The sequence below is a fragment of the Homo sapiens genome, chromosome 9 (genome assembly GCF_000001405.40).
Source record: "Homo sapiens chromosome 9, GRCh38.p14 Primary Assembly".
In the NCBI taxonomy this organism is placed as follows: Eukaryota; Metazoa; Chordata; class Mammalia; order Primates; family Hominidae; genus Homo; species Homo sapiens.
In genome coordinates, this window is record NC_000009.12 from 109,129,880 (window position 1) to 109,373,829 (window position 243,950).

Below are 243,950 nucleotides of genomic sequence, written 5' to 3' on the forward strand. Positions count from 1 at the left end.
CCCTGTAGTACTGGCAGCTCAACGACCTCCCTGGTGATTCATTATGCTCTACAACTAAACTCTAATTATTCTCAAAATATTATATGGTTTAGTTGCCAATAATGCTGATTATTGAAATTCTTAGAGCTAGCCATGTGCAATTAACCAACTGATACACTTGAAATGGGATTATAGGCCTCCATTCACTACCTAATAAAGTATTAAACCAAAGCTATAAATGTAAGATTATTTTACAGATTGTTTCTCTACGGGAATTTTTACCTGATGACAGCAAAATGATTTTCCTCTTTGTCAGACAAGACAGGCTATCGTCTTCTCCAAGGTCTATAGATTCAGGGAGAAATGAGAGTGACTTTACTGATGAAAGATTTAAAACCAGAAACAGAAAAGAAAAATGCACCAGAGCAAAGCAATAAGGAATTATAAACTAACTTTAATTACATCAACAGGAAGAATTTCAAACTATGTTGTAATTCTTATTTTAAAGTTTAAATCTAATTAATATATTCTGACTAACATAATCATCCAAAGATAAAAGTATTTGTGATGGCAAATGGACAGAACAATCATTTAGGTAGCATCTAGGAATATTGCTACAATTACTTTACATAAATAGAAATCCACGTCTTTATTAGTAATGTGCCACACATCTTAGAGTAAAAATTTACATAAGATAGGCTTATAAATATACATAAATCTCAAAATTAATCACAAACATTAGGTACACAATTGTTATAAAACAAATATAACCTATCAATGTCTATGTAAAGGCATAGTTTTTACAAAATAGTATTTTGTAGACAGTCTCAAAAAAGTATATTAATACTCCTGGAGCCAGATTGTTCCAGCATATCAGCATGTCTGTGGAAATAAGGCATCCGGAGAAGCTGCATTCACTCTTCCCCATGGCCAGGGCCTTCTATGTGATGAAACAGGTAGGATTCTAGTGACCTGGGTGAATGCTACACCCACTGCAGCACCCCATTACCTTAGAGAATCAATTACTCTCCAGAAGAATCCAACCAAATGGCTATCAGCCTAATAGCAAATATCCAGGGGAAAACTGAACACATTAATCAAGCAGCAGTGTGTTTTATGTTAAAAATCCCAAATAGCTTGATGAATCCATTACATTTTGAGTTGCCAGACATACTTAAAATCACACTAGCCTAGCCACTATTTTCATGAAGAGGAACTTATATGCAAGTCTTTTATTAAATATAAAAACAAAGAAATCTACCTTGAAACTAAATAACTGGATACTTGAATAACTGAATAAGGAACCTAATTAAATACAAAACCTGTATAGGTTGCATCAACATGCCAGTTACTCAGCTAACACTAGTCTTGGTTTCTTAACTAACAGTATAGAAAAGTCACATTCAACAGTGGTACTTTATATGTTCTTAACAATTCATATAATGTTGAATGGAGGAGGAAAGGCTTAGTAAAACATCCAGGAATCCTTTCTACAAACTACATTGCTATAAACTCAAGCATAGTTTTGCCTGTAATATGCATAATGTTCTACCTCTTGGGTTTTAAAGTAGGCAAGAGATCAGAAACAGAAACAACCTTGACAAAGACCTTCAAATGCTCATGGTGTGTATATTCAGGCCTTTGTGTATAAACACACACCATCATGTATGTACAAATATACACATGCTCCTCAAGTTACAAGAGGGTTATGTCTCAGTAAACCCATCAATTGTAAGTTGAAAATATCATAAGTCAAAACAATTATGGGACATAACCCCATTGTAAGTTGTAGGAATGTATCAAATGTATATCACTTTCATATCATCGTAAGTTTGAAAACTCTTAAGTTGAACCATCCAAATTCGGGGATCGTCTGTGTATATAAACACATGGAGAACCACCTAACTGTTCACTAAACATAACCAATTCCGTTTAGAGAACAAGGACATACAATTATACACGGCAGCAAAGTATACACATCCCAGCCTTTGGCCTAGTGCAGTGGTTCTCAAACATTTTTCCATTATGGTACATAAGGTAGATGCCACATCACATGTGTAAAACACTCCCATGGTGCAGCAGATTTTGATACAACTTTTATTTTATTTTATTTTATTTTATTTATTTATTTTTTAGACGGAGTCTTGCTCTGTTACCCAGGCTGGAGTGCAGAGGGGCAATCTCGGCTCATTGAAAGCTCCACCTCCCGGGTTCACGCCATTCTCTTGCCTCAGCCTCCTGAGTAGCTGGGACTACAGGCTCCCGCCACCACGCCCAGCTAATTTTTTTTGTATTTTTAGTAGAGATGGGGTTTCACCGTGTCAGCCAGGATGGTCTCGATCTCCTGATCTCGTGATCCGCCCACCTCGGCCTCCCGAAGTGCTGGGATTACAGGCTTGAGCCACCGCGCCCGGCCGATACAACTTTTTAAAACATCTCTAGGTTAATGAATTACTCTGAAACACTGAAATCCTTACCATGAAGAGCAGTTCAGCGCAATGGTTGTCCATGATCACCACAGTTACTTAAGACAAAACTGCTGCTTAGCCGGCTCTGTACTTTACTGCCACCACTTTTGCATCAATTCCAGAAAATATATTAGAATGCAAGAGCATGAGATGCCCTGTGCCATTTATTTATAAAAATAAATCAACAATAATTTATTTTAAAAGCAAATTATTCACTAACTTTGATATTCTTACAACTAACCAGTAATAATATGTTACTGGCAGTATCCTTTACAACTAATCATGATATATTGGTGTGTCCCTATCTAAGAACAAGGGTGGGAAAGCCACAGTCCATAAGCAAACCCCGCCTGCTTCCTGTTTTTGTGCAGCCTGCAAGCTAAGAATGGTCTTTGGATTTTTTTAATGGCTTTCTGAAAAAAATCAAAAGGAAAACATTTGTGACATTTGAAAAGTACATGAAATTCAAAGTTCAGTGTCAATTAAGTTTTATTGGAACATAGCCATGCTCATTCATTTATGTATTGTTTATAGCAGAGCCAAACAGAGACTGAAAAGCCAAAAAACTACTATCTGACCCTTAACAGAGAAAGTTTGCTGACCCCTGGAGTAGAGATAAGAATGACACACAACCTCAGTGGTCACGTCTCTTATGCACAAAATCCTGAATATAGACAGTAAACTTAATTCCAGAAATAGTAGTAAATACCATCTAGGATGGAAATCCATTCCTGAGTTGTCCAAACTTTCTGATTTCTTTAATGACAAAAGCCAACTTAATTAAATACAGCTTCTGCATTCTATCTGAAATCATGTTTATATATTCACCTTTTGACTCAGCGGAGCAATAAAAAAAGCACTGGGCTCCAAGTTAGAAGACCTAGGTTTTAGGCAATTTCTTTTAAATTGTTACATTGTTAAAAATGTATTTAAGTCTTGTTTGATCTGTGTATTAAACCTATTAAAAGAACTAAAATGACTGGTAAAATAAAGAATCAAAATGCTTTTAAGCAGAAAAGAAAGTTGATATAGAGTAAAACATGCTCCTTTCCTCTAAATATAACTATAAAAAGTCCTCCAATTAATTGTAAATTACTAAATGGGGGAAAAAAGGCACCTAGCTAATTGGAGTATGGATAGTGGGTTCCATTTAATAAAAGTTTTAATGGATGTGCACGAAGGTGCATGAATGTGTAGGAAATCATATCACCTCCTTAGGCTTCAGCTGCACCTCTGTAAAATAAGAGCATTGGATTAAATGGTCTCTAAAGTCCTGGCCAGCACTGGTAATTTATGTCAAGTGACCAGCCTCAGTTTTTTCATCTGTAAAATTGGATAAATAATAGAATCTACTTCCTATGGTTGCGGTGAGGATTAAATGAGTTAATTCATGTAAAGTGCTTAGAACAGCACTAAATATATTTCACTAGCATTATTATTAATCTATTCAGGTACTTTACGAAAAACACTGGTTGGGCATCTCCTCTGTGACAAGTAGTATATTAGAAAATGGGAATACAGACATAAAATAGAAGTTGATTCTCTTATATTTAAGTAGGGATGAATGAAACTGAAGTTTTTGGAATTATCACTTCAGCATGTCTATCGACTGCTAGTTCTCTGAGATAATGGTCAAAGGCCATTCTGTATCACTGGTGTGAATTCTTATTTCTGAAAAATGATTACTGTTAGTACTGTTACTAAGGATGTTTCTATTTATGTTTCAAAAGACAAAGTTCAGTGTTTGCTAACATAATTATTTATGGTTTGAGCATAGGAGGAAGAATATAAAAATGTTGGCCAGTCTCCCAATATACATGAAATGCAAGCCTTCTGAACCAAACAAACTTGCCATAGAAGTATAGTTTCACATATAGATTCATTCCACAAATGTTTGCTGAGTACCTGATATGGATAAATATCTGCTACAATGATGAGTAATGGTCTCTGCATTAGGGAGATAACAAGGAGGACAAGCCAGCAATTCTAGAAAAGTATAACGAGCATGTTGATGAGGAAGCCCAATGTGCTATGGGAGCATTTGATGGGGGCCTGGACCTATGTAGTCCAGAGATTTGGAGGAAAAAATATTTAAGTTGTGACCTGATAGGTGAATAGGAGTTCATCAAGCACAAGAGGTGGAGAATATGAACAAAATGAGAGGTGAGATAGAGCAGGTCTGAAGAACTGAGAGCCTCTCAGTCTTGCTAAGACATAGCAAGTGAGGAGGAGTGGCAAAAGATGATATTGCAGGTCACAGAAATGGCTTGCATTTTACCTTAATGGCACTGAGAAGTCATTGAAAGTTCTAAGCATAAATAAGCAAAATCGGTAATCAAATGAGAAATCACTAGTGAAATAATTAGCTTGATTAGAAATGTAAGCGGAAGGAAGCTGCATTCACTTCTTCCTTCCCTGCCTGCTACTAAGCTGAAGTCTCTCTTTTGTTTTAACCTGTTTGTAGCTCAAATATTATACACATAAGAGAGAGAAATATAAAAATATTTGCTTCTTATTTACAACATGGCTGCCTGCATATCAGTATCTTCACTACTAAACAGCCACTAGAGCTGAGAAGATGAGACACAGGCCAGACTTAGCCATGCCCAGAGTGGAGTCAAGGACTTGAACCAGGGGACTTGAGTTTGAATCCTACCCAGTTCCATTATGCACTTGATGTCATTTAATTTCTCCCCATCTGCAATGAACAGAATTTCTCCTCCATCCCTCCTTGGAAGCTTTTGGTAACTGTGTTTGTTGATGTTTTCCTTATTTTGGTTCAACTCCAGGAGAATGTGAAAGCTCTCCCCACAGGCAGACTTTCACCTGTGACATGAATCTGGAGGGTGGTATTAGAAATCACAATCACCAGTGTTGCTCAATCATAAAGCCCACGAAGTTGGAACCAGCTTTAAAGCAACAAGGGCAAGCCAGAGAACTCTAGAATGCCAGAGTGGAAATGTCTCAGCAGCACTAACTATACCTGCAGACTTCTCTCCTCAAAATGGGCAGTTAGCACAGACATTTGGAACAAAGAACAAAGGAGTCCTTTGGGGCGCCTAATGTCAAGGCATTACTATGAATTATGCTGACTACCTGTCTAGTTTATAAGTCTGAACATTTTATTTTACTTATTTTTTTGAGACAGGGTCTCCCTCTGTCACCCAGGCTGGAGTGCAAGTGGCACAATTTTGGCTCACTGCAAGCTCTGCCTCCAAGGTTCAAGTGATTCTCGTGCCTCAGCCTCCCAAGTGGCTGGGATTACAGGCATGTGCCACCACACCCGGCTAATTTTTGTATTTTTAGTGGAGACAAGGTTTTGCCATGTTGGCCAGACTGGTCTCGAACTCCTGACCTCAGGTGATCCGCCTGCCTTGGCCTCCCAAAGTGCTGGGATTACAGGTGTGAGCCACCGCGCTCAGCCACAAGTCTGAACATTTAAATGGATATTCTAGGTGAATTCACTTTATGGGTCATTTTCCCATTTTCAATTATTTTTTAAAAAGCCACCTCATAAAAAAAATTCTACTCAAAATCTCTACAGTCTCAAAAACTGTTGGCTTATTATTAAAATGCCCTAAATTTTTACTAAGATGTTTTGTCTGATATAACACATTTTTAGGCCAGGCACGGTGGCTCACACCTGTAATCCTAGCACTCTGGGAGGCCAAAGCAGGTGGATCACCTGAGGTCAGGAGTTCGAGACCAGCCTGACTAAAATGGTGAAACTCCATCTCTACTAAAAATACAAAAAAATTAGCCAGGCATAGTGGCACATGCCTGTAATCCCATCTACTCAGGAGGCTGAGGCAGGAGAATCACTTGAACCTGGGAGGCGGAGGTTGCAGTGAAGCTGAGATCACACCATTGTACTCCAGCCTGGGCGACAAGAGGGAAAATTCATCGCAAAAAAAAAAAAAAATACATTTTTAATCACACTTAAGGTATGCTGGCTCTGACAAGAGAATTCACTGTAACCACAGATGAATACCTTAGTTTTATAAAATTCAGTGGTAGAAAAGTTCAAATTCTAACTGCTAAGAATTCCCTTTTTTTTTTTTTTTAATATCATTAACACAACTTTACATCTTCAGGAATGCTCACAGTTTGGTCTCCAACCTTTGCAAATAGCAGTAAAAATGTTTTCCCATAGCTGCTCTCTAACTGAGAAGAAATTTCAAATAAATATTATTTATTTAGTTAGTTATTTTTGAGACAGAGTCTGGCTCTGTCACCTAGGCTGGAGTGCACTGGCACAATCTCGGCTCACTGCAACCTCCGCCTCCTGGGTTCCAGCAATTCTCCTGCCTCAGCCTCCCGAATAGCTGGGATTATAGGTGTGCACCACCACGCCTGGCTCATTTTTGTACTTTTTAATAGAGACGGGGGTTTCACCACATTGGCCAGGCTGGTCTCGAACTCCTGACCTCAGGTGACCTGCCCGTCTTGGCCTCCTAAAGTGCTGGGATCACAGGCGTGAGCCACCATGCTCGGCCAAAATTTCAAATAAATATGAACTATTTTCATATCATTGTATTTTCCTCCAATCTCCCCATTGGCTGTGTAAATATCCAAAAGCACTTCTGCTTTACGGAAATTTGAAATTTCTTCTGCCCAAAAGGCTGACTGTGAACTTATGACATTCAGTAAAGTTCTCCCTAGTAATATTCAAAATAACTCTCTGTGCTATAGCACTCATAGTAAAGACTGTTTTGAGACATGATTTCTATACTTAGTTCCTTCTCTGCCTTTCTATTTGTCATTTCTAGCCAAAGTTATATGGTATGTGGATCATAAAAAGGCAGTCTTTTTGGGTCTCAAATCCCATTCAGGAAGATGGCAATCACAATTTTCATCAATCCAACTCAGAGATGTTGTGAAGTTAAATAAGAAAACATATGTGAAAGTGCTTAGAAAAGGTGTAAGTATGTTCCAAAAGTATAGGGTCATTATTAAACAATCTTCTTTGACTACAAAAGAAGCTTGTTCTTTCTTCCAAAAAGCTGAAATTATATGAGGTTTTTTTTCTTAAATAATTGAAGCTAAAATTATACTGGATATTCTTTAAAAAATATATTTATACTAAAGACTTCCCAATCCATGTAATCTGTTGGCCCTGCAGCTGTGGTTAGGGGGTTCCCATCAATAGGTAGAAGGTCAGAGCAACAATCAGAAGCAAACAAAATGGAGATGAGAAGGTTTGATAGGCAGCTGATGGCATAAAAATGTCTTCATACTTGTAAATACTGACAACACGCTCTGAAGCCGGCGGTGAGTCTATATCATGTCGAGTGATAGAGCCTTTAAGAAAAAAAGAGAAGAGCAGGGGCAATTGAAAAAAGAACAGATTTATAATGGTATAGGCAAACAATGGAAAAATCAAAAGTCTATTTAGTGTTGAATACGTAAGCAGTGGTTACAAAGATCTGGATTCAGGTATTTGAGTTATCAGAATTCTCTATCATTGTACATATAATAAAGAACATAGAAATTAGTTAAATTTATCCAAAAAGACTAGTTCTTATTAATCTGCACTCCCCCATCAGAACAATGCTGTTGATCTGTTTCCTGCCATCTCAATTTTAAAACTACTAGTTACATAATTTTGTGTGATTATTGTATGATTGCCTCCTAAAACGGCTCTATGAGTTTTGTCTTATTAATACCCAAATGGGCAAACTATATTTTTATTTCAAACAGCAGAGACTACTAACTTTTTCCCTCAAATCTATCTTGTATATATATGGATCATCAACAACTCCTGACAACACTACTAACGTCTCCCTTACAGATGGAAGCCCTCCTCTACTGTCTGTGGGACACTTAGTAGCCTGCCCAGGCCATGCCAGAGGGAGTGTGGTATACTGGATGTGTGTCTGTGTGTGTCTGTGTGTCTGGCAGATTAGGGTAGAATGGTATAGAAAGTGGGATGATTAAAGTACCAAACTAGTCTTTGGATGGGAAACTTTCTTTTAATTTTGTTACAAGTGGAAAGAAGTACAGACTGTGTGTAAAATATATTTAATAATCTTCAGTTGATTAAAAGTGTCTGACCTCCTGAATAATCCATTTGAAACTTGGGTTAGGGAGACTAAGGCATATACATTCAGTGCAAAGGTCTCCTTAGGAATAGGGCTCAGAGTGAGGGTTTTTAAGGTCCTATCTGCTAGGGAAGCCCTGCCAAACTTGACATGTCAGGTCCCTGCTTAGTGTCCGTGCTGGCCCCAGTTAGCAAAAATCAAACTTCTCAGGTTTGTATGCCTGTAGTTTCAGACACTTGGGAGGCTGAGGTGGGAGGATCACTTAAACCTGGGAGGTGGAGGCTGCAGTGAGCTGTGATTGTTTCACTGCACTCCAGACTGGGTAACAGAGCAGACTTTTCTCTCAATAGATCCCAGTCACCTCTCCTACCTAACCTCAGCTCACTGGTCACCTGCAAGGGCTGCTCAACTTAACTATGCGCCTACAGTTCATGCCTTCTTTGAGTGAAATCCAACCTCATACCCCTTTCAAGCCTTAGTTCAAAGTTTTCCCCCTTACAGGGACCTTAGGAGAATAGGTAGGATATAATCAATTAAAAGGGCATTCAGGAGGCCGGGTGTGGTGGCTCATGCCTGTAATCCCAGCACTTTGGGAGGCTGAGGTGGGCGGATCACAAGATCAGGAGTTTGAGACCAGCCTGGCAAACATGGTGACACAGCGTCTCTACTAAAAATACAAAAGTTATCTGGGTGTGGTGGTGGGCATCTGTAATCCCAGCTACTCGGGAGGCTGAGGCAGGAGAACTGCTTGAACCTGGGAGGCTGAGGTTGCAGTGAGCCAAGATCGCGCCATTGCACTCCAGCCTGGGCGACAGAGTGAGACTCCGTTTAAAAAAAAATAAAAATAAAAACATAAAAAAAATAGAAGGGCATTCAGGAAACAAGAAAAGCAGAAGCCAGTATATGGGGTAGGAATGTGCCTGTTTTGCTTAGAGTTAGTGAGAAGAACAGAAGTTTTGAGAGAGCTTATCAGGTAAAGCAGGACCAGATTTGGAGAAGGCTTTGAACTTTAGGCTAGTCTGCCATATATGTAAAAAGATGACCTTCTGAAAATACAGCTTTTTCCAATTGGTAAAGCAATTTCAAATACTTGTTTTCACTTAATCCTTACAATATTTCCATGGAATAGGAAGTATTATTATCCCCACTTTAGATATAAGGAAATGAAATTCAGAAATTAAATAATAGGCTAAATATTATACAGCTACCAAGGGGCAGAACCAATACTCAAACTCAAATTTTTAGACTTCAAATCCCACTATTTTAGATTACTCCATTTCTCCAGGCTGAGATATAATTTATTTCCCAGGGTACCGAAAGTAATTGAAGTTATAACTGCAGAGCCACTGTTGGTAATCTGGGAAATTAGCAAATGGAAAAGGTGTCACCAATCTGGAGACAGTCAAGTGTCTTCCCAATTGGCAACAGGCAAAATAAAAGGTAGATTATGTCATCTCTGGGCTGATTGGTGGAAACGAATTGAAGGAAAAAAACAACCAGATCAGATTAGGCAGCAAATAGTTGATGAGCACACAGTAAAGAAAGATGCAATTACCAGGAGCCAGAATGAATTCTCAGTGCAAGGACTGCAAACCACACTCACTTCCATTCTTGAGCAGGCCCTTAGGCTAATCAACCAGAAGGAATGCTCAAGACTCAGTGTAACTTGATTTTAGCAGTCTCTAAAAGGTCTCATGATATCCTTGGGTCTTTGCTGGGCAAATGCTGCAGAGACTTGCCACCCAAAATGAGGTCATCAATGAACCAGCATGACCAGGGAGCTTATTAGAAATGCAGAATCTTGCCAGGCATGGTAGCTCACACCTGTAATCCCAGCACTTAGGGAGGCCAAAGCTGGTGGATCGGTTGAGCCCAGGAGTTCAAGACCAGCCTGGGCAATATGGTGAAACCCTGTCTCTACTAAAAATACAAAAAAGTTAGCCAGGCATAGTGGCGCATGACTGTAGTCCCAGCTACTTGGGAGCCTGAGGTGGGAGGGTCACTTAAACCTGGGAGGTGGAGGCTGCAGTGAGCTCTGATTGTTTCATTGCACTCCAGCCTGGGTGACAGAGCAAGACCCTGGGAGAGGAGGGAAGGGGAGGGGAGACCAGTAGAGGGGAGGAGAGAGGGGAAGACCTACAGAAAACTGCACTTTAACAATATAGCCAGGTAATTCCTATACACATAAATATTTAAGGAGTAATGGGTTAAACTATGGGATAATTTGGTAGATTTGTGACTAACAGAATAGTCACAAAGTGGGCCCTAATGAAATGCTTGGTGTCAATCTCTGGAGAAGTCTCCAGAAGCCCTTCCTGTTCAGTACTTTTTATTATTTCTTTCTTCTTCTTTTTTTTTTTTGAATGGAGACAGGGTCTCACTATAGTGCCCAGGCTGGTCTTGAACTCCTGGGCTCAAACCATCCTCCCAAAGTGCTGGGATTACAGGCATGAGCCACCACGTCTGGCCCCCGTTCAGTCTTTTTATATTTACAGCATAGGAGTTAAGAGTATTCATGGGCTTTGGGGTCAGACAGACTTAGGATTGAATTTTAATTCTTCTACTAATTAGTTGTATAGCCTTGACCAAGTTTCTTAATCTCTCTAAAATCAGGACAATAATACCTATACCTCTCAAGGACATGGTGAGGAGTAAATAAGAATGCTGTGAGAATTGAACAGAGCCCTACATACAGCAGATACATGATCTGTTTCATTAAGCACATCACTCATGACATACTATCTTGTACTGCTGTAGCTTTGCATGTGTGTAACTGTTCATTTGTTTGTCCGTATAATAAGTCCATTATAATAAGTCCATTATAACCTTCTGAAGGTAGGAGTCGCATCTCCTTTTCCTTTAAATGATCCAGAGTGCTTATCGCTCTCTTGTGCACACAGTGTGACTTCAATTAACAATGAACACAAGCACAGTGGTGTCTGGCGTTTAATCCAGATGCTGAAATGTAAGCTTACCCTGAATGGCTGGACCCCAAGCAAACAGATAATACCAACTCAAATGCAGATCAACAATTGTTTCATCTCTGGGAACATTCACAGGGCGTTTAAATCTGCAGGTGACGCGATTGTTCTCAAAAACTCCTTCTTCATCTCTGGCAGGGTTTCTCTGAATCTCCTTTGCCCACTGGCCTACATTATAGAAGTGCTGTATGCGGACCCTGCCATTGTCATCATGGACGCAGGCCATGACATCATCACCACCCTAACATGAGAAATGATTGAGAAAAAAAAAAGTCAAAGGTTCATCTTTTGCACACTGGTCACTAGAAATATACATTCCATCATCTCTGCAATTTGAAATCCCACCAAAAAAATTCTTTTAAGTGCCATTAAAAAGTCTCAACCAGGAGACCAAAGTTACCATCACAATAAGTGACATTCAGTGCCTCCTGACTGATGTTTGGAGAAGACATTACCACCTATGTGGTAATCCTGCCCAAAACACAAACCAACCTAATCAAGAAAAAACAATCAGACAAACTCAAACTGAAGGTCATTCTACAAAAAAAATTAAAAAAATACCTAGCCTATAATCTTCAAGGAGTCAGTGTCATAAAAGACCAAAAAAAGAAAAAAAAAAAAAAGGCTAAGAAACTATTTCAAAATATACATGACAACAAAATGCAGTTCTAGGTGTTCCTACATAGAAATTTGGGCTATAAACCCAAAATTTCCCTAAGGACAGTATTGGGACAAGTAGCAACATATGAAAACAAACAATATATTTAATAATACCATCATATCAATGTTAAACTTCCTGAATTTAATAAACTATATAATAAAAGAGAACATTCTTGATTTTAGGAGATAACCTACTTAAGTATTTAGGGTTAAAGGATTATGATATTTGCTATTTAAATGCCAAAATTCCAGAAAATAACAATCAAAAAAATAATAATCAGTAGTAGTAGCAGTAGCAGTAGCAGTAGCAGCAAGCAGTACAGAGAATAAAGCATGTGTGGCTAATGTCATTATTTATGAAAAAGTTCTGGAACTAGGGAGTAGTGATGGTTGCAGAACACTGAATGTGGTTGATACCACTGCATTGACACTTTAAAATCATAAATTTTGGTGCTACTGCACTCCAGCCCGGATGACAGAGTGAGACCCTTTCTCAAAAAAATAAAATAAAATGGTCAATTCTGGCCAGGTGTGGTGACTAGTGCCTGTCATCCCAACAATGTGGGAAGTCAAGACAGGAGGATCATTTGAGCCCAGAAGTTCAAGACCAGTCTAGGCAATACAGTGAGACACTATCTCTACAAAAAATTAAAAAATTAGCTGGGCATGGGGCTCATGCCTGTAGTCCTAGCTACTCAGGAGGCTGAGGTAGGAGGATCGCTGGGGAGGTTGAGGCTGCAGTGAGTCTTGTTTGTGCCACTGCACTGCAGCTTGGGCAATAGGGTGAGACCCTGTCTCAAAAAATAAAAATAAAAAAAAAAATACACAACAACAAAAAATAAAATGGTTAATTTTGTTATGTGCGTTTTACCACAATAAAAAAGTTATTATTTTGTTAATCTAAGTAGCTGTAGTCCCAGCTACTTGGGAGCCTGAGGTGGGAGGGTCACTTAAACCTTTACTATCCTTCCTGCTTGCCTACAGTTTACATTTTTTTCAAAACAAGTTTAAAAAAGTTAAAAGAGTTTGGTCGGGTGTGATGGCTCACGCCTATAATCCCAGCACTGTGGAAAGCTGAGGCAGACCACTTGAGGTCAGGAGTTCAAGACCAGCCTGGCCAACATGGTGAAACCTCGTCTCTACTTAAAATACAAAAATTAGCTAGGTGTGGTGGCAGGTGCCTGTAATCCCAGCTACTTGGGAGGCTGAGGCAGGAGAGTCGCTTGAACCTGAGAGGTGGAGGCTGCAGTGAGCCGAAATAGTGCCACTGAACTCCAAGCCTGGGCAATACAGTAAGACTCCATCACAAAAAAATAAAAAGTTACAAAAAAAAGTGTTAATCAGTTGTAATGCATGTACCATCCTGTGCAGGATGTTGATAATGGGGGAGGCTCCCCAGGGGGTATATGGGAAATCTGTACCTTCGGCTCCATTTCACTGTGAACCTAAAACTGCTGTAAAACGTAAAGTCTAATTAAAACACACACACACGCACACAATAATGCACCTTTTTTTTTTTTTTTTCCCCGACAGAGTCTCACTGTTGCTCAGGCTGGAGTGCAGTGGCGCGATCTCGGCTCACTGCAACCTCCGCCTCTCGGGTTCAAGCAATTCTCCTGCCTCAGCCTCCCGAGTGGCTGGGACTACAGGCACCCGCCACCATGCCCAGCTAATTTTTGTATTTTTAGTAGAGACAGGGCTTCACTATGTTGGCCAGGCTGGTCTCAAACTCCTGACCTCAGGGGATCCGCCTGCCTCGGCCTCCCAAAGTTCTGGGATTGTGAGCCACTGCGCCCGGCTAATAATGTACCATTTTTAAAAAGTTAAACGCTTTTAAAAAGGGGTTCCATTTTGTTTTTCCTATACATTAGGTTCTCAAAAAAAATTAATCTGTGCTTTTTCTTGGAATAATACAAGAAAAAAAGAGACCTCTACTTTCACAGATAATATGACAGTAGATACTTTATAGGCCTTTAGATACCAAAATATCAAACAAAATTTGAATGCTCCTCACTCTGCCTCACTCCCCTAATCTTAACAGCCCTACCACGAGTGCAAATGCATTTAGGACAGGAAGTGGTCACTTTCAATGCAAGCCAGCTTCTGGGTGTGGCATGCCCTGCTGTTTCTCCTGCTGCCTCTAGGGCAGGAGATAAGTAGACTAATATCTATCCATGCAGTCTTACCAGTGGTACCCATTGTCTTACTACTTGGACTGGAACTCATTGAAGGCTATTCTCCTGGTGACCTCTCCAAGAATAAAGCCACCAGACCAGCCACTGCTTAGACTGCTTATCAGTCTTTTCCTACGACACACCTACAACCCATATATCCAATCCACTTGCAAATCCTGTCAGTCAGTGCTACTTTTTTTCTTTTTTTGAGACAGTCTCGCTCTGTTGCTCAGGGTGGAGTGCAATGGCGCCATCTCAGCTCACTGCAACCTCTGCCTCCTAAGCAATTCTCATGCCTCTGCCTTCTGAGTAGCTGGGATTACAGGCACCTGCCACCATACCCGGCTAAGTTTTGTGTTTTTAGTAGAGACAGGGTTTCACCATGTTGGCCAGGCTGGTCTCGAACTCCCGACCTCAAGCAATCCACCTGCTTCAGCCTCCCAAAGTGCTGGGATTATAGGTGTGAGCCACCATGCCCAGCCAGTTAGTGCTATTTTCTTTTTCTTTTTCTTTTTTTTGAGACGGAGTTTCATTCTCGTTGCCCAGGCTGGAGTACAATGGCACGATCTCAGCTCGCTGCAACCTCCGCCTCCTGGGTTCAAGCGATTCTCCCGCCTCAGCCTCTCGAGTAGCTGGGATTACAGGCGCCCGCCACCACACCCAGCTAATTTTTTGTATTTTTAGTAGAGACGGGGTTTCACTATGTTGGCCAGGCTGTTCTCGAACTCCTGACCTCAGGCGATCCACCTGCCTTGGCCTCAGTTAGTGCTACTTTCAAAACATTCAAAATCTGAGCCCTCAGCACTGTCACTGCTGGAACTTTGGTCTGAGCCGCCCTCCTCTCTCCCCTGTAGCCCCACACAAGCCTCAGAATAGGCCAGGTGAAGAGAAGGGCGGGGTGCTCTAGGCAGAAACAGCCACAAGGGCAAAAGCACAGAGGACTGAGAAAGTCTCATAGTTTGGGAACAAGCCTGGCCCAGTGAAGTGGCAAAAGAATGGGGCTCCAGAGGAAAGAGAGAAAAACGCAGCAAGGCACAGGGAAGAGCAGGGGCCAGTGATGACAGCTGCCTGTGCACCTGAGGCCCCGCCTGTGCCTGGCCACAGTCCTGTCTGAGGTCCAGAGGTTTTCTTGCCCCTGGGTACAGAGGAAGATAAAACTGTTGAAACAAATTCGTAACTTCCCTGATGTAATCCAACATGCCTTTTATAATGAAGCCTCCACAAATATTCAAAAAGAGGCCAGGCACGGAAGTGCCTGTAATCCCGGCAATTTGGGAGGCTGGGGTGGGCAGATTGCTTGAGGCCAGGAGTTCGAGACCAGCCTGGCCAACGTGTGAAACCCCATCTCTACTAAAATTACAAAAATTAGCTGGGTGTTTTTTGTATTACAGGTGGGATTACACCTGTAATCTCAGCTATGTTGGGAGCCCGAGGCAGAAAAATCAAACTTGAACCCAGGAGGCAAAGGTTGCAGTGAGCCGACATCATGCCATTGCACTCCAGCCTGGGCAACAGAGCGAGACTCTGTCTAAAAAATAAAAAAAACCCAAAAGGACAGGGTTCGGATGAGCTTCTGGATTGCTGAACAGATGGAGGTGCCTGAAGGGTAGCACACCCAACAGGGTGTTGAAGCTCCTCACTCCCTTCCCCATGCCTTCCCCTAAGTGTCTCTTCCATCTAACTGTTCATCTGTATCCTTCAAAATAGCCTTCATAATAAATGAGTAAAGTAGGTGGGATACGGTGGCTCATGCCTGTAATCCCAGGACTCTGAGAGGTCGAGGTGGGTGGATCATCTGAGGTCAGGAGTTTGAGAACAGCCTGGCCAACACGGTGAAACCTCGTCTCTACTAAAAATACAAAAAATTAGCAGGGCGTGGTGGCAGGTGCCCGTAATCCCAGCTACTTGGGATGCTGAGGCAGGAGAATCGCTTGAACCTGGGAGGTGCAGGCTGCAATGAGCCAAGGTCACACCATTGCACTCCAGCCTGGGCAACAAGAGCGAAACTCTATCTCAACAAACAAACAAACAAACAAATAAATTAAATAAATAAATAAATAAATGAGTAAAGTGTTTCTCTGAGTTCTGTGAGCCACTCCAGGAGATTAACTGAACAGAAGAGGGTGGTGGCACCCCAGATTTATAGCTGGCTGGTCAGAAATACAGGTCACAACCTGGGGCTTGTGACGGGTGTCTGAAATGGGGGCAGTCTTGTGGTTTTGAACCCTTAACCTGTGGGATCTAATGCTATCTCCAGGTAGGTAGTGTCAGAAACAAAGTGAATTAGAGGACACCTAGCTGTCCACTGGAGAAATGCTTGGGGTGTGGGGGAACACCCCCACACATCTGGTCACAGAAGTATTCTTTCTGTAGTGAGAATATGAGTAGAGACGGAAAAAAGTTGTTTTTCCCTCTTATAAGTGGTTCTTTCACTTCTGCCTCTGCCATGAAAAAAATATGCCTTGGATGACTAGTGAAAACACAGAGAAAACCTGAATCCAACTCATGGACAGGCGTCAAGTCCAGATGAACCCCACCTAAAATGAGCTGCACCCCAGTCAATCCATGAACATGTGAGCAAGCAATAAATGCTCATTGTTATAAGCCATATAAGGCTTATAACATGGGGGCCTCTTCTTGCAGCCTTACTGTGGAAACAGCTGATGAAAAGAGGTGCCACAAGACAGCTTGGATTCTGATAGCCAACCCTTTCATTTAAGCTAGCCTGAATTTTTTTTAACTTGCAATCAGAGAGCCATAACTAATTTGATCATTATACTGCTTTGATCAATTAACTTGCTTCTAAAATCAAAATAGCACAGCCAACTAAAGAGAAAAAATCAGCTTCTATCATGTTTTGCATCTTACCATTTTCTTGTCTGAAGAGAATCCAACTGCTACCCAACCATCTGTGTCTGCACTCAGCTCAAATTCTACATCAGCCCCTATCATCCGGTAGCTGAGGAAATAGTCACAGGTCTCTGCATTACAGCCTGGTTTGCCATATCTAGAAGAGATATCGAAAGAGACTTTACTGCTTCTACTTACACAAAAGACATTAAGAGAGCATCTACCATGTATCATGTGGGATGCTAAGCAATATTATTAAACACATTGGATTTTTGCTACCTGGAATCTTAAAAACACAGTTTCACTCTCTTAGGAGGAACCTTAGAGATGATCTGCCCCACTTTGTACACAAGAACTGCAGTCCTGAGATGGGAAGGGGCTTGCCCGAGGTTGTATAGTGAAGTCAGCGGTTGCAACAGGACTTGAATCTGGGTATCTAAACTCCCAGCCAGTGTTCTCTACATTATATTAGTATTAGAGTCTTTTACATGTTAGTTACTACTGAATTATTTCTGAATCCCTTTTAATGGAAAAAGATTCTCCAAGTTAACCATTTAAATTGTTTCTGTTAATTAAATGTATACCAACTCTTTTTAACTTACAAATTTTCATATAATCAAACTAACACAAATTTACAAATTCAATATAAATTAAACTAATAAACCAGGAACATTGAAATTCACAGCACTCATGCAACAGATAATGGGGCTTTACTGAAAGTAAATTTCTGCTTATGTGCATGTGGTATCCGATTAGATCGTGCAGGGTCTTTGGAGTTGAGAGCATGTTCTTACTACTCTCTATAGCATGATGGCTCAACTCTTCACTTTTATCTGTTTGAACTGCTGCAAAATCCTTATTTATGCGATACACCAAATGAATACCCCCATCTGGTACTCATGAACCATGAATGAATGCAATATTTATTTACAATTTTTTTTTCTTTTTTTTTTTTTGAGACAGTCTCACTCTGTTGCCCAGGCTGGAGTGCAATGGCGGGATCTTGGCTCACTGCAACCTCCACCTCTTGGGTTCAAGCAGTTCTCCTGCCTCAGCCTCCCAAGTAGTTGGGACTACAGGCATGGGTCACCACACCTGGCTAATTTTTGTATTTTTAGTAGAGACGGGATTTCACCTTGTTGGCCAGGCTGATCTTGAACTCCTGACCTCAGGTGATCCACCCACCTCAGCCTCCCAAAGTGCTGGGATTACAGTCAAGCCACTGTGCTTGGCCTTATTTATAAAATTTGCCTTTGTTCTGTTGGGCTACTTGCTGCTAATATAATTACAAATTCAGACACTAAAACATACAACAATATAAGGTGATTATCCAGATAGTGAGATTATGCAGACATTCATGTTTTTTTGAGAGCACCACTGAAATGAAAACACAAATTTAAATTTTCTTACAGAGCACTTGTGGATCCTTTCAGAACTGGCAAGCCCTGGTTTGAGGAACACTGTATTACACCATTTGCAGAATGGTAGAAAGTTGAAGCAATGGGTGGGACAATATACGCGCAGATGGAAGGTATCTAAAGGAACAGGGCACAGGGGTGCTAAGTGTTGAGGAGGGGACAGAAATGTACTACTATGCTGGCAGAAATACCCGAGCAGTCAGGAAGAGATATAATAGGATCAAGGCAACAGGGCACTGGGGTGAAAAAGATGAAAAGGAGCAAGGGAAGTTAAAAAAAGGAGTAAATGGACAAGAAAACAAGTCACTTTGAAGCCAGTAGAGTACTAAAATTCCCTCCCTTCTCAAAATATCCCCCAATCACCAGGTTTATACATTGCTGACCATCTTCCTCAATAAGAACATTTTTGGCTATTTTTATTCATTCCTTAGAAGTGGCCTTGTAATCCAAAGAAAGCTCAAAGCCCCTGTATTCAATTTTTCCTTCTTAGACCTTAAGTACTGAACAACAGCAAAATCAGAACCTTCAGTACAGTGACCATCAAAACTTTGCCCCTGACCATCAAATTATTCAGGGGCAATTTGTTTTAGGAAGTAAAGGGTTCAAAGGAGGAGGCTTTCCCAAAGAAGCTGAGCTGTCTAGATGGGAGGCCCATTGTCCACATGACTGTTTTCTAGCCCAGCCCGTCATGTCGTGATACTACTAATAATCATGTAGAGACTCACCATGCCTGAGATAACAAGCTAGCAACAATGAATGCTTAATGACTAGTTAGAATCATACAGATATCCATAGGTCAGGACTATTTACTAAAAAAGGAATTGGGTACTAAACATGTCTATCATTGCCTGTCCTGCCCACAGCCCCTGCTGAATAAGCACAGACACGTTCTGTGTCACATGAGTCTTCTGCATATCAGCAATTGGTGAGTAGGAGACACCTGGAGCAATGGTGGTACAGCTAGAAAAGAACCATGGAAGAATGGTCCCGGGCCCAGGACATACTAAAGTTAAAAGGCCTTTAAGACTGAAAAGCGGGATGGCCGTTACGAAACTTCATAACCCTGCTGAGGTGATCAAGGAGCTCAGGCCCCCTGATTAGAAGGAACTGCATGCAATTTAAATACTACCCTGAGAAGTAAATCAGTCTTAGCCTTAAAGTTATCCAACCTGCAGTTCCACCAACCTAAAGCATCCCTTAGTTTTTCCACAGTCGTCCACTTTGATTTTGGCAAATGGATCCACAGGAGGAGCAGTAGGGAAGGGGTAACCTGGGCAGTGAGAATAAAGAAGGGTTAGAAAATCCAGTAACAACTGTTCCAATGAGAATTTTTAAAAATGTGTTGACTGTTTTTTCTCACACATATCGAGAAATGTTTGGGGACTCAGAAAATGGCTTTGATGAAGGCTAATCATCCCCTTCATGGGGGAGGGTGTAGGACACACACCTTTGGACCTAATCTTGCATGTGAACTGAGAGTAGGTGTGTCCTTTTCTCACTTTACAGGAGAGGAACCTGGGGCACTGAGAGAGGCACAATTTCATATAACCACGGGCTTACCGCTGTCCCCTGGGAGTTTGAGAATCACACGTTTAATACAATATACATGTTCTAAGAGAAAAAAGTTAACAGTGATACATTTATATACTTGATAGTGGGATTTTTCCATTTATATACTTGATAACAGGATTTTTCCATTCCATTTTCAACTTCCATTTTGCGTTAACCTGTAGGTAACATTTTCTTAGGTCACTAAATTCTTTGTTTTTGTTTTTTGTTGTTTTTGAGACAGAGTCTCCCTCTGTTGCCCAGGTTGGAGTGCAGTGGTGCCATCCTGGCTCACTGCAACCTGTCTCCTAGGTTCAAGGGATTCTCTTGTCTCAGCCTCCCGAGTAGCTGGGATTACAGGCGCCGGCCATCAAACCCGGCTAATTTTTGTATTTTTAGTAGAGACAGGGTTTCACCATATTGCCTAGGCTGGTCTCGAATTCCTGACCTCAAGTGATCCACAGTCCTCAGCCTCCCAAAGTGCTAGGGTTACAGGTATAAGCCACCGCACCCAACTTGTCGCTAAATTCTTTAAACACATAATTTCTAACAGTTGTCTATCTTTCTTATAAGATTACTTACCACCATAATGCATCAAACCATACACCATAATGCATCAAACCATACCATACCCAACTTGTCGCTAAATTCTTTAAACACATAATTTCTAACAGTTGTCTATCTTTCTTATAAGATTACTTACCACCATAATGCATCAAACCATACATTGAAGGGTAAGGCTGCATTATGCCTCCACTTTGTGAGAGAAATCTTTTCTCCTAGGCTGTTTACTCCACGTACACAGGAATCATGTGAGACTTATCTTGTATTCTCTGCCCAGCATAGTGCTTGGCACTGGACACTGAATAAATGATTGTCAAAGGAATAAATAAAATCACCCACAGACATTAGGAAATGTAAATCAGTACAAACTTTTAAAAATCATTCTATTTTATGAGTTTTTTTCTTGTTATTTTTAAGTTTTTTCTTTGGGATTTGTAATGCTACTTTTTTTAAAGTGAGGCTTTGCTAATTTTGTCCATTAGATTTATTATACTTTAAAAAAGCCACCAGGTCACACTTTTCTGGCACACTTCTGTGCACTCTGAATAGTCCATTTTTACTATCCTGGACCTTGATCACATCATAAAGTACAATCCTAACTTTTTACCACCAAAGTAGTTGGATCAAATGCATTACTTTTTCTAGTTTTATGCTTATTTTATGCTAAGTCCTATATCTGCTTCAGTACTAGAGACCAGGGATCCCCAATCCCTGGGCCACTAACCAGTACCAGTCCATGGCCTGTTAGGAACTAAGCCGCACAGCAGGAGGTGAGTGGCAGGCAAGCAAGCGAAGCTTCACCTGTATTTATAGCCACTCCCCATGGCTTGCATAACTGCCTGAGCTCCACCTCCTCTTAGATCAGCAGTGGCATTAGATTCTCATAGGAGTGCAGTCCCTATTGTGAACTGCATATGTGAAGGATGTAGGTTGTACGCTCCTTATGAGAATCTAATGCCTGATGATCTGCCACTGTCTCCCATCACCCCCAAATGAGACCTTCTAGTTGCAGGAAAACAAGCTCAGGGCTCCCACTGATTCTACATTATGGTGAGTTGTATAATTATTTCATTATATATTACAATGTCATAATAATAGAAATAAAGTGCACAATAAATGTAATGTACTTGAATCACCCAAAAACCTTCCCCTTGACCCAGTCCATGGAAAAATCGTCTTCCACTAAACCAGTCCTTGGTATCAAAAAGGCTGGGGTTCACTGCTATAGACTGAGTCCTGACTTGAACGAGTTTTGTTTTTTTCTGAATAGTTATTGAGCCACTACAAACTACTGTATGTTAAGCAGCTTCATATATCTTCTTCCTGTTACTTCTCACTACAGTCCTGAGGCCATTTGTCTCAGAATATTTATCCAGGAATTCAATGATTGTTCACTTACATGTTTTTGAAATTCTAGAGTTCACTGACAAAGACAATCTCTTTTAATGTTGCATCTGACTCAGGTTCCCCATCTTCTTCCATTTTCAAACATATCATCCTCACTACTTCCTGGCATCTAGAATAATACGTTAGCATACAGCAGATTTCCAGCTCAATAAATACCAGTTACTATTACTACTGGATTATTATCACTATTTTTTTTTTGAGACAGAGCCTTGCTCTGTTGCCCAGGCTGGAGTGAAGTGGCATAATCTCAGCTCACTGTAACCTCTGCCTCTTGGGTTCAAGCAATTCTCCTGCCTCAGCCTCCTGAGTAGCTGGGATTACAGGCACCCACGACCACGCCCGGCTAATTTTTGTATTTTTTGTAGAGACGGGGTTTCACCATGTTGGTCAGGCTGGTCTCGAACTGCTGACCTCGTGATCCGCCTGCCTCAGCCTCCCAAAGTGCTGGGATTACAGGCATGAGCCACTGCGCCTGGCCCTATTAAATTTTGTAAACTGGCCTGAGAAGTAATAACCATTGGGTACGATTGTCTCTTTAAGAACAACAAGTTTCAGCTGGGCATGGTGGCTCACACCTGTAATCCCAGCACTTTGGGAGGCCAAGGTGGGCAGATCATGAGGTCAGGAGATCGAGACCATCCTGGCTAACACAGTGAAACCCGTCTCTACTAAAAAATACAAAAAATTAGCTGGGCGTGGTGGTGGGCACCTGTAGTCCCAGCTACTCAGGAGGCTGAGGCAGGAGAATGGCATGAACCCGGGAGGTGGAGCGTGCAGTGAGCCAAGATCGCACCACTGCACTCCAGCCTGGGTGACAGAGAGAGACTCCATCTCAAAAAAAAAAAAAAAAAAAAAAAAAAAAAAAAAAAAAGAACAACAGGTTTCTAAACTCCAAATGAAAGCAAATTTTGGAACAAAGCTAGCTCATAAATGTTCTGAACTAGTTTATTCATGTTGGCAAATGGCTTCTCAGGACTTTTCTAGCACTAATTTTCTATTATCATATATGCTTCTAAAACTTGTAATAGGAACTTGTGTTCTGTCAAATGCACTTGGACATGCCTTTAATAACATTTTCCTCTTATATTGCAAACTGTTGAAAAATAAAGAATTTGGCCTTTGTCCCTGGTTTCTGGGAGACAAACTCTAAAACCTTGGAATTTCCCAAGTAATGGGAGTGTTTTTGTTCTTCATGAGCCCCTTGGATTACACCTGAGTTTATGCTGAGCAACGGGATGACTAAGAATAGAGGCTGGTCACTGGAAAAACCATGTAATTAGAAGGTTGGGGCTTTGTGCTAGACCTACCTATAGGGAGGGTTGTGGGGCTGGAGATTGAGTTTAACCATGTGGCCAAATGATTAAATCAATCATTCCAACATAGTGAGACCCCAATAAAAACTCTGGACACTGCGGCCCAGTGCAGCTTCCTGGTTGAACACATCGATGTGCTGGGAGGGCAATGTGATAATCCCACGAGGAGAAGGCATGGAAACTCTGCCTTTGGGAGCCTCTCAGACCTCACCCTATGTGTCTTTTCATTGACTGTTCCTGAGTTGTATCCTTTATAATAAAACTGTCATAGTAAAAATAGCACTTTTTTTTCCCTGAGTTCTGTGAAACATTCTAGCAAATAATAGAAGCTGAAGTGGGAAGCTTCTTCTATCTTGTGGGAAGACCCCACATTTATAGCCAGTTGGTCTGAGGTGTGGACAATCTTATTGTGAACTGTGCCCTTTCACTTGTGGGATCTGCACTAACTCTGGGTCATTAGTGTAGGAACTGAATTGCAGTACACCAGTCGGGAGTTGATACTGGAATATAAGCAGAGCAGAATTAGATTTTTTTCCTGAAATTAAATGATCTCTATTTGATATAAAATAAGTTTGGACCATGTGCCAATATTTAAGCTCTTGTCTCTCAGCTACAACCCAGCCTTCTATAGGCTGAGTACTCTGCAAACCATTTCTCCTTTGCCAGGTGCTTAGACTCTGCCAATAGCAAGCATTAGAGGAAGGCAGGAGGAGGGAAAGAGGACTGTTCCTTCCTGTGTGATTGCTGTTCCAATAAGCAAGTTCTCAGCAACTCTACTTCATCCTGGCAGTTGGCCTGAGTTCCCAGTTCGGTGCTAGGCTCCCAGAACCAACCTCATCCCATGCTGCTCTGAGGCATCAGCAGCAGCTGAGCACAGCCTCATTCTCAAAGGATGGGTCACAGCTCTGCGAGGTCCTGGTCTGGGACCTTTTTATAATCTCAAGCCCTTCTCTTTGCAACTCCAGCCCCAAGGATGGTAACTTTCCTGAAGTTATTTTCTGCATGCTATCTTGGTACTCCCTTTTTGCTTCTCCAGTCCCGCAACTTCTTGCTTAGACAATTCCCTGGGCTGGTCTTTTGTTTAAACAGCTAGTATGATTTCCATCTTTCTTACTGGAACTTGATTGATGCAGACTAAATGGATTAACCTTTCAATACTGATACAATGTGTTTGCCAAAACTGTAGCTTATTAGTACTTATCCGAAGGCTAGAAAATAAAGACATTCAATAGGATCTATGTTTTACATGCATTAGACAATTCTAATGGGAAATTATTTTAATTGTACAATTCTAAGTACCCTAGGTACACAGAATTAAATTGGTATTTCTTGATTTATGGAACACTCATTATCAGTCTATACAAAGCCAATCTTATATTTTTCCACCAATCCATCACTAACTCCATTTTCTTCCCCACCTTAGACACGAGGTCCAGCATATTTCATGCATAACCTTCTCCCAAGGATGGAAGTTTTAACAAAAAATGAACACTCTGACACATACGTCTTAGAAAAGCAATATTTTACTATGATAAACTGAAAGGACACATTAGCGATAATGGATAACAGACAATTTGGTGGTGGGGTAAGGTTCTCATCTCAGTCCATTCTATGTAGCATGGAATTCTGCCTGTCCAGGGTAAAGTCCTGCCAGGTTGCAAAAAGTTTTTCATATTCCCAAGATTATCATCCTGAAACTCTTGCATGATTACCTTACACGATAATTACCAAACTGCCTTCAGCAGATCCTGGATCTAAGGTTCAGGTTCCAGGCACAATTTCTCACTCTGCCAACAGCACCCCTTGCCATGCTGCCCACAGCTCCACTGCATTAGCCTGTTCATGGCCAGGCACAAAGCCTGGAAATGCCCAAACAGAGCTGACCAGTGAGGGCCCACTGAAACTTACCATTCACCTCTATGTTTATTTTTACATAGGTGTGCTCTTAATATATCACTTGTGTATGTTTTAATTTGCATAAATGACACTGTGCAGTACATCTCATTCTGTTTATTATTTCCCTTTGGAAATCTATCCACATATGTAAGACTGAATATTATTCAGTCATAAAAAATGAAGTACTGATACATGTTACAACATGGACGTACCTTGATTATATAATCTCATTTACATGAAATGTCTAGGATAAGGCTGGGCACAGTGGCTCATGCCTGTAATCCCAGCACTTTAGGAGGCTGAGGCAGGCAGATCACTTGAGGTCAGGAGTTCGAGACCAGCCTGGCCAACATGGTGAAACCCTGTTTCTACTAAAAATACAAAAATAAAAAAAGCACACCTGTAGTCCTAACTACTCAAGAGGCTGAGACAGGAGAATTGCTTGAACCTGGGAGGTGGAGGTTGCAGTGAGCTAAAATTGCACCACTGCACTCCAGCCTGGGCGACAGAGCAAGACTCCATCTCAAAAAAAAAAAAAAAAAGTCCAGGATACACAAATATTGAATCAGAAAGATTCGTGGTTGTCTCGAGCTGGGGTGGGGAGGAGGGAGATGAGGGACTGCAGAGTAGTAGCTAAAGGTATAGGATTTCTTTGGGGGATGATGCAAATGTTCTAAAATTGATTGTGGTGACAGATGCACAACCCTGTGAATATACTAAAACCCACTGCATTGCACATTTTAATTGGGTGAATTGCATGGTATGTGAATTACATCTCAATAAAACTGTTGCAGAAAAAAAATGGATGCTTGCATCCCATTCCCTCCCTTCACATAACCCAGTTCTGACTCCAGTGTCATGTACATGATTCACAGAATCAAAATTGTATCCAGAACTCAGGATTCCCGGTAATAATCTAGCCTCCGGATCAGGGGCCGGCACACTAGAGAGTCTGGGATAGATGCAGAGGGAGTTCATTCACCGTATTTGTCAAATTTCTCCTTTTTAATTTCATACACAGTTTATCTGTATTTTCACTCTTTCCCTTGATTGGTCATGCCAGAAATTTGTGTATCTTATGAGAGTTTTCAAAACAATCCACATTCAGTTTGGGTCATCACTCATTTTCACATGTGTTTTCCATTTCATTTATTTCCACCCAGATCTGTTATTTCCTTCCTTTTTGTTTCCATTTTTAATTGAATGCTTAGCTTACTTTCTTTTTTTTGAGATGGAGTCTCACTCTGTTGCCCAGGCTGGAGTGCAGTGGCACGATCTCGCCTCACTGCAACCTCCACCTCCCGGGTTCAAGCGATTCTCCTGCCTCAGCCTCCCGAGTAGCTGGAACTACAGGGGTGGACCACCACGCCCGGCTAATTTTTTTGTACTTTTAGTAGAGACGGGGTTTCACCATGTTAGCCAGGATGGTCTCAATCCCCTGACCTCGTGATCCGCCCGCCTCGGCCTCCCAAAGTGCTGGGATTACAGGCATGAGCCACTGCACCTGGATGTTTTTTTTTTTTTTTTTGAGACGGGGTCTTGCTGTCTCACCCAGGCTGGAGTGCACTGGCACGATGACTGTAACCTCCACCTCCCCGGCTCAGGTGATCCTCCTACCTCACCCCGGGACTACAGGCATGAGCCACCACACCCAGCAACTTTTTTTAAATTTTTTGTAGAGACAGGGTTTTGCCACGTTGACCAGGCTGCTCTCCAACTCCCAGGCTCAAGCTATCTGCCCCTCTCAGCCTTCCAAAGTGCTTAAATTACAGTTGTAAGCCACCACGCCCAGCGTCTAATCTTTCTTATTTTCTGATAAATGTATTCAAAACTGTAAATTTCCCTCTAAGCTCTCTTTTAGATTCACGCCAGATATTTTGACATGCAGTGCTTTGATGGTCATTATATGCATATCTTAATTTTCTTTATGATTTTTCTCCTTAACATATAGGTTAATATTGTTTTTATTTACAGACATAGGTGATTTTTTCCCCTAAACTTTTGTTAATTTCAAATCTTACAGCATTGTAATCAGAAGACATCTGTATGAGGTAGACTGTTTTGTAATTTGTTGACTTTCTTATATTCTGGTATATGGCTGATTTTAGTGGATCTTATGTGCTCAAAAAGAGTATGATTCTGTATTTGTGGGTTTTACATATCTATTTAATTGAACTTATCATTCATATAATTGAAACTATCTATATATTTTATTTTTATTTTTTGGAGACAGGGCCTCACTGTGTCACCCAGGCTAGAGTGCAGTGGCACAATCATGGCTCATTGCAGCCTCAAATTCCTGGACTCAAGCCATCCTCCTGCCTCAGCACCCTGAGCAGCTGGGACCACAGGCAGGTGCCACCATGCCTGGCTAATTTTTAAATTTTTTTGTAGGGAATATGTTGCCCAGGCTGGTCTCAAACTCCTGGTCTCAAAGCTATCCTCCTGCCTTGGTCTCCCTATATCTTTTATTTTAAAAATGTGTTTGATTTTTCAATACCAAGGGTGGTATGTCCAATTACAAATGTTGGTTTATATTTTGCTGTACACCATTTCCATCAGTTACTGCTTTTATTTGGATACTATACTGTTACAGGTAAACATTCCTGATTAGTTTCTTCTATCGATATACGACATAATTTGCTCCTTATGTTTTATCTTCTATATTTTGTCCGATGTTACTGTCATCTTGGTTTTCTTATGGTTCATCTTTGCCTAAAATATCATTTTCCATTCCTTCAGAAATATTTTGTATAGTACTTATGCATATGTACGTGATCAAAACTCTTCTGTAATGTTCCTTTCTCATTGTGTCCTTGTCTGGTTTTGCTAATAAGGTTATGTTATCCTCATAAACAAGCTGGAAACTATTCCTTCTTTGAGGGTCCTTTGAAATAATGTGTTTAAGGTTAGCATCAGCTGTCACTTGAGTGTCTGGTAGAACTGAGCCTGGAGCTTTCTTGGTTGGAAGATTTTTTTAACTGATTCAATTTCTTTGATGGGTAAAAAATTTTTCAGTTTTTCTAATTTTTCTTGAGTCAGTTTTTGGTAAGTTGCATTTTTTTTCTAGGAATTTGTCCATTTAAATTTTCGAGTGTATTGGCATAAAACTGTTCCTTGTATTTCTTATTAGCTTATCTGCTTTCATTTTTAGTAAGCTCTAATTCACATACCGTAAAATTCACCTTTTTCAAGTATACAGATCAGTGTTTTTTAATATATTCATAAGGTTATGCAACCATCACCACTATCTAATTCACAAACACTTCCATGATTCCAAGAAGAACCCCTGTACCTGTTAGCAGTCACTCCCAATTCCCCCTCCTCTCAGCCCCTGGCAACCATGAATCCACTTTCTACCTCTATGGATTTGCTTATTCTGGACATTTTATATCAATGGAATCATACAACATGTGGTCTTTTGTGTCTGACCTCCTTCACTTAGCATAATATTTTCAAGGTTCATTACATGGTAGCATGTATTGGAACTTCACTCCTTTTTCTGGCTAAATAATATTCCATTGTATGGATCAACCACATGTGTATATCCATTCATCAGTTTGATAGACATTTGGGTTGTTTCCACTTTTTGGCTATTACAAATGCTGCTGCTATGGACAAGTTTTTGTGTGAACATATGTTTCCAATTCCCTTGGAGTAGAAATGCTGCATCATATGGTAATTCTGTGTTTAACTTTTTGAGAAACTGCCAAACTATTTTCCAAAGTAGCTGCACCATTTCACATCCTTACCAACAATGTATGAGAGGTCCAATTTCTTCACCTCCTTGCCAGGACTTGTTATTTTCCTTTTAAAAAAATCAACCATCCTAGTGGGTGTGAAATGGTATCTCTTTATGATTTGGATTTGCATTTCCTTAACAGCCCATGATGTTGGGCATCTTTTCATGAGCTTGTTGGCAATTTGTATGTCTTCTTTGGAAAAATGTCTTTTTAAAGCTTTTTTCTGTTTTTAAATTGGATTATCTTTTTATTAAGTTGTAATAATTACAATTTAATTAGCTTTTTAATCTCTGCTATGTCTAAGGTTCCCCCTTTGTCATTCTTATTTCTTTTTTTCTTGATTAATTTTGCCAGATGGTTAATTTTATATGTCAATTTGGCTGGCCAAAGTGCCCAGATATGTGGTTTAAAGAACCTGAATGTTTCTTTAAGCGTGTTTTAGGAGTGGATTAACATTTAAGTGGGTGGGCCGGGCGTGGTGGCTCACACCTGTAATCCCAGCACTCTGGCCAAGGTGGGTGGATCACGAGGTCAGGGGTTCGAGACCAGCCTGACCAACATGGTGAAACCCTGTCTTTACTAAAAATACAAAAATTTGCCAGGCATGGTGGGACCCACCTGTAATCCCAGCTACTTGGGAAGCTGAGGCAGGAGAATCGCTTGAACCTGGGAAGTGTAGTGAGCCAAGATCGCGCCATTGCATTCCAGCCTGGGTGACAGAGCGAGACTCTGTCTCAACAACAACAACAACCAAAAAAACATTTAAGCAGGTGGCCTTTGAGCAAAGTAGATTGCCCTCCATAATGCAAGTTGGCCTCATCCAATCAGTCAAAGGCCTGAAGAGAACAAAAAGAGTGACCTCCACCAACCAGTGTAGCAGCAGATGGCCTTTGGACCTGACTTGCAAACATCAGCTCATCTCTGGGTCTCCAGCCTGCCGACCCAACCTGCAGACTGTGGAACCTGCCAGCCTGCATAATCATGTGAACCAGTTCCTTAAAATAAATCTGTCTACATAGATACATATCCTATTGCTTTTGTTTCTCTGGAGAACCCTGACTATACACTTATCTGTCTTATTAATATTTTCAAAGAATCACTTTAGGCTTTGTGGATCCCCTTTACTGAATATTTGGTTTCTATTTCATTAATTCTGCTATATCTTTATTATTTTGTTATTTGTTTCCTTCTACTATCTTTAGATTTATTCCCTTCTTTCTGTCACTTCACAGTTTTCGGCCTTTCTTCTTTTCTTCTATCAGTTTAAACCCAACAGCCAACTGCCTCCAGGGGTTTCTCCCTGGATATTCCACAAGCAAATCAATTCCAGATGAGTTCCTCCGCCTCCCAAAAGCTATCGTCCTATGTTTCTTATCTTAGTGGATAATCCCACTAGCCACCTACAGTCTCACAATCCTGAAACCTCAGTCCTAAGTTTCTCCCTTTCCCCAACCTGGCACATTTACTCAGCCATCACTTCCTGCTATTCCTTTTATTTATTTATTTTGAGACAGGGTCTCACTCTGTCACCCAGACTGGAGCACAGCCTCGACCTCCTAGGCTCAAGTGATCCTCCTGCCTCAGCCTCTCGTGTAGCTGGGACCACAGCTGTGTGCCACCATGACTGGCTAACTTTTTTATCTTTTTGTAGAGATGGGGTATCACTTTCTTGCCCAAGCTGATCTCAAACTCCTGGGCTCCTCTCAAAGTGCTGGGATTACAGGCATGAGCCACTGCACCTGACCACTTCTTGTTATTCCTACCTCAGAAACCAGAGCCTGACTTTTGGCTGTAGTTCTGTCTCTTATCTGGTTCTCTGGCTTCTCTCTCACTCCTTCTGCCCTGCCGCCATCTTTCTGAGAAAGAAATCTTTTTTTTTTTTTTTTTTTTAGACAGAGTCTCGCTCTGTCGCCCAAGCTGGAGTGCAATGGCATGATCTTGGCTCACTGCAAGCTCCGCCTGCCAGGTTCAAGTGGTTCTCCTGCCTCAGCCTCCCGAGTAGCTGGGATTACAGGCACCCGCCATCATGCCCGGCTAATTTTTGTATTTTTGTAGAGACAGGTTTCACCATGTTGGCCAGGTTGGTCTTGAACTCCTGACCTCAGGTGATCTGCCGCCTCGGCTTCCCAACGTGCTGGGATTACAGGCCGCCTCACCCGGCCTGAAGCAGAAATCTAATTCTGTCATCCCACTGCTCCTGACACTACTCCCCAGCATTCCATCTCCCCTACACCTACCTGTCCTCCTTAGTCTTGAGACATATGTGTTGAACCACCCAGACACAACCAGCTTTTCCCTCTTCCCTTCGCTCTGTCCGTTCCCCCATTTTTCATCACTTAAATTGTTTTGGCTTGTTCCTTTCTCTCCATTTTCCATTTTGATGCTATTTTTTTCCCTCTAAAATAAGAACCTGAATGAGACTACATTAATATTGGCTTGGGGGTTTTTTAAAAAAGGGTGTATCAATTCTTCTCCTTCCTTTTCTTTCCTTCTGCTGACATGGACTCTATAAGCTCTTTCAGTAAATTCTGTTTTGGAGAACAATTCGAGCCATTTTTTTCTCTCCCTCCTTTCCTCTCTATTATTTTATAATCCCTTCATTTATTGCTGAACCATGAAAGGTGCTTATTTTCTTGGTTGATTTTTTAGGTTCTCAATTGGGCTTTGTGGTTTCCATTCTTGTCTAATTCAAGAAACTATCTGTTCCTTTTTTGCAATCCCTTTTACCACACTCTACTGGGTGGTTAATGGCTTCTGGTTTGCTATTTATTGCTTCTAATTAATGGCTTGGCTCACAGCCTTTAGCTATTAATTTAGTACTTGATTCCTTGAAGTTTAAGTTTTAATTGTCTGGCCACACCATTCAGTTTCATCTGAGAACTACTGCATCAGTCTCTTTCCCGACGGCCTCAATTTTTGTTCCTTCTCTTTTCAGGGTCGTATTATGAAGTAAAAGTATCGAGGGGTTTTATAAGGTGTAAAGTTCCACACAGAAGCAAACTCAGCCTTCATGGTGGCACTCCACTGCTTAGGAAACTGTAGTCCCTAACTGTCTACCATATCAGTTCCAAACTCTTCCTCTCAAGTTCACTCACAAAAATACCCAACTCTAGGCCAGACATGGTGGCTCACGCATGTAATTCCAGCACTTTGGGGGGCCAAGGCAGGCAGATCTCTTGAGGTCAGGAGTTCAAGATCAGCCCGGTCAACAGGGTGAAACCCTGTCTCTACTAAAAATACAAAAATTAGCCAGGTGTGGTGGCTCATGCCTGTAATCCCAGCTACTTGGGAGGCTGAGGCATGAGCATCATTTGAACCTAGGAGGTGGAGGTTGCAGTGAGCTGAGATCGCACTACTGCACTCCAGCCTGGATGACAGAGCGAGATTCTGTCTCAAAAACAAAAACGAAAAAGCAATTCTACCTGTCCAATCCATTTCCTAGTGCAAGTCAACAGGGACCCTCCATTCCAGATGGGCAGGACACCTTCTACCACTTTATCCATTAAGTCCATCAACAAATCCACACAGTTCTCTGCTACTTTCTAGCTGTGTGACTTTAGCTAAAATAGTCAAACTTTCTGTGGGTCAGTTTCTTTATCTCTACAGTAGCAATAATAGTAGTATTTAACTCACAGTGTTGCTATAAGGATTAACATTCATATGGACAAGGTACCCTAAAGCGGGGCCTGCTGCGTAGTAAGCACATACTAAGAGTTGCTCTAATTGGTATTATGATCAGGCTAGATTCATGAAGGATACAAAGATAAATTAGATGTAAATTGTTACCCTTAAAGGACTTCCAGATTAGTAGAGTGGTAAGTTATATATCCACATACCGTCCAAGGTAGATGGGGGAAGGATATAGGAAGATGACTAAACTTCTGCCCTTTGCCCCATGTTCTGTCCTTCTTTCTACCTCTCTGGCTCTTTCCCAAGAAAAATTGTGATCAGAACTCAATGGTCAGAAAATCCTTGATTGAGCCACATTTTACGAGTAGTCAGATGACTATGCCTTAAAGATAAGTGACCATAAATGATGTTCTGTCTTTTCCTTCTTAGGCAGGGTATGGCTCCAAGGGTCAGGCGGTTAACATCATCCATGTAGCTGGCTGGATTAAGACTGAGGGTCTGCTTCCCAAACCTGGCCATCTTAGCAGCAGGGAGAAGCAAGCTTCATTTGGGACTTAACCCTTAGCCAACATCCAACTCAGTTTTGTTTGTTTTTCCCCAAAGAACCCTCAGAAGTGAGCATTTGCCCATAATCAAATGGTAATCTGTTTCACATTCTATCATTGCTCTGAATATATAGACTCTGGGTTAAGAACCTCAAGGGAAAGAAGTATGAGTGGTAGGATTCAAGCACTAAGATCCTATCTGAACTCCTGACCATAGACAGCAAAGAGGGTCACGGCAGACTGTGTGCTGTGGAAGAATATCTTCTGTGGGAGAAGGAGAAAATCAGGGAAGGCTTCCTGAAAGAGGTGACATTTGAGCTGAGACTGTAAGCATGAGTAGTATAGGCTTAGACAGTGGGACCCTCAAAGAATTCTGAACACTAGCATAACTTAAGTTTTTAAAAATGACCATGTTAGGGGGTGATCATTTTCTTGAGACAGCAAATTAGCCAGCATCCTGCCTCTGGATTTGAGGGTTTTGGGCAATCTGGATACTGGGGAAATAGTCTCTGGGTAGGGTAGGTAATGGTCAGTAGGCTCTCTCTCAGTTTCAGTGGATTTCCATTCCCACCTCCACTATTCAAATTCCTTTTTTTCTGATTTTTGAACTCAGTTTCATGACTATTTGAGACATAAGAAGGGGGTACCCTGCACAGAGGGAACAAGTAGCCTAGTCACTAGAAATGGACAACCTCAAGTGTATTGATAGAATAAGTCAAAGGCATTACCGGCACTTCTTCACTTGCCACGTCCTCCAAGGTCAGTCAGGTTCCCTCCTTCCTTCTCCACTGAATCTGTCCTAGGAGAGTTCCACCCATAACCTCTCATCTCCTGAAACCATCGATAATTTTGAGCCTTCATGCTATCAGGCCACACCTTGGTAGGAAACAGGCTCTTTTCCTTTGCCTTCTGGGACACCCCTCTCTCCTGGTTCTTCTTCCCTCTCTCTGGCAACCCCTCCTCAGCCCCCGCTTTTAAGGCAATGTCACTGTTTATTTCTAAGCGTCTTGGGAAAGTCTCTATTCAGGACCCACAGGGATGAAGCCTAGGCCCAGGGTAATCTAGCAGAGGCACTGCCTCTGATAGCCCCACGCCACTTACATCTCAACTAGCACCCACCGGATGGTGGTAGAATCTGTATGCAAAGAGGAAATGAAACTGTCAGAGAGAAGAGGGTAGGAGAAGAATGGAGAGTAAAAGCTCAGGGTGAGGGAAGGGGAGATATGGTTGTAAAAGGAAGTTGAGCCAGGGAGGACATTTCAGATAAAGCAGTTGAATATTCATTCAGGGAGCAGGTTGATTTTTTTTTTTTTTTTTTGAGACCGAGTCTCACTCTGTTGTCCAGGATGGAGTGCAATGATGCAATCTCAGCTCACTGCAACCTCCCCACCTCCTGGGTTCAAGCAATTCTCCTGCCTCAGCCTCCTGAGTAGCTGGGATTACAGGCGTGCACCACCACGCCCGGCTAATTTTGTATTTTTAGTAGAGACGGGGTTTCACCATGTTGGCCAGGCTAGTCTCGAACTCCTGACCTCCTGATCCACCCACCTCAGCCTCCCAAAGTGCTGGGATTACAGTCGTGAAGCACCACGCCCGGCCCCATCACAGACTTTTGAGTGCAATGCCAACAGGTTAGAGGCAGACTTCAGGAGGGTTAAACCAGTTTTATGTGCAGAATGGTGGGGGCGCGAAGCAGACACACTAGGGATCGGTACAAAGCCCTGCTGCCTGCTATGTGATCACCTCACCTAAATGCCTTCCCTCTTCTGTGTCACTGAAGTCTTTCCTACTTCATGGCTTGACTCTATAAAAGCTGTCCTTGATGGCTGTGGCCCACCTGATGTCCACATTCATAAAACTTTCTGGACTATACAATGAACATATCATTCTCTCTGCAGAGAGACTCAAAGGACGTACAGAATCTGAGCTTATCCTTCATTTGTTAGATGCATGAGCCCAATCAGAATACAAGTTCTCACATACCACATTTAAGTCACCTGGCAGCACTAGGCTGTGTACAGTGTAAAGATACATTAGATGCTTTCAGAAACAGACGGGCTTCGGAATATTTATTCTTTTCCAGAGTGACAGATTCCGCCACATGGCTCTCCAGCTAGAAGACTACATTTCTTAGTCTCCCTTGAAGCTAGGTCATTGTAACTATGTTTTTGCCAAAGGAATGTGAACAGCAGTAATGTGGGCAGCCAGCCTAAAAGGTAACTACTTGCCCTGAACTTCTCTTTTTCTTTCCCTCAATCTTGAACAAGGACATGCAACCTGGCTTCTACTGTACTGATGAGGACAAAGCCTCAGGGGGATGGCAGAGCAACAAGATGGAAAGAACCCGGGTCCCTGAATGACCTTGCGGAACAGAGTCATCCCACCAGCCCCAGACCAACCAGACTCTTATCAGAGAGAAAAATAAACTAGCTTATTTAAACCACTATATGTTAAAATCTCTAATTCAGCAGTTAAGCCTCTACTTAATACATTTCCCCAAATCCATTCTCTCCATCTTCTTTAATACAATAATTCTGATTTTTGAACTGGGCATATTATGTCTCAGCTAATAGGCTCTATTTTACATCCTCCTTTGTACCTATGTGCAACCATATGATTAAGTTGTGGCCAAAGAAGTATAAAAATTGTTATATGAAACTTCCGAGTAATCCCTTTATAAAGTAGTCAGTGACCTTCTTCCTGCTTCATTTTTCCCACTGTCTAGAATGTGAACATAATGGCTGTAGCTCAAGCAGTTATTTTGAACCATGAAGTTACATGCTAAGAATTGTGAAGAAACAGAAGGGCAGGATCCAGAGACACTGGTGACCAAGGAGCCTCCAGACCAGTTCTGGATTACCTATTTCTAGTTTTCTTTCTGTAAGAGAGAAACTTCTATCTTGTTGAAGCTATTAATGTTTGCTTGTTGTATACAGCTGAACTTAATCCTAACAACAGACACATCCACTAACAGATATGAGCTCCTGGGACTCAACACTTCAAACCCCAGCTTGATGGTTGGATATCCCTCTTAGCAGAAGAAAAGGAAAGTCACTACTTCCCAAAGTTGCTTAAAGAGGCCAGTTTCCATTCCTTCTGACCACCATCCGCTTGGCTTTTGTGCTCGTTGAAGCAGCTCTACAGGGAGGCCCTTGGCTGACAAACTCCCAGTCTGCGGGCCCAGCAGGCCACAACAATGGTGGCTCGCACTAGGGGACCATAACATATGTGGCGTCATAAAAGAGGAGGGATGGGAGTGGGGAGGCTGATGTGACCCAGCTCTGACGGGTCAGTGAGCAGGAACAGAATGCTACGAGGTGGGCGCTGGTCACTGCAAATTTAAGTCAATACAGACAGGGAGGAAATAAGGCAACCTCTCTCTTTAGGTTGGGGTTTTTCTGCTTCCCCCTAGCTGCCCTGGCCAGATGGCGGCCTCCTCCCCTATAACCCAACCCCAGGCGGCAAAGGTGGAAGCCAGATCTAAGAACTGGGGGAGCTTAGACTCAGCACCCACCCCTATCCACAGCCTTGCAGAACTTGGATGACCCCTCCCTCTCCCAGCCTCACTCTCCCCATCTGTAAAGCGGGCGGCAGGCATTGACAGCTCTTTGGGCCTTTCCTCCAGGCCGGCGGAGGCCTGGGCACTGCGCTCCCCATCCTGGCCTCGCCTCTGCAAGAGCTGCCTCCACGGACATCTTTTCCGACCCCCTCCCCCTCCCTCGCCCCCTCTCCTCGTTCCCCCGATCCTCGGTCCCCCACCCCCGGTCTCCCCTCCCGCAACCCCTCGCCCTCCCGCAGCCTCACCCTCCTCCGACAGGTAGCGCAGGTCGTAGAACTCCCCCGCGAAGGTGCCGTAGGAGGAGTCGTGGCGCGGCACCGCCTCGTCGGCGCCCGTGTCCCCCCGCGCGCGTCCCCGGGGTCCCCGGCCCCCCGGGCCCGCACCGTCGTCCGCGGGGCTGGCTGCGCAGGCGGCGGGCCCCGTCAGTAGCAGCAGGAGCAGCGACGCCCAGACCCCCGGGTGCTGCCGGGGCGGCCGCGCCATCCGTGCGCACAGATCCCGCAGCCAGGCCGCTCGGGCCGCAGCGGGGGCGCCGCGGGCGCGGGCCGGGACTGAGCCTCCGCCGAGGCCACCAGCACGCGCCCGCGCAGCCGCGGAGCCTCCCGCACCCCCGCCTCCCTGCCTCGGTCTGCGCATCCTCGCTCCAGCACCGCAGCCTCCCCCTTCTTCTTGGAACCCCCCTCCTCCCCGCACCGATCTCTCCTTCCTAGCAGCTTCCCTTCTACCGTCCTTCTTTCCATTCTCCCCATCTCCCCGACTTCCCTCCACGCAGGCAGATTTGGCCCTTCTGGCCCCTTGCTACTCCGGAGTGTGGTCCGCGGACCGGCAGCATCAGCATCACCTGGAAGCTTGTTAGCATCGCTGAGGCCCCACTCCAGACCCATGAAGCGGGATGTTCATTTCATCAAAATTCCCAGGAGATCCCAATGCACGTTCAATTTATGAAACGCTCCTCTAGAGAGTTTACCCTGGACACACCTGGTCAGTGCTGCCTCCTCAACCTTGTGCCGGCACTTTTTGGTTTACATAAAGCACTTGCTAGACCTATTATTTCTTGGATCATCACAGAAGGAACTTGAAATTGCAAGACCCCCACAATAGAGCTAGGTAAACTGAGGTGTTTAGAGACAGAGAAAACTGGATTCACCTGCTTCCTCTCCAGGCTCTTGCGGTGTGTAATCAACAGAGGCTGGTGCCAGTAGGTAACCTGTTCCCCTTCAAAACTAGGCTTCTGGTTTACTCTCTTTCCCTGCAGCAAGCACGCGCAGGCCTTGGAAGGCCCACACCGTATCTGAGGGCCATGCTGAATTGTTGATTTTTCTCAAATCCATTCCTGCTGCTTGCAGTTCACTTTTGGCTATTTACTCAGCCATCCATTGATTCACACCAAGCATTTGCTTTATGGCAGGTCCCAGGGTTCTCTTTTGATGATGGTTGTTGGGGTGATATATTCGAATTGCTAAGCTGTTTTCCATCAGAGAGGCGGACGCAATTCCTTTCAGGCTGGTGTTGCAGAGCCAGCATTTTAACCTGCTTTTCCTATTTTATTATTTTATTTTATTGCATAAACAAAATAATTATGGAGGCAGAAAAGCATAGAGGTCCCAAATGCAGACCTAGAAGTCAGACTGCCTGATCTCTCATGATTAGTCATTGACATGATGCAATGAAGATTAGGGAAGATCATAGAGGTAAGGATCAATAGGGTTCAGTGCTGTAAGTGGCATGCACACATGTACACAATATTGTGAAATGTTAATATTCAAAAGGAAACTAGTGATCTTAACCCTTTATGGCCTGATTGGCTGAGAGATAAGGGTAGTGCTGTTGAAACAGGGGAGACATGATGGGGGACTTAGAAGTCAGGTATTTTCTATTAGGTATCAGCTAACAGTGGGCTGTCCAACTGGAATTTAAACATATTAATCCTGATGGCTGAATTGAGGTGTAATTCATGAAAACCTTGGGCTTCACTAGGTCCCCCAACATAGCAGTTGTCACAAAAAATAGATCAGATTATTTGAAAAAGGTAAGATGAACTATGATTACTTTAAAAACTCAAGAGACTTCTTCCCAAAAAGCATAGCGTGGCAATGCATAACATTCTAAAAAAGCTGATCCAACAGATTGAAAATCTGTTAAAGTGTAGTCCTTCAAAAAAAAAAAAAAAAACAAAAACAAAAACAAAAACCTTAAACCTTTCTTAAAAATTAAAATTTCTTTATTTTCTTTTCTTCTCTTTCTGTTCACCAGGGAAGGTATGGTCAACTTAGAATGGACCAAAGTTTAGCCAAAAAAATAAAGCATTAGACTTTTGATTTCAGTGTAGATTCTCTGGTTTGGGAATACAAGCTTTTACCTCTTACTTTCCTTTTTATTCCCTTCATTTTGGTTACTGAAATTAACAATAACGGTGCCCAAATAGAAGGCAAATGAAAACCAGGCCATTCTTCTCCGAGTAAATTAATCTGATATAAAAACACGTGGGCAGCCGGGCACGGTGGCTCACGCCTGTAACTCCAGCACTTTGGGAGGCCGAGGCGGGCGGATCACAAGGTCAGAAGATCGACACCATCCTGGCCAACACGGTGAAATCCCGTCTCTACTGAAAATACAAAAAATTAGCCGGGCATGGTGTCGGGCGCCTGAAGTCCCAGCTACTCGGGAAGCTAAGGCAGGAGAATGGCGTGAACCTGGGAGGCGGAGCTTGCAGTGAGTCGAGATCAGGCCACTGCACTCTAGCCTGGGCGACAGAGCAAGACTCCATCTCAAAAAACAAACAAAAAACAAACAAAAAAACAAAACAAAACAAAAAAAACCACCACCACGTGGGCTTTCTATATTGTTTTTATGGGGGTATTTGGGTATTTTGGGGACGGTTTACAACTACAGCCTAAAATGAAGTTTGCAGGTAAACTGTGGATTTCAATTCTCTCTCTACTCATGTAGACTCACAGGGGGCCACAGATAGGCTTCAGGGGTGATATGAGGACCTTATGAAAGTGCTGGAATAATGTTGTGATGTATGGGTTTTTCTAGGGAGAAAACCCATAGCTTTTTTTATGAATTATTTTTTCCATGTTCAACTTTTTTTTTAATTTACTTTAAGTTCTGGGATACATGTGCAAAATGTACAGGTTTGTTACATAGGTATACATGTGCCATGGTGGTTTGCTGTACCCATCAACCCGTCATCTAGGTTTTAAGCCTGCATGCGTTAGGTATTTGTCCTAATGCTCTCCCTCCCCTTGCCTCACCCCCCACAACATGCCTCGGTGTGTGATGTTCCCCTCCCTGTGTCCATGTGTTCTCACTGTTCAACTCCCACTTATGAGTGAGAACATGCAGTGTTTGGGAAAACCTATAGCTTTTATGGGTCACTCAAGCCTTATGCCTTTTCAGGGCCCAGCAACCTATTCGGCTCCTTCCATTTCATGAGATTCTCTCCCATCCACTCAAATTGCCTTTGGGGATTTTCTTTCTCTTCATGTTTTCTGACACGATTTAAGTCCTGGAAAGAGTGGAGGCAGACCTATTCCAACCTTAAGCACATGCTCCCCTCTTAGTTACATCCTAGGTTTGCAGAGACCCTCTGTTCCCCACCAATGTGACTCTACAGAACAGCTAAGAAATATTGTAGTTTCCTCTACTGTGCAAATTTTCTGGGGAGGAACTTTGCCTGAACATTCTGAGACCACTGGCTGTACAAGAGCTGGCCACTCAAACAAAAACTTAGAGATGAACCAGATTTAAATTCATTTTCATTTTAAAAAGAAAGACAGTACCTTTATTTTCTCTCCACCTCAAAGCAATTTCTCTGACACAACCTTTTTTGCGATTAAAAACTCCCAAAATCATTGCTGCATCTTGGTATCTGATGAGTAACCGATTTGCCCAGGCTTCTGACTGTCTAGTATATATAATTTTTCACTTTGGATTTTGTAAGAAATAAAAGCTGTGATTGTGGCAGTTCCTTAGAAAGTTAAACATGGAGTTTCCATTTGACCCAGCAATTCCAAGAGAATTTAAAACAGATGTTCACACAAAAACTTGTACACAAATGTTCATAACAATATTATTATTATTATTTTCTAAGACGGAGTTTCACTCTTGTTGCCCAGGCTGGAGTGCAACGGTGTAATCTTGGCTCACCGCAACCTCTGCCTCCCGGGTTCAAGTGATTCTCCTGCCTCAGCCTCCCTAGTAGCTGGGATTACAGGCATGCACCACCATGCCCAGGTAATTTTGTATAGTAGAGATGGGGTTTCTCCATGTTGGTCAGGCTGGCCTCGAACTCCTGACCTCAGGTGATCTGCCCACCTCGACCTCCCAAAGTGCTGGGATTACAGGTGTGAACCACCGCGCCCAGCCTAGCAGTATTATTCATAATAGCCAAAAAGCAGAAGCAACCCAAATATCTATCAACTGACGCAACTGATGACTGGATAAGCCAAATATGGTATATCCATATAATAACACATTATTAAGCCATAAAAAGGAGTGCAGTTCTGATACATGCTACAACATGGATGAACCTTGAAAACACTATGTTAAGTGAAAGAAGCCAGTCACAAAAGACTACATATTGTATGATTTTGTTCATATGAAATTTCCAGAATAAGCAAATCCATAGACGGAAAGTAGATTAGTGGTCGCCAGGTGATGCCAGGGGTCAGAATCAGTAGTGACTGCTAACAGACATGGGGTTTCCTTTTGGCATGATGTAAATGTTCTGGAATTAGATAGTGGTATTGTCTGCACAACATTGTGAATGCATTAGAAACCACTGAATTGTACGCTTTAAAATGGTTATAGTGATGAATTTTATTTGAGTTTTTAAAACTGTAATTTTTGAGATGGTGAAAGATAAATATGATACCAGAATATTCCTCTGCTATATTCCTGGGGAATATAAAATTCTGGGTGCATGCAAGTGGGATCTTCTGAATGCCCTAGGATCTCAAACTCTTCAAACATAGAATTTCCTATGCAGTTTACAATCCATAAAGCTGTGGGTTGCAGGTTTCCCAGACCCCTTGCAATAACCTTCCATGCCTACTGGGAATCTGCATCCTACAGTTTGGAGCCCTAGCTCTGGAATGACTATGTCAGTAAGCTGATTGTTTCCCCCGGACATAAGGTGTGTGTTGTGTGCCCATATAGTGCTGTTGTTTGGGTTTAAAATATATAAAAAATGTGAAACAATTGCGCCAATTCATTTTCATCCCTATGAATCCATCCAGCACAATTTCATCTTCTCAGTCACAATGCCAAGCACCCATCATTCACTTAAATAGGCAAATAACCAGGACAACTGCTGAAACCATGGAATCCTCTTATTTTACTGGTTAGAGGTGAGCTGCCAAAGGTACTGGGTTTCAAATACAGTAACAGCCAACTTGTTTGTGGTCAGACTTCCAGTGACGTCAACCTTCAGAAACTTCAACATCTGTGAACTCTGGGGGAAGCGGGGAAGAAGCAGGAAGCCCAGAGCCTCCTGGAAACACTGGCCAAAAAGCCCATGCATCCCTTCTTGGAAGCCAAGCAGATCTGACACATAGGAAATACTGGCTTTCCTGGCTTCCCCAAGAAACCTTCAGCTTTGCCCTGGAGGTTTCCATCAGCGAGCAGGAGGTGAAGAGCAGAAGCCTCAGAAAGCAGGTTAGAAGAGGAAGAGGGTGCTGGGTTGGCAAGAAGTGACAGCCCCATATTGTACGGGAACATATTTTGTATCATGTGCACAAGATAAAGAACAGCTAAAGCTGTTTTAAAAGTATAGCCGGGGGACATAGGGGTAAAAGGACCCAAACGCTACAATTGCCCCGGATAGCTCCACTGACAGAGCAGAGAGCAGTAAAAAACCATCAGTGAGAACAGCATAATATCCTATAAAAGGCCAAGCCAAGCCCTACACATATTGATAGCTCTTAATGATATCACTGCACCGTACCAAGGTATAAAAGGGGCTGATGTTTATAATCATGACCATGACTCATCAAGAAAAGGTTAAATACTCTCCAGTATACTCTGTTTACTAAGGCAGGGAAGTGCGTAATACATTTTAGAAAGATTTCCCTCAAAAAAAAATATATTAAAATTTTAAAGATTCAGCACTTAAAGGGTTAATCCTCGGTTATCTGAATATTCACATACATTCCTCATTTTACAACAATACTAGTAAATGAGGCATTACCTTTTTTTGTAGTCATTAGTATCAAATTATTGGCACCATTCAGTTTTAAGGAGAGGGGCAGGAGAGCAAACTATACAATATAACATAAAAATACAGTTCTGATACAAATATATGAGATCAGTTCCTCTTAACAAGTGGTCATAAGAAATGAATGAACATTTTACACACAAGGAAATACAACTAGTAAATCATCACATGGAAAAGTGCTCAGCCTTGCTAGCAATTAATGAAATAAAACAACTCTTCAAGAACAACTATACATACCTATTAAACTAGCAAAAATAAATAAAAATGGCAAAACCCAATACTGGCAGAGCTATTGGTAAACAGAAATGCTTATACATTGCTGGTGGCATCATAAATTGTCGAGGGGATTCAAGCATTCAGAGGGGGTGGGGAGGCTAAACTAGATGACCTTTAAGGTCCTTCCAACCCAAAGATTGGATCTTTCTAGAAAGCAATCTGGCAATATAAAACAAGAGCTATAAAATACTTCATGCTCTTTGACCTTGTAATCCCTCTTTGGAGATATTCCTAAGGGAATAATCCAAAAGAAGGAGCAGTTTTTTTTTTTTACAGACATTCATAGCAGCACTATTTATAAGAGTGAAAAATTAGATATAACTCAAATATCTAATAATGGGGTGAAGTGAGGTTACCCATGTTACATGGATATAAAGACATTTAAATTGGTGAGAGTAGAATCTGTGTTGACAAGAGGAGACAAGTGTTAGGCCGAGAAGTAAAACAAAGGAGAATGTACACAACGATCATAGCTATGTAAAAATATGTGTGTATTCATTGAGAAAGCTAGGGAACTAATTTAGAGGGATATTTTGTGGTTAGGGGGTTGCTTTATTCCTGCAAAGTTGTTCAAGTGCATTAATAAAAATTTAAAAACACATTTCTTGAAACTATATAAAAAGAGCAAAATTTCTTCTGGTCAAGATTCTATCAATACGACATGAATCGATCAACTTTAGAAATAATTTTCTGAATCTTCTTGATATTGAATCATCTTAACCTTGTAAGGATTTTTAGACAATGTAAGCTATCATTTCCTACTTTGGGTTCAATGATAAATTCTGTTTATTCCAAATAATATCATATCCAAGGAGTTCACAAGTTAAATTATATTTCAGATTAAGCTGAAGTACCTTCAGTCATAGTGATATGTAACTTTCTTTTTTTAGTTCTTCTACTCACATCTGAATACAAATGAATGTTAAAGACTTTATAAGATCTGTGTATTTATCAGTGTAAATGAAAAACCAGCAATAAAGAATTATTCTTTCATTAAAAATGACTCTTTAACAAACAGTCAAAGCTCGGTGCAAGTTTCAATCATACAAAATCAAATGGTTGAAATTGATAGTAAAAGATCCTACATCATATTAACCCCTGTGGTTATTAACAGATACACACAGGTACTTCTGAAAAGGAATCCCGTTTTCCCATCTTTCTTTTCCTAGACTTATCAAATCCTGTCTCAACTACATAGAGTAATAGAAAAACTCTAATGCTTAGGAGACATAAAATAACTTTTCCCATAAAAGTCAAGCCAGAAATTGGCTTCAACTAACCATGGAGACCTGGGCGAACAGAGCACACACTTGTATGCTGTGCTAGAGTGAGCACACAAAGCCCGAAGAAAGAAGACGGACAGAAGGCACCATGCCATCTTCCAGGTGACAAGGGGAGAATTTCACAGTTCGGTCATCAACAGTCTTTTCATCATCTTCTCTCTCTCCAGTTCCTGCCGGAGTGTCTCTGCACTAAAAAAAAGTATGTGACAAAATAGTGAGACAATCCCTCAAAAATTGCAGAAGCAGACAGCTTAAGTATCATCTCCCAGGTTCTTTCCTGATCTCAGTGTTGGACTTTCTTTTTTAGACTCCTTGAGGACTATCTACATTTGCTAGCATTTCAGTGATCTGAAATTGGCTACTTACTGGTTTCTCAGTCCCACCATGCTGAGAGTTCCTGGCTGACTATATGTCATTCATCTCTAAACCTCCAGAGCCTTGCGCAGTATCTGGTGCATGGCAGCCACTCAGTAAAGTGTTTTTTTTTTTTTTTTTTTTTTGAGATGGAGTCTCACTCTGTCACCCAGGCTGGAGTACAGTGGCGTGATCTTGGCTCACTGCAACCTCCACCTCCCAGGTTCAAGCGATTCTTCTGTCTCAGCCTCCAGCATAGCTGGGATTACAGGCACGTGCCACCATGCCAAGCTAATTTTTTGTATTTTAGTAGAGACGGGGTTTCACCGTGTTGCCCAGGCTGGTCTCGAACTCCTGAGCTCAGGCAATCCACTTGCCTCGACCTCCCAAAGTGCTAGGATTACAGGCATGAGCCACCAAGCCCGGCCCTCAGTAAAGACTTTTGAATGAAGATGTCCAGGGGTTAGATTTATTTAAATCATGCTTTAAATTGGTTTCATGTGCATTTTCTCCCAGGCTTTCATTTGATGAATATCTGAGGGAATGTTGTAACAAATAATTAATTATATTTTAATGAATCAAATTGAATGAAGTAAAATTGGCTGTTTTGAGAAGTTGCCTCTGACTTTTTGGACCTCAGGTCCAGTTGCATATCTATGTAACCTGTCTCCACTGTTTAAACACACACACACACACACACACACACACACACACACACACACACAGAGTAAATACACATCTTTTCATTGTTTTTAGTTAGAGATGGGGCCTTGCTATGTTGCCCAGGCTGGACTTGAACTCCTGAACTCCTGGCCTCAACTGATCCTCCCACCTCTGCCTCCTGAGTAGCTGGGATGACAGGCACGAGCCACCATGCCTGGCAAAATACACATCTTTAAAGGCACTAACCAAGTTTAATAATTTCATTCAGGGTAGAAAACAAAGTTTCTACTGTAGCCAACAAGGCCCTACGCAGTCTGGCCTTAACCCACAACTTCACAGGCCTCCTCTATTGTCATTCACTCTGCTCTGGCCACGCTGGCCCCTTAAACTTCCGTAACCATGTCAGGCACATGCTTCCTCAGGAGCCTTAGCACTGGCTGGTTGCTCTGCGCAGTACTCCTCCCAGGTATCTGCAGCTTTCTCTATAGCCCTTTTCAGGGCTCTGCTTAAATGCCACCTCATTGAGGCCATCCCAGGATACCTTATTGCCATTCACAATTTCATTTTCCTCCCTATCCCTTGTCAATATCACACACACGCACACACACACACACACACACACACACACACACACACACTCATTTGTTGTCTATCTCCTCTAACAGCCTACCCTTGTAAACATTTTTTTTTTTTTGAGGCAAAGTCTCACTCTGTTGCCCAGGCTGGAGTGCAGTGGTGCAATCTCAGCTCACTGAAACCTCCACCTACTGGGTTCAAGTGATTCTCCTGCCTCAGCCTCCCAAGTAGCTGGAATTACAGGTGTGCACCACCACGCCTGGCTAATTTTAGTAGAGATGGGGTTTCACCATGTTAGCCAGGCTGGTCTTGAACTCCTGACTTCAAGGGATCCTCCCTTGTGCTGGGATTACAGATGAGAGCCACCGCACCTGGCCCCTTTATAGACATTTCAATAAATACTTACAGAATAAATGAAAGAATGTAGGAAAGGCCTGTACGTGTCACAAACACAATGAACCTAGAGTCTCCCTGGTTTCCCTGTCACCAGAATTACCTGTCGGAACCTGCTGACCTGACCTACCTGGCTGCCAGAGAAACAGGTTTCCGGGTGGTGTAAATGGTCTGCACTGTGGAGACGGTCTCTGTCAAAGGCCTCAGGGTCGCTGCTGGGATCAGCGGGGAAGTCGGGCCAGGACAGCACTGTAATTTACTGTCTCTGAAGTCTGCCTGGAGAAGAAACAGGAAAGAGGAGATCAATCTCAATTTGGGTTCCATTTTCACACTGTCAGTTGCTCCCTAAGCCTTACTCTACAGTTCCTGTTCCTTTTCACTACCAGCTAAAATCGATTGTCATTTTAAGTGATTTTACTTTGTGCCAGACACCATGCTAAGTACTTGACACATATTAACTCTTGACAACCCTTTAAGGTAGCGATTATATTTCCTCACATCTTAGGCACCATCAGTTGTAAGATGCACCATTTTTGCATTTGCCAATCAGAAAGAAACATGTAGCCATTTAAACTTTGTCATGCCCACTATCAAACTTTGTCATGCCCAGTAGTAAACATTCTGATATCGGGAAATGTTAAAAGGTGAAAACAAATGTATATTTTAAAACTGATTTTATGGGGGAAAGTGAGGCTCAGAGAGGTTAAGTAATCTGCCCAAGGTCACACAGTTAGTAAGTGTTAAGAACAGTACTGAGAACCAGGGCTAGCTGACACCATAACTGGGGTTTTTCATTACTGTAGCAGTGGTTCCCAAAGTATGGGCCCCAGACTAGCAGCATCAGCATTATCTTAAAACTTGGTAAAAATGCAAATTCTCAGGCCTCACCCAAGACCACTGGGACCCAAGAATGCCTGGGGATGAAGTCCAACAATACGTGTTTCAACAAGACCTCCAGGTGATTCTTCTGGAGGAATTACAATAAAGCTTCAGAACTACTGGTCTAGAGTATACTGTCTCATTTGGAGAGGATAATATATTCTTGTCATTTTCATTATATAGCAAACTATTCTGTTTACTTGTATATAGAAAGCTTAGAAGATATATAAAAGTAGATCAGGCCGGGCACGGTGGCTCACACCTGTAATCCCAACACTTTGGGAGGTCGAGGTGGGTGGATCACCTGAGGTCAGGAGCTCAAGACCAGCCTGGCCAACATGGCAAAACCCCATCTCTACTAAAAATACAAAAAATCAGCCGGGCACGCTGGCGCACGCCTGTAATCCCAGCTACTCAGGAGGCTGAGGCAGGAGAATCGCTTGAACCTGGGGGCGGAGTTTGCAATGAGCCGAGGTTGCGCCACTGCACTCCAGCCTGGGCACAGAGCGAGACTCTGTCTCAAAAAAAAAAAAAAGTAGATCAATGAAGAAATTCCATAATTCCTTACTGTTGCCATCAGTATATTTCCTCACAGGTTCTCTCTCTCTTCCTCTCTTTCTCTCTCTCTTTCTTTCTTTCGACAGAGTCTCACTCTGTTGCCCAGGCTGGAGTGCAGTTGGCACAATGAGAGCTCGCTGCAGCCTCAACCTCCTGGGCTCAGGTGATCCTTCTGCCTAAGATTCTCAAGTAGCTGTCACTACAGGTGCGTGCCATGCCTGGATAATTTTTTTAATCTTTCGTGGAAACAGTCTCACTATGTTGCCCAGGCTGGTCTCAAACTCCTGGTTTCAAGTGATCCTCCCACTTTAGCCTCCCAAAGTGCTGGGATTATAGGTGTGAGCCACCATGCTTGGCCATTTAGTATTTTTTCAATGCATAGTTTTTGTTTGTTTTATATTTTTGATAATACCAGCTATATATTTTATAACTAGATTTTTCATGCTAGTTCTTGGCCCTGACCTTGGAGAAACTTATTACATGAGTTTCTAAAGAAGACACTCTGATCATCAAATGAGCAGTATCTTCTTTTTTTTTTTTTTGAGTTGGAGTTTTGCTCTGTTGCCCAGGCTGGAGGCCACAATCTTAGCTCACTGCAACCTCTGCCTCCCAGGTTCAAGTGATTCTCCTGCCTCAGCCTCCTGAGTAGCTGGGGTTACAGGTGCCTGCCACCGCACTCAGCTAATTTTTGTATTAGTAAGTGTAAGTGTTAAGAACAGTATTCAGAACAAGGGCTAGCTGACACCATAACTGGGGTTTTTTTTAGTAGAGATGGGGTTTCACCATGTTGGCCAGGCTGGTCTCGAACTCCTGATCTCAGGTAATCCACCTACCTTGGCTTCCCAAAGTGCTGGGATTACAGGCATGAGCTACTGCACCCAGCCTTTGATGCCATTTTTTATTCTTTCTGAAAAAAGAGGAAAATTTGCACTGATGGTGCAAAGGTGATAGTAAGTAAATGGGGCAGGGCCTTGGCATGAATTGAGGTAGTGGCACCAAACTGTACTAGTAGTCATTGTGTTCTTGATTGCCATATACTTCAAGTAAAAAAAAAAAAAAAAAGCCAGTTTCACTAAAGAATGACCTTGAAGAAGCAGTAAAAATTACATTATTAAATCTCAACCCTAAGTATCTGTTTTTTAATATTTGTTGAATGAGGAAATGAATGAGTGAATGAATGAACAAGCTTCCACTGGAACAAAGCAGGTAACAGAAGGACAGAGCCAGATTAGAAAGAAGCATGTAGAGCAGAAATCTGGCCAGAGCCAGGCAGGGCTCCCCACCCTAGATGGACCAACATACTCGGCTGAGTATGAGCAGAGACCCAGTTAATACACCTGAATACAAAGTAGAAACTGGTTTTGGGATCAAGCAAGAGCCCAGCTGTTGAAACCCAGCTCCATCAATGCTAGATCGACTGCCAGACCAACTTTGTGCAGAGCTTCCCAGCGCTGCTAAACAACCCCTGTCACTGTCGCCAGGATAGGTCTGGAGGCCTGTGGAGAGGCCAAACCTGCAGAAAGTTCAAGTGTCATGATCTTGGCAGGAAGGAGATGAGAACACTACACACAGGGGTGAGAAAATTGAGAAGCTGAAGCCCATGAGCTTGGCTTCTGTTACCATCTACCTGTCACTGCCTCCCTAGTCATTGTTTCCAGTCTAGTCCACTCTCTTGAGTTACAGACTTGGATTTCCAACTGCCCATTCATTGTGTCCACCTGGATGTTTCAAAGGCATTTCTAATCCATCATGGCCAAAGGCAAACTCATCTCTCCCAACCAAGTCTTTTTCCAAGTTTCTTTATCTCAGTGAATGGACCCACTGTCCATCCACATTCTGCAAATCAGAAATATGGGAACCATTTCTGACCCTCTCTCTGCCTCATCTAATCCTGAATCTTACCAGCCTCCTAAATATCTTCCCTATCTGTGCACTTCTGTCCACCTCCACCAGCAAAACCACTGTGGGTCAAGCTTTCTGCTCTCTCTCCCTTAAGCCACTGTCCTGCGTTTCCAGGCTACTGTCCTGAATCCACTCTGCCTGGATGCCACTGTCCTCCCACTGTGATCACAGGGATCCCTTCCAAGTGCATCTGCCCTGTCACTGCCCTGCTCAAAGTCCCTCAAAGATTTCCTGTTGCTCGTAGGATGGAGATCAGAATCCCTACTGTGGCCTACAAGGCCAACATGGTTGTGCCCCTCCAGTTTTATCACCACCTACATCCCCTTCCTCCTCTCTCACCCAGCCCTGCTTGCTTTCCGCATCCCAGTCCCACTGGCCTGTTTTTCAGTCCCTTGAATGTGTGATGACCCCGCCCGCCCTGGGGGTCTGGCTCATGCTGTTCCCTCTGCTGCTCCAGCTGTCTTCGAGCCACTCTTGCTCAGTTCTTAAAAGTCCCAGCATGGTTTCTGCCATTGGCTTCCTGCTCCATCTTGGCCCCCAGCTTTCGGGAAGGGCTTCCCTGAGTGTCTCACAGCACTGCCAAGGCTGGGCAGAAGGCCAGAGTGCCCCACTATGGCCAACCAAGGGAGGTGGAGCCGGAGCTTCCAGCTGGGGAGCTGTGTCCAGCAAGACTGCAGGGAGCCAGGACGAGTGTCAGGGAAAGAGCATCTAACATTCTGGCAGAGCCCCATGTCTCTGCCCTCTCATTCTTAAAAGGCAGATGCTGGAAGCAGCTCATGACCCTAGAAATGGACTGTTCTAGGAACCTGTTTTTCCCTCCGCCTGCCCTGCTGGACACCTTCCCACCTCTGCTCATCCTCTGAAACTTGAATCAGCCACTGCTCTCTCCCTCCCTGTGTGGCTGAAGCCATGTTGGGTAGTGGCCATCATCCATCTCGTAAGACTGCACTTAGAGCTACCTTTAGCCACCCACAGCCCACCTCACAGATCCTCCAGATGGCACAAAAACCCTTCGGAAGGAGCTTCAGGGATCATAGAAATTGCAAGCTCTGGTTCCCGGGAGGAGGACAGAGTGAGAGGAAGGAGGTGTGGACCCCAGATTCCTCACTTCTGCTCCATCTAATTGCTCATTATACAGTGAGCTTCTGCAGAAGCTTTCATTTAAAGAATGAGTTGAGCCCTGAAAAGAAGCATGAACATTATCAAACTCTCTCTTTGTAGATGAGGAAACTACAGGATTTAAACATTTGGCAGAATTTTTTAAAAAATCAAGACAGGGTCTCACTCTGTTGCCCAGGCTGGAATCCAGTGGTGCAGTCATAGATCACTGCAGCGTCAGCCTCCTGGGCTCCAGAGATCCTCCCGCCTCAGCCTCCTGGGTAACTGGGACTACAGGCAGCTAATTTATTATTATTATTATTTTGTAGGGACAGGGTCTCTCTATGTTGCCCAGGTTGATCTCGAACTTCTGGTCTCAAGCGATCCTCCCACCTCAGCCTCCTAAAGTGCTGGGATTACAGGCATGAGCCACTGTGCCTAGCCTTGGCAGAATAAATAAGCTGCCCAGTGACACCCAGAGAGGTGGTGACAAGAAGTCTGTTGTCAGGGTGACTGGTTCTTGTTCATCACAGCACCCTGCCTCTCCAGCCTTGAGAAACAACAATCATAACTGACAGGTGTGGGATGTTTTGTGGTTGGTAAAACACTTTCAAATTCTTGGTCCCTTTTGATCCTTGCCCCAACAGGATATGAGGAGGATATTCTTACTACTACTTTCACCTTAAGTAAGAAGAGGGGGCAGGCATGGTGGCTCATGCCTGTAATCTCAGCACATTGGGAGGCCAAGGTATGAGGATCACTTGAGCCCAGGAGTTCGAGACCAGCCTAGGCAACATAGTGAGACCTCATCTCTAAAAGCAAAAAAGAAAAAGCTGCTGGTGGTCAGGGTAGTAAAGTGACCTACCTAAGACCACACCATTATCAAGATCCAACCCAAAAGAATTGAAAACAGGTGTTCAAACAGATACATGTACACACATATGCATAGCAGCACTATTCACAATAGCCAAAAGGTGAAAACAATCCCAAAACCCCCAATAAATGAGTGGATAAACAAATTGCAGTATATAGATACAATGGAATAATATTCCATCATAAAAAGAAATGAGGCTGGGCATGGTGGCTCACGCCTGTAATCCCAACACTTTGGGAGGCTGAGGCAGGTGGATCACCTGAGGTCAGGAGTTGGAGACCAGCCTGGCGAACGTAATGAAACCCCACCTCTACTAAAAATACAAAAATTAGCCAGGCGTGGTGGCAAGCAGCTGTAATCCTAGCTACTCAGGAGGCCGACGCAGGAGAAACACTTGAACCTGGGAGGTGGAGGTTGAAGTGAGCCGAGATCGTGCCACTGCACTCCAGCCTTGGCAGTAGAACAGATCTCAATCCGTCTCAAAAACAAACAAACAAACAAAAAAAGAAATGAAGTATTGATACATGCGTGGATGAACCTCAAATACATTATGCTAAGTGAAAGAGGCCAGTCACAAAAGGTCACATATGATACAATTGATTTATATGAGATATCCAGACTAGGTAAATCCACAGACACAGAATGCAGACTGGTGGTTGCCAGCAGGTAGGAACAAAGGGAAAATGAGGAGGAACTGCTTAATGGGTGTGAGGTTTTTGGAGGACGCAATAAAAATGTATTGGAACTGATAGAAGTGGTCACTGCACAACACTGTGAATGTACTGTCACTGAATTGTCACTTTAAAATGGTTAATTTTATGTCAATGTCACATCAATAAAATAGAGGCAGACTGCAAATCCAAGTTTCTTCCCAACCTCACAGAGTTCAACGGTGATCAAAAGAAGCGGTTGACCTTGCTGTCTGGCATCCCGCAGAAAAGCACACCGCATGGGAACAAGGGTTTAAAATGCACATCTGTTTTCTGGATCTACTTACAGTAAACTGTGGCCCTGTGGTGAAAGTATCAGGAAACGGGTTCATTGTATCAACCGGGAATGTTTTTATCTTCAAAAGAGAGAAAGACAAGGGGGTTACCTTCAGATTAGAAAACAAAGTTTTGCAATCTTTGGCAGCGCACCTTTAAAATGGAACCAAAGGATTCAGGGGTGCCCCCGCAGAGCCTTCATCACTCGTGTAAGGGCACATACAAAGGGTCCCTCAGGAGTGTGAGCTGGTGGTTGTATCTGTGCCTGGAGTTGGACTGCAGGACGGGCCTCAGCAGGGATGACAGCCTGGAGTCTCGTGTTCCTAGAGCGCCCCCACACTTGCCTCCCCCTGGAGCTGCCTTCAGCGGGATCTGCTTGGCTTTCCAGGCCTGACTCATAAAAAGCCACAATCAAGGTGGATAATGAGGGAGTCAGAGTTGCCTGAGGTGGCTTCTGATGACTTCTCCATAGCTGTGGGAATGGCCTAGAGGCTGCTGAGAGGTCACATCCTGGGACACGGTCTCTTACAGCAGGCAGGGTACAAGGCGGCTGGGCTAATTAAGCTAGAAAGTATTCCCTGTCTAATCACTTCAGTTACTGGACTCCCTGTACGCTTTGGCCAGTAGAGGGAGACCTCAGGGAAACCCGTGGAAGCATGGGAGAATCCTGCCCCCACGGCCTTTGGGAACAGATGGCTTGATGCACAAAGATGCCCAGTGCTGGGAGTACCTGTAGTACTGAGCTAGTCTGAAAAAGGCCAGACGAACAGCTGATCAGGTAGTGGTGGTGAAAAAGACTCTTGACTTCCATGTCTTTCTCTTTGGTCATTTTGTCTTTGGCCTCCTGGAGAACTTGGGAAATGGAAGGGCTTATTTTTTCAAGCTGGCCTAGGGTACGTCATCAGGCCCAGGAACCAGATGACTCTGACACCAGCTTTGTGCACATTCCTGGGGGACAGAAACTGTCTGCACACCTGCTGGTGAATGCATACCATACCACCCGCCAGCAGAGGGCTGCAGGCAAGACACCAAGGCCACCACTGCCCAGGGGCAGCAGGCTTTGTGTGTCTCGAGGTCTTGCCTGTGGACACTGGGATAGCTACTCAATGCTCTTCAGTGGCTCCAATGGGAGGGTGAGGCAGGGATGAGTAAGAACACATTAGCTCAGACCCAAATCAGCCAAGCTTTCCCAAATGGGTAAAGCAAGTCTCCCCCATGTGGGGATGACAATATCCTTGCCACGTGTACTGAGATGTCCAGCCCAAGCCTGCTCCCCTTCCCCCAAATTTCTTTGGTCTCTTTACACATCTCAAAATTGCCAGAATAGGCCTGAAATTGCCTTTTTGACTCAGGTGAGAGAAGGACCCTTGGGGTGAAGTCTTGGGGTACATTCTCCTCTTGTTGCCTATTGAGTCAGCATGGTGCTCTGAGACCAATATCCTAGCAGAAAGTAACAGACAGATAAGACTCTCAGATCATCATGAAGCAGAAAGGGAAAGTGGTTTATTTATTTATTTTTTGAGACGGAGTCTCACTCTGTCACCCAGGCTGGAGTGCAGTGGCGCAATCTCAGCTCACTGCAACCTCCGCCCCCCAGGTTCAAATGATTCTCTTGCCTCAGCCTTCTGAGTAGCTGGGATTACAGGCACGTGCCACGATGCCCAGCTAACTTTTGTATTTTTAATAGAGTTGGGGTTTTACATGTTGGCCAGGCTGGACTCAAACTCCTGACCTCAGGTGATCTGCCTGCCTCAGCCTCCCAAAGTGCTGGGATTACAGGCGTGAGCCACTGTGCCCTGCCAGAAAGTGGTTTATTATTGCTATGAAAGAAAGGTGAAAGTTAGCAATCTCAAAGAATTATTTTATACCTGCTGTAAATTAGAAAAATAGATTTCAACAATTACACTCTGTGTTGCTAAGGCTGTGGAGAAAAGCAAAGTCACTCTCTTCTGATGGCACTATCTGTTAGCACAACCACTTTAGAAAGGGGGCAAAAGCCAAAGTCACCATGTTTAATCCAGCAGGGTATAGCCTAAGAAAATAAAATTCCTGATGCAAAAAGCTATATGTGTTCTCCCAAATAATGACAAACTGCGAACAAAGCGCACATCCTGTAGTAAAGAATGTGTTAGATAAATGGTAGACCATTCACTTGATGAAATACAAATAGTCATATAATGTGGTAACAAGAACAAGCTAGAAACAACATAGCAGCATTAAGTGAAAAGAGGAAAACAGGAGAGAATATGGTTACTATGATTTAACTATGTAAAATTATGAATGATATGAATAAATAGAAGGAAATATGTAAAAATGACAAAAAATCATGCTAAATTGGGATGACAGGTAATTTTGTTCACATTGTCAGGTAGCACTCCTATTACATCATTAGCTTGATAAATAGCAGAAGAAGACAAGTTTAAAGAAGTTTTATTTTCAATAGAAATGCAACATAAGAGTCCGTCTGGTGAGTACCAAAGCATATATTTCTCTCTGGGGAAAGCATCTATGCTCATCAAAATTCTAGGAAAACAAACTCTTCTTGATTCTTGAGACCTAGAGGCGAAGTGGGCTCCATAGCTGCATGTTCCAAACTGACCAGGGCCAGCTGGACTCCAAATCCTCCATCCATCTGGAGTGAGGGCACCTGTCGATGGGCTCTGCCCGAGATCTGGGGCTTCTGCACGCCCACCCAGGCTTCCACCTCGCCTGGTGGCTCCTGCCCACCTCACCTCTCCTGGCCAGGCCCCTCTCCCTGCCAGGGTACCTACCAGCCTCGTTTTGATTGGAGGGTACATGCAAACTCCAGTGGTCTCTTCCTTCATGGGGAGAGAGAGTGGAGGAGAACAGCGAGAGTGGGCACAGTGGGGGTTGCTGGCGGGCTCTGCCTGCTCACGAGGAGAGGAGAGAAGGGGAGGAGGAGGTGGCAAGAGAAGGGGAGGAGGAAGAGGAGGTAGGGGAAGGGAAAGGAGAGAAAGACAGCACAGTGCAAGACAGATCTGGCAACTCCAGACTGTTCTCAAGCCAGCCTCACCCACAGCCTACTTCCAGGCTCTGGCCAACTGGCTTCTGGTCCCACCCCCCACCCTCTCTCTCAGCCTTCTTTTCTCCTTTCTGTCTTTCATCTGTTGTCTCCATCATCTGAGCAGATGACATACCAAGACCCCATTCCCAGGCCTGGTAGGTAGAGGCTATCTCCTGTGCCAACTGCACAGGACAGGTAGTGGCTTCTTGGCACGCGGTTGAGGGTTCTGAAGCATTGCCCAGGCCAAGCCAGAAAGATAGCCAGGATGACTTAGTGATGTGAGCCATGGAGGAAGTGAGGAGTGGCCACACACTTGAAGCATTTGCCTTCCATGCTCAGTGCCCTCCTGCACTCTGCTGAACAAGGGCACACACTGTGGTATGTCAGTGAGTGGATATCAACAGAGGGCACCAGGAAAGAAATATATCATGGGGAGAAACATATCGTTTCATTTCCCTTTTTTTTTTTTGAGACTCGCTCTGTCACCCAGGTTGGAGTGCAGTGTCATGATCTCAGCTCACTGCAACCTTTGCCTCTCAGGTTCAAGTGATTCTCCTGCCTCAGCCCCCAAAGTAGCTGGGACTACAGGTATGCACCACCATGCCCAGCTAATTTTGTAATTTTAATGGAGACAGGGTTTCACCATGTTGGCCAGGCTGGTCTCAAACTCCTGACCTCAAGTGATCCACCCGCCTCGGCCTCCCAAAGTGTTGGGATTACAAGTGTGAGCTACCATGCCATATTTTTTAAGAGACAGGGTCTTGCTCTGTCACCCAGGCTGGAGTGCAGTCGTGTGATCACAGCTCATGGCAGCCTTAAAATCCTGGGCTCAAGCAATCCTCCTGCCTCAGCCTCCTGAGTAGCTGGGACTACAGATATGTGCCACCATGCCTGGCTAATATTTTAATTTTTCTTTTTTATAGAGGCGAGGTCCCACTATGTTGCCCAGGCTGGTCTTGAACTCCCAGCCTCAAGAGATTCCCCACCTCCTCGGCCTCCCAAAGTACTGGGATTACAGGCATGATCCATTGTGCCCAGCTGTAACATATAGTTGAGGATTTCATATGTCTTGGCTCTTTGTTATCTGTGTTCAGAAAACAAACTGACCCTGACCCATGACGAGATGCATGGGCCCAGCCGTGGCATCTCGTTTGACACTGGGACACCCTGCTACTTAGCTGGAAAATACCAAACATTGTGAAAAAAGTGCCACATCCTTTGGGATACGCAGGGTTCTCCACCTTATCCTTGAATAGCACCATGCGCCCAGCAGAGGTCCAACAGCTTGTACTGGTGAGGATGAGGTTGGAGGACAGAGGATGCTTGATGTTAGGAGAGGGAACCACGGACAGGGTTATTTTGGGTTTCAGGGAGGGACCATTTGCTCCAGAGAACAAATATACACGTCTTTTATCTCAAGAGAGTTTCCTTAAATAGTTGATATCATCCTGCTGTGAAGAATAAAACACAGCCCCTGGGTAAGTTTCATAGAAAAATGATCAAGAAAATTGCCAGCCTCTTTTCCGTCTCCAAAGTGATCTATCTCTGTCCTCTTTACAATTGTGCAGTCCTGGACAATTTCCAAAGGGCTTTTTACAACTATTATCTCACAATGGTCTTCACGATGGCCTGTTTTACTATTCAAATTTGGGAGATGTAGAAATTGCATTTGCAAAGTCTTAGTCCATGGTTCATTTTGTTGACTGTTTCTAAATCTAGTTTTTAGTCAAGTGAATCCATCTGAGTCACCTGCAGTTAACTTTTACCAGACTACTTAAAACCCTCCTGCTGCTCTCTATGGACCTCAGGGTATATCCTGCAGAAATATGTCTCCCTGCTACCCTCAGGAACAGTTCCCACTACTGCCCCAGGGCATCCATACTCCAACCAGAAACAACTACAACAGGGGACCCAGGCCACTGGGTCTTTTCTTCTCTGATGATAGCAGGCACGCAATGGGTATTTTTTGAAGAAAATAAAAGCTGGCACAAATGACCAAGAAACATGGCCACACTGCCTAGAAGCCAAAATGTGTCCTGGCCACCAACTGAAGAACATAATGAGCGCCTTAAGGGATGGTCCAGCATTTGACTTTCGTGGTAAAGAAGTGTTGATCCACCGCACAAGCCTTTCTGACCTTTCTCAATATACATCTGATTGGATTGAAACAAAAGAACATCCTGGGGCTCCCACGCTCCAGACTGTTGTTACGTGAGAAGGAAATAAGATAACACATGGAATCAAAGGCTATTTTGGAATACCACTTAATTTTTTTCTCCTAGTATTTCCTTTCTTCCTTGGGTCTTTTCTGCAGGCAAGCAGCTACATTCATCTGTACATGCTTGGCTTTTGAGTTCAAAATCTGACTCTCGGGGAAACAGAAAGATTCTCTGCATAGATACATGATGATGAAAATGTGTAAGGCTTCTTCATCATCCAGATAGGAAAAGAGATGGCTAGTTTGACCATTGGAGAGAAAAGTCAGAGGGAAAGGGAGGAGGAGTAGACTTTAGTGAGTACCGAGCAAAGGGGCCCTGTGCAACTTTCTCCAGACACTGAGGCTGGGAAGCAGGGACTGAAGAGCAGCAAGAACCAGCCCTGCCAACCCCCTCAGGTAGAGCTGAGGAGATGGCAGGCCCCAGGACAGGGTGGCCTCCAAACAGAATGTTGTCCAACAGGTAGAGAGTCACACATCCTGGCAGGAGAGTGATCTCCACCCACCCAAAACAGCCACGAAAGAACCAAAGAGAGGCCTAGATGTATCAGTGAACAGATGACATCATGGACTAAATAGATTTCTCTCCACCTCCCTGTGCCCTAGGGAACACAGCCAAAATCACAGAAGGGGTACCCTAATTTAATTTGAGATTCAGCTTCAGCCCTGCTGGTATAATTAAGTTCAAAATAAAAGTAAGTTATTGCACCAGATGGAAACTCCCTTCTAACACCTAACCCAGGGCCTGTTCCAATGCCCTACACAGCCTTCCTCTGGCCAGGGCCCTGTCCTTCCAGACACATGAACTTTTGACTAACATGTCATGGCCCAGAAGGGATCTGGGTGTTAATTGGCTCTGCTTTGCAGTTGGGTAAGTGGTTCATGAAGCATGGGGATCAGAGAGGGACGAGCCCCAAAGAGAAAGCGTAAAGAACACAGAAAGCACAGGTATTCATGGTCTGTGTTACCTGGGGAGGGAAGCTAGCACGGTAGACTTGGAGTAGCGTGCAGGACTCCGCATTCTAGGGTGAACATCACTAATGCATCAATGTACCCTCCCCCAACTCCCCTCGCTCAGTCAACGCCAATGCCCCCAAGCACCTGCTCACATTCACATCCTAAAGAAAATACCAACTGGAGAGCAGGTGCTGTCTTGACTCACTTGCCTCCTTCCCTTCTCACCCACGTATTCCACCTCTTGCAACCCAGGCAGAAATTCAGATCTGATTACGAACTCTGATACAGAATCGGAAATGGAAAGACGTGAAGCTGCAAAAGTTCTAAAGCTTAAGATTGCTAAATTGAGCTACCTAATAAAAGAGTTGGGGATTAGAGAGGAAAAGGTTTGGGAAAAGGAGGGGGAAGAAACCTACAAAAGCGAAGTTGGAAAGAGTGTTTCTTTGTGGAGAGTTTGGGAATGAAAGTCCCTGGAGTCAAGCAGGAATGTAAGAGAATAAAAGAAAAGGCAAAAAGAGATCAAGATGTGTTACAGGAGGTGTTAATGTAATATTCTTTAATGATTTTTTGAGAGATGCCTGTTCCAGATTGAAACTTTTTATTAATCTGGGCTCTTTGGACTGTGCTTCTTTGAAAACCACTCTACACAGAGACCGGCCACAAGTATCAAGAGTGATAAAAGTGAAAGGCTTATGCTAGTTCTTTTTCTTTTTATTTATTTATTTTTTTTGGAGACGGAGTTTCACTCTTGTTGCCCAGGCTGGAATGCAATGGCGCGATCTCGGCTCACTGCAACCTCTGCCTCTGGGGGTCAAGCGATTCTCCTGCCTCAGCCTCCCAAGTAGCTGGGACTACAGATGTGTGCCACCATGCCCAGCTAATTTTTGTATTATTAGCAGAGATGGGGTTTCACCATGTTGGCCAGGCTGGTCTTGAACTCCTGACCTCAGGTGATCCACCCGCCTTGGCCTTCCAGAGTGCTGGGATTACAGGAATAATACCACCATGCCCAGCTTTTTCTTTTCTTTTCTTTTCTTTTGAGATGGACTCTCGCTTTGTTGCCCAGGCTGGAATGCAGTGGCGTGACCCTGGCTCACTGCAACCTCCGCCTCCTGGGTTCAAATGATTCTCTTGCCTTAGCCTTCTGTGTAGCTGGGATTACAGGCACATACTACCACGCTCGGCTAGGTTACGCTGGTTCTGATAGTGTCTTGGTGGAACGTTGCTGAATGAAGGCAAGATCTCCAGTTCCCTGTTGGTCCAGCACTGGGCCTAGGGACCAGGATAGTGGTGGGGCCTCAGGAGTCTCATCCAGTAGGAGGCAGGGGGCTAGAGATAGGCTGTAAGCTTGGGAAATGACTACATGGAAAAAGTATTCACCAAGGAGGGGTAATTCACTGCCTGTGTGATGAGTAGCACATGGGAAGTTCTGACATTCATGCCCGTAAAGGGCTGCTTCCTCTTCAGCAGGAAATGCTGATGGGAAGGCCCAGAGAGAGCAGCCACAGGCAAAGGGCACAGGGCTGGTGGCAAAATAACCATAGCTCATCCAGGCTGAGTCTCCTAGACCAAGGTACCTGAGCACTTCCCTTCCTCATGCTCCACTCAGCAACTCTGAGGACCAAACCTGGGCTGACAGCTTGGAGATGGTCCCAGGGCTGTCCCACAGCCCAGACTGAGACCAGGGCATCTGACCCGCTTTGAGGGAGGGTACTGGCTAACAGGGAAAGACACAGACACATCCTGGATTGGGCCATCTGCCACTGGAATGGCAGCCCAGAGTCTAGGTTCTAGAACTGGCTTTGATACACACTTGCTATGTGACTTGGGACAAGTGTCTGCCCCTGTCTGGGCCTTGGTTTTCCCATCTATATGTGAAGGACTGGATGAGATGGTCCCAAGGCATTGTTCCACCTGATAGGCTGGGGCCAGTTAGTTGAGGAAGCCCTGGTCACAAGTCAGGCACGGGGGTCACCCTTGCCTCCCTCTACTTCTGGCTCCTTCCTCCCATGGATAAGGAAGCCCCTCTGCAGCCCTCATCAGCAGCATCCAGGACACTGACTTGCGGAGGCAGGCCTGGTCCCCTGAGATAGAGACCTGTCCATCACCCTACCAACAGGTAGGAGGGCTGCTGCTTGCATTTCTGATGCTGGGGGAAGCAGATGGAGGGAGGAGGACCAAAGGGAGAAGCAGATGGCTGGAGTCCCCTCTTCCCTTCTAGGACCCTTTGGCGCTCATGGAAATAGGATTCTGGAACAAAGTGAGGTCAAGGCCCATGGTACCAAGGAAAGCCCAAAATGGAGGAAGCTCTTGCCAAAAAGCTAGATGCCCAGGATACCTTCTCCCTGAGGCCTGCATACATGCACTCATGCCTCAAAGGATGCTTTATCCTGAGGACACACATTCACTGCAAACTTCAGCTGTGAAGTGGTGGCTGTGTCTCAGTGCAGTGCAAGGACCTCAGTTGTCCCATGCCTGAGCAGTGAAACAGGCCCATACCCATTTCATAGCTTAGTTGGAGATACCCTGAGATGTGAGCAGCGTGTCTTGGGGAGAGAGAATGAGCTTCCTATTACTGAAGGGGTGCAAGCAGAGGCTGGACAGTCATTTGGCAGGCATTGCCCCTCAGATCACGGCATCTCCAATTCCCTACCAGATGCTGCTTCCTTTCTCATCTCAGCCTGTTCAGTTCAAACAAAGAAAAGACCATTTAAATCTATAAGTAATTAAATCTACAAGCTGGACCTGCAACACAATGATCTCTAAGGGAATCTCATCACTCTTGTCAAAGCCACCATGTTTTTTTTTTGGAAATTGACCCTAATTCTCAGACCCACCAGGCCCTTTACTTGTTCCCTGAAAAGGGTTTCTCACCTGCAGGAGTCCCACAAGGGCTGCCATCCCTAAGGGGAGACCTGTATGCAGAGGATGGAAGATGGCAGGAGGTGCGAGGGGCCTGGAAAGCTGGGGTGTGGCCTTGAGCCAGTGCTTCAGACCAGATGGATCGTCGGAAGCAACAGCAAGAGATTCCCCACGGGTGGGCATGCAGGGCGCAGTCCAGGAAGCCAAGAAGCCGAGAACAAAACACCGAGGAGCCCTATAACACTCGAAGTGCAGTAGACAGGCATGGGCAGGACCCCCACAACTACCCTCGGAGCAAAGGAGCACCCCTTCCTCCCTCAAGGGCTCTAGAGGTGGAGGGACCCACAGTGCCTGACCCCTGGATGAAAGCTGATCCCTGAGCCTCCAGGACAAGAGGAAGAGGCTCCTCAACAGCAATGCCCACCTCTGTCCATCCGTCCCACTGCCAAGATGTTTCTATGGTCTGTGACTTTTCTGGTTTTAGCAAAATAGGAAGTTTACCAGAGGAGTGGCTTCTGTGAAATCCATCAGAAGATCACCCGGCTCCAGGGTAAAGGCACCTCCTCGGTCAGAGGGGCTCTAGGGAGACAGACAAACACCCCTGGTTAGAGACGGCACTGCATTGATGATAAAGTTCACCAGAAAAGACAGGCAGAGGTTCCCAGCCTCTCCTCTACACTGATCTCATTAGCAATGACAATCCCCTTGTATTTCCCTCACCAAGTAGTGTACAAAATGTTGAGACTTGAACCCCAATTTTTTCATAGGTAGAAGTAGGCATGGTGCAGAGAGCTGTCCCTTTCAGAGCTGCGGGCCGCTTTTCTTAAGTGCTCTTAGTGCTTTTCTACTGGTCTTTTGGGGAAAAAACACTTGAAAGAGTCCTCTGAATGTATAAAGAGAGAGCAAAGACCTTGTCCTAGATTAAGAGGATCAAATCCAGGGTCCTCCAGGAGCTAAACTGATCTGCACACTAAGAGCAATGATCTTCATGGCAGGTGATGGCATGTGGATTATGTTGCTTGCTTTTGGAAAATGTTTTGCCCTCCTGCTCTGGGGTCTTAGCTGCATGGATGGCCTCGAGGTCTTTTAAGGGAGAAAAAAGAAGTCCCATCAACGTGGTTCAAGCAAGGCCCCAAGGAGAGAGATGGCCAGGAGAGGGAGCCCTGTGGCCTTTGGTGGGATGCCACTTGCATCCCCTCCACGCCACCCCAACCCCCTTCTGTTTCGTAAATGTTTCGTTCAGCCTGGTTTTAACCACAGTGTGGGATATGTGATAGGAGCCTGGGTCCACACCTGAGACAAAGTTGTACAGGGGGCTCCACACAGTGGAGGATAATCCAGGCTGAGATGCCAATAGGTGGAGGTGATCTATAGAGAAGCAGAGAACCTCGATCTTGGCCAGTCGCTGGCTGAGCACTCCAGGCAGGTTTCTGTGCAGAACACTAAGCAGAGATATTTCCAGAGACACCCAGGGAAGGCACCAGGTGAAAGACTGGCCTTGGTAATGCAGGAGGTGGCCCTGGACCATTATTCTTCAGCTGTCACCAGGAATTGTGATCCCTGAAGCTGCAAAAGCCTCAGGCATCCAGTTTGCATGAGCACTTTAACCTCCACTGAACCTGACGCCAGCCAGGGCAAGATAGCAGATCTTATTCCCATTTTTAAGAGGAAGAAATTGAGGCTCGAAGAAATAAAGGTTTTGGAAGTGAGTGCTGTGGCTTATGAATGGAAGAGCTGGGAACAGCCTCTGAAGCTCCGGTCTTGCCTTCAGGGCACCTGCCTCCTGCACGCACCTTTTCTCTGTGTAGTCACATGAACCACTGCAACCTCTGACTTGAATCCACTTGGACAGCAATAGGTTCAATTGTATTTGGACCAATTGCCAAAGAGTAATCGTAGCTAGAGGTCTCTCAAAGAAAACCAAGAGAAACATCTTGTGTAAAGCCTTTGTCATAGCCCATTCACATCTCAGGCAATTTCCTGAAATTTCAAACCAGCAAATGGAATAATATTTCCTATTTTCAAACTACTAACACCGGCTATATGACATAAGGGAAGGGATGGGGACACTTCTATGTTTTTGCTCCTCCAAACTGTTCACTATGGTTGGGGGGGAATCATTTCTCTCTTTCTATCTTTACAGTGGACTAATAGCTTATTATAGAGATGAGATTCTAAATGAAAACTGCCCTCAAAAATCTCTTACATTGCAATTAAAGTACAATGAACCTGATTTTATATTTCACTCATTGTCTCACAAATGGTTGGCTTGTATTTTGGGGTCAAGTTATATAAAAACATGTTCTGGTTGTTGCTGTTGTTTTATGAGTATACACAATTGATTATGCAAAATTTAAATACATGCACCAGATGCTACTCAGTAAATTGATACTGAATTCCCAGCAAGTGTGGCTGCTCGCCAGGGCTTTCCACCCCCCAATACCTTGGCCCCAGGGGACAGCAGGCCTTTGCCTTCTGACTTGTGAGGCGAGCTGACATTCTGGACCTTGGGGGACGGCAGCGGCACGGAGACTTGTGTGGCGGCCGTTGTGGTGTTTGTGGTTGTAGATGTGGTCACTCCCACTGCCTCGGCCAGGTCTGGAGGGAGGTCGTCTTCATCACTGCGGTTACTAAAAGCACATGAAGCTCTGCTCATTACAATAATAAACAGGCTGTGAGGAGTGGACGGAGGATGGGCAGGGGTGGGAAGACCAGGGATGGGGATTGGGGGTTCCCAAACAGATGTCCACCAGATGTCCAGCTTGCAGGATCCAATACTCTGACTTTTTTGCCAAAACAAATTGGGGTGAATTTTCTGTCATTTGCCAGGGTGTTGTTTTGTTTTGTTGGTAAAATATATACAATATAATATTTATCATTTTAACTGCTTATAAATATACAATTCAGTGGCATTAAATGCATTCACAATATTGTGCAACCATTGCCACTATCTGTCCCCAAAACTTTTTCATCAGTGACAACAGAAACTCTGTATTGATATTGAACGATAACTCCCCAAGCCCCTCCCTGCAGCCTCTGGTAACATCAATTCCACTTTCTGTCCCAATGAATTTGCCTATTCTAGGAACGTCACATAAGTGGAATCACACACTCTATGTTCCTCTGTGTCTGGCTTATTTTAGTCACCATAATATTTTTAAGGTCCATCCACATTGTAGCATACATCAAAATTTCATTTATTTTTATAATATAAAAATTCCATTATATGGATATACCACATTCTGTTTATCCATTCATCTGTTGATGGACACTTGGCTTGTTCCCACTCTTTTGGCTATTATAAATCATGCTGCCATGAACATGGGTGTACAAACATCTGTCTGACTCTCTGCTTTAAGGGTGGTGCTGGGGACTCCAGGCACATTGTCCCTAAGGATCTGCCATGTAGAGCTTCTGGAGCCACCCTTGCATAGGGGTTGTGATTTAGAATGATGGCTGAGCTCAAGAGTGTAGATACAAGACCCATGACAGGTAGGCACCAGTGCAGCCTGTGCAGATCACTGGTAAGGCCTCAGCCCAGCACGGGGCCACGTGGGAACATGAGGCCGTGAGACAAAGCTGCAGTGCGGATGGGATTGACTGAGGGGTCCCTGAGAGGTTTTAGATTATTCTGTGTATGGAGAAGCCTCAAGGGAAGGACTTAGGGCTCATTACTAAAAAGGGGGAAAGGTGAGAATTGAATAAGTACATGGAAAAATTAATAATACACCAAGTATTTGGATCCACATAGATGACATAGGTCAGATGGGTTACACGTTCATTCACCCACTTAATTTTCACACCGACCCTATTACCATCTCCATTTTTCAGAGAATCAGATGATATTTAGCAGCTGATTGTGAAATTATTTGTTCAAGTTCGCAAAGCTAGTTAAGTGGAGGAGCGGGGTTAAAATTTCTTTTTACCTCATTTAAAAAATTATCACCTCAATAGCATAGTTATTATTATTTAGTTTTATATAAAAGGCCATTTAAAAACCATAGCTCATTTTTCACAGAAGGGAGTCAACTGACACTGCCTAAAATTGAAAAAGACTCCAAATTCATCATGGTTTTTATCTTTTGTCTTAGTTTAGATCTTATGGCCAAGAAGCATATCTAAAATTCAGCAAGTCTTCCAATTTTACCTGTTTCTAAGGTAAATTCATGATAAAGTCATAAAACAACAGTTTCATAAGTAAAATTTTACATACAGAATGATTTTTTGCTTTGAAGTTGTTTCTATTTTAACAATATATAAGCATAGAAACTTGTCTAATGTAACAGTCGTCAACTATGAACCCTGGTTATTTTTGATTCTGGGAAATTGGCTACTTTTCTCTTCTGTCTTGCCTATTTACTTTTTTTTCTTTTCTTTAAATATTTTAATTAACTTATAAATATTTTATTATTTAATTAAAAATTTAAAATATGAAACGCTTCACAAATTTGCATGTCCACCTTGCGCAGGGGGACCATGCTAATCTTCTCTGTATGAGTCCAATTTTAGTATATGTGATGCCAAAGTGAGCACTATTGAATTTTTTTTAGACTTTTACACTATGTTTAAATAAACAGTGAAGTTATATTTCTGGAAAAAAATAAAATAGCTCATGATTTTCTAAACATACTAGCTGGTATCAATAAAAAATGACACTTTTGGCTGGGCACAGAGGCTAATGCCTGTAATCCCGGCACTCTGGGGGGCCAAGGCAGGCGATTGCTTGAGCACAGGAGTCCGAGACCAGCCTGGGCAACATGGTCTGGTCTTGTCTCTACAAAAAATACAAAAATTAGCCAGATGTGGTGGCACACACCTGTAGTCTCAGCTTCTCAGAAGGCTGAGGTGGGAGGATCACCTGAGCTGAATCACCTGAGGCTGCAGTGGGCTGTGATCGACCACTGCACTCCAGCTTGGGCAACAGAGTGAGGCCTTGTCTCCGAAAAAAAAAAAAAAAAAAAAGACCTTTTCGCCTGCCTTAAACTCTCTGTAGAGACCCTCTACTTCTCCATTCTCACTGCATGTAGCAGCCACATTTTCCCTCCTTGTCATATTTCCAGGAAATAATGTGGCTGAGATTTTTGTCTGTATCTTTAAAAGCAGTGGTTTGAAGACTTGTTCACAGCACCTGAATGTTACAATGCTTTTGGTGGAGCAACCTAAAATCTGACTACACCTTATTCCAGCCTAGGAACTAGAAATATTACAACAGCCAAAAGGGCGATGTGTGCACACAAATCTGTATCTCAAAAATGATGATGTAAAAAATATTTTCCAGAAAATCAGAGATCTGAGTTTTCCCATTTATATTCCTTGATCACGTGCCAACTTTATCAATATCAAAGAGTTAAAGAGATGGGCAAAGGCCAGGTGTGGTGGCTCATGCCTGTAATCCCAGCACTTTGGGAGGCTGAAGCGGGCGGATCACCTGAGGTCAGGAGTTCGAGACCAACCTGGCCAACATGGGGAAACCCTGTCTCTACTAAAAACACAAAAATTAGCTGGGCGTGGTGGCACACGCCTGTAATCCCAGCTACTCGGCAGGCTGAGGCAGGAGAATCACTTGAACCTAGGGGGCGGAGGCTGCAGTGAGCTAAGACTGAGCCATTGCACTCCAGCCTGGGTGACAGAGTGAGACTCCACCTCAAAAAAATAAAATAATAATAATAATAAAAAGATGGGCAAATGAGCGGTAGCCAGCGTCAAGGATTCGAGAACTCTTTATGGGACAATAACACTGGGAAAATCTCATCCATGGATGTTGCTATTTTCTACTAATGGGGAAAATGCTGCTATTGTTTGATTTTCAAAGCAGAATACTTTGGGGCAGCTTAAGAAATACACATGTAAAGTTCAAGGTTTGAAAAAGAGTGTCCTTAAAAGAGCCAGTTTGATTAGCCGGGCATGGTGTCATGTGCCTGTAGTCCCAGCTACTTGGGAGGCTGAGGCCGGAGAATCGCTTGAACCCAGGAGGCGAAGGTTGCAGTGAGCCGAGATTGTGCCACTGCACTCCAGCCTGGGCGACAGAGTGAGACTCTGTATCAAAAAAAAAAAAAAACAAAAAAAAGAGTGAGTTTGGTGAGTTAGTGAAATTTCCTTTCCTTCCAGGTTATATATCAGCCAGTCATTGTTTCAAACATGATTACATCTCTCAAATGAGTGATAGTAACATTTTGAGTTTCAAAATGTAAAAGGAATGGCAAGTTCTGCCAGTCTTATCCTCGAGGGAAGCAAACTGTCATGGCTTAATTGTCCCCCAGAGATCATTAGGACTGTTAATTATTTGAACTTTACTCGTTTTGGCTTTCCTAGGAAATGCAGCTGACCAGAAGTTTCTATGAAGGATATGAGGTGGGATATATCTCCCTTAATATCCCCCATACATGCCTCTTTTCCTTTTCACAGGTACAAATGGCAGACCTGAGATGGCTGTTAGAGAATTGCATCCAGAATCCCGTGTCCTGTCCTACATTTTGCACTCTGGGTACCCCCTAAACTCCATCTTTCCTCAGAAGCTTCCAGGTCCTAGAGAAGAAAGAAAGGGGACCTCATCCTATGGCCAGGGTATTGGGGCTTTACCCACATTCTCTCATGTTAAGCCCCACAAAACTCCTCAGAGGCAGGTATTATCTCATCCATTTTACAGAGGAAGGAAGAGAGGATCAAACAGTCACTTTTCCAAGAGCTTACAGCTGTAAACTAGCCAGGGGCCTGACAGAAGCCTTTCCAACTCCAAAGCCCCCATCCTTTTCATTCGTCCAGAGATCCCCCTGCAGTTACTCTCTGACCAATGACACATCTGGGCACAGTACCCATGCCATAGCTAAGGTCAAGAAATGGGAACTACAAGCCGGGCACGGTGGCTCATGCCTGTAATCCTAGCACTTTGGGAGGCCAAGGTGGGGTGGATCACTTGAGGTCAGGAGTTCGAAACCAGCCTGGCCAACATGGTGAAACCCTGTCTCTACTAAAAATACAAAAAAATTAGCTGGGTGTGGTGGCGGGCACCTGTAATCCCAACTACTTGGGAGGCTGAGACAGGAGAATTGCTTGAATCCGGGAGGTGGAGATTGCAGTGAGCTAAGATTGTGCCACTGCACTCCAGCCTGGGTGACAGAGTGACAGAGTGACAGAGCAAGGCTCTGTCTCAAAAAAAAAAAAAAAAAGGGAAATACCATTGTGATCAGTACTACAACTATTACTAGTACTCACCACCCTGATTACAGCAATTATCTTTCTGCTTTGGATTATAATTATTTGTGACTCTTGTCTTTCCCTCCAGTAAAGTGTGAGTCTTTGGATGGGAATTGTCAAAGTCACTTTACTATTCCCTAACGATGCCTAGAACAGTCAGGTGCACATGTGCCCTGGTGATTCTGGGACATTTTGGGAAATGGCTCCTCCTACAGGTGTCAAAGCTCAGTGATTAGCTTTGGTTCTGTTGACAGACGGGGCTGCCTTTTCATGGATATGCCGTGGAAAGCAGCTTCTGATGTGGGTTGCAATGATCCCCGTCCTAGTATTCATGCCCCTGTGTAATCTCTCCCCTTGAGTGTGGGCTGGACATAGGGATTTGCTTCTCATGAACAGAATATGGCAAAAGTGATGGGGGCCAGGTGCGGTGGCTCACACCTGCAGTCCCAGCACTTTGGGAGGTCGAGGCAGGCAGATTACTTGAGGTCAGGAGTTCTAGACCAGCCTGGCCAACATGGTGAAACCCCGTCTCTACCAAAAATACAAAAATCAGCCAGGCTTATTGGCTTATACCTGTAATCCCAACTACTTGGGAGGCTGAGGCAGGGGAATTGCTTGAACCTGGGAGGCGGATTGCAGTGAGCCAAGATCACACCACTGCACTCCAGCCTGAGCGACAGAGCAAGACTTTGTCTCAAAAAGAAAAAAAGTGATGGGATGTCAGTTCTGTGCGTAGGTTACAAAAGACTGTGCCTTTGCCTTGCTGTCACTCTCTCTGGCTCTTCTTATGTGCTTTCTCTGATGGAGAAGGCTGGAGAGACCTATGTGACTACAGGCTGAGGGCATCCTCTGTCCAAGAGTCCTTGAGGACCTGATCCCTGTCAGCAACCGTAAAAACAAGCCTGCAGATGAGACCGCAGCCCTGACACCTTGAATGCAGCCTTGTAAGAGCCCCGGATACAGAAGACCCAGCTAAGCCATGCCCCGACCCCCACTCCACAGGAACTGTGAGGTGATAAAGGTGGATTGTTCTAAGACACTAAGTTTGGGAGTAATTTATTACACAGTAGTCAATAATGAATCCTTATGCTAACTATGTAAGGTTTTCAGGGAGAAAGGGCTAGTCTCATTATTACCTAAATTGGAAATAAATGGAATTTGGGGGCTGCTCCCTGGGACTAGTCAGAAGGGCTAAGAAGCATTTGTATCTAAACAATTAGTCATCATAGTTGTTTTAATTGAAAAAGTTGCAGTACAGAACTCACAAACTATACTGTCTTGTTAACTTCCTCACTCGGGGAGGCTTGATTTCCGGCTTTTCCACAGCTGGCTGGGCAGTTTCCACACGAATAGGAATAGGACTTCTAGAGACACACCGAAAAACAGAACAATACCATCAAAAAAGGTTTATGGTCTCGTTTTAGCCATAGGGACTGCTTTCTCAGTTAATGTACACCTTAATAACATTGATAGTCAAGAAATCCATTTTTTTTGCCTTTCTACCGTACTTAGTTCATAATTATAATTATATTTTAAAACCATAGAAAATCCAAACAGTAAGAAAAAAATCATAGGGAAGAAAATATAGCAAATGGGGCAACTAAACATAATTGAGGTACAAAATAAAATTTCTCTGCTCCGTAACAGCCACCCCTGCCCCCCAATATGAGGGGTGAACCAGAATGAGGGTTTGGCTCATAACCAGGTTTTGCCAGTAAAATGAAGAGAAACCTATGGATAACCTGTTTTTAATTCCAAGTAATCTGGTAGCTATTCTATTTTAAACATAGCACAGACTATATTTTTTTTTTAAAAAAAGATAAGAACCATACTATACTTTGTGTGAAAAATGCATAATCAGAAGACCTTTAGGACTTGCTGTAACACATTTTAATTCCATGTATGTGTGAAAATGCTAAAAATTAAGCGTCACTTTTATCTTTACTCAAGAATTTATTTCAGGTAACCAATGGACCCTACTCAAAATAGTAATTTTAAGGAAAATTTTTAATGCATTTTTGTAGTGGTCATGACTAATTTCATTTTTAAAAAATCAGTTCATTACCTCCTAGGACCAACAAGGCATCAAAACAAGTTGAGGTCCTTGAAAGGGACACCTGGCAAGTCAACTGACACTTTTGGGTCAGTGCTCAATATGGTGATAAGTATGTGGCCGGGGCCTAACAAATGCATGTTGAGGCCGGGTGCAGTGGCTCACGCCTGTAATCCCAGCACTTTAGGAGGCTGAGGTGGGCAGATGACTTGAGGTCAGGAGTTTGAGACCAGCCTGGGCAACATGATAATACCCGTTTCTACAAAAAAATACAAAATTAGCCAGGTATGGTGGCGCATGTTTGTAGTCCCAGCTACTCAAGAGGCTGAGGTGGGAGGATCACCTGAGCCCAGGAGGTCGAGGCTGCAATGAGCAATGATTATGCTACTCCACTGCAGCCTGGGTGCTGGAGTGAGACCCTGTCTCAAAAAAAAAAAAAAAAGAAAAAAAAAGTATGTTGAATAAACACATGAATGAGAAAATAGAGGATTTGAGTCAATGCATTCTATACTCATGGTTTCCTCAAGCTGCGACTCCACAGTAAAGGGAACATGGTCCCTGAAGAACGTATAGTCTATTGAGGGAGCACATGAATTTGCTTGGGTGGAACGGTCAGCATCGGGGAAAGCTACGTGGAGGAGTTTCCTCTTTCCAGATGGAGCGAAGACCACAAAGATGAGAGGCAGAGTGGAGACCTGGCTGAACGCAGGGCACTAGAACTACCATCCGGTGAGGTCTCAGTGGAAGAGCAGAGGGTTTTAACTGGAGGGAAAGTCGAGGCCGGGTCATATGGGGCCTCAGGCTGAGGAGTCTACACTGAAGGCAATGGACCTCAACTCTCTAAAGGTTTTAGGCAAAGGAGTGGCATAGTCAGATTTACATTACAGAAAGGTCCTTAGAACAATGAAGAGGACCAGGTGAAAGGGAGGACAGAAGCATCTTAGAGGACTGTGGGCAGCAGTAGGCCCGGAAGACAATGAGGGCTCAAGGTATAGACAAGAGGAAAAGAGGATGGATGTGGAAGGTAAAATGAAAGTCAAATTGCCAGGACTTGGTGACCAATTAGATGAGGGAATAAGGTAGGAGAAAAGCAAGGACTCCCAGGTTTCAGGCCTGGGTGAGGGGTAGGTAATAATACCATTGACTAAGAATGGAATCCAGGTGAAGGTTAGTGGGGTGGAGTGGGAAGAGATGAATTAAGTTTTTGAAAAGCCCTGGAGGCAGCTGGGTATGTATCTCAGGAGTAAGACAAATTTATACCAAGCACACAGATTGGGAATCATAAGGTGATACAGAGAAATGTTAGCTTTGATTTTTGGCATCGAGTATAATAGTTCCCCAGAGCAGTGGTTCTAGATCACCTAGGTGCCCGCTAACATGATGATTCTTGTCTCTACTGGCACCCACCAAACACCCACCACACACATTCACACAAAGGATCCAAAAGGTCTGGAGTAGGACCCAGGAGTTTGTGTTTTTAAGAAGAGACTCTGATGCAGTGGTCCTTGGACCCATTTTGGGAAACTACCCTAAGGAGACCCTGCTGGTGTTAGTAAACCACCAGGTGGCAATGAGGCCACCACCACCATGCCAAGAAGGAAAGAGTTCCTGTTCTCTGTGAGATCAGGGGAGGAAGGACTTCCTCTGGGTTTGGGGTGGTGGTGGCCTGGAAGCTTTAAAGAACATGTGTAGGGGATGGGAGGAGAGTGGATGATGAGAAATTACTTAATGGGCACAATGTACATTATTTGAGTGATGGATATTCTAAAAGCCCTGACTTCACTACCGTGCAATCTATGCACAGATCCAAGTTACACTTGTACCCCATAAATTTATACAAAGAAAAAGTAGGCTAGGTGTGGTGGCTCACACCTGTAATCTCAGCACTTTGGGAGGCCGGGGTGGGTGGATCACTTAAGTCAGGAGTTCAAGACCAGCCTGGCCAACATAGTGAAGCCCTGTCTCTACTACAATTACAAAAATTAGCTGGCACAGTGGCGTGCACCTGTAATCCCAGTTACTCAGGAGGCTGAGGCACAAGAATTGCTTGAATCTGGGAGGCAGATGTTGCAGTGAGCCGAGATCGCACCACTGCACTCCAGCCTGGGCAACAGAGGAAGACTCTGTCTTAAAAAATAATAATTAAATAAATACATTTTTAAAAGGAACATATGTGGCTCCAGCACTAACAAGAAGCTCAGCAGGCAGGGCACATCAATGGGCCAAGGGAAGCTGGCCCAAGTCCAAGCTGGAGTTGTGAGCAGAGGCCAGGTCTTGAAGGGCCTGGCCTCCTGCACTCTGTTAAGGAGTTGGGATTCCATTCTGAGTGTAAACAGAGCCTTTAAAGGGCTTTAAGCAGGGGGATGGCAATGTGAAGCCCACTTGCTTGAGTGACAACCCCAAGTGATTGATTTCTTTGTTAATGCAGCAGGCAGAGATATTAAAACTGAGAATAAGCAACATTTTTGAGGCTTGCGGAAAGTTAGTTAAGCCAGTCTTTTTCCATCTCTTTGGGCTCCTATTCTCTGTTTTATTTGTCCTCTGATTTTATCAGCTAATGCCCTCGTGAGCAATGTTTCAAGGATAATGTTGATGATACAGAGAATATCATTTCCCCATTCAGACAAGGAGCAACAGACCTTACACTAGCGTCCTGAAGACTGGATTTCTTATTGATATTTACAAACGGTGATTCCTCCTTTCCACCCTGTTAAAGAAAGCATTCAGGTTAGTCAAAACTGAATATGTTGGCATGCAAAAAATGTTTTCAAGTCTCTTACATTCAAAAGATTATAGAAATTGGCAAGTGGACCAAAGAGGTAGTTCACCAAGTACTCAATCAATAGAGAATCTTGCACTGGTGTTTATATATGTTAACAAAAAATGTTTTCTTGAGTAATAGGATTAAGACAATCATTCAGATGCAATCAATTCTTGCATTCATGCTTTTATTGAACACCTGCTACGTGCCAGCTCATGCTTGAATTAGAAAGGGATAGTGTGGGAAAAGCCAAACCCGCAGTTTAATCCTTCACCTCACAGTTTGGGTCAGGAATAATAATCAGCTCTATGTTCACATAGCACTTACAGTTTACAAAGGAATTTGGAATCTGTCCTTTCACATCAGCATAACAACCATAACAGCCTGGCAGGAATCACGTCATATGATTTTGAGAGAAACCTTGTCCTCCTCCCTCTGATGAGTCCCACAAAGAATAGTGGGGGAAGAAGAGACACCCACTCAGCCAGCCAGGCCAGCTGACCACACACTAGTGGTCAATAGAACATGCAGAGGCCTGCAGCCCTCACGACCATCACAACATACAGAGCTTGGCCTCTGTTCTAAATACATATTGAGCAAAGATTTCAAGCCTGCTGGCTTGGAGGACATGGCATTATTAGCCTGTCAAGATTGCCCACATATAGATCCAGTCTTACATCCTAATCAAAGCCTTTTTAATTTTTGTTTTTGATTTCTTTATTTCTTGAGAGAGGGTCTGTTCTGTTGCCCAGGCTGGAGTGCAGCAGCACGATCATGGCTCACTGCGGCCTTGACTTCCTGGGCTCAATCAATCCTCCTGCCTCAACCTCCAGATTAGCTGGGACTACAGGCTCAAACCACAACACGCAGCTAATTTGTTTCATATTTTTTTTGTAGAGACGAGGTTTTGCCATGTTGCCCAGGCTGGTCTTGAACTCCTGGGCTCAAGCGATCTGCCCACCTTGGCCTCCCAAAATTCTGGGATTACAGGCATGAGCCACCACACCCAGCCAAAGCCTTTTTTAGAGTTAGCAACAGATAGTACCATTGGTCTGTTTGACTTCTGCTTCCTTTCCTTATACTCTCACTATGCACTGATGCCAATAGGGGATTAACATTTAAACCCCTAGCAGTATACTTGGCTGTGCATCAACCTCCTCTCCCTCCATCACAACCCCTCAAAACCCTCTAAACCATGGATTCCCAAAGCATGCTTCTGTGTTCCTATGAATTTCAGTTCTACAGATAACAGTAGGAGCTACTTATGGCCAGTTAGGTGTGAAAGAAAGTAAAACAGGCTTCTTTCCTGCAGGACTTTTCAGAGACTATAAGAAGCTGATGTGTACTGGGACTGTCCCATGGGATTTCATGTGCAGCATTTCCAGAATTATCAGGGAGAATCCTGTGGGGCTTGTGTTCCTTATAACATCTTGGGAAACGCTAATGTCAAATTACTGACTTCACACTCCCCTGCTTTTTTCCTGCTTTCATGCCCTTCCACTGTGTCCTTTTGGCTAGGAAATGTGTTCTTACCTATTTGTCATCTCTTCCCTATACTTTACAAAATAGAATATTTTCAAGATACTGCACTTCTCCAATGGAGCAGAAATATGGGTCCTCCACAGATAATACCTGCAGCATGGGGTTATTGGGAACATGTTACAACTTTCTAATGTAGATAATTACAGCTTTGTAAATTGCAAAATATGTGTCAGTTTTGTTTGTTCTGTGATAGTATAAAAATGGCATACCTGAAATCAATGAAGGTAGACTGAAAATAAAGAATTTGTGACTATAACCTTGACATTCCTGAGTTTGTGATGGGAAATAAACCTGACCATCCTCTAAAAAGGGCTACTACTGTTATCTGTAAGCAATCAGTGCCCCCAGCAATTTCATCACGCCACAACTGTGACCACTGTTGTCAATACCTCTGCAGTGGTGGAGCAAGGCATTGCACCAGGTACTCTGCATAGATAATCTCATGTAATCTTCACAATAACCTGACAGATGTTGTTATCTCCATTTTCATAGGAGAGAACTAAGGCTCAGAGAGGTTGACAAACAAGCTTAAGGTGACATTCCTGATCAATCACAGATCAAGGTTCAAAGCCAGACCATCTGACTTTGAAACTTGTGTTCTACATCTTACTGCCTCCTGTTTATATCACAACCCCCAAATAAAAGACATTTTGTAAGCTTTCTCTTGACTTTCATGGTATGTTCTGGAAGGACCTAAATTATTCAGATTGCTACATATATAAATGGAAATAATAATAGAAGAGATTACTGAGTATTTACTTTACCCTTGGCAACATAAGCATATACATTAGGTTTATAAGGAATGAAGGAGATAGTTTTTAAAATTTATTTCTTATTTTTTACTTTATTTAATTATTTATTTGTTTATTTTTTGTGAGACGGAGTCTCGCTGTGTTGCCCAGGCTACAGTGCAGTGGAGCAATCTCTGCTCACTGTAGCCTCTGCCTCCTGGGTTCAAACAATTCTCCTGCCTCAGCCTCCCGAGTAGTAGGATTATAGGCATGCACCACCACACCTGGCTAAGTTTCATATTTTTAGTAGAGACAGGGTTTCGCCATGTTGACCAGGCTACTCTCAAACTCCTGGCCTCAAGTGATCCACCCGCCTTGGCCTTCCAATGTGCTGAGGCTACAGGCATGAGCCACTGTGCCCAGGGTGAAGAAGATAGTTATATATTTTTCTAATGAAATCACGGACTGCAGCTTTTTATAATATTTCCAGGACAAGGATGACAAGTGGGCTTCCACCTGAGTGCCAACTCTGATCAACAGGTGGTACCTCCTTGGAATGCCCACCATGTAGAAAGTGATTCTGAGGCTGCATTTAGGGTCACAGGGAAAGAGTCATGGTCCACCAGGGATACCTGTTATGAGTTCAAGTGGGAGAATTTATGGCAGCTATTAAACTAGCAACTTTTATCTCCAAGTCCACCTTTCAAACATCTATTTTATGGAGCTGGCCCAGGGGCCTGCAAACCTCATGTCTGCTTTGCCAGGTGGCTCCATGATAGGTTCTGTCCACATGGGGCGCTCCTTGTCTGCTTCCTGCTCCTGCGAGTCACCCCAGCCTTGCTGCTTCTTGTGGGCAGCAGCAGGTCCTCCTGCAGTCACAGCTGAATACAATTTGCAGTTTTCCAACACTGGCAGATCCAGCTGCATGGTATCCACCTCAGACATATCAGCACCAGCCAGCTGATGTCCCCTCCTCAGTCTGAGTCCAGGACCCACAGGCATGTCTTAAGAGCTCAGAAATGCCAGCGCCAGGCACAGTGGCCCCTGCTTAGAAGTCTGAGTTTAGTCTCCACAGGGCTTCTCCTCCAAATATCTAAATTTTAATGTTGACAGCATCTCTGTTCCCTCAGCTATAGGGATGGAAAGTGTGGCCTGCAGTTGCTACCTCTGGTACCTTAGAGTTGTGTGGCCCAAAATGTGGTCCTGTGGGCTTGTTAGAAATGCATATTCAGGCTGGCACAATGGCTCATGCCTGTAATCCCAGTACTTTAGGAGGCTGAGGCGCGAGGATTGCTTGAGTCCAGGAGTTCGAGACCAGCCTGGCCAAGATAGGAAAACCCTGTCTCTATAAAAAAAATACAAAAATTAGCCAGGTGTGATGGTGCATGCCTGTAGTCCCAGCTACTCGGGAGGCTGAGGCAGGAGGATTGATTGAGGCTGTGAGGTTGAGGCTGCAGTGAGCCATGATCCCACCACTGCAGCCCAGCCTTTGCAACAGAGTGAGACAAGAAAGAAAGAAAGAAAAAGAAAGAGAGAGAGAAAGGAGAGGAGAGGAGAGGAATATTCATGAGCCCCCACCCCAATTTACCAAATCTCTGGGGACAGGGCCCAGTTTTCCAGGTGACTTATGCACAATAACATTTGAGAACTGCTGCCTTCAAGTTCTCTTTTCACCCTTTCATGTACCTAATCCTTTTAAATTAAAATCATGGTTCACATATCAGGTATGGTTCACATGCCCGGTTCTCATCTCCTGACTGGACCCTGACTGACACAGCATCTCAGTCCTACGGTGCCTCTTTCTTCTCTGTGGCATCGAGGAAATCCTATAACATGAAATCAAAGGAATGTATGCATTCTGCGCACCTGGATGTTCACTCGGGAAGCATTTTCCAACTGGGCTTTCAGAATGTTACACTTCACATGATCCGCAACAGGGGAAGGCAAAAGTGGAGTCTGAAGAGTTTTCTCCGAGACTTTCTTTTCTTCAGCCTGAGACAAACCAAAATACAAACAGCAGATTGTAAACAAAGAGAGAACCATGTGCATTAACTTTTCCCAATAATCATAACTGCATATAACACAGACCTACATACATAGACAGGGGTGTCACCAACTCCTTATATTTTTATCTGTGCTTTACTATTTGCAAAGGGTTCTCAGGCACAGCATGTCATTCCCTCGTGAAATAGGGTGAGGACCTACCAGAAGCCAGGGTAAAGGTTTAAAGAGAAGAAAAGGCTTTTCCAGCATCATGGGGCAAGAGCCAGTGGCAGAAGAGGACATCTCCTGGTTCAAGTCTCCTAACCTCAGTCCAGTGTTATTTTCCCCATAACTGCCATCTCTTACATAGAAAAATTCAATTCTGTGACTTGTTGGGTCCAGGGGAAGGGTACAAAATATTCATTGGTAGTTTGACAACAAATCTTGCAGAAAATTGTGATTTTCAACAAGAAATTTATATTTGTTAGCTTATTGTAGAGTGTCTTGTACTTCAGTAATTTGCATGACCTTTATAATTTTTGCCATATCTCATGTATTCACTGAACATGTATCTATAATTCATGTGATCCAGTTAAGGTGAATTACCCTGGGACCACCTATTTGAACTGTGTCCAAAGCAATAATATCTTTGAAATTATAGGCTTTGTGACTATTATATTTATTATAATAAACATGATGATATTTAAATCACTATTAAAATAAAAAGTACTCATCCATGTGTACAACCTGAAATCACCTTTGATGGTATACACACTACATTTTGGGAAATAATGTCTTATTGTTAACCATGCCTATTGTGGTCATTTCATATCCCAATGCTAATATGGTACCCGGCACATAGTAGATGTCCAATAAATACCTACTAAAGAAGATTATGATAATATACAGTCATTATTAGAAGAGACGTGTTTAATAAGGAAGACAGGACCGTGTGATTGCTAGAGGTCAGTTCAGTAATATTAGGACTAAATGTGACATATCAGCCACCATGCACCAGAGCAAGAATCAAATGTCCCAAAGCTCTCAAGTTCTTCAAGTTCCAACATTAATCTTATTCACTAATTAAGAAGTCCTACTGAGCATGTTGGTACACACTAAGTGCTATGAAAGCTAGAGGAAGTATAGAGCAACTGGCCAGCTAATATCGTTTAATAAAGAAATGAGGTAGAGTTTCCCAGGGGGACCTCCAAACATATGGAGAAGCATTTGGTAGACCAAGCAGAACTTTCCAATTTTATGTAATAGCAAGACGGCAGAGACAGATTTGAATCTCAGCTCTTTCACTTACTTGGACCATTAAAAAAAAAAAGGATCATGGGCTGGGCACGGTGGCTCACACTTGTAATCCCAGCGCTTTGGGAGGCCGGGGCGGGTGGATCACTTGAGCCCAGGAGTTGGAGACCAGCCTGGGAAACACAGCGAAACCCCATCTCTACTAAAAATAGAAAAATTAAGAGGGCGTGGTGGCCCTCACCTATAATTCCAGCTACTCGGGAGAATCACCTGAGCTCAGGGGTGGAGGTTGCAGTGAGCCAAGACTGCACCACTGCACTCCAGCATGGGCAACAGAGCAAAACCCTGTCTCAAAAAAAAAAAAAAGATGCTGTTTATAAAAAGAAAAAGAGTGCCAGTGGCTAACATATACTGAGAGCTTATTATGGGTTAGCCACTGACTATGCATTTCATACGCATGTCTCACCAAGTCCCCTCATGCAACCATCTCATTTCAAGATAACTACTATCATTATCCCCAGTTTATAGATACAAAAAACAAAGCAGATAGATGGTAAGTCACTTGTCCATAGTCACACAGGAAGTAAGCAGAGGAGCCAAGATTGACAGCCAGAAATGGTGATGTTGGTTACTCCAAAGCCAGAGCTCCTGACTAGTCAATCGTACTGCTTCCCCTTCAATTCTCTGAATCTGTTTCTTTCTTCATAGGATTGTTATGGTGCTCAAGTGAGAAAAACAGATATAAATGGCACTTTCAGGTTAGATTCTTTAGTTAGCAAATATATATAACCAAAAAAAAAAGAGCATTGGATGTGAGAACACTAATGATCGATCCTGAGCTATCAATCGTTCCTGAGCCATCAAGCTGAATCTGAAGAAAGCTGGCTCATTTGACTGGATTCATTATCCTGAGGGCCTCCACATTCTCCTTCAGGCAAATAAGTAACATTTATTTTGAAAGGTGAGGTTTACAGTATACCCTTAAGATAATTTATCTTGTGTTTGTAAATCCTGTTACATCAAGATAATTGAATGGATATTTCACTGGTGCATGAAGAGATAGTTTTAAAATTAGATTTAATTTTTCAGAATGGTATACTGGCATACAGGAGTCAAATTGGTTATAAAGCCCATTTGAGGCTTTTGACAATTGCTTAAGGGGAAGTAGTTATACTGGCAGTAATGACCGAAGACCCACTTCAAAAAATAGAATGCTGCTAAAATAAGAACGAAAAGTTAGCACTGATTTTCCCCTTGAATTTACTAATTCTAAACTGCTTTTTTGGACATAAAATTCAAGCTGGCTTGTTCTTGTTCATTCTGGACAATGCAAGACCTGTAATATTCTGCTATATGAACTGACGCAGGTGAAGGCCAATATACATTTTGGGAAATTTGTGCGTCGTCATATGAATTTGTATAAAAGATATCTCTGTGGCAGATAAGCATCTGGGTTCCAAGACCGTATCATTCCTTCCTGGAGGATGGCTTCAAGAATGTTGTGCTTTCTCCTTTCCTGTGACTGTATTTTGTATTTTATGTTCAGTCAATTTGAATTGTGGAAAGATACTTTGTTGTTCAATATGGGATTACAGATTTCAAAACATAGACATGAATGACAATTAGGCTTTGATATTATTATAGTTGGAAATAGTCCGTCTGTTTGGGGATATCATTTGGGGATAAAGAAATGATCAGATGTATATTTGAATTGTTTATACAAATTGTTTACACATCTAAAATCTGATGAGAATTAAATTCTTGTGTTAATTTTGGGCACAAACTTTGGAACTGGACAGTGAAAATGACATCTCACCATTCAATCAAGAAGCGAAAGTTATCCAAACCTTAGAAGAATCAGAGGATTCTTGATCCTTGAGGCTGGAAAAAACCTTAAAAGCCATCCAAGCCAGTGGCTCCCAATTTTGGTGTCATGATCAGAAGTGAGAAGGGAGATCTGTTGCAAGGAATGTTTCATGGATGATAACAACAACAACAACAACAACAAATTAAAGTGTGGCCAGGCATGGTGGCTCATGCCTGTAATCCCAGCCATTTGGGAGGCTGCGGAGTGTGGATCACTTGAGGCCAGGAGTTCAAGACCAGCCTGACCAACATGGTGAAATCCCATGTCTACTAAAAATATAAAAATTAGCCAGGTGTGGTGGTGCGTGCCTGTAATCTCAGCTACTTGGGAGGCTGAGGCAGAGGAATTGCTTGAACCCGGGAGGTGGAGGTTGCAGTGAGCCGAGATCATGCCACTGCACTCCAGCCTGGGAGACAGAGTGAGACGCCATCTCAAAAAAAAAAAAAAATCAAAGTGTGAAGTAATATATTTTGTGTGTGTGTGTGTCGGGACAAAGTCAAAATTATCTGTATAATCACATCACTCTAGCTTACTTGATTACTAATGTATTTCTTTTCTTTTTTTTTTTTTTTGAGAGGGAGTCTCGCTCTGTCACCTAGGCTGCAGTGCAGTGGCAGGATCTCAGCTCACTGCAACCTCTGTCTCGTGGGTTCAAGCGATTCTTCTGCCTCAGCCTCCCTAGTAGCTGGGATTACAGGTGCCCGCCACCACAACTTGCTAATTTTTGTACTTATAGTAGAGATGGGGGGGGTCTCGCCATGTTGCCCAGGCTGGTCTTGAACTCCTGACCTCAAGAGATCCACCCGCCTTAGCCTCCCAAAGTGCTGGGATTACAGGCATGAACCACCATGCCAGGCCAATTTCTTTGAGTGGAGGAGATAGGAAGGGAGTTGTAACTTGACCTCCAGGGAAATGCTCGATAACCCACAGGTGTCTCAGGTAGGCCTTCACCCAGAGCAAACTGCTGTTGTCAACGCTCCACCAATAGTCATGGCAATTGCAAATCACTATAGAGCTTGTGAGTTCTGTGCTACACTATATGCTGTATTTCCTTGCAAAATATTTTTGGATTTTGCCAAAGTCTGGATAAGCCCCCATTAAAACCATTTATTGTGTACACTGCAGAAGAAAAGTTGAAAACCAGGCGACTAAGAAAAAGAAGACCAATCAGGGGGCACACGGTGCATTGGGTTGAATCCCTAGCAGCTAGGGCAAGCCTGCTCAATAAAGATCTGTTGATTGAATGGCTATCAGAGCCATCCTGCAGGAGGAATTCTCTCTAGCTGGCAATCATGGAGGGAGGTATAGAAAAAAAAAGTGAATGAGCAGGGCTTTTTGAAGGTTAAACCTGCAGTTGGGGTCCATTAGTAATCAGAGGAACTTTAGGCCGCCCTGCTGAGGGATTATGGGAAAGGTCAGGGACGGGAAGGGCAGGAGGTGTAACCTTCCCATGCTGCACAGAGCAGTTCTTCCAAATTCTTCCTATTCCCTCTCATAAAGGGACAAAGCTAAGCATTAAAGAGGAAGAAAGGAACCATGAATGAAAAAGATTCTTCCTTAGGGGATTTAAAAAATTAAAATGTATGTACAACAGTGGTTCTCAACTAGGGAGATTTTGCCCTTCTGAGAACATTTGGCAATGTCTGGAGACATTTTTGGTTGTCACAACTGGATGGGGGTCCCTAGTGGCATTTAGTGCATTGTGGCTGCAAAACATTTTACAATGCACAGGACAGCCACTGCAAAAAAGAGTCATCAGGCCAAAATGTTGCTAGTGCCAAAGTTGAGAAACGCTGGCAAAGAAAACGAGGAAGCATGTTGGAGTGCCAAGGACACTGGATCGAGAGTCAAGGGCTTTGCAACCTTGTGAAGGGCCGTGTGACCTTGAGAAAGTCATTTCTCTTCTTCTGGTCTGAGACATTGAGAAGGTTGTCAAGGGCTGTGCAACCTTGAGAAAGTCATTTCCCTTCCTCTGGTCTGAGACATTGAGAAGGTTGAACTAAATGGCAGACTGAATCCAGCAGTGGTATGTATCGTTCTAAGATAAAATTTGACTTTTATAAGGCTGCCTCTTTGGATGTAAGAATAGGTCTAGTCAAAAGGGGGCCTGGCTTCTGCCCTGTCTCCTTCTCCTTCTGTATCTTAATCCCTCCCTTCCTTCCATCTGCAAATGGTTACTGAACATCTACAATGTGCCAGGCATTGTCAGAGGGAGATAGAGGGCTAGAAATGCAAAGCGGTAAATGTGGATGCTCCCTCTGGAGCTTTCGGTCTAGTAGGAGGGAGAGACAACTAACAAACAGATCTAGCCTGTCAGGCAAAACACTGGGAACGACGCCTAATGCTATAATTCACCCAAAAGGAAGGTAAGTAAATATTTGCTCCTAAAAGACAGCCTGAACAGAAATGTCAGGAAAGATGGAATAGAGATCCCTCCAAGGCAAAGGCACTTGGTTTAGCAGGCAGGCTAGGGTAGTAATCAGAGGTTTGATGTCAGCACCAAGTCCATGGTCATGGCAGAGCCCCGGCCCTTGGCACCTTGTTTATGTTGATGTGCAGAGGAGGCCAGGGTCCAGCAGCCTTCACAGTTTCCAGTTCCAGCTTCTTTAGATGGGCAGCGGCTTCACTGAACAAGGCAGGTGTTCCTGGACTCAGTTCTACAAAGCAGCCAGGAGAAATAAATAAGGAAAGGTTGAAAGGACAGATAGATACAGGGGAAAAGGGACACTTGCCAGCGCCCGATTCCCAGCACCCTTTCTGCCGGCCTCCTCCTCCAGCAGCTCTCATGCCTTCAGTATGCATCAGCTGATAGGGTGTGAGAATATCTGAGGTCAAGGTTTCAAGGCTTAACTGTCCCACACATGAGCTGGACGCCCCTGGGTACGTTGTTTTGCCTCTCTGACCCTCTGAGCCATTTAAAAATGAAAATAAAATTACTTACCTTGCAGGGTTGCTGTGAATATCCAATGAAGTCATTTATGTATAAATGCTTTAAAAATGGAAAAGCATTATGCAAATTGGAAAGATTAGTGTTCAGGCAAACAGGCATATAACGTGCCCTTAAAAGCCATGTTATGTTCCTAAAATCAAATCCATTGATTTTTATTTCTGTGCTACTTTGGATTCATTTGCCACTACTTCTCCTTCCAGCTTGAATTTACTCATTAATACATTAAATATTCATTAAATATTAAATATTCATTACATATTAAAACTTGTGCCAAGTATCGTTAGCAACTGGGATCTGGGAGCTGAAAGAAAGAGGTGAATGAGACAAAATTTTAATCTAATGGGGATGACGGACACATGTGGAGATATTCCGAAGAAGACTGAGAAAAGGTTTATTTAATTGCTAAAGGAGCAGGACGGAACTGAGGATGGGTGTTAGAGAACATTTCACTGACAAGCGAACATTTGAATGGGCTGCTAAGGGATGTGTAGGAGTTCAACAAGGTGGGGAAAAGTATTCCAGGCAAAGGGAACAGCAGGTGCAAAGGACAGAGTTGAGACCCAGTAGAGTATTTTGTAAGAAGAGAGTAGTTCTGTGTAGCTAGAGTATGGTGAGGAGTGGAGGGAAGAATGAAGACCTTGGCAGGGGTCAGGATACGCAAGGTCTGTGTATGGCCCTGCTCAGAAGCGAGGACTTTATCCCAGACAGTGAAGAGCTAATGAAAGGTCTTATGGCATGTGGTCAGAGTTATGTGGTGAGAACTATGACTTTGGCAGCTACTATTTGGAGATTGTCCTGGAGCGGGTGCCCCTTAGGAGGCTGTTATGGTTATTTAGATATACAAAGATGAGGCAGGGACTAGGGCATGGGCAGTGTGGATAGTGATGAGGGACAGAGTTCGGATTCTTCAATACCAAGTGGGTGTCGAGTTTCCATTTCCAGCTCAGCTGACACAGAGTTGTTCCCTGTGGCCCCAAGGTGAAGGTTGGATGGCCCATCCTGTCTCAACAGCTCACAGACTCACACAATATCAGAGCTGGAAGATTCCTTGGTCATCATCTCAATACCCTCTACCCTATTTCATGGATGAGAAAATAGAAGATCAAAGAGGGAACTCAGTTCAAGGGTAAGAGCTAGAATCGAAGCCTCCACTTCAGTACTTTTCTTTTCTTTTCTTTTCTTTTTTGAGACAGAGTCTCACTCTGTCGCCCAGGCTGGAGTGCGGTGGCACCATCTCGGCTCACTGCAACCTCCACCTCCCAGGTTCAAGTGATTCTCGTGCCTCGGCCTCCCAAGTAGCCAGGATTATAGGTGCACGCCACCAGGCCCAGCTAATTTTTGTATTTTCAGTAGAGACAGGGTTTCACCACGTTGGCCAGGTTGGTCTCGAACTCTTGACCTAGGCGATCCACCCATCTCGGCCTCCCAAAGTGCTGGGATTACAAGCATAATTACAACCTCTGCCTCCAAGTTTCAAGCGATTCTCCTGCCTCAACCTCCTGAGTAGCTGAGATTATAGGCACGTACCACTGCGTCCAGCCCTCAGTACTTTTCAAACCACATTTGATAAACAACAGGTTCTTTTCATACCAAAGATGAATTCTTTGGTAACGTATAATAAAAGTGAGTTTCTAGAAAAATAAAATAACGGACATGCCGAATCAAAGCCCATATTTTTATTAGATTTAAAAGATATAAACTCATTCTATCATATTGCTAACAATATTTCTGGGCTGGGTATGGTGGCTCATGCCTATAATCCCAGAACTTTGGGAGGCTGAAGCAGGAGTGTTGCTTAAGCCCAAGAGTTCAAGACCATCCTGGGCAACATGGCAAGACCCTGTCATAAAATAAAATAATAAAATTTCTAATTGCTCACTCTCTATTTTTGTAACTTCTCTTTCTGGGACCCATAACAGTAGACAGATTGGATCTACCTGACACCACTTTGCTCTCCCAAGTGGAATGTCAAAAATGGGATAGAATGAGTTTTTCTATGATGAAGAAAGTAGAAAGTCCAGCCATCACTCCCCTCCCCTCTTTCTCTTTTCCATTGCTCAAGCCAGTGCTGGGTACCACAGAGGCAGAGAACTGTTAAGAAAGGAGGTGGAGGCGGGGCACTGTGGCTCACGCCTGTAATCCCAGCACTTTGGGATTTTTTTCGTCCAGCTCTTTTGTAAGGCACTAATCTATTCATAAGAGTGGAACTCTCATGACTTAATCACTTTTCAAAAGCCTTCACTTCTTGACCGGGCATGGTGGCTCACGCCTGTAATCCTAGCACTTTGGGAGGCCGAGATGTGTGGATCACCTGAAGTCAGGAGTTTGAGACCAGCCTGGCCAACATAGTCAAAATCTGTCTCTACTAAAAATACAAAAATTAGTTGGGTGTGGTGGCACATGCCTATAATCTCAGCTACTCGGGAGGCTGAGGCAGGAGAATTGCTCGGACCTGGGAGGGGGAGGGTGCAATGAGCCGAGATCATGCCACTGCACTCCAGCCTGGGTGACAGAGCCAGACTCCAGACTCCATCTCAAAAAAAAAAAAAAAGAAAAGAAAAAAAGAAAGGAGGTGGAGAACTGTGACCCTATAATGAAATTAGAGTTTACTGGTAAACCATAATCCCTAAAGTGCTTCTGCTCAAATGCATAAGGCTCTTGTCTACTCTGGCCCAAACCCGGTAGCCCAGCATAACATGACAACCATTGTGTGCTGCACCGCAAGGGTCTGTCTTAAGAATCTAGGGAACTCTCGTGCCCTGCAGCATTGCTCCCCCTTCTCCTGCCTTGCCCCCTCCACCCCTACTCACTTGTAAGGGACTTGCTGCTGGAGTTTGGGGACCTCAGAGGCCCCTCTTTGTTCTCCAGGGTCAGTGAGAGGCTGTAGTTTGAGTGGTGCTGGTGCTGATGCTGATGCTGGTGCTGGTGGTGATGCCTTCCTGAAGCTGCGGTGAGGAACGGTGTGCCCCCATTCTCCTCAATGCCAAAAGGCAACCGGTCCGAGCTGCTAAGCACTGGGGAAGGGAGCGGGTAGCTGTGGAGGGTGACACAGTCAGGATTTAGAAAAGCAGAATGCCTTGCAAGCCCTCTGTGTACTTTCAAAGACGTTTTCTAGGCATTAAACACTGAAAGAAATAAACTCAAAAACTAGATCTGTAGTTATTATAAAGTATATACAATGGTAATATTATACTTAAGAAAAAGAGCAAAGTGGAAGTTTGTATATATCAGAGACTTTAAGTCTTGTAACTTAAAGAAGTATTTGAAATTAAATGAAATAATATTTATTTCTTTTTTTTAAAGGCATTCTCTAAATGAGAGGAAGAGGTAAAAACAATAATAAAAAATCATTTGTAAATAATCCTATGACAAGATCATAATGCAAACTAGAAGTCTTGGGGTCAGTTTCTCTTCCTCTCTGTCACCCACAACATGCAGAAAGCTCCAGTTAACATCAGTGCTGCAACATCTTTTTCTTGAGACAGGGTCTTGCTGTGTTGCCCAGGCTGGAGTGCAGTGGTGCAAACACAGCTCACTGTGGCCTCAAGCTCCCAGGCTCAAGTGATTCTCCCACCTCAGCCTCCCAGGCAACTGGGGCCACAGGGATATGACACCATGCCTGGCTAATTTTTAAAATTTTTTGTAGAGACAGGATCTCGCTATGTTGCCTGGGCTGGTCTCAAACTCCTGGGCTCAAGTGGTCCACCCTCCTGGGCTTCCCAAAATGCTGGGATTACAGGTGTAAGCCACTGTGCCCAGCTTACAACATCTTTTAATTCCAGTGGACCACCTCCTTTTAAAAAAAAAACAAAAAACAACTAGGATTGCCCCATTTGAAGGCCGTGTCATCTCCCACCTAGACTCTTGTAACAGATTCCTGCTGGCTCTCCCCGTCTCTGCTCGTTCCTTTAGTCCATCCTCCACAGAGTAATTGCCAGAGTGCTATTCTAATTACATTCCAGACCATGCTCTCCTTCTTCAAGGAGCTTGAATATATCTCTAATACTAATAATTCTTTTTTTTTTTTTTTTTTTGGCAGTGTCTCACTCTGTTGCCCAGGTTGGAATACAGTGGCACTATCTCAGCTCACTGCAACCTCCACCTCCCAGGCTCAAGCAATTCTCATGCCTCAGCCTCCTGAGTAGCTGGGATTACAGGTGCACACCACCATGCCTGGCTAGTTTTTGTATTTTTAGTAGAGATGGGGTTTCACCATGTTGGCCAAGCTGGTTTCAAACCCCTGACCTCAAGTGACCTGCCTGCCTCAGCCTCCGAAAGTGCTGGGATTACAGGCATGAACCACCGCACCCAGCCTAACACTAATAATTCTTAACCACTTTAAGACAGAAACCCCTTTGAAAATCTGGTGAATACCACGAACCTTCCCTGTACCAACAAACAACATTCTACACACAATATCAGGCCCTCTAGAGCCTCTCCATGGACCCAGGTGAAGAGCCCTGGCTTGAAGGATAAAAGCCACAATCCTTTATGTGGCACTGACAGCACCTCCCCCCGCCCCCAGTCTTGGCCCTTTCTCTTTTCAGCCTCATCTCCTGCTACATCCTTCTACTTCCCACCCTAACTCCTTCCCATCCCGATGCCTCTTACTTCTTGGTGCCTCCTGAAGTCCTTCCTCATCTGTCAACCCAGTGAAAATACCCCTTCTTCCAGGAAGACTTCCAGCCTTTAAGACCCAGATAAAGATCCCTTCCTCTTATTCCCTGGCAGGGCTAACCCCTTTTTCTGCTCATTCCCATGGTTCAGATCTCTACTGCCCACTCTTTCACTCTGTCTTCAAGGAACTCACACTCCAGAGTAGGAAGCTCTGTGATTCAGTCACTTACAATCATACTAGAACAAACTGCTAAGAAAATGCAGAAGTGGAAGCAATCAGTTCTCCTGGGGGAAGGTGTTTGTAAGGGAAAGAGCATTCGGGGGAAGACAGTTAGGTTTTGCTGGACAGTTCTTGAAACAGAATCTTCTTTCTTATAGGAAACCCCATTCCTTGTGTTTGTATGGGATTGACATTTCCTCCTCAGGGGTGGGCCTGAGACTTGAGCCTGGCCAATCAGAGTCCTGCATCCTTCTAATGAGAGTGTTCTGGAATGTCATCCAATTAGGGACAATCAGAGTTTTTCCTAAGATTTAACACATGAAAACTGAAAGGAAGGCTCTCTCTTTCTTTGTAACAGGCAAGCAGGGCCTTATTGTGCCTTTTTGTGCCACAAGCACTTTTGCCTTTGTCCATTTTCTTTCCTTTTTTTGAGATGGAGTCTCGCTCTGTCGCCCAGGCTAGAGTGCAGTGGCGCGATCTCAGCTCACTGCAAACTCCGCCTCCCGGGTTCACGCCATTCTCCTGCTTCAGCCTCCTGAGTAGCTGGGACTACATGCACCTGCCACCACTCCTGGCTATTGGTTTGTATTTTTAATAGAGATGGGGTTTCACCGTGTTAGCCAGGACGGTCTCGATCTCCTGACCTTGTGATCCACCCGCCTCCCAAAGTGCTGGGATTACAGGCGTGAGCCACCGTGCCTGGCCACCTTTGTCCATTTTCTATAAAAATTAACTAAAAATTAAATTTCACAACTGCATAAAAGTAAATATGTTAATAACATATACTAAAACATTTTCTTCAACGGAAAATCCATTTTTTTCTTATTTTAAAAAATATTTAAAACCTTTTCGTGGGCCCCTGAAAGTATTGTGAGTCTAAGTATTGTGTGCCTACTGTGTGTAATGGGTAAGCTGGCTCCGGCTGTAAGGATGATGGAAGTTAGGGCTCTTTGTGAACATCTTTTTTGGACACAGAGAAGTAGTCCCTGTGAGACTGAGGCCAATGCACAAAGAAAGACAAGATGAGCAGAGGTTAGAGGTAGTCAGAGAGAGAAGAAACTTAATGGTATCATTTTAGCTCCTGGTTCCAGCCACACCTGAAGCTGGCATTACCACTGAACTTTTCCATTATAAGCTCCAGTAAATGCCTTTATTTATTTATTGCTTGAAGTACTTGGGTTTTTCCAATTAATAACCCACATGCTTGAAATCAGAGGAGGTGTGTTATTTTGTCATTTGTGTGTGTAGAATTTCTTTTCAGTGGAAAAGGTAGAAACAGCTGTTCCAGGCCTAAGGAATAGCATGAGCAAAGGAACGGTGGTTGAAAGAGCAGGATGTCTGGAGAAGTGAGGAGGAAAGTAGCAGGAAGGGAGACTAAGACAGGCTGGGGCTAGTTATGAAGGGCTTAGAGTGCCTGGTTATCAAGGAAAGGGCTTAAGCAAGGGAGTTAGATTTTGGAGAGTTTGTTTTGAGCGCTGTGTGGAGGAGACTGGTTGGGGAGAGACTCCAGTATCTCTCTGTTAGGAGACTGCCGCAGGGCGGGATCTAGACTAACCTGGTGGATGGAGTGAGGTGAACTGCCTTCTGGGATATTTTGAAGCTGTGTAAGCAGGGCTTGCAGACCTGTCACTTGGGGACATTGGGAGGAGGTGTCATTGAGGACTGTGTTGCAGATGCAGGAGACAGTCCAGAAGAAATGGCACTATTTGTCCCCTACATTGCCCCATGAGCTGCATCTCTGACCCATCTTGGCTGCCTCCTGGAGACTTTGCTCAAGGACGGTTCTGTGTGTGTGCGTGTGTGCACGTGCGTGTGTTGGTGTGTGTGAGCATATGTGTGTGTGCGTGTGTGTGTGTAAGAATGTGGAAGAAGGCACGATTTTGGCTTCTGGGAAACACCATCCCTCCTCGCCTCTCCAACCTGAAACATAACCAGAGTATCCACCCTCTTCATGCCCCATGGAGGCAGCAAAAAGTGCCCTGAGTTGGAGTGGAAAAACCTGGGCTCAAGTCTTAGTTCCGCCCCTACTTTGCAGGAGAAGCTTGGGCAGTCACTCTGAGCCTCCATTCCCTCAGCTGTAACGTGAGTTGGGTTAAGCGATTTCTGGGCAAATTTAGGTATCTGAGAATCATCCTTTCCCCCAACTATTTATCCAGTACTTGCTGTATGTCTCAGATACTGTGCTAGCTATTTTACAGAAAAGATTCCCTTTTAAAAACATGGAGACCTTTACCTGTTATATAGCAGGTGTTCCATAAATATTTGATGGAAGGAAGAAGGGAGGGGAGGGAGGGGGAGGAAGGAAGAATGAAAGGAAGGATGGATTAATGAAGTTGTGCAGCTAGGATTTGACGACAGGTCTGTGGACCCCAAAGCCTGTTAATATTTTTCCTGTCTTGCAAATATGTTGAAAATAATATCTGTCCTAAGGAGCTGCAGAGACTGGGAGCTCATAACAGAGAAAATTCCCCTTTGCTTGGAAGGCCTGGAGAGGGCTTCCCAACTGAGGGGCTCGTCTTCCACCCTGCCCTTCTTCCTTGCTGCCGCCAGCTTATTAAAGGTCTGACACCATCATTGTCTAGGTGGGAGGGACAAATCAGAGAAACATCAAAAGGAAAAGATAGGGATACTAGCTGGATTTGAGAAAGGGAGAATGTGGAGATATGGAAGGGTCAGAAAACTCCAATTATTTTTTAGCCTAGAGGACCAGGCAAATGGCATGTCATTAATAGAAAAAAAGAGGTGGCAAATGAGAGCTGCTTTGAGCAGAGAAAATTATGATCGACCATCACGTGGGTAACAAAGAGTGTGAGAATGAACACCCAAAGGGAAAGATGTCTTGTAGCAGAGATCTGGCGTACATTCAGGGCTGGAGGTGGAGTTGGAAAGCTTTGAGTAAGAGTTCCTGAGGGATGGCAAATAGATATCATCTGTCATGCCAACTCCAATTGATTTGCACTCTCTGCTTGGAGTGCAAGATTCAGAAGGAGTCTGAGGTTGTGCCCAACTCAGGGGGAAAGAGTGCTGTGATTGATTATTGATGTCTGCCATGGACTTGGAAGAGCACAGTGGTATCATGCATTTGTCTTTCCAAGTTAAAAGTGAGTGGTATTTAAAACTTTTTTATTTCAAGGAAACCCAGAGTAAAGAGTTAAACAGTAAAAAGATATATATGCAGGGAGTGAGAAAGTGCATTTCATAACACGTCAAATAAAATATGCATGTGTGACCTTCATCTTATAGCTACTTTGGAGAGAGGCAGAGAAAGAAACAAATGAAAAGAGAAATAGATGAGGGTCAGAGAAGCTGCCTGAAGCCGCCTGAATCTGCTCAGGTGAAAGGTCTTTCGCAGAGCAAAGGTTCCTAAGCAAGCAGTAGAATGACTCGGGTGCTTTCTCAGCTCACACGCCTGGGGGATCATCCTGAAGATTCTAACATGGAGAAGTTTTGTGGGGTTGCTCATGGCTTCATGGATTGTGCCCTGCGGAACTCCTGGAGATGCCACTCACCGACTACAATGTAAATGACATTCACTAGGTTGCGCATCTTCCCTCTTCATAGAGACCTCAGAGGTCAAGCCCACCCTAGAAGGTCCAGCAGTACTCAGAGACCTTGGCTAAGGCCCAGGAGATGAGGCCTGCTGCACACTCAACATCACCAGAGACTGAGGTTCATGAGACTCCTGGCATTCTGGAAAGGAGGTCCCACATCCTGGTTTTCAGGGTGGGTGACAGAGGACAGATGTAGGCTTCAGTCTCTGCCTTCATGAGCTGGCAGTTGAAAAGAAATCTAGTGTGGAAGAAGGGGCTGCTATGTGCCTAGCACTGTGCTAGGCACTTTAATGGTTAATTTTCAGTTTTCCTGCAAGGAAGCTGCTGGTGCCCCCTTAGACACTGGGGCTTAGTGAAAGGGAGTAATGTGCCCTGTTAGTAAATGCAGAGTGAGAACTGACCCTGATCTCATTTCTTCTCTTCCCTTTTCTCAGGGGAAGACCCAGTTCCCATTTGGCCTCCAACTCCAGAAAAGCTAGTGTTCCTACTGGGGCCTAGCCATAAGAGACTTTATTGCTTGCAGAACAAGTGATGTTACAGGGGCTCTTCCAGCCCTGCCTAATCCCACATGTACCCCCAACCAGAGCATCTCCTCTCCCTGACCCTGGACTGCCAGACAACCAAACATGTGGTGCTCAGTCAAAATTGTTGCATGCTAGGCCGGGCGCAATGGTTCACACCTGTACTTCCAGCATTTTGGGAGGCCAAGGCAGGAGGATTGCTTGGGCCTAGGAGTTCGAGACCGGGCAACATGGGGTGATCCCATTTCCACAACAACAACAAAAAATTAACCCGGTATGGTGGCACATACTGTGGTCCTAGCTACTCAGGAGGCTTAGATGGAGAATTGCTTGAGCCTGGGAGGTCCAGGCTGCAGTGTGATCCAAGATCGAGCCACTGTTCTCCAGCTTAGGCAAGGAGCAAGACCCTGTCTCAAAAAAAAAAAAAAAAAATTGTTGCATATTGCATAATGGTATCCTCTGGAATCCACCACCAGAATTGTGACCAGTGCTGGGCATGGCTTTCTCTCAACAACAAGGCTGAGTGATCAATGCCCCAAAAAGCCAATCACAGACTCTACAGCTCAGCCCAGCTCTGAGTGACATGGGCTTTTCAGGGGAGCCCTGGGGATCTAATCCTGGATAAGAAATCACAGAATTTTAGAAATGGAGCCCCTCAGATATCATCCAGTTCGGTGGTTTGAAAACCTGGATAAATATTAAAGTGCCTAGGGGGAGGCCGGGCACGGTGGGTCACACCTGTAATCCCACCACTTTGGGAGGCCGAGGCAGGTGGATCACTTGAGGTCAGGAGTTTGAGACCAGCTTGGCCAACATGGCGAAGCTCTGTCTCTACTAAAAATACAAAAATTAGCCAGGTGTGGTGGTGGGCACCTGTAATCCCAGCTACTCTGGAGGCTGAAGCACGAGAATTACTTGAACCCAGGAAGTGAAGGTTGCAGTGAGCCGAGATTGTGCCACTGCACTCCAGCCTGGGTGACAGAAGGAGCCTTTATCTCAAAAATAAAATAAAATAAAAATAAAATAAAATAAAATAAAATAAACCAGGGGAAACTCCTATACACTGCTGGAGAAAATGCAAAATAGTGCAGCCAGTTTGAAAAACAGCTTGGCAGTTCCTCAAAGAGTTGAACATTAGTTACCATATGACTGAGCAAGCCCACTTCTAGTATATGCCCAAGAGAAATGAAAACAGGTCCATGCAAAAACTTACATGTGAATGTTCATAGCAGCATTATTCATAAGAGCCAACAGGTAGAAACACCCCAAATATCCATCAACTGATGAATGGATAGACAGAACATGGTCTATCCATACAAAAGAACATTATTCAGCCACAAAAGGGAATGAAATATTGAGCAGGCCATGATGTGGATAAACTTTGAAAACATGATATACTACATGAAAGAAGCCAGACACAAAAAGGACAAGTATTATATTATTCCATTTATATAAAACATCTAGAATAGGCAAATCCATAGAGGTAGAAAGTGGATTACCGGCTACCTAGGACTAGGGAGGATGGTGGACGGGGGGAAGGGGGAGTGACTGCTAATGGGTGTGGAGTTTCTTCTAGGGGTGATGAAAATGTTCTAAAATTATATTGCAGCGATGGTTGCACAACTTGGTGAAAATACTAAAAAACATTAAGTTGTACAATTGATGTGTATCTTAAAGCTGATAAAAATATCACAAGAAGAGGTTTTGAAAAGTATCAATGCCCAGGCCCTTCCCCAGACTAATTACATCATAATCTATCTCTAAATCCAATGTGTGGCCAGGGCTGAGAACCATTGCTGTAGTAGTCCAACCTCCTCATTTTGCACATGGGGGGATGGGGGCTCGCTATGGGGAGGGAGGTGACCAGGTCACACAGCAGGTACCTGCCTGATCCTGGGACACAGTCCAGACTCCTGCCTCTCTGCTCGCTGCCTCAAGTGCTGCCCATCTGCTGCCTCTTTCCATCTGTCTTGGCTTCTATTTAAGGCAGCAAGTGCACTCATCAGGAAAATCCAAGTCCTCCTCAGAACCCCCTGGCTAAGACATCCTTGTGTATGTATCTTGTCCTCCCAGCCATACAGTTAACTCTGTAGGAACAGAGACTGTCACATCACATGTTTTCGTGTCCTCCACTGTGCTAAGAAAAGTACTAAGCACATAGCAGGTGCTCAACTAATACTGGTTAGACGGAGAACAAAATGAAATATCAGTGCATTTGGTACATATTTGAAGGCCAGCTCTTGTGCCTGGTACTGTGCCATGCACAAGGATAAAGACAAATGAGATGTTATCTTTGCCCTGTATTAGTCCGTTTTCACACTGCTGGTAAAGACATACCCGAGACTGGGCAATTTACAAAAGAAAGAGGTTTGATAAATTCACAGTTCCACGTGGCTGGAGAGGCCTCATAATCATAGTGGAAGGTGAAAGGTACATCTCACATGGCGGTAGACAAGAGAGAATGAGAGCCAAGTGAAAGGGGAAACTCTTATAAAACCATCGAATCTCATGAGACTTATTCACTACCACAGTAGGGGGGAAACTTCCCCGATTCAATTATCTCCCACCAGGTCCTTTCCACAACACTTGGGGATTGTGGGAGCTACAATTTGAGATGAGATTTGGGCGAGGACACAGCCAAACCATATCAGCCTTCAAGGAGCTCACTGCTACCTTGATACATGGGGTAGGGGTGCCCAACCCAAGTGGAACCAACAAGGAAGACTTCCTGGGGTAGTGATGCTTGAAGCAGGTCCTGGCTCCTGAAGGATGATGGCAGTGGCTGGGGGAGGGACTGCATAGGGTGCTCTGGGTAGAGGGCACTGCATGTGCTAAGGCCTGGAGTTGGCAATGCATGCTAACTGGAGAGGGGACTTGCCTGAGCTCCATGTTGGCATGAGAGTGAACTTCCAGCTTTTATTTTTCACAATTCGATTATGAACTCATCAGGAGTTTATGTGTATATTGTGAAGTAAAGTCCTAACTTTTTCTGAAATGGAGAGCCAATTGTTCTAAGATCACCCAAAGAATCATTCACCCTTGCCCCATGAACTTGTGATGCCATCTTCATATGTGTCTGCCACTTTCCTGAGTGCTCTCAGATCCTTTCTCTGCTCCCCTGCAACTTACACTGTTTACAGGAAACTTTACTTCTCAGGCTCCCTGTCCTCTGGCTTTTACATAGGTTTGGTCAATGGGAGGCACTGACATGGACTGGAGGGTGAATACAGGAGACAAGTCAGGGTATTTCTCCTTCATTTCTTCATGCCTCCAGTGATGTTTCCAAAAGCAGCCATGAGTTCTCTGTGGCTCCAGCTCCCTCTAGACTGTCTTCCTGCTACCTTAGCTCCTGGGTGCTATAACACTGCCACTTCCCCTTGTCCCTCCAGCTCTAGGAGTGATAAGCAGGTTCTGTTTGTTGCTAATTTATAGGTTACCTCACTGTCCAATTAAGTTTCTTAGTTTTTTCAGCCCTTGTATAACCAATTCCCTGAATTAAATTCCCTCTGTAAGAAATGCCTAGAGTAGTTTCAGTTTTCGGATTGCCCATGACTTATATACAATCAAAACCTCTCTTTGGATTTTTCATATATATATATATATATATATGAAGAATATATATATATATGAAGAATATATATATGAAGAATATATATATATGAAGAATATATATATGAATATATATATGAAGAATATATATATGAAGTATATATATGAAGAATATATATATGAAGAATATATATATATGAATATATATATGAAGAATATATATGAAGAATATATATATGAAGAACATATATATATGAAGAATATATATATATATATTTGTTTTTTACAGACAGGGTTTCCCTCTGTTGCCCAGGCAAGAGTGCAGTGGCACAATCATAGCTCACTTGCAGCCTTGAATTCCTGGGCTCAAGCAATCTTCTTCTCTCAGCCTCCCGAGTACCTACAACTACAGGTGTGCACTACCACACCTGGCTAATTTTTCATTTTTTTTATAGAGACAGGGTCTCATCATGTTGCCCAGGCTGGTCTCAGATCCTGGTCTTAAGCGGTCCTCCCACTTCTCATCCTAAAGCACTGGTATTACAGGCATGAGCCTCTGTGCCTGGCCTCTTCATACTTTTATTGTTCTACTAATCTAATCCTATATCAGACTGTCTTAATTACTTTTGTTTTAATATATACATGCATATGTGACATTATAAATCTTATTCCCTTTCTCACATCATTCTTTTTCTTTTTTTTCTTAGCTGTTATCATGTGCCTAGTCTTCTAGATTCCTTTTGTGATAGTAACTTGAATTCTTGAATTCCAGAATTCAAGTTACTTCCAAAAAATCCCACTGGAGTTCTGATTTAAAGCATTACATATTATGGATTAATTTGAAAGAATATATTCGTAAGGAACATATTTCTCTCCATTTACTCAGATCTTTTAAAATGTCCTTCAGTTAGAATTTTTAAACTTTTTCATTAAGGTACAAAACATTAACTTTATTCCTAGGTATTTTTCAATTTTGTCACAATTGAAAATGAGATCTTATTAATTATTACATATCCCCCCCTTTTTTTTTTGAGACGGAGTCTTGCTCTGTCATCAGGCTGGGGTGCAGTGGCGTGATCTCGGCTCACTGCAACCTCCGCCTCCTGGATTCAAGCGATTCTCCTGCCTCAGCCTCTTGAGTAGCTTGGACTACAGGCGTGCATCACCATGCCCAGCTAATTTTTGTATTTTTAGTAGAGACAGGGTTTCACCATGTTGGCCAGGATGGTCTCGATCTCTTGACCTCGTGATCTGCCCACCTCGACCTCCCCAAGTGCTGGGATTACAGGTGTGAGCCACAACGCCTGGCCCCTATTGTCTAATTTTTTAATGACTAGATGGATATACAAAGCTGCTGACTTTAGGATATTTCTGCCTCTGACCACTTTGCACAACTCTTACCAGTTGGAATTCACTTGGATTTTAAGAAGAGAATCACGTGAATTTTGTTTCTTCCTTTCCAGTAGTTATTCCTAATTTTGTTTTCTTGGCTTGTTCCACTGGTAAGGTCTCCAGAATAATATTGAATATCAGCAGTTATCCTTGCCTTATTTCTGAAGTTTATACATTATCTAGTGTTTCACCATTAAATGTCAGTTTCTGATAAATTCTACTTATCAGGTTAGACAGTTCTTCCACTCTTAGCTTACTAAAAATCTTGAAAGATTAGCATGACTTATTCTCAGCAAATCTGTGCTGTTCCTAAGTCAACACTGCTTCCTTTACTAAGTGCTTACAAAAGACTCTGTTCTCAAACTTTCCTCAGTATTGCACTCCAGCTTATCAGCCTAGTTTTTGGAATTCATGTTCCAAAAAAAACTGTCCATCTACTTATCTAGCATTTTCCCAAGACTTTTTCAAAGGTATTGATGCTGACTCAGCAATGACAAGTGCAAATTTTCTCAGTGTTTTGGGAGACCATTTTTCTGAGCCTAAAGACTTGAGCTAATCAAAAAGCAGTAAAATATTTCCTGACTACTCTTTCTCTTATCTTGGACTTCAATTTTCTTCTGTTTGTTCTCTTCACTCTCTGCAGTTAGTATAGTGACTAGCTTCCTTGTTGAAAAAGAAAAAAGCACAACAAAAGTCAGGTAGCTCTGTTTCTGCCTGTTAGTCTCACATACCATCCTCAAAACTGGGTGTCATTAAATTGCTCATCTTTTTGCCCCAACTGAAGTGAGCATCTACAAAACTTTGGAGTCCTTATAAAAAGTTCTGTGCCGCTTTCTTTTTGATCATATGTTCCACCTTCCTACTCTTTAAAATACTATTACAAATTGTGGGTTCATCTGAGAGGCTCATAAAGCCTTTCTCTTTCGGATTATCTATGCTTTCTAAATTCACAGCCCATGTAAAAAATATTCAAGTCTATTTTCTATGACATTTTGAAATTGGATTTTCTAAACAGTAAAACATATATGATGTGATTATTTCACATTGCATACCTGTTTCAAAACATCTCATATACCCTATAAATACATACACCTAATATGTACCCACACAAATTAATTTTAGAAAAGAATATCAACAAGAAGAAGAAAAAGAATATGTGGAGAATTAAGCCCTGGATTTCACTCACTTCATGTTCATGATTCTGAGATGTCAGGGTTTTCTTCTTCCATGGATCTTGTTACTTACACATTTCCAATGCAGTCTTCCTTGCTGAACAGAATTTACAACAGTAATAACTGCAGGGTTTCTTCTACCTCCTAAGTAACCAAATCATCAGCCATGCAGGCCAAGAAATCAACAGATTCCCCGCCTTTAACAGAATGCCCATGTCTGGATGGTCAAGAAGTCCCCCATAGGTACTACGCCAGCTGATGCAGTAGGAAATGCAATGAACTTCCCCTATCCAAAGTCGCATACATCTCGTCTGGATTGCTCAGTGCACACGTATCAAGTGCTGCCTGAACTTGGACTTACTCCTCAGCTATTTATGTCATGTGTCTTCACTCCAAGTTGGGGTTCCTGGCGGCGGGATCAGTGTATATGTAGCCCACACAGTAGACTCACAGGTAGCACACAAGTTCTCCACACACCTTCTGGAGGAGCTGGTTGGGACAAACTGGTTCCTGTTTTACTTTAGCCTCAATGGGGACAATTCCATATTCCTAATCAGAATTAACACATTGGGGATAAGCTGACAAGGACCTCAGTAGAACTTTCCAACTGGTAAGCCTCAGAAGGGTTGCAAGTGGGCTGAACCATTTATTCTCCCAGTCCTTGGAGTAAGTGGGCAGGACATGGGGAGCCTGGAGCTTCAAGCAGCCTTGTCTGCTTGTCCCAGCATGCTATACGTCACTTTCTATGTGTGCCAAGGACAAGAAAAAGTCAGGAAGCCCTGCCACTAGTCCATACCCAGTCCATTCGCCCGGAACTGTGGCTCTCCAATTGGGACTCTCTTAGGATAATTGACTCAAGTAGTGTGTTTTTACAGCAGATGGTGTCAGCCAGAATCATACCTCCTGATTGAACACCAGTGCAGTAATCATGCTCTTTAAATATTCACAGAGCAAAAAACCCCAAAATCTAACATTTTTGAGTGCCCAGTACTTCACCATCAGTTAACTTAATCTTCCAACAACCATTTGAAGAAAGGACAATTATTATTATCTTCATTTTATACATAAGGAAAGAGGAGCAGAAAGACCAAGGAGCTTTCCTCAAGTCATGTAGCTAGTAAATGGCAGAGCTGGGATTTGAACCCAGGTAACCTGGGCTCTCTGAATTGCTAGGCAATACTGCTTTGCCATGTGTTTGGAAGGAGCAATCTAATGACAAAAAAGGAACATGCATTGGTACTTAGCTTGGCTTTGCTGCTGTTTGCCTACGTGACCTTAGGTAACTCACTTATCTGGGTGGCAGACATTGCATTTTTGGACATTAAGCATTCGTATGCCAGGAACTACAGCTCAATGATATAATTTGATCTGTGCCATGTCCGACTGAGAGATGAGAGAAAGTACAATTTACTCATTCTGGTTTCCCAGATAGCTGTCGCTTATTTCAATTTTAATTTGGTAGAGACTAAACAGACTGATACATTGTTACATGTTCTTATTGAATTCAGGGAAAGCATACTATTTGGCAACAAGTAGAGTCTATATTTGAAACACTGTACCTTTTTCATAATGGATTTTCGAAGAAAATTGTATCGACATCTTAGAAGTGTCATACATTATGAATGTTGTATCTATTAATTAGGGATGATTTCTTATAGCAACTTAGTGGTCTTATATCTAAAAAAAAGACTAGTGAGAAGGTTGACTCTACTTCATCTTTCTTTTCAGAAAAGGTCAAAATTGGCCACAAGTGGTGGCTCACGCCTGTAATCCCAACACTGGGAGGCCAATGTAGGCAGATCATCTGAGGTCAGGAGTTCGAGACCAGCCTGGCCAACAATCAGGATGAAAACTCAACACTACTAAAAATACAAAATTAGCTGGGCATAGTGGTGCACGCCTGTAGTCCCAGCTACCCAGGAGAATGAAGTGGGAGAAATGCTTGAATCTGGGAGGTGGAGGTTGCAGTGAGCCAAGATTGTGCCATTGCACTCCAGCCTGGGTGACGAGTGAAACTCCATCTCAAAAAAAAAAAAAAAAAGGTCAAAACTGCATTTTTGGGTGTAGTTTAGATTCCTTTATAGAGACTAATTGGCCCAAAACTTTTCCAATTTGTATTTCTTTCAAGAAATGTTCCAATCAACTTTGCAAGCAATTCTGATGCTAGCACAGTTGATGTATGAATCCATGCTAGATGGGGAGCTCTTGATCTGATGATGATTAGTTACCTGGAGCCAAAGATGGCATCTTCTTCAACATACCAGCACTGCACAGAAACATAGCAGAACTTTATTCAATTAATTAGTTTTAGTGCATTTAAATTTTAATTCTCCTTAGGTAATTTATCAAATATCTATTCATAAAAGTTGCACTTTTGACATGAATTCCCTACTTGTTCCTAACTACATTATGTAGTCTCTGCAAAACTGCAGATTAACATCCCACATCCTAAGGACTGACAAGAGCCTTTGGGGTTCAGTAGTTCCTGGGTCTGAGTCCTGTGTGAGGTAGGACAGGATATGTGCTTCCATCTCTGAGTCTGGAATTTTCTTTTGGCAAACAACTATCAAATGATTTCAATAAATAGGTGTAAGCAGGTCCCGACATTTTTCTGCCAGAAAGGCTGTTGTGTTGCAATGCTATTCTTGCTAGGTTTTGCAATGGCTTCCTCATTGTGTGTGTGCCTTCACAGGTGTGCATGTGTGTGCAGTCCAGAGAATTACTATTTCATGAGTTGATTTTTGCTCAGAGGCTCATGACCAAGTTTATTCAATCTTTTTCTTGCCTAAAGAAAAAAAAATACAAATATAGTTGTTTTGCCTTACAACAGTCACTTCTAATAAGCTAGACTTTCCATTCTGGGTTTCTTTTTTTTTTTGATGGAATATCGCTCTGTTGCCCAGGCTGGAGTGCAGTGGTGCAATCTCCGCTCACTGCAACCTCTGCCTCCCAGGTTCAAATGATTCTCCTGCCTCAGACCCCCGAGTAGCTGGGATTACAGATGTGTGCCACCACACCTGGCTAATTTTTGTATTTTTAGTAGAGACGGAGTTTCACTATGCTGGCCAGGCTGGTCTCAAACTCCTGGCCTCAAATGATCTGCCCACCTTGGCCTCCCAAAGTTTTGGTATTACAAGCATGAGCCACTGTGCCCGGTCACTTCTGGGTTTCTTACAGATTTTTTTTTTTGGTGCGTCTCATTTCTGTGTTCCTGTGCCTTTATTCTGTTTTTTCAGGTGGCAACAGCATTAACAGACTTTCCCCTAACCACTTGTTTAAATACATCCTCAAACAGTGTTATATGAGAGACCCCAAAGGGACAGTAAGACAAAAATAATCATTGTCACGAAAGCTCAGCTGTGAGTGTAAAATAATGTCCACAAAGCAGATTCTTTGTCATCCTGTGCACTCTGACAGAGCTACGGCAGACTCAGGCATGAGCTGGGAAGTGTTATTTTTCCACTCCCCAGACGCCATCCGGCTCACTGAATGAATGAAATTAAAACATTATTCATCCCGGAATGTAGTTCAGGTTAGATGAATAAGATGCATAATCTGTTAAGAGTAGGTTTTAGACATTCTAATTGCACAAGACACCAATGTGAGTCAGAGTTGGAGCTGAACACTGGGTACGTGTTTCTAGGGTGATACAGATGAGGATTAATTTATTTTGGTATTCATTAGTGCTTAAAAATTTCCGCAAATGATCCTCTCTCTGTTCCCCAATTCTTGCAGGTTTTTCAGAAGCTTCTATTATGAACATCCTTAGTTGGCCTCCGAAGCTGTAACACTGATATGAATTTTAAGGGCTTAATGGTTTAATTGCCTTTAATACAGACAGTGTCCATTATTCAGCCAGGGAATGAAGCTGGTTGAGCATTAGCATAGCAACACCTCTTGCTTTTGAGGTCTCAGTGCAGAATGTGGATGTTTAAACCATTCACCATTCAGTAGGGGACGATTAGGAGGTTTCTGTGGGTTTCTTATAACATGAGCCTACAGGGATGTTCCTCTAATTATTCTAATCCTTTTTTAGTGGATGGCCTAGACTACAGCAGTTTTAATATTTTAAATTCTGCAGCCTTTCATCCAATAAAACCACAGGTGACTCTTGGGATGTGGCTGTAATTTCAGTTCCAATATATTGAAACTTTAATTGTAACTAGAAGTACATCCATCCTTCCTTGGTCAATGCACCAGGGAAATTCATGATGTCTGGGTGGGTATCTAAGAAGCCTGAGTGGAAAGTTATCAATACCCTCCCAAACAGGAAAGGAAACACAGATATTCAAAATCAATTCCTTTCCCTTTGCTATCTTTATGTTGCCCACATTCCCTTTTTCAGTTCTGCAGGGCAGTATCATGCTGACTGTTACCTGAATTTCTGGGAACCTACTTTTTTTTTTTTTTTTTTTGAGATGGAGTCTCGCTCTGTCACCCAGGCTGGAGTGCAGTGGTGTGATTTTGGCTCACTGCAGCCTCCGCCTCCCGGGTTCAAGCGATTCTCCTGTCTCAGACTCCTGAGTAGCTGGGGTTACAGGCATGCGCCACCAGGTCCAGCTAATTGTTTGTATTTTTAGCAGAGATGGGGTTTTGCCATGCTGGCTAGGCTAGTCTTGAACTCCTGACCTCAGGCGATCCACCAACCTCGGCCTCCCAAAGTGCTACGATTACAGGCATGAGCCACCACGCTTAGCCTGGAAACCTACTTTTAAAAAAATGTCTGGTAAATATCAACTCATTCAAGCCTTCCCTTTCCTCACTATTATAAATGCTAAGATGACATGGTTAATTGTACTTCATCAGCCTGATCTTTATTAAGGAGCATGACTCAAGAATAGGGGTTTCAGATGGTTCACAGAAAACATATAACAAACCGTCTTTAGAAAGATTAAAAGGTGCATAGCCTTGTTCACAGAGAATGTAATTAAAACAGAAATTCTGGATTTTACCCATCAGACTAAGTTAAAAAAAAAAAAAAGCTAGCAAAGGCTATGATTTGCTTCCTGTGAGGTCACAAAGGCATTGTCATAATTGCTGGGGGTGTCTGTGAGCTGGGGGGAGTATAAACAGGTGGAATATATTTGGAGAGAAATTTCATTAGACAATATCCAACTTAAATATGCACATACCTTTTAACCTGGATGCTACTTCGAGGGAATTTATTCTACAGATAGATTTGTTCAAGTGCACAAACACAAGGTACAAGAATGGCAGCACCACTGTAACTTGAGGGAGTTGATGCAGCTTAAATGTCCATCAATATTGATTGGTTAAATATATGCTCATTTATACATGGAGTAGCTCTAGATTGACAAGGAAAAATGCTAACAATGTTTGCTTCCAAGGAAAACTGGGGAATAAGAAGGTGGAAAGGAAAAGTAACTTTTGGCTATTTGTATTTGAATTTTTACTATTGTTTGTATTATCTATCTTAAAAAAGGCAACAGGCCAGGTGCAGTAGCTCTCCCCTGTAAACCCAGTATTTGGGGAGGCCAAGGCAAGAGGATCGCTTGAGCCCAGGAGTTCACACCAGCCTGTGCAACATGGCAAGACCCCATCTCTACAAAAATTTTTTAAAAATTTAGCAAAGCATGGTGGTGCATGCCAGCTACTCAGGAGGCTGAAGTGAGAGGATCACTTGAGCCCCGGAGGTGGAGGCTGCAGTGGGCCATGATTGCACCACTGCACTCCAGCCTGGGTGACAGAGACAGACCGTGTCTCAAAAACAAACAAACAAAAACAACAACAAAATGGCAACAAAGCACAGTGGTTCCCTTTTGTTACTAACTTTCCACTCAGTCTCCTGATAGTTAAAATCTTCCTCCAATTCGTCTAAGATGAAATCCCAAATTAGACAAGGTGGGAATGGAGCAGACGCTCTGTTTCAATTCTCCAAGCCTCTGAGTCCCAATCGTAGCAGCAGAATGGACTCTCAGCCATCTCACCAATTCTTTACTCTATGCCAATTCTGCCATGTGCAGATGGGAAAGCATTGTCCACATTCTGCCTGGACAGTTATTTCCTAGTATTCTCGGACAGAAATATCATTTCTATTTCTTTTTTCTTTCCTCAAAAGATCCCCATGGTGTTTCTGCTCTGAGTTTGTTAGTTTCAAAGAGACATGTCTTTATATATGTGTTAATGCTCTTACATCTGATCTGTCCTTTGGAACCAAACACCCCTTTCCCTTTGTAAACTTAGAATATACATCTCAAACCATCAATCTATTAGAAATACCATTTCTTCAGCTAGACTTTTTTTTTTTTTTTTTTTTTTTTAGATAGAGTCTCACACTGTCACCCAGGCTGGAGTGCAATGGCGTGATCTTGGCTCACTGCAACCTCTGCCTCCCTGGTTCAAGCCATTCTTCTGCCTCAGTCTCCCAAGTAGCTGGGACTACACAGGCACACACCACCACGCCCGGCTAGTTTTTGCATTTTTAGTGGAGACAGGGTTTCACCATGTTGGCCAGGCTGGTCACGAACTCCTGACCTTGAATGATCCACCTGCCTTGGCCTCCCAAAATGCTGGGATTACAGGTATGATTCACCACGCCCGGCCTTGAGCTATTTTGAATCTCTTTGGCCTGTTTCTGTCCACATGGACAGCTACGACCTTACGAACCACTAAAAATTCTTACCATCTAGCATCAAACACTGCGCAAAACATCTTTTGTATATAATGTCATTTATTGATAATTCTCTTATCAGTGAGATACTGGTAAATTCCATCTGGGGATGAGGAAAATGAGGTGTCCAGAAGAAATTGGCCAAAGGTCCCATGGCTAGTAAGTGGCAAAGCTGGGATTCAAATCGTGTGAGATTCCAAAGCTTCCACACTTCACCTAATCAGAGAACTATGGGGCTCTTGTCCCTTGACAAAACCAGACCACCACACTGTGGACCCTTTAATCCTTCTCTCATCTGGCTGGCAATGTCTTGCCATTTTACTTCTGCAAACTTCCATCTGTTTCCCAATCATGGGCTCCAGTCTTAGCCCAGGTGCTTAGACTGGTGTATACACACGCCCAGTCCTTCTCCAACAGCTGGAATTCCCTAGTCCCTTGCTTCTGAAGTGGGAAGGGAGGGCAGAACACACACTTGGTTTGATAGATTGCAGGGGGCCAGTTAATGATGAAATTAAAGCCATATAAAGAACCACTAGAATGCTCGCATTTTTCTGCTTCACCTTGGGCCTAAGGAAGTGCATAGCTTTGCTGAGCAGACAGATCTAGTTACTTATTATGATGTGTCCATCCATTGACTTAACATTATGCCTATTTAAAAAAAAAAAAAAGAGTTGACCTCTACTGAGAGTTAAAATTGAGGCATTAAAATAACGATGAACACAAGCAGATAAGTAGCTTTGCTTTCCAAAAGTGAAAAGCAAACCTGGACTGCCCACCTCAGGCTGTCCTGGGCTGCTAAAATGCAGGATCTTGGGTCTTACCACTGACCATTTAGAATGCCACAATCCACATTTTTAGTAAGTTGTCCAAGCCATTCTTTAGCTCCCTAATTTTGGCAGAAGTGGGCCTATTTGCAGAACTATTGAGGATTTCTTTTGCTAAGGCTTAGCTGAATGTCCATTTTACATGTTTGTCTTTTTGATATCCCCAGGGTTTCTTACAATGTGCCATTTCTCATGTGCAAGGGACCTTTAACAGTGACTTGCTTTTTCTCTCCGCCCCCTTATGCTTCGCCTCTGCATCTGTCCACCGCCTCCTGTAGCAAGAGAGTGGAAGCAAATCATCCTAGACCAATGTAGGGTATTTTCCTGGTACGTTTGGAAGACTTGGTCAGCCAGGGAATTGATTTACAACTCTTAAGTTTGGGAAATACTGATCCGAAGGGATCAATATGGCTGTTCAGGGAGTTCTTTAATGAGCTCAGATTTTAAAGGACTAGTTAAAAGCTGTAAAGTCAAGGGCAACAAAAAGACTCTGTCATTACTTGTGTTCAGAGCGGGACCCAGGAGGCTGGAGTCGCTGACCTGGAAGGATGGTGCAATATTAACAGGCAAGAAGGACTGAGAGGAATTACCACACTGTCCTTATTCCTCCATCTTTGTGGTTAAGGAGAACCATCTTCAACAGAAATGGTAGACCAATAAACGAAATAGGCAAAAGGGTTTTGAAGACCAAGGTAATTAATTACCTGGCAGGATTTAGAGACTTCTGGCATGAATTACATCAATCAAATGACAACTGTCAATACACTGTTGGATGTTCTGAGGGACCACAGAAACATGAATAGATGATAAACCAGTACATACCCGAGTTCCAAAATGTAAAAGTTAATTCCATTAGTTATGGAATAGTGAGTGTGGTTTTACTGTCAAGTAATATTCCAGAAGACATTGTTCATTTGTGAACTCTTTGGAAGGAAGCCATAGAGTGGACCGTCTCAAATAAGCAGTGGTTCATTAAGAATAATGTCCAATCTCTGCGGGACTACTGCTGAATGATGCCTGTGGGGACAGGATTTTTAGACTGGGGGAGGGGTGGTAAGGTGTGGAGAGGGTTACTAGACCACTGGAGGGGGTGTGTTTGGGGAGAAGACAGTAAACAGCGTTATTAGATCACAGGTGATGGAGATGAACAAGGTTACCAGCCCTGGTGTGTGTGAGTGGGAGATATGGACAGTTATGACTGGTAGTGGTGATGGTGGAGGGAACATGGTTACCAGGCCACACTGGTGGGGGCTGTATGGACAGTTAGCTACCTACTGGTGTGGTGGTAATGCAGATGGACAGGGGTTACTAGATGGCTGGAGGGAGTGGATGGCTCTCTGGTTAGCAATTAGATTTCAGTGGAGTGAACTGTTCAACATCATCTAGCAGTCTCATGGAGATATGGATCCCCACGGTTGCAAATGGTGGGATGAAGGGTGAGAGGCAAGAGACCACTGTGGTTGAGACCATAGGCTCTGGAATACAGGCTGCTTGGTTAAACTCTAAGCCTGAGCTTCCCTATCTATGAAAAACAGGATACTACCCATCTCACAGAGTGGTCAGGAAATGAAGTGACACATGCAAAGCCTAGCATTAGATGACTAGCCCCTATATATTAGCGCAGATCAATGTCTACCTACCGGGGTTTCCAATGTCACGTGGCTGGACTTTCTTCTGCCCTGTACAGCATGATACCAATGCCTCAAACGAGAACACAGCTGACACACTGAGTAATATTCAGATGATGAAACTGAATCTAGAAGTCACATGGTGGTCAGTGTCCTACTCACAGTATGATGCCCCCATACTGGATAAGGTTGTTCAGATACCTTCAGACCAGCCCAGAGATGATGTATTATTGCCTGTTATCTGGTTAGACATCTCCTTTCAAATGAATGTGGAATAATCCATTTGCTGAGCAGACATTCACTGAGCACCTGCTATCTGTCAGGTGCTGGGGAACAAAGGCAAGTAAGACACAAAGCTCAGATTGATGCAGTGTACAGGTTTCAGGATGAGATAAACAAAAGAGCCCATTTTAATACAAAGCTGTAAGTGCAACGTTGCTATAGATGGGGGTAGAAAGGGAGGGGGTTATTACTGGAACACAGAAATTAACCCAATTTGCAGAGGTGGGGCCGTCAAGAGTCCCTGGGAGAAGATGTCTGGGCAGAGGCAGACATTGAGCAGGAGTTAGGGGAAGGGATGGGAGTGACAGAATTCTAGGCAGAAAGAACAGTATTTGCAAAGGCACAGATGTGAGTAACAGCAGGGTGTGGCACATGCCAGGAACCACAAGCAATTTGGCATTGAAGGATTTTCAACAGTAGGGTGAGAAATGGTGGATATATGCTAGAGCAAGAGGATGGAGACACGGAGTGGGGAATTCCACTGAGAGGCCCTTGGACTTCATCCTCAGGGTAATGGCAAGCACTGCAATGGCACAGGCCGACTGTGTTTTAGAAAGATCACTCTAGTGACTGGGAGGAGCATGAGCTTGTCAGGAGCAACTGGAGTCAGGGAGATCAGGAAGGGCACCTCTGAGCCAGAGAAAAGATGCTCCTATGGGATCCATGCCAGTAAGAAGAGAGAAGAAAGCCCAAGTATGAATACCAAGGCAGAGGTGAACAGACCTAGGTACTGTTTGGATATGGGTGGCGACAGGGAGAAGAGTTGTAGATGATGTATACATTCTTACTGTGGGTAAAAAAGGGAATTCAGGCAGAAGAAAAGTTTTGTGGGAGGAGGGTAAAAGATGATCGATTTGATTTTTGATAGGTGGAGTTTGACGTGTACACAGGATACCCAAGTTGAAATGTCAGTCCAAAAGTTCACAGGACAGTCTGGGTTACAGAGGATGGTTTCAGAGTCAACAGCATGATAAAATCATGACAGAATGAGAAGACTTGGGTAGACTGTGGTGAAAAGAGCAGTGAGCAGAAGAAAGACCTTTAGAAAACACCAACAGGTAATAGGATGGCAGAAAAGGAGGCTGTTAAGACTGAACTGGTCAACTGCTGTAGAGAAAGGTCCACTAAGTTAAGGAATGAAAAGTGTACACTTCATTTAACAATCAGGATATCATAAGTATGCATACTGGTGAGGCTTCTTGGTTGCAGACAACTGAAACCACTCAAGTTACTTTAAGCAGAGAGGTATTTATTAGAGGGTATTATATGGCATACACAATTTCCAGGAGCCCACAGATAAGGGTTTGGATGCCTTCCTGCCAGGAAGAGCACAAGTAGCCAGGACAAACACGTACCTTTACAGGACTATTACTGAGGAAATCCCACTGCCACCACTTCTCTCTACTCAGCACCTGTGACAGGCAGGACAACCTTCACCAGAGTTGCCCCAGATGAAGAAAGGCATCAGCTGCTGTGCCTATAAGATCCACTCTTGCCAAGAGCAGCCTCATTCTAGGATGATCTTGCTCCACCCACCTAACTGAATGCTCACCTTCAGACTTCCAAAAGCCAACTGTTCTGTTACCAAGGTCATTCACAAATGAGACTTCTGCATAGCAACAAGAATCAATTTAAAAAAAATGAAGATGGAGTCAAAAAAAAAGCAAGAATAATCTTTATTCCTTGGAAACACATTTGTAAAAATGCTATCAATAAGATGAAAAGATTCAGAACACATTTATTTGTATGCAGCACATACACTGAGCATCAGAACGTCTGCTAAAATGGAATACACCTGTAAACAAATGCCTTAGGGAGAGTTTATAGGTAGTCAGCTCCACTGTGCAAGGTATGCAGCTGATACCTTCTTGCTGAATAGATTTTTGCAGTAGCCAAAAAAGATCAGATTTTAGTAATAAAATATCTCAAAGGATGTCAAACATTTTTTAGAGGGCCTAACATGGGCAAAATTACAATTACATATACAAAAATGGCACAAGAATCAACTGATTTCACAGAAATACTAATAAAACATTTCAGGTCTATTATTAAGAGAAAAAAATGTTTGACTCAGGGCTTGAAATGGGGGAAATAAATATTTTGGTACAAGCTTTAACCTAAAAGACAACATATTGATTTCTGGTTCTACCAACAGACTAGGGCAACAACCATCTCATCCTACTCTACAGAATGCTTTGGCACAACTTCAAGAAAACCTTATATGCTTTCATTTGAGCCATAAATGATCTTGATTGCACGTTGCTTTTTAAGAGTGAAGTCTAGGGTAAAAACCAATCCCCCAATTCTGACAGTGTGTATTCACAATTATGTCTTCTGAAATCACGCAAGTTAGCAGCACCAATCATTAAGACATTAAAAATTATTCCCATACTTGAGCAGCAAATTCGATCAAAACAAATGCTATGCAATTTAAGATTAGTACGACTGCTTAAATTCAAAGTAGCTCAACTGCTTTAAGATGTGAAATTCAAAGTCCCCCTGTATCTATATAACATCTAATAAGTTATATACTTTATTTAGCTTCTGAAAGGAGTAACTCTGTCAAGGAAGTGGGTATTGCAGTTTTCCTTGTGATAAAATTAGTTTGAATGTATGTCCTCAACCTAAACAAAATGAAATGTTAACAAATTGCAGAATTTTAGAGTTGGAAAGGACCTTGGAGATCACTTAGTCCAACCCTCTCTTTTCAGATGGGGAAAATGAGGTCAATGAAGGGGAAATGACTCGTCCAGGCCACACTAGGGAAACTGGACCCTAGCAATCTCAACTTCTACGACAGGAATATATGCTGAGCAATCTTCCCAAGCTCTTCTGGTTTTATTTGCTCCCATTAATTAAATAACAAAGAACATCAGGAACATAGTAAAATGATAAACATAGACTTTGACTCCAATTTTAAAATCAGAACATCAATATGATTCCTGAGCCTTTACCTTCATTTTAATGAGAATGCAGTCAACAGTAAATTATGACAAGCTATAGTGGTTTTATCTTCAAATATTTACATGGACACCAAAAACACCTTTCAGGACTACTCCTTAAAGACACTCGTCCAAACACATCCATCCATCTGAGGCCAAGACACTTTTCATGGAATGCAATGAAACTATGAAGGTGAATGGAAGAGAGATGCTTCAGTCTCTCAAAGTGCAGTCATGAGTTTATCTCGATACATCATACTTTGCATCCCTCCTAAGTTCTTCTGGTTCTGGTCGTGGACATAATCAAAATGGCTGTCATCTCCACTGGCCGATGCTTTCCAATGCGACCTGTCATCCTGAAAGGATGGCCTGTTTTGTTTGCAGAGCGAATGGTTAGTGGGAGAATGGAAGAAAATGCAGAAATGTAAGTGAAACAACACAAGCACAAAGGAAATGGGGCAGGGGGAACCATGAGCCATGTGAATGGGGATGGCTATGAATGGAAATGAATGGATTTCCTAGTAAGAATTTTAAAAATTCAGATGCAGATCACCTATGAACTTCCAAGCAGAGCAAGGGTCTGTCTATGGTCAAGTCATCATTTCTCAAAGGGTGTCTCATGGGTCAAGTCCGTCTGGAGAAAGCTAAGTGAAGGTGGAAAATGTTCCATTACTACAGGGCTGCTTGGAGGCATGCCAGCATGCACCATGAATGCCTCAGGCAGCATTTGCCAAAAGTGTTGGACTAACAAACTCTGTTTTCATGGGGTATCTTTGTAGAGCTTGAAAATACACAAAATGTTGGGCCCCACCCCATAGATTCTGATCCAGTAGGTCTGGGGTGGGGCTGAGAATTTGCATTAAACAAGCTTCCAGATGACACTAAAGCTGCCAACAGCAGGCCCACCCCAGAGAGGCACTGTTTACGGCTTTCCTCAGAAGGCCTGCTTCTAGGCCATGCCTCAGAAGGAAACTAACATGATAAAACAGGCAATGATAAGCACAAACTTTTGTAAAAACAATGTTAATTAAAATAGCGTTTCTAGAAATCTCTTCTGTTTCTTACGTCTGAAGAATAAAGCACCTTTGAAATACAGTAAGATTTAGAATTATTACTCCACTAACCTAATCTGCTTTAAAAAGTTAAGTGACTACCAAGTGTTTATAAACAATCACGCTTTGGGGTTACAAAATTCCCCAACAAACTTTTTTTTGGCCTTGCTCTAAGTGGGTTTATTTCCAGCATTTTATTCTCCATACTTTCTCAGAGAAAGGCTAGCAACCTCACCTTTATGCAAACTGAACTTGCCAACTATGTTTCTGAAATAGCTTCACACATAAACACCAATTAAGACTGATCTAAAATTCAAATCTTAAAAGGAACATTTGCTTTCACAAAGCTAGCCTTAAAAAAAAAAAAAAAAAAACAAAAAACCTGTCAAGCCTAACTATAAACACAGTCCAGCAGATGCCAGTTGGCTTAGAAAGGATTATGGTAGGTTGGGGCCAAGGTTGGTAAATGGCAGCCCTCGGCCCAATCCCACTGTTTTTCTAAATCAGTTTCATTGAAGCACAGCCATAGCCTCTCATTTATGGATTGTCTAGGGCTGTTTTCAAAGTACAATGGCAGAGTTAAGGAGTTGTGACAGCGACCACAAAGCAGAATATATTGACTGTCTGATCCTTTACAGAAAAAGTTTATTGACCCCTCAGTTTAGGGAAAAAATATCTATTGCCACAAAAAGCAAACTCATTCCCCCAGCCCACCCCCGCAAAAAAAAAAAAAAAAAAAAAAATCCTTAAAAAAAAAAAAACCCCATGACAACAAAATCCCCAAGCTTTCATCACATTTAAAGTAAACAAATTCTCAGGACAGAAAAATGTTACTTAGAAATTTTCAGTAACATCTTGAACACAAAACTAAAAACCAAGAATATATGAGATCAGAATGATTTTAAAAAATCAATTCATTTTTTATTTCACAAAGCATACCTTTGATACATCCACACACATCACTGGCTACCTTTGCTTTGAAAATTTATTCATCTCGGCCATGACAATGCATCCCTTAAGGGTTATTTCTGATGCAGACTTTCTACTCCTAACTAAGCAGAATCTGAACTTTTCTAGAGAAAGGAAAGCTTTCGAAGGTGCAGCTCTGGAAGCACCAGCACTTACCTGACATTTGGAGAGTGAGGATGCCACCGGGGCTGGCTGGGATGGATATTAGGATGATATTGAGGCTAGAAATAAAACACCAAACTTGATTATTTGATGACCTTTTAATTTCAATGGTCCTCATTCGCTTTGTCTGTTCCTGGCATCCACCCGAGGGGCTGGGGGACTAAGAATGGAAAGGCTATAGACCCTGGCTAGGGGGTGGATGTTTCCCAGGACGATCACGTTTCCCCCTCTGACAAAGGCTGGGGGCTGGCACCCAGTGCCGGTTCTTGCCCTCTCCAGAGGCGGCTCCCTGTGAAGGGGCTGGGAAGCTGCCCTTAGAAGGTGACAACACCGGCCTTGAAGGGGGTCGTCCGGAGTACCAGAGACAAGCTGTATTCATCTTCCCAAGGGAAGAGGCGGAAGGTGTCAGAGAGATGGGGAGAGTGGGAGGCAACTTCTCTCTTCAGAAACAATTTTTGTCATTGCTGAAAATGACAATGACCATGTGGAACAGTTACATCTGCACACAGACAAGGACTGGACAGGGATGCTAAGTGAAGCAGCAGGGCCGTGGGTGAAGGTTTTTTCTTTCTCTCTGGTTTATGCAATAAAAATAATCTTCTAAAATGCAATCCAAAACAAAATACCAAAACAAACAAAACCATCCAGAGCGCTTATCATCCTGATAAAACAGGAGGGAGGGAGAGAGTTTGAGAAGAAGGGATGAGGGGAGGGAGGGAAGGAAGGCAGGTAGGGAAAGAGAGAAGAAAGAAAAAGAAGGGAAGGGAAGGAAGAAAGAGAAAGAAGAGAAGGAAGGAGGTTGAAGGTTGTCTTTTTTTTTTTTTTTTTTTTTTTTTTTTTTTTACAGAGTCTCACTCTGTCACCCAGGCTGGAGTGCAATGGCAGTATCTTGGCAACCTCTACCTCCTGGGTTCAAGCGATTCTCCTGCCTCAGTCTCCTGGGTAGCTGGGATTACAGGCACGTGCCACCACACCCCGCTAATTTTGAAGGAAGTTGTCCATTTTAAGAAGAGAACACAGACCCTGTACTCACAAACGGACTGAGGTGCAGCCCTAGCCGGCTAGGTAGCAGCCTGCCTTTCCACTTCTGGCCTGCAGAGGGCAGTGGTCCTAGACATCAGCAGAAGTCAGGGGCTTCTCAAGGCTCAATCTCCTAAGGGGCAAATTAGGCCCTCCTGACATTTAAGTCACTACAGTCTTGCCACTGTTACTCTTTTAATTATTTCTTCCCCTCCTTCTCAGGATACTTTGCTTAGTAAGCAGTGGCCTGCTCTCTGGCACAGAGAATCTCAGCAGTTCTGTTCGTTCCATTTTCATGGACCTGAGATGCCCTCCCTGCCTGTTCTGTATTCAAGCAGCCTTTCCTTTCTCCTTCAAAGACGCCTGTCAGCAAGCAGACTCTGCAGCCCCCGGAAGGACATGCTGCAGGAAAAGGAATCTGGAGAAAATACCTCAGTAGCAGGATCTGGGAGCTGACCAGGGCTTTAGCATCTCCCTGCTGCAATCTCTGCATATTTCTCCTTTAGGGGCTACAGAAACCCACAGAGTTTAGATGATTTGCCCAGAGTCTAACTGTTCCAGGTGTTTTGATCACATAGACAGGCCCAGAATGAGGTTCCATTCATTGGCTGTTCAACAATAGAGAAAGGCTGACCTAGAACTGGACCCTCTATGTTTTCCTCTGGCTTTAAACACAACCAAATCAGATTCATCAGAGAGAGAGGTGGGAACCTTAGCCACAGACCTGGAAAAAGATTTTGGAAACTTCCTTGGTCTCCTCTGGCAATTTATTCACATTCTCAACTGTCAAGGAGTATTTTAGTGTTAACCCAGCTGGTTCTCAACTGGTACACTCATATCCCTTGGAGGACAATGGGAAATGACTGTGTGCATGTTTGCTTGTCATAGTAAGAGAGAAAAGGGAAGCTAATCATCCTGCAATTCCAGGGACAGTCCCAAACAATGAAGAACTCTCCCTCCCCAAATGCCAACAGCGTCCTCATTGAGAACACAGAGATCCATCCTTTGCAGCTGGCTGACCTTGCAGTGCTTGAAATAAGATAAATGCTGCAACACCATCCTCTCAAATACCCTTCACGGTATTCACATGCCAATCAGGCCACTTCTCAGGACGTTCTCTTCCCGGTCAATTTATTCCCAACCCTTGATAGAACACAAGACCTCTAAGATTGGCAAGGTCCAAAGGACCCGTGGTTGCCAATGATGTTGCGATAACAATGCCTAGATGAGTTTCAGTAGATCTGATTTCAACAATCGCCTCATGTTCACTCTAAGCAGAAAACGCACAGTGAGAACACACTACAGGCTATGCGGAGAGGGCACAGGCAGTGCTCAGCTGCTTTGCTTTTCTAAAATTTTTCTCTCCTTCAAGCACTGATCACCTATCAATTACCTGTCTCTACAACTTTTCAGTTACTCACACCTGAAAACCCCTTAACAAAAAACAATCAGTGAATAACAAGATTCAAGAACCCTGGCCGGGCACGGTGGCTCACACCTGTAAACCCAGCACTTTGGGAGGCTGAGGCGAGCAGATCACTTGAGGTCAGGAGTTTGAGACCAGCGTGGCCAACATGGTGAAACTTTGTCTCTATTAAAAATGTAAAAATTAGCCGGGCGTGGTGGCATACACCTATAACCCCAGATACTTGGGAGGCTGAGGCAAGAGAATCACTTGAACCCAGGATTATTTAAAAATAGAGATGGGGTCTCACTATGTTGCCCAGACCGGTCTTGAATTCTTGGGCTCAAGTGATCCTCTTGCCTTGGCTTCCCAACGTGCTGGGATTACACGCATGAGCCACTGTGGCCAACTCTGAGTTGGTCTTTGAGAGATACTTTAATATACTGATAGGAAGCAAAGGAATTCCAGGCAGACAAACACGGGCAAAGAATGGTGGGAAGAAATTATGGGGCAACAATTATGCAATTCCCTGTGAGTTGAACATATGGAGCGTGATGGGAGTGGTGAGAAATAAATAGAGAAGTTGGAACCAGGTGGTACAAGGCTGTGAATGGCCAGAGAGAGAGCCACCCACAGTGGCTTAGGAAGAATGTGCTTGATCCAGGCTGAGCTGTAAACCACACCTTCCATGTTACCAGGCATGGGTGAGCTGGCAGGCGGCACAGGCCCTGGTTGGCCGTCCTGAGAAACAGCAAGACGCCAGCCATAGAAACGTACCTGTGCTCCTTCCTGCAGGCAATGGGCCTAGCACATCACCTAGCACAGTGCTTTACAAAGCAGGTTCTAGAAACCATGTATCTATTCGTGTTAATGAGTTCACCACTACCAAAAAATGGTAGGGGTTGAGGCTAGCGTTTTTTTAAAAAAGATATGAAGGGGCTGAGGCTAGTGTTTGTCTTTTTAAATAGATGAGTTCCCACTGTGTCGTCTGGGCTGAAGTGCAGTGGTATTCATGATAATAGCTCACTGCAGCCTTGAATTCCTGGGCTCAAGTGATCCTCTCGCCTTAGCTCCCCCAAATAGCTGGCACTACAGATGTACACCACCGTGCCAGCTCAAGACTAGTTTTTTTTTTTTTTTTTTTAATCAGGGGCGTGAGAGGGGAGCAATTCGCAAATAATTTGGGGAAACAATACATTTAAAAAAATAAAACATGTCTTTCTTGCAGGATTTCTCAGTACTTTTATACCTCAGTGGACACTGTAAAATCCAAGAAGGGGAATGAAAGATGTGACATTTCCCAAACATTTGACCAAAACATCCTTTCCTGGAAGCCCATCTCAAGGGACTCATGTTCCCTAGGCCTAAAACACACTTTGACCAAAAGCTGCCTCACTTGAATGCCACTAAGGGGCTGTGTGTGGCCACCCAGAAACTTAAACATATGTCCCTGATGCTTGCCAGTTGACAAGGTTAAGAAAAACAGGCAGTTCAGATGGCCAAGAAGTGGCAGGGGTCAGAAGGAAAGGGCTCTTCTCTTACCATTTTCTCAAAAAAACAAATATTGTTATTATTTTCTCAAAATCTGATTACAAATATGATGACTGCTCATTATGGAAAATTTAGAAACTTTACAAAAACCTTTTTTTAAATTTTATTTTTAAAATTTTCCTTCTTTAAAGAAAACCTTTAAAAGCAGTATCTTACCTGGTAATTATGGACTTCTGGATTTGTTTTAGAGCTAAACAAACAAACAAACAAAAAACAGAAAAAAAAAGAAAAATAGGTTGTAGAGTGGCATTATTAATGATTTATTTAACAATCATGAACTATTCCTATGTGCTACATACTCTAATAGGAACTTCCACATAATGACTTTTTTTTGGTTATTGGCTGTTTAAAATGAACATATAACAAGGAAAACCCCAGACAGCAACTTTCACTTGTCCTTTTAGAGCTCACAAACAGAAACAGTAGGAAATATTCCAGAATGCAGTCTCAATGTCATATTTTGGTGACAAAAATGAGGTCCTGTTTCAGTTGGGCAAACCAAGTAATTTTACTCCCATTTCAGGCCTGCCCTGGCATTGCTGGGAGACCTCACAGCACCGGCACCAGAAGCTCCAGTGATGCGCAGAGCCTCTTCCCACGGCAGGGGGAGGCACCGATCCCTCCTGAGCATCTCCCACTGGGTACTGTGGTGGGAGCCACATGTGGGTCCCCTTGCTATTAAAACCACTGTCAATAATCTGGCCACCACTTTGGAATGTTCTCTCCAGACAAGACTCTGTACTGGGAACTTCACATCTGTTATTATTTAATCCACACGACAAGGCTATGAGGTCAACAAATGTGACCACCTCGTTTTACAGATAAAGGAACAGTTGCCTAACAGAGAGTTGGGAAACCTGCTCAGGGTCGCCTGGCTGGTCAGTGGGAGCCAGGGCTAGAATCAACATCTGCAGAATCCTAAAGCCTGTCTTCTTTCTGCTAAACCAACTTGGCTCTTAGAGGGACTGAGAAAAGGCTCAGGGCTCCTCATCATGATCCTATTTCGATGGAATCTTTTTGTTTGTTTTAAGAGATGAGATCTCACATGTTGCCCGGGCTGGTCCTGAACTCCTGGGCTCAAGCAATCCTCCAGCCTCAACCTCCCAAAGTGTTGGGATTATAGGCATGAGCCACTGTGCTTGGCTGATGAGATCTTAAATGCTAAATATATATATATAGGCCGGGCGTGGTAGCTCACACCTGTAATCCCAGCACTTTGGGAGGCTGAGGAGGGTTGATCACGAGGTCAGGAGATCGAGACCATCCTGGCTAATACGGTGGAACCTCGTCTCTACTAAAAATACAAAAAATTAGCCGGGCGTGGTGGCGGGCACCTGTAGTCCCAGCTACTCGGGAGGCTGAGGCAGGAGAACGGCGTGAACCCGGGAGGCAGAGCTGGCAGTGAGCCGAGACTGCGCCACTGCACTCTAGCCTGGGCGACAGAGCGAGACTCCATCTCAAAAAAAAAAAAAAATATATATATATATATATGTATATATATGGACAGAGCAGGCAATCATTATTGCCAGGAGGTGTGCTTGAAATCAAGTGTTATTGCTGGCTTCTCCAACACTGAGAGGCAAACAGATCATTGTTATAAGTCTTGCTTGGGGTCTAAATGGCTCTGTGTTCTGGTTTTCAGGGAGGACCAGTACACAGAGCTAGGCTCTGAACCAGATCACCTCTGGCTGGACTTCATCAGGTAAGTTAAGCGTTCCGCAAGGTGCTATTTTTCTAGTAGTACCTCTGGAGCCCAGAGCACAATTTCATCCACGGCTCCCACAGCAATCCTACTCACCCTGGGATCCCACAGGCTGTGAAGAGCAATTGAACAGCTGCGAACAGCAGTTATTAGCTCATTTGTTCCTAAAGGGTATATTTATCAGGGCTTTTTTTTTTGGGCAGAATTTTTTTTTTTTTTTTAGTTTGTTTTGGTTCCCAATATATAATCTCCACTAGATGCTGGGAGGAAAATGTAATTTTATTAGGGAGAAACAAGCAAAACAATCACTACCTTAGAGAGCAAAGTAAAGAAATTGGGGCTGTAACTTACAAGCCCCAGAGAATTAAAAGCAAGACACCCCGACAAGCTAAGAAAGGTACAGATACCATTTGGCATACTATCTGCCAGAAGGATCCTAAAAATGGGGTGAATCTAGGGACCTACAACTAACCCATCCAGAATACTGCAACCTCCTCCCACCCTCCGGGGCAGGGGGCGACACAGAGCAGTTCAACAGGACCCCTGAGCCCCTTCATCAGATGCTGAGAACAAAACCCAGAGACAAAAGGCAGAATGACGCTGAAAGTAGGATTTGGAATCAGAGATGCGAGGTTGAGTTTCCAGCTGTGTAATATGAGGGACCAGCTGTGTTCTCTAGAACCCTGGGTTCCTTGAAGGTGCCCTGGAGCTACGGGGTGGGAGGAGTGGCAGAAGAGCAGGCAGGAACTGGCCTCTCCCTCCCCACTCGGCTTCATCCGGAGGACCTCCACATTTGTCTGTTCTGTATTTTGGGCTTTGACATCAGGTTTCTTCTAGAGGGTGAAAATCAGAGGGTAAAAGAGTTTGGAAAAACACTGATCTAGCCCAACCTCCTGATTTGCAAAAAAGAAAACGGAGGCCCAGAAGTAGGAAGGCCTAAGTCTCCAGAGCTGGGTTAGAACACAGCTGGTACCTGGAGGGAGGGTTCCTGATGCCTCAGCCAGGGCTCTCCTCGCTCACCGGGGTATCTGCAACCCGCTCCACCCCGTGCCACGTTTTGCCAACTGTCCTGACTGATAGTGCATGGCACAGTCAAGCTGTGCCCATCTCAAAGACCACCCTCTCAGCCGCCTTGAGACCTGCGCCTGGGATGACTGAGAGCCTAATGAACCTGGCCTACCTACCAGCGGCTGCAGTTCAGACCAAAGGTCCAAACAATGCAAGTCTGTGGTTCTCTCACATGACAGCTTGTCTACTCAACAAGCCAAAACTCACATAAGACAGGCAGTTGTTTCAGAGAGAGCAAGAGCGGTATATGCCGGGCAGACTCACCTGGGCAGCTTTAAAAACAAGCTATATGGGTCCCACCCTGAGAGACTGATTCAATGCGCCTGGGGTGTGGCTGCGGAGGATGTTTCAGATAATTATGCTCACCAGATCATTCTACTATACAGGCAAGACCCTGGACACCTGTGCCAGGGAAGAGGCCTGCAAAAACTATACCCCTTGGGCCAAATCTGGTCCACTGATATTTATAAGTAAAGTTTTATTGGAATGCAGTCACGTTCGCTCATTTACATATTTTCCACAGCGGCTCTCTAGCTACAACAGCAGAGGTGAGTAGCTGTGAAAGACACAGCAGAGCCTGCAAAGTCTCAAACATGGACTATGTGGCCCTTTACAGAAAATGTTTGCTGAATCCTGTGCTGGCAATTTTCACTCTTGTGATAAGTTCATTTTCCTGCAGGAATTTCAGTAAAGGTGTTTAATGTCTTCTATGATGTAAAACCTGCACGTCACTGAGCAAATCTAGCATCTGCTCTCGTCCAGCTTTTGCTCGCGAGCAAGGCCTTCCTCTCCCAGCACTGCCTGCCACGCCATGAGCACAGTGTGCTGCGCACAGGCCTCTACCTTTCCCACCCACTGTTATCATAAACAAAGCACACAGCTACTCAAACAAAGCAGCTGTGTTTGCCAAAAAAACCAAACTGTCTTGGAACATTATATTGTGTACTTATTGAAAGCCATGAGCATGGAATAGCCAGGCAGCAGAAAAAGGGGAAAAAAATTACCAGATGACACACTTCCTGATTTCACTGTAGTAAGGAAAAAGTCAACATTGCAAATAAATACGATCCTTAGAGAGGAGAGCTGTGCTCTAGAGCTCAAGGACACTCACCAGAGCTGGGCTGCTATCACTGGGTTGCTTGCTATAAAGGAAAAACAGAAAGTTATGACATCTTAGAGAACTTTATCGCTTTCACCATGCAATGACAGATAATGGCCATGCGAGACTTCTACCATCACAGAGCCTTTCCAACTCCAACCCAGGCAGAACTGCATGGTGGCTACTTCTCCTTTCCTCAGGGAGAGTAAACTACCCCTCCCTCTGATTCACTCAGCAACCATCCACTCAGCAGGTTCCCAGGGCTGGGCGCTCTGGGAGGCAGGGACAAAGAGACACAGTCTCTGCTCTCAAGAAGTTCCCTGTCTAGAGACAGAGAAAGGCAGATACAGAGAAGTGGGTAAAAGGGAAAACAGCACACGGTGATCAGGGATGCAATATAAGCATGGGTCTGGACTGAGGGGCCTCGGGGACGCCGTGAGGGCCTGCATGGACAGAGCCCTGGGAATGAGGTACAGCTTAGCCGCTTACACTCCATTTTGTTTTTAAAAGGATAGATGTGGCAGGGAAAATCATTAAAAGCTTGACAAAGAAGATGCTAGAACTCTGGCTGGAAAAAAGTCAGTGAAATAAGGGAGAGAAAAGAGGGAGGGGGAAAAGAATCACAGACCCTGGGGCCCAGATCTCTAAAGCCATCTGGTGGGGTCAAACCACAGGACGTCCACTTCCCTCTGTGACAGCCACACCAGGGGGTCCCTCCCTTTGTGCTGTATACACCTGTAGGGGCTGGGAACGCACTGCTATCTTGAGACAGCTCTTTTGATCTTTGGAAAATTGTTCCTTACACTGAGCTATTTCTGGACAACTCTGAACCAGTGGACTACACACACCAGCATAATCCTCCTCATGGAACAGAACAGAGAGCGTTCTGGCCCCTTCCTCCCGGGCGCTGTGGCCACCCTTCATCAACCCATCGCCCTTCTCTGGACACGCTCCCATCCCCTGGCCTCTCTCGAAGGGCAGGACTATTTCCTGTGCTGTGGGCATTTTCCCTCCACTAAAGCAGCTGGGAGTGACTAAGAATTTCAGGTAGTCATGCTGTTGCACCATCGGTTCATAAAGGAAAGAATGGTGGGGAACACAAAGTTACAGATTCCAGAAGGGAACAAGTAGAGGTACCAAGTCCCATGGAGGCCCACTAAGTCCTGAGCCAAGAAAAATGCATGGAGTGGCCACAAGGAAATCATGTACAGAAGGGGCCAGGAGGCTGGGAGTGCAGAGGCTCTGCCATAAAAGAGCAAACACTGAGTACAAACTGGGCGTCCTAAGTCGGGGAGCAACCTAGTGTAGAGAAAGAAGAGCTACAAGATGGGATCTGGAGGCTGGGATCCAACAGAAATGAGCCTGGCTTGCTCATTCACTGACTGAGTTGTACTGTGTTCCGGGCCTCATACAGGTATGAGGCCCCAGCTGTAACTGATGGACAAGGTTGAAGGGGTTTGGAAAGGGGAAGGGGGCAGGCATTCTAGGGCCTGGCTAAATTTAAGGGTGAGGAAAGTTTGGACTGACTGTGGGACTTGAGCCGAATATCTAAAAGTTCTTCATGTACTTGTACGTGGTCAGAATTCCAGTTAGCATGGGCCTGATGTCCACACTTAAAATTGCAAGATGATGGAGATACAGTATCTTCTATAGGCAAGAAAGGTGTTTCCCTGTGATATTCCTGAGGTACCGGGGCTTGAGCCCAGGTCTAAAAGAAGCAAAGAGGCACATGGAAAGAAATATGGAGAAAGGGGAGAAATAAATGAACACATCCACGGCAAACACTAATGACAGAGGGATGGCGGAAGTGGCCAGGTCCCGTTAAAAGAACACCACTGGGATTATTTTTCCAAAAGCTCCAGACTGGAGAACTGCGGGTACTTTCTTCATAAGCTGCTTGACCAAGCTCCTCGAGGGCTTAAATGACTCAAGCATAATGTAAAATTCCAAGAAAGAATGAAAAACACACAACCTTTGAACGTTGAATGTCTCCGGGATGGATAACGTTTACTAGGCTTCCTCTCAAAGGTGCTGGTTCTTCGTAACCTGGAGCCATGTGTAGCTTGATATTCTGTCCGCCCACTGGGAAGTAAATATTTTCTCGTGTGTTATCAATATCAGAATCTCAGTACATTACCTGTTTTTGAAAGTGCACTTTTATTTCCAAGAGCTCCAACGTACGTTTCAACTTAGCCTGAACTCACTTGGGTAAAGAAACACAAAGTTTAACCTTCCATTTGGAAATAAAATCTCCTTTGCCAAGTCCAGGCTACAGTCCAGGGGCAGATATTTCCACCAAAGGGCAAAACCTGCAATTTAGGTACCAGCCACTTGGCTGCACAAACCAAGCAGGTTTGATACATCTCATTAAGAGAACATTGATTTTCACATAAAATAACCTTTCACAGAACACACTGCATAGACATTTAACCCATCTTTTAGAAGACTGTTATCAATACCCACTTAACTAGGTCTCAGCTTTCTTTGCTATGCCAAGGCAAACATTACTGATTTCACTAAGGCTTTTTGGGTTTCAACCAACGTGACACCCGGCTGCAGATTCCAGGAGGTTGCTGGTTTCGTCTGATGTACTCCTCAACTGCTTCATTCCAGTTGCTCTTAGTCACCATTTGTCACCTGCTCTGTGTGCCTCTAAGGGCAACCTCTTCTCCTCCAAACTCCCTTCCTTCTTACACTTCCAGAGGAGCAGAAAGGAACATGGTCTGGGACTAAGCCTGGGGCAGTTTCCTCCCAGGAGAGAAAAGCCTGCCTTGGCAACTGCCCTGACTGTCCTTCCCGCCTCACTCCACTCCGAGTAGACACCAGCATTCTGTGGAGTGTCTCCGGTAACCTCTGCATCCTCCACAGGACCCTGGGATTTGATTGTTTCTCAAAAAGAGCTTGGTCTTCCCCCCACCCCGCCCCCGACCCCTTGGAGCATTTAAAACAAAATAATTCTTTAAACAGAAGTTCATAGCTATTTCCTCACACAGTAGAAACATTTGAAATGAGCAAATCTTTTGGCATTTAAATAGAGTTCAGGGATGTGCCATGTGTGGGTAGAGGTTATGAAACCATGTGAAGTTTTAGATATCGTAACTGAGATTCTCAAATGTAAATAGGCCTCAAAAACCCTGGGAGCACATTTTAAATGCGTACTGCCAGGCCTTACACATACACACACATGCATACCCACAGATTCTGACTGCAAAGGTCTCAGATGAGGTTGTTGTCCTCATTTTTAACAAACACCAAGAAAGTTTTCACACACTTTGAGAAAAATGGTCTTAGGATGATAAGCAAAAATATATCAGAATAAGCTCTTGATGTTTTCAGGCTCTTTTCAGATTCAAATATCTACTCATCCTACCTTGGGTTACACATTGATATCTGCTCTCATTCTTAATTACCCCAAATTTCTGGACATTGGCATGCAAAAGGCAATACAGTAGCAGTTAGAAATTTAACAGCCAGAGTTCACAGGGTTGAATCTCCGCTCTACCACTTACTGGCTGTGTGTGATTTTAAGCGTAATGCCTCTGGCCCTGGTTTCCTTATCTGTAAAATGGGGTTAATCAACCTACCTTATTAAGGGTGTGTGAACAGTTCTGGCACAGTGCTGGCCAACAGAACTTTCCAAAATGATCCTGTGTCCTGTGTCTATATTGTCTAATATGGTAGCCACTAGCCACATGTGGCTTCTTGGCCGCTTGAAATATGACTAGCGATACTGAAGAATTACATTGTAAAATTTATTTCATATTCATTAACTTAAATTGCCACGTGTGGCTAGTGCCTACTGTATTGAACAGCACAGCTCTGACTAAATGTCAGTTATTAACAATTTTGTTATTAGTTCCATTTTATCAATGACCAGGTGGGGGTCAAAAGAGCTTCAGTTACTCACCTTAAGAAACGTGGGGATGGGACACACAACCTAAGTTTCTGGACTCAAATCCACTACTCTATTCGCATACAAGAAAGAAATCACAGTTGCCCTCCTTCAGAAGACGTGATCCGTGTTGCAGAAATGGCTCCCTACCTGAATCTGAAGCGAGAGCCCAGCCTGATAAAGTCGGATCTATTGGATTTGCTGTTTCCTGGCGTCCGCAGTCGGAAGAATGCGTGGTGCTCAACTGCACACTTCCAAAGGTGTTTGCAGGTCCTGGCACTGTCTAACCGGAACACAAACGTGTGCTCTTGCTCACGTCCCTTAAAGAGGAAGCACAAGGGCCTCGAGTGGGCGTTTGCAACCCCAACACAGGATTTTCACAGCAAGGGGGAAGAAATGGGAGCCAGGCCTACCTGATCATCATCCTCGACCACCACGAGTGTCAATTTGCTCTTTTTAAAATCCATTTTGGTAATTTTAGGCCTAGTCAGACAGAAAGCATTTTAAAAGCACAATCTGCAGTAAAACTATCTACACATCAAATAGCAGTTTCCTTTCTACTTTTAAAGCTTAGACTAAAAAAAAAATAAAAACATTCATCCAAGTGTGATTATCCAGAAGTTTCAGCGCAACTGCCACAGACCCACAACAGCAGCACCGTGTGCTCTGAGGATGAATCTGGGTGTTGCAGATACCCCTCAATAATCATCCATCACATAGAATTCCACCACAAAATAGGAAAAGACATTTTTAATATTAGACAAAACTAAATTACCAAAAGAATAAGCCTATTTTGTTAGCTCCTTCAAAGATTAATATGCCTGTCGGGGTCAGTCCAAGAGAATATTCACAGCCATCTCTTCCCTACAAACAAACGAAGTGACAATCGGTAGAGGGTTCTAACAGGTCGTCACACAGCAGAATGCAAAATGCAAAAACAGTTTCCTCACCACAAGTTATTTTGTTTGCATAATGTTCATACATTTTTCAGTAACAGCAAAACCAAATTACTTAAACGCACACAGTTCTTACCCTGACAACGTGCATGTCTACCCCATACATTTCCAGCCACTTCGCTTTATTCAGATAGGAGAGTTCCGCCTGGGCAGGGCTCTTTCCCCTTAGAAAAACCAATGGAAATACATGTAAACTGCGACTCGTAAGCCCACAGGATTCTGAAGGGCACGGCCTTACTATGGAACGTTATGCAGCAATTAAAGCAATGAGGGATGCCAAATTATAGTAATACAAAAAGATTCCCAAGACCTTACTGTTAATTGACTAGAAAGACCACAGAACAGGCTGGGCGCAGTGACTCACGCCTGTTATCCCAGCACTTTGGGAGGCCAAGGTTGGTGGATCACTTGAGGTCAGGAGTTCGAGACCAGCCTGACTAACATGGTGAAACCCCATCTCTGCTAAAAATACAGAATTCGCTGGGCGTGGTGGCACATGCCTGTAATCCCAGCTACTTGGGAGGCTGAGGAAGGAGAATCACTTAAACCTGGGAGGCGGAGGTTGCAGTGAGCCAAGATCCAAGATCGTGCCATTGCACTCCAGCCTGGGCAACAAGACTGAAACTCCATCTCAACAACAACAACAACAAAATCACAGAACAGTGCTTACAATATGATCACTTAAGGAAACAACAAAACAAGTTGTATATGTAAATGCAAAAGGAAAAGACTACAGGCTGCCAATGATGGCTTCCTGCAGGGAGGAGAGTGGATGTGTAAGTGTGTGGGTGGGGTGTGCCATACCCGCAGACATTTACGTTGTTTCAGTGTTACACAATGAGAATGGACTAATGCCACCTTCCACTAAAATAGTCACAGGAGCTTTTCAGAATGACTGAGGGATAAGAGAAAGTCATGCTAAGCTCCAGAGTCCAAGGGTGACCTGGAGGAGGCAGTGTTTGGGGAAGATGGGATGGGAGGGAGGAAAGGTTAACATCTAGGAAACCCGTGAGTGAGGGGTGGCGTTGGTAGTCCAGGCATGAAAGTGGTGCCTGCAGGGGGAATGGAGGGAAAAAACAAAGGGGATAAATGACACTGCTGGATTTAGGTATGATGATCACACTTCCTGAAATGTAACACTGTACAGCACACGGTCTCAAATATGTATGTTCCTATACAACAGGGTATATTTCTAAATTTAGGGCTTGTTTCAGAAGGTTCAGGCCCTGAGGTCCCAGAGATGCAGGTATGTGAGAGTGCCTGGGATGCCCTGGGGTGTCACTAAGACAGTGGTGGCTCCCCCATCCGCAATAAACAAATCAGAACCAGGCTCTGTTTGCAGAGAGAGAAAAGGAGTGTGGTTTGGTTCTTGCTGCACATCTCTTAAGAGACAGACGGCCAGGTGTGGTGGCTCCTGCCTGTAATCCCAACACTTTGGGAGGCTGAGGTGGGACAATCACTTGAGCTCAGGAGTTTGAGACCAGCCTAGGCAACGTGGTGAAACCTCATCTCTGCAAAAAATAGAAAAATGAGCCAGGCATGGTGGTATACGCCTATAATCCCAGCTGCTCGGGAGGCTGAGGCAGGAGGATTGCTTGAGCATTGGGAGGTCGAGGATTCAGTGAGCCAACATAGTGCCACTGCACTCTGGCCTGGGCAACAGAGCGAGACTCTCTCAAAAATAAAAAGGACAAGATGTGGGCCTTTGGAAAAACAGGACTGACACAAGGAGAGAAGAGTTGGCGCTGCAGTTTTATGGCCATCAACAGAACAATTCTACTGGTAGATAAAGGAGTGTGATCAACACTTATTTATGACAAAATAGATACATCAGAATGCTAGACGGTTGCATCAAGGTACCTGCACTCTTTCCATCTCTGGAAGATATCAAATTCCATTGCTTCTGTCTGATTTGGAATGAACCGAAACTCAGACACAAGCTCTGGTGTGTGTTCTGGAAGCTCGCACTCCCCAAGCTCCGCTGTAAGTTTCATAAAAGGGAGGAAAATAGGAGACATTGAATGATTTCAGTTATTGCTGCAACCAGGTCCAAAGGCATTTTGCATCATTATAAAGCACAGCCCCCCGCCCCAATGTATAACTCTCTCCTTTCGGGAAGACTTAACTCTCACTTGGGTAGTCATATGTACACTCAAAATCCTAGAAGCATTCTAATGTCCTCCCTGTTGGGTGATACAGCATCATCCTAGTTATTACTGTCTTTCTCTCCACTGTTGTTCCCACCCAGGGAAGCACCAGTTACATTTTCCCCACGAAGGGGTAGAACCCTGAATTTGCAATAAAAGGCAATTGCAGGGAATGAGGATCTGCCCAGAAACATCCATTTAACAAGCCTCTCGTTAAGAGTAGGTCAGAGCAGCACTTCAGGGTCTGCAGTGCTGGAGAGGATAGATCAAGAATTCGGCACATGCAGCATCCAGGGGGAAAGTAGGAAGGGGAGGGAGAGGCAGAGCGAGAGGGAGGCAGGGAGGAGGGGTGCGAGGGCTGCAGGAGCAACTGCGGGAAGTCAGGCAGAACCTGGGAGGGAGACAGCTGTGCAGAAAGGAGGGAGGAGCAGCCACACGAGTGATCCGAGCAAGAAGCCCAATTTGTGCTGCAATTTGTGCTGCCCTTGCCAAGTCCCCCACAGGATGGAGGGCCTGAGGATACAGGTGGCCCCCTCCTCCAGGGATGATGAGAAAATCCACTCTCCCCCACCCCCTGCAGCTCAGGAAGCAGACCCCAGAATGAAAAGGAATCCTCTAGAGTTCCCTCTAACACTAGGCTACACCAAGTGTGGACCACACACCAATAGTACTGCCATCCCCTGGGAGCTTGCCCAAAACGCAGAACCTGAAACCCCACCCCAGACCTATTCAAGCAAAACCTGCCTTTTAACAAGATGCCCAGGTCACAGGCCTGCCCATTTGTTGGAAAAATCACTGAGGTATAATAGTGGCTTTCGAATTTGGGTGCGCATCAGAATCACCTGGTGAGCTGGTTAAAATGCACATCACTGGGCCCCGCCCCCAGAGTTTTTGAATCCCTAGGTCTGGAACCCGGCCTAAGAACTGGCTTTTCTAACAAGTCCCCATGTGATGCTAATGTGGCGACCCTGGAAAACACTTTAAGAACCTCTGCTGCACACATCAGATCCCATCAACTAACACTTCACTCAATTTGCAATCTCTGCAGCCAGGCCTCAGCTCTAGGAGGCCGTGGAGGGTGGTGGAAACAGCTCAGACACAAGAGGACTTGGATCCCAACCCTATCATAATCTATCTATGTGACTGCAGGCAAGTCACTTAACATCTCTGGGTCTCCGGTGCCTGATTTGTAAAATGGGAATTGTTACAAGAATGAAAAAGGAGCACAGGCATGCAACAGATGAGTGGCCTATTAGTTCTCCCTTCTTTTCCTTTTACCTGGTTTAATTTTTAAATCCACCACAAATTTAGTTCCCAAAAGAGCACAGCCTCCCTGCAGGGCCACTGTATCACAACTCAGGAGGCATCGAGGACAACCACAGCAAGACATGTCTTCAAGGCTCAAGCACAGGAGGAAACACAACCCTTCATTTTATTCAAACCTACAGAGATGCTCTAGTGATCCTTAGAGTCCCAGACAAGCTAGCTCAGCTGTGGGTGAGGTGGAAAGCAGACTGTAGCATTTACTCATGGAATGGGGTTGGGGAGAGGGGGCACGGAGGGACAATGTAACAAGAGCCTCGCCTTGTGTCTAAATCTTCAGTGTTTTTCTTTTCTTTTCTTTTGAGAAAGGGTCTTAGTTGCCTAGGCTGGAGTGCAGTGGCGTGATCACAGCTCTCTGCAACCTCAAACCTCAACCTCCCCTGGCTCAGGTGATCCTCCCAGCTCAGTCTGTAGCTGGGATTATAGGTATGCGCCACCATACCTGGCTAATTTTTGTATTTTTTGTAGAGACAGGGTTTTGCCATGTTGCCCAAGCTGGTCTCAAACTCCTGGGCCCAAGCGATCCGCCCACCTCAGCCTCCCAAAGTGCTGAGATTACAGGCATGAGCCACCATGCCCAGCCAAGTCTTTTTATTTCTATCTGACATAACAATCAATTGTATCTTTTTTTTTTTTTTTTTTTTTTGAGACAGAGTCTCGCTCTGTCACCCAGGCTGGAGTGCAGTAATGCAATCTTGGCTCACTGCAACCTCCGCCTCCCGGGTTCAAGCAATTCTCCTGCTTCAGCCTCCTGAGTAGTTGGGATTACAGATGTCCACCACCATGCCTGGCTAATTTTTGTATTTTTGGTAGAGATGGAGTTTTACTATGTTGGCCAGGCTGGTCTTGAACTCCGGACCTCAGGTAATCCACCCGCCTCGGCCTCCCGAAGTGCTGGGATTACAGGGGTGAGCCATCGCGCCCGGCCAACAATTGTATCTTAAAATCACACTGACATTATGATTTCAGCTCAAAGGATAATTTCTCCAAGAACGGTCACAGAGAACTGACCTTATTTGTGTCTGTCTCGGCTCTGGGGCAAGGTTTTGGTTCTACACTACTCTGTTAAGTGTGGTGAGGGCTTCATTGCAATGGGGTGGGATGGTAATACGTGCACCTCATCCTCTGATCTTTCAGGACAACGTACAAGCTTGCAATATTGTGCCAATGGCTTTAGGAGGAAACCTTTCCAGTGGATTAATGGCCTTCCGTCTCTTTTGTCTCATTCGTGACACCCTGACATCTACTGCTGGGCTGTCAAGCCTGATGGTGTGACCTCTGGCAGCTCAGGAACTCTGGGGTAGAGGAAAGCCACTTGCTAAGTGGGTGAGTGGCCGGAGTGCGGAGGCCACGGCCATGTTCTCCAAGCCATGCCTGTCGTTATAGCACTTGCCATAAAGACTGTCATATCAGAAAAATACATCGGAAGCACTGAGCACTGTATTTGGCACAGATGGCTATAGATGACATTACCATCAACTCTACCACCAGTTTAAAGGTTCTGCCTTTAAAGTTCTTGGCGGGGGTGGGGTGAGGGGGGTCTCTCCAATTTCAATAATTCAACTCACTCTGCACTTACCAAGCATCTACTATATGCCAAGTCCCCATTAGATAATAAGAATTAAGAGTCTGGGTGAGGTTGCTCATGCCTGTAATCTCAGTGCTTTGGGAGGCTGAGGTGGGAGGATCGCTTGAGGCCAGGAGTTCAAGACAACAGGAATTAAAAGGTGACTGAAGAATAGAAGTTTCAGGTAATGGGAGCATCCTACGGTCATTAAAAACCATCTCTATGAGTGTACACATGACAAAATACACATACTAAAAATACCAAGTAAAAAAAATTATACAAAAATTTGCAGATGACTGATCAAAATAACATTTTCAAAAGTCCACTCAAAACTCATAGCTAGAAATTCTGGTTGCCTGTGGGTGGTAGGACAGTGGGTTCCTTCCTTCCTTATGCTTGTCTTATTGGTGGGTTGTTGTCCTGATATTCTGTAGTAAGTGTGTACTAATTTTATAATTTGAAAAAACCTCTCAGTTCCACTTTTAAAAACTGGCCAAATACAAAAGTGAGAAGTCAATTCTCATTATGGTATTCATAAGTAATTACTAATTATGAATGAATATGTCATAATCCATAATCCAGTAGAAGCTGATGAACATGCTGGCAAATGAGTGCACAACATATGTCTATCTGATGTACTAATGAAATCCCGGATATGCAGTTACACATTAGTATTCTCTTAATTAGTGCTAGAGACTTTAGCAAGTGTTTCTTCTGCATCCGAAACTACACACCACCAGGGCATCACACAGATAAACGGCCAATGCTGACAATCATGCAGGCAGACCTCTTACCATCCAGTTCCCACTCACATGCAAAAATACCCTTTGCACCCCACCAGTCCTGACATTAATGCTTCCAGTCTGACCTCTCTGAGTGAGCCAGATTCAGGTACTCAAGAACCTGCTGGAGCTTCTAGAACCTCTTAGTCAAGGGACCCAACACAGACCATTTCCTCCACCAGAGTCCACCTCTTCTAACCTCTATCCATCCCCAGAAACAGCCTGAGAATCATCTCAAACTCCTCCCTCAACACCTAAGTCTAATCACCAAGTCCTTCTCCTTGTACTGCCAATGCTATTTCTTGGTGTGTGTGGGGGTGTGTGTGTGTGTGTGTGTGTGTGTGCAAACCCCTGCCCTAGTTAGTTTCCTTTCCCTTCTATTACAGCAGCACCTCCTCACTGGACTCCCAGTCCCAGTCTTGGTCCTGCTCTGATCCCTTCTCCCCATATAGCCAACGTGGCCTTTCTAAAGTGCATATCCGGCCAGGCCTGCTCCCTCTTAAGAGCTTTCAAAGGTGTCACTGCTGACTGCATGAAATTCTTTCTCTTTAAATGGGGCCCGAGGTCATCCACCTGTCCAAATGCTTGAACTTCACTCTGTAGCATCACTCAACTGCTGCTAACCTCTCTGCACTTTTGTGCCTTGGTTCCTTGACTCATGGTCTTCTCATCCCCACAATGGGCCTTCCTTGTCCAAACCTCCTGCACGTCTCTGTTCCTGAAGGAACTGCACTGCAGTCCTTGCTACTCCTTGCCTTCCTCACTGGACTGCACGCCACTTGGGGACAGAGACCGTGTCATATTCATTTATATCCCCAAAGCTAAGCACTGGGCCTGGTATACTGTGGACACTCATTTGTTGAAATAAAAAGCAATAACATTAAAATGCTAATTACTACTAAAGATTAATGTACCTTGTAGACAGAGAGCAGCTAATTCCACAGCTGTTTCATAAGGGCATTTCAATCTTGAAAAAAATAAAATGAAATTAATTCGAAATAGGAACTTAAGTACAACCATACAAAATGTCATTAAAATCATTTTTCAAAAGGTAGCGCTATTTAGATAATGACTTGTATTCTTAGTCATATTTTTGCTGTCTACATTAAAGAATGCAACAAGCGACTTGCACTACAAATTTCCCAAAGTCAATTCTCATCATAGGGCAAAATAACCCAATGTAGGTATAGTTTCTATCAATCGTGTACAATTTTACTGAATTTGGCAAGAATGGAAAAGTTTGGAAAACAGAATGAAAAGTATTCCCTTTGCCTTATTATTTTTAAACATATTTTAAATTTATTTTATCTTGATATAGTACATGCATCTTTTTTAAAGCTGCCTTCAAATCTTTCTTGAAACAAGGTCATAGCGTTAAAAATAAACACACAGACACCATATCGAACACTGCCAGCATGGCTGGATACACTCAGCATTCTAAGTCTATCTAAGGCACAGCCATAGAAGAGTACTACTGCAAATTCAGTGATCTCATTCATACGTAATATTTCAAATTTGGTTAGAAAAACAATAATGACATACATTGGTATAGCACTTCATAGTTTTCAAAGCCTTTTCATTTATATTATCCAATTTGGTCAATGCATCAAGTTTGTAAACCTTTAGGATAGGTGTTGCCAGTGAGCCCCCCCGACCCATCTCCCATTATATAGATGAGGAACTCAGTGTTAAGGGCTCTTGCCCCAGGTCATCCAGCTGGAAAGGAGCAATGTTGGGACTTGAACACCATTCTGCTTTTAAATACAAAGCAGGCTAAACTGCATGTAAACTACAAAGTACTGTACAAATGCAAGGTGTTGCCATTAATATTTTTCCAAACCGAAGACAATTTCTAGAGTTACACAGCCTTTAGTATGAGGAGCACAGTATGGAGAGAGAGAGGTAGAGAGAGAGAGAGAGAGGGAGAGAGGATTAAAAAAAAGTACACACACTCATAATACACACACCAACCAAAGGTCTGTATTGCACGGCTGAATAAGGCAAATGTATACACTGTACAATCTACTTGTTCTATTGGTCTATGGAGTACATTTCACTGAGGTTTTTATAGCACATATTCTATGGAGAGTTTGCAAATTCGGAAATTACATATTTAATTTCCTTCAGATTATATTCAAAATCAGAACGTATTCTTTTCAATAGCAGGGGTTACTTTTTAGACTCAATATAGCCTTAGTTTTTCATGTAATAGAAAATATTCAATACAGATGCTGAAAAATGACACAGTTATAAGAGCTATGCCTGTTGAAACCTCTTATCTTTACGGTAAATTAAGACTGCATGCGAAATCAACCACTTCAGTGCCAATGCTTCTTATACTCAATGATCACTGTGTGCTGCCAGAGGCCTAGTATTTCAAAGCCATTTTTAAGAGGAGAAAAGGAAGTGAGATGAGATGTCTAAAACTTTCTACTGGAATCAGAACATAACCTCTTTCCATTACATATATGCAGATGGTGATGAATGACACTTTTTGACTGTCCAAATACTTGTAAGTGTATACATACTAATAACGTATCTTGCTTGCAAATACGACAAAAGCCATTATGAATGGGACAGTGATGTGATCAGGGAGAGAGTTATTCCCAAATACACATCACTTAAGATATTAAATGGTCTTGGAAATGCTTCAAGCCATATAGTAATCATTTAAAATAGGATGATAATGACAGTGATACAAGTATTAGACTCACTTTACAATGCCTGGTGCACTTTTTTTGAATTTTGAAAAGGGAACAAGGGTAAAAGAGTTAAAACAGTGAATTATTTTGAAATACACTATGATCTATCCTGGGTTAAGAGTTAGAACAAAAACATACTTACTTTCCAGAAAGAATGTCATGCCTGAGTTGTAAAACAAACAGGTACCTGACAAACATATACAAAAGTCAACAGAGGGTAACTCTTTCCCAGCTGCTCCCAATCCCCAGCTTCCCACTGCAAACCCCACCCCACACACAGCATGGAGTTTTGCATTGTAAAAAAGGAGTCCAAATCAAATGAGAACTTTGGTGGAAGCATCTCCTCTTGGGTCTCCAGGAAGGCATCCCAGAACCACGCTAGGAAGGTGAGTGCATGTGGGGAACTCGCAAGATACTTGTAGGATGGAACGTGATACACGTCATGGTCCAATGACGGCCTCCACAACCCCCTCCGTGCTGGAGAAGAGAGCCGAACGTGGCACATGGGCATGCAACATGTCCAATAACCCAGGCAGGGTGGGGCCGCGGGGTCTGGCTCTCAGCCAGCTCCACCAGCGGATTCCAGATCTGCTGCGGTGGATTGTAACAAAAAGTTTGCAGCTGATTCTAGTCAAAAAACCACTGGGGGTTCTTTTCCCCTGATGCAGTGTAACTGCAGACTCTTTTAAAACACAAAACAGGCACAGCACACAAACACACACACACACACACACGAAACAAGAAAAATCCTGGCACTGGACTGCAAATGGTTAGAGGGGTAACAAAAAATGAGAAAGAAGCCAGCAAATAACACGCATGGGGTTTACTCAAGTAAAAAAATAAATGTCTTGGCTTAAATAAGAGGGGTATCTTTTGTTTGTTTTTTACCAGGAGGATGTAGGCATCAGAACCACTCACAATGCTTTGTAAAAACCAAAACTGCCTGTGCTCTGCTCCCTACCTACGGAAACAGAATCCTACACACAAGAGTGGCCCCCAGGAATCTGAGCTGTTCAAAAGCTTCCCAGGTGTTTCTGATTCACACAACCTGGGTTAAAAACCAATCGCTTTGATGACAGCTAGAAGCAGCATTCATAGAGGACTCTGAGGAGCAACACTAGAATGACTGTTCGCCAGAAATCAAGGAGATCGGGCGTGCTGAAGGTTCTAGTACATTCCAGAATGTTCCTGCTTCCTGACAGGTGTTTGGCCACCACTGAACTTCACTTCTGAATGTCAGGATACCATCTTGTATACTCATCTCACAAGAGACACAGTATAAACATGGCCAGAACTCTTGATTCCTATAAGAAAAACTAACCATAGCAGCCTAGCAGGAGCCTGGGTAACAGGGCAAAACGCTGTCTCTATTTTAAAAAATACAAAAAATTAGCCAGGGGTGGTGGCACACACCTGTGGTCCCAGCTACTAGGGAGGCTGAGGTGGGAGGATCACTTGAGCCTGGGAGGTTGAGGCTGCAGTAAGCTGTGATCACGCCACTGCACTCCAGCCTGGTTGACAGAGCCAGACCTTGTCTCCAAAAAAAAAGCCCAGGGGAAATGGTGATAACCAGTCAGTCTTTAAGGCATTATTTAGGGGTCATCTCCCTAAGAACCACCCAGCAGCCTACATAGCCTATATGTCACCACTGCAGTCCATCACACAAACAACGACAAGGAGGCTCTGGGGATATCAAAAGCAGGAAAAGGCTTTGTAGAGAATTTCACTGATGGAAAAGGGTAGAGGGAAACTCCACATTTAAAATGTTACTCAAATTTTCTTTTTCTTCTTCCCTGTTTCTGAAGTCCAAGACATAGACATGGGCAAACAAAACAAAAAAGAAATTCAGGCCGGGCGCAGTGGCTCACACCTGTAATCCCAGCACTTTGGGAGGCCAAAGCGGGTGGATCACTTGAGGTCAGGAGTCTGAGACCAGCCTGGCTAACACAGCGAAACCCTGTCTCCAGTCAAATATATAACAATTAGCAGAGTGTGATGGTGTGCGCCTGTAATCCCATCTACTCGGGTGGCTGAGGCAGGAGAATCGCTTGAACCCAGGAGGTGGAGGCTGCAGTGACCCAAGATCATGCCACTGCACTCCAACCTAGGCAACACAGCAAGATTTTGTTTCAAAAAAAAAAAAAAAAAAAAAAAAAGAAATTCAGGGGAGTTAAAAGATAACATGAAGGGATTTTAACAACTTTGCTATAATTACTCTGTTTTTCTTAAAGAGGTTCCTTGTATTGTAACAATCAAGAGAATATTTTGCAATCTCTTAAAACATAAGATGGCGATTAAGGACTGAGAAATGCTTTTCCAATATCTGCCTTCCCTTTTTGTAGTTGAGATAAAAATAAAACGCCGCAGAGCAACCAATTAATTTACCCAGGGTCCAAGAAAATAGAAGTGTGACAAGAAAATGTATCTTCTAATTTCTATTCACTCAGAAAAATGTCAAATTAAGCAAAGTTGTGGATTTTTAACGGAACACGGAAGCACCGGAAAAGTACTAATAACTCTTGCTGAGAAATAGACAGCAGACAGAAGAAGAGGCAAACCCACAATTGAGAAGAGCCATAAATGACATGTAAGGCAAGCCCTGCTGGGCGGGAGCTTGTTCTGCATCGTGGCCTACCTTGTAAACTCCTCACGAAGGTTGTTTGGTTCTGAAGAATAGTATTTAACTCGAAAGTGTAAAGCATAAGCAGGTCCAACTAAACATTTGGAGATGGAAGGTTGAAGATGTTTTTCCCCCAGTTTTGAAGATCACAGGATGGACAAAAGGGAAAGCACGTTAAATCTATAACATTTAGCACAACATCAGGACAGCATAACTGGGCACGCGACACTAGCCAATTCTTTTCAGTCCTCATCAGGGAAACTGAGATGGATGGACTTTTGTGCTGACTAAGATAGTTTAGCTAGTAACCTCATTCCAGGAGAAAAACCCTAGTGATTTAGACAGATTACTAAAAGCTGACATTTTATTTTCACCCCTGATGCCACAATACTCCAAACTGACAGCTAGTTTTTACAAAGTACAAAGGCTAAAGGAAAGTGATGCAAAGTGTTCTGTTCTCTAAAAATACTTTAAAGTACTTTTAAGAGAATATGAATTTTTAAAAATTACCCAAGCATAAACAACATTAAAAAATGTGGTTTCCACACCTGTACATTGAGAAAGCTGTAGCAGACTATCAAAGAGCCCTCCTACTCTCTCATCCTCTGAGTCTATGTTGTAACTCATTAGAAGTAGATATAATAGGTATAAAGCTGAGTTTCTGAATAGCAGGTTAATCAGTTCTCATTGGCAGAGGCGTCTGATTTCAAATGAGAGCACAGTTGGTTTTTCAATATCCACTAAACATTTTTATTCAAATTTTAAACTCTCATCTTTGGCTAGCCTTAAGAAATTAAAAATCATCCACTTAATACCGAATTGATTTTTAAAATGCTTCCAAGTTCTAATGAAAACATAACACCTCAAAACACTGGCAAAGGAGTTTACTCTCAGAAAAAAAATAAATGAGTGAGCTAAATTCTGCTTACTTACTTTTCATCTGCTTTTTTATGGGTTTGGCATGATCCAGCCAGTGCTGAAAGAAAGAAAAAAAGTTTCTTTAGGAATAGTTCATCAGCAAGGTTATTCAGCCCTCACAGTTACCCTCCTCTAAAAGCCTTAGTAATTCTACCCACAAAAACCAGGGTTTGGATCATATCATGGGTTCTTAGGCTGGGAATCTGCAAACTGCTTGGGATGGTATAAAAAATTCAACGTTGGCCGGGCGCGGTGGCTCACGCCTGTAATCCCAGCACTTTGGGAGGCCGAGGCGGGCGGATCACGAGGTCAGGAGATCGAGACCATCCTGGCTAACACGGTGAAACCCCGTCTCTACTAAAAATACAAAAATTAGCCGGGCATGGTGGCGCGCGCCTGTAGTCCCAGCTACATGGGAGGCTGAGGCAGGAGAATGGCGTGAACCCAGGAGGCGGAGCTTGCAGTGAGTCGAGATCGCGCCACTGCACTCCAGCCTGGGCGACAGAGCGAAACTCCGTCTCAAAAAAAAAAAAAAAAAAAATTCAACGTTTATGCATATATGTGCATTTTTCTGGGGAGGGGACTCCCTAGTTTCTGGAAGTTTTACAAAGTGGTGCCTGAAAGAACATAAAACCCCTTAACCAATTGATCAGCAGAATCACCAACTGCCTTTTCCTTCTGAGTTTCTCAAGTTACAGCCAATCTTCTCCAAGCATTCCAGGTCTCCATTAATCTAGCAAAAAGTACAAGCTATGATACCAATAATCTCTCATTATGCACTGGTCTTGAGGTTGTCGTCCTAAACTCTTTAAAGTACAGAACTAAAATTCACAACCCCTTTATTCTTTTGCCAGGAAAATGAGCCACACGGCAAATGCAAAGGCAGGCAGGGATTTGCCTAAGATCATTTTGCTCTGGTCAATGAGGGCATTTTAACTTCCTCTAGCTTTGACCAAAAGAACTGCTTCAGTCTTATCTGAGGAGATTACAAAATCATCTGCCTCACACAAAAGTTTCTCTATGAAGTCAAAGTCGTTGATACTGCTGTCCTAAGGAGTCTCAGCCACTTAACTTCCATGGAGAACTGCATTTAGGAGCATTCTACTGAGCCCTTCTGTGCAGACAGACATCAGCTCCTGGAGGCCAGGGACCGTGCACTTAATTGTGACTGTTTCCTGTGCCAGGCACAAGATATGGCACCCAGCAGGCCCCTGTTAAGACTCTTGAGAAATAAATAAATATTAAATATAAATTATTTTTTTAAAGTGAGGCAAGTAGGGACTGTTCCCATCACTTTATGTGGACCTAATGCATGCTGGAACTTCTCTGTTAGAAAGACGGCTGGGGTGATACAAGCAGAGTGGGCTACTCATGAGTTACTCAGAGTCAGAGGCCATTCTGCTGACTGCCAATGGGCTTTCAGACACATTTGCACTCTGCACAGTCTAATAACAAGGAGCGGCAGGACCCAACCAGGACAGTGTACTCCACACCTAACCAAAGAGGCCATTATGACTGTGTGGGAGGAAGGGGATAAGGAAACACAAAAGCGAACAACAGATGATTGATAATACAATAAGCTGGGGGCAGTGCCATGGGAGAACGTGGGTTGTGGGGCTTTTGTCATCTCCACTCCAGGCTAGGCAGCCATGTAATGTCACCGCAGCAGGATGTGTATCTCAGACGCACATGTGCAGGATGCTTTATCTCATTGTTAATAGCTTTGAATTGGAAATGACCTAAATGTCCATCAACAAAGACGGATTAGAAAATGGCTCATCCATATAATGAAATACTATTTAAAACTGATGTAGGCCTGTATTTATTGATGTGACAAGAGATCCACAGCACAATGTTACATGAGAAAAAAAAATCAGGTGGAATCTCATTTATATAAAATTATTATTTTCTATCTAGATACATCCAGAAGGAATTGTAGAGGTTATTTTGGGATGGTGGGGCTGTGAATGCCATTTACTTTCTTTTTACCTTGCTTCATAATTGTTTATTTTAATGAGAATATTATTTTTAGGGGGTGGGCTGGGTTGTCACGTCCATATTCATTTGTTGTTTTATGAGTTCACCTCATTAGAATCAGATGCTGCCAGTGCCCTCAAACAAGCTGAAAACCCCCAACTTTGGCCCCTGGAGGGGGCTGATACAGACTTGATTTAAGCCCAATATTTACTTTCCTACCAAGTAACATGCTAATGGCTATGACTAAAACTGTTCTTTTCACTTTCAAAAGAATTCACCATTCATCCCCTAGTCTAATTAGCCCATGAGAGGCTTGTCACTTAAAGGAGCTTGTTCCATTTCTTTCCTTTCTTTAGTCTTCTCACCACCATGTTGAGTAGAACAAGTTTAGGCCTCCCTTTCCTCTCCCTCTACTGTCAAAGTCTCATCTTTAGCCAAGTCCAACTTGTGCAGTCTCCTTGGCTGTGCTTTTTGATCCTGGCTGTGTATTAGTATTACCATCACTTGAGGAACTTCGAAAAAGTCAAAATTCAGGTCCCACCCAAGACTCATTAAACAGAGTCTCAGAGCATCAGTTTTCATAAATGCTTCCAGTGTGCCCGTTAAATATTTAGTACTGAAGTTTTCCACATCCTCTCCTACCCAGGAAGAGGTTCTGATGATCTTGAAACATGCACAACCCCTTCTCGAAATTGCTGTTTGGGCTCTGCAAAATCTCAAGCAATTTCAGGTTTTACAGGCTAGTCCAAGAGGTGAAATGGCCAAACACCTGTGGCTGGTGTGCATTCACAGGCAGACCACAGCCAGATGCTGGTACCGGGTGGCTGACTGCTTTGCCCTCTGGCCACACTGCAAAAGGCACCCCTTCAGCCATTGTGGGCTGGGCTCCATCCTTCCTGCTCAGCCACAGAGCCCTGCCCAAAGCAGGACCTGCCAGGATAGATGCCTATGAAAAGTCTGGGGCTGGTGAAGCCGAGAATGGAATCAGAAACGGCTTCCTCATTTTAAAAGCTCCTTGACCCCTTGGTGTTCAGATCAGGTTTTGCTTGCCTGCATCAGAGGCAATAAGAAACCCAGTCACAATCCTAAAATGAGAGATGACAAAACCTATCTTGTATCCAACCAGTTCAAAATGATCTGACTTTCTTCTTAGCTGCAGGGGCCTTCCAGACTCTGATCACTCGTGTTTTATCCCACAAGACCACCTTGTGGCTTGAACGCTGGGGCAATGAAAGCCCAACATGGCATTTAGTAAACTGTATCCTACGCTCGGCTTTGAGGACTGTATTCAGCAGCGGCGGGACCTGTCTCAGATGTTCACCTGTGTCTTGGCTAAATATAGCCATGCCGCCTGTGGGTAAACGCCAAGGCAAACGGCTCCGGCCCTCTTAGCAGACCATTAAACCAGTCACTGGAAACAGACAGGTGCAATTCTGAGTTCAAATGGCAGGACATTTCACTCAAACACTCTAACGGGTGTTAGAAAGGTGGTTTCTAATCTGAATTTCTCATCCAAGTCCATCTGGCAAAATCCTTTCCATAAATCAAGATGTGTGAGATGATCTTGGCAAGGCCCATCTGTTCCAATAGTACATCAATTCTGGAAATATGACACCCATAAGGCTGGTTGTAGAATTTAATCATCTAAAATCTACATGGGAGCATTGGAACTACAAGGCCTCAGAGCAGCTCAGGAGTTGAAGAGCATCTAACAACTCTCTGCTGGAACATCTCCTGAGCCTTCACCATTAAGTCTGAGTGACGAAACTCATAACGGGATTTCTAGGACCTGCAAATTTTCTTGGCTTATGAAGAGTATCTGAGTCAGGCATGGTGGCTCACACCTGTAATCTCAACAATTTGAGAGGCTGAGGCAGAAGGATCGTTTGAGCCCAGGAATTCAAGATCAGCCTGGGCAACATAGCAAGACCCCATCTCTATAAACTTTTCTTTTTTAAAAATAGCTAGGCATGGTGGCATACACCTGTAGTCCCAGCTGCTGAGGAGGCTGAGGTGGGAGAATCACTTGAGCCCAGGAGATCAAAGCTGCAATGAGCTACGATCACACTACTGCACTCCAGCCTGGGTGACAATAAGACCCTGTGTATATTAAAAATAGGCCAGGCGTGGTGGCTCACGTCTGTAATCCCAGTACTTTGGGAGGCCAAGGCAGGTGGATCACTTGAGGTGAGGAGTTCAAGGCCAGCCTGGACAACATGGTAAAATCCCATCTCTGTTAAAAATACAAAAACTAGCCAGGTGTGGTGGTGCATACCTGTAGTCCTAGCTACTTGGGAGGCTGAGTCAGAAGAGTCCCTTGAACCAGGAAGGCAGAGGTTGTAGTGGGCCGAGATCACACCACTGTACTCCAGCCTGGGTGACAGAGTAAGACCCTATCTCAAATACATATATATAGTTTGTGTTTAAACTAGAGCTGGAAGGAATCTGAAGAGATAATCAAATTGTACCCAAAGGATGAAAAGAGAAGGAAGGGGATGAATGCCTTTGGAGTTTACTGTATCACATCCATCCTCTGACTAAGGCTGGGGTGTGGGAGGTGCAGCCTTGATAAGAGGCAGAGCTGGAATTCAAACTCACACCCCTGTCAGCGTCAGCATCCAGTACTCTAGGTTTCCACACCACGGACTAGCCTAAAGTGCCTTCTCTGCCTGTGGGGGGATCTTTCCTGCTCCCCATGATGACCAAGCCCTATAAACTCACTTAACACCAGCTACCTGCTGGTGTGAGATGACTTCCTTGGAATCATCTAAATCAGTGGTAGAGACCCCTTTAGCAGCTTCCGATTCAGCACCAGTATTTGCACGTGGGCAGGAAAACACTCGGCCTGCCTCCCAGCATTCAGAGACAGGATGAGGAGAGGCCTGTGGCATTTCTTTTTTTTTTTTCTTTTCGAGACAGAGTCTCGCTCTGTCACCCAGGCTGGAGTGCAGTGGTGTGATCTGGGCTCACTGCAACCTCTGCCTCCTGGGTTCAAGTGATTCTCCTGCCTCGGCCTCCCGAGTAGCTGGGGTTACAGGCATGTGCCACCACGCCTGGCTAATTTTTATATTTTTAGTAGAAACAGGGTTTTGCCATGTTGGCTAGTCTGGTCTTGAACTCCTGACCTCAGGTGATCCACCTGCCTTGGCCTCCCAAAGTGCTGGGATTACAGACGTGAGCCACCACACCACGCCCTGTGGCATTTCTTGAGTGCAGTTTACATTTCTTTGGACCACCATGCAAGGAGGCAGAAGATTAGAGTTCAAGTTGCAGCTCTGCCACTCACCTCATGTGTGGCCACAAGCAAGCCCCCCCACACCCCCAGCCCACCTCAGAGCACGGGCACCTGAGCCTCAGTTTCAGCCCCTGTGAACAGAACTAACCCCTAAGCACTGTCTATGGAAACTGCACTGAACCCAATGGGTGGAAGGAAGGGGTTTTGTCTGTTTCCAGCAGTTGTAACATAGATCCCCATAGATCCCACTCTTAGCATTTATACTCTCCTATGTCCCCTCCAGGTATACCTAATAGTCACTCTTTTCTTCTTATAATTACATCTGAGATGGCAAGAGCACCCAGTAGTGTCCACACAAGTGGCAAATGTGATGACATTCTGACCAATCATTAAAGCAAAGCCAAAGGAGCTGCAAGAGTCCCTTTAGTGGCTATTGAACCCTCCCAGCAGGCGCCATATCTATGTACCAACCTCACTATGCAGCCCTGCGCCTCTCACTGCCAGATTCTATGCTGCAAAGGCCAGAGGACGCACATCTGACAAGTCTTGAGACAAAGGTCAAAATAATCTATTTTGGATTCCTTACTGCAAAATGTACCATCAGAAAAAGCTCCCTTTTCATGTTGAAAAGCAGCTTAGGGAAGGACTTACAGTGGCCACATCTACCCTCCAGGACACCTGCTCCCAAGAGAGGAAGGGAGGCTCCTGCTTGGTGGGGCTGTTACTACCACTGCCCCAAATCCCTGCCCCTCCTCTGCCTGGCAAACTCCTCTCATTCTCTGTGGCCCACATCAGTGTTCACCCTTTCTCTTGGATATCTTGTTCATTTTATCAGTAATACGTAGACAGTCTCTCCTCCAGACCCACAGAGGGACCTTTACACTGGTTCTTTAGAGGACTGAATACACCGTAGTTCAGGGGATTACTTGTCTATGTCTCCCAACAGAATGTGGCAGGCAGGGACAACATCCAGCTCATCTGTGCAACCACAGAGCTCAGCACTGAGTAAGCTCCAAGTCAAAGCTGGCTGAATGGGATTGACTGAACCTTCCCTTTCTTCCTTCTATATATGTATGTACGCATGAACCAAGTGCATATTCAAGCCGTATAGCCAAGTGGAAAGTGCTGGACTTTGGAATGAGACCAAGTTCTGAATCCTGGCTTTAACCTTTACAACATTCTTAGGAACATCAGTGTCTCTGAGCCTCAGCTTCATCATCTGTAAAATGGTTCTGTTTTATGGCCTACTTTATAGATCAGTGATGAATATTAAACAAGAGTTCACAAAGACTGTAGTTCAGTGCTGGGCTCAGGGCGAGAACTGGGTAAACAGCACTTATCGTGATCAGGCAGTGGGAAAGTGAGACAGTGCAGGCCTGAGCCCTTGGCTCTCAGAAGCAAGCTTTGATATGTAGACACAGACTCCCAGCCCCTGCTTTGAGCTGTACCAAAGTGAAATCTGCAGAGTGGGTTCCTGGATGGCCTCCTGTTTTGACATGGAAAAGGGAAACAGGAGGTCCTAGTCCCAACTGCTAAAAATAGGTGATATCAATACGCTTTGACAGTTGCTTCAGGGCTGGGCAGGGCACTATGGAAACCAGGCGTGGTTCTTTTCAGGGAGCTGGGGATATAAGCTGGGTATGCAGAGAGCCATGCCAAGAGCCCTGCAGCTGCCAACCTCTGATCTGCATGTCAGGGGCTGGGTGGGAACACCATTGCTTGAAGGAGGCTCAATTATGGGGCAATAAGCCAATAGCCAAGTGAACCATTCCCTTCCGGGTCCATCTATTACCCTACTGTTTGCAGAAACACCTCCTATGACATCCAATCACCTCCCAGGTCCTATAAAAATCAATGACCCCAAAAGCCATCTCAGCAGACTCTCCCAAAAGCCTCTTGATTAAATTGGCTAAGGTTTCTCCCACAGGCAAGGCGGGCCTTACAGGTTCCAATCAGCTAACTGTACCTTCTTAGCATGCTCACCCCTGGGGGCAGTGATGACTTCCGGTCCCCCCTCACACTGCCCAGCTACAAAGAGGAGACCCATATCCACGTCCCAGGTTACAAAAACTTTTCTCCTCCATTAATTCTCTGAGCTCCTCAAATTCCCCATGAAACAGATGTTATTACACTACCTCCACTTTACAGCTAGGAAACTGAGACTCAAGAGTAGGGTGTACTAGAAAGAGCACATAGACCTGAAATTGCAAAATTTGAGTTTGAGTCCAAGCTGTGCTATTCACTAAATGACTTGCCAAGATCTAAGGGCTTTGGTTTCACCATCTAGAAGATGGTAAAAGAAAGATCTAGAAAGATTTGACAAATGCCTCTCCCTCAGGTTCCTTCTGGGGCTAAAAAAGAAGGTTCTAGGTTATGTGCCTTGTCCCCAAGAATCACCGAGTTAAGAGGAGGAGGTCCTAAGTCTTAGGATCTAAATTTAAAGTTTTATATATATATATAAAATATATGTATATACATAAATATGTGTATATATACATATATATTATATATGTGTATCTATATACACATATATAGTGTATATATACATAATATATACGTGTGTGTATACACACACACACACACACACACACACACACACACACACACACACACACAAATAACAAACCCAAGGCCAAACAGTCAAATGGCCACAGAAGGCAAAATAAGATTTGCATAGTAGAAAAAACACTTTGAGAGTTCAGGACACGCTTCATGAAGGGTGAGGGGGGGGTCATCTGAGATGGTCTTGAAGGATGGCTGGGAGTTTAAACAGGTGAGAAACAGCAGAAGGAGAAACAGCATAAGCAAAGGCACAGAGATAAGTGCAGGCATCATAAGACCCAGACTGTAAGGAGTCCAGCTCAGAAAGCAAAGATGGGAATGACTAGAGGGTCCTGGGAACTGCTGCTGCCGCACAGCTCTTGCATCCTCAGAGCTGGAGGCAGATGAGGACCCTCGCCCTCCCACCTGTTTTTGCCTCAAATTTGTAGAGTTGGATGCTGGAAAGGCCTGAGAGCCTGAGCATCTTCAGGTGTCTGGCCTGGGAAAGCCGCCTGTATCCTGCTGTGAACACCCCTCCTGCTGCACAGTGACAGGGCACTGGCGGGCGGGAAAGCCTGCCAGCCAAGTCAGCAGAGGCTCATGGCAAAGGCCTTCATAATGGAGTCACAGACTTGGCTTTCTGGGAATCTGAGTGGCTAATGAGGGGTCACTTGGGGATGAGGACATGCTGCCAAGGTAACAGGCATAGGTTCTAAGGGCAGAAATGAAAGATACCTCCTCCTTTCTAACTAGAGAACGCATTTGCAGCAGACATGCCAACGTCCCCTTTAGACTCAGAATGACTGAACATTAGAAGTGTAAGTTTTCTTGGAGAACAGGTCCAAGTACCCCATTTTACAGATGAGAAAACAGAGGCCAGAGGAGCAAGGCAGCCTATCTAAAGCCTACCAAATGAGTCAGAGGCAGAGCCAGGAACAAGGTCCAGTCTGACTTCTAGTTCAGGGCCACAGATATTCTGAAGCCAAAAATACCACACGCTTTAAGACACACAGGAGAAGGCAGAATCAAGAAGAGTTCCAGGGAAGAAGAGGGCTGGAGAGTGGCAGGTGCTGGAAACAGGTGGAGGATGCTGGGGACAGAGAGAACCCTAAATATGGCATTCAGGAAGCAAGTGGAAATAGGCCTGCCGCTCCAGGTGTAGAGAGTAGATTGAGAAGTAGACATGCAAAAAAAAAAAAAAAAAAGATGGACAGACAGAATCGGAAGTGTAGGGGAAGAAAATTCAAGGAATTTTAGCTGAACGACCTCGGTCTTCTCAGCAGGTGAGGCAACTGCTGGAACAAAGCCTCCGTGGGGACTGGACTAAAGGTCTGTGCTCAGATCCAGACATGGACCTGTCGGGTGGCCAAGAGTCAATCTGGGGCTACTGAGGCTCAGGGAGCAGCTCGGGAGCTTGGACTCTGCTGAACCTGTGATCGGTGCTGATGCCAGAAGGCACAGACCGTGGCTCTCTCCAGCAACGCCTGGCAGGCTGGGACAAGCCACAGAGGAAACAGATGGGCCTGCGTGTCAAGGGGAGGCCAGGGGACAGTCACGGGGGCAGGAGAATCAAAGGCCAAGTGAGGACACAGGTGAGGTGGCCGAGGCCTGGCTGGGGCTGGGAGGAAGGCCAGGGCAGGAGAAGGCTGGGAGGGGACAAAGGGCAGAAGGAGACCGCTGTGGGCCAAGCCCAGAGGGAGGGGAACTGGGAAAATGGAAGGAATCAAGGGAAGTTATCCTGGAATGGGGACTGGCAGAATTCTGGATCTTGGAGTGCAGGTGGTGACAGGACACACGAGAATCTATGTGGGTCTTGTCAATCTGCTCAAATGAAGCTTAAATGACAGGAAACAGTGTCCAGAATATGTAGGAGGGCCAGTAACTTCAGTCCTGAGGCTACCCAGAGGAAGAGAAAAACTGAGACACCAAAGGCCTCGAGGGATGCGAAGGACAGTCATGAGGTCAGAGGGTAGGACACTGGTCGGCCCAACCTCAAAGGAAGCGGAATTGGACTCAGAGGTGGAAAGAGGAAAAGTTGTTCTGCCCTTCTCCCGGGTCCGGTGGACGGAGTGAGAGTCTCTGGCTGAGAAATGAGAAGGAACCCGGGAGGGTTCGAGGAGGACAGTTTGAGGAGGACACAGTTTGGGGGTGGGGTGGGGTGGCATAACAGGACGTCCTGAAGATGCAGAGGAAGTGGCTGAGGTTGAGGGACACATCTGCACAGGGACATCCAGTGGGAGTGTCCACCCCAGAGGCACTGTAGCCAGGATGCATTCCCGTCCAGATTCCAATCTGTCACCGAAGGACTCAGCATGTCACTAACATTCTCCAGCAGACCTAATTCCCAGGTACCGATTTTGTACATCTTCACCTTACAAATGTCACATGTCACCTGACAACTTCCAGATACAATCAGGAAGTATCTGATAAGTATCTTCCAGTAGACAGCCTTAACCATTATGGGAGCTCCAGGTCTCCAGCTCAAACATCCTGATCAGGGAACCCAGACTTTAATACACTGTCTAAAATAGTGCTTCCCCTCCCCCCAGTCCACCCTTTCCTCGCCTTTATTTTTCTTGACTCCTATTACCATCTGGCATATGACATATCTATGTGCACTGCTTTATCCGCAATGCTCAGCACAGGGCCCAGTGCATAATGGGCACTCCATAAATAGATTTAGATTGTCGAATAAATTATCTTTGAAACCCCAAGCTAGATTTTGTTGGGAAGGGGAACTATGAAGTCATTCCTGCTTTTAAAAAGAGTGGGTCTGAGCTTTGTGGAGTTCACTCATTCTAACATCTCCACTGTGAACAGTTCTGTCTCAGGCAAAGTAAGTAAAGTGCTGACCTAACACAGCTTCCTGGAACCTGCAAGATGGTTCTCGGCAACAGCAAGACCTGCTCCAACCCCATCCACCCCCAACCCCACTAAGCCTGGCTGGCATTCAGCTCCGTTCACAGCACCTGCTCTCTACCCAGCCAGACTCTGTAAGAAGATGGTGGCACAGCCTCTTCTGCTGGTTAAAAATAAAAGCAGCACCATTAGAAGAGTTTCTTTCTTTTCCTTTTTTTTTTTTTTTCAGACAGGGTCTTACTCTGTCACCCAGGCTGGAATACAGCCACTAGGGAGGCTGAGGTGGCAGGATCGATTGAGCTCACTGCAGCCTTGACCATCTGGGTTCAATCAATCCTCCTACCTCAGCCTCCCTAGTAGCTGGGACTTCAGGCACATGCCACCATGCCTGGCTAATTTTTGTATTCTTTGTTGAGATGGAGTTTCACCTTGTTGCCCAGGCTGGTTTTGAACTCCTGGACTCAAGCAATCCACCTGCCTCAGCCTCCCAAAGTGCTGGGATTACAGGCACGAGCCACTGCCCCCAGCCTGAAAGAACTTCTATAATGATGTTTCTTCTTTCTACCTTTTCTAGAAATGTGCCTATAATGCATCCCTAATGAATCCCATTCACATCCTCTCCTGGTTACTGGCCACCTCAAGGGTGAGGCATCCTACAAGCATTGTGACGCATGGCACTTGGGCACCACAACCTCCATCCCAATGCCTGTTACTGGCACAGTATCACAGTTTTAGTCTTGTTTTTCTCTACCCATTTCTAGCAACTGTGGACGTGCAATTAGCAATGAAAAGCCAATCTGTTCTGAAATGAATCAAAGCAATAACCTACCGCAACCTGGGCAGAGTCGAGGAACTGGAGGCCAAAGTAATCTGTTTCCACAAGGTCCAAGTGGTACACAATCTGATCAAACAAATCCTGGCCTTTGGCATGTTTCTGGAAGACAATTGGGAAGATGAAAAAACTTAGGGTGAGACAGCTAGATAAGAAAAAAAAGGTTAAAAAAAACCTACTTCTCTTTGTAAATTGCATACATGTCAGCACACACAAATTTTTAAATTTGTAATTAGTTTGATTATAAGGGTAATACAAACTCATGATTAAAGAAACTCAAATGCCACATAATAGCATAAAGTTAAGAATCTAGATAACCCTGTTAACTTTTGCTAGTCTCTTCTTACAAAAAGAATACTTTTTGGATGAATACCTACATGGGAAGATAAGCTTTGCCAAAATCAGACACACTTGAAGAAGGGTGTAACAGGGCCTTACTCTAGCGTAGCAAAAGCTGGGCTGTTTCTCAATGCAGGCAACCTTACTTAGGAAAGAAAGCTCATCCTCTGAAATTGGCTCTTCCAGTCTTCCGATTTCACAAAGTAGGTAACGAAGTCTCAGGGAAACCCAAAGACCTGCTGGAGGTCACAGGCCATAACCAGGACTCAAACTCAAATTCCAGGTTCATGCCAAGGTTTTGACTATGTGGTATACACATGGGGCATGAGCACAAGAAAGCAGTCGGAGAAACAAGGGGTCAAGTCCTGCATCTGCCACTTGACTTCGTACAAGTCACTCCTCCTAACGTTTCTATTCCTGCCCCTGTAAAACGGGCCTCAGGATACCTACTCTCCCCACCTCTCCTTGGGAAAACTGAGAGAGAGTCTGAATGAGAAACCACCACAAGGATACTGAAGTCTCTGACAAATGAAAAGGCTTCTTAATAGTCACCCAAGCGGAGCAGACACGCTTCTCAGATAAAACGACATCATTCTCAATGGATCCAAACACAAATATGCTTAAATCTAAGTGCCATAATCACAAAGAAAAAAAAAAACCCAACTCCATAGGATGACTCGGTGGCAACTCCTTATTATGGAAACTGGTAAAGAAAGGGAAAGAATCCAGCACTGACTCTCCCTTTAACTGCAGCACTGGGTAACCTAAGAGTAGACGGCAGCATATGCAAAAATTAATTCAAAGTGCATCAAAGACCTAAATGTAAGAGCTAAAACTATAAAACTCTCAGAATAAAACACAGGCATAAAGCCTCATGACTTTGAGTTGGACAATGATTTCTTAGCTATGACACCAAAAGCACAAGCAACAAAAGAAAAAATAAACTGGACGTCATCAAAATGTGAGACTTTTTTTTTTTTTTTTGCTTCAAAGGACATGGAGACATGAAGTGCAGACAACCCAGATGGGAGAACATGTTTGCAAATCTAGAATATATAAAGAACTATTACAGCTCAATAATAAAAAGACAAGTATCCAATTTAAAAATGGACAGAGGGTACATACAACTAGTTCCCCCCAAACATACAAATGGTCAATAAACACATGAAAAGATGCTCAGCATCACTAGTCATGAGGGAAATGCAAATCAAAATTACAATCAAATACTATGTCACACTCACTAGGATGGCTGTAATTAAAAAGGCCGGGCACAGTGGCTCATGCCTGTAATCCCCACAATTTGGGAGTCTGAGGCGGGCAGATCACTTGAGATCAGGAGTTCAAGACCAGCCTGGCCAACATGGTGAAACCCTGTCTCCACTAAAAATACAAAAATTAGCAGGGTATGGTGATGGGCACCTGTAATCCCGCTATTCAGGAGGCTGAGGTCGGGGAGGTGGAAGTTGCAGCGAGCCGAGATTGTGCCACTGCACTCAGCCTCGGCGGTAGAGCGAGACTCCGTCTCATAAATAAATAAATAAATAAATAAATAAATAAATAAATAAATTAATTAATTAATTTTAAAAAAGATCATAACAAATGTTGGAGAAGTAGAAACCCTCATATACTGCTGATGGGAATGTAAAACTGTGCAGCTGCTCTGGAAAATAGCCTGGCAGTTCCACAAATGGCTAAACATAGAGTTAGTTACCACATGACCCAACAATTCTACTTCTAGGTAAGAGAAATGAAAACATATGTTCACGTAAAAACTTGTACACAAATGCTCATAGCAGTATTATTTATAATATTCAAAGGTAGAAACAACCCAAATATCTATCAACTGATGAATGGATCAACAAAAGACAGTATAACTGTACAATGGACTATCATTTGGCCGTAAAAAAGAATGAAGTGCTGATATGTGCTTCCACATGGATGGACCTAGGAAACATTATGCTAAGTGAAAAAAGCCAGACACAAGGAGCCACCACACATCATATGATCCATTTATAAGAAACCTCCAAAGGAGGGAAATCTATACAGCCAGAAATTAGATTAGTGGTTGCTTCGGGCAAAGGGGTTTGGGGGACGACAGCTAAGGGGAGTACAGTTATTTGTAGGGGGCAGGGGGATTTAAATGAAATGTTCTAAAATTGCTTGTGGTGACAGCTGCACAACTCTGTGAATACACTAAAAGCTGCTGGATTGTACATTTTGGATAGGCAAACTGTATGACACGTGAATCTAAAGAAAGCTTTTAAAAATAGTAGGTGGGTGGAGTTTTTCTTTATTGAAGTATTTCAACAAATAAATGAAGAAATAACAGAACTGCAATATCATCATTTTGCAACCCCTAATGGGTAGTAGGTTCTAAGCACTGAACATCAGTGGCTACTAACATCACAACAGGAGACAACCAGACATTACGTACCTCCTGATAAGAACACCCCATCACCTAAGATGTAACCTTGCTCCCCAACCTCTCTCTCCGCAAGATTTAGCCTGTGAGAACCACTCAGGACAAATGATCTCATTTCTTTTTTTTTGAAATGGAGTTTTGCTCTTGTCGCCCAGCCTGGAGTGCAGTGGTGCAATCTTGACTCACTGCAACCTCTGCCTCCTGGATTCAAGCGATTCTGCTGCCTCAGCCTCCCGAGTAGCTGGGATTACAGGCGTGCGCCACCAAGCCCGGCTTATTTTTAGTAGAGACAGGGTTTCACCATGTTGGCCAGGCTGGTCTCAACTCCCGACCTCAAGTGATCCGCCCACCTCGGCGTCCCAAAGTGCTGGGATTACAGGCGTGAGCCACCGCGCCCGGCCAAATGATTCCATTTCTTTCTTCAACAAGCAGAATATAGGGAAGAGAAGAGATAGAGGGGATACCTACAGATTAAAAGAGATTTAAAATACACTTTTTTCTTAAAGGCAAAATGAAAATGCAACGTCTACAGATGCACACTTGGGTGACAAAACTGGAGAAGAACAAGGAAGCAGCCACAATAAAGTCAGGGTAATTGTTGATCTTCTGGCAAGGTTACACTAAGGGCTTCTGGGCGGTGGGCAGGGTTCTCCCCTGACTTGTGTAGTGTTACCAGGATGTCTGCCTTCTTGTAACCCAGTAAACTGGGTACCTTTGTTTTCTTTGTGCAGCTGTATTTGTGTGACACACATAGCAGCAGTAACACAAAGTAAAAACAAAGAATGAAAACTGCATCATGGGATTACAGCCTTCAGGCTCTTTCCTTCCTCGACATACTCCTCTGAAGGCAACAGGTCAACAGAAGCAGAAGGCAGGATATGCAACTGGAGAAAGGAGGCTGGAGGGATGAGACGGCCTCATCTCTCCACCACAGGGACGCAGAACCACGATACATCAACACTCCAGAATACTGTTCAGCCATTATACAAGATAATTACGAAGATGAGATAAAAAACAAGGAAAATTTTAATGACAATGTTAGGTAAACAGACTTTAAAGGAATAAGCAAGCTGTGATTGCAACTAAATAAAAATACATATGTGTTATGTACATAGACTGCTTGATAAAAACAGGAAATTTGCTAAAATGAAAATAGTTGTACAGATGCTCCTTATGACGGGATTACATCTCAATAAACCTATTATAAGTTGTAAATGCACTTAAGGCCAGGCATGGTGGCTCATGCCTCTAATTCCAGTACTTTGGGAGGCTTAGGCTGGAGGATTGCTTGAGGCCAGGAGTTCGAGATCAGCCTGGGCAACATAGCAAGACCCCATCTCTACAAAAAAGTAAAAAAAAAAAAAAAAATTAGTTGGGCATGGTGGCATGCATCTGTAGTCCTAGCTACTCAGGAGGCTGAGGCAGAAGGATCACTTGAAGTTCAAGGTTGCAATAAGCTGCATTGTACCTCTAGCCTGGGTGACAGAGTGACACCTTGACTTAAAAAAAAAGAAAAGAAAAAACGCACTTAATACACCTAACCTACTGAACATCACAGCTTAACCTAGCCTACCTTAAACGTGCTCAGCAAAAATCATTGAACGCAAAGCCTATTGTATGATAAAGTATTGAATATCTCAGGTAATTTATTGAATAATGTACTGAAAGTGAACAACAGAATGCTTGCATGGGTACCCAAAGTACGGTTTTCACTGAATGCATTATTACTTTCACACCATCATAAAGCCACAGAATCCTTAGTCAAACCACTGTAAATTGGAAACCATCTATATTAGGATGAAGCATAGAGAAACCGCGGATGGCTTTGTTCCCAAGTTTTTTGTTTGTTTTAGACAGGGTCTTGCTCTGTCGCCCAGGCTGGAGTGCAGTGGCAGCATCATAGTTCACTGTAGCCTTGAACTCCTGGGCTCAAAGGATCCCCCTGCCTCAGCCTCCCCAGTAGCTAGGATTACGGGCACACCCCACCACACTGGGCTAATTTTAAAATATTTTGTAGAGGCGGGGTCTTGCTATGTTGCCCATGGTGGTCTTAAACTCTGGGCTCAAGTGATCCACCTCAGCTTCCCAAAGCACTGAGATCGGAGGCGTGAGCCCCCACGCCTGGCTTCTCCCCAAGTTTTAACAGTGATCTTCTGGCAGTTGTCAGAGACCAAATACAATTTCTTAAAAATCACCATTCTGGTACTTTTCCTTCTTGACCTTAACAACCCACCCTTTGGATATTTTTTTCCCTATTACTATCCATTGCCACTGGCTCTACACAATACCTATTATCATGGCTCAAGTGTTTCATTAGAGAATCTGCTAGTGGGACAGAACTAGTTAAGTAACACTTTTAGCAGCAGGATGTGGCAGAAAAATTGGGCCAGGAGGAAGCAAGAAACCTGTGCTCTAGTCCCAGATGCACCACCAACTGCGACCTTAAGCAATTCACAATTTCCCCAAATCCATATCGCCAACCCAGACTTATCCTGCAGCAGCAAATCTGCCATGGTGCCCTGAATACACAGGGCCACCAAAACTCAAATGGCCCCAAATCCAACCCATTCCCCACCTGGGTCTGTTTTGGTTCTGGGCTGACCATCCCATCACACAGAGTATTAACTGAACCATCACAGCTCTACTTACGTAAAATGAAGAGGGTTAGCCTAAGTTTCTGTCTAGGTCATTCCAAATCTCACTTTTCTGATGTTTCTAAAATGGCTCTTAGTGTAGAAGGGGCTCGAGGTGGAGGTTGGGAAAGGGATCTTTCAAGGGATGGCAGGTCCCTCCTGCCATGCTAGATGCTCACTGAGCTGGCTCGGAGGTGGAAGACAGCAGGGGCTGGGGGATAGGTATCATCTTTACTCAACTCTGATGCTTTTTTAAATATATCTGTAACTGCCCCTCCCATATGTCCCCCAAGTATGTTCTTTGTTTGCTACCTTCTGCTGGAAGAGAGAATTCCCAACAGCCCTTTCCAGCTTCAAGAATAATCTGGTTAAATTATGAGGGCTGGAATGGAGGGATCCTCCAAACAGGGGTCCCCAGTGGGTTACCAGGTAGAATGAAGACAAGGTGATCAAGGTCACTGCCCTTGAAACCACCATCTCTCACTCTTCCCAGCCTGCAGTGTCCCCTCTCAAAACTAAGAAAGCTCCAGGTAACTTACTTTGCCTGCACCGCCAGCCTGGACACCCCACCCGGGGCAACCCCTACAAATCTGAGATGACACAAACTGTCATTTCAGGCTTAGCCCAAACATTCCGTCTTTCAGGAGCCTCCCCAACTCTACTCCTGCCCCCGGAGAAGTAAGTGCTCCCTCCTCAGCATTCCCGTAAGCAGGTGTGTGCCTTAAGTATATACATACTCATCACACTGTACTGCAGCTGCCTGTGCTCCTGTGTCAGAATCCTACTTCTGACTGAGAGCACTCCCTCCCTGAGGACAGGGACCAGCTGTGTTCATCTGAGTACCCACATCTCTGTCCCTCCATCCCCAAAGCACAGTGCCTGGCTGGCACACAGCAGGCGCTCCATAAATGACTATTATATGCAGGGGAGGGTAGGTGGGTGGGTGGGTGGGTGGATGGATGGATGGATGGATGGATGGGTGGATGGATGGATGGATGGATGGATGGGTGGATGGATGGGTAGATGGATGGATGTGAATGGAAGGATAGATAGCAGCAGGAGGTGGGTAAGATCTGGGGCCAAGAAAGAGATGTTCTGGATGAGCCATGCTACAACACTGACAACAGACTGGTGGTGCTCTACCAGCAGAAGGCCTAAAAAAGAGGATACACTCATTAAAATCTTTTCAAATTCAGTATTCCATGAACAAGCACCTAGGGAACTGTGTGCACTGCCAAAGCTGTTTACCTAAGCATAATTTTGTTGCCATTATGCGACGCGTTGTCTAGTGGTTATAACAGAAGACGAGTTACTGTGACGAGCCTGGAAAGCCATTTCTTGTTGCCTTATCGTTACCCAGGTCTCCCTCTCTGTGACGAATTCATCCACTCATTTAACAAATATTTGCCAATTGCTCATCAAGTCCCAACCACCACTCTGGGTGTTGCAGACACAACTCACGTTACTCCCTCACTATGGGAAGCCCTATAGGAACTAAAGGAAGTTCTCACTGAACAAGTACTTCTTGAGGGGCCAAGTCATCCAAAACAGGGTTGAAACGCAAACCCAGAGGTTGCAACACCATTTCCCTCCCTGCCTTCTTAAGCAGAATGTACTGAATGTGACAGCTAAGTTGGGATCCCCGTTCTGAAATGCAATAATGCTCCATCTCCTTCCAGACTTGTATGGTGAGCTGTTCCCAAACACAGTAGACTCCAGAGAGCTCCTACCTTTGAGTTCTTGCATCAATGTTTTCTAGTTTTTCTGCCAACACATTAACTTTTCCCAAAGACCAACAACTGGTGTTTTTGAGTCAGTCTATGTCTCTGTAGCAGCTCCTTCTGATGACATGAGCTAAAAATAACCCAGCTCATTAAAATCATGTGTAAAATAAGAGTACATAGTTGCCAGTGAAAGACTGGGGCAGGCAGGCAGCCAGCAGGACAAGGGATGGACATTGGGATATCTTTGCTGGCCAGCCTGAGATTCTCATTTTGCTTATTCACTGGTTCCTAGCTGTGCTCCTGATAAGGGAGACTGCTGGACAGCTGATGTCTTAACTGCCCCCCAAAATAAATGAACTATCCTGACCTTCTTAGGTAAGATGCTGCTGACAATGTCTGACTGCAACCTGACCCAAGTGCAACATTAACAGGTCAGATCTGGTCCCGGAAGAACAAAGAAGATAGAAACCAACCCATCAAATCTCATTAGTCTCAATAGCATAAGATGCCAGCCATCCCAGGCAGGTTTGAAAGGAGGAAATAAGCTGTATGTGAGCGTGCCAGTCAGATGTATACATCCTACTTGTGAAGTGAATTGCAAAAGCACGGTGCCTATGCAGTCAAAGTGATCTCAGGAACCATCTCCTTGAGGGTAAACGTGGCTCCCCTTTATCTACCTGCCCCACATCCATCAGATGATGTGTCTTTCTTTTTTGAGACAGGGTCTTTACTGTTACCCCGGGTGGATTACAGTGGTGTCATCATGGCTAACACCAGCCTTGATCTCCTGGGCTCAAGCGATCCTCCCACCTCAGCCTCCCGAGTAGCTGAGACCACAGGTGTACTCCACTATGGGGTCCCACTATGTTGCCTAGGCTGATCTTAAACTCCTGGGCTTAAGTGATCCTTCTACCTCAGCCTCCCAAAGTGCTGGGATTACAGGTGTGAGCCACCAATCCTGGCTGGCAAGTCTTTCTGTGGCCAGCTTCGGGAAGGCCTCTTCCCTTCCATCTCCATTACAGCTCAAGTCATGTCACTTTGTACCTGGACTACAGCAACAGGCCCCTAAGTGGTCCCATGCTACAGTTTGAATAACGGCGTCCCTCCAAATTCATACATTGAAAACTAATATCCAGTGTGATGGTACTAAGAAGTGGGGCCTTCAGGCCCCGTCACTAGGGCTCTGCCCTCAGGAATGGGACTAGTGCCTTTATGAAAGACATTGAAGCCAGCAGCCTTGCCTCTGCTGCTGCGAGAGGATGCAGCAACAGGGTGCCATCCACAAGTACCTCACCAGTCACTGAATCTACTGGCTCTGTGATCTTGGATATCCAGGCCCCAGAACCGTAAGAAAAAGTTTCTGGGCCAGGCATGATGGCTCACGTCTATAATCCCAATAGTTTGGGAGGCCAAGGCAGGAGGTTCGCTTGAGTCCAGGAGTTCCAGACCAACCTGGGCAAGACAGGGAAACCCCATCTATACAGACAATAAAAAAAACTAGGGCTAGGCACAGTGGCTCACGTCTGTAATCCCAGCACTTTGGGAGGCCGAGGCGGGCGGATCACAAGGTCAGGAGATCAAGACCATCCTGGCTAACACGGTGAAACCCTGTTTCTACTAAACAAAATACAAAAAATTAGCTGGGCGTTGTGGCGGGCACCTGTAGTCCCAGCTACTCGGGAGGCTGAGGCAGGAGAATGGAGTGAACCCAAAAGGCGGAGCTTGCAGTGAGCCGAGATCGTGCCACTGCACTCCAGCCTTGGTGACAGAGCGAGACTCCGTCTCAAAAAAAAAAAAAAAAAAAAAAAAAAAAAAAAGCTGGGTGTGGTGGTATATGCCTGTAGTCCCAACTACTCAAGAGGCTGAGGTGGGAGGATCACTTGAGCCCAGGAGGTTGAGGCTGCAGTCAGCTGTTCATGCCACTGCACTCTAGCCTGGATAACACAGCAAGACCTTGTCAAAAAAAAGGAAAGGAAAGGAAGGAAAAAGAAAGGAAAGAAAGTTTCTGTTGTTTATAATTTACCCAATCTAAGGTATTTAGTCACGGTAGCCCAGAAGGACTAAGACACCCACCCCCTAGTGGGTCCCTCCTGACACCCACCTTTCCTGTGTTTGCCAGAATGGTCTTTCCGTAAACACAGCCCTTGTCTTAGTCACTTCTCTGCTCAAAAAACATCCACCAGAGAATAAAGTGCAGGTTCCTCAGCCTGGTGTCAGGGACTCTGCACCCATCAACCCTGCCTAACCTAATTCAAGTTTTATCCCTCCCAGGACCCTACATGTACCCTAGGCTCCGGTCAAACTACAAAGCGTGTTGTTCTCCAAATACAAGGCCCACCCCACCATACACAGCAGGCCCCGCCTCTCAGGCTTGGCTCGTGTCCTTCCTTTGCCTAGGATGCCCTTCTCCCGCACCCCCATTCCTTTCTCCACCTGCAGCAAGCCAGTTTCCAGGGCCAATTTCAAGTAACACTCTTCATTATTCAGCTTCCTTGTTGGCAGCACCCTGCCCTATTCATATTTGCTTCTCTGCCAGCTGACATTCTGAGGCTCAATAAACATAAACACTAATGTGGATTAAGGAGAATCCTCAGTTCCTACAACAGTCTTCAAACAACTCACTTTTCAGAAGCCTGATCTGCCTGGTCCAAATCCACTGGAATTCTCTGTAGCTGGCCAGGACCTGGATGCAGAACCCTGTTACTCCTGTCATCCCTTCCAGACCCCTCGTCTGTCCTAACGCACACTAGGACATTGACGTTTTGGAAGCCATATCCCACTATGGCCTATCCTTGTGGCTAACAAAATGCTATGCCTTTTATATACAAAATGCTAACAAGTCCTAGGTTAGAAAACAACCAAAATAGTTGTAGTGATGGTTTCTAACCCCAAGTGCAGGCTTTGCATTTGTTCCAACTAAATTGCATCCTATTTAAATTGGCCTATGATCTATCCTATTAAGAACATTACAAGTCTCAGTTTGTTATTCCACTTATCAGTGATTGATACCTGTTTTACGGCACGTGGGAAATCTGCTAAGCAGGTCTGACGTGGGGAGTGGTGGTGCTGGGGTATCTTTCTGTTCTTCGACAGTACCTAACGGCACCTGTCCGATGGTAACTTCAAACCCAGGCATGACTGCACACAGTTGTACCACATGGGGCTGTGCCCTGGGACTCTGTGAGGCAGAAATGGTGGGTTGGAAACTAGTTCTACCACTTCTCTAGCAATATGACCATGGCCTTAGGCACCTCCAAGTTTTGGAGTACTCTCATCTGCCCTGTCACCCTTGCTAAATCATGCTAATAATGAAAAAGCAAGATAGCAAATGAGCATACACTGCGCCCTGTGGTGTTCTACACAAAGGAATTATTGTGACTTTCATCGAAACCTATTTCTCCCACTTGTCCACAGGAATAACATGGTGTGCTCTTTGTCAGATGCTTAATAAAAATAGAGGTATGTGAAGTTTAGTAATTTCACTGAAAGAAAAATTGAGGTTAGTCTGGTTTGGGGACTTTTGTAAACCCATGTTCATCCCTAGAGATCAATTCCTTCTTTTCCCAGTCCTTAAACACCCCTAGTTTAAATTGCTATCCCAGAGCTCCACCTGGGATCAGCAGTTGGCTTCCCAGCCAGCAGTTCCCAGAAGGCACCAACCTCAAGGCCTGTTTCAGCTATTTCTAGGAAGTGCTGATTTCATGATTAGTTACCAGCTCTGCTCTCCCCTCAATAACTTGCCACTTTCTATGAGCCTTGGCAGGAAACTAGCCATATATATATATATATATACACACACACACATACATATATATACCTCACACACACACACACACACACACACACCCCCCACCAAGTGGCCCAGGAATTCCCATTGCCAACACTGCTAAGCCGTCACAAACAAATATAAACTGTTTACTCTTGGACATCATAAATACGAATATCTGAAATTACCAAATAAGTTACCTTAACATTTCATCATGAGTAAGAAATACCATCTCAGCCATCAGCAAGATTTGGTGACTCAAAACTAGAACACGATGATGCAAAGACCATGCAGAAGTGTCCATGGTCTACTGGACTTATGGCCAGGCTGTCCAGCTTATAAATTTCACCTCCCAGTTGAAGGGTGCCTCAATGTCACAAAGGTTCTATGACCCCATTTCGCAGATGAGACTGAGCCTCAGGGAAATTACATCATCAGTTCATACCGCTTATAAGTAGCAGAACTATAATAGGGGCCCAGCCTTCCTGATTTTTAGGACAGAGTTCTTTCTATCTCATCCCACTACCTCTCTAGCCATCTCATTCACCTTTTTAGCTCCAAGCACATACAATATGCCTTGCAAACAAGAAATATTTCTTAAGCCCAATTTAACACATAAATACTGAAAGCCTACTCCACGCATGGTCTTGGCTAGGGTTGGGATACAAGGCCACACACAGTCCAACAAACAGATCTCACGGTGGGGAGGCAATTCCCAATTCCCACTTAGTCTGAAGGGCAGGAAAGCTGTAGCACAGGGAAAGCAGATTATTTGCTCACAAACTAACACAGAGGCCAAGACGCTGTAGTGAGAAGGGACGTCAACAGTCTAGGCGGCTCCTGGAAATTCAATTCTGGTAAAACAGAGCACATGTTATTGATTTCCTGACTTGCCAGGCTAACAATCTCTTAGAAATCAGAGGAAGCAACAAAACAACTGTCCTTAATTTTGATCAACAAGGAAGTAAGAACAATCTTAGAAGAAAGTGACTGCCTGTCATCTTGGTGTGCGAGTCCGTGGAAGGAGGCATTGATGATCAGTTCCACGGATGACCAGGGCCCTCCTCACTCCATGGGCAAGGGGCTTCCAATGTGCTGTAGATGGCCCAGACAGGCAGATTCTAGGCTCAACTGTTCCACCACAGAACCATAGTCGCACTGGCTTCGACTCACGGAGGGATCAATTTAAAACACTGAGACTTTGTGTTGCATTACTGATCAGCTATTGATCAGCCTCTGTTCCAGGCCAATAAACTGTCCTTAGGCCATGCTGTATTTAGATCTCTGCAGAGATTCAAAGCGCTCATTTCTTCCTTTAACAGCATCTCCTTCACAGGGCTGCTATGAGGACTGTGTGACCCCACTGGTCACATTCCTATGAACCCTCTTTCAATCAACACAGAACGCCTAACATCTGCTAGGGACCTCAATTCCTGTCTACCTATAGGTCTGTCCAAACATGTCTAACACCAGTGATTCAATAGTGTACGAATGGGTTTCCCATTTATTCCTCAAGATGCTCACTAAAGCCAAGGATACCTGAAGCTACTTGATTCTGGCTGCCCTGAGACTTGGTTTCACCCATCACTTTTTCTGGTCACAATACTAGCAGACACACTGGCTAATATACTATCCCTACTGACAGGGACATTAACAAAATATCAGGCAGCCTCCCTAACACAAAGGTCCACTGGACAAACTTCTTTTAAAGTTTGTATTGGGAGCCTCCCACTGTTGCCATTATCATCAGGCAAGGCAAGTCATGTAAACTGTCACAGTGCACTTGCCCAATTGAGTCCATTCAAATCCCTCATGAATGGGAATGGGAGGCAGGAGATACCCTGAATGACCTCTAAGGCAGGTGCCTCCCATCCCAGTGGCTTCCATCTTACACCAAAAGACAAGCAAGTACATGGGGACTTAAAAAGTACCAGGTAGCCAAATACCTAAGGTGTCAGTTTCAGTATTATTCTTTTAAACTGTGGAGCTTACAAACATGGCTGCAATTCTCTGATACTCTTATCAAGAGAGGGGGTCTCTGTCCTTTTCCCTTGAATCTGGAAGAGCCTGTCAGTGCATCAACCCAATCAAATATGGTGTTAATGATGTTCTGCGATTTCCAAGGCTAGGTGACAGTTCTCCTAGGAAGCTTGCTCTAGAAGAGCCAGCTACCATGTGAAACGTCTAACTACCCTGAGACTGCCACGTTTAAGAGGCCACAAGCACGTGTGCCAGTCAACCATCCCAGGTGAGCTCAGCCTTCCAGCAATCCCTTCCAAGGTACCAGATATGTGAGTGCAGCCATTTTGGACACTCCACACGAGCCCACCTTCCAACTGACCCCTTGGTCAATGCCATGAGGAGCAGAAGCATCTCCCAGCTGTGAGCCCTGCTCAAATTCTTGACCAACAGAACCCATCATGACAAATGTGGTTGTTTTACAGCACTAAGCACTGGGGGAGTGTGTTATGCAACAAAAGATTACCAGAATGAAAACCATATATATACACAGATACAGTGTGTATGCATGGTATTGTATGCGTACATAAAAGATTTTGTATTTATGATGTTTTTCATAATTTAAAAAATGTTTCTTCTTAGGACATCCCCACAGCATGACGTTAACTTAGGTTTCATTTGCTTGAAGACAAGGAAGCAGAATAAACATATGCATTCTTTTTTTTTTTTTTTTCCTTGAGACGGAGTTTCACTCTTGTTGCCAGGGCTGGAGTGCAATGGCATGATCTCAGGTCACTGCAACCTCTGCCTTCTGGGTTCAAGTGATTCCCCTGCCTCAGCCTCCTGAGTAGCTGGTATTACAGGCACCCGCCACCACGCTCGGCTAATTTTTTGTATTTTTAGTAGAGATGGGGTTTCTTCATGTCAGCCAGGCTGGTCTCCAACTCCTGACCTCAGGTGATCTACCTGTCTTGGCCTCCTAAAGTGCTGAGATTACAGGGGTGAGCCACCATGCCTGGACAACATACACATTCTTAAAAAAAAAAAAAAAAAAAAAACATAAACTAAAAACTGTTTTTTGAAGGGCACTAACTCTGTTTAGGAGAAAGATGTTAACGATATTGGACTCTCTGAGGCTGCCTTACGCTACATCACCAACTCCATATTAGAACTCAATAAACCACATTGAAAAGAGGAGAAGGGGATGTACAGATAAAAAGAACTTAAGAGACATATCTACTAGATGCAATGTGTGGTCTGTAGTAGCTTCTGGTTAAACAAACCAACTATAAAAGGTTTTTAAGATAATTGCACTAAACCCATCAAGGACTTTGTATCAGGTGACATTAAGAAATCATTGTTGGCCGGGTGTGGTGGCTCACGCCTGTAATCCCAGCACTTTGGGAGGCTGAGTCAGGCAGATCACGAGGTCAGGAGATCGAGACCATCCTGGCTAACACAGTGAAACCCCATTTCTACGAAAATACAAAAAAATTAGCAGGCGTGGTGGTGGGCACCTGTAGTCCCAGCTACTCGGGAGGCTGAGGCAGGAGAATGGCGTGAACTCAGGAGGTGAAGCTTGCAGTGAGCCGAGATCACGCCACTGCACTCCAGCCTGGGCGAGAGAGAGTGAGACTCCGTCTCAAAAAAAAAAAAAAAAAAATCATTGTTAGGCCAGATATGATGGCTCATGCCTATAATCCCAGCACTTTGGGAGGCCGAGGTAGGTGGAATGCTTGAGCCCAGGAGTTTGAGACCAGCCTGGGAAACAGTGAGACCTGATCTCTACTAAAAATAAGAATTTAGCCAAGAGCAGTTCCACATGCCGGTAGTCTCAGCTACTCAGGAGGCTGAGGTAGGAGGAAGATTGAGGATTGCTTGAGACCAGGAGGTTGAAGTTGCAGTGAGCCATGATCACATCACTGCATTCCAGCCTGGGCAACAGAGACCCCGTACCCCCTCAAAAAAAATAATAATTGTTCGTTTTGTGGAGTATAATGATATTGTGGCTGTGTGTGTGTGTGTGTGTGTGTGTGTGTGTGTGTATAAGTATTTATTAGTGAATATTTAAGTATTAACAGGTTAAACAATAAGTTGCCTGGGACTTGCTTTAAAATATTTCAGAATCATAAGTGGGTGTTGTGTACATGAGAGTTTCACCACACTTTCTCGATATTTTGTATATTTTTAAATCTCCATAATAAACACTTAAAACAAAATCTTGTAACGTGCAAAGGAGTTGGGGATTGGAGGGTGTCAGCACAGTGTGGGCTGAGCCCTGACTTGGAGACTCCAGGTCACTGGGTGAAGAGTCTGACATCCACGGTGACGAGGAAAGTGTTGCGAGATGCAGACAGAAAAAATTACTCCAAACCATTAACAATTAATCTCTTCCACACTGTGAAAACAAAACACAATACACAAGAGTCCTGGCACCCAACTCAGCACCCACCTATGGACGTTGAGTCACATTTTGTCCCCATGCCCCAGTGCTTGGTGCACCTTATAAAGGGGATGCACTCCTGGACTTTGTGCCTAACTTCACAGACACCACGTCCTTTTACAGCAAGAAACGAAGTATATGCAGCAATGAAAGCTAAGTTCTTAGCTTTGAACATCAAAGCTAACTTTCTACCCAAGCTAATTTTATGTAAACAATATTTTTATCCCTTAGAAGATTGCTGAGGGATACAGGATTGATTTTTGACTTTGAACTAAAGCACCATAATCCACAACCCAGCAGAATAAGAACATCACGATATGGAACAAGACAAGCTCCTCAGTGGACATACTTGGATGGCCACCCTGCCCAGGACTCAGTATTACAGGCACAAGAACATAGGAATGTTCTAGAAATCTGCACATTCAAGTCCTTCATTTTATGGATGGAAAAAGTGAGGCAAGAGGCAGGTCACACAGCCAGGCAGTCACTGCAAAACCAGAATGAAAAGCAAACCTTCTGACCCTGAGACCAATACAATTTTCCTTCTTGGGACTATGTTCAGGCGACTGTATTATGGACATTATCTGAACAGGAAAAGAAAAGGCAAGGCTCGCATTTCTGCTACTGAAAGGTTAAGAACCAAATATGCAACACCAAAAAAAACCCCCAGACAGCTCAGTGTTATAAACTCCTTGGCCATAAAAAAGTGGTTTAGGTAATTCTTTTTTTCTGTTTTTTTTTCTTTTTTGTGGCAAATCAGGAAAAAAACCCACAACCACCTACTACTACAGGAGAAAGAAAAAGAAAATGAAACAAATTTGTGCCTCACTAAACAGTAACATGCAATTAAAATGATGGATGTCTCTGTGCCAGAGGTTGAATTTGAAACAAGCTGCTGGAAGAAGGGCAGCCCTGAAAATAAATTGCCAAATTACTTTTTGCAGCCAGATTGCAGATTCCCCCTCCATGCAATTCTGAAAGCAAATAACTCCACATAAATAAATATGCAACAAATTCCCAGGAAATCTAGCCAAGAAACGTGAACAGAAAGGACTAACTTTGGGTGGATGACTGCCCCTACCCATCCTTGCAACTTAGGAATGTGAGAACATTTGAAAAGTAAGGCATGTCAATGCTATCTCGCACATGACGCTTCCTGAAACTTCCAAGTCCTGTAGTGACTGTTCCCCCATAAGCCATGAAGCTTCCATAGCCCTGAAATCATAGTTTTGGAATCTCATAATACACCTTATGATGCAGTGCACTGAAGACATGGACTCGGGAGTCAGCAGGTGAGAGTTTGAATCCTAACTCTATTACTCAGCTCAGGCTAAGTTTGATGTCCAGTAAATTTCTTACCTAGCAAGGATGTTAAAAGGATTATATGAAATGATGATGAATTTAACAGGGTTTGGCCTGGGTTCACCTATGGGACGGGCCTGGGGATGAAGGTAGCCTCATTTTAGGTGGCATGCCTATTTACAGAAGAGGGAGGTGAGGCCAGGTGCAGTGGCTCACATCTGTAATCCCAGCACTTTGGGAGGCAGAGGCAGGAGGATCACTTGAGGCCAGGAATTCAAGATTGGCATGGGCAACACAGCCAGACCTCCATCTCTACACAAAATTTTAAAAATTATCTGGCATGGTGGCACATATCTGTAGCCCCAGTCACTGGGGAGTATGAAGTGGGAAGACTGAGTTTGAGCCCAGGAGTTTGAGGCTGCAGTAAGCTATGATCACACCACTGCAGAACGAGGCCATGTCTCAAAAAAAAAAAAAAAAAAATGAGGGAGGTGAGCTCATGATGGCTAAGAGACAGGGTAGTGTTATGGGCTGAACTGTATCACACCCCCCACCCCAAATTAATATGTTAAAGTCCTAACCCCGGTACCTTGGAATGTGATTGTGTTTGGAGACAGGGCTTTTAAAGAGGTAACTAAGCTGAAGTGAAGTTGTTAGAATGACCCTAATCCAATCTGATTGGATGACAATTGGTGTCATTATAAAAAGAAGAGATCGGGACACACAGACACCAGGGACACATACGCAGGGGAAAGACCACATGAAGGCAGAGGGAGAAGAGGCAGCTGGGGGGGTGGGGGGGGATCTGCCAGCCAAGGAGAGAGGCTTCAGAGGAAACCAACCCTGCCGTACCACGATCTTGGATTCCAGCCTCCAGAATGGTGAGAAAATAAATTGCTTGCTGTTGTTTAAGGCACCCAGTCTGGGGTACTTTGTTACAGCAGTCCTAGCAAACTAACAAGAGACAAGAACACAGGCTTCAAGTTAGAGGGCAGGTTTGAAGCTGGGCTCCACTACTTACAACCAGCATGACCCCAACAAAGCCCCTTCACCTTTCTGAGCTTGTTTTCTGTCTGTGAACGGAGGTGATAGCACGCATTTCCCACCGAGTGATTTGAGGATGAAATGAGAACCAGTGCAGATGCGTCATGTGGCACAGTCACGGCTGTCCACCGGCAAAGCCAGGGCCTCTGCCCAGGACCTCTGACTCTAAGCCCCAGGACCTCCCACAGCATCCCTGCGGCAATCAGAGGCCTCGCTGCGTGGCAGCCCCTGGATGCTTTGCACGGTACTCCCCTGGACTGAAACTGATGGTGAGAGCTGTCCCTAATAGCCTGGATGCTTCTTGGGCCAAGGCACAGTCTTGAACCCCAAGCTCCTTGGGTCCCACTCATGCCTGGTATTCTGTACATAAGAAGCAGAACTTTAGAGCTATGTACTTGGCTCTGCGTGTAAGATTTTCAAAAAGGTCAATGAGTGGAAAAGCACATGAACTTTTTTCCTTTAACCCTGTCTATGGTGAGCTTGGCTGTTAGGGTCATAAAACTATAACTAAGGCATCACTATCCATTCATCTGATGGAGGAGTATACAAATAAAGTTGTCTTTTTATAGATAGCCTTTTTTCTTCTGGGTGAGTCAGTAGTCTTAAGAAAAAAAAAAGTCACTGCCTCTTGCAGGAAGAAGGCAGAGAATGACACGTTCAGCTGGAGAAAAGAAAGGTGTGATGCTGACAGCCTCTCCTTAGGCTTGGATTTATACAGATTATCAAGATTATTTCCCTGAGGTCTGTGGTTTGTGGTTAGGGTGAGCTACTGTGAATAGAATCTTGACTATAAGTTCACCACACAAAAAGTTAGCCTTTCCTTACCCATTCACTAAGAAGAAAATTTCCCAATCATATATGCTTTTTTTTTTTTTTCCCCAAGACAAGGTCTTGCTCTGTCACCCAGGCTGGAGTGCAGTGGCGCAATCTCGGCTCACTGCAACCTCTGCCTCCTGGGTTCAAGCAATTCTCCTGCCTCAGCCTCCTGAGTAGCTGGGATTACAGGCGCCTGCCACCACACCCAGCTAATTTTTGTATTTTTAGTAGAGACAGGGTTTCACCATGTTGGCCAGGCTGGTCTCAAACTCCTGACCTTGTGATCCACCCACCTCAGCCTCCCAAAGTGCTGGGATTACAGGCGTGAGCCACGGCGCCTGGCCCATATACGCATTTTTAAAAGCAACAACTGAATGCCAAGGAACAAGTGTTAACTGGTACTATGATGAAATATTACTTTAGAAGACACAAATAGGAAATTATTTACAGAACCAAACACCTAGGTAACGTCTCGTCATCTTTTAACTGCTAAGAGTTGACCAATTTTCGCTAACCCCAATTTTCTCCAGTTCAAGCAGAGCAAATTTATCTGGAATGGTTGAGCACACAGGGCTCCAATGTCCCAGGTATTGTCCAAAAGTATTCTTACAAAAAAAAGTACACCATGTCCAAAGGTACCCCTGCAAGAGTACCACCAGACCAGGCACTGAACCCCCCACAGTCCCTATACCTTCTAAGATACCTAGAGAAGCAAAAATAGGAGGGAATTCTGCAATGGGGTTACACATTTGCCACCCACACACCAGGCACTTTGAGGAATTCCTGCTGGATGCTGTAAAGACAGGGGACATTCTAACGAGCGAAGTGGGTTATGAGGAATGGAGGTGGGCAGTCACTACACAGGTCTAGCCAACTGCCACTCCATGGGAAATCAGATCGTGCTATCAGATCTTCCAATCTTTCAAGGAATTATACAAATGTGATTACTTACTTATTTATTTAGGTAGAATGGGAAGATTTTTAAGAACCTTGTATGGCTCTCTAGATTTTTTTGTTTGTTTCTTTAAGACAAGGTCTCACTCTGTTGCCCAGGCTGGAGTACAGTGGTGCCATCATGGCTCACTGCAGCCTTGACTTCCTGGAATCAAGCAATCCTCCCACCTCAGCCTCCTGAGCAGGTGAGACTACAGGCATGCACCACCATGCCTAGCTGATTTTTTTTCCTTTATGTTGAGATGGTGGGGCGGGTCTTGCTATGTTGCCTAGGCTGGTCTTGAACTCCTGGCCCCAAGAGATTCTCTTTCTTGCCTGAGCTTCCCAAAGTGCTTGGATTATAGGCATGAGCCATGATGTGCAGCAAGTTTTGTTTTGTTTTTTTAATTGAAGCATCACATACCTAGACAAAAGTGCACAGATCATACATGTACAACTCAAAGAATTACCACAAGTGAATGTGCCTGGCAACCACCATGAAGGTGAAAATACAGAACATTTTCAGCAATACTCCTCACCCCTCGCAAAGTTCCTTGTGTGCCTCTTTCCAATTTCTACCCCTTCCTTTCCTCCCACGGGTACCACAGATTCCTCCTGCCTGTGCTGAAGTTCATACACATGGAATCATATAGCATGCCTCTTTTACAGCTGTGTGGGGATGGTCCACTCACCCCCATCCCCGCACTCACAGCAGAGCTTGCAGCTATGAACAAAGACACACCACTGCCATAACACAACCCTACGGTGAACAGAAATAACACCCAAGTGGATTCACCACAGTGAAGAAAGGCTTCCGAGTCACAGAAGGAGGGAGGAGGCAGAGATAAGAAGAGACTAGGTGGGGCGGGGGACAAAGTCAACCGAAGAGGAGGGTCTGTTCCCAGATGAAAGGGAAAGCGAAGGGACGGGGCGGTGGCAAGTGCCAGAGGTAAGAAGCTAAAAGTTCACGGTCACCGACAGGGCAGAGAATACCCAAGTCCAGCGATTACAGCCAGGGTGGCTGGGGCCATGACAAAAACTAGCCCAAATTTCTATCATGTTCCAAATCTTTCCCTCAATGGACCTAAATATACTATTAACAACGGCAGCACTATCCATCTCAGTGGGAGTTTGAGGGAGACTCAATTAAACGCAGCTCCAAAAAATTTTAGCGTATTCATCAATTGCTCACATAGGTTGAACAGCCGCAATTTTAACCTACAACCCCACCATCACAATCTTAAATCCATTACTTTACCTGATATTAACAGTAACCATATTTATATTATTCAATACAAATACAGGCCAGGCATGGTGGCTCATGCCTGTAATCCCAACATTTTGGGAGGCCGAGGTAGGCAGACCACTTGTGTTCACGAGTTTGAGAACAGCCTGGCCAACGTGGGGAAACCCTGTCCCTACTAAAAATATAAACATTAGCCAGGCGTGGTGATGGGCGCCCATAATCCCAGCTACTCCGGAGGCTGAGGTAGGAGAATCGCTTGAACCCCGGAGATGGACATTGCTGTGAGCCAGGATCGTGCCACTGTACTCCAGCCTGGGCGACAAAGCAAGACTTTGTCTCAAAAACAAAGAAATAAACAACAACAATAAAAAAATCAATACAAATATAAGTGCTACAACATGATCACTATCCTATATGTGAAATCAGTTACCACTACTAACATCCATAGTGCCTGTTACTCTACTATCCCTAGGAGGACTGCCCCCACTAACAGGATTTCTACCCAAATGAGCCATCACTCAAGAACTAACAAAAAATAATAGCCTCATTATACCTATACTCATAGCCACCATAGCCCTGCTCAACCTGTAATTTTACATATGCCTAATTTATTCCACATCACTAATGATATTTCCAACAACATAAAAATAAAATGGCAATTTGAAAACACAAAACAAACCCTCTTCTTGCCGTCACTTAGCCCCAACGCCCTGAGATCCTGCATCTGCCCCAAGAGGCAACAGGCTGACTTCTCAGAAGGAGGAATCAACAAAGATTACAATTTCAAATAAACACAAAGTCAACAGAAGAGTACAGTAAACACCTGTCACTCAGCTTTGACAATGATCAACACTGTGTATCATCTTTTCCTCTATTCATTCCTCCCTGGCCCACCATTAATTTTTTTATACTTTTTTGGGGATGGTAGTAAATTGCATTTGCCTTGAAATGTACAAATCTAAGTTATCCTACTTTGACAAATGGACTGGTGTACCCCACACTCCTCTACCACTCAGCCCCTTCTCATCTCCCCAGAAAGTTCCTGGGAGTCCCCTTCCTCGTCAATCCCTGAGCTTCCCTACCCCCGAGGCAACAGTTATTCTCATTTGTTTTCTCCACAGATTAGTTCTGCCAGTTCTACAGCTGCGTGTACATGGAATCATACAGAGGCTACTCTTTTAAGGTTAATTTCACTCAGTATAATGCATATGAATTAAAAAAGCCTTCAATATGCAGTTTTGGCTAATCTCATGTAGACACATCTACATACTTCCTGTGCCATCTTATATGGGTAAGCTACAACGCGTTGAGATAAATATTTCCGATAAAAATAACCCCAACTGATACTCAGGTGGCTAAGGTGGGAGGATCTCTTGAGCCCTGGAATTCCAGGCTACAATGAGCCATGGTCGCACCATTGTACCCCAGCGTGGGAGACTGAGCAAGACCCTGTCTCAAAAATAAATAAACAAACAACTCCAACTGGATTCAGAACCATTTTTGTCAATAAACTATTCAAGTCCTGCTTCTTCCCTTAGTCCCATGTTACAGATGCCAGTTCCTGCACCTAAAGTGCAGCAAAACAACTATGCCAGAGCTCTGGCCACCAAGAGTCAACTTTCAACATCCCCAGAGAAGCAAGGTAGACCGAAACTGGGTAAAAGCATGTAAAAACCATAGAGTTCTCTGCAGATGCAAAAGACACATATTCTTACCCAAGTGGTAGTTACTCAGGGAAAGAGTGGCATCCCTGACTTAGTCTTTATCTACCTGGAGCCTGGCTTGGTTCTGTGTACACAGCGGGTCCTCAATAAATGCCTGTCTCTTCATTGTTCTCGGCCTCTCCTTGGCTGGTAGATGGTCGTCTTCTCCTGTGTCTTCACATGGTCCTCCCCCTGTACAGGTCTGTGTCCACATTTCTTCTTCTTAGATGACACCAGTCATATTGGATTAGGGCCTGCCCTAGGACCTCCTTTTAACTTAAATGCCTCTTTGAAGACCTTATCCCCAAATACAGTCACATTCTGAGGTACTGGGGGTTAGGACTTCAACAGATGAATTTGGGGAAAATGGAGGGGGCCACAATTCAGCCCCAAACAGCTACCTCCTTAGCCAAGTTGGAACTGCAGAACCTGCTCTGCCATGACTGACAGGGATGTCATCCCTGTCAGGATACTGAGGTATCCTGACCTAGGGGACTATATGAGGACTAAGAACACACCCGAAGATCCAACGTTCTCCACAGGATCTTAGAGCTTGCTGGCCAACTTCGGTCCTATGACGAGTCATAAAGGCCCAGTAATGTGCCTTCTCACAGCATGGCCTTTCTGGATCCTTCTGTACCAGGGTGCAGCTGCCTCCCTGGCTGCAAAGATAAGATTTCTCCTTCCCATGAAGAGAACCAGATGTCCCTAAGCTTTTCCTCAAACATAAGAGACAGTGTAATATAAAGATTAAGCTTACATTTTATCACAATTAAAAAAAAGAAGCTGGGTGCAGTAGCATGCGCCTGCAGTCCCAGCTACTCAAGAGGCTGAGGTGGGAGGATCACTCAAGCCCAGGAGTTCTGGGCTGCAGTGAGCCACGACCATGCCAATGTACTCTAGCCTGGGTGACTGACTGAGACCCCATCTCTAAAAAAAAAAAAAAGAGAAAAGAAAAGAAAAAAAGGGGTAAAAAAAGGGTATACATAGTATGATCCCATTTTTGTTGAAAAAACTTTTTTCTCCATACTTAGAAAAAAAGAGGCAAGAATATACACCAAAATGTTAATGAAGTGGTGATCACTTGGTGAAAGTGATAAATAAAAAAAAAACAATTTTTAAATTCTTTAATCAATAATTCCTAAACATTATCAAATAAACATGTATTACTTTTATTTTTATAAGTTGTGGGTTTCTTTTGGGGGGCGGGTTTTGAGACAGCATCTTGCTCTGTCTCCCAGGCTGGGGTGCAGTGGCGCGATCTCGACTCACTGCAACCTCCACCTCCCAGACTCAAGCAATCCTCCCACCTCAGCCTCCCAAGTAGCTGGGATTACAGGTGCACGCCATCGCACCTGGCTGGTTTTTTTTGTTTTTGTTTTTTGTAGAGATAGGGTTTCACCAAGTTTCCCAGGCTGGTCTCAAACTCCCAGGCTTAAGCAATCCACCTACCTCAGCCTCCTAAAGTACTGGGATCACAGGTGTGAGCCACCATGCCTGGCTGGGTTTTTTTTCTTTTCTTTTCTTTTCTTTTTGTGGAGAAGGGGTCTCTTGCAATGTTGCCCAGGCTGGTCTCGAACTCCTGGGCTCAAGCACTCCTCCCACCTTGGTCTCCCTAAATGCTAGGATTATGGTTGTGAACCACCACACCCAGCCTTTTATTTTTTTTTAAAGGCACAGAACTGATATGACCGGATAAGTTTTATAAAAAATAAAATAAAATCAGTGCTTTTCCCATTATGTTTTTTCCCTTTTTCTCTTCCTATTCAAGCAACTAGGCTGTTCTGTTCTCACTGTCTTGGGAAAGGTATGTTATAACCAAAAAAAGAAAATTAAAATTTTTAAAGGGAAAAGAATGAAGCAGATGGATGCCGGAACCAGACTCCCTGGGTCCACCACATTCTAGTGGCAAGACCTTGATGAGGTAATTTAACTGTTTTGCACTTCTGCTTCCTTATCCATAAAACAGGGCAGTAGCTACCTTGTAAAGATTTTGTGAGAATTAACCAAGTAAAGATACATAAAGTGCTCAGAACTGTGTCTGGCACATAGTAAGCACTACTTTGAAAAGAAACCTTTACTTGGGGTACCTCTGCCTTTCTGAGTCCTTAAGACTCATTCCTCAACATTTCAGTGGTCTTAGAACGCCAGCTGGCTTCCAATACTAGATATACAATCCTATACTTGACCCCTAACATTTGAGGGAAATTCACAGCAATACTGATTCACTCCAATTAAACCAAGAGCTTTAAGCGCACAATCAACCCCAGGAATTCTGTTCTGCAGTCCCGAGGGGCACCTCTAATGATTTCTGCTCCTGGAGCCGTATCATATGTTGTTCTTATACCATAGATGAATTCTTCCTTGATGTTTCATCTTTGCCCTTCTAAAGGTCAAAGTCAACAGCAGACACCAGCAGGACAGTGCAGGGGCCAAGAGTACTTAGGCACTGTGTGTTCTCTCCTAGTTGCCTGATCTCTGTGTGCCTCAATCTCCTATATAATGAGGATACCAATAGGAACTGCCTACTCCATGGGGGGATGAGGGGTCAGAGTGAAGCCATGGAAAGGGCTTGGAACAATGTAAATGGTCAATCCACTTTGAAAACATAATGCTGAGTGAAAGAAGCCAGACATAAAATGCCACATATTGCATGATTCTATTTATATGAAATACCCAGGGACAGCAAATCCAGAGAGACAGAAGACAGATTAGCGGCTGTCGGGGTTAGGAACAGGGGAGGAATGACGGCTCAACAGGTAGAGGGTTTCCTTTTGGGGTGATGACAATATTCCAGAGCCAGATAGTAATGATGGTTTCTCAACAATGTCAGCGTACTAAATGTCACTAATGGTCGATTTTGTGTCACGTATATTTTACCACAATTTTAAAAATCACTTGCAAAAACTAAAAAGGTCAATAATGCCATCTATTGCTTGAATTACTACATAATTACTATAACATGTGCTAGGTCCCACCCAAGGCAAAAAAATGCCCTGCAAGCTCCTAGGAGGAGAGGGAATGCTATATGGGAGAAGTGGAAGAAGCGCGGGAAGGTGGGGTGGTGGGGTGGGAGGATGGGGGGAATGATGGGATAAGCTTCATAAATGTGGCATCATCTGAGACAGGCCCTGAAAGATGGCTAGGCCCTTAAGGGATAAGAATCAGCCAATACGAAGGCAGCACAGGCCGGATGAGGTGGCCCAGGCCTGTAATCCCAGCACTTTGGGAGGCCAAAGCGGGTGGATCACTTGTGGTCAGGAGTTCAAGACCAGCCTGGCTCACATGGTGAAACCCGGTCTCTACTAAAAATACAAAATTAGCTGGGTGTGGTGGCGGGTGCCTGTAATCCCAACTACTCGGGAGGCTGAGGCAGGAGAATCACTTGAACCCAGGAGGAGGAGGTTGCAGTAAGTGGAGACTGCGCCACTGCACTCCATCCTGGGCGAAAGAGGGAGACTCTGTCTCAAAAAATCAAAATAAAAATAAAAGGCCAGGCGTGGTGGTTCACACCTGTAATCCTAGCACTTTGGGAGGCTGCGGTGGGCGGATCACCTGAGGTCGGGAGTTCAAGACCAGCCTGGTCAACATGGTGAAACCCCGTCTTTACTAAAAATACAAAAATTAGCTGGGCATGGTGACCCAGTGCCTATAATTCCAGCTACTTGGGAGGCTGAGGCAGCAGAATCGCTTGAATGCGGGAGGTAGAGCTTGCAGTGAGTCGAGATCGCGCCACTGCAGTCCAGCCTGGGTGGCAGAGCGAGACTCTGTCTCAAAAAAATATAATTAAATTAAATTAAAAAAATAAGGCACAGGTACAGATACACAGGTGAGAAGTGAAGGGGACACTGGGGAGCTGCCAGAGAGCCACTAGAGTGACAGCCGTGAAGAAAAACTGGAGAAGTGGACTTGAACAGCCTGGAAATGACTTTTAAGTCTAGTTTTGTATTTACTAGCTGTGGGATATGGGGCCAAAATCTTACTGGTGAGCTTTCTATAAAATTAGAACACCCAAAATTCTCTCGAGTAAATGCTATAAGGATTAAATGAAATGATCAAAGGTGAAAGCCTGATCTAAACCTACAACACCACACAAAAGGAAGGGAAGGAGCCCTGTAAAACATTGTTTCTCAAACCTGACTGCACCTCAGAATCACCTGGGGAGTTTTAAAACATTCTGGGCCAGGCGTGGTGGCTCACGCCTGTAACCCCAGCACTTTGGGAGGCCGAGGTGGGGATGGATCACCTGAGGTCAGGAGTTTGAGACCAGCCTGCCCAATATGGCAAAACCCCGTCTCTATTAAAAATACAAAAATTAGCCAGGCATGGTGGTAGGCGCCTGTAATCCCAGCTACGGGGGAGCTGAGGCAGGAGGATAGCTTGAACCTGGGAGGCGGAGGTTGCAGTGAGCCAAGATCGTGCCACTGCACTCCAGCCTGGGCAACAGAGCGAGCAAAAAAACAAACAAACAAACAAACAAACAAACAAAAAAACATTCTGGTGAAGGGGTCCCACCTCCCAAGCCCATCAATCTTGGTGGCAGTAGTCTGGGGTATAGCTTAGAAGCTGGACTTTGAAAAACTCCCCAGAAGATTCTAAGCATGCAGTAAACATCAAAAACCACTGTTGTATTAACTTATTAATCAGCCAGCCTTCGAAAAGGCAGAGTAAAGCAATGCTTTGAAGGCTGGAACACTATACAGAGCTGACCCAAGAATCCACTGGGGGCCACCAAGGCAAAGTCAAGGTAATGCAGTTAACATCCACACCCCACCCTAAATGAGCTCCTTTAGAGCAACGCCCATACATTTGACCATTTTGTATTCCTCCCACAGGGCCTTACAGACACTAGATGTGCTGCAGTTGTTTTTTTTTTTTTTTTTTTCTTCAAGAAATAAATGAAATAGCTGAAATAAAACAGTTCTTGTCAGTAAATGGATGCAACTGTAACTATCTGGAAAACTTACCTATGTGGAAGAGCTCATTCCCTGAAGCGAGTTAATAAACGACATGTTACAGTAATTCTATTATAGTACATACAATCCTTTCCCTTTTAAAAGACAGCATTAAATTTTTCCTTTTTTTTTTTCCAGGAGCGTCTTTAATTAAGAGGAACTTCATCGCTTTTAGAATAAAGCTAAATACCTCTGGACTTCAAAGCAAAATAAATCCCATAGCTCTAGAATACTGAGGTATCCTAAACAAATACCTCCGACCTTAAATTTCCTGCTCTCCCATTACAATATCCCATATCCCAGACCTCCTTTCTCAGGTTTCATCCTGGAGTGTCCCATTGGATGTGTCACTGCTGGCTGTGTGCATGACCTGGGCCAGTTCCAAGCCAGCTTGGGCCCCTCCCTGGACTTTAACCAGCCATTCTTGCTACCATCAAAGCAGTGCTGATGCCACTCAATACAGATTGTAACCGACTGAGCAGAGGTGATATGGGCCTTGGGTCTCAGGCCCCAGCAGGCAAGAGCAATAAAAGGACTCCAGTCGGTGAAATGCCATGGAATGGGCTGTCAAGAGTGCGCTGCAGGTTAATAACTAACCCCGGTAGGCTTTTACAGTCTACCGGCCTTCCCTGGATGATGCCCACATCCATCACATGGGCAGGAGAGCTGGAGAAAGCCCCAGCTCTCATGTGCCAGGGTTGAGAACCCTGGTCGCTTTCAGAAGAGATGGCAGAGTCTCAGAGGGGCAAAGAGGCTCGCTGGATGTCGCTCATAAGCGCTGGGGGGCTACGTGCAGGAAGCTACACTTGTTACACCCTTGTTACTGCTCATTTGCCACGGTGAGCAGCAGCAGACTGGAGTGAGCAGCCTTCCAAGGCAGATGGGAAAGGCCTTTCGCCGCCTCCAGAATGAGATTTTGGACCAGGTGTTCTCCAACGGTTCCCTCAGAGGCGAACCCCACTGGTTCAAGCTGTCCCACACTCGGCCCAATTCCCTTCTCATTGATTCTGCATTCCCTAAAATGTCTGCTGGCATCTCCAGCCAGGAGAGACAGAATGGGTTCATGGAGGGCCTCCCGAGTATGTGAAGGGGACCCAAGCAGGAGTGAGCTAGAGGGAGGAAGAACCCACACTCGAGGAAGACATTCAACAGCTGATCTCCACTCAGCCTTCTTGAGGATAAGGATCTTACTGATCTCTGTGTGCTCTGATCAGATGCTTGAAATAAGACCATTCCCGGTACTAACTGTACCTCAGGGGTGACCAATGTTGAGGATGCAATCAACAAAACTCGGAAAGTAACAAACTGTAATAGGACAAACGGCCTCACTTCTCCAACAGATAAATGGCTCAAAAAGGTGAAGAGAAGGTTTTTAGGTTAAGAGTCTTAGATAGAATATCTATCAAATGCAATGAAAGAACCTTGCTGAAAACCACAGAAGAAAATTTGAACATTGGCCGAATATCTGACACTAAAAAATAATTGTTCATTATTTTTAGAAGTCTTGATGAAGTCTTGTGATGTTGCCCAGGCTGGCCTCGGATTCCTGGACTCAAGTGATCCTCCCATCTCAGCCTCCCAAGTCGCTGGGATTACAGGTGTGTGCTATCACAATCAACTCTATTTTTTTAAAACTGGTCCTTATCTTTTAGAGATACCTACTGAAATACATGTTTGAAATTAAATGTTTAGGCCAGGCACGGAGACTCATGCCTGTAATCTCAGCACTTTGGGAGGCTGAGGCAGGCGGATCGCTTGAAGTCAGGATATCAAGACCAGCCTGGCCAACATGGTGAAACCCTGTCTCTACTAAAAATACAAAAAATTAGCGCGTGGTGGCGCATGCCTGTAATCCCAGCTATTCAGGAAGCTGAGGCAGGAGAATCACTTGAATCCTGGAGCCAGAGGTTGCAGGGAACCAAGATCACGCACTGCACTCCAGCCTAGGTGACGAAGCGAGATTCCGTCTTTTAAAAAAAAAAAATTACATGTTTAGAATTTGTTTAAAATAATCAGGAAAGGGCAGTAGGGAGGGGTATAAAAGGAGAGTGGCCACAAACTGATAAGTACGGAAATGAAGATGACTACTTAGGGTCCATATATAGTTCTCGCTACTCTGGAATATGCTTAGAAAATTCCATAATAAAAACTTCAAAAAGAGTGGGCAGAGCTGATGTGAATACTATAGATCCCGTAGTTGCTCTCACAAAAAGCCACCAGCAGCAACCAACTTCAGCTCATTCACAGTGAAAAGTGAAATCAAAACATTAATTCCTACTTAGTGAGGAAAGACCTGCCAGGGAAGCTTGTCAACTTGGGGCTTACAGTGTTCGCTCCCTTATTCCACCGAGGTGACCTCAGAAGCGGAACGGGATACGGGAGACAATCTCATGGAGTCCAGAGGCCAGTGAGAAAAATACAACTCCACCTAAAAACACATGTGAAAATCATAAAACAAAACATTCCAGGAAGAACTACACATTGCTAACAACATATGAAAGACACTCAACCCTGGCCAGATGCAGCAGCTCATGCCTATAATGCCAGCACTTTGGGAGGCTGAGATGGGAGAATTGCTTGAGGCCAGGAGTCTGAGAATGGCCTAGGCAACACAACCAGATCCCATCTCTATTATTAAGAAATACACACACAGAGAGAGAGAGAGAGAGAGAGAGAGAGAGAGAGATGGATAGGTGAAAGGTACTCAACCCCATCAACAACTGGGGGAAGGTAGAGACTACAAAGGTGCCACTAACTCCCACTATCCTGGTAAAATCAAACAAAGAAGCTGACAATGCCAAGTGTTGGAGAAGAATGGATTAGGGAAGCTTTTACATGCTGTGGGGACTCTGGAAAACAATTTTGTATGATTATAAAGGGCCCCGCCCACTCTTCCTCCCAGGTACACACCCAGGATAGATGCTTCCTGGCACATGTACACCAGAGACCAATTCCAGAAAGTTCAAAGCGGTGTTTTTTTTCCCTAATAGTTCCAAAGTGAAAACATCCCAAATGTCCACACAGGATCAATTCCAGTATATGCATGCAATGGAATAACTACAAAACAGTAAGAACTCCAGTCATCTCACTGACACAAATTCTCACAGACACAATATTGAAGGAAAAATTCATGTATATACAGCTCACAAACCTGCAAAACTAACATGATATTGTTTAGGAAAACGTACACATGCAGAGAACCTATAAAGAAAAGAAAGGGATGAAAGACAAACTTCAGGAGGGAGGGAGGGAGGGGAATGTGACTGAGACAGAGCATGTGGGGACTTTCACAGCATTGGTGATGGTCTTTGTTCCTAAGCTCGGTGGTGGGCACAAGGATGTTCATTGTGTTATTTCTCTAAAACTATTCATGTTATAGAGAGTCTTTTGTATTTATATTTCATCATTTAAAAATCTAAAGAATGTGCTGGACAGAGGGCTTGCCAACACTGCGCAACTCAGACAAAAATGTAAGGGGGAGAAAACTTGCCTGCCACACACCCCCAAACGAAGCCCAGACAGCCTTGGAAGATGATCAGCATGATGCAGAAGAGTCCCAGGGAAGAGGTGTCAGAATCCAAGAATAACACCACGAGGTGAGGGCTGGGGACATCCAAGTCTCTGGTGGCAGTGCCACAAGTGAATGGGTAGGACCGAGTTAAGACGGTCCAGACCTGCATAAACATCCACAATCCATGAATGGATAAACTGTACGTGGTATACTCTTACAAGAGAACATTACTCAGCGTTAGAAAGGAATGAAGTTCTGGCACCTGCTACATACAACATGGATGAACCTTGAGAATACTAGGCTAAGTGAAATACGCCAGCACAAATGGACAAATACTGTAGGATTCCACTTATATGGGGTACCTAGAGTAGCTAAATTCATAGACAAAAAAGTAGAATGGTGGTTGCCCGGGGTTTGGGGGGAGTGAAAATAGGGAGTTAATGTTTAATGGGGACTGAGTTTCAGTTTGGGAAGATGAAAAACGTCTGGAGACCAATGGTGGTGAAGGTTGCAAAACAGTGTGAATGTACATCATGCCACTTAACTGCATACACTTAAACACGGTTAAAATAGTAAATTTTATGTTATTTATATTAATACCATGATTTTCAAAAAAATTCATAATTCAGGGTAGGTGCAGCTCAGCAAGTGAACAGGTAGAGCAAAGGAGATGCATTATCAGGCTGACTTCAACGCACCTGAGCGAATGCTATGCTGCAGACAACACTCAGCTCATGAGACAGGCATGGAAAAGAAACCACAGAGCTGAGGGATGCCAGCTCTGCAGGCACCCGCTGAACCAGGCAGTTGGCATCCTCACAGCTGCAGGGTAGACCATTCCACCCGGGGGGACTGAGCTGGGTAACAAAGAAGCACCGGATGATCCCACAGGTGGGACAGGACCCTTGGGATATCATCTTCCAGTTCTTGGCTTCATGAAGAAAATGCTGGGCACTCAGCCAGCTATGACTTTGGGGAAAAGAACCTGCAAAAAATGCTGAGAAATGGTAGACAGAATCCAAATGCCAGAGATGCTGAAAGGCAAAGTGGTTCAGAAAAGACAGGGGATTTTACTGCATGAAATTCTGACCTTCCCAGGGAGTTCTAAGAGAACACACATTTAACACAGGAAGGCTGGGTGTGCACAGCATGGGCTGAGGGGAAGAGCACTGGAAAATGAGTCCGGAAACCTAAATTCAATCTGGCTCTCCCATACTTACCAGCAGAGTGGCCCGAGGCCATCTGCTCTCCGAGACCATCTGCAAAGGGGATGATAACGTGCACCTTCCCAGGCGGCAGTGATTAAGGGAAGCAACACAGATTCTGCATGCCTTGGAGATGGGGCTGCCTGACGCGTAAGTGATCAGGTGCTTTGCATATCAACCTCCAAGCCCCCAGAGACAGGTATTACTCACTCAAACCACATCACACACAGCAGAGAATAAGAGTTGAATTTAAGTATTCTAGAATACACACAAAAGAGGGCACCAAACTGGTGAGAAGCCTGTCAAGAAATGTGGATGGGGAGGAGAAAAGAAAAAAATGTTTTAAAGGATATACACCACGCTTATAAACATGTATACAAAAGCACAAAGATGGAAAGGAACAAAGTGAAACCAACCAGTTGCTATGCAGCAGGATAGGAATATGAAAATGTTTTTCTTTGAGATAATTTTAATGTTGTTCTACTAAGCACTTTTTAAAAACATCACCTACTTCTGATCTGAGTGTTGAATTATGGCCATCAAACCATTATGCACTCGAGTGAAATGACATTCAATGAGTCTAACTAAAGAAGTAAATCTGATCCCAAGTGGCCTACAAAGGTGGAAGCCCTTTGGGGGCTCAGGGGTCGCCATCCAGCTCGGAACCTCTGGGGCAAGCTCAGAGCCCTCCCACCCCCCTCGCCCAGCTGTGCTGTCAGAGACCTTCCCAGACCACAAATCAAGCTAGAGTCTGCCTTTACTAGCTATGTGACCTTGGACAAGTTTCTTAACCTGTCTGCTAAACCCTGATTCTTTCCTCTACAAATCAGGAATAACAACAGTAACCATCAACACAGTTTTTGTGAGGATTCAACAAGATAATCACCTAGATGGGGTCCCGACATCATCTTCATTTCAAAGGCAACTCACTCACTCACTCCTTTAAGATCCAGGCATACAGCCAGAACTCATCTGAATCCCCTACCCCAAGGAACCCGGAGCCCAGGGATGGGGCTTTTCTGACCCCCATCTTCCACGCGTTTCCACCTGCTGTTCCCTCCACCCAGACACAGCTGAACTCCTACACATCCTTTGGGGCAATTCCATTGTCACTCTGGGGACCAAACCTTCTCCAGCTGCCCGGGTGTGGTGGCTCACACGTGTAATCCCAGAGCTTTGGGAGGCCGCAGTGGGAGGATCTCCTGAGGGCAGAAGTTCCAGGCCAGCCTGGGCAATATAGTGAGACCCCAATGTTACCAAAAAAAGAAAAAAAAACCTTCTCCAACTCCAGCCCACACTTCAGTTGCTCACCCCCGGCACCACCCCATGTTGGTTTATGGGTATCTGTTTACTCTGTCTGCCCCTCAAGACTGGGAGCTTAAGAAACACTCTTCTCTCTCCGATACCCCTCCCCCATGCTTAATGTAGTGTAAGGGCTCAGTAAGCCTTTGCTGACTGAAGAAAACATATTGTGAGCAAACAAAAACATTTTGGAAAACAATTTAAAATAAACCAGAAATTAAAATCAGGTGGGACTAGTAAAATTAATCTAGCTCTAGAGAGAGGCCACAGAGGCTGCAGAAGGAGTGAGATTAGAGGGATTAGGGTGGTGGGGGGGCACACCAGGATGCTGCCCGGCTCCAGCCCCACTCTGCCAGGTCAGCTCTGGCTGGTAGCAGAGTCACAGGCATCCTGGGCTGGCGAGAGTCGAGACTGCCCCATAGCAGCTGCTTTCAGATGCAAGGGGACTCTGAGGTCACATCAACAAGACCTTTAACCTGCCAGCAAGAGAAAGTAATTGTGGTGAGGAGGGTCAGAGTGCCAGGCAGCTTGCTTCCTACCAAGGGAGGGGCAGCAGGCAGCACACAGCGCAGATGGCTAACAAGCACTGGGGGCTCCCCACCCCAGCTAAGAGTCCCAGGAAATGTAGAGAGGAGAGCCGAGGGCCTCACCCTAAAGAGATACAAGCTCCAAGTCGACCATCCTTATTCAACTGTGCTGAGGTGGGAGTAGACAGAGACTTCCATCAACCCACTTAAGTTCATCATTTTAAAAACATGTTTATATCTGAATATGAAATAAAGCACAGATGAATGCGCACCCCTATTTTAACAGTGTTTAATGAAACTGTAGATGTTGTTCCAACCTTTGTGTATTTTCAAATGGGTCTTCGATGAATGCATTGTAAACGAGAAATGAAAGGAGAGCACACACACGAACCTGGAAAACACACCCAGATGAATCAGCAGCTGACCCTGCCCTCAGGCAGCAGCCACGGGCTACAGGTGGAAACTGGAGTGCAGTTCCCACTGGAGGAGAAGGCTCCAGGCAGGGCAGAGAGAGGCCCGGGGAGGAGCCCACTCCCAGCCGGCCAAAGGAAGTCAAGCAGTGGGCAAGGATGGAACACGTGTTTTGAGGACAAATGGTAGGCGGAGGATTTCTGTGGTTGCCAGGCTGGATTTTTTTCTAAGTCCCCACGCAAGAATTTAAGGGAAGGCCCCACCCCCATCGACCTTCTGCTATTTCAAAACGAAACAGACCTGTGCCTTCATCCACTGCAGGGTACTAGGAACAGAATTCAATGAGATTATGCACGTGAAAGTGCTTAGCAAGTTAATATTTGTTCAGAGCCCTGTACCAGTGTAGGGTCATGTTACCGGCACTGGAGAGGCTAGGCTGCGGCCCCTTCCCCCTGCAGGCCAACCCCCGCCCCTTATTAACACTGACAAATCCAGCAAGTATAGAAGGGGAGTTAGTGCTCTTGCTTGTATCACGACACCCCCTTTGGGAAGGGTGTTCATTACCCCTCTCTCACCCCCCCCCACCTCAGCCTTTCTTTTAAAACAAAGAAGGCATATCCAAAAATAACACAAACTCATGACCCACTAGATATCCAAGGCCTCATTCCAGGTCTGAGAGGGGATGTGGGTGGGGCAAGTAGTGGAAGGCCACCTTTAGCCAATACCTACCCTACAGGGGCAAAAAAAGCAAGCCACCCAGAGCCCTGGGATAAGCCAGTGTGCCCATGGCAGCCAGAGCCTTGGGAAAGGGTAGAAATGAGAAGCTGTCTTCAACCTCCTGCGGGTCCCTTAATTCTTCCCAACCAAGAGTGAAGACAGCTCTATCTCAAACCTTCACCCTCCCCAACACACTCACCCAACTCCACCTGTGAGCTGCTCTACCGTTGCCCCCTTCTCCTAGCCAGGCCCTCATCACCCCTTACCTGACAAATGCAATGGCATGACTGGTCTCCAGTCCCTCCCCTAGCCCTCCACTCCACTGTGACAAAAATGGGCTCCCTAAAGTACAGGTCAAACCCCAGCTCAAAGACTGCCAACCCCCCTACCATTGCTACAGCAATGGTATTGCTCGCCCCATTGCTACAGCAGTTTATAATGCATGGTGTAGCTGCCTCTGTTCTCACAGTTCTAGGGCCAGGGTTTTTCACTGGCTGTGAAGAGACCACCTGCATCAGAATCACCTGGAGTAACTTGTTAAAAGTTGAGCTTCCTGATATACTGAATCAAGAAATTCTCGGGGTGTGCTCTGGGAATTTTAATGGAAGAAAAAAAATCCCAGATGAACTTTGTGAACACTGAAGTTGGGATCATTTTTTCCACTGTTTGGGAAAATCTGTTCTATTTCCAACTGCCAGGAATGTACCCCATCCCTCTTCCATGATCCTGTGTTAGGACGTGGGGTTAGTCTTCCCTCCCACTGCTGACCCTACGCTTGACACCTTCAGACGCTGACAATCAGGGTTCCCAAAGCAGCCGGTTCCAACTCTTTCACTGACTGACTGAAGGGAAGTCACTTTATAGCCACAGACCACAGCTTCCCAGTTTCTCCAATGGGCCGGGGAGGTGCTGTCCAGGGTCCCCTTCAACTCCAAAATAAGCCATATGACCTTTATGTTGTATCATGTATGTTATGTGAGATCAGAGGTTTCAGTCCTAAAATTCTAAAAACCTGGATTCTCCTGTTTTTGCTGAAAAAAACATCACTTTTCACATCCAAAGTGAAACTTTTAAAAAGCATTTCTCATACTACATCCAACTTCCAATTTCCACTAAAGAAGAGCCAAGCAATGGTTAGCCTGCCTGGCACAGCATTTTTTTTTTTAATGTCTATTACTAGAAACTTCTTCAAATCTTTCCAAAGTTCAAAGTAGAGGAAGGAGAGGTTTCTAAGATTACAACCTACTAGCAACCTTTCAGCACTCTGTTGCACCATGAGGCCTTCCCGTCACCAAATCCTCCCAACATCCCCATTTGAAAGATCAGGAAGTCAATGGCTCAGAGAGCTGCAATTGCCCAAAGCTGCAGAGCCAGGGTGCAATATGCAAAGGTAGATCTTCGAATTCTGAAATCCTCCATGTTTACACTGGACCACAATGAGTCAATGTTGAGTTCCAGATGCAGGGGAGGCAAGTGCACCAAATGCAACAATGGCCCATGGGCCGTTCCCTCCAAAGCATGGCGGGAGTGCTAACTGGCCGACCGCACATCCTAACAGCTTTCCACACTGAGCACACAGGGCAACGGGAGGCGGGGCTGAGCAACAGCCACACGAGCAAAAGCGATGCCAGGGATTTAGTCAACAGAGAGCTAATATGAGTCAACAGTGGGTGCCGCTGCCAAGCACACTAATGGGATCTTCAGCTGCATTAATAGAAGGAAAGCGTCTAGGGCAGGCCGAGGGAGGGAGTCCTGCCCTGCTCTGACCAGACCACACCTGAGGGTTGGGCAGGGCTGAGCTAGGCTAAGGAGAGGGAGGTGCTGTCGAAGGCAGGGCCAGGGTTTCTGAAGAGGACTGGCTCAGGCTGGCACTCTGGTTGGTAGGGCGAGCAAGGGCTCATCTGGAAGTTGGGTTTGTACAGCAAGTCCACTTTAGACTGCATGTTATAGATTTTTTTAAAAAGATCCTTTTATTCACATTTTATTTTATCAAAGACTGGAAAGCTGCTGACTATCCATAGCAAAGACTAAGAACACCCAGGGGCCAAGCGCAGTGGCTCATGCCTGTAATCCCAACACTGTTAGGGGCTGAGGCAGGAGGATCGCTTGAGCCTACACGTTTGAGACCAGCCAGGGCAATACAGTGAGACCCCATGTCTATAAAAATAATTTTTTTAATTAGCCGGGTGTAGTGGTGCACAACCGCAGTCCCAGCTACTAGAGAGGCTGAGGTGGGAGGATTGCTTGCGGCTAGGAGATTAAGACCGTAGTGAGCTGTGGTCGTACTACTGCACTCCAGCCTGGGTGACAGATGAGACCCCATATCCAAAAAACAAAACAAAAAAAAGAACACTCAGGGATGCTAGGTGACTCAACCTATCACCAGAGAAGGGGGCTCCAAGCCCTGTCAGAAGAAACAATTGCAGCTACTTTTCTCTTTATTATATACAACAACTGGCCTGTGGCTTTGCCAAGGGACACTGGATCTGAGACCCCATAATCTCAAGTGTCAAAGTCTCCTGGAAGTCCTTCCGATTCCCCCATCCCATCCGGCCACAGCACCCTGTCTGGGTGTGCCAGTCATATCACTTAGCATCACCCAGAATAAAAGAAACGTGTTTTCACCTGCGTTTCCCAAGAGCCTCCAGGCCACATCTCATTCACCTTTGTGTCTGCAGCACACAGCTTGGCACATTGGAGACGCCCAATAACTGTGGTCTGGACTGGACTGAGGTGCCACAGCACGGTCACACTGAGGGTGTTATTGTGTTCCAGACAATTTCAGAACACAAGCATCCTAACTAGGGCTAATAAAAAGGTTTATGACAGCACATAGCCAACTTTTAGGAGGTTGAGCAAAGGAATTCTCAAGGCTAACGCCGCCTGAGGGTTTTTATTACAAAGGAGACATTTAGCCTGGCAATGTCCCTGGGTGCCTGAGAAGCCAGCTTGGGGTATCACGGTCAAAGGTAAATCCTATCTTGCGACAAGCAGCAAGGCAACACCAGGGCCCAGGAAGCGGTAAAAATCCAGGAACACAAAAGAGAATAATGACAAGCAGGGCCAAATGTCAAAAAGGACAGCATAAAGAGTGAGCCCAGTGAAGTGGGTCTGAGGAGCAGCAAATGCTACAAATGCATTGGGGAGCTGGCCGCCTGGCGTTAACCTCGTAACTCAGAATTAATTACAGGAGCACACACTCAGATCTGGGAAGATTAGTGTAGGAGACTGTGATGCAGTCCTAATATCTAATAAATCTTTAAATCGATGAGCTGTGCCCACTGGCGATTTTTCTTCATCTTTCCTCCCTGAGAGCTCACGTGACACAAGCCAGCATTTGCTTTTTATCTGCCTGTGGACAGGGGGCATATACGTGTGTGTGTGTGTGTGTGTGTGTGTGTGTGCACGCGCATAAATACAATGTGGGCTTCACTAAGTCACATCATAGAGGAATCAAGAAATTTGCCGTCCTGGGAATACCTGGGACAGGGGAATTCTTTTGTCAAGCAGCCTTTTATAAAGTGAAGAAACCTTTTAGGATGCAAATATCCCCTTCCCCCACCAGGCTCCAGTGAGGGCTACACTGGCTGGAATCAGTCAGCCTTCCTGTCCCAACCTGTTCGTTTGTGTACCTGTTTGGGTCTATTCACCATGCACACCACTTAAGCCTGTCTCATGGAGCTGACAAGCAATACATTTTATAAACGAATCATCCCCAGGGAACAGATGAGAAAACCACCGGCAAGGAGCACTGTCAAACTTCCCAAGGATAGCATTCCTTTCCCAGATCCGAGATGCAAACTACGCCACATCCTCTCCTAACACAAGCTGCCCACTCCAGAGGCAGCCTGCTCCCCTCTCCTCCTCCCCGGCTCCTCAGGCCTCCTCTCCCAGCTGAATAAAAAGCTGGAGAGCCTCATTGTTGGGGAACAGTAACATTTTTATGCTATTTTAAAGGCAACAGCTCTAAGCACCCGAATGTTGGCTCCTTTTCCATCAATAAAAAGGCCCCAAAAGGGTATTTTCATAGCAAAATGATATCTTATGGAGAGCACAAAGAACCACAAAAATAAAATTGCCATAAATTGAAACTGTCTCGAAATTCAGCCTACACCGGGAAGCGTTAAACTCCAAGCCAGGCAGGCTCTGATTTTCCCATCTGAGACCCTTTTCACATGTTCCTAGTTCTCTCATGAAGTCCAAACATTTCTCCCACCCGGGAAGGCCTATATACTTCCTTGGAAGTCCGGGTATGTTATTTCTTCCCTTGACATCCTCGAGATGATCTGTAACATTCATCTAAAGCTCAATTACCGCTGTGTCCTCAGTCACACCCAGAAATTCCCGAAGGCACCGTCTGCCGCAGCGCCGGGTGCACAGTGGGCGCCCGATTAATGTGTGGTTTGATTTGATCTGATCTGGCCCCTTCAGCCAGGAAGACTCACTGGTAACTGGACGCCCTGCAGCGGACCGCAGCGCCGGCCCAGCTCTCAGCTGGCGCGGGGCGGGGGTGCAACCACCTGTGGGCGGGTGCCCGGGACGCAGGCCCAGGCGCCGCCGCCCTGAGGTGCCCCGCCGACCCCACGCACGGTGCCCAAGGGAGAAAGTCAGGCGCGCCTGGCCCCCCGGGCACCCCGGGGTCGACTCCCAGCGCCCCAGCAAAGGGCTCTGCCGGTGCAAGGCAGGCAGGTCTGAGACAGCCGACTCTAGAGTTAGCTCCCAAGTCACCCTACCCGCTGCGAGGAGGCTGCGGGGCAGATGGGGCTCAGGGAATGGGAATGGGGTGTATCCAGAAGGGATCAGCAGAGAGCAGAAATGGTCTAACCCCCGCCTCCCAAACTTGGGGCGCCTGCCGAGCAGCAAGCGAGGGGATCTCCTCTCTGCTGTCTCATCAAGGCCTGATGGCGAGTTTGAGGGGGGACAAGCTGGACACCCCAGGACGGCCTCACATTGATTTGAGATTTTCTACCCAATAACCCAGTATCAGGAAGACCCCTGCTGGAAGCTAGGGACGGAAGGGGAGCGCCGGCCACCCACACCAGGGGGGGCGGGGTCTCGGGACTTGGGGACCGTGTGTACTGGGGAGGGGGCGAGGCCCCAAGGACTAGGTGGGCGCCAGAGAAATCGCAACCCCGCGGCGCAATGTGCCAAGGAGGGGGCACGGGCCAAAGGTGGGGCCCCGGAAGAGACCGGGACGGGGTGGCCCAAGAAGAAAAAGGGTTGAGGAGTGCTCGGAGAAGAGGATGGGGGAGGGGATCCCCAGGGAGGTGCAAGGGAAGCGCCCCCGATGCAAGCACTGGGGGAGGGGGAGCTGCCTCCAGGGGCGCGAGGTGCCAGTGCCCCAGACTGGCCCCGTCACTCACCGGCAGGTCCACGCTCACTTCGGTCCCGTCGAGCAGGAAGACGCGGCAGTAGAGGGTGGCCTTGGCGGCGCCGGCGGCGGAGATGTGCACGGCCGCGCCGCCGGTGAGCAGGGGCCCGCCGCCCGCCGGGAACACGCTGCCCCCGGGCGCGGCGGGCAGCGCCGAGGAGGAGGCGGCGGCGGCCGGGCCCCCCCGTGGCCCCCCATCGCGCTCGTCCCCCAGCCCGGCGGCCCCGCGCCCCGCCGCGCCCCGCGCGTAGCGCTGCATGGAGCGGCGGCCAAAGGTCCGGCGCAGGAACCGCAGCATCCTGGCTGGGGGCGCCCCCTGCCTCCGCCCCCTGCGCTGCCGCTGCCGCTGCCGCTGCCGCTGCGCCGCCGCCCGGGAGCGTCCCGCGACGCCGTCAGTGCCCTCGGCCGCCCGCGCCGCCTCTCGCGGGCTACGGCCCGGGGCAAGCCCGCGCCGAGGCCGAGGCCGCGCTCTAGCCGCCTGCGGGGCGCGCCGGCCCGGCCAGCGCCGGCTGCGAGTGGCCGCAGGCGGGAGGGCGCGCTCGGGGCCGTCCCGCCGCCGCCGCCGCCGCGCGCTCTCCCGGGCCGGCGGCCTGCGCGGGCTGCCGAGGGGCTGCTCCGGACGGGCGGCTGCGGGCTGCCAGGGGGCTGCCGGGGGCGCGGGAGGCGGGCTGCGGGCTGCTCCCGCGCCGCGCGCCGGCCGAGGGCCAGCCGGAGCAGGGCGCCTGCGTGGTCCTGGCGCGCTCGCTCCCACTCGCCGCGCCGCGCCCGGGGCCCGAGGAGGCCCCGCCGAGCGCCCGCTCCCAAGGCGCCTTTTCCTGCGCCCGCAGCCCCCGCCTCCCACCTGGGAGGCTGCACCTCCAGCCGCCGCCGCCGCCGCCGCCGCCGCTGCCGCCGGGACTGCAGCACGCCCTCCTCCCTCGGGGCTGCGCCGGGTAATTGCAAGCCGGGTCTGTGCTGCCCCCTGCCGGCCCGAGCGCCCCCTGCTGCTGTAGGTGTGCTCACGTGTGTACACGTAGGTGAGCACACACGTGTTTCCGGCGCCCAGAGCCCTGGAGGCGCCGAGTGCCCCTTTGCACCGATAGGAAAACAAGGCCGCGTGCCCTCTGGGAAGCGTTGCCCCGGAGACCAGGCAGAATAGCACTACGTTTTCCCCCATGAAAAAATAGCACTGTTTCCTCTTCTGGAAAAGGAGAGGGGTGGACTAGGTAATCAACACGGTAATCTACAAGGTCCTTGCTACTTAAGTTCTGTCAATTTAAGATCTCAGAGCTGGAAGGACTTTTTTAGTCATTCCAGTCCAGTGGACTCATTCCACATAAGGAACTTGAGGCCCGGCGAGGAGAGGAAGTATTTTTCCAATATGCTACGCAAGAAAACACCTTTCCTCAAGATCTCAGGTCCAGTATTGAGATAAAGGCCTGGATAAATAACAGAGAAGGCTAGTGAAGTTGAAAATTACTGAGAAGCAGAGTAGATCTGAGGCTCTGAGAATGAATAGTGTAGGACACACTGAGAATATTGGAGAGAGACGGAATTGTTTCTAAGCAGTGGCCCTCCAGTATACAAGTTCAAGGTCCGCTTCGAGTGAAGAGGGTTGACCAGTGCTGCTAAATGAGGAATGTGGAAGAGGATGAAGCTGAAAGGAGGTCAGGCCTCTTGGGAAGAATAACACTACTATTTATCATTCCCTTAATCTTGTGCCAAACACCGTGCTAAGCCCTTTCCATTCATCATCTCAATCCCCACAACAGCCTGGTTAGATAGACGTTCTTATCCCCATTGTACAGAGGAGGAAACTGAAGCTTAGAGAGCTTAAGAGACGGGCTCCAGATTCCATGGTTAAGACCAGCTCTTTCACCCAGCTCCAAAGCTGTTGGCTGCTAACCACTACCTCTGCTGCCAGGCAGAGGTGTGTGCATGACTGGCAGGCAGGTGAAGATGTCTGAGAGGCCTGGAAAACGCAGTGGACACAGCAAAAAAGACAAAGAGGAAGGAGTGCATTTATGAGGCATTCTAAAACAGACATTTATTAAGGATCAGGCGCTGTCTGAGGTGATTTCATGGATGGAATTTTCATTAGTCCACACTCCAATCTTTCCAGGTATTCTATGTAACCCCCAAGTCACATAGGACTGCAGTTCGGGTCTTAAGAGAAGTAATATCCTTGTCCGAGGTCTCAGAGCTCCTGAGTGGCAGCAGCCAGTACCCTCACTCATTGTCTAATGTTCTTTTTATGATACTATGGAGGTCTCCCATGTGACAGTGTTCTCTGAGAGGGCATCTGTAATCGGCCTTCAGGTACCCAATCTACTCCTCTCCCACCGCTCCACCCCAGACTGTATTTAATAGAACACAGCCACAAGCAGATGTTCAAAGGTAGTCCAATTCTGCTTACTGGTTTCTAAGGATAGTCCATTTCCTACTATATAGCCCAGGAGTGCTGTGGCACACTGACTAATAGCCACCCAAAGATGTCCGCAGACCAATTGCTAGAATCCGTGAATATGTCCCTTTATGTGGCCAAAAAGACTTTGCAGATGTGATTAAGTTAAGGAGTTTGAAGTAGGGCGATTATCTTGTATTAATCCAACGTAATCGCAAGGGTCCTTATAAGAGGGAAGCGGGAGGGTCAGAGTCAGAGAAGGTGTCACAACAATGGCAGCAGAAGTCAGCATAATGGAACCAGGATATAAGGAACCTGGGTAGCTGAAAGAAGCTAGAAAAGATAAGGAACAAATTGACCCCTAGAGATTCCAGAAGGAATGCAGCCTTGATTTTAGCCCATGAAACCTCCAGAATTGTGAAATAATACATTTGTGTTGTTCTAAACCACTAAGTTTGTGGTAACTTATTCCAGCAGCAACAGGAAACTAATATGAGTGCACTATTAATAATATGGCTGGGTGTGGTGGCTCACACCCGTAATCCCAGCACTGTGGGAGGCCGAGGTGAGAGGATCACTTGAGCCCAGGAGTTCGAGAGCAGCCTGGGCAACAAGGTGAAACCCTATCTCTACAAAAAAAAAAAAAAAATTAATTAGCCACACGTGGTGGCACATGCCTGTGTTTCCAGCTGCTTGGGAGGCTGAGGCAGGAGGATTGATTGCGCCCAGAAGTTTGAAGTTGCAGTGCACTGCATTGCACCAAGGTAATGCCACTGCACTCCAGCTAGGGTGACAGAGTGAGACTCTGTTTCACAAAAGATAAATAATATATTACTTTGGTGCATTATGGTTTTCAAAGCCCTCTACTCCCATTCAGTTTTGTGATTTATCCATGATCATTCTCTCCCACTAGACCTAAGCTACATGAAGATAGGAGTTTTTTGTCTCCCTCCCTCCCTCCCTCCCTCCCTTCCTTCCTTTCTTTCTTTCAAGACAGGGTCTTGCTCTGTCCCCCAGGCTGGAGCACGGAGGTGCAATCACGGCTTACTGCAGCCTCAATCTTCCAGACTCAGTCAATCCTCCACCTCAGCCTCCGAAGTAAATGGGACCACAGATTCTCGCTATCGCACCCGGCTAATTTTTTGTAGAGATGGGGTTTCACCACGTTGCCCATGCTGGAGGACGTTCTCTTATTCATCATTATATCCCCAGCCAGCACCTAGCCTGCTGTCTGATAAGTAGTAGGCAGTCAATAAACGTTTGTTGAATGAATGCAAGATCTCACCTCATCTTCATAACAGCCCTGTGGGGTAGATATTGTTATTGCCTTTTAGAGACAGGGAAAATGAAGACTGGAATGGAGGCTCTTACATAGTAGCACTGGCAATACTATGTCATCATGAATCACACGGGAACTCCAGATTGCTTTAGTTTTACCTCTACCTCCTATGTGTCAGGCACTGTCACCTCATGGATCTCATTCCGTCCTTATCACAATAGTGATTTAAGCACTATTCTTTCCACCACACAGGAAAAGCCAAGGCTCAGGCATTCCTTTGACTACATTTTATGTCAAGTTTCAACCTTAGAATTTCAATATTTGATGAGTAAGTTTGCATTTTGTCTGTTCACAGTATTATGTGATTCAATGCTTGCTCTTTCTTAATCTTTGTCTTTCGAACCGAAAATTCCCTATTCTTGTTATCTGAACTCTATAACCAGCCCTTCAAAGATTTTAATTGCTCTTGCTTGGACCTCTTTTATGCCCAGTGTGAATGGGCCAGAGCTGTACATATCTTCTGTTTATCAATGCATTGCTCTTTTATGGGCCTTTTGATCTTCAAATGGTTATTCATAACCCCCAGTGCTATGGTCTGAATGTTTGTATCCCCCAAAAATGCATATGCTGAAATCCCAACCCCCAAGGAGTAGGAGGTGGAGGTTTATTAGGTCATGAAGACAGAGCCCTTATGAATGGAATTTGTGCCCTTATAAAAGAGACCCCAAGCCTAGCGCAGTGGCTGATGCCTGTAATCCCAGCACTTTGGGAGGCCGGTGGGGAGGACAGCTTGAGCTCAGGAGTTGGGGCCTAACCTGGATGACATAATGAGACCTCATCTCTGAAAAGATTTTAAAAAATAAGAGACCCCAGAGGCTAGTCCGAAGGTAGAGAGTTATCTCAGTTGAGTGTTCATAGTCAGTTACAGATCAAATTCCTGTTCGACTCTTTCTCCCCGTCTCACTGCTGCACTTGAGTAATCTTAAAAAAGAAAAGAAAGAGAGAGAGAGAGACCCCAGGGACTCCTTGCCACTTGCACCATGTGAGGACACAGTGAGAAGGTGCCATCTATGAACCAGGAAACAGGCCCTCACCAGGCTCTGAATCTGTCAGCAACTTGGTGTTGGACTTCCCAGCCTCCAGAACTATAAGAAATACATTTCTGTTGTTTATAATACAAGTTCATGGTATTCTGTTAGAATAGCCTGAAGGAATAAGACACCCAGGATTTCTCATGCCTTTCTGTCTGAAACTGTCTTGGACTGAAGTTCTCAGGAAACAGTCTACACTAATTTCTAGATCCTTTTCTTGGTCATAAGCAGTAGCTTGACTTCCTTAGTCTCATAGGCATCTTTTGGAATTTGTCTCTAGAGTCACCTTCTTGCCTTCTTGTTAAAGCTCAACTACCACCTCTTTGCCTACTTCCTCCAGGAGAACTTTCCATTATCCTTCCCATCACTACTCAGTTTTGTGTCATCAACAAACCTTGGAGAGTTCCTTATGCACTCCCTTCCTCCAGAGTAATTTTGCATGTTAATTAAACAGCCCTCAGCCCTGTCTTTAAGGAACTCCTCTCAGAAATGTGCCATTTGTCTCTATCCTTTGTTTCCTGGCTCATTTCCTAGACTCAACAAAATTGTGCCCTCATTTTGTTGGGCTCCATTTTTTTTCCCATAGAGCAGGATTACACTTTAATGTATGTTCCTATTCACTCCCTTATAAATGTATTCTTTTAATAAACATTTATTGAGAACTTACTATGTGCCACAAAGCCATCCCTACTGCCACAGGTGTTTAATGTCAGCTTAACCTTTCCTCTATCATTTCACAGTAATAATAGCTATCATTAATTAAAGACCATATAGTAGGCAGCTGTGGTTTCTGCCAGGCTAGCATCCATTTTCTTTCTTTTGGTTACAGAGCATGGGTTACTTTGTGGAGCCATTTCACCTAGGCCTAACAGTCTAGGTGAAGCTGACCCCACACTGTGCTGCAGGTGTGGACACAGGATCAGGCCTGGCCAATCAGAGAATTGCATTTCCTAAAGACCTGCTACCGGCTCAAGAATGGACCATAACCCATGCCAGGCCAATGAAGGTCAGCCCTTTAACTCTGGCTGAAATTACTGGGAATGGGCCATTTCTTTCCATTGGAATTGGAGAATGAGAAGTGTGCAGGCCTGGAACTGCCTGCTGAAGACCCACTTTGACATAATTTGGAGAAAGCCTGAGGAAGACACCAACACAAACAGAGGCAGAGTCAAGAGATGGAGAGACACAGAGGGCAATTTGATTTTGACTACCTGGATTCAGCCATGCCTGAAGCCAGACCTAGCTCCTGGAATTTACAACTTAAAGAGAATTAGAATGGTTTTTCAGGTCCCAGATCTTCTCTTTGTTCTCTTGTTCTCTTTCTTGAGCACAGGACATAAACATTATTTTGAATAGGTGCTCACTTTGTTTATTATTTAAAGGACTCATCTCCAGGCAAATAATTAGAATGCAATGCTTATCACTGAATTGTACAGAAATAAATGGACAGTTAATGAGTCATCTAAGCTTTTAGATCCAGAAGTGGCAAACATGGAAGGACTCTTTGGTGACTACAACTGAGTCCCAAATTTACATTCTTAGCTAATCCTTTCCCTCTGCTCCAGATGGTATTTCTGACTTCCTCCTCAACATCTAATCCCTAGTTTTCCATTCCAAACATCTACTATCTAGCCTTCCATCGAAACCCCAAGAGATCAGTATCTGGAGAGAAACAGGAGGGTCCCCTCCTTACCTGATGGCAGCCTTAGCCTGGGTTCCTATCTGAGGACCCATTTCTTCCCCAGAGGATGTGCATCCTGGTTTGGGAAACACATGTGGCTCTGATAAAATAATCCTAATATCCATATGGAAGATGCACACAGAGAGTGGAAGGGGGGTACTTATTATAGCACCTACCCACCCTGCCCCTTCCATCTCCATTGTTACTTACCCTTGGGTTGCCCATGCCATGCTCCCTCTTCCTGGACATCCCTGATGTGCTTGCCTGTCCCTTACAATCTCTTAGCCAACTGCTTTACCTTTGTTCTTCTCTGTTTGATGGACTAAAATCGGTCCTGTCCTATAGAACTTCCTGCAATGATGGCAACATTTTACATCTGCTGTATCCAATACAGCAGCCACTAGCCACATGGGACCATTGCGTACTTGAAAGATGGCTAGTGAGACTGAAGAACTAAATATTTAATTTGATTTCACTTAAATTTAAATTTAAATTCACAAAAAGTAAATTTAAATAATCTCATGTAACTAGTGGCTACCGTACTGCACAATGCAGGACTCCACATCACCCCCACCCCATCACGTATAATTGGGTTCATCTCCCTTGCCCCTGTCCAATCCCCTTGGGAAAGTCTAGTTCCAACTGGTAACCCCTTTTTCCCTGTCCTAGACTGCTGACATTAACTTTCCCATGCCTGGCCAATTCACAAGCTATGACACCTCCAATCCTTTTTGCCATCAAATCAAAAACCCAGCTCCTGCCAAGTTGGTCAAAACCAAGGTAAATTGTTCTTTCAGGGAAAGCCCTTGGCAGCTGGGCTGCTGCTGGTGGTGGAATGTGCTGTTGAAATCCTGCTGCAACTCAGAGCTCACCATGGAAGCGGCATTCCAAAGTAGGGGTCCCGTGACTCACCTATGTTAACATTACACAACCAAGATACAGGAACCACAGACACAAAAGGAACCCTCCCCATATCCTCCTTCTCCTTTGGGAAACTTCAAGTCCTGGTTCAAGCTAAGGAAAGAAAATTTGGAGAAGAATGTCTTGAGTAGAATCAGAGCCATGCCAGTGAAGTGTTGATAGGAGTGAGAGCCGTGAAGGGCCTCTGAAGTGAGCCAGCTGGCCTGAAGCTAGTGATCCTGGTGATCTTGAGGAGGGTACAGTGGTACAAGGAAGGAATGGACTTATATGGGCTTAAGAGAAAATAGACGCAGGGCAATACAGATGGTAGATCCTGACCATCATTTTAGAAGTTTAGCGTCAGGCCAGGTGTAGTCGTTCATGCCTGTAATCCCACTACTTTGGGAGGCTAAGGCAGGAGGGTTGCTTGAGCCCAGGAGTTCAAGCCTAGCCTGGGCAACATAGCAAGATCCTGTCTCTACAGAAAAATTTTTAAATTAACCTGGCATGGTGGCATGTGCCTGTAGTCCCAGCTACTCAGGAGGCTGAGGTGGGAGGACTGCTTGACCCCAGGAAGTTGAGGCTGCAGTGAGCTATGATGACACCACTGCACTCCAGCCTGGGCAACAGAGCAAGACTTTGTCTTTAAAAAAAAAAAAGAAAGAAAGAAAGAAAAGAAAGTTAGCATCAAAAGGAGGCAGCGAAAGAAAGAACATGGGGATGCACTGTCGCTCCTGCCTGTAATGCCAGCTACTTGGGAGGGCAAAGCAGGAGGATCACTTGAACCCAGGAGTTCAAGACCTGTCTAGGCAACACAGTGAGACCCTTAGCATGGGTCTCAAATAAATAAAAATAACTTAAAAAAAAAAACCAAAAAGCTACGGGACTTCTGCTGAATTCTAATCTGATATTCACTTTTCTCATCTGTAAAATGGGCAAATACTGCTCACCTCAAAATTTCATTACTATATGACATTCACTATATGACAAAACAAGCGTAAAAAACTTTAGAAACTGTAAAATCGTATAACAATGTAAGAATGGAAGAAGGAGGAAACATGGGGCAAGGAGATTAAAGGTTTTAGGGGCATGGTTCCTTTTTTTTTTTTTTTCTTTTTTGAGACAGAGTGTCACTCTGTCGCCCAGGCTGGAGTGCAGTGGCTTGATCTCGGCTCACCGCAACCTCCACCACCTCCTAGACTCAAACGACTCTTCTGCCTCAGCCTCCCGAATAGCTGAGTAGCTGGGACTACAGGCATGTGCCACCACCCTGACTAATATTTTTGTATTTTTAGTAGAGACAGGGTTTCACTATGCTGGCCTGGCTGGTCTTGAACTCCTGACCTCAAGTGATCCACCCGCCTCAACCTCCCAAAATGCTGGTATTCCAGACGTGAACCACCTCACCCAGCTGGGGCATGGTTCTTATTTTAATATTGAGGAGGCTGATGTATATGAAGAGCAAAAAAAAAAAAAGGAAGAAGCCTGTGGAGAGGGAGAGACCAAAGGGATGAAGAGCAGCAGAGAACAAAGAGGAGGTTTATGGAGAAGGAATACATGGCATTTTCTTCCTTTCCTTTTCTTTTAACTGGTGATTTCTGCTTTAGATAGATGGCGTTTTCTGAAGCTGGAGGGAAGATGAGGCCCGGGAAGCTGGGTGTAGCTGAGAATTGACAAATGCTTATCAAAGGCACTCTGCTTTTCATTCCCAAGGGAATAATAAAAAGGATAGCACCTCTTTATGCTGTGCAGAGATTTATGGTTTATTAAGTGCTGTCACAGACATTACCACATTTAATTACTCTTTATGACAACCCTGGCAGGGAGGTGTTTTTATCCCCGGTTTATACCGAGGAAACTGGGGCTCAGAGAAGTCCTGGGACATGCCCCAGGTGACATAGCTGGGAAGCAGCAGTGCGGTCTACGATCGGAACTCCTGGATCCCACAGCTGTTTGGCTGGGCCTCCTTCCCTTGCTGACGTCCTCTTCAAACTGAAACCTGGCCCTACCCAGCGGCCACACGGGCTCCCGCCCTGACTGACTCACTGGGAGGGGGCCCCTGTTCTCCACTCCTCGGAGCCAGTTTCTGACCTTGATGTCTCCACCCTCTCTTCAATTTCTGCTCTGAGATACCCTCCCTCCCTTCATCTCCCCCTCCCCCGGGCCTTTTCTCTCTTTTGATTAAGCTGTTAGAAATGAAGGCAGGCATTTTGATAATAGTAAGATGGAGTCCACAACAGGACCATCCTGCTCTGCCACTCCCCATTCTGCTCGTGGGATTCTCAAGGGACCAGACGCCACCAACCATAGCAACAGGATACAGGCTGCACTTTGTTATCTGCGGGGCCTGCCCAGGGCTCAGGGCTCTCCAGTAAAGCTGGAATGGAGCCTGCGGCCGTCTGTAGGCCTAACAGGGCCTCTCCTTCTGCCCGAGCCCTCCTTCTTTGAGAGATGTTTCCTCCTTCTGTTCAGTAGCAGACTCGATGGAGAAGCAAAGGCAAGTGTGTTTAGGTGTGGGTGGAAGGAGGAGAGGGCCACATTCTTGTGTGTCATTTTTTTTTTACACTCAGTGACCCTATTTGCGAGTAAACTTGGCCTAGCTGCTGTACTGGAACGCGACCAATCAGATTAGCTTTCTCTCCTCTGAAGAGCTGAGGAAGGAGACTTGCCCAGTGTTGGGAGTTGGGCAGGACCTCTCTGCCCATTATAGCAGTTGAAGCTAGAAACATCCATCTCTTCCTCACCCCCAACATCTACACCCCCAATCCCCAACTTGTCCCCAGCCATCCCTCAGGCCCCTGGACCACTGCACTGGCCTCCTCCTGCAGCCTCTCTGCAGCACCCAGGGTAAAATTCCTGAAAGGGAGATGGACCCTATAGTTCCCCTACTGACAATCTTGCAGCAGGGCTGGTGACAAGGGACGCCAGCAAAAAGGACACAAAGTTCTAGGAGTCTGAAAGGGGCCCTGGGTGGTCTTTGTTGCCTAAATGGACAAATTTCACTTTAAAGAATTGTAGGTTAGGCCGGGCGCAATGGCTCACACCTGTAATCCCAGCACTTTGGGAGGCCTAGGCGGGCGGATCACTAGGTCAGGAGTTGGAGACCAGCCTGACCAACATGGTGAGACCCCCGTCTCTACTAAAAATACACAAATTAGCTGGGCATGGTGGCTTGTGCCTATAATCCCAGCTACTCAGGAGGCTGAGGCAGGAGAATCGCTTGAACCCAGGGGGCGGAGGTTGCAGTGAGCTGAGATCACACCACTTCACTCCAGCCTGGACAACAGAGAGAGACTATGTCTCAAAAAAAAAAAAAAAAGTCTGGGGTTTGAAAAACTATCTTTGAGATCTAATTCTACCCATGCTCACCACCCCTTGACCTTAGTTAAGTCACTTCTCCGTGGGCCTGCCTGCCCTGGTAGAGCTCTACCCCCCAACCCTGCACCCTACAACCCTTCACACACACACACACACACACACACACACACACACACACAGAGTGGATGGCATATATAGCTGTTCATTACATAGCCATGGTCACCACGAGAGAGTGAACATCAGACAATCTAGTCCAGAAGCATTGTCCGGAGGTGGCATTTGAATCCTGGCTGTGACACTTCTTGGCTATGTGACCTTGGGCACAGAATTTGAGTCCTCACACCTTAGTTTCTCATCTGTTACAAGGCCATAATAATAGTAGTGACCTCCTAGGTCTGTTGTAGGGAGTAAACCATGTAAAGCACCTCAACTCTGATGGGTAAGTACCCAATAAATGTGAATTGTTATTGTTCACATTAGTGGTCATGTTATTATTGATAATTTTACTTCCACTGAAAAAATAGAAACTTTCTGGGTCAGAGCCTGACTAGCCTGGCAGGGGGCCCAGGGAGGAAAGGGGCCCCAAGCCTCGGGCAGGAGAGTAGCAGTAAGGTCAGCAGCCCAGAGCCTTTGGTCTGCGGGTTGGCAAGGACCATGCAGAAGAGCGGGGGGGTCAGTGGGGGTGGTGATGGGTGGGGAGAGAGAGAAAGCAAGCTTTGGCTGTGGCCAGGGAACAAGCTCCCAGGGAACAGAAAGTCTGCAAACCGGTCTGGGCAGTCCCAGAGCCAGGCTGGGTTAGCTGGTACAGGCTGGCATCTGGTAGGCAGAAGGCTGCCCATAGTACAGCTGCCCTTGGGCACTGCCTGAGACCTCCTCTCCCATCTGGGAAGCACTGTCAGGGACTCTCCAGGCATGGCCTGTGACAGCCCTTCCGGGTCTGAGAGAGAGAGAGAAAGGCTGCTTTAGGGAAATCTGGGGCACACACTCTACTACTAAAACCATACCACACCACTTAAAGTCCAACAGAGGTGGATTTCAAACCCCACTCCCACAAGGGTAACAACATCATTCAATGGCCAAAGGATAGTCTTTTCAATAAGTGGTGCTGGGAAAAACTGGATATCCACATACAAAAGAGTGAAGTTGGACCCTTACCTTCTATCATATAAAAAAATTAACTCAAAATAGATCAAAGACATAAACCTAAGAACTAATGCTATAAAACTCTTAGAAGAAAATATAGGGGAAAATCTTCATGACATTTAATTTGGCATTAATTTTTTGCATATAACTCTCAAAGGCACAGGCAAAAAAAAAGAAAAAATAGATAAATTGGACTTCATCTAAATGAGAATTTTTTTTTTTTTTTTTTTTTGAGATGGAGTCTCGCTCTGTCACCCAGGCTGGAGGTGCAGCGGCGCGATCTCGGCTCACTGCAAGCTCCGCCTCCCAGGTTCACGCCATTCTCCTGCCTCAGCCTCTCCGAGTAGCTGGGACTACAGGCGCCCGCCACCACGCCCGGCTAATTTTTTGTATTTTTAGTAGAGACGGGGTTTCACCGTGGTCTCTATCTCCTGACATCGTGATCCGCCCGCCTCGGCCTCCCAAAGTGCTGGGATTACAAGCGTGAGCCACCGCGCCCGGCCTAAATGAGAAACTTTTGTGCATCAAAGGACACTATCAACAAAGTGAAGACAACCTACAGAATGAGACAAAGTATTTGAAAATCATATATATATGTTAAAGGATTAGTATCCAGACTATATAAAGAACATTTACAGAGCAGTGGGTCACGCCTGTATTCCAAGCACTTTGGGAGGCCAAGGCAGGTGGATCACCAGGTCAGGAGTTCGAGACCAGCCTGGCCAACATAGTGAAACCCCATCTTTACTAAAAATACAAAAATTAACTGGGCATGGTGGCGGGCGCCTGTAATCCCAGCTACTCAGGAGGCTGAGGCAGGAGAATGGCTTGAACCCAGGAGGCAGAGGTTACAGTGAGCCGAGATTGCACCACTGCACCCCAGCCCCAGTGACAATCCAAGAGTCTGTCTCTCTCTCTCTCTCTCACACACACACACACAAAGAAAATTTAAAATTCAACAACAAAAAACAACTCAATTCAAAAATGGGCAAAAGATTTGAATAACTATTTCTCCAGAGAAGTATACAAATGGTCAACAAACACATGAAATGTTGCTCAACACCACAAACCATTAGGAAAGTGCAAATCAAAACCATAATTTATACCACTTCACATCTATTAGGATAACTATTATTTAAAAAACAAAACAAACAAACAAAAAAACAGAAAAGACCGAGTGTTGACCAGGATGCAGAGAAGCTGGAACCCTCAGGCATTCCTGGTGGGAATAGAAAATGGTGCAGCTACTGTGGAAAACAGTCTGGCAGTTTCTCCAAAAGTTGTAATAGAATTATCTTGCGATTCAACAATTCCACTCCTATGTTTATATACCCACAAATAAAGGAGAAACTCAAACACATAGGTGTATACCAATGTTCATAGCAACATTATCCACAATAACTAAAAGGTAGAAATAAATATTCAAATGTCCACCAACAGATAAATGGATAAACAAAACATGGTATATTAATATAATGGACTATTATTTGGCTATAAAAAGGAATGAAGTACTGATCCATGCTGTGTTACGGATGAAACTTGGAAACATTATGCTAAATGAAATAAAGCAGACACAAAGAGACAAATATTATACGATTCCAGTTATGTGAGGTATCTAGATAGGGAAATTCATAGACACAGAAAGCAGAATAAAGGTAATCAGAGGATAGGGAAAGACTGAATGGGGAGTTAACATTTAGTGGGTACAGAGTTTCAGCTTGAGATGATGAAAACTTTCTGGACACAGATGGTAATGATGGTTGTATAACATTGTGAATGTATTTAATGCCAATAATAGTAGACTTAAACTGGTTAAAATGGTAATATTTTTACGTTATGTATATTTTACCACAATTTTTTTTTGGGGGGGACAGAGTCTCGCTTTGTCACCCAGGCTGGAGTGCTGTGGCTCAGTCATGGCCCACTAACCTTGACCTCCTGGGCTCAATCAATCCTCCTAGCTCAGCCTCCGAAGTAGCTGGGACTACAGGTGCACCCTACCATGCCTAATTTTGTATTCACAGTTAAAAGAAAACCTACTCTACCACTTCCAGTATGATCTTGAGCGAGTCAATTAAGTGATCTATGCCTCAGTTTCCTTAACTTTAAAAGGGGAATAATAATTGGGAGGATTAAAGATATCCCATGGTTGAAATGCCTGGGGCACAATAGTTGCTCAAGTATTTTTTCCCTTATTGCCTTTTTTTCCCAAAAACAAAAATAGCTTTATTTCTCTCCTTGATTGTAAAACAAACATACTCCCTGTGAAAACATTCTTCTCAGGCAATATCTAACATAGAGAAACAAGTTTTAAAAAACGTAAGTTTGGCCAGGCAAAGTGGCATGGGCCTGTAGTCTCAGCTACTTGTACTTGGGAGGCTGAGGTGGGAGGATGGCTTGAGTCCAGGAGTTGGAGGCTGCAGGGAGCCATGATAGTGCCATTGCACTTCAGCCTGGGTGACAGAGTGAGGCCCTGTCTCTAAAACAGTTGTATGTATGTATGTATGTATGTATGTATATATGTATGTATGTATGTATTTATTTTGGAGACGGAGTCTTGCTCTGTCACCCAGGCTGGAGTGCAGTGGCGTGATCTCAGTTCACTGCAACCTCTGCTTCCTGGGTTCAAGCGATTCTCCTGCCTCAGCCTCCCGAGTAGCTGGGACTACAGGCACCTGCCACCACACGACTAATTTTCGTATTTTTAGTAGAAATGGGGTCTCATCATGTTGGCCAGGCTAGTCTCGAACTCCTGACCTCAGGTGATCTGCCCACCTCAGCCTCCCAAAGTGCTGGGATTACAGGCGTGAGCCACCACACCCAGCCATGTCTCTAAAATATAAAAATAAAAAAAATTAACAAACAAAAAACAAGAAATAACACAATCCCATCATTTAAAGAAAACCAGATACCATTTTGATACACATCTTTTCAGACATTTTTTTTCTATTTCCATACATGTGCATACACACAGACATAACTTTATATTAAGTAAAGAGCATTCTTTAGGTAAAGCAAAAAAGTGTAATATTTTTAAATAAAATATAAAACAGAACATGACAGTGCAATAAACAAATGCAATAGTCTACCAATATAAACACATCCTAAAATTTTAAGAAATTTAGAATAGTCTGTATGATTTCACATTCCTGACCTTGGAAATTTACGTTCTAGTAGTATGGGGGAGTTGGGGAGCACAACAGATACATTTTTTTTCTGAACAAAAAACGAGATGCTTTCCACATGCTATGTTGTAACTTTCCCTTTCAGTCCATAAAATACCTTTCCAACATCCTTATTGACTTTTCAAATGTATTATTTAAAGTACTTCTTAAGACGCATTTGCATTTTGACACCGCGTGTGAGTTTCTGCAGTGGAGTAACTGGATGCTCTGTTTTTTCTTGCTGTAGGCCACACACTGAATTTAGTGTGCTGGTGACCGTAATGCCGCAGCAGGAATTCTCAAAGTACCTTCTTCACGACACCATTTCTTCAGCATGCTTCAGCCTATGAAACTCCTTTGGCAGGCAGAATAGATTCCAGAAAGATGCTTCAAACATTTTCCTCTTAAGGATTCACTGAGAATTTGTTAAAGGAACATTGAAGGCTCTGATCAGTCTTGCAGTAGAGAAATCGGTTTAATTTTGTTTCATCCAGTTGTCTCTTCTTTACATGAACACCGAACACTTTGGCCACATAACCAGAGTGACGTGGATGTTTGATAAGCGTGTGTGTCAGTCATTGTGTATAAAACACCTATGGGAAACACTGTAGTCAGGCATTTACTAAAACAGAAAAGGGCTGCATTTCTGACCGGTGGGGTTTTAGGATGCTGTCACTAGAGATGTTGAAACCTCTGTTTTATTTCTGAAAATATTGGGAATAAAAGGCTTAATAGCAGAAAAAGGGGCTGTCTAAAAGATATTATTGTTGGGAAACTCAGGGAAAAGAGAAGACATGGATAGTAAATGCCAATGGGAAATGGTTCATCTTCACCAATAATCAAAGTTAATGAAAATTAAAACAGATTTGGGGCACTTTCTGACATTTACTAAAAAAAAATATGGGGAGGTGGGAGGGAAATGCAAAATAGTATTCCTAGTGCTGGAAAGGTTGTGATAAACTGACATAGTCTGTTTCAGTGGTTACAATGACAGTGTAAATTTACGCAACCTATTGGAAGGCAGTATGTAGCAAGAACCACAAAGATAGTTATCTCTTTGACATAGTAATCCCACTGCTAGCAATCTATCCTAAGAAAATATTGAACAGAAAGCTTACACTGAAGTACCACCGACAATAGTAAAATGCTGGCTGTCTCTTTTGCTAAAGTTTCACATAAGAGGTATGAGATGAGGTAGAAATGTCCTGTTGGAGGTGACTAAGTACACTGGGAAATATTAAGAAGCGGGTATTCGTGCGTTTGAATTCCCTGAGGAATTTTTAAAACACAGAGTCCAAGGCTGGTATCACATTTGTGCAAAATCAGTCTTTGGCTCTCTACCTAAGTGACTACGTTTGGCTTCTCTCTTCCCACTCCCTACCTTCCATTTCCAGTGTCAGATTCTCTCTGCTTCCAGTTTAGAGTCCAGAAAGGGAGAATCTGACTGGAAGATATTCTTATGTGCCAAGTCACAGGTCACCGGCCAGCCAATGAAATCAGCTTGCTTTGTGGTCAGTGCCCAGCCCTGATCCCAACCACTGTAGATGGTTGAGCAGGGTCATACAAAACACAGTCCCCTATGCCTCTCTGCCTCTGTCTTCTCAGTAGGGCCAATGGACGAGACAGTTTGCTCTGGTTTCAAAGGCAATCAGAAAAACATCTTGTAGCTCTTTTGGGGGAAAAAGCAGATTATGTCATCCCACATTTCCAGTTGATAAGAAATCCAACTGACCCTTTAGCTTGGGTTACAGTAGAAAATCTAGGTGAACCAGCCTGCCTTACTTGGCCAAGTATTCTAATAGAGATAAATACTGCATAGCCATGTAATAAACAACCACTGAGACAATTAGCAAATATAACCTCCAGTAGCATGGGCTTTGGCCTCCCACAAATTTCAGAAATGTTGCCTTCACTTGGGTCAGGGTTTTAAGTAGCACTTTCCCAAATTATGTTAGCAAATTAGCAGTTTGGAACATCCTGCTCAGCTTCAGAGATCCTTGCCAACCTCATCCTGCTCAGAGAAAGCCATGCACAGTCTTTTCTTATTATTATTTTTTTTCGAGACAGAGTTTCGTTCCTGTTGCCCAGGCTGGAGTGCAGTGGCACGATCTTGGCTCACTGCAACCTTCGCCTCCCAGGTTCAATCAATTCTCCTGCCTCAGCCTCCTGAGTAGCTGAGATTATAGGCACCCACCACCATGCCCAGCTAATCTTTTGTATTTTTAGTAGAGATGGGATTTCATTATGTTGGCCAGGCTGGTCTCAAACTCCTGACCTCAGGTGATCCACCCACCTCGGCCTCCCAAAGTGCTGGGATTACAGGCGTGAGCCACCACGCCAGGCCATGCACAGTCTTTTCAAAGCAGATCGTGTAATGTTTCCTCTTGCTGAAGTTTGCCCAGTGCAGTAGGGTTAACTGAGGAGGGGCCTCAGTATTGGAGCTGCCAGACTGATGAACAAGAAGCCTGAATGTCCAGGGTTGCAAGATAAAAGAGGAACCCAGGCAGAGGTAAAGATGCCCTCTTTCCCTGAGCATCTCAAGGTCAGCGAACTTCTTGCTGTGCTATCTAATATGAGAGCCACTAGCCACCTGTGGCTATTTAAATTTAATGAAACAAAATTTGAAAATTCTGCTCCTCAGTTGCCCTAGCAACGTTCAAGTATTTTAGAGCCACATGTGTCTAGCGGCTACCATTTTAGACAGTGCAGAGGAAAACCGTTTCCTTCAGTGCAGAGAGTTCTGTTGGACAGAGCTCTGTCCCTGTGTTCCCTCCCTGCTCCCCACCTGCTAAATGTCGGTCATGCTGTGCCCACCCTGTGGGTACAGATATCACAAAGCCAGTTTGGAAATCTCTTGAGAGTTTAGTATTTGTGCTTGGAGACTTTTTGTTTTTTAATAGAGATGGGGTCTTGCTTTGTTGCCCAGGCTGGTCTTGAACTCCTGGCCTCAAGCAATTCTCCCACCTTGGCCTCCCAAAGTGCTGAAATTACAGGCATGAGCAACCACACCCAGACAGTTTGGCTATCTAGTGACACAAAAACCATGTAATAAAAATCCTCTGAGGAGGGCTTCTTGGCTCTAGATTTTTCATGGTTTTCTCTCCCTCTGCAGAGAGAGGGGGCTCATTAGTTCCCCCGTTTTGGTCTTTTCTATCAATGCAGCCATAATCTTCATTTCAATGAGCTGGCGATCTGTTTCTGTGCTCCTATAAGGGAGAGAAGCCTTTTTCTCTTTTTGTTTTCTTCTTTTTAGAGATGAAGTTCTCACTCTGTTGCCCAGACTGGAGTGCGGTGGCATGATCATAGCTCACTGCAGCCTCGAACTCCTGGGCTCAAATGATCCTTCTGCCTCAGCCTCCAAAGCAGTGGGGACCACAGGTGCCTGCCACAACACCTGGCTAATTTTTAAAATATTTTGTAGACATGTGGTTTTACTTTATTGCCCAGGCTGGTCTCAGACTCCTGGCTTCAAGCAGTCCTCCTGCATCAGCCTCCCAAATTACTGAGATTACAGGCATAAGCCACCACACCTGGCCAGAGAGAAGCCTTGAAACGGGGAATAGTTCCAGGGTTTCAATGTCATTAAGGTTTGGGGAAAACATAAAAGGCTGCAGCTTAAACATAAACCAACCAACCTTCCCTCCCCCTGCTCACTCTCATTAGGCCAACTAGTAGTAGTACCATGCAATACAGTGGCTTCCCTGGGAGCGTTTCTGAGGAGACCACTCTGTCCCAAGAGTGGCCATGCCCATCAACAAAAGCCTCAGAGGAAGCCTTCACTCAGTAGAGCTGAGCCCCAACTCTCAAGTTTGCTGTTTGGAAGATTCCAAGGACATGCCCTGGGGGTTCCTGAGGCCCCATTCGATCTGCACCTTCCCTTATTCTGGTCCCAGTTCTGGAGGCACAGGAACAGAACAGTTGTTTCACTGCAGAGGGCAATGGCCATTGGCCTAGCTGAACATCCCCAAACAGAGTTGCTCCCTCATTTGCATTCCCAGCCTGCTACCCACAACTTCCATGAGCAGAGGCCGTCTGAATCGTCTGGAGCAATCCAGCCAGCCCTGTTGCAAAACATCCTGATGATAGCCACCTAGGTTTCCCATCTGAAAATTTTGACTTTTTTCCAAGAGAAGCCTTAATAGATTAATTAGATCTTTGCCTCTCTGGGATTTGGCAAATAAACAATGTTGCATTTATACCAACCTTAAGTATAAAGGACTAGTGTGTTTCATCATCAAAGTTAGCCAACCTGGGTTTAACGTGAGAGGCAAGAAGGAGTTAATATAAAGTATGTATGTTGTGGGGAGGAGAAGATGGGTGTGGAGGTGAATTTACTGCATCCTTAACCCCTAGGCCCTTCAGATAAAATTTGGTAAAGAGTACAAATTGAAACAAAAGAGTACAAATGTATACTCAATGTGAGTATACATTTCTTGATCTTTAGGTCCAATGTTACCCTAGATGACTAGATGCATAACTGAATAGATCTTGTTTCTGAGAGTGACAGCCCTCTTTAGCATTTGAATAAGTTGAAAACATTTGTCATGTTTGTTTTTCAGGTCTTGAGGGAGGGCTTCAGGAATTTATTTATTTTTTATTTTTTTTAGACAGGGTCTTGCTTTGTGGCCCAGGCTGGAGTGCAGTCATATGATCTGAACTCACTGCAGCCTCAACCTCCCGGGCTCCGGTGATCCTCCCACTTCAGCCTCCCAAGTAGCTGGGACTATAGGCATGTGCCATCATGCTTGGCTAATTTTTAAAATTTTTTGTAGAGACAGGGGTCTATGTTGCCCAGGCCGGTGTTAAACTCCTGGGCTCAAGTGATCCTCCTACCTAGACCTCCTAAAGTCTTGGGATTGCAGGTAGTGAGCCACCACTCTTGGCCAGAAAATTTTTTTCATAGTGATTTTTTTCAGGGGATCTGTTTCTTAGGTCTAAGTGCGATACCTAACTTATCAAATAAATTTGTCTTTGATTTAAAAATATAAAATAATTTTCTATTTCTGGTGATTTAAAAACATAGATAGATGAGAGACAAATAGATTAATTTGAAATTTAGCCACAAGAGGTCCAATGTATATATGGGTTAAACAGTCCTTGACACTTAGTAACCAAAATGTTTTAATTTCTCAAAATTTATAGAAGCCTTTTTCTAACGAGGAGGAAATCATCTTATAGCGTCTTGAGCACATATTTCTCTATGATTCAAGAAGCAACATCAGAATGCTTCAAAGCCATTTCAATAAGGCCAGATCACCTTCCCACCCTCCTCTCCGACACACACTTTGTAGTCCATGCTTTACTGTTTTTTTTTTTTTTTTTTTGCGTCACCCAGGCTGGAGTGCAGTGGCACGATCTTGGCTCACTGGAACCTCTGCCTCCCGGGTTCAAGCAATTCTCCTGTCTCAGCCTCCCGAGTAGCTGGGATTACAGGCGTGAGCCACCTTGTCCGGCCATGCTTCCCTGTCTTTTGATGCCCTACCTCTTCTGCCTGCAGCTCTTTGCATATACTGTTCCCTCCACCCAAACTGCTGTGTCTTCCTTTCCTTGGGCCCCAATTTCTAACAGCTTAGCATACTCCTACTTGCTGTTTAGAATGCAGAAATTAAATGGATATTTTCAGCCAGGTGCAGTGGCTCACGCCTGTAATCCCAGCACTTTGGGAAGCTGAGGTGGGCGGATCACCTGAGGTCAGGAGTTCGAGACCACCCTGGCCAATACGGTGAAACCCTGTCTCTACTAAAAATACAAAAATCAGCCGGGAGTGGTGGCACATGACTGTAATTCCAGCTACTCGGGAGGCTGAGGCAGGAGAATCGCTTGAACCCGGGAGGCAGAGGTTGCAGTGAGCCGATATGGCGCCACTGCACTCTAGCCTGGATGACAGAGTGAGACTCCATCTCAAAAAATAAATAAATAAAAATAATAATAAATAAATAAATGGATATTTTCAAAGTAAAAAGTAGATACACAGCAGCAAATTTGAGATACTTAGCACAGTGAACCAGTTCTGCTAGGTTTTTGTTTGTTTTGTTTTGAGATGGAGTCTCACTCCGTTGCCTGGGCTGGAGTGTGGTGGCGCGATCTTGGCTCACTGCAACCTCCGCCTTCTGGGTTCAAGCGATTCTCTTGCCTCAGCCTCCCGAGTAGCTGGAATTACAGGCATGTGCCACCACGCCCAGCTAATTTTGTATTTTTAGTAGAGATGGGGTTTCACTATGTTGGTCAGGCTTTTTTTGAACTCCTGATCTCAAGTGATCCACCTGCCTCTGCCTCCCGAAGTGCTTGGATTATAGGTATGAGCCACTGCACCCAGCTGCTACTTTCAACTTATCAGAGAAGTCTGGCTTCTCCTAACTGTTGGGTTCTTGATCCCCTGATCAGTCCCACCCCAACAACCCCTTCCTTGGTCCCTGAAGAAGCATGGCTAGTTTTCCAGGCGCAGTTCCTGGTTCAGGACAATGCACTTCTGCAGACAGCTCTCAGAGCCCCCAAAGCAGCTGCTGAGCCTCCCTGCTTCCCACACCCAGAAATCTCTTTCCGTGGGTCTTGCCAGAAGGCCTGGGGTTCCTGAAGCCCCGCCTACCTTAAGGCTGCCTCACTGGAGAGGTACTTCACAAGGGGCCGAGGCCTTCCTGATTGGCATAAGAGCCATTTTTAAATTTTTTGGCCACGGTTAACTAAATGTTCCTGACTTAGCTGTCAAACTTGAATCAGCCTCTTCGCGGGAAGGCCTGAGGGCATGTTAGCCAGCCCCAGTGTTAACACAGCATGAAGCTGTACCCTAGAAAAAAAGGAGGAAGGTGATGGCCCTACCTAGAGAAGAATTCTCTTTTACAACTGCAGTTTTAAAGACAGAATTGGCAAGCCAGAAAGAAAGGAGAATAATTCTTACTGAGCACCTTCTCTGCATACTCTGCATTCATACATATTTTTTTAATTCTCATAACAACCTAAATGCTTGTATTATTTTCCCCAGGCCTGCCTGTAACATCTGTGGGGCCAGGATGAGGTCCACATACCATATGCCTCAATTTTTCAAAGTTAAAAATTACGCTAATAAGCTATTAACTAAAAGATGCGCTAACCTCCTAACTTGACACATGTCTTCTTAATGACCTGGAAGGCCAAGTTCACATTTAGAATTCTTAAGCTCATCAGTGTTCTGTGCTGAACTGTAGCCAGGCAGGGAGAGCTGCCCCCTTCTCTTCTCAACCCTGACTCTGTCTTGAACCACCACGAGGACACACCTGTGTGGAAGTAGGATGCTCCAGCTCTGTCCACCTCCATTCTGATCACCCCCTTCCCATCAGCTGCCTTTGACTTCCTTTGGGGCCTAGGAAGGGCCATGTAGTCCAACCTCAAGGGGAAAGATCTGGGGAGTAACCTTCAGAGAACCCAGAAGTGGGCTCAGCCTCATTTGGACAGGGAATTTCAGGGTCCTGGCTCTTGTAATGTGGTCTAGAAATGGGAGCGATTGGGCCAGGTGCAGTGGCTCACGCCTATAATCCTAGCACTTTGGGAGGCCAAGGTGGGTGGATCACCTGAGGTCAGGAATTCAAGACCAGCCTGGCCAACATGGTGAAACCCCATCTCTACTAAAAATACAAAAAATTAGCCAAGTGTGGTGGCGGGCACCTGTAATCCCAGCTACTCAGGAGGCTGAGGCAGAAGAATCGCTTGAACCCGGGAGGCGGAGGTTGCAGTGAGCCAAGATAGCACTACTGCACTCCAGCTTGGGCAACAAGAGCAAAACTCCATCTTGAAAAGAAAAGAAGAAAGGGAAGCAATTGTTCTAAGAGGCAGGTCCCTTTGGCCCCATGAAACCCCTGCCCAGCAGGGTGAGTATAGGCAAAAGAACACTGGAATAGGGCCTTATAGTTGATGGGTTGATGAGGGTTGATGACAGCAGGGGCCCCTGTTGCCTTAGCTTAAAGGTTTTACTGACTTCATTTCCTGCGCAAATGAGCTAATCAAACAGCGTTGCCGGGAGAGGCCAATCCTTGGGACAATGAACCCAGGGAGAAGAGGCAAAGTCCTTAATCCAAGGAGAACAGCTGGTGGCATGTTAATCCATGGGTGATGCAGGGTTGACACACCAGTACTGCACATTCTCAGGTCACTTGCTGAGTTCATGGATGTGAAACGGAATGCTCAGATGCCAAACATCTCATGACCATCACATAGCCAGTCAGCGACAGAGCTAGGCTGTGAACTCGTATCTGTCTCATTCCAAGATCCCTGCTCTTTCTATATTCCGTATTACTCCATGAAAAACCATAGAGGAGGGTGGCTGAGGTTGAAAAGAAAAGAGGATGCAGAAATTAGAGGGCTGAGTCTTCAGGATTTGATGAATCTTAGCTTTCCTGACTACAACACAAACCAAAGTCCAGTCCAAGGGGCTCCTGAATATCAGTTGGACACCCAGATAAGCTCCTGACTGATTGCCACCCTCTAGCCCCCGTAGGCCATACTCCTGCACTTAAAATGCAAGATTCTTGTCTGTAATCCCAGCACTTTGGGAGGCTGACATGGGAGGATAGCTTGAGCCTAAGAGTTTGAGAACCAGCCTAGGCAACATAGTGAGAGGCTGTCTCTTAAAAAAAAAAGAAAAAAAAAAACTTCCACGATTCTCCCCTCAAGTCTCACTCTGTTTCCCAGGTTGGAGTGCAGTGGCCTGGTCTCGGCTCACTGCAGCCTCTGCCTCCCAGGTTCAAGGGGTTCTTGTGCCCCAGCCTCCCAAGTACCTGGGATTACAGGTGCCCACCACTACGCCCGGCTAATTTTTGTAAATTTTTAGTAGAGATGGGGTTTTGCCATGTTGGCCAGGCTGGCCTCGAACTCCTGACCTCAAGTAATCAGCCTGCCTTGGCCTCCTAAAGTGCTGAGATTACAGGTGTGAGCCACGCGCCCAGCCCCTTAGATGCATATCTCATTGTCCCAAACTTCTCCACCTGCTAACTTTAAGATTTCGCTTTGATGAACTCTGACTTTTCCTCTCATTCCGCCGAGCCATTCTGCCTGCTCAGTGAAAAAAGGTGGCCTTGGGTTTGCCAACCAATGACACTTTCCTCAGGCAAGGGTAACTCACAGAGTACAAGTGACACAAGATTTTTTTCTTCTTAAATTTAACTACTAAAATTATAACTTATTTATAGATCTCTAATTGGCTTTGTAAATGAAGGCCAGAATGCATCATAAAGCAAGATTCAAAGAAAGAGAACACCTAAGTACAGATTGGAAATATGGCCATTAAATTTATATGCCTATCGAGGCTGGATGCGGTGGCTCATGCCTGTAATCCCAACACTTTGGGAGGCTGAGGTGGGTGGATCACTTGAGGTCAGGAGTTTGAGACCCACCCGGCCAACATGGCAAAAACCCATCTTTATTAAAAATACAAAAATTAGCTGGGTGTGGTGGTGCATGCCTGTGGTCCCAGCTACTCGGCAGGCCAAGGCACAAGAATCACTTGAACCCGGGAGGCATAGGCTGCAGTGAGCCAAGATTGTGCCACTGCACTCCAGCCTGGGCGACAGAGCAAGAATCTGTCTCAAAAAATAAAATAAAAATGAAAATAAATAAATAAATAAAATGTATATACCTATTGAGGTATTAAAAGTCTTGGCCTTCTTTCATTATCCTTTTAAGACCAGTGGTTCTCAATCTGGACTCACGTTGAAATCACCTGGAGAGTTTTAAGGGACACTAAAGTCTGGGTCCCAACCCCAGAGATTTTGTTGTGATTGCTCTGGGTGTGAGGACTTTAAAAAATTCCCCAAGTAATTTTTTTTTGCACAACTAAGATTGTGCATGGGTTTGAAGGGCAAGTCTTGCAGGTCTCACAGTAACTATCTGAGTTGCTTTTAGTATTTGAAAGTATGGACCTTGAGCCTGCCGAGACCCAGTATTTCCAAAGCTTCCCAACTTTGTTAACTGTGAAACGTCATTGACTTCCAGGGTCATAGGCATACTCTCCATACGGTCTAAGTTCTTCCTGCAATTATGGCTTTAAGGAAAGAGGGTCTTAATTTGTCTCCTGCATAAATGAGCAAGTCAAGTGTGGTGGGCCAGGAGGGGCCAATGCCTGGGAAGATAGATCCAGGGGGAAGAGGCAGAATGCTTATCCCAAGGGGAACAGCTTGTGCCATCTTCATCCTTGAGGGTTCTTGGGTCACTTGCTGAGGGGTTTTTCCCTCTCTTTTCAGCTGCATTTATCCAGCTACTATGGGCTGCTCGGGCTCTGGCAGGATCTCCCTGTGTCAGAGTCTTCTACAGTAAGAACCCTCTCAAAAGGTGTGGAAGGGGAAACAGAAGAGGAGCTAAAGGCTCAGGAGCTCAGGTCCCTGCCCCCACCTCGTCCTCCTCAGCACAGCCCCGATCACGTGGGTTGCCACCCACTCATTTGTTGGTGACTCTGAACCTTGGTTAGGGACAATTACCCACCACAGTCTCTCAAGCAGCTGCTTAGAACTTGCCCAGCGAGTTCTGCAGCAAGGTCTGGCCTGCTGAACTCACCCCAGGACTGTGGCTCCCTGAGGCTGGAGCGGAGCCTTTTTTCAGAAGCCTCTCAGATCGACTTTCTTTATAAGCTGAATGTGGCCTTTGCGGTCACCCTCTTGGTCATCCACAGATCTAAAGATTCCTGACCACACTTGTTGTCAGCCGAAATAACAAACCAAGCTCTCTCCCGACCCACGATGGAACCAGGCCTGGGAAGAGAATGCCCACATTGTTTTATTGTGAGATCAGGCATAGCTTTCCCAGTGGTAAAGGGAAACCCTCAAATGCCTTTAATACTTCTGCCAGTCCTGGCAGGTTATTTTCATTCTTCACCAGGGCACAGAAAACGATTGTTTCAGGGAACTCTCAAGCTCCCTCTAGTGTTTTCAATATATTGGGCATTACCTGAGCATCAACATTTTGAGGGACCTAAGGAAATAATCAGATGTTTGGACTAAGACTTATGAATGGAGATCATCATACCAGTGATATTTATTTATTTATTTATTTATTGAGACGGAGTCTCGCTCTGTCACCCAGGCTGGAGTGCAGTGGCATGGTCTCGGCTCACTGCAACCTCCGCCTCCTGGGTTCAAGCGATTCTCCTGTCTCAGCCTCCTGAGCAGCTAGGATTACAGGCGCGCACCACCACGCCCTGCTAATTTTTGTATTTTTAGCAGAGACGGGGTTTCACCATGTTGGTCAGGCTGGTCTTGAACTCCTGACCTCGTGATCTGCCCACCTCAGCCCCCCAAAGTGCTGGGATTACAGGCGTGAGCCACCGCGCCTGGCCCAGTGATATTTATTATGATAGTAAAAAATATAAGTAACCCAAATAGGGAAGTGGAAAAATAATCATGATACAGTATGGCATACCACTTTGAAACACTGATGTTTATGAAGACTTTTTAATGACATGGGAAAATGTTCATGACGTTATCGTGTTAATGAAATTGTACGTACATTGAGATATACACAATGTAAAGAAGTATGTAATATGTGCACAGAAAAATGTTGGAAAGAAATGTCCCCAACTGTCAGCTATTTCTAGGGGTGGGATTATAGGTCATTTAAATTTTCTTCTTGAGTCTATATCTGAAAGTCCCACACTGAGTTTGTAGAAAAATATAATTAGGATACAGGAATTTACAATCTGGAAAAAGTTATTCTATCAGTCGGGGCCTCAATAGGAAACAGGTGGTACACTAACATCAAAACGGTTTGAGGATGGTTCGTTGATAAGGGGATTAATTTCAAAAGTGTGGGAGTGTGGGGAAATCACAAGGGATGCTGCAGGGTCTTTCGTATAGAGCTACAGAGCTGTTACCATTGCTAGGAGAAAGAGAAGAGGCAAGGAAGGAGTTCACAGAACCTAGAAGGAGAAAGAGACACACAGCTGGCCACAGTAAGAGGAGCAATGACTTTCGGTTGGGGGAAGACCCAACCAAAGGTGACCTCATAGTGTCTGTCACTTGCCTCCCTCCTCTGATCTCCTGGGGATCCCTGCTAGACAGAATCAGCTGAAGCCAGCAGGCAGGAAGATCATGATGCAATCCATACAGACCCATATCATGAGGCTCAGAGCAGAGTACAAAAGGGTAGAGAGTGATTTAGGGCTAGGAGGTGTTCATATGAAAGATATCAAGCAGAGATATTTTTGATGTTGTTTTGTCTTTAGAAACAGGGTCTCGCTATGTTGCCCAGGCTGGACTTGAATTCCTGGGCTCAAGTGATCCTCCTGCCCCAGCCTCCCAAATAGCTGGGATTATAGGTGTATGCCACTATGCTCAACCCAACAGAGTTTTAAAAAGAATTTGTAAAAGCTTGAAGAATTTATTAAGTGAAAGTCAGAATGGACTTTAGGGTAGTTTTCTAGACCAACCATGGCTTTCATTTTGCAACATACCTTGATCAAGTCCTGGGAAGATGACCACTGGACTTTCGCAGGGGCAACCTTAGACATGGGCAGCCCTTTGCTCCTGAAAAATACCAACTCTCTTTGAACCGAAATGATTATTAGAGAGCTGTATGTGAAGAAGCAGAATGATGTAATGGGAAAAGTGCAGAGATAGAACACCTGGATCAAATCCATGCCACTTGGGCAATTTATTTGTCTTGGTCTCTTTTCTCACGTGTGAAATAGGTGTAATGAAATTTATGACAGATTTGTTGTGAGGATCAAGAGAGATTATATATGTGAAGGAACTCGATATAATATCCCACACATGGGAAGCACTCAGTGGATGTTGAATGTGAACCTGAAATCTGTCTCTTGGAAACTTCTTACTACTGGTCCCATAGTGACCCAGAGCACATCCTCTGTCTTCCTCACGCTGGTCCTTCAAATGTTTGAAGATAACAGGAATGTCCTCCTGAGTATCCTCTCCTTCAAGCTAAGTGTTTCTAGTTCCTTTGATCATTTTGGTTTTTTAAACACTGATCCTGTTCCAGGCCGTACAAGGTCGTTCATGCCTGAAATCCCAGCACTTTGGGAGGCTAAGGCGGGAGGGTTGCTTGAGCCCAGGAATTGGAGACCAGCCTGGGCAACACGGTGAGACCCTGTCTGTACAATTTTTTTTTTAATTAGCTGGGAATGTTGGCATGCACCTGTGGTCCCAGCTACTTAGGAGGCTGAGGAAGGAGGATTGCTTGAGCCCAGTAGGTCGAGGCTGCTGAGAGCTGTGTTGGTGCTACTGCACTCCAGCCTGGGTGACGGAACGAGACCCTGTCTCAAAAACAAAACAAAACAAAACAAAACAGGGAGAGGACTTGTTTTTAGATGACCCATGATCCCAGCCAGATGGATTTCTATAGAAGAGGCATCTGACCAAAGCTGTGCAATTAAATGTCTGCCTGGGGAGTTCTGAAACTGGAAGGAAGCAAATCAAACCCTCTTTCCTGGTAGGAGCTGAGCAAGGTGTGGATGAGAGGAGCAGAGAAATGGGTGAAGAGGGACTGCTGCAGCATTCAGGCATCTGGTGGCAGTTGCTCCAAAAGCTCAGGATAGCATGGCCTTTCCAGTGGATTGTCATTCAGTCCTTCTTGGATTCTGCGAACCAATAAAGTCCCATTGTCTAAACCAGTTCCTGGGTTTCTGAGACTTTCAAATAAAAGAATTGCATTGGCCACAGCATTGGCCAGATTTAAAAGCCTAGAGCATGGGCTCTGGAGTCCAAGACACCTGAGTTTGAATCTTATAGCAACCATTTCCTAGTTGTGTAATCTTTAGCAAGTTTCACAACTACTCTGAATCCATTTTCTTTTTTTTTTTTTTTCCTAATTAGAAAAAAATTTTTTATAGAGATGGGGTCTTTCTATGTTGCCCAGGCTGGTCTCAAACTCCTGGCCTCAAGCGATCCTCCTGCCTCCACCTGCCAAAGCTCTGGGATTACAGGTGTCGGCCACCATGCCCCACCTGAACCCATTTCCTTTACCTGCCAAGTGGGAACAGAATTACATACTTTACCACTTTATTAAAAGGAGCAAGAAAGGATAATATATATATAGTTCTGTACCTGGCATGCAGTAGACTCCTCTCACTGATGATAGCAAAGTAATTTATCTGTATTATTCCTGAGTTTTCAGTCAATTCAGACATTCACATAAGCTCTCACAAAATGTTTCCCCACCCTGAACTCGCATTGACTTTTCGAGCCTAATTGTGGGATTTTAAGAATTTCCCTGCTCAATTTCCTCCTTGTTAATTCCCAAGAAATTGTTTAACAGGAATGTCTAAATTTTTGAAAAGACAGATGCTCTTCTGTCCCCAAGGAGGATTCTGACTTGTGTTGCTTTCAGAGCTTCAAGACCAGATCAACAGCAGCAGTCAATGTTTAAAGAAGTCTTTCTCCTCTGCTGTGTGTAGATTCTTGGGCCCTTTCCCAGAAATGACTTTCCAGAATAATTGTCCTAGAAAGCTACACACAGGCTGCCTGTCTGCTGAATTGCCACACATTGGAGGTGATTCACAGTTCCCATCATTTATCCACAATGATAATGTGCAAAAAGCCCTTGGCTTGGAGTTAGAAGATTCTGGGTTCAAATTCCAGCTCTAGAAATTTTTGAATTCCTTGGGTTTCTAGTAAGTGTTTACTTGAGGTCTTGAAACATCAGGCAGAATGATTCATTCACTTGTAATTCATTCAACACACATTTAATAAGCACACTTCATATTCCAGGCTCTACAGGGACTGGTGCTGGAGTTATTAGATGAACACCTGCCAGTGACCTCAAATAGATCGTATTCTAATGAAAGAGATTAGCAACACAGACCTATAATTGAATGGGTATAGTAGTGTAATTAATGGCAGGTGCTGCAACAGAAAACCCCTATCCCCAAGTCTCAGTGGCTTTTCACAAAAAAAGGTTTTTTTTTGTTTTGTTTTTTGTTTTTGTTTTTTGGTTTTTTTTGGCCAATGCAAAGTCCAGTATAGGTTAGGAGGATTTCTTCCTTCGTATAACCACACCATATGGAACACAGTGCTGTCACAGTGGGCTAAGGAGAGATGGAGGAAGTACATTGGCTATTAACTGCCTTGACCCAGAAGTAGCACCCATCACTCCTGCTCATAGTCCATTGGGTAGAACTGACCACATAGTCGGCCGAAGCTAACTTCAGCAGAGGCTGAGAAATCCAGGGAAGCTCATAGGTACCTGGTGAGCACTAACTATAATATCTCTGCCCCATGGGTAAAGCTGTGGTAACAGTGAGCAAGGGGAGTGTATTAATTATGACTCCGTAAATGCCTGTTTTCATTTATTTATTTTTTTGGGACAGAATCTTACTATGTTGCTCAGGCTGGAGTGCAGTGGATTCTCACAGGCGTGATCATAGCTCACTGCAGCCTTGAATTCCTGGCCTCAAGAGATCCTCCCACTTCAACCTCCTGAATAGTTGGGACTGTAGACATGGGCCACCATGCCCAGCTTTGTAAATTCATGTTTTAAATCAAATTTAGGAATATTTCAGTCATTATTTTTTCAATTTTTTTTCCTGCTCAATTATCTTTATTTTCTTTTTGGGATTCCAATTACAAATGTGTTAGACATGTATGTTGATATTATAATTACATATATGATAGACTTATTATGATGATATTATCTAATAGTCTGGTAGAGTCAGATTGATAGACTCTGTTCCTTTTTTAAAAAACGTTTATCTTTTTCTTCATGTTATATAATTTCTATAGCACTATTTTCAAGTTTACTTACTCTTTCCTTGGTTACTTTCATTTTGCTCCTAAGTCCATCTGTTACATTTTAAAATTTTAAAAAAATGTGTAGAGACGGGGTCTCGCTGTGTTGCCCAGGCTGGTCTTGAACTCCCAGACTCAAGTGATCCTCCTGCCTCACCCTCCCAAAGTGTTGGGATTACAGGTGTGAGCCATTGTGCCTAGTGGTTTTCTTTGCTCTTAAGCCTGTGTTTTATATTCCTGGTTCGTCACACATCGGACCATTTTACACTGTCAGCTGGACATGAACATGGGAGGTCACTTTGTGCAGCTTCCCTCCTTTAATCAGCCTGCTTGTGTTCCTCTTCTAGTGCCTTCAGGGAGCTCCTTACTATTCGTAGCAAGCCAGGATGTTACAGCTATTGTCTGTCAGATAATCCATCTAGCAGGATCTTAGATTAGTCAGAATTGGAAACAGAACTCTGTGTGGGCTTTTAATTTGCTTTGGCCTGACAGCATCTCACCTCAAGGACAAGCCTTTCATTTCATGCCCCAAGACTTCTCCAGTGCTGCCATGTGGGATGCTAGGTGTTCGCACAGGTGCCCCCCAGAAGAGCCCGGGGAGTTACAGCCTTCTGGGAGCAACCATGAAATACTGGGAGTCAACGGGAGTCAAGGGGAGTCAATGGATAAATACTTCTGATTGCTGTTAGTGTAGACTTTTTTATTTTTTATTTTTTTAAGAGACAATATCTTGGTATGTTGCCCAGTCTGATCTCAAGCTCCTGAGCTCAAGCAATCCTTCCAAGTAGCTAGGACTGCAGGTGCACACTACCATACCTGACTAACAATTCTGAGAGGGGTTCTCAGAATTGTAGGATTAAGCCCCAATTATCCCAATGATGACTAACATAATAACATACTCTTTAACCAGCCTTTCCTCTTTCTTTGTTTTACATGCTTTTGTACCTCACTCTTTTATACATATACATATTATAGAGATGGAGTTTTGTCCTGTTGCGCAGGCCAGAGTACAGTGGCTATTCATAGGCATGGTCAGAGCTCACTACAGCCTCGGACTCTTGGGTTCAAGCAATTCTCCCACCTTAGCCTGCCAAGTAGCTGGGACTACAGGTGTGGGCCACCATGCCCACCTAGTTTTTGTATTTTTTTTTTTCTGTAGAGTTGGAGTTTCCCCGCGTTGCTCAGGCTGGTCTTGAACTCCTGGACCCAAGTGATCAAGCTCCTAGACCTCCCAAAGTGCTGGGATTACAGGCATGAGCCACTGCACCTGGCGTCTGCACTCAAGTTCTTGTCTCAGTCTCCATTTTTGGAGGAAACCCAGGCTAAGACTCAACTGTCAGTCATATTTTCTCTTTCTGGGACCTGGGGGCAATACTATGATTAAGGTTCTTGTTGGGAGGAGATAAAGTAGAAAAGCTAGGTTAGAATCCCCCCCCTTTTTTTTCTTTTGAGATGGAGTTTTGCTCTTGTTGCCCAGGCTGGAGTGCAATGGCGCCATCTCGGCTCACCACAACCTCCGCCTCCCAGGTTCAAGCAATTCTCCTGCTTCAGCCTCCCAGGTAGCTGGGATTACAGGCATGCGCCATCACGATTGGCTAATTTTGTATTTTTAGTAGAGATGGGATTTCTCCATGTTGGTCAGTCTGGTCTCGAAGTCCCGACCTCAGGTGATCCACCTGCCTTGGCCTCCCAAAGTGCTGGGATTACAGGTGTGAGCCACCGCGCCCAGCCTAGGATCCCATTTTTAAAAGCCTTAAATGCCATCTAGGAAGTTTTGGATTCTATTCTGTAGAGAAGAAGAACTTCCCTACAGAGTATGACAGTATGAGACTGATGAGTATGAGTATGAGATTAACATGATCAAACTCTTTAAGGTCTTTTATTGTCCCAAGATTTGAGGATGCTATGATTCTACTGACTTTCTTGAATTTCAGTTTCTGTCATTAATAAATTGGAAATAGTAGCACTTCCCTTTCTACTTCACACACTTGTAAAGACCAAATTAGATTATGCACATTCCACAAAGAGCTAAATAAATGTAGGGTGCTACTACCATTACTTTAATCTGAAGTATGTTATATGTTAGTTTGAGAACTGAGCATTATAATACCTAATAAAATATCATATTTGCCTACTAGAATTTCCAGTTGTGGCAAAAAACCATTTTCAGCATACAGTTTCATGGACCAGGGAATCCAAGTGCAACATTCAGCAGAATCTATAAGATAATAATAAACAAACTCTATCTGTAAGGAACTGAAGATTCTAAACTAACAAGGGGCTTAAATGATACAAGTAGGCCTTCGAAGATTGGTATGGAAGCTCTGTGTGTCTTAGGCTTCTTTCTGCTCTACCAATCTGAGAGTGTGTCTTCCATCTTCAAAGTCTCCCAAATGGCACCTTCAGACATCATGTCAACTTCAAAGTAGGAGGAGGAAGAAAGTGGGAAAGGAAGAGGGTGAATCTTGAAGTTGAGTCAATATCCCCCCTCCCATAGAACTTTCTGGAATTTTCATCAAATGATTTCTACTTATGTCTCCCTGGCCACCTTTTAAGCACAAAGAGCTCAGAAATATAGTCTTTTAGTTGGGCACAAGTCATCCCCCAATGAAATCAGGGCTCCCTTAGTGAGAAAGAAGAAGAGAATAGGTATCTGGTAGACAATGAACTGTCTTGGCCATACATGGTGTCATGGAAAGAGCCCTAGATGAAATCCGGGATGTAAATTCTACTTTAGCCCTTACTTCTTGCTCATTGGGCATGTCACTTTCTGAGATTCAATTTCTGCATCTGTAAAATGGTGCTAAAAATTTATACTTTACAAAGTTTGCCCTTTACAGAACCATTTTGAGGATTCTGTGAGAGAATCTATATGATGTGCCTAGCACCATGCCTGGCACAGTATAGATTCTCAATTTGTGGAATTTAAATCTAACAGAATTCTATGCCAGGTGCTAGGCTGCCTCAGAACTTGAACTTCGAGTGTGGGTCTGTCTTCTTTCTGGTGGCACCAGCCCCCGCCACCTTGCTGAGCACATAGCATGTGTTGAATAAACAGCTGTGGAAGGAATGAACTGATGAATGAATCTCCATTTACAGAGGAGGAAAAGGTGATTAGGAGAGGTAGGTTAATCCCGTGGGTGTTCCAACACTATGTTGGCAGAACTAGGACTCCAACTCAGGCCTCCAACACCACGGGACATAAAGTCTTTTTTTTTTTTTTTTTTTTTTTTTTTGAGACAGGGTCTTGCTCTGTTGCCCAGGCTGGAGTGCAGTGGTGTAATCTTGGCTCACTGTAGCCCCAACCTCCTGGGCTTAGGCAGTCCTCTCACCTCAGTCTTCCAAGTAGCTGGGACTACAGGCATATGCCACCATGCTTGGCTAATTTTTGTGTTTTTTTTTTGTTGTTGTTGAGATGGGGTTTCCTCATATTGCCCAGGCAAGGGCATAATGTCTGCCCTCGAGGAACCCAGTGTGTGTTGAGATGTGTCACATAGGTACTGTGATGCTCCACCCAAGCCCCCTTCAGTGCTCCTGCACCCACACCCAGATGTGGGGGAGTGTGGCTGCTGCTAGCCCTAGCCATGCACCTCAATAGGAACTGCCTTCAGCAGCAGGGAACTGCCTACCCCAAAGTTATGCCCCCTCCCAGGGTGGCCCAAGGCCAGGGATTGGTTAAAGAGTGGGAAAAAAGCCCAGCTCCCCTGCCATAATTTTAGGACAACTCTGAGAGCCCACCATGGCTCCACAGAGCCCTGAACGATCAACTGAGGCACAGTTGCACCTACCTTTCATTTTTCTTCCCCAAATCAGTCCTTCCGTTCTCACCTTCTTAATGGTGTATCTTCCCAAAGCATTCCTCAATAAATCTTCTGCTTGTAACCCTCCATCTCAGAGGCTATTTCCAGGAAGCCCAAGCTAAATTAATTCACAAGAGATTCTCAGGTGTCTTCAGCCACCAGGGCTGGGAAGCAGAACCAGAGCAACAAGACCAGCTGTTCTCCATCCCTCATTACTCCTCTGCCTCTCTGCGTGAGTGCTTCCTGACAAGTCCAGCTTTCATGGCCTCTGGCAGCCCTGATGGCATCTTAAGACTTCTTTTCCTTTTTTTTTTTTTTTTTTTTTTTTTTTTTTTTTTTTGAGATGGAGTTTTGCTCTGTTGCCCAGGCTGGAGTGCACTGGCATGATCTTGGCTCACTACAACCTCCCCCTCCCGGGTTCAAGCAATTCTGCCTCGGCCTCCCGAGTAGCTGGGACTACAGGTGCATGCCACCACACCTGGCTAATTTTTGTATTTTTAATAGAGACGGGGTTTCACCATGTTGGTCAGGCTGGCCTCGAACTCCTGACCTCAAGTGATCCACCCTCCTCAGCTTCCCAAAGTGCTGGGATTACAGGTGTGAGCCACCGTGCCTGGCCAAGGCTTTTCAATGTTATCTTCCATTGCTAATTCCCTCCTTCTCTGGGGATTTCTGAACTGGTTTCTGCAAGAGAGTGTCTCATGGGCTTAGTTCATCTTTTCAAGTCAAGCCACCTTGCAGGTTGCCAGTGATCCTGTAGATTGGGTGACTTTGGGTCAGCAGTTTATCTCTGGGCCAATCAGCAGTAGCTGTGGGGTATAAGGAGTCGGGAAGAGGTTCGTGGCCCTAGGGTTTCCCCTTCAGCAGGGTGAGTGGTGGAGGAGGTGTTGCAAGGACTCTAGCATATTATAGGTGCTTTCAGAGCACCCAGGTGAAAGGAAAGGAAGTAATGAGAACACCATGTCAGGCACAGCAGGGAGGCAGGGCTGCTGCCCTATGTTTTTTGTTTTGTTTTGTTATTTATTTATTTAAGACAGAGTTTTGCTCTGTCCCCCAGGCTGGGGTGTGGTGGCATGATCTCGGCTCACTGCAATCTCTGCCTCCTGGGTTCAAGTGATCCTCCTGCCTCAGCCTCCTCAGTAGCTAGGACTACAGGCGTGCACCACCACTCCCACCTAATTTTTATTTTTATTTTTAGTAGAGGCAGAGTTTCACCATGTTGGCCAAGCTGGTCTTGAACTCCTGGTCTCAAGTGACCCGCCCGCCTTGTCCTTCCAAAGTGTTGGGATTACAGGTGTGAACCACCGCACCTGGCCCCTATGTTCTTAATTAAGGAGAAAGCAGGCTTGATTTGGAATGAAGCGTTCAAGGAGGCGGAGGAAGGAGTGGGTATGTGCGGAATGAAACCACGTGGGGCGGCCCTGCCCAGTTTAAAACGAACTTGAACTCCAGGTATTACAGAAGAAGGACCATGGGAAGGAAGGAGCAGAGAGATCAGAACCGACCACAGTGGAGAGGCGAGAGCCAGTCCGCAGCCAGATGTCACCAGACTTGCTTTAGTTAGGTATTGTTCTCTACTGCATACGGTGGGCTCTGCAGGGAGTTGCTGCTTGCCCGCGGGGCAGGTGCTCCCAGACCACGTGCCAGGGCTTAGTCACGGCAGCTTTTGTGCTCCGCCGCATTGAGTGTTTTCTTCCATCTCCCCGTGCCCACTTACAACAGTCACCGGGTCTTAAACGTCCCCACAGCCTCGTTTCCTCCTTGTTCTGTCTGAGGGAGGCATGATACATCCTCACACCCCCTCACAGTTCTGTTTTTGCATGGCTTGGATCTTCCCACGCCCCGTCTGAGGTGGGCCCAGAGGCGTTGTCTGCTATTTAGGATACTGTCCAAAACAGTAGCCACTAACCTCATGTGGCAATTTAAATTTAATGACACTGGCCAGGAGCGGTGGCTCATGCCTGTAATCCCAGCACTTTGGGAGGCCGAGGTGGGTGGATCGCTTGAGGTCAGGAGTTTGAGACCAGCCTGGCCAACATGGTGAAACCCCGTCTCTACTAAAAATACAAAAATTAACGAGGCGTGGTGGCCTACACCTGTAGTCCCAGCTACTCAGGAGACTTGCAAGGCTGAGTCAGGAAAGTCGCTTGAACCCGGCAGGCGGAGGTTGCAGTGAGCCAAGATTGGGCCACTGCACTCCAGCCTGGGCAACACAGCGAGACTCTGTCTCAAATAAATAAATAAATTTAATTACACAAAAGAAAATTAAAAATTCTGTTCCTCGGTCACAGGAGCCGCATTTTAAGTGTGTAGTGGCTATGTGTGGCTAGTGGCTACCATATTGGATATCACAGATACAGAACATTTTCGTCATCTAGAAAGTTCTGTCGGACAGTGCTGCCTCAGAACTCAAACTTCGAGTGTGGGTCTGTCTTGTTCTTTCTGGTGGCCCCAAGCCCTGCCACCTTGCTGAGCACATCGCACGTGTTGAATAAACAGCTGTGGAAGGAATGAACCAATGAATGGATCTCCATTTACAGAGGAGGAAAACGTGATTAGGAGAGGTTAAGTTAATTCTGTGGGTGTCACAAATATGTTGGCAGAACTAGGGCTCCAACTCAAGCCTCCACCTCCACACCCAGGCCTTGTTTAGCCCCTCTCTGCAGCTGCCTTGATTTGCCACCAACCTCTGACAGGAGGAAATGGTTCTCACCTGTCACCACAGCAAGCTCCTGCTGGCTGATTGGAAAACCACTTTACAAAATGACTTATAATTTCCCCTGTCCCCCAAGGTAAAAGGGATATAAAACGTGTAAAATGCAGAAAATTAGAAAAGGAAAAGTCATTCATTCCTCCAACACTCAAACCAGCTCAGTTAACATTTTGGTATGTTTCTTCACAATCACTTTGCAATACTGAGGCTTTTCCCACAAGTTTGTGTCATTTGCTTTTGAAAAATTGATTTTCTAGGGCCAGGCATGGTGGCTCATGCCTGTAATCCCAGCACTTTGGAGGCCGAGGTGGATGGATCACCTGATGTGGAGAGTTTGAGACCAGCCTGCCCAACATGGCGAAACCCTGTCTCTACTAAAAATGCAAAAATTAGCCGGGCATGGTAGTGCACGTCTGTAGTACCAGCTACTTGGGAGGCTGAGGCACGAGAATCACTTGAACCCAGGAGGCAGAGGTTACAGTGAGCTGAGTTTGCGCCACTGCACTCCAGCCTGGGTGACAGAATGAGACTCTGTCAAAAAAAAAAAAAAAAAAGAAATAGATTTTCTAGTAAGTTACTTAGGCCAGATACTTTCTGCTTTCTTCTCCCAGTTTCATCCTGTTGCTTCTGGGCCCATTTCTCTTTTTCTTTTTTTTTTTTTGAAACAAGGTATTGTTTTGTTACCCAGGCTGAAGTGCAGTGGCACAAACACAGCTCATTGTAGCCTTGACCTCCCGGGCTCCAGTGATCCTCCTGCCTCAGCCTCCTGAGTAGGTGGGACTACAGGTGCACACCACCATGCCCAGATAATTTTTGTATTTTGTGTAGAGACGGGGTTTCACCATGTTGGCCAGGCTGGTCTCAAACTCCTAGGCTCAAGCAACCTGCCTGCGTCGGCCTCCCAAAGTGCTGGGTTTATACGTGTGAGCCACTGCACTGGCCATTTCTGTCTTTAGATATCAGCATAGTCCAGAATTCATGGATATTTTTTCCATATCATGTGCTACACATAATATGGAAGAAGTAAAGGCCATGCTATGGTCTGAATGTTTGTGTCCTTCCAAAATTCATGTTGAAACCTACCCTCCAATGTGATGGCATTAGGAAGTGGGGGCCTTTGGGGGTGATTAAATCATGGGGTTGGAGTCCTCATTAATAGGATTAGTGCCCATTAAGGGGCTAGAGACCAGAATTATTCCCTTCCACCATGTGAGGACACAGTGAAAAGGTGGCCAACTATGAGGGCCTCCCCAGACACTGAATCTGCCAGCACCTTGATCTTGGACTTCCCAGCCTCCAGAACTGTGAAACATACATTTCTGTTGTTTATAAGCCACCCAGTTTATGGTATGTTGTTATAGGAGTCCAGATGGACTAAGACAGGCAGGGACTGATAGGGTATTATAACTAGGTGATTAGGGTGGAATATTTCATACCTGCCTATGAAGGGAGGCCAGCCACAGGCTCCGCGCTTACAGAGATGAAAGTGAGTTGCCTGCCTAAAAAAGCTAGGAGTCGGCCAGGCATGGTGGCTCACATCTGTAATCCTAGCACTTTGGAAGGCCAAGGCAGGTGGATCACCTGAGGTCAGGAGTTCGAGATCAGCCTGACCAACATGATGAAACCCCGTCTCTACTAAAAATACAAAAATTAACCAGGCGTGGTGGCAGGCACCTGTAATCTCAGCTACTTGGGAGGCTGAGGCAGGAGAATTGCTTGAACCCAGGAGGTGGTGGTTGCAGTGAGCTGGGATTGCGCCATTGCACTCCAGCCTGGGAGATAAGAGTGAAACTCTGTCTCAAAAAAAAAAAAAAAAAAAGCTCGGAGTCACAAAGGGCTGCTTCCCCGTGGAAGCAGGACCAGAAAAACTCTACCTCTTTGCTCTAGGCCATGTGCAGATATGGGGTCTGAGTGCATATCTGTGTGGTATGAGAATTCCAAGTGGAGAAAATAACGGAAAGGCTTGTCCAGAACTAGTAAATCTGGGGGACTTAAGAGTCTATGAAATCACGGACTCTCAGAAATCTGATGAAGATGAGCTTGAAATGTACTTACAAACCCACAAGGAAATAAGCCACACATAGTCAGCAGCTGCAACAAACAGTAGACTTTGCACCCTACAAACCAAAGATAATATGACAGACTGAAACTTTGAAACAAGCAGGGTTAATTTTTTTTTTTTTTGAGATGGTCTCGCTCTGTTGCCCAGGCTGGAGTGCAGTGGTGAGATCTCAGCTCACTACAACCTCCACCTCCCGGGTTCAAGTGATTCTCCTGCCTCAGCCTCCTGAGTAGCTGGGATTACAGGCACATGACACCATACCCAGCTAGTTTTTTTGTATTTTCAGTAGAGACGGGGTTTCACCATGTTGGCCAGGCTGGTCTCAAACTCCTGACCTCCAGTGATCCACCTGCCTCAGCCTCCTAAAGTGCTGGGATTACAGGCATGAGCCACCATGCCCAGCCAGAGTTAATATATTTTTGAAGATTTTCCAGGCATGGTGGCACACACTTGTAGTCCCAGCTACTCGGGAGGCTAAGGTGGGAGGATTGCTTGAGCACAGGAAGTTGAGGCTGCAGTGAGCTGTGATCGGGTTCCTCCAGTGTGGGTGACAGCAGTGAGATGCTGTCTTAAAAAGGTTTTTTTTTGTCTGGGCACAGTGGCTCATGCCTGTCATCCCAGCACTTTGGGAAGCTGAGGTAGGCGGGTCACTTGAGGCCAGGAGTTCAAGACCAGCCTGGCCAACATGGTGAAACCCCGTCTCCACTAAAAATACAAAAAAAAATTAGCCGAGCGTGGTGACATACACCTGTAATCCCAGCTACCTGGGAGGCTGAAACATGAGAATTGCTTGAACCTTGGTGGTGGTGATTGTAGTGAGCCACGATGACGCTACTGCACTCCAGCTTGGGCGACAGAACAAGACTCAAGTGTCAAAAACAAACAAACAAACAAACAAAATTTAAGAGATAAGGGAACAGGTGCCTTCAGCCTTAAGGCAAGAGCAGAGCAGTATGAGAAAAGAATAGGCAGGTTTGAAAAACATCTACATAGAAATTTTAGGGAAGAAATAATACAGTGATTAAAATAAAGGGAACTTGTGGATTCAGAGAAGTGAGAAAAAAATGGGCATGGCTTTTTAGGGGATATTTCTGTGAATGATAACTTTTCCTGTGAACCAGGCACTGATTCAGGCATTTCAAATATGTATTAACTTGTTTCATCTTCATGAGCTAATGAAGTGGGTGACAATGCTCCTTACTAGGGAGGCAGGGAACATTCTAATGCACCTGTGGAGTGGCCATCCCCAGGACAGTCAAGGAATAATAATAAAATGTATATATTATTATGTATAAAATAAAACACTGAAAATGGATTATCTCATTTAATCCTTGTTTAATAATTTCATTAATCCTCATAACAAACCCTCAAGGAAGGTGTCTTTAACTCCTCCATTTTGCGGATGAGGAAAGTTCCTTAATGTTTACACAATCACCAAGCAGTTCAGTTGGGATTTAAATAAGGGCAAGTTGAATTCACGGTCCAAGCTCTTAACGATGATGTTAAGGAACCAGTGATTATTCATTTTGACTTGAATTTCATGCATTGCATATTACCAAATAGGTAATACAGTCACTGATTCAAGAGGTTCCAAAGGGCATATAGTAAGCCATCTCACTTCTGCCACTGTCTTTGCCTCTAGACGCAACCTGTGTTCCCAGTTTCTTGTGTAACCTTCCAGTTATGTTATGCCTACAGACGCAAGTGTCCATATACATCTGTCTACATAGATGGATATTCTTTTCTCCCTTTTTACATAATTGAAAGCTTCCATATACCTTGTTCTGTGTCTGCTGTTTTTGTTTGTTTGTTTGTTTGTTTTTGAGGTGGAGTGTCATTCTGTTGCCCAGGCTGGAGTGCAGTGGCATGATCTCACTCAGCTCACAGCAACCTCTGCCTCCCAGGTTTGAGCCATTCTCCTGCCTCAGCTTCCCGAGTAGCTGGGATTACAGATGCCCACTACCATGCCCAGCTAATTTTTGTATTTTTAGCAGAGACGACGGGGTTTCACCATGTTGGCCAGGCTGATCTCGAACTCCTGACCTCAAGTGATCCACCCGCCTTGGCCTCCCAAAGTGCTGAGATTACAGCCGTCAGCCACCGCACCCAGCCTGTTTTGCTGTTTTTGTTTAGCACTCTAGCTTGGAGAGCATTATGTTAGTAAATAATGATAAAGATAATGTGAAATATTTACTATTACCGGCGGGGCGTAGTGGCTAACATCTATAATCCTAGCCCTTTGAGAGGCTGAGGTGGGAGGATGGCTTGAAGCCAAGAGTTTGAGACCAGCCTAGGTAACAAAGCAAGATCCCCCTCCTTGTCCCCACACCCCATCTCTACAAAAAATTTTTTTAAGAATTAACCTATTGGCTGGGCGCAGTGGCTCATGCTTGTAATCCCAGCACTTTGGGAGGCTGAAGTGGGCAGATCACCAGGTTAGGAGTTGGAGACGAGCCTGGCCAACATGGTGAAACCCCGTCTCTACTAAAAATACAAAAATTAGCCTGGTGTGGTAGCAGGTGTCTGTAATCCCAGGTACTCAGGAGGCTGAGGCAGGAGAATGGCTTGAACCCAGGAGGCAGAGGTTGCAATGAGCCGAGATCACACCACTGCACTCCAGCCTGGGTGACAGAGCGAGACTCCGTCTCAAAAAACAAAACAAAACAAAACAAAACAAAACAAAACAAAACAAAACAAAATAACAGGAGAATTAGCCCATCATGGTAGCATGTGCCTGTAGTCCCAGCTACTTCAAGGAGGACTGCTTTTGCCCAGGAGGCTGAGGCTGCAGTGAGCCGTGATTGTGCCACTACACTCCAAACTTATCTTTAAAAAAAGAACATTTACTGTTACTAATACTAATAAATAATTGGTGGGCCATGGTGACTCACGCCTGTAATCCCAGCACTTTGGGAGGCCGAGGCGGGTGGATCACCTGAGGTCAGGAGTTTGTGACCAGCCTGGCCAACATGGTGAAATCCTGTCTCTACTAAAAATACAAAAATTAGGCGGGTGTGGATGGCACATACCTGTAGTCCCAGCTACTCGGGAGGCTGAGGCAAGAGAATCGCTTGAACCTGGGAAGTGGAGGTTGCAGTGAGCCGAGATTGTGCCGTTGCAATCCAGCCTGGGCAACAGAGCGAGACTCTATCTCAAAAAAAAATTAATATAGAATGATAAAGTAATAAAAAGTGTCTCGTTCTTGTCTATGACTGCAGAATATTCCAGTGTACGTCTAAATCATGTTATTGAAGTAGACCTCTCTGAGGGGCATTTGTGTTGTTTCCAACCTTCTGCCATTACAGTGCTGCAGTGAATAACTGGATGTGTGGTCTACTTCACACAGGTGAGGACTATATGTTCCTGATGGTTGAATTGCTGGGTCAAAGTAATGTGCATTTGTGATGTTTAAAAGAATTTTTTTCTTCTTATAAAAAAACACATGGTAATAGTGGAAAAACCCTAAGATCCCCTGTAATTCATAGACCTAGAGACACTCATTGTGAATATATTGGTGTAGTCTGAGCCTTTTTTTTGTATACACGTACACATACACATCTTGGACATCACACTGTTTACCTAGTTTTTAAAAATCCAGTCTTTTACCCTGAATAATATGCCATAGCCACTTTTCATGTTATTTTAATATTATTTACAAGTGGCATTTTCATGATTGCATAATATTCCATATGACCATACCATAATTTTTACCCACATCTTAAATATTAGATACTTAAGTTTCTAATATTGCTGTGTGTTAGACACCTCAGCAATGAATATTGCTTTACAGAAATCATCGTCCCAATTTCTGTTTTATTTCCTGGTCATTTTGTATTCTAGTCATTAGAATCAGTGACTGGAAGTTTTTTGTAGTCCTGTTTTATTCTAGTCTTTAGAACCAATGACCAGAAGTTGGGTTACAGAATATAAATATTTTTGAAGTTCTTTTTTTTTTTTTGAGACAGAGTTCACTCTTGTCACCCAGGCTGGAGTACAATGACACGATCTCGGCTCACTGCAACCTCGGCCTCCCGGGTTCAAGTGATTCTCCTGCCTCAGCCTCCTGAGTAGCAGGGATTACAGATGTGCTACCATGCCCAGCTAGTTTTTGTATTTTTAGTAGAGACGGGGTTCACCATGTTGGCCAAGATATTCTCAATCTCCTGCCTTATGATCTGCCTGTCTCAGCCTCCCAAAGTGCTGGGATTACAGGTGTGAGCCACTGCACCCAGCTGGAAGTTCTTAATATGTTCTATTAAATTGCCCCCCTAGAAAGTTTCTCCAATCTTTCATCTCACCACTTCCTTACCAACATTGAGTCTTGTAGGAAATTCAGCAAAAGGTGCCATCTATTGCTGTCTTCTTCTGATTATATATGTAATGCTTGTTTATTATTAAAAAATTAGAAAAGAGCAAAACTTAAAAAAACAAATCTCACCCATAAGCTCATGATCTTGGTCTAATTACTATTAAAACGTTGTTGATTTTCCAGGATTTTCTATATTTAAATATTTTTCACAAAATGATCACTACATATGCTTCAAAAACATGACTTTTAGTTTTTGCCAAGTTTAAACTAAAAAAAACACACACATTTTTTATTTTGTCATATTTGTTCCAAATACTTTTCTCAGTTTCTTGACTGCTTTTTTATTCTGTTTCTGGTGTTCTGAATTTTTGTATGGTCAGATCTAGAAATATTTTTATTTTTTCTCCCCCATGGCTCTTAAATACTTCTTGCCATGAGGATGGGGCATTAAATCATGTAAAAAAGGAAGATTGGTAGTGTAAGGGAAAGAGTACTAGCCTATATTCATTCAAAAAGCATGTATTAATGTCTACTTAACACTGTGTGTGTGTCTGTGTAGGGACACAGAGATGGACAGTGTATGATTCTCTCCAGGAAACAGGGCTCCAGTTGAGAAAGGAGCAGACAAGGAAGGCTTCCTGGAGGAGAGGGCATTTGAGCTGGACCTGGGCAACTGGGAAGGCATGGGGCATGTGGGTATGAGGAAAGGAGAAGACAGAGCTGAGGGAATTGCTGAGGACAGAAGTTGTCATATTCCTGGCCGGACACAGTGGCTCAGTGCCTATAATCCCAGCAATTTGGGAGGCCAAGGCAGGAGGATCACTTAAGCCCAGGAGTTCAAGACCAGCCTGGGCAACAGAGTGAGACCCCCGTCTCTATTTTTAAAAAACACAATAAAATAAGTTATTGTCACATTCCTGTCAGAGGGAGCAAGAAGGCACTGTGTGTGCACTGGGCAAAAAAAACTTAAAGTGATTGGCTTGTGGAAAGAGAGTTGTGTTCAAACAAGTCATCTTCACATGAAGGTTTGGAATTCCAAATTGACTTTGTCCACACCATATGTGCAATATTAACTAGAATACCTTGGGGATGGTGACATCGTAAACCAAAGTGGAAATAGAATGATGGGTTTCCTCTCCTTCTTGAAGGCTGCTCCTTGAAGTAATACAGTTTGGTTTTTGTTTTGTCTTTTCTTCTTTCTTATCCTCAATTTCTATGGAGTAATACAGTTGTAATTCAAATAACATGAGGCAGGGACTAGGTAACTCTTGCAACTTTGAAGGCGGCCTCTGGACACTCTTCAGGGGCTTGTGGAAGAAGCCAGTTTGTCAAGTGTTTGGGTCAGTGATGGGCTGATTTTAGGGCCAGCCAAAATATCAGGGCCTTTTAGAGCTTAGTCTACCCCGATGGACCCCTCCTTTCTCTGGGGAGCTGTTCCTTTCTGCTGCTCTTGAGTTCTGTTGGGGTGGTCAACACTAATTGGCCTTCGGGGTGAGCAAATACCCTGAGGTGGGCCAATCAGACAGCTCTGCTAAGCAGGGCTGAATTGGAATGGAGGGAATGTTCTCTTTCCTTTTTGGCTTTGGAGCTGTGAGGAAGAGCCACCTACCAGGCTATTTGAAGACATCCAAGATAATGAAGTCTGAGAGAAACAGAATTAAAAGGAGCCAAGAATCCAACTCTTCCATCAAGCCACCCTACTTCCTGAAACCTTCCCTCCATTCTGGCACCTCCCTCGTGTCTTGCCCAGGAGTCACCCTTTTTGGCTTAAGCTAGTCTGAGTTGGGTTATTGTCACTTGCAATCAAAAGAATCCTGTCTGACACAAGGAGGAGTGAAAGGCTCTGACTCTTACATCTAATTTCACTGCCAAGGTTAATGTTTCTTCCTTCTTCCATATATATGTATCTGTAGCAATGTTCTAGCCTTTAAAAAATTTACAAATGACACATGTTCATTACAGAAACAGACTATACCAGTTAGCAAAAAGAAGAAAAAGAAATTCACCTATAACCCTATAAGTAGAGATAACCATTCTTTATTTGTTTGTATTTATTTATTTTTTGAGATGGAGTTTTGCTCTGTCACTCACGCTGGGGTGCAGTAGCACAATCTCGGTTCACTGCTCTGCCTCCCGGGTTCAAGCAATTCTCCTGCCTCAGCCTCCTGAGTAGCTGGGAATACAGGCACACACCACCATGCCCAGCTAGTTTTTGTATTTTTAGTGGAGACAGGGTTTCACCATGTTGGTCAGGCTGGTCATGAACTCCTGACCTCAGGCGATCCACCCAGCCTCCCAAGTTTTTTTTTTTGTTTGTTTGTTTGTTTTTTGAGATGGGGTCTCACCCTGTGGCCCAGGCTGGAGTGCAGTGGTGCAATCTTGGCTCACTGCAACTTCTGTCTCCCGGGTTCAAGGGCTTCTCCTGCCTCAGCCTCCCGAGTAGCTGGGATTACAGGTGCCCGCCACCATGCCCAACTAATTTTTGTATTTTTAGTAGAGACAGGGTTTCACCATGTTGGCCAGGCTGATCTCAAACTCCTGACCTCAGGTGATCCATCCACCTCGGCCTCCCAAAATGCTGGGATTACAGCCGTGAGCCACAGCACCCAGCCAAGTTTGGGTTTTTTTAGAGACAGGGTCTTACTATGTTGCCCAGGCTGGTCTTGAACTCCTGGGCTCAAGCAATCCTCTGGCCTCAGCTTCCCAAAGTGCTGGGATTACAGGTGTAAACAACCACACCCAGACTAGACAGCCATTCTTTTTTTTCCAGACAGGGTCTGGCTCTGTTGCCCAGGCTGGAGTATAGCGGCAAGATCTCGGCTCACTGCAACCTCTGCCTCCCAGGCTCAAACCATCCTCCACCTCAGCCTCCCAAATAGCTGTGAATACAGGCGTGCACCACCATGCCTGGCTAATTTTTGTATTTTTGGTAAAGACAAGGTTTTGCCATGTTGCCCAGGCTGGTCTTGAACTCCTGGCCTCAAGCTATCCGCCTGCCTCGGCCTCCCAAAGTTCTGAGATTACAGGCGTGCAAGAACCATTCTTAACACGTTGGTGGTTCTCCACTTTTGCTATTATCTGTCTATCTATCTATCATGTCAATCTATGCACTATCTTTGATTTATTTGTCACTGATCTATTATCATCTATTTATCTAAAACAGTAATAGATAACAGAGCACTTATGCACCACGAATGGTCTAATTTGCCACATAACAACTCAATTTTCATGCCAACCCTATGAGATAGGTGACATTATTATCCTCAGTCTATAGATGAGAAAACTGAAACTCCGAAGGGTTAAAGAAAACAGGCCAGAGAGTTTAGGTAGCTTACCAGGACATACAACTGGTAAATGGTGAGAAGCTGGAACTTGAATCTAGATTGTTTGGCTCCATAATATCTATTCTTAGCCCCCACACTATACTGACTTTAGCTAAAGTTCGAATCCAAGCCAAGTGTGGTGGCTCGGACTTTTAATCCCAGGGAGGTCAAGGGAGGATCACTTGAGCCCAGGAGTCTGAGACCGGCCTGGGCAACATAGCAAGACTCCATCTTTACACAACATTTAAAAATTATCTGGACATGGCAACTGACACCTGTAGTCCCAGCTACTCGGGAGGTTGAGGTGGGAGGATCGTTTGAGCCCAGGATTTCAAGGCCGCGGTGAGCCATGATGAGCACCACTGCATTCCAGCCTGCGTGACAGAGTGAGATTCTATTTCAAAAAAAAGTTTGAATTACATCGTGATACCATTTTGTAACTTGTGTTTCTTACTTATCAAAATATCATGGCTACTTTCTTTTTTTTTTTTTTTTTGAGATGCAGTCTCACTCTGTCACCAGGCTGGAGTGCAGTGGTACGATCTTGGCTCACTGCAACCTCCACCTCCTGGGTTCAAGCGATTCTCCTGCCTTAGCCTCCTGAGTAGCTGAGACAACAGGCATGTGCCTCCCACACCCAGCTAATTTTTGTATTTTTAGTAGAGACAGGGTTTCACCATGTTGACCAGGATAATCTCAATCTCTTGACCTCGTGATCCGCCCGCCTCGGCCTTCCAAAGTGCTGGGATTATGGTTGTGAGCCACTGCATCTGGCCATCATGGCTACTTTCTGTGTATAGACACCTACAGTTCCCAAATCCACTTTCAGAGTTGCGTGGTGTCTCATAACAAAGATACCTCAATGTTTACTGAACCACATTCAGACTAATGAGCACTGAGATTGTTTCAAAATTTTCACTATTATAAAGATAACTTGCTGTAAAAATCATATTAAAAACTGTCTTTATATCATAAAACAAATCCCTTAAGTTATTCTCTTAGGTCAAATTCCCAGAGGTGAAATTACTGGGTTAGTGGTTTCCCATATGTTATGGGGCTTTGATGTCTGCAAACAAACTGCCACTCAGAACAACTTAAGCTCTTCCTCCTGGGGCTGATGAGGCTGTTTTTAATTTTTTTCCTTCTATTGTTTAAAGTTGAGATTTAATTTACATAACATAGAAGTCACTATTCACAGTGTGAAATTCACTGGTTTTTAGTGTATTCACAACATTGTACCACCATCAGCACCCTCTAATTCCAGAATATTTTCATCACTCCAAAAAGAAACCCATCAGCATTCACTTCCCATTCCTCTTCCTTCCAGCCCCTGGCAACCACTGATCCACTTTTGGTCTCTATGGAATTGCCTATTCTGGGCATTTCTTACAAATGGAATTATATAATATGGGGCCTTTTGTGTCTGGTTTCTTCTGCTCGGCATAATGTTTTCAAAGTCATCTATGTTCTACCATGTGTCAGCACTTCACTCCTTTTTATGGCCAAATACTATTCCACTGTGCACATACACCACTTTTTGTTTGTTTGTTTGAGACAGGGTCTCACTCTTGTGCCTAGGCTGGAGTGCACTGGCACAATCATGGTTCACTGCAGTCTCGACCTCCTGGGTTCAAGTGATCCTCCCACCTCAGCCTCTGGAGTAGCTGGGACCATAGGAGCACACCACCATGCCTGGATAAATTTTTTTTTTTTTGTATTTTTTTGTAGAGACAGGGTTTGGCCATGTTGCCCCGGCTGATCTTGAACTCCTAGGCTCAAATGATCCGTCCACGTCGGCCTCCCAAAATGCTGGGATTACAGGTGTGAACCACTGCACCTGGCCAACTATGTTTTGTTTATTGATTCATTAGCTGATGGACATTGTAGTTGTATCTATTTTTTGGCCATTATGAAGAATGCTGCTATGAATATCTTTTTCAGTTTTTGATGGTATGAAGAAAAGGGAGAGGAGAGCTTTCCTGAAATGAATGAGGTAGATTTGAAAAGATGAAGATTAAAAAAAAAATTGTCAGAGAGGATTTGCCTGAGGCCAATTTACTTAAATAGGAAAACAGAAAAGTAAAAGAGGTTTGCAGGGAGGTGTCTAGAAGGAAAATATCAGCTCTTTGGCCCCTTGCGCTCTTGCGCTTTCAGACAATTCTATACAAGGCAAAAATAGAATTCCTACAAACTCTTTGTAATTGAGGACAATCTGGATTTGGTGCAAGAAATGGACCACGGTAGGGGCTGTAACTTTAATCATTATTTTAGAAAGTATATTTCTAGGCTTTTCTCAGTTGTTGGTTTCAAGTGACTGAGTTTTGATGGAGGTTTATAAATAGCATCTCTTTTGTTTAGAAACTGGACTTACTGGCCTTGATCACAATCAAGCACGTTCTCCCTCACACACCTTCCCTGTTTGCCGGGTAGGTCTCTTACTGCAACCAAAACCCTACCCCTGACCTCAGTGAAATCTCAGTTTCTCAGTGGAGCCCCAGAGGCCTAGGGCAGAGTGACTCACACTCTGGACAGAGTCCAGACAGCACCTGCCTGGTGGGCAATGCCCTCTCACACCAGGGAGTTCTATTGTATTTTTTCTTTTGCTGTGTTATGTATAATTTAAAATATCTAATTTTACTTCTCTCCTCCTTTTTCTTTTATTGTGTTATAGGGAATGCTGATAGTTATCACACACAATTTAGCTCATAGAGTACAGGAAAATGAGATAGGCTCATGACCAAATAGAAAAAAAATTGAGATCTGGGATTTGCCCCTAGTTGAAGTTGAGGAGTGTTCTGTTTGGCCGCTTTTGCGGAAGGGTGAGCATTTTCACTTACATGAGGGATGGTCATTATTTGCCAGGTGCTGTTATATTTTACAAGTATGAGGAGAATATTGAGAGTGAAAGGGGTGGACTATAGCGGACATTTGTTTTGATCATCCAGCTTCTCATTTGGAGACATCTCCACCGTGTAAGGCAGAAATCAATTCCCACATCTCAAATTACAGAGGCGGAAAATGCCAAATTCTTGCATTTTCAGCCTCCCTTGCAGCTAGGCATGGGCACATGAGCTAGGCTCTGCCAGAGATCATCTCTATTTTTTTTTATTAAACAGAGATGAGGACTTGCTATGTTGCCCAGACTGGTCTTGAATTCCTGGCCTTAAGTGATTCTCCTGCCTCAGTCTCCCACCTCCCTCCCAAAGGGATTACAGGGCATGAGCCACTGCATCCAGCCTGCCCCCAACTCTTAATCAGAATTCAGAGAAGCCAAGAAGCATGAACAATGTAGATTAGTTACAGTGAGGGTGGTAGTTGCAGGGCCCCATCTAGTCAGGGTCCAGGGTAGGGTGGGCCTCAGTGGTGTCAACAGTTCACGCCGTGCTCTGTGCTTAGGGGTAGGGGGGTTCTCAGGGACCAGGTCTGAGATGGGATTTTGACATTGTTACTGGCCACACCAGTTTATTTTTTATTTTCATTTTTGTTCTTTTGCCACACCACTTTAGAAGCACCACCATTTCTCCCTGGGGTATGAAGCTGGGAGAGGGGAGGGGAGAGAGAATTCCTCCCTTTACTCACAATTGTCTACTTGGCATTAAATGAAAAGATGCAAGTTAAAGCCTCCAAGGCATGAGGCTTATTTGCAACAAGTATTCCATCAGAATCTTGGGCTGACTGTTGGGTGGTAAAAGGGGCAGTATGAAGGTCAACAGATGGGAAGGGGATGGAGTTCCAGCTGGAGCAGGTTTCAGGTTAGGCCAGAAAGCCATCAGTTGTGATGCGATACCTGCGGAGCTCCAGGGCAGTGCAGAATTTGGCACAGTGGTTCTTGTGGTCTATGTGAGGAAGCATGGTCAGTACTGCTACCTTGCATAGCTCCGGGGGGCCTCCTTTACATTGCCGTCTATGGAGGAACAGAGATGGTAAAAACATAAGGTTGTCCATGGAGCCACCTGGCTGAGTGATGGGCTGCATGACTCAGAAACTGGGTTGGGGTGGTGGCTGGAAGATGGCGTGTTTCCCCACACCCCTGAGAGGAAGGAAGAGGGTTGCTTATCCATGTTGGAGAGGGCCAGGGTAAAGCTGAACCCTACTAAAGGAAAGCACACAATGCCTGCGCCAAGACCACCACGCAGCAGAGGACCACACAGGACGAGGCTGGGGACCCCACATGAGCAGTCCTCCCCTCCTCACCTGTCTTGTTGTGGGGCTCTGGGGGACAACAAGGCCTCTGAGAGAGAGGACTTGGACTTCTGTTTAGAATTATGATAAAATATGACTTCGACTACACTATGCACTGAATTATGTCAGCTCCCAAATTCATATGCTGAAGCCCTGACCCCCATGGGGTGGTATTTGGAGAAGCCTTTGGAGGTAGGTTAGGTGAGGCCAGGAGGATGGGGCTCTCATGATGGAATTAGTGTCCTTACAAAGACAGGAAGAGATGCAGGCTCCCTGTTGTCACCATTTGAGGACACAGCAGGAAGATGGCCATTTGCCTTCTAGGAAGAGAGTCCTGGCCAGGAAACAAATTTGCTGGCATCTTGACTTTGGACTCCCTGCCTCCAGAACTGTGGGAAATAAATATCTATTGCTTAAGCCACCTAGTTTATGGTTTTGTTATAGAAGCCTGAGCAGATTAAGACAACTGCATGCTTATTCCCAGAGAGGCAATTTTAATAACTGGATTTGATTACAGAATCATTTGAATAGGGCCAAGTGCAATGGTTCACGCCTGTAATTCCAGCACTTTGGGAGGTCGAGGCAGGAGGATTGCTTGAAGCCAGGAGTTGGAGACCAGCCTGGACAACAAAGCACAATTCCATCTCTCTCTTTTTTTTTTTTTAATAAAAAAAGAAATCATTTGAATGGATTAAAATGTAAATAGGAATGGCACAAAAGAAAAGGCATTTACCGTGGCTGATTGAAGTGCTCAGGACTCAGAAATGTCTGCATCATTTTGAGAATAAAGGTTTGTGTTCAGACATAGCTGCCTGAGACTCTTCAGACTGGTTACACATGTCCCCAGTGTTAGAGGCCCAAAGAACAATCTCACCATTGTCCCATTTCTAATTCTTGTTGGTAGCACCAACATCCACACAGTTGCCCAACTTATGAAATGGCCTCATCCCCTGTTTCTCCCTCTGCACACCTGCCAGGTCTCAACTCATTACTTTTCTTTTTAATCATGTCTGGGTTGTGATCACTTCACCTCCATCCTCACTGCCACCATCTCTCCTGAGAACTCTGCTGCTGCATCCCAACAAGTCTTACCTGGTTCTTCCTCTGGTTTGGGTAATCATGTTGAAAGTCCTGGGGCAGCCTCAAGGAAAATTCCGGAGACTTCCTGGATCCTAAAAGGAATCCAGAGGCTTAGAGACTAACCACCAAAGGTTACAAGGGCAGTCACAGATGAGGACTGGCCTGTATAATTAGGGGGTAGGGTTCTGGGATTTCTAGAAGTTTGTTATCTGTCCATTCTTACTCAAGCGGTTCACGTACATAATGGATGGGTGCTGATCCTGTCAAAAGCTATCAGTGCTATACTTCAAGACGGTGGGTCACAGCCAGGCATGGTGACTCACACCTGCAGTCCCAGCACTTTGGGAGGCTGAGGTGGGCAGATCACCCGAGGTCGGGAATTCAAGACCAGCCTGGCCAACATGGTGAAACCCTGTCTCTACTAAAAATACAAAAATTAGCAGGGTGTGGTGGTGCACGCCTGTAATCCCAGCTACCCCGGGGGTTGAGGCACGAGAATCACTTGAAACCGGGAGGTAGAGGTTGCAGTGAGCTGAGATTGCGCCACTGCACTCCAGCCTGGGAGACAGAGAGAGATTCTGTCTAAAAAAAAAAAAAAAAAGTGGGTCAGTCTTGCTTAAATGACAGAATTGCATTTGTTCCTGTATACTGGGTCTTGAGTAAGGTTAACTCCTCATGAATCAGCCCTTTAGTAGATCTGAAGTCAAAGAATATGCAGGGGAAGCTGCTAATTGTGCCCTAATAATAATTTCTTCTTCAATAAAAGCCTCTTGAATTCAGCCTGTTGAATTTTGGCTGTGTACTGCCATCTAGGATAAAGACTACCTTTCCTAACCTGTCTTGCAGCACAGTGTATCCATATGATTAAGTTCTGGCCAACTGTTTGTAAGTCAGAGTAGTGCATGAAATTTTGAGGAGGTATACTTAGAGGGAAAGGGCATTCTTTTGTTTTTCTTGCTGGAATGTTGATGTGATGATTGGAGCTGGAGCAGCCATTTTGGACTATGATGTAGAAGCTCTGTGTTGAGGACAGTGGAGTGACCAGATTGGAGGAAACTGGGTCCCCAGTGAGTGGTACCAGCTCTGGGCTGCTGGTGTTTATGTGAGACAGAAATAAACCGTTTTGCTTGAACCACCTTTACTTTGACTTTCAGATTCAGAATTTGATACCTGAAGACAAAATGCTGCAAATAGTATCTAAAATGTGGCAGTGGCTTAGTGGAATTGGTGGGCCAGCAGATGGCAAAGATACAAATATTGCCTTTTGTGTAATGGCTAAACATTGATGAAATTGTTATCTGCTACTGGGAATGTGGAAGGTGGACTACATTCAGACTGAGGCCACACACAGCAAGAGAAAATGGTGGGAGGATGCAAGAAGTGTGAATGTTGCTCCTTGTTGCTTTTCACAGTCCTATACATGAGATGAACTGGGGCTACAGCCAGCCAGCTTGCAGAGATGGGAGGTGTTACAGTTGATGTTTGTCTTCTCCAAATCTCATGTTGAAACGCATTCCCCAAAGTTGGAGGTGGGGCCTAATGGGAGGTGTTTGGG

The 243,950-nt window shown here is 44.7% G+C and overlaps 2 protein-coding genes and 2 pseudogenes across 10 annotated transcripts, besides 5 other annotated features; 1 reads left to right on the forward strand and 3 right to left on the reverse strand.

Moving 5' to 3' along the window:
- On the reverse strand, positions 414-37,370 carry FRRS1L (ferric chelate reductase 1 like). Its single transcript, NM_014334.4, has 5 exons — positions 37,022-37,370; positions 19,757-19,841; positions 17,172-17,310; positions 11,464-11,710; positions 414-7,748 (listed from the first exon to the last, which is right to left on the reverse strand). Exons 1-5 carry the CDS (start codon positions 37,257-37,259, stop codon positions 7,576-7,578), a joined length of 882 nt encoding a protein of 293 aa, NP_055149.3. The 5' UTR covers positions 37,260-37,370; the 3' UTR covers positions 414-7,575.
- EPB41L4B (erythrocyte membrane protein band 4.1 like 4B) lies at positions 42,095-191,180 on the reverse strand. Of its 9 annotated transcripts, none has more exons than XM_011518791.3 (27): positions 190,262-191,180; positions 149,938-150,042; positions 138,512-138,554; positions 137,594-137,672; positions 135,101-135,145; positions 133,171-133,223; positions 128,298-128,418; positions 126,514-126,601; positions 126,257-126,345; positions 125,895-125,964; positions 125,632-125,801; positions 123,562-123,671; positions 121,602-121,632; positions 117,877-117,910; positions 113,739-113,803; positions 87,043-87,266; positions 83,821-83,939; positions 78,045-78,170; positions 73,784-73,851; positions 70,357-70,455; positions 64,341-64,518; positions 62,399-62,476; positions 61,910-62,023; positions 55,610-55,726; positions 52,850-52,918; positions 46,672-46,817; positions 42,095-44,744 (listed from the first exon to the last, which is right to left on the reverse strand). In XM_011518791.3, the coding sequence occupies exons 1-27, from the start codon at positions 190,565-190,567 to the stop codon at positions 44,675-44,677; spliced, it is 2,817 nt and encodes a 938-aa protein (XP_011517093.1). In that variant the 5' UTR covers positions 190,568-191,180; the 3' UTR covers positions 42,095-44,674. The 9 variants fall into 9 exon arrangements, with proteins under 9 accessions (XP_011517093.1, XP_011517092.1, NP_061987.3 ...); XM_011518790.2 differs by having other exon boundaries at positions 64,341-64,527; NM_019114.5 differs by lacking the exon at positions 61,910-62,023.
- Positions 50,350-50,644: a silencer, noted in NCBI's record as "tiled region #1434; K562 Repressive non-DNase unmatched - State 23:Low". NCBI's record gives its function as "represses a minimal TATA promoter and a strong SV40 promoter by Sharpr-MPRA in K562 cells {active_cell/tissue: K562}" and the evidence as "EXISTENCE:reporter gene assay evidence [ECO:0000049][PMID:27701403]".
- Positions 55,638-56,137: an enhancer, noted in NCBI's record as "H3K4me1 hESC enhancer chr9:111947797-111948296 (GRCh37/hg19 assembly coordinates)". NCBI's record gives its function as "activates a minimal SCP1, AML or CMV promoter by ChIP-STARR-seq in primed H9 embryonic stem cells {active_cell/tissue: H9 hESC(primed)}" and the evidence as "EXISTENCE:reporter gene assay evidence [ECO:0000049][PMID:30033119]".
- Positions 66,322-66,430, reverse strand: RNU6-984P (RNA, U6 small nuclear 984, pseudogene; annotated as a pseudogene).
- Positions 170,337-171,265, forward strand: MTND2P11 (MT-ND2 pseudogene 11; annotated as a pseudogene).
- Positions 182,074-182,213: a silencer, noted in NCBI's record as "silent region_20165". NCBI's record gives its function as "represses an Ori minimal core promoter by ATAC-STARR-seq in GM12878 lymphoblastoid cells {active_cell/tissue: GM12878}" and the evidence as "EXISTENCE:reporter gene assay evidence [ECO:0000049][PMID:35858748]".
- Positions 190,541-190,650: a silencer, noted in NCBI's record as "silent region_20166". NCBI's record gives its function as "represses an Ori minimal core promoter by ATAC-STARR-seq in GM12878 lymphoblastoid cells {active_cell/tissue: GM12878}" and the evidence as "EXISTENCE:reporter gene assay evidence [ECO:0000049][PMID:35858748]".
- Positions 191,006-191,305: a silencer, noted in NCBI's record as "silent region_20167". NCBI's record gives its function as "represses an Ori minimal core promoter by ATAC-STARR-seq in GM12878 lymphoblastoid cells {active_cell/tissue: GM12878}" and the evidence as "EXISTENCE:reporter gene assay evidence [ECO:0000049][PMID:35858748]".

Bases quoted from the DNA above. Each gene is read 5' to 3' on its own strand.
- FRRS1L (NM_014334.4), bottom strand. From the start codon at position 37,259: ATGGCGCGGCCGCCCCGGCAGCACCCGGGGGTCTGGGCGTCGCTGCTC. The intron at 11,711-17,171 runs GTAAGATGCAAA...TTCTCATGTTAG, and splicing joins TCTCTTCAGACAAGAAAATG to GGTGGTGATGATGTCATGGC. The intron at 7,749-11,463 runs GTAAGCTTACAT...TTTTTCTTAAAG, and splicing joins TTGGGGTCCAGCCATTCAGG to GCTCTATCACTCGACATGAT.
- EPB41L4B (XM_011518790.2), bottom strand. From the start codon at position 190,567: ATGCTGCGGTTCCTGCGCCGGACCTTTGGCCGCCGCTCCATGCAGCGC. The intron at 135,146-137,593 runs GTAGGCCACGAT...TATGTTTGTCAG, and splicing joins CTTCGTGAGGAGTTTACAAG to GTACCTGTTTGTTTTACAAC. The intron at 87,267-113,738 runs GTAAGTGCTGGT...CACCCTCCACAG, and splicing joins CCTCACTCTCCAAATGTCAG to CTACCCGCTCCCTTCCCCAG.